This window comes from Pangasianodon hypophthalmus, chromosome 14 (assembly GCF_027358585.1).
Source record: "Pangasianodon hypophthalmus isolate fPanHyp1 chromosome 14, fPanHyp1.pri, whole genome shotgun sequence".
In the NCBI taxonomy this organism is placed as follows: Eukaryota; Metazoa; Chordata; class Actinopteri; order Siluriformes; family Pangasiidae; genus Pangasianodon; species Pangasianodon hypophthalmus.
In genome coordinates, this window is record NC_069723.1 from 15,438,470 (window position 1) to 15,682,262 (window position 243,793).

At 38.0% G+C, this 243,793-nt stretch overlaps 6 protein-coding genes across 9 annotated transcripts; 2 read left to right on the top strand and 4 right to left on the bottom strand.

The window, feature by feature from the left end:
* Positions 1-10,217: 10,217 nt before the first annotated feature.
* foxo1a (forkhead box O1 a) lies at positions 10,218-45,673 on the bottom strand. 2 transcript variants are annotated; one of them, XM_053239619.1, is made up of 4 exons: positions 44,720-45,673; positions 17,376-17,567; positions 15,781-16,985; positions 10,218-15,212 (listed from the first exon to the last, which is right to left on the bottom strand). In XM_053239619.1, exons 1-3 carry the CDS (start codon positions 45,311-45,313, stop codon positions 15,783-15,785), a joined length of 1,989 nt encoding a protein of 662 aa, XP_053095594.1. In that variant the 5' UTR covers positions 45,314-45,673; the 3' UTR covers positions 10,218-15,212; positions 15,781-15,782. The 2 variants fall into 2 exon arrangements, with proteins under 2 accessions (XP_053095594.1, XP_026790685.3); XM_026934884.3 differs by having other exon boundaries at positions 10,218-15,325.
* A 3,351-nt stretch (positions 45,674-49,024) lies between these two features.
* slc25a15a (solute carrier family 25 member 15a) lies at positions 49,025-62,073 on the top strand. The gene is made up of 7 exons (XM_026935144.3): positions 49,025-49,742; positions 50,709-50,792; positions 53,073-53,331; positions 56,277-56,417; positions 56,588-56,763; positions 57,211-57,369; positions 57,938-62,073. The coding sequence occupies exons 2-7, from the start codon at positions 50,738-50,740 to the stop codon at positions 58,057-58,059; spliced, it is 912 nt and encodes a 303-aa protein (XP_026790945.3). The 5' UTR covers positions 49,025-49,742; positions 50,709-50,737; the 3' UTR covers positions 58,060-62,073.
* Positions 62,074-62,641: 568 nt separating this feature from the next.
* Positions 62,642-69,744, top strand: stoml3a (stomatin (EPB72)-like 3a). The gene is made up of 7 exons (XM_026934636.3): positions 62,642-63,905; positions 65,395-65,498; positions 65,854-65,926; positions 66,121-66,203; positions 66,296-66,499; positions 67,271-67,405; positions 68,852-69,744. Exons 1-7 carry the CDS (start codon positions 63,746-63,748, stop codon positions 69,041-69,043), a joined length of 951 nt encoding a protein of 316 aa, XP_026790437.1. The 5' UTR covers positions 62,642-63,745; the 3' UTR covers positions 69,044-69,744.
* A 61-nt stretch (positions 69,745-69,805) lies between these two features.
* On the bottom strand, positions 69,806-106,870 carry mtus2b (microtubule associated tumor suppressor candidate 2b). Of its 2 annotated transcripts, XM_026935141.3 has the most exons (15): positions 106,180-106,870; positions 95,901-97,843; positions 95,566-95,773; positions 93,012-93,218; positions 88,253-88,399; positions 84,487-84,585; positions 82,306-82,508; positions 78,281-78,347; positions 77,864-78,078; positions 77,663-77,768; positions 76,659-76,732; positions 76,456-76,554; positions 76,191-76,310; positions 74,531-74,628; positions 69,806-73,622 (listed from the first exon to the last, which is right to left on the bottom strand). In XM_026935141.3, the coding sequence occupies exons 2-15, from the start codon at positions 97,650-97,652 to the stop codon at positions 73,415-73,417; spliced, it is 3,603 nt and encodes a 1,200-aa protein (XP_026790942.2). In that variant the 5' UTR covers positions 97,653-97,843; positions 106,180-106,870; the 3' UTR covers positions 69,806-73,414. The 2 variants fall into 2 exon arrangements, with proteins under 2 accessions (XP_026790942.2, XP_034166803.1); XM_034310912.2 differs by lacking the exons at positions 93,012-93,218; positions 95,566-95,773; positions 95,901-97,843; positions 106,180-106,870 and adding an exon at positions 89,698-90,546.
* A 1,716-nt stretch (positions 106,871-108,586) lies between these two features.
* Positions 108,587-125,580, bottom strand: slc7a1b (solute carrier family 7 member 1b). Of its 2 annotated transcripts, none has more exons than XM_053239662.1 (12): positions 125,332-125,580; positions 118,485-118,912; positions 117,296-117,454; positions 116,230-116,395; positions 115,934-116,067; positions 115,344-115,566; positions 113,713-113,849; positions 112,415-112,517; positions 112,078-112,286; positions 110,835-110,986; positions 110,509-110,617; positions 108,587-110,157 (listed from the first exon to the last, which is right to left on the bottom strand). In XM_053239662.1, exons 2-12 carry the CDS (start codon positions 118,852-118,854, stop codon positions 109,946-109,948), a joined length of 1,974 nt encoding a protein of 657 aa, XP_053095637.1. In that variant the 5' UTR covers positions 118,855-118,912; positions 125,332-125,580; the 3' UTR covers positions 108,587-109,945. The 2 variants fall into 2 exon arrangements, with proteins under 2 accessions (XP_053095637.1, XP_026790692.1); XM_026934891.3 differs by lacking the exon at positions 113,713-113,849 and adding an exon at positions 114,229-114,368 and having other exon boundaries at positions 125,332-125,575.
* An 8,290-nt stretch (positions 125,581-133,870) lies between these two features.
* On the bottom strand, positions 133,871-240,152 carry gbe1b (glucan (1,4-alpha-), branching enzyme 1b). The gene is made up of 16 exons (XM_026934885.3): positions 239,985-240,152; positions 228,680-228,849; positions 227,088-227,203; positions 222,107-222,232; positions 221,130-221,265; positions 218,079-218,169; positions 215,444-215,653; positions 197,038-197,153; positions 196,482-196,609; positions 191,516-191,614; positions 182,586-182,696; positions 179,799-179,970; positions 168,459-168,643; positions 162,012-162,142; positions 153,258-153,375; positions 133,871-136,609 (listed from the first exon to the last, which is right to left on the bottom strand). Exons 1-16 carry the CDS (start codon positions 240,080-240,082, stop codon positions 136,547-136,549), a joined length of 2,070 nt encoding a protein of 689 aa, XP_026790686.2. The 5' UTR covers positions 240,083-240,152; the 3' UTR covers positions 133,871-136,546.
* Between the last annotated feature and the right edge of the window lie 3,641 nt (positions 240,153-243,793).

A 243,793-nucleotide genomic window follows, 5' to 3' on the forward strand; every position in this document is an offset into this window, starting at 1 on the left:
TGTCTGTTAGACTCTGATACAGTGTGACTCACTTCATGAAACAATGTCACTTTTAAGACTGTCATTTTTCATATAGGTTGAGATAAAATGTGTGCTCCAGTTTCTGGAGTTAGTGTGCATCCAGCTGTCTGTATTCCCTGCAGCAATCTGAGCATTTATACCTGGTCTGAGGGAACAACAACTAATTCACATGGTCCTAATTTTAATTTGGACATCTATTAAATCAAGCTACCAGTCACACAAAAAGAGATGCATGGAGTATGGTTCTTAGCTAGTGTTATGAATTATTTTTTACTGTAAACCAGATATGTTCTAGGAACCCTGACATCACTTCCTGTGATTTTAAATATTCCTTTGAAACGGTCTGTAGTGGCGTAGCTTTCTGTTTAGAATGATTTGCAGGTTGGGGGTGCACCCTGTGTTTGTTAGTTGGGTCAGTCAGGGTGAGTTATTTAAATAAATCTCTTGTTTAATGATAATGATGTTGAATGGAGTGTAAAAATAGGGAGTTTTTAATCATCTCTGAACTGAAGAAACAACACTAGTTAGGCTACAGATGTCACATTTTCTCAGTGTCGCTGCAACTCCTTCCCGTCTAAAAAGATTTGAATTGTTTTTGTTTCATTCTCTTTGCCTTGCCATTGTGGTCATGTTCTGAATTCATTCCATCTTCTTCCTTGCTTGTTAACTATCAGACAAGCATGTGTAAAGAGCATGCTTATGAGCTGACTTTTCTGACTTTCCTAATGATTTAAACATTCCAATGAAGCCTTCCTGTGAAGCTCAGCCTTAAAACCTAACAATGTCAGGACTGGCAAAAAAAAAAAAAAAAAAAAAAAAAAAAACACATCTAAAAACAAATTTCTGTGTTTCTGTATCTGAGAAAACTGGCTAGTTCAGAAACAGAGGAAAGTACAGACACATAGTCACAGGTTTTGTGCTGAGCGACATGGCACCACCCATGATAGTAAGCTTTGGTTTGCCCAATCCCCCACGCCTGCACATATAATCATCATAGCCGACTGATCAGTCATCGCCAGCCAAGCGTAACATACTTCCTCTTCAGCTTCATAATTGAGTGCAGGCCTGCATTAAAACACTGTCCTAAAGTCAGTGGGGTTTTGTGGAGAAAAAGAGAGCATTGAGATGCAAGTTGGAAAGTGTTTTAGTTTACTGTTCAGACTTGTTCGGTGTGTGTGTGTCTGGGTCATAATATAGGGAACGTCTTATTCTTACTCACGCACATACACTCACTCCAGAAGTATTTAATCCATTGAACTGCAGATAGCTAATGCCATCTTGTGCAAAATCCTTTACTCTCTCTTGCACCTAGATGGTGTTTATGTACAAAATGAAGCCTGTTCAGCATGAAGGGAATTTGGAAAACAAGCAGACTTTCACTTCCCCTTTGTAAACTCCATGACCTCTTTTTCTGAAGTAATCACTTGTATACATACGGAAGAGTTTCCTTGGGAATGATGAACATATGGAACACTGTCATATTCTCATCTATGCTATTAAAGGTGTATGAACTTTTTTTTAAAATCATTTCTGATTTGGTCTCATGTGGTTTGTTAAAAATAACTACAGTCATGCTTTCCAGGAATCTTCTCACCATACGCCATAAAAGAGGAAGCCGACTGTGATATAGTGGCAGTAAAGTGTATCAAAACACCACATGCCATGATTCAGCACAAGGCATGCTGGGCCGTCCTCATCATCACGCTACACGTGCTCTGCCACAAGCACACGGCATTTTAGGGAAATCACGGTGGTGGCACTTTTGTAATCTGGATATTATGGATATTATGAAACAGTTTTAATGCCTTTATTAGTGAAATAATCCAGAACATAAACTCAAAATGTGGTGGTATCTGTATGCTATACTTGTTTTAATTTTCTCTCAGCTCAGATTTTCCTGATGTGTTATATTTTTTTTATGTGTTCATTTTCATGCACGAATTGCCAACCACAACAAACTAAGAGTCTAATGAACGAGAGTGTCATACATGAATGTGTGTACAATATAGACCTCAGTTCCACGCTGTGACTGGCTTTAAAAGGATTGCTGATTTTTGTCCATTGGTAATAGCCACATTCAAACCTAATGTCATCCAGAAGTATTGGCACCCTCACTTTCCAGAAATTACATTGCTAGATGAAATAAATGTTTCGTGGCTGGTGTTGTCAGACTTTTTGCAACTAGGGACCTTTTTCAGTCCCTTACAGTCATAACACATTCATTTAATGAACACAATTCAATTTAATTTTAATTGCATCACACTTTTAACAATAGACTTTGTCACAAAGCAGCTTTACAAAACTCCGGATATAGATTTAGATCCCTAATCAGTAAGCCAAAGGCAACAGTGGCAAGGAGCTCCCTGAGACGACTTGAGGAAGAATCCTTGAGAGGACCCGGAATCAAAAGGGGGCCCATCCTCTTCAGGGTGGCTGGATAGTGAGATTATAAATCATTACTCTTCAACATTTATATACTATAATGTCAGAGTACTGAGTGGGTTAAAAGGATGGTGAGTGTGAGCATCACAGTCTTTATTATCACACCAGAAGGTTTTAAGACAAAAGTATCCAATGAAATTATTCAATGGGCATAAACAGTTTTTGGTATGTAAAATATTTAAGGTATCCATGTGGGGCCATCCACAGCAGCAGAAAGTGAGTCAAACGTGCGGAAAGCTCTAAGCAGAAGTAGAGCATCATGATGGGTCAGAAAGGTCCAGAAAGCAAAGGGAATCAGGGCCAGGCACTGGCATCCCATAATAATCTGACAGTTGAAAGGGTAAACAGATAGTAGGCAAATGTGTATCATAATTTATTTTTCAGAGCCATTACAGCTTTTCACCCTCACAACTCAAACCAGTTAAAAGAACCTGCATTATTTTTCTTGATTCAAATTGCAGGTAGGAAAAGAAACGCTCTTTATAAAAGAAAGATTAATGTAACTGTAATCATTTAAAACTCATTCAATTACAGTGATCAATCTTAGAACTATAAACTAAATAATTATAAAAACAGGTGATGTACTGTGAAAATTCCTGTCTATAACTGAAACTAAATTCAGAACACACTGGGCCCGAAAGTATAAAAAGGTCTCCTTGTTGATCTGCTGCTCCAACTGTTAAAACAGACAAACAGCACTTTTAATAACTTGCTCATTTTCATAACCATTGAAGTTATTTGTAAAGTGTTACAAAGTACTCTTGGTTGGAGGCCTATTTATTTTTGTCTTTTGAAAAATTAGTGCCATTTTTGACCGAAAGTTTTTGTGGCTGAAATTTCGGTGTAACACTAATATCTACATCAGAACATTAAAAATATTAACACTAATACATATTAATACATGATGGACCCCTGCAAAATCCAGGACCACTGATTAATGATCTCTTTGTCTGTATGAAAACAATAAGTTTTCACCAGCTGTAGTTCAATATCTCATACTTTAGTTGCTGAAGTATGAGAACAAAACCTGAAACATTTCCTCCATGTGAAATGTTACCAGTGGATGGCACAGTGGTGCAGCAGGTTATGTTGGTAAAACATTTTTGTATGTGGAATAGCTACCCTAAATTCCCCTTGGGTGTCAATCAGAGTGTGTTTCTGATGTCCTGTGATGGATACATGAGTGTATTCCTGCCCTGTGGCCAGTGTTTCCGGGATTGGCTCCAGATCCACCACAGCCCTGACCAGAAGAAAGCGCTTACTGAAGATGAATGAATAAATGAATGAAAATGTCACCAGATCCTCGGTGCTTGCTTGTGCACTCTATTCAGTTTAGCCCACATTTTTTCAATTTGCTTTAAATCGGAGGACTGTGACAAGCATTGCAAAAGCTTGATTGTGTGTGTGTGTGGTCAGTGTACCATTTTTGTGCTGATTTGGAGGAATTCAGTCCATTGTTCTGCTGGAAAAAAATGAACAGTGACTCGGTTTGAGACTTGTCTACTACTATGTCTAGGAAACAGACATCCTAAGTTCAAAGTGCCACATATTCTAGCAATGTTCTCTGTGTGTTTGTAAGCGAAACAGCCTTATGACAAGTCAACACCATACTTTACATTATGAATTGAAGTCTTTTCCACCTGAACACTACTCTTTTCCCAAAAATGACTAATGTACAAGCCCAGATAAACTACATTTTGGTCTCATCTGTCTATAAAACCTGGCTTTAATCAAGATTCCAATGTTGTTAGGAAACACCAGGAATCTACCTATGTGGTTTGAAGAGAGTGAAGGGTTTTCATTGGCAAGCCTTTCAAAAAGCTTGTTGACATGGAAATGGTGTGTTATTGTAGTTTTGGAAACTTGGTGACCCTCGGTTACAAAGCCACATCTGCAAATCCTCCAACTGTGATCTTCACAGAAATTCTTGCCTTTTGAACCATCTCACAGTTTGTGGGGGGAAAAATACACATTCATCATTTTCTAGCCAGGATCATCCCATCTCCATCTGTTTAAAACTTCTCAATTACTACCCTCATTGGGCCGATGATTATGTTCATAGTATTAACTGATGTAGGCCAAATATATCTATATCTATATCTGTATCTATCTATCTATCTATCTACATATATATATATATATATATATATATATATATATATATATATATATATATATATATATATAAGTAGTATTAAGTATTAGTATAATTAGTGTCTTTCACTTTCTCCCCATGTTGATAGATCAGTGAGCGGGTGTGGAATGTGTGTCATTTCCTATTTATGTTGCAGTGAAAACTGACTCAAATGAACTGAAGTGTTTTCTTCATTTTTATATTTTCTACTACTTTAGCATAATAATGAACTATGAAAGTATACAGTAACCAGGAAAAGTGCTAAACAAATCAAAATGATTTTATATTTGAAATTCTTAACAGTATTCCTGATAAAGCTTTGAACACCCTTGACATCTTTTCAACCAGCATCATGAGGAAGCTTCACCAGGCCTGTGTATTTCTTAAAGTTTGCCAGTAAGCTGAACACTTGTTCTAAATGAAAAGTACTTGTTTTGGGAAATAATTTAATTGTAAGCAAAATGTTTTTTTTAAGTATTTATGTATTTTTCAGTGAAAAAAATAAATTTTAATTTAGAAATAAATTTATGCATTGGGATTAACTTCACTGTTTACATTTGTCATAGAAACAATGCCATAGGCCTTTCTTAAAATGTCTTCTTAAATTTAAAAATGTGCATATGTCCAATTATACTCCATGAAAAATAATAATTTTCAAGCACATATCAGTATGTTTGCATTGATTGGAAATATTCTTTAGGTATCAGTAAATTTGGTATTTATTTCTACAAAAAAATCTATGTATTTAGAACTGGAAATAATGTTTTCCAGAATTTTAGAATTTCGAAAATGGAAACGTGCAACATCTTGACAGTTCAAAATTCAAGATATCGAACAATTTCTAGGTCACTATTTAAATGTACGCAAATTTGTTTTATCTAAAAACGTAAGGATTTTTTTATTAGGTTAACTGCTTTGTACAAATGTTCTGATTTTCTCTGAGTCTTATACCTTCCACTGTCTTCAGACGACACACTGATGGATTTAATCTAAAATGGATCATAAGATTTTGCACAAACTTGTGGACTCCATGCCAGCTCGGGTGCATGCTGTCATTAAAGCGAAAAGGGGACATAACAAATACGAAGAAACTCTGAAATTCATGTAAATATTTCTAAGATTCTGGAGTTGACTGTATTTGTGTGTTTTAGTGTGTAGAGCAATTTTACCTCAACTAATGGATAGGAATACACGATAGGTTGAGTAAAGAAAAGGCAATTTGTATCCTCTTTTTTTTCCTAAGGTAGAATAACATTAGAAGGTACTGTATGTGTGTGTGGTGATCTCCTACAGAGTGCTTTAGTGCTGCGTGTCTCTTTGTATTTGCTGTGAAAAAAGAGAGATGGCCTTTTTCCCCCTACAAAGCCTTTATTTCTGGCATGCTAAATGCTTAGCAGAATGACATAAGGCTATGCTAATGAAATCCATTTGTGGGGAGCACTGAGGCCACAAATCATATGTGCTGTGACAGTAGAATAGTGCTTTATGTTAGCACTGGGGCACTGTCACTAAACTGTTTGTGCTTTAATGCATGATTCTGAAATAAATAGCTACATACAGACATACTGTATATACATACATACATAATACATGCATACATACATGCTTGTATATTTACTAACTTACTAACTTGCTTATTCAAATCCATCGCCAAGCTGTAACTTAGTACAGAATCAAGAGATTACTTTTTTTTGCGCCATAATTTCTTTCTGTTTCCTCTCATACGTCATACGCATTCACTTCCAATTGTGCTTCAGCTGCTTTGGCACATTATAGCTAATCACTGGTAGTTTTCTTCTTTCCCTAATTGTTTTAAAGTAATTTAGGTAATTTCCAGTGTTCATTGGATGGCCTGGATTACCTTTAGCTGGATAGCATTCAAACAGCACAAAGTTTTCTTCAGCTCTGCTTCTCTCCACACAACTCCACAGAAGAGTCAAGTAAGGACAGTTATCACTATGCCAGCGTGAGACGCTATGCCATCTCTCCTCTAACAAACTAACTACATCTGCTTCTCCTTTTGCAGAGAGTGCTTTCTCTCCACGTCCCCCTCCACCCCCACCCCTCCGTATGGGTTGATGGTTTTGCTGGTCATGTTCACTTTGTGTGGAGCTTCAGTAATTTGAAATCCCTCCAAATAGTGGAGTAGAACCGACTCGATTCCAACCACCACACCACAACCTGTCAAAGACCATCACTTCATTAGCAAATGAGAAATAAAAGTTACGTTAGGTATATATGAGGGCACTAGTTAAAAAATGGCAACCCTTTTTCACTGATATAAAAGAAACTTTCTTGGCTTAGTTTCCAGAAAGCATCATGGCACCGAATAGTAGTGTTTGCTGCACATTGAACACTCTCTCTACTAAATAAAATGATCTTGACCATGGTCTATTAAGGTTAAGGATTGGTTTAATGATTAATTTTTTAAACAGCAGCTCATACAGTAATACCAAGTGTAATTCAAGTGATAGGTTTATATGAATGGACTTTTCTACTAAATCACCATTTTTATAGTAACAGCTTTTGTAATTGTTGATATGGTGTATATTGTTGATATAAGTTTTCAGTGAGGAGACGTTTATTTAGCACTTTTGGAAGGAGTCTCCAGTGTCAGCATTTTGTAACAGTCAGAGGTAAAGCTGTTTTCCAACACAGGAAAGCCTTCAGGAGAGAGGGCTTTGCGGTTTGTTGGTAATGTGACAAGCTGTAATTGTTTGCCTTTTTAACTTTAAGAGAGAGTTAGTGAAAAAAAAAGAGAGGGAACGTCTGTTTATAGCTGCTGTAACATAAGTGATAACCTGAACTGACTTTCCATGTCATGGATGTTCCACAACATTACACCTAAACAGCTAAAATATATGCTGCATCTTTCTTTAATAAATAAAAAAAAATTATTTTGGAAAATAATCAACTTCAGGGTGTTCAGAGTAACTGCTTTGTGTCGGGCTGCTTCACACCACTGTCATTAATTATTTTCCTATAACAGCATGCTGTATCATGTTTTATTACTTAGATAAATGATAGTACAAAGTACAACACCATGTGCAGTGTTTAAACCTTTATATAAAAGGGAGAGAAGCTATGAAATAAATATCTACCATCTTGGATATTGTGACTAACCAAAGCCTGTTGATGGCAGAATTATATCATTCATTTTATTGCTTTAATGCCAGAATATAATATACTATATTCAAGGTATGTAATATATAAACATATGTGCTTAATAATAGTGTTTATTATGTTTTGTGAGTAGTGGATTTCTTAAATAAATGTAAATTATATTTATAATATTCATAGAATCATATTTATATAATGATTGCCACTCTTCCTCACACTGCTGTTTTCATGATAAACCTTTTGCTACCTTTTCAAATAAAGTGCGTGCAAATGTAATGTTCATGTGTGAGCACTTTAATGCTAATTTATACATGATTGTCTCAATTTTATACCCTTTTATACCCTACAGAATTGAAAAGTTGAGATGCACAGATAACCTGCATCGTTCCAAGCGTGTGGAATGGAAGAAATCCCTTCAGTGTTTCCCATGTGTCTGTTCCTATCAGGTGTGTTCCCTAGATACAAGCGGCATGAGGTGTTAGACCCTCTGCTCTCAGCCCCATTGTGGCTCATTTACTCCAGCACAGGCCTGGGAGACAGAGGCGTAACATTTGTCCAAGAGATGGAGGGAGCTTACATAAATATTAAACGTACAATAAAATGATTAGTGTGTATGTTGATCTCAGTAAAAATTGTGGTTACTGTGGATAAAAAACATCTACAGGTAAAATTTAAAACGTTAGTGTTATATCATTTTATAAAAAAATGAGTAATGGATTGATTTTCTCATGTTTTCTTTTACCTTATTTGTGAATGAAGACCACCTTACTTCATTATAAACCATACAATTTTAAAACAGAAATAAAACAGACAAAAAAAAAAAAAAAAAAAAAACAAGACAATGAGACCCTGTTAAAAAGGGGGGAAGAAAAACATTTTGAAAATGTTAGTGAAAGTGATGGGAAAAAAAGTGTTTGTATGTGTCCGGATGTAGCCTTTACCCACCTTCCTTGCCTTTCTGCTGGGAGAATGCAAAGGTGGCATATGCTTTTGGCTGCTGTCCACCCCAGCCCCACACACACACACACACACACACACACACACAGAGCAGTGAATTCCTCAGGAGTCTGCTCATAAGCAGCCTCCAAGGGGGAGCTGTCCCCTCCTTCCCTCCCTCCATGCTTTCCTCCTCCCTGCACTCTCCCCTCTGTCAACACACACTGCTTAAAGGGAACATTGGACCACACCACTAGACAAAAAAAAAATCAAACTCAGGGGAATTATGAGGATGAGAAGTGAATGCCAGCTCTCAGTCAGCGCTCAGCATTTCCACCTGTCCTTTTCCCAGCTGCAGCCGCGACCTCAGCTGAACCGCTTTGAGGTTCGAGCCATTTCAGGGCATTTTCACCTTCATTTCAGGGATCTTAAGGGATATAGTGTTATTTCATAGCTATTGCCGGTGGGCCGAGAATTCCTGGCTCTACATTTGTGAGGCAGGAAAGCCTGGGCTCCAGCTTGGTATGGTTCCAACTATGAGGCCCCAGCTGGAAGCCAGAGTCATAAGAGAAACTCTATAGCCCGACTTGGAGGAGAGAGAGGAGCAAGAAGTGCCAGATCTGCACATATTTTCTCCCTGCCGGCTTTCTGTACTATCAAAAGTGAGGGCTTAGAAACCCCACAGCTTTTCTCATGACTGCTCTGCCCATTGCTGTCTGGCTTTGAAGTCCACAGCTGATTGTATCTTGATGTCAGGAGAGAGCCAGGGCATGGGTCAAAAGGACATGAAGTCTGTGCAGAGGTGACTGGGTTCATCTTGCATACACAGTTCTAGTAAAATGACTTGCATCACTTCCTTGAATTTTGAACTTTGATTTTTTTCTTGTACCCATCTAAAGTGAGATCACATGAACATGTCATCTTTAACCATTAGAAATAGTCTAAGTAGAATATTTTTAATGCTAAGGCCACTATTAGATGGTCTAGGATCTCTACAACTTAACCCTCATTAAAATTCCTAGGATTTGAAATTTGTAAACCCCCCATAAATGACTTTGTTTATTATTTGTTATTAAACCTGTCCCAGTATTATGCTCCAGGCTTAAACATTTAACTTCAGGTTTTTCACTATAGCTAGGTATACTTTTAGCCTTCAGCATATTCTAAAAGTTGTAAAAGCTTGCTCTCTGTCTAGCCTACATTTTAAGACTGAAGGGATTCTCTCAGGGAGTTTTTCTTTGCCACTGTGGCCTCTGGCTTGCTCATTAGGAATAAATTTATAAATGTAAAATTTATATCCAGAATTTATATATTTCTGTAAAGCTGCTTTGTGAATATGTCCATTATTAAAAGCGCTATACAAATAAAATTGAACTGAACAACCCTGGACTTCTCCTAACAGAGCAACTGTTATACACAACAATGTCATTTAACTAGAGGCAACACAAAAGCAGGCAACATCTGACATATCAGTCATTAAAAAACTATCCTCTGGTATTTAAAATGCCATCCTACATGCCACCTCAATTAGGTTTTTAAATTAAAACACAAGACACACACCAGATTTTTCTTGGTTTAAGATCATTTATATACATATATGGCTTCATACAGCAGCAACATATTCTGGTTGTTGTATTGGAAAACAAGCACATCAGGAAAAAGTAATTTAGAGAGCCTCACACTGTACAAACTGTTTGGCTAAAAGACAGTCACTTACTGCCAGCAATCTCAAAGTAAGACAGACACATGTATCAGTAAGGAAATGTCAGCATAATGATCTCCAAACAATATCATTTTCTCTTGTATATAGATTTATTATTTATACATACATTGATTGCACATTGATATATAGAATTTTTTTGTGAATTTCTGTACATAAGTTAAGAAATGTAACAGTTTGTTTCAAAATAGGTCACATCTTCACTGCTTTGTTTCTTTATGAAAGTGCAACATCTTAATTTATAGATTCTCTTCTAAAAAAAAATTGGTCCAAACCTCAATCTGAATACACAAATTACTAATTCATCTTTATCAAATTTACTTTTAGTTTAGGAATTTTCTATTTTTTTTCTATTATTTCTATATTTAATTTAAAAACTGCTGTAAAATACAAGAATAACAGAGTCAGTTTACAAAAAGCTTTACATGTAAATCTACTGTCTAAATACTTCATATTTTTTTCATAACATCATAATTTCTCGACAAGCCCATAGTACATGAAATATATTGTCATCAGTAAAAACAAACCAAAGGTAACAAAAGTAATAAATGAAGTACAAGAATGCATAGGTGTAAGCTTTTGCTAAATTAACAAAGCATATACAATACAAGTCAGCTTGCCCATATCTAAAACATTTTATGGTTTATCCAATAATATTAGTAGACATTTTCTATGTTATAGTCCTCTTTGTGATGCGTGGCCTGCACAAGAAGTATAACTCATAGGTTAATTAATCATTTCTGTAATAGATATGTGGGAGTCTTTTAGCTGCTGCCTGCGTGTCCCACGCTAACCTCATGTAAAGAAATCAAATGCCATTATTTTAATAGTATTTCGGTGACACAGCTGTTTGACATTTAAAGAGAAGTCACTGCATATCACTTTAAAATACAGATGCTTTCACTTAATATTAAAATAGCTCTAAAGTGTATTGTTGTTACATATGTCAGTATTCAAAAAGTCAGAGTTCAGCCTGCAGGACAGATTCAAGTCTTTCAGCGATGTACTGCTTAACATTTCAACAAAACACTGTTTATTTACCATGCTTCAGAATAAGCTTGTATCTGACTCGGCCAAGTCTTGATTTAATTTTCTGGTACTCCGTGGCACAAAAAGAAAAAAAAAAAGTTTTGTAATATATATATATATAAGTGTATAATCACACACACACTGTGCAAAAGTCTTAGGCACTCTTTTTTTTTTAGTACAAACTTTGTTACAGATTTTTTATTTTAGATTTCCAAACATTAGTTTTCCAGCACACAATTAAATGTTACAGAAAAATGTTGGTATGTCAGTAAAGAAAGCAGCATGTTATGTAGTTTATTACAGTTATTACACATTACAGTTTTTGCTGCATGCAATTATAAGAAACAAGTGTGACAGTCAAAGTCTCCAGAAGAACTGTGGCTGGTTCTGCATGATGCTCAGTAAAACTTACCATTTCCTTAATAAAATTTCCTTAATAACTTAATTTCCTTATAAAACTGCACAAATTGTACCTGAGACTACTAATTTTTTTTTTAACGGAAAGGGTCGTCACACCAAATATTGACTTTGTTTCATTTATTACTGTTTATTGCCCTTTATAGTATTTTTTAATGTAGAAACATTTAGCTTCATTATTTTTGAAGGCATCTTTGCTCTACAGCATTTATTTGCATTTGCCTAAGACTTCTGCACAGTACTGTACACACACACACACACACACACACACAGAGAAAGAGACAGAGAAAGAGACAGAGAGAGAGAGAGAGAGAGAGAGAGAATACTATCCTTGTACAACAGGAACAATGTATCTTTTGAGGTTGAGTAAACAGTGAGCAAAAAACCACCAAAATGTGTGATAAGAAATCACTGTGGAAATCATATTAATTATGTTCATAATGTTGGTCTGATTTCATATGATATTTCTGTTGAAATTCATTAAATAATTCATATCATTTCTCAGAAGCTCATCCCGGAAAGATGACATACTAGGAGGTTTATGGAGTGATATTGAGAAATAGAGATTTATGTAATTTATGTAATATATACTCATCTCTAAAGGTTTACTGATACCACCATAGCCTTCTGTAGGTTGATTGGGGAATTTGAGTAACAGTCTCTGATTGTGATTATACGCTTAGATTAGGGTTGTGCACAGGGTATTCGGATAACCGCTTAACTGTTTCTGTTACAGAGATGCCAGTATTTGAATACTGAAATCAAATATGTGGGTATTTGTTACGCCCTAAGACCACAAGAAGTCAGTGTGGAAAATATGAAAAAAAAAAAAAAAAATCCATGTTGGGAAATATTCTGATGTAGAAACTCGGTGTGCAAGTTAGAGGTGCATCAAGACTGAAAAAAGTCATGGGAAAAAGGCGGGTGGTCAGATATGAAGTTCACATAATGAAAATACTTTCCCAATAACGCTCAGAACACCTCCATTAAAAGTCTTAAACTACAGGCTTATATCACCAAGCGCACCACTGCATGCCAATCTGTGAATCATTTCATTTTTTACAAAGAGAAACATTTTGCAGTGAAAAAAAAAAAATGGCAGTGAAAAAACGATACTTGATTATGTCATATTAAAAACATGTTTTTCTTCCTTAGTAGTTAACCAAATATCAGCTTATTAATTCTTTTGGATATTCAAATATTAAGATTAGGCAGAAGGTACATCGGTACCTTTGATCCACTAGACTTAACACATGCGGTTTTACGCACTTCATGAGTGACACATTCAGCAGGTCTCCAGATGTGCCAGAACTTTCAGACTTACACTCTGGCACACCAGTTTTTCAGGATTTTCAGTTTAGTCAGAACAATTGGTGTCCTCGGTGATCTCAGTTCCAGCCAATAATGAAACTCAAAAATACAACAAACAAAAAAATATGTGAACAAACTGACATAAGTCTGACTATATTAATATAACACTAACTATTGTATATAACTTGGTATGATATTGATTTTCCAAAAGCAAGATACCTCAGTTTTCTCTGAACTGGGCAACTATCAATAATTCTAAAAGAGTTTAGTACAGTGTACAAAGTGAATAGCACGGTAGCCAGACTAAACAAAACAAAGTGAAGGCTAATGGGTTTTATGATGGTTGTACGAGGATAGTGAGACAAGTCAGCTGAAAAGCAAGGAGGGAAGGAAGTGAAAGAAAGATGACAGGCAGTGGGTCCAGTTGTCAATTCTTGAGAAAGGCAATTTTTCCTTTTTTTCTGACATCAGTAAACATCAGGGAACATCACAAAATATTGGCATGTATATCAGTGCCTCAATTTTGAGAGAGCTAGATAGATAGATAGATAGAGAGAGAGAGAGAGAGAGAACACACTTGTGATTAATCTGTTAATCTGTGACGTGACTCAATCACATCTCTTCTCCTTCACGCTAATAAATAAACTAAATACATTTCCCTACACTTTCTTAAAAGAAGAGGTCTGTAGTTTTTCTGCATGCACAGATGGTGGTCCATAAGAGCCCATCTGCACTGTAGTTCTTAACTACATCAGGACTCGTCAGTGAGGGACCTTATGAGAAATGTTAAAGGACATGTCTAACAGTTTGTCAAAATTTCTACCATGCTAAGTCAAATAACAGGAGTCGACAGGGTAAAGACTGGTCACTGGTATACTACTAAATCATAGCATCTTAGGATGGCAGTATATTCCATATACAATTGATTAATAGAGCTCCCAAGGCCATAAAATTATACATATTGACCCTGTAAGAGAGCTTTCAGGATACAAACGCCTAAAGAAACTTTGCAAAATGGGTGGACCTGTCCTTTAAGGACCCCAAAACACTGTTGAAATGCATTATACAAGCTTAATCTAACCTCAGCTAAAGCCAACCATACACAAAAACAATAACATCATTTCAAAAACAAAATCTCAAACATATCAACTATATACTTCTGCCATATATATTTACCATATATTTACAGGAAATGTGGAAAGGTGTACACAGTCATGAGTGAGAATGAGCCAACCAAAATGTCAAGTGTCAGATCCAGTTTCTTTCAATTTACAAAACACATCAAATCTGCTGCCCTGATTGCTGAATTCTCCGTGTAAACGCTCTGTACATGACATAATCACAATACACTCGTTAAAAATGAACTACGTCTGCTGCGGTTCAAACACATTGAGGAGAAAACAGAAAGTGTTGTAATAATTCATGTAACATAGTCCAAGTAGGCAGAGAGTTTTTCCTAAACTTCTTACAGGTCCTGCCAAAAAAAAAAAAAAAGGACCTTCTCCAGATAAAACTATGTACACTCATCTTCAGTATCCAGTTCTTTTTCCCAATAAGGTTAGCTTTGAGCTATCTATGGCATTAAGCACTGCATGTAGACATTAGAAAGCAAAAGGCAGCAGGTTAGACTCTAACAGCATGCTAGACAGGTAAAGAAAAGGTGTACATCACCATGCAATGGTCAATTTAAAGGGCTGGTGAAGATAAAAGGCATGAATTTTAAGGATAGGTGCCTTAATTTAAGATGTCACCCGATCACAGTGTGAATTTAGAAGAGAATTTGATTGTTGTGATAACCATGATGATCTGAAGTTGCATAAGTGTATGTGTGCTGCAGTTAATATGTGAGTCTTAGTTGTGGACCACACTGTTTTTGCCCTGATTTGACCACTGGTTCTCTATAGTGAGAAGAAGGCAGCAAAATAAAGCACATTTCCGTTGGCTAAGGAGCACAGGCACCTGGTTTGGCACTTGGTTTGAAGGCGCATAGCAATGCTTGAACAGGAGCTTCCTCCTTCAGCTCCCAACTGAATGAACGTCCTTGGCAATGTGCAGTCACATCACAGCCATGGCTGAGCAGGGCTAAAGCAGGAGAATGTCCGTGATGAGAAGCAAGAGAAGACAGCATAGCTTGAATGGGTGAGAATTGCCTCTTTGGGCTCTTACTCTCCAGTCTGAGGGGCAGAAAGTCTTACCTGAGAGAAAAAGAAAAGTAATTTAATACATTGTCAGTGAAAGAAGATCAAAAGAGGTGGCTCTGGCAAACAACCTTTAAGACATAAAAATGTTTCAAATTGAGCCAAAATTCAACCTTGACTTGCAATCTCCTATTCTGTATATGTGTAAACCGAAGGTTACAAAGTTAAAGGTGTAGTTTGTATTTTTTAAAAGGGTTTCCAGATCTATATATAATCAGAACACAATGTCAAAGATAAAAAAAAGAAAACTTCAAGCCAAATCATTGCAATGCAGTGGTTATGACCCGTTTCATTACTTCACATTTTCACATGTTCACTAAGAGCCAGAAATTAGTTATTCTGATCAGCTCTGCTGCTTGAAAATGTAGTTTGAACAGATGTAGTTGGATTGATTGTGAGAAAGGAAGGCTAGTTGGTAATCATAATGGAACTATGTATACATGTTTATGTACCTTTATCCAGACACCCAGCTGTGAGTAGTGGTCTTGACCCCATGTGGCGGGAACCCCGGCTGGCTTGCCATGGAGTCAAAGTTAAAGTCCAGGGTGTCTCCGTCCATGAGTGTGTCATGAAGGATGGACTCCATGTCACACTCGAAGCGCTCCACTGGCATGCCGTCTAAGTCGCTGGGCAGCTTCTCCATATGCTGAATGGGGGGCAGGCTTGGTCCAGGGCCATAGCCATTGCCATTGATGTTGCAGAAGGGGAGTCCTCCCCCTCCTGCCCCACCACCTCCTGCCATGTGACCCGAGGCCCCGTATTGCATCTGCATAGCTGACTTGACAGACCCAATACGTCCCCCGTGGCTCATGTTGCTCATAGGATGTATTGGACGCCCATTCAGAGCCACAGAGGTAGGTGGCGCCTGGCCATGCATGCTGTGTGAGTGAGACAGGACATGGCCATGGGAGGCTCCACCCCCCATTAGCTCGGCTCGCCCGCTACCATAAGGAGGCAGCATGCGTCCTCCTCTGCCAGCCGTCTGGGAGACCACGGTGTCTACAGAAGGCATCAGGTCTGTATGTGGGTCTGAATCAGAGGTCAGGAGCTCCTTAAGCAGCCCCGCTGGGCAGTTAAACTGCCCCATGGATCCAGAAGAAGCTGGGAAAGAGGGCTTGCTCTCCAGAGTCTGCATGGACATAGAGGACAGGTTTCCCATGCTGGCCTGGCCATACATACACTTGCGGTAGTCTTGTTGGGGTTGCTGGTTGCTGTACGGAGCATATCCAGGGCTGCTCTGTAATAGAGAGGAGGGGGATGATTGGTTAGAGCTTGAACTGGGCCCTCCAGCTGATCCTGGGTTATTTGGCGAGAGCAGGTTGAGATTGTCCAGAAGGTTCTCCATCACATTCTCTGTGCTGCCATGTCCCAAGGAGCTTGTCATCTCCGAAAGGCTCGGGAGAGTTGAGGTCATTTTGGCGGATGAGCCAGGGCCCGAGTAGACCATGTGCATGTCTGAGTCAGTCAGGTCATCCTGCTCGGGCATGAAGGGTGAAAGACGGCCGCTCACCGTGCTGGCGTTGGAGCTGGTGCGAGGGCGGAACGTTGTCCAAGCCTCCAAGTCATCATTGCTGTGCGAGTTGGGGCTGCCGGGCCACTTGCTATACTGAGAGCCTGGGCTCTCAGCACCAGCATCAGGACCACCCTGAAGGGCCAGCTGCAGGAAACAAGAGTGGGTAAATCTATTAACACTAGCAAGGATACCACCAAAATTTCTTAACGAATGTGTGCTCAGGTAGTAACATATGTTGACCAGTTGTAAATTTTACTTAGAAAAATGATTCATGGACACACACACACGCAAAGGTTCTTCACATTCTTCAGGATTCTTCGGATTAGGTGTGTCAAGACCAGTAGTTTTTTAAACTTTATTTCAACTTGGTGACCAGATCGGAATATTCAGGGTTAAGTTCAAAATGTGTAAAGGCTTTCAAGGTTTAAGCAATACTAAAATATGATCCCATTTTTTTGACTCACAGAATTAGAGTATGAATAAATGCTGTCTGGGATGTGAGGAGGTGGGTGAGGACAGTCTTTGGCAGCATACCTTTTTCTTGGCAGCACGCCCTCTACTCTTGGCAAACTTGCCGGTGTTATCCATGGACGCGGCACGGCGGCGAGGTGACTTGCCGTTCTTACCGCCCTCTGGGTTGAGCATCCACCATGAGCTTTTCCCCGTCCCCTCATTCTGCACTCGCACAAAACGACTGTGCAGAGACAGGTTGTGCCGGATTGAGTTCTGAAAAAGAGAGATGAGAGAGGGAGAGACTGTTATGACCACCTTTGCCCTTTTTCCAGTACATTTTGTTCTGAGGGTATATCACCACAGTGCAAATCCTCATAACAGCTGTTTTCTATTCATCTTCTGCTTTTGACCTTTTCTTTCATATGTGGCCTACATTTCATTTAAAATCCCTCTGTCTGTCAACCAATCTTCACAAATGACTTGGGTCACTTAACGTTTCATGTACTCTAGACAAATAATTTTCATAAACAAACTGAAAAATCTTTACAACATACTTCCGGGGGTTTGTAGACCCCACTTTGAGAGCCACTCCTGTAGATGATGTTCCTACTGCAATGAACAGCTGCTCTAAAGTCACCTTCTCCTTGATCTTGCCAAAAGAGCCTTAACCGTAAGTAAAATAATAATACTAATAAATTGTTCTTAGTGGACAGCACAAGAAAAGCCTATATTAATAATTCATATCTGTTGGTTTACGCTCTGTTGGTTGCAAGAAAAAATGAATGGATCTGCCAAGGTGCTGTGGTCAGTCAAATATTAGACACACATCGTTGCCTAGAGAAAGAGTGAAACTGCTTCTATTCTTTTGTCCACTTCACCAGTCACACACAATAGCATTAAGCAGAAAAAAAAGTATTTCTGTTTGACAAATGCTTTTGACTGACTTTTACATAGCAACACAATGCATCAATAGCAACCTAACCTACATCCAGAGCAACACTCTGCAAGGGTCAGTGGCAGTATATCAAAATCCATGCAGTGCTTTTCGAGAAAGTGTAAACCTCACTCCCATTGGGCTCTAGTTCCCATAATAGCTGCATAGCAGGAAAACAGTCACACAGCGCAGGTAAATATTCAGATGGTTGGAGACAGGTATTACTTAAGCTGCCATAGTAATATTCACCATTAGTGCTATTTCTCATGAAGTTAAACAAAAACTGGGCATTTTTCAGGTACTGGCTTAATGCGTTGTGTGCGTTATTTGGAGTTGTTAATGGACGGGCTATGATGTGATGGCAGTGTTGTTTGTAGACTAAAAAGCTTTGTGTTCATGAAGAAGCCTTGTAAACGAGAATGTGTGTGTTTCTGTTTGAAACAGCATAAGCTGTGTATAAAACATGAACACCTCGTGAAATTTGTGTTTAGTATTTTTGAAATATGGCCATCAGAACTGCATCACTGAAGAACAAAAATAGAGGGGAGAGAGAGAGAGAGAGAGAGAGAGAGAGAGAGACATACACCTACATACAACCTAAAACACAGAGGCGACCAGACATGTGCATATATGGTGAGTCATTCAGCTTGTTTTAAACTTTTTGTGGGGAATTTAATGACAATAGATAAACTGGTATAATTTATAGCAAAAAAAAATTAGATTTGATATCAAAGCAAAAACATATCAGGGTTTCAAAGATAATTTAATGCCTATTATTTGTACAATATCTTGTAGCTCTGTCTCCCTCTATCAAAGACAGCCACCAATCTGGGAGTGTGAAGAATGACACTTGCTAGCAAACATGGCTACAGGTGACAGGTACACAACTATAGCAGTTAGTTACTATGTTAGCTGACTTGCAAGCAAAGCTGGCTAATGGTTTTAAATACACAACATTTAGTATGTGAGCAATCTTGACTACAGGTTTGTACAATATAATAGCTAGCTTAGTCTTAGCTATCTTACTGGCACTTGATTTTTTTTTTTAGCACGTTTGCTTCGCACCTCCAGGGTTGGGGGTTTGTGAATTGTCTGTAGTGTGAATAGGTGTGTGAGTCTGTGTGTGTGATTGTGCCCTGTGATGGGGTGGCACACTGTCCAGGGTGTCCCCCACCTTGCGCCCCGAGTCCCCTGGGATAGGCTCCAGGCTCCCCGCAACCCTGTGCAGCATAAGCGGTACAGAAAATGGATGGATGGATACATAGCAAAATTGGGTAGCTGCAAAAGTCAAAAAGCTACGGCCGGCGAGATTAAATTAGCTAGGCAAACTACTTAGCTACCAACATGTGTTTGGCTAATGTTGCTAAATAAAGGCATGACCTTTCTGTTAAGCAACACTTCTGTTTCTTAATGTTTACAGGTGCAACTAACTAAACTGTGTAGTCAGTGCACATTGACATGTATGAGTCTAAAACAACATGTAACAAAGGACAATTTATTTTAATGTCTTGTTAATACTTGTTAAAACTGTTAATATTTGGACATCGATAATGCCATAAGAGATTCTTTCCATTGTAAAAAATACAGTCCTTGTGTGTATAGGGGGGCGTCAGAGAACGATTTTGATTTTAAGCCAGACACCAGAGCGTCCTGTGACCGTCATATATCAGCAGGGCTGCAGGAAGGAGGCTGGCCACGACACTCCAAAGTCTATCCAAATCTAACACACGTGCACACAGACACACACACACACACATTACCCAACACTTCATGAGGCGTAACTTTATTCAGCACAACACACAGCAGTTTTCACCAGCAATAGAACAGTTTTCAGTTTGGTTTTTGAGTAAGCACAAACCCAGATTTTAACCTATGCTGTGCTTGTACTGTAAATGTATTAACTCAACACACATTTACAACTAAATCACCACAAACTGAAACCAATCTGCTGCTGAATGATCATGTGCTTATTGTGATGATTACCTCAGAGGTAGACTTGGAGTTTCTCAGTGTCTGTGTATGGCCTGTTGTTGAGGAGAAGATGACAGGGGGAAATACCAAGTCAGAACTCTGTGTGCTGTGTGAGAAGGGTCTGGCAAACGAGTGTGTCTACAGTGTGGTCATACTCAGAGAAGCCCAGTTTCCTGCTTTGGGTCGTGTGTGTGTGTGTGTAGGCTCTTTTTAACTAAGCATGAACTAATGGAACACCAGGTCCTCACCCTGCCATTACTTAAGTGTGTGTTTCTACCCATTTTGAATGATCCACTCTGTGTAAATATGCAAGGTTTATGTTCAAAAACGAAGTAGTAGTAGTAGTAATAATAATAATAATAATAATAATAATCACAGTATCTCCTATCAAGGTTAACTGATTTGTCTTATGTTGCCACTTTAGTGGAATCCCTCTTCCTGTTTGGACAACAGCTTATGTATTAGCAGTAACTGAAGACAGGAACCTCAGCATTCCAGCTAATCACTGTGTTCAAAGTTCAAACACAATCACAGCTAGGCTGTTGGGGTGCAATCTCTTAGGAAACGAAGAACGTGGGATTCTGCTTTGTCCCAATCCACATTCCTGAGCAAGGTTACCAAACCACATGGTTTGTGTTCTGTGGAGACACTCTAATCTCGGCTTTGCAACAGTCCCTCCATTCCATGAATACCATAACAATACAACGACACGACGCAAACGGAGCAATTTTAACAGAATGTTATTGGTGACTTACAGCACAATGGCCCATATTCAACAAAGTGGTGTAGAAGCAAGAACAGACTTGAGTGCTGGGGAGGACATATGAGCTGTTCCACGTCTGATTCATGAAACTGCTGTACATCAACAAAATAAGCGATGACATGAGGGATTAGTAAATCGGCTTCTACTGTGTGGAAACAAAACGCTGCCTTCATCTACATATGAATACAAGATGTTCCAGTTTGAGACTTAAAGAATTAAGACTTAATTTTTTTTTTTATAATGTTACAACTTTATTCCTATAATATGAGACCTTCTTTCAAGAAGACTATGAGACTTTCTTTCTTGAAATACTGCTTTAAATTTATTATAATATAATACCTTTTTTTTCTCTTCAGAACTGCTGGCAGAGATTGTTTCCTAGCCTCAGAAGTCAATATTATTTCTGTATGTCTAATATGTCTCTCTATATGGCTATCTCAACGATTAGCAATATTACCAGTGATAATAATGCTAATACTGAAAAGAATTATGATTTGACTGCAAATACAGTTGTTAAAATCTTACATCCAGATTTACACCAGCTGCAAATTTTTATCAGACAGATATGGCAAAGAAACAAAAAGAATGAATACTGAAACTGTAGGTGCAATTTGAAGATCCAAATGAAAGCAACTTTGATAAATAAAGGCCAATGTGTCAGTTGTACAGAGATAAAGCAGGCTTATATAACACTTGTTTCTTATCTACAGTGTGCATACAGGGATAGTATATTTTTTTTTTTTCGTAAATACTAATGGATTGTTTTGGACACAATTGTTATGGTGGCATAATGCACTATTAATACCTGGTTACAGTATACTCAGTTCTACAGAGTTTTGAGCTGATTTCATCAGTTGTAAAATTGTACTAGCCTCTCAGAGCTGCTGTGTATGAAGCCAGGGGTCAATAGCAACAGCCAAACACCAGGAAGTGACCACATGAAAGAGGACTGTCACAGGAAGCTGGCCTCAATTCCTGTCTTTCAGGAAACAGTGGTTGCAGGTCAGTATGTAGATGTGTGTGAGTAAAAAGGACTGGAATGCCAGCCCACAGCAATCAGAGCCAAGTCCCAGCGTTTTGGGAGGGGGGATGTCTGCTGTGCTCCCACCCCATCAGCCTTCTGTTTTGGCTCCAGTGCCAGCAGCGCTTACACTCGCTGGCAAGAGAGAACACACAATGGCCTGGAGTCCATCACAAGTCCTCACGAAAAGCCGATCTACAAAAGTACAGTCCAGAATGGCTCATTCCACTGCCCTTCCTTTCACATGTAGAGAGAAAACATAACATGTCGTTATGTATAAGACACAGACCAGCCCAACAACCAGTTAGGTTGTGTACAGCTGTGTTTTTTAAATGCAATGCAAAATGAAAACCATAATGTTTTTCTCCTGTAATGTGACATTTCAGAGTGAAACAGACGTGTTGATAGCTGAGGGTGGAGCATAGGAAGATGAAATGTCACATGATATTATTGGTGAATGTTATTATTTACTATAATTTTTCCATTAATTAATGGTGAGATAATCAAAAATAAGTTGATTAATGTTGGCCTGCATTTTAATTGAAGATTAAGGACAAACAGCAATGTTTCACTTAAGTGAGCCATACTGATCAATCAACCGGATCTCATGAGAACCTCGAACGACCCCACTGGATGTGCGGTCAGATTTTAGAGAATGAAGACATGAAGAAAGCTGCTAACCCCTGCCATAGCTCTAACATTACCCTCCTTATCTTTCTGTATTTCATATGAATTGTTATAAATTTGTAAGTGTGAGACATTAAATCATAACCAGGGTCACAAACATGAAAAAAAAAAAAAAAGTTAGTTTTGATTACAGGTCTGATTTCAATCTAGCCAGGGACATAAAGGTTTTTAAAAAAGTTGTCAGAAAAGTGTCGTTGAGAGATCATGAGCTTGCATCCCTATGATGTCACGGCTATCTGTGGCTGGGAGTCTAAGGTTGCCTTTCATACCTTTCATTTTATTAGGCGGTTTCCGAGCCTGAATCAGAGCATAAATTAATACTTTTGGTTCGTTTGCTTGGTTTCTCACTGCACATAAAACAAATCAAAAAGAAGAAGAAGAAGAAGAAGAAAAAAATGCTGGTTGAGGGGCATGTAAGGCTGAAAATGTGCTCATAAAACTCTTTCATTGGCCATAAATACAGCAATGGAAAAAGGTAAATGAACCTTTGCCAAGTGTGCGTAGAAATCACAAAAATCACCCAAGCATGGAGAACATGGTGCTAGCACTAAATAAGTGATTAGATAATTATATAACCACTTCAAAACTTTTTGTGTATCATATCCAGCTTTTATTATCTCTTTTTATTGTCCATCGTTCCAAATATCTGGAGTATATCAGATTTCTGCAGCACTACAGCTCTGTCCTTTGGCTCAGTTTGCATCTTGTCGCTTGGCTTAGTAGCTTGAATTTACAAAACAATTCTGCTCACAATGTATAATACACAACATTTTTGGTTCACTTCATGCACTCAGGCTGATTCAGAGTTGAATCACTTTCTCACTGCAATTGAACCGTGCTAGAATAAGATTGGAATCAGACCGAGACCACCTCGCTCAGATGATCTGAGCACACCCAGGTGCAACTGCTGTGTTTTCACCTGCCTAAACGAAGTGCACCATGGGGGAAAACAGAGCGACAGTATCACAGGGACACTAACCAATTATGTGAGTCTGTGAGCTCATGTATGAGGAAGAGGAGAGTTAGCTCTTTCAGCATGTTCAGCTACACTGTGACACGTCTACAACATGTGTGTGTTAGCTCTCACCCTCCCTTTCTGGCACATGTTGTGCAATTAGGGAGAATTAGCTAGCAAGTGGGAAGTGGCAGTGACCAAATTGGAAGAAATTGGGGTAAAAATAAAAAAAAAAGAATAGAAAAAACAAGTGCAGATTTAAACCAACTTCAATATTATTTATGTTAACATTTGTTTTTATTTAAAATATGTTATTTGTTTAATTATGATCATGTTAGCTAAGTTGTATCGTTAAATAAATCTCTATAAATCTCTTAAAATTAAGGACAAAATGTTGCATGTTGAAATGTTGACAAACGTGACATGACAATATGACAAATGTTGAAATGTTGCATGACATCTGTGGCATGACAGTGAGGCATGCATATATTGCTTTAGAAATGTGTGTGAGCTTGTGTGTACATATATTCTCCATGAGCAGCTGGAGGTCAGGGGATTGGGACTGTCCATGCCAAGGACATAGTGTGCAGTTATCCTCTTTCTCTCTCTTACTTTCTTTCAGTCCAAGGAGGCTGAAAGGCCATACTGTTCTCTCTCTCTCTGTCTGTTTCTTCGGGGTCTAAAGAAGCCTGCAGACTAGACTTGGCCAAGTTAATCGCTCACTTCTTCAAAAGATCTCAAACGCCACATTGGCCTCTTTGGGAAAAAAAAAAACCCTCCCCAGAGAGAATATGAAATGAAGAGGAGCAGGAGCTGGTTTGAGTCAGCAGCCAAGGCCACATTAGAGCTTCTTTTCTGTGGAGGGACTGAATTAGATTAAAAAGGGGGGGAGGGGGTAACCGTCTCCGACATGCACTTGATGTTTAGGCGTCGGAGTAGATGGAGAAAAAAGAAAGCATGCAATTACAGGAGAAGACTTCAAAGCAAGTTTCACGCCCTCGTGAGAGAGGATACAGTCAAACCGTGAGGTGGTGGTGAGACACGTATTCAAGCCTGGCAGAGGTAAAAAAATCCCCCTAAAACTAGGTCCTTCTGAAGAACTTCCCCGGGGAGACAAAGAGTAACAGGGACACTAAGGCCGGTTCACACAGTCCATGGTAAAGCAGAACCTAGCTCGTGTTAGGTCATGTCTGGTTGGGGAGCCATCTGTTGACAGATCTACGCGCATGTCTGTGTATATGTGTGTATGTATGTGTGTGTGTGTGTGTATGTGTGTGTGGTTAGCAGCAGACTGAGAAACAGCCCAGACCTGTCATTACCCCATCACTAGCGCAGCAGGTTTCTAGCAGTCTAACACCCTAAGTATAGCTTGCAGCACTTACAGGAGGTAAAGTCAGGTAAGAAAACAAAAGATTAAAAAAATGTAGCATTTACATTTCTTCTTGACAAGGAGAGTACGCTTTAAACTCTTAATGCTGCATTTTGTACAACCTGCTTTGCTGCAGTTGTAGCACTGCTGCTGTTGCTTGGGCCCTGAGTTGGTCTCGTTGCCAACTCGTTGAAATGGAAAAGGTAGTCATTATGTGAAATTATATCGCCACTTCCATGGCCTGTCATGACCCCTCATGACCACTCATATGACTTGCTGTGACACGTGCAGCAGCTTGATGAAAACATGGCACTTCACAGCAGAGCGTATCATCGGAGTTTGACCTTTTTGCTTCCTTAGAACTGTTCCTGTCTGTTAAGTCACAGTTCCTAGGAGAAATATTTGTCATAGTATCATGGCATTGGTCTTCAGCAAGAATGATGCCATGGAAGTCTCAGTTACACAGAAGTTCATCTGACTGTAAAAATGATTAATGATATATTCAGCTTCTCTATTTCCAAAACTTGCATCCACTGAGCAGAAATGACGTGCTTTATGGCCTTGCAGAAATGAAAGTTCTTTTTGTGCTGAGAAGCAAGGAAGTTCTTCAGAAACAGAAACACACACTCAGTTTTAAGCATGGATTAAGCATTTAAAGTGTTTAAAATGAGTATGATTACTTAAAGTATGAAACTCAGTGAAATAAGCCATGAAAAGCACATAAATAACCCAAAGCTGAATGCCACTTATGTCATTTATACCACCATGGTTCAAAAATAGTCTAAAATTCAGAAGAAACTGGGTGTATATCGTCACTGACGTGAAACGTAAACCTAAAAAAACAAACCTTGAAAACTACCTACTGCTCTACCTGTTACATGCTCAGGGATTGTCCTGTCCTTTTATAATGGGTAATACAAGATAATGCTGGTGTTATAAGGGGAAAATCCCAGCCTACAATCACATCAGGATAATTAAAATACAGAGTCCAGTGGAGTCATTTTAGCCACTTTATAAGCACATGAATAATCACAGTGGTTCTTGTGGTATGATAAATCATGTTTAAATCACAAGAGACAACTGCACACATAATATAAGTCAATGGTATCTCAGTTAGAATTGTGCAGTTCTGACCTCCAGCTGTATAAATATCACTCTAATACAGGAATAATCTGCTCCTAGATTTGCACCTGCGGCAGACACACTGTGCTTCACCACTTCCTGGCATGTACTTCCTGTTCCTTCTGTCCTGTACAGGTTTACAGCTTACAGTAAAGTCCTGGGACAGAAACTTTCTCCGACCAAGACACCCTTGTTCAGAAGCAGTGGTGGCTCAAGAGCTCTGAACTAGTGATTTAAAAATTGGGAGTTATGACTTACTGGGACTCCCGTTGGGCCTTGAGCAAAAACATTAACCCTCATGTGCTTGGATTGTATCCTGTCTCAACTCTAAGGCAATCTGGATAAAAATATCAGCCAAATGAAATGTTTCAACAGTCTGCCAGTGCTGTGAAAAGACTTCAGGTTAGGAGTGGGCGATATGGCATAAATCTAACATGATCCTTGAAGATATTTTTGCATAACATACTATCTGCTATAATATTTATCTAATTCAATAGTTTTGATGAGGTTTGCTATCAGTGTGCCAAGTGAACAGTTTTCTATTTAATTTAACATCCAAAAACAGAACGTGGATGAAACAAAACAAAAAAGTCCGATCAGCTATTTGTTTCTGGAACAGTGAGCTTGGTTAGTAGAAGTTAGATGATAACTCGTAACTCCATTTTGTAACATAATATATTGCAATATCGTTATTGTCATATTGAATACTGTATTGAATGGGAAAGAATACAATTATAGGATCAGCCCCATTTATATCACTGCATGTATTAGAATGCAGCACATTATCCTAAATCGACACTTTTACTCTCAAAATCACTCCCAGGAATGACGATGGGAGCTCTTCTGTATGATGTAAGAGCAATTAAAGTCTCCAACCACATTCGCTACCACAACACGTGTCAAATGTCCTAAACAAACATAAGTAATTCACCCACAACAATAAAACATGCCATAACAAGGAAAGGTTGGGATGGAAGAAAAGTCTAATAAATGTGAAACGGGAAGGCTCAGAGGGGACAATAGCAACTCCTCAAGCCTCAACTGATTTCCTGTGTTTACATTTTGATAGGTTATCTCACCCAATGAGGAGTTGGGGGGTGGGGTGGGGCTGGGGGTAGTCACGGCAAAGCGCACTGGCCTACTTTTGGAAAGTCAATATGAAGAAGCTTGAAGAAAGGTGGACAGGAAGCTCTCATGCCTCTGGCGTCTGGTCCTATTTACATGGCTCATCTCATTATAAATGGCTCCAGCAGAAAACCGTCACTGCAATACTGAAATACCTGGCAACCGACAACACGTTGCCAAGGTATCACAGCTCAGGAAAACGAGGCAGGTCAGAATGAAATCCCAAAACAGTAAGTGGACCTAAATCTGCAAAACAGAACCGTGTAAAAAATGTTCTCGAATTATCTGGAAAGTTGAGAAGGTACAATATTGTGTTTCGAATAGTGTTGGTGACCAAAATATACAAAATAAGGATACAAATGGTGTTTGGTTTTTTGAAATGAAACAGAGCCTTTTCATGTTTCTCATAATAATGGATATTCCATGCAGAATCAGAAAGTGTTCATCAGGGGTTTTCTTCTTCCCCTCTCACACTGGAACACACACACACACACACACAGACCAGCTGATCAGGCGCTCGTGTTGCCGCTGGTCACAAAAGAGTCCTTGAGTCATGCAGTTACGTTAGTGCTGGCTAACTGAATTACGAATGAGGAGAGGCCCGTTAGACAGAGCGCTCAGTGTGGAGATCCTCAATCCAATTTGCTCTCCTGCTCTAGTTTCCTGGAAAAAGTGCTCGTGTCACTCCTCTGACCTCATACTCCTCAACATGCTGAGAGTTACACAGTAATGAGAATCTCTCGTGCTAATGGACCATTTTTCACATGCACAGATTGTGGGTAAAAAAAAAAAAAAAGGAGAAGAACCTCAGTGACTTCCACTAACATATAAATGCTGGCACTACTTCAGTCAATCACATTTTTTCTTTTGTTTTCTTTGTGGCAAAGATTGTCTTTCCACACAAACATGAAGTAAAAGACTTAGCTTGTTTTGCTGCCTGTATAATCCACACATCCATCAGTCATTAATGATAAACGTTTGCCAACAATTATTACAGGCCAGTGTTTAGTCTGTAACTGTTCGCCTCTGCTAAGTGGACTCACGCTATTTCAAAACTAAATTCTCCAAGACAAACACTTTTACATTCCATGTGTTTATGCAAGTAAATCATTCATTCATTCATCTTTAGAAACTACTTTATTCTGGTCAAGGCTGCAGTGGATCCAGAGCCTATTCCGGGAACCCTTGGTGTAAGGTGTGTATACACTCTGGATGGTATGCCAGTCAATTGCAGGACACCATGCATGCATGCACACACACACACACACACACACGGTGGCAATCAGCATAGCTAATCCATCTACTTAGGAGGAAACCGGAGAAACCAGACACAAGGAGAACATGCGAAACGCCACTCTGGAGCTCAGGATCAAACCAGAGACCCTGGAGCTGTGAGACGGCAGCGCTACCCTCTGCACCAACAGGCCACCCTATCCATGTCAACAGACCTTAAAGAATTGAAGACATTTAGTCAAAACTCTCTTATAATGGAAGTCTAAGGGCAGTTGTTGGGGCAGTCAGTAAACGTTTATGTGAAATCTATTCTTGTAGAAATTCTTCAGTCAAAATGATTTGTAAATTAAACTGTAGATCTGTATCAGTCCTTTCAGAGATAACACTACTTTGTAGTCTAGTTATTTGTAGTTATGTTGCCAGTGTAGTTCTTTTGGTCTGATCACACGTGGATACCACAAAGCTATAAGGAACATACTGTTTACTGTATCACTCCGGTGCTCTAAAGTTCTGGTGATCTAAAGATGTGCCCTCAGGTCTGTCTCATCTTAAGATCTTTGTTATTAGAGTAACAGTTGTATTTTTGATTTCATGTCATGTTTAGACTTCCATAATTTTTTTAATGCAAAGAGTTTTCTATTTTCTCTCACTAGCCTTGTCTCTTGTAAGAGGTAAGTGCCCATACACTCTAGATAAGAAAGTTATAGATTAGGTTGACAGTCCCTGGAGTATTCCTTTAATGTTTACTTTAAAAAGAGTTTGTTTTGAGAAAGAACATTCTAACAAACCATGTTCATGTTGGATCTCCATAAAAAACACACCTAAAAATGAAAAAAAAAAAAAAAAAAAAAAAAAGACTAATCTGCAAAAAAACACGTCCTAAAGGTGGAGTGTGCTAAATCTTCCAGTAATGCAGCTTAGCCACTGCAGCGCAACACTTTCTCCTGTTATACAGTTGCATTTTTTTGTCCTAATAGAATAGCTAGTGTTATTTGCATTAATTTATGGATTTCTTAAGTCACTAATATGAAACAAGAGTTTTACAGACATTAAATCTGCAAGTGCAGTTGGAATCAATAAGCTATTTAAACTTGATAATGTAATCTGTATATAAAACTGCAGTAACTCATTCCAATTATACGATTTGAAGCCTATAAATTCACACAACCTCAGGGGCTCTCCTAGGATATGAATGTTTTTCTGATCTAACTGGATTTTAATGATCACCACTTTTCTTGTGTAAATGCTCCTGCGATTACATTTGTTCATATCCAGTTTGATAAATGAAGTTTATCAAACCAGTTTGAACGCCTTAATCTAAATATATACACTAACTGAGTGCTATGATTGTTGTTTGGTGTGTAGTGTAAATTAGGCTGCTCTATGTGGCTTATTAGCTTATGCACTCAGTGACTCTTCGAGGGCCCCTCTGTGGCATTCAGGCAGGAATGAACCCGGCTTGGGTGTGGGTTAGGGGCAAAGAGCAGGAGAGTACAGCAAAGCAGCCGAGAGCTGTGCTATTAGCAGACTTCCTCCTCCATTGTATCCGCACAGGAAGTGCTGGCTAGCACTGATACCGATCCTGCTAATGCCTCTGCACTCTGTGCAAAAACACTGCAGTCACCGTCCGCTGAGTGAAGCCAAACTATCTGAAGACGACGGGTTCAAGAGCCTACATTTCCGAATCAAAACGTGCCACTCTGTTAGTAGCAAAACAAGAGGAAAAGGAGGAAAATAGGAAGTCTCTTACAGGTTTTCCGCTGTATCTCCAATGGTTACTAAACACCTATGTTGTGAGGTAGCACTTGAAAAAGACACTTCCACAAAGTTATTACTCAAGAAAATGAATCACCTTAAACAAAAAGCCATTTCCTCTTGGCAAGGTGCTGTATTTAAGGTGGACAGTTCTTAATAATTCTGTCAAAATGTCATCCAGGTAACAAGTTTGACTTCCAAATAGAAGACCGAGACAAGTTCTTTTAGCAAACTGTATGTGGGTTTGGCCACAGGGTGACAAGGTAGTGACTAACAAACCACTGTGACGTCAGCACGAAAGTAGGTGATGAATCAAACCGAGAGTGCTACTGCTGGCTTTGGTAAGCAACTTTGGAGGAAACAGAGAGACAGAAACTCTCATGCTTTGTGTCTTTGTAGATTTTCCATGTCCCTGTAATGACAGGAAATACATCTGTAACCTTTATGTGGGCAGCTTAGTGCAGTAGGACAACCAGTGAGGTACTTTACAGAGTTTTAGCGACTGATTTGAGTAGTTATTGCTGTGTCTGTTAATCATGGCAGAGTTTAAAGAAGATTAAAAAATGACTAAAATTCCAAGTCTAATAATAAATTCCTTTTTCATTAGTCATTTTTAATTAAATAATTACATGACAGGGTGGAATGGTGGCACAGCAGGTAGCGTTGCCCCCTCATAGTTCCAGGGTCCCTGGTTTGATCCTGAGCTTGAGTTACTGCCTGTGCAGAGTTTCACATGTTCTCTCCATGTCTGCATGGGTTTTCTTCCAGTTCTCTGGTTTCCACCCACCTCCCAAAAACAGGCTAGCAGACTGATTGGGGACTCTAAATTGCCCTTAGGTGTGAATGAGTCTGTGAATGTGTGTGCTCTGCAGTGGACTGACATCCCGTCCAGAGCGTACTTCTGTCATCCTCAGTGTTCCCGCGACAGGCTCCGGATCCACCATGACGCTGACCAGGATAAAGCGATTACTAAAGAATAGTGTGGGAAGCACTGATCAGGGATCAGCTCTAGATCAGCTCAGTTCCCACAACTGAAAGATAAAAACATGAGAGAGGATTATTGTTTCTTGAGCACCATGCTGTATTATATGCTGCAACAGATTTTTTGCTGAGTAAAACGACTAACTATAAAACTCCAGTAAACTCAAATCAATTCAATTCGATTTTATTTGCATTGCACTTTTAACAATGGACATTGTCAAAAAGACAAAGCAGCTTTACAGAAATATATGAATTGTGGATATAAATATTAAATACATTTATTAAACTCTACTGACCTCTAATTCACACTCGCTATCATACAAGTGTCTATATTGCTGCTGTCTTCTCGAAATTGACCCCATGAATGGACAGAGTCATGTTTGTGGTGGTCAAGGTGGTAGAAGCGTTATTTTGGAGTGTGTGTGGCTGTGTTGTACTGGTATAAAGAAGCAGTGTAAGAGTGACACACAAGCTTGTGTCAGGATTGGTGAGGTGGGGCTTCAGACGTGGGTTTGCTTGCAGTCTGTGTGTTAGCTATCAGCAGACTAGGCTACAGTGTAGACTCTTGCCCTTGGGGTGTTGTCCCAGCCTGGCCACAGGAGACCTCCTTTAGGTCCTGTGGACATTAAGTGAGGCTAACTGTCACGCAACCTCACGCTGCTGAAGTATGGATGGATAGCCTGAAAGTTTTCAGAACAAGCAAGGCACTAGCCTATGAAGCGAGGACCAAAGACTTTCTCAGGATCCTGTGTATTTTGCTGGTGTTGCGGTAGTAACAAGTGTTTTTCCTGGTTATTGCGACTATCCTTGCTGATTACATTTCCAGGCCCTGAAATAAATAGGCCATACACAGCAATAGTAGTAGACCTGTTGCTTTGTCCTCCCGTTTTCTCCTGAAAGACAGGTTAGCTTTACTTGAGCAAAACCACAACTGCACTACAACCAAGCCTATTTTTACCATACAAGTTGACAGCAGTAGAAACAGTACTTGACAGACGTCTAACGTCAACCACAAAAACACATCACACTGCAAACGTCACCAGACAGACACGAGTCAGGCTACACATGCCTTCATTGCATTAGCATGGTTTGCGCTGAACAGGTTATTTGTGCTTTTGGGTAATTATATTTCATACACTGCTTGTTAGTCCCAAACCCAGACCAAAGGCCAGACATATCCATTAAAGTGCATTATGATCTAAGAAGGCAAATCTTGTTACTTTCATAGGTTATAACGAGAGTAGGAATGACAGACAGAACTGGTAGTCTTCTTTGTCAGTGTCCTAAGGGAATGCATGCACATGTAATAGTTTCATACCAAGAGTCACCAGCGACACACATCTGTTCTAGCCCCCCCTCTGGCTCTGGATTTGGTTACGCAACAGGAAAAGAGACCAGCAAATGACAGAATCCAGTTACCCTTGGGAAAGTTACATATACTCAAGAAAATCCTTCAAAAAGTTACGATAAGGCTCCAAAGGATATTCTTCAAGTAGAAGCCTTAAATATAACCTAGCATTCATTTATTCGGAGTCTAAACTAGGAGAGATTGAGCTTTAAATTTTACAACAGAGGTCAACTTTTACAGAAGACGGTTGATTGAAAGCCCTCACTAAATGTAAGTTGACTGTAATCCCATATGGCTTTCAGTCAACCTAAAAGGATCAATCATGAAAATTCCACTTCTGTTCCATTAACATTCCAACTGAGCCTTGTGGCAGAGAGGGAAGAGTCCGTGGGAAGGAAGGACGAAAGGTCCAGGCGAGAGAGGAAGTAGAACAGGAAGATCCCATTCCACTGGCGTCAGAGTCATAGCTCCGCCCCATAATGCTGACATCATCGCTGCACTGCTGCATACCTTAATGCTTTTTTTAAAGGGTTGACTTCCTGTTAGTGGTTAGACCAATTTGAATTTACAGGCCTATTCATAACAGAGGGAGATAGAGTCATAATGTTGTAATAATTGTGTGTTGCCATGACCAAATTTGGTGGATAAACAATATATGATGCCAGTGTTCTATAATATTCTATGATACAGGGCCAGGTTATCAGAATATCATATCACAATACATGTGTCACATTTTTCTGAAGGTAATTGGAAGTACTTCCATAACACTGAACAACTCCATTGTTATTTAAAGCAGCAAGCAGCTAACAGTACATTAAAATATATTATATTTATTAATTGTTTCATTTTTCCTCATTTTCCTTGTTAAATATTTTGAATATAATAAGCAAATTATAAATACTGAATATAATATATTGAATATAAGGAAAACGCTTAGAACCTTCTATAACAGCAGCTCTGTCAGTAGCGCAAATCTAAGACAGACCACAGGTTTATATTAATGCACTTGGCATAGTAGGTTATTGTTTCTATAATAGCAGCTCATTCACAGTGACGAATATGATAGATGTTCCGTGTATTCAAGGACTAATAAATAATAGATTAGAAACATGGTCTAATTTTAAAAAGTATAATAGTTGATATGATGAAGTTTTCTGTAAGGATACACTTAGTTAACATTTCAGGATACGCTTATTTATCATCTCCAGTGCCAGCACTTTATGACAGTTAGAGATAAAGTTGTGAGCTTTCGGCCACAGGACAGTCTAAGTCTAAGGACATAGGTCTTGGATAGGTTTTTGCAGTATCTAAATTACAAGCTGCATTTTTTGTCTTATTAATTTCAAAAGAAAGACAAAGAATGACCGTTTATAGCTGCTATAATGCAAGTGATAACAGGAACTAACTTGATTTGCAGACGTTCCACAACATTAAATGTTCCTACAAATGGATAACAAAGTATGATGTGCCATTCTTTAGTGAATAAAAATGGTAAGCATTGGCGAATTGTTGGGATATAAGTGGAATTAACCTCTTTACCTATACTTACCTATCAGTCACCTCATGAGAAAGCAGTCCAAATTTAGCTTACTATTAAGAGCAATAGATTCAGATTGACTCTGTAAATGTGATTCAGCATCTTTGATTAAGACTGTACATTTCCAAATGAGGTGCGACTGATGTGTCAACCCATGGCTTATGGTAAAAGTGTGGGCCATGATATTAGACATGAATCGCTGTTTGAATTACTCAGTTTTTCTAATCAGAGTAGGAATAATACTGGAATATTCTTTTCTTGAAATAGATGACCAAGCCTCAAGGAAGAGGGCATGTTCAGTCAGGATGGTTTTATTCCTCTGGCAATGATGAATAGCCTGGGATCTCAGTGTTAAAATGCTAAAAACTATTTTTTGGCATCTCAGGATCACTTTAAATGTGTTTAAGATCACTAGTGGTATTTACATGGTTCAGTAGACACCAGAGAAAAATAATGATTCATTAACAAATACCTCAAAAATGCTTAAATAACTAAAAAAAATGAGAGTTGGCCAAACAAAAAAGTATTCCAAAAGTTCTGACCTTTAAAAAGAACTGTTTGAACATGTAGGGGGAAAAAAATCAATCAGCATGAACCTCAAAGAGGCCGCAAACAGGCAGCAAATCTATTTAGTCCAGTTAATATACAGACACACTAGAGCTTTGGGTTTAAAGAAATATTTACCACTTCAAACACTGCATCATACAGTACTATTGTTTTCTGAACTTAAAAAAAGACATGCTAGGGCAGATGTTTTCAGAGCAAGTGATGATACTCAGAACAATAATTACAGTTTGTACTCTGAAAGCAAATTAGGCCACTGAGTATATCCAGTGCCTGCTCAGTAGGATTAGTATAGCTCTGAACAGTGAGGAGATGTGTAAACGTCTATTAACACTCACATACACAGAGTTAAAAATTCACTGTGCACTTTTGCTTCCCGACAGTCAATATGGAAGTAACCTGTGGAATGGAAAGAATATTGCATGGGAATCCCAGGCATGAAAACACAGACGGCATGGGCAGCGGAAAAAAAAGAAGAAAAAAAAAGACTCAAAAATCCCGCCTGTTTGGTTGCCTCTGCACACTCTGCTCCAGCAGGCTGGCGTACCAACACATCAATGATTCATTGAGACAAAAACGAGTGCACATGTGGGCACACGGTTAATCTGCCCGACTGGCTCGGCCTCTGCTCAGGAATTTACCATCCCAAAAACACACACCCCCCCCTCCAACACCCCCACAAAACACACTCGCACTGCTGAAAAGTGGTAAACAGGTTCCATTAACAGCACTTTTAAAGGTGTGGGCCTCCATTTATGCCATTAAGACTAGGATAAAAAGCATTATAAACAAAGAGAAAAAATCATTTATTAGTAATTAGTCATAAGATTACTATTATTCCAGTTATTATGCTTGTTTTTTTCTTGAATATGTGCTCTGTTGAATTGTCATAAATGCATTTTGCTGTGCAAGACCGTGACTGCTTTTCATTCCTATGAATCTATAAAGAAGTGAGGAAGTGAAGAAGAAAGAGAGAAACACTGATAAAGAAAGCAAAGAAACCAGATGCCATAGTAGACAGCAACCTAAAAAGATGCCAAAGGAATTCCCACATTGTGTGCATGTCAGATAAGGTCAGAGAAGCAGCACATCAGTCTACCGTGGACAGCAGAGCTCTTTTTGCTCCTAACACAAAACCAGCAAGATGCAAAAGCACAGTTCCTTTTGTGACATTGGCATTTGTTTGTGTGTGTTTGTGTGTGTGTGTCACTATCTGTGTGTACATACAGTTTACACGTCATGCAGGGAAATGTCCTGAGTTCATGATTATTTATGCATGTGCTTCAGAGTGAGTGTGAGCATGAAGCAAACCGGGCAGTGTGTGCGTGAGTGTGGTGGGCCAGCCTGACAGGCACCACTCATAATCGCTTTAGGGCAGGAGTTGCACAACAATGTGGAGAGTCTAATGCCTGTGGTTTGAGCCCTTGGCGGCAAATGGGCTCATAAAAATGACTGCTAAAATCTCAAGCACTGACACTGGATTCAACACACACATTATCTCATACACTCACACGCATAGCATTAGTAAGGTATCTGCAGTCGTGCCTAGAAGTAGGCTCTTAGACAGTGTGACTTAGTATCTTGTCTTGAATAGTGCCTAGGTTCTCTCCTGGTGAGTGTGTGTTTGTGTGTGTGTGTGTGTGTGTGTGTGTGTGTTCACTCTGTGTGGCCCCTTCCAACACTTCTGGAATACTGTCCCTCAGAAAATAAACCCTTATCCTTCAGCATCACATGAAACAAATAATTCAAGCTTAGCATTCACAGAGCTACCCCTTTTTTCACTCTTTCTAGTTCCTGTCATATTTTAGCAACTAAATACCATGTTTATGAGAATATTTCTTAAGAACAACATTTTTTGATAGCTCACTTTTGACATTTCTTGATATGGCAAAGCACATGGAAGCTCAGATGATGCTAAAAGTGTCATTTTAATAACATGCTGCCTTTTCTAAATTCTTAAATTAAGTTACCAACATATCTGAGAAAAATGTTGATATTGCCGACTGTTTCATCTCATTTCCACTGTCACTGTACCTTCATAAAAAGCTCACGTGCTAGTTAGCCAAATTGTTAGCCTCAGCAGCTAGCTTACTCTCAGTGTCCATATTTCCCTCTTTTTCCACAATCTTTCTTATGACTATAACTACATGAGTGGCAAGCATATCATGTGTTTGCCCTGCTATGTCAAAACACTGAAATCACGAGTCATTTTTAAATGTACTATTAGGTAATAATTATAAGAAAAGATAAAAATTCTGATTGGTTCGAGTTCACTGTTGATATTTCTTGATGTAGTAAAACTCATGGAAGTTCAGTTTGAGGCTTATGCTAAGTGTAATTACAATGTAATTGTAATAATTGCTTTTTCTCAGTAAATTACCAACATATCTGAGGAAAATGTTGATTTTGCTGACTATTTTGTCTCATTTCCATTGTCACCATACCTTCATACAGGGCTCGTGTACTAGCTAGCTAAATCATTAGCTTCAGTAGCTACCTTATGCTCAGTGTCCATATTTCCCAGTTTCCTAACAATTTTTCTCTTGACTATAACCACTTGAATGATGATCACATTGTGTTTTGCCTTCCTAGGCCAATATATGACCAAAAGTTAAACCAAAAGTTTTATCTAAATGCACAATTAGGAAAGGAATGATGATATGATATGGCTCGATCATTTTGTTCACTTAAACGTTGTATATCAGGTTTAAGGGACTAAAATTGGTAATAGTAACCGTTCCACGTTAATTTCATTTATCATAAATGCATCAGCAAAACTGCTTTAACATGAGACCACATTACATACCACTCAATGGATAGGTTACAATGAGAAAAACAAGCTGTGCATGTATCCATGAGCCTGACAAGAGCTCAGCCCTACAGCTACACTGACACACTGCCTCTCCTCGCACGCGTCTCTCCTCCCGGTTCGCCAAAACAGCTCTGTGACTCACTCTGACTCACGCACCATGACTGCTTGCTTTTTAAATGGTCCAATATGTGTATTCGCGCCATCAAACACTTTTGTAAACGGAGCAGAAAGAGAAACATGAGGCGGAGAAACTGGCTTGTGTCAGTGCCCTGGGACGAGTTGGCCTACGTGTGGAGCTGAGGTTGGTTCTGCTTAAAAGCACTGTTTGTGACCCATTTAGTCAGTTCTCTGCATGAGGTATCTGCACATCGTGGATGAAAATCTTTGCCGTTAGATGTTGGGAAACAGTCACAGGAAGTCTGGCTTAAGTGTTTTCTTGGTCTGTTGGAGAGTTGGCCAGCATAATATGGAATAATTTCCAACCCATGACCTAAACGATTTCTGTCAGTGATCTAGACATAATGTCACTAGCTGACTCTCTTACACACTAATTCATCAGCAGACACAACACTTTTGGGTGGATCGGTGAATACTTTGAGATTAAACTATTAAATTAGGAAAGTACAGCCTGCTTTTAAATAATCTCACTTGTTAACATGCTGATGTAAGTTTTAACATTTAAGAGTAATGTAGCCTAATATTTGATGATTTAATAGACTCAAACGTAGAAGGAGTCACAAAAATGGATCAAGCCTTAAGATACAACTGCTCTTGAATCAGATCGCTACCCAGTGAAGCTTAATATTATATGAGCAGATGATAAATTAATGATTCCCCCTCCTGCTCCGCCCGCATTATATTTTACACCACTCAAACATTAGCATTGGTAACATAGTGAACATACTGTCTGACCACTCACACACATACACAGACACAGAATACATGCACTGCTAAACTAAATCATGAGGTTGTGATGTACTGTCCCTGGACTTTGGCCAGCAGTATGCTGAAATAGCAGTGTGCTGTGTTGTGGCTTGAGCAGGATCGAGGCCTCTCTTACACCACCCTGACAGCACACACAAATAGGCATAGGAGAGTACATGGGGCGAGGTGCCAATGCTCTTCTGATATCATGCCCCAAAATACTTCTCCACCACACCCCCTAGCTGTAATTTTTACATACCATGCGTTTTAAGCTCTGCTGCACTTGCCTGATTCCTATTTGGAACCCTCTGACCTCTCAAGCTTTTACTTCCACGCTCAGATCACAATGTCATTCGGCTGCAAATACATGTCCTCACCTGATTGGCTAAACGGATAAACACGGGATCTTGTTTGATAAACAAACTCAGATTGAGAGTCAGTGACCTCCAAGTAAAATCACACCAAATGACGTACAGTACCAGCTTCTCAGAAAGACTTCCACAGTGGCGTCTGGACACTTACAAATTGTGCAGTGCTGAGAAGAGTTTCGTTGTTGCTCATAAATCCTTTTATTTATTTATTTTTTTGGATAAATAGTGGACTAGTTTTGGCCTGTCGGCAGCAGCTTGGAAAGGCGCTGACAGTTTGTCCGTTGCTTTACTACTACGATTCTTGGAGGGTTTCAGCATTCGCTGAGTACTAAATACAGATCATTTTCCTTTTCTCTTCATTCTGCTTGTCAGTGGTATGTTTAGTCTGGAGAAGAAGCACAAAGACATTCTTTTTTTTTAATATTCTTTCTCTCTCTCACTCTCTGGGTTGTTGGCAGACCCCAAACAAGGTGCTGAATTTCATAAATGATGACCGTTGCATCCAGGCTGAAAACCTGTCTGCATATTCACAGTCAAATTTATGTTTTTCACTGTGTGCTCTGGGCAGAAAAGCACTGAATGCATACTTAGCCATCTCACAATACATCATGTAGTTACATTCATGTATGAATGCGCCTATCCACACACACCTCTGCTTTTTAAGACAACTCACATGCCAGGAAGGTGACTCAGTAAACCAAAAAAAAATAAAAAATGGAATACAGTAGATTGAAATGAACATTTGAACAAGACGGGTAGGAAGGCAAACGAATGTTAAAAAAGTCAGGGATGTGACTAGCATGTCTGTGTTACTGTCTCACGTCATTTGTCTGTTGTAACCCAGTTTAGAAACTTGGCTCAGGTTTGTCGCGTGCGTCGCTAAAAGGCTTCATCTTTCCAAATGCTCCACTCACTAACAAGTGCCATCGCATTTTGGCCCAGGGCTCTTGGATTCCTGTAAAACGTCTCGTTATGCAACCTTCAAGAGGTGTCACCTTATCTGAACCCAGTGAACCTTGCACTGAGACTGTCAGCCCTGGGGGGCTAGAGAGAAGCACTCTGTTCTGGGCGTCTGTGCCTACTGACATCTACCCGAGTTTATGCCAAGTCATGTTTGGAGCGTCCCGTGCTGGTGTTGGCGGAAGAGCAGCCTCTGCCAGGATATAAGAAAGGAAGAAGTGGGTGGAAGAGGAGAAGGTCAGGCACTCTGGAAAACACAGCCTTCTAGTCACAGTGCAGGACTCGATCATGTCGTCCCAATGGGAGCTTCATATTTGAGGCACAGATTTTCTCCGCTGATGTCATCCAGTTTCCCAAACTCACCAATATTCTTAGGACGTGTAATCGCAGACGACAGCCACGGCTTAGTCCAATAATCAGTGAGAAAGGCGCTTGAACAAAAATGTCAGGTTAGGATTTTTAGTAAAATTTTGATGCTGGCTCAAAACCACTGAGTTTGGTGTGTTTTTCAGTAACTAAAACAGACAAAAATCTTTTTCCGGAATTACCGGATTTTCTTCTCCACTGATGTTCACATATTTATATGTACACAGAAATATAAGTAAATATAATTTAAATATAATGCCGTTCATGCTTAGACTGCTGTCCTGACTATAAATATTCAATACATTTATCTCAGATTAATGTTACACATTTGGCTCAGTGGCATAATTTGTACCGGTCTTAAATCTTCGTTACATCAGCACTGCATAAACTGGTATTAATAAGCACAATAAATACACATGGACTTACTGCTTGACAAGTGTATAACACTTAAGAACTTATAGAAAATGGGTATCCCTTTTTCAGGCAACCAAAAGTCTCCAGTTTCTTCTCCAGCTTTGCAGCAAATATAACATCATAGGTTGACAATTTTTAATAACTCCTAATTTTAAAAGTAATTATATCAAGGCGCTGTTGAATGCTTGACTGGTCAGAAGACACAAAGACTTGTACAATGGGCACTGCACATAAACAGATTTTAAAAACGTGTATTTGTTGGTATGGTGATCATTGCTGATGGCGAGGAGAAAACCTCACCATATCGTATTGACATTTTGGAATGAGTCTCCAGTGTCAGTGCTTTGTACCAGTCAGAGGTAAGGCTATAACTTGAAGAAAGTCTTCAGGACAGAGGGCTTTGCAGTTTCTCTGTAACTTGACAAGCTGCCTCTTTGTTGCCTTCTTAACTTGTTTCTTGGATGTTCCACCATATTACACGTATCGATAAAATAATAAAAAGCAGTAGTATTTCCAGGTGGTAACATACCACACTTTGTCACTGATTTTACAGCACACCCAGTCGTGTTTTATTCCTTACACAGCAGTGCCTTTACACAACACTGGCCATCCAAAAGATCTGTGAAATGATTGTAGTAAGAAATGATTTCGATTCAACACGATGCCCTTCACTTGAATGCTGGAAGCAAGCTTTAGTTTGTTTTCAAAGAGGTTCAGGTGACTGGCGGAGGTGGTGGAGAATGCGCTATCATGAGAGTGAAGTGTGACGTACTGAAGGACGGGAAAAATCGATTCTTGGCTTGTAAGCCAACACTGATGATTGGTGGCCATGTGCTGCCTCAAATATTTGCACTAGCCGAGTGACGTCTGTGTCGTATAGAAGTAACAGGAAGAGCAGACACAGGGTCATCTGTGCACGGAGCAAAGACATCTGGCTAGGTGTGTTTGTGTAGAGAAACAGTGCTGCGCACAGTCACGTGTAATCTTCTGAACACACCGATGCTAAATGTTCAACACAAACTGACAAATTAATGAGCCACTGCTCACATTGGTTTAATCTTTTGCCTACTTTTAATAGAAATTTGCATGAAAGGTGTACTCTAAGTCTAGTCATCAATCTCATGTATAGCACTTCATGTGCTTTTTTCTGATGAAAAAAACTGAACTATAGTCAGCTCTCTTAATGCACTAAGAGGCTGAGAAAGGCTTCAGCAGCAAAGGACATGATGACTCACCTCTTACTGCACGGAAATGGCTCACTGAATATCTTCCATTTACAATCAGTGCCATTCACTTGGTTATTAAATTCCAAAAAGTGCTGGAAATTTGGGGCTATTAGAGATGATTTTGAGTCTGTTAATTGCTACGGCTGTGCACTTCTGCAGGAATACCTGTATCTGTACCTAAAGACCAGGAGCCAGGTGTTTAATATGTAAAGTTAATTTAATATGTGTATTATGTTAATGTTCATTTAAGAAAAAGAGCCGAGTGCTCTTATAATATCCCAGAGCAATCTATACTCCAAGCATAGAGAGTTTATAATAAACTTTTATGTCTTATTGTGATGCCATCCTACCAGAACAAATAAATTCATGACATTTCCATATATACGTAGAGCTGCATGATTCTTGATGAAATACGAATCACAATTTTTTGAACTTAGAACTGAATTCACAATTCGCACTCATGATTCTGTGACCAACTTTGTAAGGAACAATATGCATACAGCGTTTTTGAAACGCTTACATTACTGTAGCAGACTGTGGGAACTGCAGTTTCCTTGCGGATGTATGTGAATGAGGGCTTGCCTGCATTTTGAATTATTGATTTATTGGAATGTTTGTATTACAATAAAATCCTGAGCAAAAATAACTGCTATTTAGTATATATCTTTAATCATTTTAGGGTGTCCTCCCAAATTTAAAAAGAAACCATGAATATTAACGACTGGGTAAATAAATAGCTGTTGTTTCTGTTCTTCTGTAAGAGCAACTCATGGCCACGTGTAGGTGAAAATCAGTCTTGATAAATGCACTTTATGCATAATGCATTTTTTTTTTTTGTGCAGCCATAACATTTTAAAATTCACTTGCAGTTTTTCAACGTTGTTTCCCCCTTTTTGTTCTGTAGACTCTTAGAGCTTCAGGTGCATGGATGAGGTCATGTGATACAACGTCTATGGTTATTAGTTACAGTGAATAGTGGCATTCTTTTATACGATTTTATGCAATGGTTGCAAAAGTGCAAAATTATGCAGAATCAATTGCTCTTGAATTGAACTGCATTGAGAAATGAATGAAGATCGTGATTTAAATACGATTTTTTTGTGCAGCTCAACAAATACCTTTTGTTGTACTCTCTATGTACAGCACAGCCTTGTGTCTCATGCTAGTAGAGGAGATCGCAGCCGGCATGGCCACAAGGGTTTCTCCCTGGGAGGTTTGACATTAAAGCAGTATGAGTTACTTTGTAAAAAGTATCCGTTTACACTCTGGACTTGAGTTCAACTGGACCTGTTTCAGAATTCCTCTCCACTCCACGAGTCAACAATTTAAGCCCAATGAATCAGGGAAAGTGCCTGTGGCACTCACAATTTCTCTCTCTATGTGTCTTTCTCTCCATTACTGAAAAGGATGCACACTTTTATCTGAAGAACAGATCAGGTATAAATGTCTGTGCCCTCCTACTCAGCATCTTTTCTCCACTTCCGCTTAGTAGCCTTGACAAAAGAAGCTGTAAAGTTGCTTACAAGCTCAATAGAGCATGTAAGAAGAAGCAGTGTAGTGATGCCTTGTTTTTTTTCCCCCCACACACTCTCACATAGACTGACCATATTTACACTCTCACTCTCAACGCCTGCAGGACAATAAGAACGTAGTGTTCATCTATACAGGCACTGGAGTTGTGAGCAAAACAGTTAGGAAACCTGAGTTGTTTCTAACTTTTAGACACAATACCATACGCAAACGAACCCGAAGACTTATAACACGAAAGGATAACGTAAGTGTAACTGTAAGAGTTTATGGTATCAGAATGAAAACATAATAGCCACCAATCGACCTAAAACTTCACATACTGTATTCCTTATGCCCATGAGTTACCCAGTCAGTGAGATCAAATGACTTTTACAACCACAACACTGGAGCAAGAACAGACGTCATGAATACTGTTCCACCAAATTCCTTTTCAAAAACTGAATCAAAACATGTCTGCGTTATTACGTAGCGTGTGTCATAAGTAAGCAGCGTCTTTTCGTGACGGAGAACACTCTCGGAGTGACTCATATACACATTTAGGCAGGTCAGAGAGCACTAAGCTTGCAAAATCGCAATCACAAAAGCACAAAGCCTGAAGAATGCTGGGACAATGAACTCAAATCAGTGGGTGGAACCGAGGTTTGTCTGCATGTGTAGTCTTTCATGCAAACATACCTGGCATGCATCGTGGGCGAATTGACGCATAAGCCGTTGGTTATTAATAGCGTGTGGTGCGACAAGGTACTACACCTAACAACGTAACTTTGGCTCCTGTCTCACAAGGTGGTTTCCATGGATTTCCACAGGAATGTTTTTTGTTTCTCTGGTTGTCAGGTGGCTTCAGGCGTACGAGGAACATGACAAAGCCTGAGGGTGTCTGTGCCATCTAAAGAAGCTGTAGTGTCGCAACTGACATCAGAACACTATGCCACCTGGGGTTAAACTGTGGTGGCCTCGAGGGTCTGGAGCTTTCCCACTCTTTGTTTATGTGAGTGGTGAATCAATGTCTACCATTATAAATGGTAATGGCACTGTTCTCACATTTTTTTAGCATGCATGAAAGAAGAGAGAACTCCTAAAACCCCAATGCCAGACAGTATGCACGCGCGCACACACACACAGACACACACACACACAGCACTTAGTAACACAGCACAGCTGTAGACTATATGCATCCAGAGCCAGGAATCCTCTTCGTCAGCAGACACTTCATGCCTAACTTTACTCGGGACCTGTCATATGACTGGCAGTGGGACATTGGCAGCACTGGACCTGTTGTGTGCACTCTAATTCCCCATGTGGTAGACTTAATGAGACGCCAAAAATCCCTCATTCAAACCAGCGACTAGGAACTGACAATCCAATGTTTAAAAACTCATGGCCATGCAATAAGCTGCACTGCTCAGTGTTGTTCCCTGATTGCACGTGTAATGTAACTCTGTGCACGGCATAAATACCTTCCAGCCGGCGGAGCTGTTGCTGTCGCCCTTGTCCTTGAAGTAAGGCACGCTCTTCACCATCCAGTCGTAGATCTGCGAGAGAGTCAGGCGCTTCTCGGGCGAGCTCTCGATGGCCTTGGTGATCAGGTCAGCGTATGACATGTTGCCCCAGGCGTTGCGGCGTGCCGAGCCGCTCTTCCTCTGCGCCGCCGCGGCTGTGGAAGAGGAGGAAAGTAACGGCACCTGTTGCTGCTGCTGCTGCTGCGGGGGGAGCGGAGCGCCGGAGATCTGCGGCCGCTGCTGCTGCTGCTGCTGCCGGTGCCCGCAGTTTTCTTGGCACTGGAAATCTGGGCACAAGACAAGCGGCTTGTCGTCAGCATAGTCCTCGGATTCTTCAAGCAGGCTGAGGCTCGTGAGGAAGTCCGCAGTGCCGCTCGGCTCGTGCTTGACAGACGGGGCCGGCGAGGACGTGCTCGAGTCGGCGGGGTTGGTGAACTCGGGCCGGGGCAGCGGCCAAGTGCATGATCGGGGCCGCGACAGGGGCTCAAAGTCCGGGTCGATGTCGACCAGCTGCTGCTGCTGTTGTTGTTGCTGTTGGGCCGCTTCCGCCATGGTACCGACAAACGCCCAACGTCACATAGAGTTGGCGGCGCGCGAGTGACTCAGGCGCGACGGCGCGCACAAGAGCGCGGCTTAAAACAGGAAAAACGGCAGCGAGGAAAGGAAAAAAAGTTTCGTGAGAAGTAAACACTCCTATCCTACATTTGTAACGCGTTGAAACCGTACGTTAAACCGAGTTTAAGCGCGAGGACTCAGAGAGCGCCTGACATCTGAAGGCTTTGTTATGAAGTTGTGATCAAAGTTTCAGCCAAGCTAGTATTCCGCTCGTGCGTGCTCCTGTCACTGTGTTTGTGTGCGCGTGTGTGTGCGTGTCTCTATGTGTGTGTGTGTGTGTGTGTGTGTGAAAGAGACTGAGGGCGAGCACTGGTCTGGAAGCGGCGGTACTGGAACTCATCTATCATTGGTCAGCAGATACCGCCCACGCTTGATTGACAGCCGTCAGCAGCCAATCACAGGAGCGCTTTGAAAGCGAAACGGCGCAAAAACAGTGATTTTCTCCACCCAGCGCTAGTAAACACATTTCATTACAGGCTCTGAAGGAAAAGTGTTGTGCTTCAGGTCACAATGTGCCGCCTTCAAGTGCACGTGGATCCTTCAAGTAACTTAAATAAACATTATGAAGTGTTATTACGGCGTCGTGTCTCTGTCATTGTGATAAATATAAGTGCATGTCCTGGCTAGCTAGGAACAGGTCTAAGCCACATAGTTTTATGTATATATATATATATATATATATATATATATATATATATATATATATATATACACTCTATGCACACAGGGTGGAGGCAGGATTCGAACCCTCAACCCCGGAGGTGCATACATTTTATATATATATATATATATATATATATATATATATATATATATATATATATATATATATATATATATATATATATGTGCATAGAGTTTGCATGTTCTCCCCATGCTTCAGGGGTTTCCTCTGGGTGCTCTGGTTTCCTCCCCCCAGTCCAAACACATGCACTCTAGGCTGACTGCCATTCCCAAATTGTCCATAGCGAGTGAATGGGTGTGTGAGAGTGTGCGATTGTGCCCTGCCATGGGTTGGCACCCTGTCCATGGTGTCCCCCGCCATGTGCCCCGGGTCCCCTGGGATAGGCTTCAGGCTCCCTGCGACCCTGTGTAGGATAAGTGGTGAAAAAAATGGATGGATGGATGGATGGATGGATATATATGTCTACATACAGCCTATGGTCTAGCTTTTAGTCAAGCTTTAATTCTTTATGTATGAAAACACTGGACATGCATTAATTGGGTAAAATATTCCATTGGAAATAGGCCTACTTTTTTTCTTTAATTGTCCTGAAGAACAGAGCTGTCTGCTTAACTATCAGTTTAACATCAATTACTGTAGATAAATGTTTACATCAATTAACATCATTTGCCATTGCAAAACATGAGGGAAAAATCAACAGAGTTGGTCATATAGAAATTAGGACCTTGTAATGAAATGGTGATATAAGATCAAGAAAATAAATAATAGCAGCTCATTAAAACAAACAAACAAAACTGCTCTCCAGCTACTAGGCCTACTCTATTGAACCTGCCTTAAGTCAGACATGTAATTATTTGGTGTGCAGTGTCAACACTGTGCCAGTGAAATGTCAGTACTGCTGTGGAGTAGTACAGCTGTGTAGTCTACAGGCTGTTCAGTACCTGTGCTGGTGTTCAGTAGATAATGAGCAGTTTTATCTGTAGGCCACAGAAATGTGGCGCACGTGACCATACTGCCATCTTGCGGTCCATATTTAAACTGCCAAGTCGTTTCACATGGGTGTCTCTTAAATAAACTGCAGGTCAAGACACTCCTGTGTCTTGAAAAAAAAGCCCAAAAGGGCAAAATATGAAGCTTTTCATGGTCTTAACAACAAAGCATTGGTCAGAAAATTAGCTGAAATTAAACCAGTGCACTCCTCAGAGCTCCTGTGCCACTATTTACACCATTTGCTTGTTACTTTTGCTGCAGTGAACTGTTTGTTTGGGGAAAAGCTACAAACAGGGAAATTCACTTATACAGGCTTCTTGTATGCAAAGGTAAAATCATGATAATGATTTAAATGTTTGATGTAAAATTCAAATTAACACATGTCTGTCTGGCTGTACAAAATTTTCCAAAAATATCTTCCGGGATGTTTTTTTGTTTCTTAAAAGATTAGTCATTATTTGGTTATCAGCCGCTCCTGATGCAGCCCATCCAGGGCCTGATAACAAACTCATAAATGACCCAGGAGTGATAGAGCAGGGAGAGATCTACAGTATTTGTTTAATTCTTGCTCATTTCCTGACCAATGATTTGCTATTAAGGCCATTAAAAGCTTAATATTTTGCCATTTTGGGCTTGGTCCCCCCCGCCCGCCTTTTTTTTTTTTTTTTTTGGCGTGTAAGTGTAATGTCACTAATTTTGCTGGTCTAACATCATAAAACTGTATCTGTATATATTATTATCTGTATCTGTGTATATTATTATTATAATTGTATATAATTAACAGTATATATTAACACTCTTTGTGAATCAGATGTGTCAAAAAGAGCACAATGAATAAAATATGCACCTATATTGTATATATTTTTATTTATGCTGTATTTAATCCTTTTAATCCATTTATTTATACAATTCATAAAGTAATTAATTTATATATTTATATCTCATGTGTCATATCTCATGTATTTACTTGTTTCCTTCGTTGTTTATTTGTTCACTTGTTTATTCACTTTTTGTATTTTTCTTGACTTATTTATTCACTTTCTGTATTTATTTTGCAGTATTTTCTGTTCCATATGATGAATAATCAAGACCATAGATGAGACCTGATCTAAAACAAAAGTTCTTCATTTTATTCACGAAGGACCAGGTTTTCATTCCAACTAAGCTGGAGCTACACCTGATTCAATTTATTTAATAAATATTCAACTATTTGGCTGGGAATACACGCCTTATCTTACAACCTGAGAACCAGATCCCCCTAGAGGCCTGTGGTGGTACTGCACATGTGGCCATCAATATATCTGAGTTGTTTACATTGCCGTGGAGACGCCGCTGTCAATCATTAGGCAATCTGTAACGCCCACACAAACCTTTGTAGTGTGCAGTTCTGTTTCAATTAGATTGTAGTTAAGGATATATATTTACTGAACTACTCCAGTTTAATAGTAAGTGACAATTGTATAGCATCACCATGGATTCCTGACGTCACCCTAAACTAATTTGTAATGAAATCTTTTCAGTATGCACACTGGTCAAAGTACAAAAAAAAAAAAATAAAAATTCCTCGCTGCAGCAAATTAGTTGCATTCTTTTAAGATATTCTTGTAATAGGTGTGAGGGCGGGGGAAGTGTGGCTTAGTGGTTAGCACGCCCGCCTCGCACCCCACGGGTTTCGGGTTCGAATCCCGCCTCCACCCCGTGCGCGAAACCAGCCTCCGGAGCCCTGGGGCTTCCCCCCACAGTCCGACGATATGTGTAGAAGGCTGACTTGGTATTTCCAAAATTGCTCATAGAGTGTGGGTGATTGCGCCCTGCGGTGGGTTCGCACCCGCCCTGTGCCCCAAGGATAAACTTGGATAAACTTGGGGCACAGGATAAACTGTGGAGATTCTCTGTGCAGGATAAGCGGCATGGAGGGAGGATGGATGGATGGATGGATGTTATGGAGCGTTGCAATTCAGCAGATTCTATTCATATTGCTGTGTTTATTAATAAGGGTAAATGTGTAGTCTGTGTGACTAACATTAAATATTTTTTATACATTAGAATTTTTTTTCTAGCGTTTTCTACAAGATTAGGCAAAGCCGGAGTTGCAATCCCCAAAATCCCCAGTCAAAACGGAAATAACGCGACTGTTACCACGTGACCCAAAGAAAGATGGAGCTGGAGCTCGTGCACCTTGCCTCTTCAGCTTAACTCTCATACAGACAACGAGCAGTCACGAAAACACAAAGTGTCCCTGACGATATGGATGAGAAACCATGAACATTATTTTCAGAGCTCCATTATTTTGTCCTCCATCTCATCATCAGATGGACTTTTATCCTTGCACATCACCGGATCACACTCGGTTCTGATCGAGATTAGACCTGGAAATCCGACTCTCACTTCACCTGGTCAAAAAAATGGCAACTCGGAGATCCTGGGATACAGATCGTGTAGAGCATACTCGGGTTTAGACGAAAACAAATGCTTGTCGACGTGTCTGAGTGTTTCAGCGTGGTAGCACACACCCTTATGCATACACACACGCACACACACATACTCACACACACACAGACAGAGAGGGGAAAAGCTGCTGAGCTCGCTGTACTTGATGCCCTTCTGTACTGCACATTGTCCTGAAACACGCACGCGGATTTATCTGTAGATGTGCGGTAAAGACCTGAGATATTAAAAGAAGAAGATCCGGTAAGTGTGAAGCTGGTCGTCTTTGAAGGAACCCGGAAATGAAAATCGACTTGCTTAACTTCGGTATAAAATGCATAAGACACGTTGTGATGTGGCCTTGAGTTATTTTTCAGTGAACTAATTACAGGCTTGGTCTTGCTTAAATTCAAACTGAGATTTTTACACTGTTTAGGAGTGTGTAAGTCCCATATGTCCACAATCCTTCAGCTGCTTTGATCCTTATGATCTTCAAGCATATGGACACTTCATGAATGATTACTTACAGTTCACTATAACAGGGGGTTGTTACAGGTTGTTACAGGGGGTTGTTACAGGTTTGTCACAGTAGTGAGCAGAACAGTAAAGTGTGTATTTTAGAGCTCTTCTAAACAGTAAACAGAACAGTAAAGTGTGTATTTTAGAGCTCTTCTAAACAGTAAACAGAACAGTAAAGTGTGTGTTTTAGAGCTCTTCTAAACCTCTTGATTTTATAAACCAAGAAATCAAACAATATTTCAGCTGAAATGTCTTTGGATTGGATTTTACAGTAATGCCTGGTTTACTGGGGGAAAAACCCAGTGTTGTTCAGTTAGGATTGTGAGAATGTGTTATATATTGGGTTATGCCCTTATTGCTCACATTTCTGTAAAGATTAAGCAAGACAGGTCTAAAGGCCCAGAGTTTATACCCTGAACCAGTCCTGTTTTAAGTTCTAAACTAAACCTAATCTAATAAATTGTGTTTAAGCTGCATCCTAGCATAATTATTGTCTTTTAAATCTCATAGTCGCTTATACTCATTAGTATTGGTCAATGGGTTGAAAGAATTTTCATGTATTGGTTCATAAATGGTAAAGGTTTCATCTTTTTCAAGAGTAAATGTTTTCATGAAACTGCTTCATGAATAACACATATTCAGACTTCTTACATTGTTCATGAAGTATGGCTGTCTAGGCTGTGTATTGAAAGACTTGTGTGTTTTTGACAGGTTTTTGACGCAAAGAAGGTTACAAAATCATGGCACCAAGTCCTGTCATTCAAGCCATCATTGATTTATCAGCCGGAGCCTGTGGTATGTAGGCTACCATACTGTAATTTTAATAATGATAATATTATATATACAGTACTGTGTAAAAGTCTTAGGCACATGTTTCTACATTTAAAAAATTCTATAAAGAGCAGTAAACAGTAATAAATTAAACAAAGTCAATATTTGGTGGGACAACCCTTTGCTTTAAAAAAAAATTAGTAGTCTCAGGTACAATTTGTGCAGTTTTATGAGGAAATTAACCAGCCACAGTTCTTCTGGAGACTTTGACTGTCGCAATTCCTTCTTATTTTTGCAGCAACACCCAGCAGCCTTTTTGTCTGAAAAGTGGTCTCTTACATAATATGCTGCTCTTTACTGACATACAAACATTTTTCTGTAACATTTCATTTTGTGCTGGGAAACTAATGTTTGGAAATCTAAAATGTTTTTGTTCTGACTCGATCATATAGAAGTCATAAATTAAAAATCTATAACAAAGTTTGTACTAAAAAAAAAAAAAGGGTGCCGAAGACTTTTGCACAGTACTGAGTATATACATATATATACATATATACACACACACACATATATATATATATATATATATATATATAGCAGTGGTGGCTTAGAGGTTAAGGTCTCTAGGCTCATTTTAAATCCATTGTCATGTGGTCAATGTCAGGCCCTTGAGCAAGGCCCTTAACCCTCTCTGCTCCAGGAGTGCCATTATGACCCTCTGCTTTGACCCTAGCTTACTAACAAATTGGAATGTGTGAACAAATGAATTTCACTGTACCAGTATATTCTTTCTTTTACTTTGTGAATATACATGTTCATACATAAAAATGAATATACATGTTACTTTCTCCTTCTTTTTGTTTCAAAACACATACACAACAGCTGTTCCTTTAAATAAACCCATACATTTACTGTAACTTGTGGTAACATGAGCTGGACCCTCAATGACAACTAGCCAGATTCTTTATTTTAAGAGGAACACCAACAGCCTATATTACTGTTGTCATGAGTTTCAGCTTGTGTTCATAACCACTGAATGCTGTGATGAAACATGGGCAGGCCACCCACAAAAAAAACACTGGAAGAGTAAATGCTTGCTGGTCGAAGTAATTAACAGTAGTGCAATTTTGACAATAATCCGATCAGTGACTTTGCATGTACTTTTCTGTTCATCTAGGCTAGTTTAGCACGATGGTATTGGTATGAATGTTTTTTATTTTCCTAATTTACTGAGACACCATATATTTTACTTTGGTCTAGTCACAAACAAAAGACGGGATATTACGGCCACTGTTTAAAAAATAAAAATACAAGATTTTGAGAATAAAGTCATACTTTTCAAGAAAAAGGTCATAATATATGATATTACAAGAATAATGTCCCAATATATTGAGTAAAAAAGTCATAATATTAATCAACAAAATCGCAATGCTTAGAGAACAAAGTCATAGTATTATGAAAGAGTATGCATATTGAAGCAATGAAAATAAAGAAATACATAATGGTCTGGCACATCAGCACCAGATTAGTAGTAGTATTAAACCTTTGAAATGAGTTCAAGAAATTGTGTTTATTTAGAAGTGAAAACTACACAAACCTGTGGTTTGTGTCAGAAATTGTCTCAGAGAAATCACAGGCAGTGGTCACCTTCAAGGCTATCAATGGTTACATCTGTATGCCATTTAAAGAGGGCATGTAGATGAGTGATAATCAGAATTGTCAGTGCCAGAAGTACTGGAACTCTGCTATTTGCCATCAAGCCCCCAATGGTGAAGTCATATGGACAATGGCGAAGTACCATAAACTTAATCCTTATGGCGAGTCCATATGCCATAATGCAATGGAGACTTGATTGCTGTACTCAGTGCACTGGAGTTACCGCTGGTATGCCGCAGATGTAACCATCGAAGCTTTGACGTTGGCCCCTGCCTGTGATTTCTCTATCAATAAAAGAAACAATAACCAAATCCGCATTGTCCCTCAAGTTAACACACAGACATGTACACATACATATACATATGACGTTATTCCAGAAATATTGTACCTTTTTTCTCATATTATTACGACTTTATTCTTGATATATTATGACTTTATTCTTGAAATAATGCGACTTTTTCCTCATAATGTTATTACTTTTTTCCTCAAAATATTATAACTTTATTCTTGAAATCTTTATTTTTTAAACAGTGGCCCTAAAATGTTGTCGTACAAATATGATCAAAATGAAAAATAAACATTCAGATACAGATTTTGTTACATTTTCAGTCATGTCACTGGTGCTTCTCTTATCTCTTTTTGCTTAAGGTGGTATAGCATGTGTGCTGTGTGGCCAGCCATTTGATACCGCCAAGGTGAAGATGCAGACGTTTCCCGCGATGTACCGTGGCTTTGTGCACTGCTTTGTGTCCATCTCAAAGCAGGTGGGGTTACGTGGTCTATATCATGGCACTACCCCAGCTCTGATGGCCAACATCGCTGAGAATGCGGTTCTCTTCATGAGCTACGGCTTCTGCCAGGATGTTGTGCGCTTTGTGGTCGGCCTGGACAGAGGAGCAGAGCTCAGGTCAGACATTTCCAGCCTATTTATCTTATCTTATTATCTCAATTTTTAAAAAAAATCACATTGACACAACACACAGATGTGTAAGGCTAAAGGGTTGCTATAGAGCACCCACAGTATTGGAGAGTTTAGCATTCTGCTTCATTTAACATCCCTGATTCAGCTCATCTGCTAATTACCAAAGCTGTCACATGCAAGATTTAGTGTGTTTGAAGAGGGAGAAAACAAATCCATGCAGTTCTTTTGCCTGGAGTCTGACAGCACGACTATAAAGTTAAACGTTAGCTAACTAATATGTTAATATAGTTTCTCGGTGCCGTGTTGCCCATCTAGTGATTGTTGGACTAATTTCGTCTGATCCTTTAAATAGTAAATGAGGATGGCATCTTTTGAGGGTTGACCTATTTCCACAACAGCAGATAGAATTCAAAATATGCTACACCCACACCATATCAATCGATATAACTGGTGGTGTTTAATCATTTAACTGGACGCACATTTAATATACAGTACACTCACCGATCACTTCGACCACATTGAACTTAGAGGCGTTTTGAGTGTTCTGAGATGCTTTACAGTTGTGAAGAGTGGTTATGAGTAACCGTAGCCTTCCTGTCAGCTCAAAACAGTCTGGCCAGTTTGATCTCTCTCTCTCTCTGACCTCTCTCATTCTGTATAAACTCTGTCTGTGAAAGTCTCAGGAGATCAGCAGTTTCTGAAATACTCAAACCAGACCATGTGGTATCAGCAACCATGCCATGGTCAAAGTCACTGAGATCACATTTTTTTTCCCCTATTCTGATGTTTGATGTGAGCATTAACTGAAGCTCTTGACCTGTATCTGCATGATTTTATGCCTTATGCTGCTGCTGCCACATGATTGGATAATTGCAGGTGTGCAAGTGTTCCTAATAAAGTGGTTGGTGTGTATACAATATATCCTACAGTACATTATGTGTCATCCATTTATTTTATATAATTTTGGTAAATGAGAGCATGGGAAAAAATATACAAACTGGCATGCATATGCCCATAATGCCGGGAAATGCTATGAAACAAGAATTCTTATGTCATGCTGTTTCCTTTTTTTATGGGCAAAGTCATCACAAAATGTCCTCTTTTGACCCATATGTTTCTGTTCACTATCTCAGTAAAAACAGTTATTAAACTCAGAATGAAAAGTTGTAATCTTGAGAAAGAAACTTTTCTTATTTTAAGATTACAAATTAACGTATCTTACAAGAAAATAACATGGCATTAAAAATAACATTAAAATAACATTAAATTTTTTCTGTTTTCTTCTTGCAGTGACAAACTGAGAACACTTTTATTCAGGGGTGGGGTGGTGGGTAACAGTGTAAAGCTGTTACATTGGAGTCATTGTTGTCATTACATTGTAGTCAATTTACAGTAAGCCAGGCCCTACAAATATATCATGTCAAAACAAAATGGCCACTATATTAGATACAGTAACCTCTATATACTCATTGGCTATTTTATTATAAATATACACAGTTTATGCATTTTATAATGAAAAAGTGATTATCTTGTGTGTATGTAAGTACTTGTGTGTACGTAAGCCCATTTGTTTGGTACTGTGTGTATCACTGGTAGTGTATCACTACATTTGATACACGTGCGCCATTGCAACACTGACTACCATGTGACGTCCATGTCACTGTCACTGTTTTCCTGGGAATCCATCACCGATTAACTGGTCACATCCTGTGTACAGTATATCAACAGATGGGCTACAGTCATTCATTGCATGCTTCTAAAGTGACCTGTATGGTAGGTGCATCTGATAAAATGGCCAGTGAGTGCATATAGGCTACAACCCAAGAGAAATAGCAGTTAGTTGCAATTTAAATTGAGACTCATTTATTCAGTTGCACCGACTATTAACTGTAATTCACAACCAGTGAGTGTGAACTGACAAAAGAGTGGGCCTTAACATTTAATACTGTTATTCAGAAGTTAATCGTTAAGAGACATACAAGCTTGGGCAAGCATTTGTCGCTTATGAATTAGGGTATACTCCTATCCCTGTCTAGTAAAATCTCTGCAACATGTCAGCCATTGTGCTTTATGTCTTTCAGACTAGGTGTGGCAATATGTGTTATGTCTGGTGAGCTAGTTGCAGCAAGAATCCACACATGAACTATGGACAATTATTTGCAATTATTATGTTTTTAAACTTACAGAAATATGTTTTAAAAACATGTTACTGGTGTTTAATATGTTAATAAAGTGAAATATTTTCTTTACATTACATTTACACTGACATAAAAGTGGCATCATTTTTAAAATGAAAACTATTTGACTAATAAAAACTATTATGTTAAAGAAATTAGAGGTTTATAGAGGTTACACTTCTTTATGACATTATTTATGAGCGTTTTTGAGTTGACTCTAAGATCTTATTTAATATTAACCGATTTGGAAGGATTTGAAGGTTTAATCAGAAAATGCCCAGATAGGGTCTTAATAATGTGCATACAAAGCACTTTGTGTAGGCCTTGACCTATAAATGTGGAGTACACAACCAGCTCAGATAATATATATATATATATATATATATATATATATATATATATATATATATATATATATTTATAAAAGCTGCTGTTCAACAAGCTTCTTAAAAGAGTTCTACCTAGAACTTTCTCTGATAGAGAAACACTGGGTTCTACATGGAAACTTTAAGTGTTTCTGTAGAGGGACAAAGAACCCTAAAAGGACTCTAGATTTAGCCTTTTGCTTTTAAGAGTGTACTTGGGTCACACATTGACTTAGTTCAGTTATGGTGTATATTGAAATTGCTGTACAACCCAGGCCTGACTGGTCACTATTTTCAGTTGGTGTAAATATGTAACAGAATGTTAGCTTATGAGGCCTCTGTCTTGTCACTTCTTGGCTTCATTAATGGAAGGTGTGTTGTGTTTTAGTGATGTTCAGAAGGCTTGCTCTGGCTCTGTGGCCTCCATCTTCTCCTCACTGGCTTTGTGTCCTACTGAACTAGTGAAGTGTCGTCTGCAGGCTATGCATGAAATGGAGGCGTCAGGCAAGATCGCTGGTGGACAGAAGAGGTAAATGACTATAAATGTGTGCCAGATTAGTCAACTACAGGATTTACATTTATTGTATATTCACATAATGTGGTATGGTTGCTCTCAATTTATATTTATATACAGTATTCAAGATGCATTACTGTCTCCAAATGAATGAGTCTCATTCCCTCTCTTTCTTCCTTCTTCAGCACCGTGTGGTCTGTGGTTAGGCATGTGTTAAAGACAAACGGTCCTCTGGGTTTTTATCAAGGCCTGTCCACTACTATTGTACGTGAGATTCCTGGCTATTTCTGCTTCTTTGGAGGCTATGAGCTGAGTCGTTCTGCTTTTGCCCACACTATGGGCAGGAACAAAGAGGACATAGGTAACCTGGCTGCTTATTCAGTGCTTTTCAGTGAAATACCAAACAGCAATAGAGTTGAAATCATTGGTGACTTTGCGTTTGGTTGAAGTTTTCATTTTTCTTCAATTTTGATTTGACTTTGTTAAAAGGCTACATGTCCAGATTAAAGAATATTCAAGTGTAAATAATCTGACAGGTTTTTTTTCTAAAGTGATCTTTGGTTGATTCATCTGAGGGAACCCTTAAAGAGTCTATGTAGAACCCATTATTAGAGGGTTTCCGTGACATAGAGGCTTCCAAGTAGAACTGCTGTAGGAAGTAAAGAACCCTTAACTCCTCAAAAAGGCTTTCAGGAACTATTTGAGTGCATAGGCAAGCAAAGTGGGACCTTCCTTGGACTACAAGATGTTGAAGTGATGGCACTTCCTAAAAAGCAGCTGTTTAGTAATGTGCACATCTGTTTGGCAGGCATCATGCCGCTGATGTTTAGCGGTGGGTTTGGAGGAGCCCTTCTCTGGTTAGTTGTCTATCCAATCGACTGTGTCAAATCCCGCATTCAAGTTATGTCCCTGGCTGGGAAGCAAGAAGGGTTTATAAAGACATTCCTTGGCATTGTCCGCAATGAAGGTAAGTGTTTAGTTCTTTTTGTCATTGGAGAGATATTTTTCCCCAGAGGTTTAGTATTTTATGTAATTTTGTAGATGAGAGATTTACATATTTCAGTGAATATACAGTGTGTTCCAAAATTAGCTTGGTGATTTAAATATTTAAAGGGATATTTTAGTGAACCTCATGGGAACACAGTGTTGAGTGCAAATTCCCAAACTGGAATTTGAGCCTTTGCATATTAATTTTTAATATTTAAAGTGATTTAATTTAAAGTGGCAGTGGTGGCTGAATGGTTAAGGCTCTGGATTACTGAGCAGAAGGTCAGGGGTTCAAGCCCCAACACTGTCAAGCTGCTGCTTTTGGGCACTTGAGCAAGGCCCTTAACCACATCTGCTCCAGGGGTGCCATATCATGGATGACCCTGTGCTCTGACCCCAGCTTCCTAGCGAGCTGGGATGTTCGAAAAAACTGCGTTTCATTGGCTCTGTACTCGTACTCTGCACAATGACAGTAAAGTTGAATCTAATGTAATCTAAACGCAGAAATGTGACTAAGCACTCCTGATTTTTTTTTCTCTCTTTCCCAGGAGTGCGGCCTCTGTACTCAGGTCTAACCCCAACTATGATCCGGACATTCCCTGCTAACGGCGCACTCTTTCTGGCCTACGAACTTAGCCGCAAGATGATGATGAAACAGTTTGATGTGTGACACAAGGGTCCATAATTCATTTTTAAACATTCTCTGCTGTCTGCACGTTAGAGGTGCTTTTATAATTTAAAAGATTATTCCAAATATCTTGAATACTGCCTATTTTTCTTATTTATTTATTTAATGTTGGTGTGAACAGTAGTCTTATGGGTTTATAACCTCCACATTATCTAATCTATGTGACCTTTCGTCTGCCAGGTCATTAAATCTTTATATAAGAAAATATTTTCCTAGAAACACACATTATTTTTTTCCATAGGGTATTTTACCATGTAACTTTAATTTGCATCCTGAACTGTGTGACAAACTGGATGCCTTTTCTTTATTTTTATAGCCATCTTTACATTGTGTAAAGAATTGTGTGTTCATATAAACAATATACTTTAAAGAATAGATTTTGGAGACAATATTTTTGCAGTGTATGACCATATTATATCTAAAATAGACGTGCAAATGTAAAACATACATGCCATTTACTGTTTTAATGGATTTTAAAGTAATTGACTGACAAATTATAACCTGTTCTGTGACTAAACATAGAAATGTATTGTAATTTTAACAGAAACCTATGTACTTAAATGATTAGCTCAAAGTGCTGTCATTACGTTAGCCAGTTAGACTACTAGGTGCACAGCAAGACTTATTCAAAACACAATGAATAAGGGTGTGTCACATTTTAAAACCATCTTTTCAATCACAGTGAACACAATAAGAAGTGATATTTTTGTATTATAGACTTTTCCAGGAAACTTGTCCAACACTGTCCTGGATACTCTACCTCCACAAATTGGACAAGTCTTCCTGTGCCAGTAGTTTTTGTGGATTTTAGTGCAGAAATTTGGGCTGGGTTTTTGTGTTTGTGTTTCTACTCCAGACTTGAGGTTTTCACTCTTTTTGGCATTTGGAAGAGCAGTGTTAAGGAGTCCACTCAGCTGACTGAACAAGAAAAACTTTACTTTATATCTCTAACATTTCCATTCCAGTAGAGTTTGTGTCTATGGTGAGCAGCGTTGTGGCTCCCGACACACCCAGCTTCTGAGGTAGCAGTGGACGTCTAATTCACCAGTAGCACAATGGTTCTTAAGAGACCTGGAGTTATATTGTGAACATAGACAATAACAAATAACAATTGTACTGTACGTAGACTACTTTTCATTTTACAGAGTTACAACTGTACAGAGAAGTACCATGTTGGCAGTTTACAAATCAAATGAATATGAGTTCACTAATTAAAATGTCTTTAGTTTTTTAGTTCGTGAACATCAATACAAGAGAATATAAAATATAAATGTTTATCTTGTAAATTGCTGTGCATTTTTTTTTGTGGGGAGGGGGGGCACTTTTGAACTGTAACCACAAGCTGATTTTTTTGTTTGTTTGTTTAGAGGTTAGATATTAAATGGCTAGAATACATTAGAAGTCTATAATTAGTCATATCTTTATAAAACACTAATGTCCATATTCAAAAAAAGTGCAAAAAAATACATAAGGCCAGCTTTACCCAAATGCACATTCCATATTTTAAATCATCATTTAAACATACCATAAATAGTAATATCTTTATAGTAAGCTCCTCATGTAAGTAAATCTGATTGGATTTTGAAGTACTACTACTACTACTACTACTACTACTAATAATAATAATAATTATAAAAACACATTTAGTAAGCTAAAAGTCCCATGAACTATGAACAGGCTAATTTAAACAAATATATATTTTAACCTGGATTTAAAATCACCAACGGAGCTGTTGTTTGTCATGTTCTCTGTGATATACAGTGAGTGATCCTCGGGATTAACAGCAGATCTGCCTCAGCTATGCAAAGTACTGGGGAGGGGCTACACTGCTTCAGGGGATTTTACCAGTTTTACCAGTGTGTTTCTTAAATATTACTTAAATTATAAATCAGCATCTAAATCTAACCTTTAGGTTGAAATCTCCAACCTTATTGAATACCAAACATCCATATTTTTGTTTTAAAAGAATTTAAGAGAAGGAAGTTTCTATTCATTCAAGCCAACAGAAAAGAGCTTGTGTCGACCAGGTTGCACAGGAGGAGTGACACCATGCTGAGTGTTGATGGAACAACAAAGAGTTCCTGTGAGTACTATAGAGGCAGATCCTGGAGAACTGGTCCAGAAGCCAAAATAGTGCACGCACCTGCTAATTATGTAATGACAGGCAGGTCTGTTTCTCAACCTTTGAGGGTCCTAAGTGACATCCTGCATTCTTAGGGGCCCCCTGGTGGCCCCGTCTGGATGCGGACACAGCAGAATATTTCAGCGGCCCAAACCGAGTGCTTGAATAAATACTGTAACTGAATGTAGGGGGAAAAACTGGCTGTAGTTCAGTGATCCCACGAACAAGCTCAGATCTTATCTGTTCTGGCATTAGTCATTGTTAGAGTCTTCTTAATTTTCTTTGAATTGTCTATTTGAATTAGAGCAGAATATTTGTCTGGTTATTGAGGTGGTGAAATTTCCATTTACCTTGTCAATTCTTTGAGCTGAATACCTACCTCTAGTGTTGCATACTGGTCACTGCACCTAGACAACACCTGTAGGGTCCTGCTTAAAGGGATTTAGTAGTCAGTCTAGGATGTCTGTCAGTAAACACACAAACCGTTTTTCACCCACATGGTGGTAGGTTACCTTGTTCATTTTATTCCTTGGAAATAAATGGAGCATACTTACCTAAGCGTGTTGACTGGATACTGGCTGGCACAGTCATTATTCATTAGTCCAAAGTGCTCATGTGAAGCTCCACTACAAACCCAAACATAAATAAATCATAAATTTCAATATGAAATGTCCAGCAGAGTGCTAGTCCATTCTCTTACAGCCCAAGAGTGTACAAATGAATGCTCATTATGAATAGTCAGGGTTTACCAAAACATAAGAAACAGAAATGGTAAAAGAATGTATGGGGGACGTTGTCAACTTCAAAGACAAAATAGAAACAAATCCCACTCTCAGCTACCACAGTTACTAATATTAACTTCTAATATTTTTAATATTAATAATATTTTTTAAATGAAAAATAACCCTACAATGCTCTTTTGTTTATAATGTTTTATGGAGCAGTAAGTGCACTGCATTTATTTTTTTTATACGAGGATGGTTTATGATGGTTAACATTGTTGAAAGGCTGATATCAATTGTGGAGTCTACCCCATCTGCTCTATTGTTTAAGATTGTTTAAGGTCCAATTGCATACTCACTGCCCCACTTAGCTCTACAGAGAGGTAATAATGGCCCATGCTTGGGGAGGAGCAATGGACAGGACAGCTGCTAGGCTTGTGCAATATTGATTTTTCCCTGTTTACACTTTTCCATTTTAAAATATCACGATAAACTATTTAATCATCCAGAAAAGTTAGCCTAAATGAACAAATAACAGGAAAACGAGCATTTCCACCATATCTGGTGTAAGGAGAGAATGGGAGGCAGAATAATATTACCAGCTGTGCAGTCAGGAACTGTGGCAATCACAAAAAAATCAGCTGGATGGTGATTCTGCAGTGATGCCTAGTGAACAGTTAAGAAAAACACATTTCACAATATCACATTTCAATATAAGCATTTTAAAAAAATCAGTTGTCTCATGTCTGACATTTTCTTTGTTGATGCAGGAGAGAGCAGCAGAGTACCAGTCAAAATCTTTTTCTAATTATCACCACCATTCACATGATTTGTAAAGTGTTAAATTTGACACTTCATTGTTGCATATTTAATCTCTTTTGCTCAAAATCTTCATTTGTTTTTTTTACATTTGGCAGGTCTGGTAATATAAACATCACTGGTAAACATCACTGGATATAATGGCAACATAATATCTTGTAGGGACGATAATATCATTGTATCTCACAAGCCTAGTGGCTGCCAAGATGTTGTTTTATATCAAATAATCATAACTAATCTAATAAATTTCCACAAAAAGGCAACATGTAAGTGTAGCCAGTGTGTCTATGATATACAGAACTATTTCTATTGGTCGAGGGAATGGGGGATTATGGAGTGGGTAATGTCCATACATCAGGGCTGAGGAAAAAAAAGGTGAGATGTAGTTAGGTTGGAAATTTTGCCGAAACCTGGCAACCCTGGTTGATGATATTACCTTGAACAGAGTTGAACAAAGATACGTTTATAGTTAAGTTAGAGATACAGTAGATTGTTTCCCCTCCAAATTACATTATTAAACTTCGAGAAAACAGCATAGTGCCAAATGATACCCAAACAGTTCTTTAGAGACCTTTAATTACTTTCTAAATGTATAACTAGGCAGTTTGCTGTTGGCTATAGGGCAATAGCTTTTTTATTATTATTACAGTTGATTATTATAACTAATTGAATATCAAAGTAATAAGAACTGAAAGCATATGTAGTGTTATGACCATGAGATGTGGATTTGTACAGAAATTATAATTATTATTATTATAATTATTATTATTATTAGTAGTAGTAGTAGTAGTAGTATTGAAAGATTATCTTTGCATGTGGTTTGTATAAGCATTAAAATAATTTAAAATAAGATAGGAAAAACCTGAAATGTGAAATACAATTAGCCAGTCAGATTCAGGGTCGAAGTAATCAGTTGATAATTAAAATAAATAAATAAATAAATAAATAAATAAATAAATGTTTAGACCCTTTAGTAAATCTGTTACACATGCAACTAAGCAAAACGGCCAGAAAGCATTAAGCAGAACTACACTAGCCCTACTGGGGTCGGCAATCAAAGAAAAGCAGAGAATCTCTGTTTTGATAATATCTTTATTTCTTATCTAAGTATTATAAGGCAATTATTTAGTTAATTTAAGTTAAAGTTAAGTTAAATGTTAGACTAACTTATTTGCATTGCAGATCATAGGAGATATAGGAGTTAGATCATTTGTCTCAGCTTACAAATACGAGCTGGCTGCTCCAGCCTACTGCAATTTTTTTTTTGTCTCTAAACCGGGCAAAAATCCATAACAGAATTAAGACCTGAAGCCCTGCCATATTTTGTAAAACCCCAGTGAGATTAAGCGGAGGTAATGAACAAAAGACAAAGTTGACGTGTCTCAACTTTGTCCATTGACCTTCTCCCCATTTGCATTCATTCTTCCACACCAGACATCCTCCTGCCCTGCTCACTGGCTGGTGAATGTGCCATTTCCATTCATGAACACTCTAAGAATGGTGCAGAAACATTTTAAGAGAACGGCCAGAAAACAAGGTGATCACAGACATACATCTACAGTTCAACTGTGACAATGCTGAGACCTTGAACGCAGCTCTAATAGTTGGCCATGTATGATCATAGATTTCACAGAAGGCACATAACTTGATTTTATTAATCGCATTGCTTTTTTTCCCCAGTGGTTATGAAACAACTTGCATATTATTCTGTGGATTGCATAACTCAATAAAATTTGATATAAGCAATGAGTATGATTTCATGTAATATTGGCACAAAGACAGACATTCAGTACACAATCATGTGGTAATCACTATTATTGTTTAAGTCATCCCTTATTGATCTTGAAAGCTTTACTGAGAGCAGCATACAATAAGTAGTCTGTATTTTGTCCATTATATAATGGGCTAAAACATTTTAGATCCACCCAGTACCACAGCCTGCTTGAGTGTCTGTGTGTGAGTCACGTGATGCACTAGTTGCTAAGATATAAGCCCCACCCTTTTCATGACAGCATTAAAAGCCCCCAGAGTGACGTTTCCTCTTACACACAATGCCACCAGCTCCCAACAAAACAGAATGACTTCTCTGGATATGATGAACAAAAACAAGATCAACAGGGAAACAATGGACAGAAAATCTGAAAGCGTAATATCTATTATGAAAGGTATATATATATATATATAAACATATATCTATATGAAAATGATTAATCTGAGGGTACTTCTGTGATATACAAGGAATTGAGGTGTCTGTTTTTCTCCAGTAGCTCATTAATAATAGAGAGGGAGAACTTTAGTCTAACTTTAGAATGGAAATTAAACGTAAACAAAAAAAGAGTAACCTTTTCTGCTGTGTGAGGTCTGTGAAACTTGCATGGTCATGCTTTGTAAATAGAATTACTAATGCCTAGTGCAGTATTTTCTGTAGGGAAAGACTATGGGGAATCATAAGATTTTACTGATTGCAGCATGTACTGTGTATTTATTAAGAAAACAGCAGTTTACAGGACATGCCTATAAGGCAAAATGTGTTAGTCCACAGTGTAAATCTCTACCAAGAAAGACTTTGCTTCTTAAGTTTCCATGAAATATGCTTCAGATGTACTAACAAGTTTTGGACATAGGACTTCAATACCTCATTCATTTATGTAGCCATTTCGTACATCATCATCATCATCATTATTTATGTACATCCAGATCTTATATTTCATTATATATGCACAATAGTTTCATTAGGCTCACGATGGGACAACCTGGGAAGCTGTCTGAGACCCAGGATAGTTTAGTAGTCCATTACCATACAGAATTAATACTGCTATTTGATAAAACCAGGATGGTCAAAAATGTAGGTCTATGCACCGTTTCCTCTAATCAGATATGTTAGTGTTTCCCCTAGTTTGTAAAATGGTTTGCGTTTTCGTGGTAAGAGGTTCCACACCCACTGAAACATTTGTGGATAATTACAGACTTTTTCTCATGTAGAGGGTCTCTGGCTAGTAATTATATTGAATATCTCAGTTTCGTCAGGGTCTGTGGTCAGTGTCTCTGTGGTTTCTGTAATAACTTATTTATATTTTTGAAATTGAAACAAAAATTTTTAGAAAATAAACTGGGCAGGTACAAACAAAAATGATAACTGAGGAAGTGGATGGGATTTGTCAGCATTCTTTAGGGAGTGGGATTACCTCGACTGTATACATGCTGTAACCCATTCAGTGCTGGTTTACAAATGAAAACACTAAATCATATAAAACCTGCCTGCACAATTTATAATGTTACATAGTGGTCACTTGGAAGGAGGATCATTTTTAGATGTGCCAGTGAAGCAGAGGATATAGTCTGTGATACTATGCCTAACATTATAACCATGCATGAAGCAGTCCACTATGAAGCAGAACTCAATACTGTAACATCCAAGCTTTTTTATTTCAAGTTTTAATTTCCACATCTCAGTTAGACAGCTGAATAAAATTGCACAAGCTCAGGATTTTACCACTCAACCCAAGAAATTAGTTTACTGAACCATAGCAACAGTATAGCAATGGCTTTAGGAGTGTAGACCATGTCCTTAATTGTTAATTGTGATTCCTGGCAGTCTGAAGGAAAAAAAAACTGTCATGACACAATTTTAAAGTCACTTTCTCTCCTCATCAGATGACAGCCCTCGTTCTTTGGGTTTCTGTGGCTGGATTTTAATCTTCATCTCTATCATTTTCACCATAGCACTGTTTCCGATCACCATATTCATGTGCATCAAGGTATGTTTAAGATCTAAGATTTAAGTTACAGGCTATTGATAGCTATCGCTATTAAGCGATTATAATTCCTGATAACTGTAATTTTCTAAATGTTGGAATCTCAATGATTACACCACCATCTGTAGTCTGGAGTCCAAGAGAGCACAACTGGCTCTGCTCTCTGTGTGGGAAGATAGCTTTTGAATTACCTTTCGAAAGTTGAGGTGGCTTCACACATTTTGGATGCACCATCACCCTGATAGACGGATGAGATGGGGGGTCTAGATAATAGGCAAAACATTGGCAATTATGAAATTGAGAGAAAATTGGGTAAAAGTAATAATTTTCTAAATGTTATTTCTGCCTCCTATTTCAGCTTGTCCAGGAGTATGAGAGAGCTGTGATCTTTCGTTTGGGTCGCATCATTGACAGGAAACCAAAAGGACCAGGTATAACAGCACCTTCAGGTTTTGAAATGGTGCTCATCATTTAATGAATCTTTTAAAAATTTAACGAAGTTCTAATTTCTAAGTAATTTATTACTATCTGACGCTTCATACACTGTAAGTCAGAGTATGTGGAATAGCAAATATAGCAAAATAGCAAACAAGTTCTAATTTTTTTTGTTTCCACTGTTCTGCAGGAATGTTTTTCGTGTTGCCATGTGTTGATACTTTTACAAAGGTGGACTTGAGATCTAAGACATTTGAAATTCCACCTCAAGAGGTACAATCATTGGGCTATAATTCAGTCTCAGATTTGCAGTCTAGATCAGCATCTATCTTGCTAAACAGCATGCATCTTTTCTCTGAGCACAGATTCTGACGAAGGATTCCGTGACAGTGTCTGTAGACGGTGTGGTTTACTTCCGGGTCAATGACCCCATCTTGTCTGTAGCTAATGTGAGAAATGCTGATGAGGCAACCCGCCTGCTGGCCCAGACCACACTGAGGAACGTCCTGGGCACTAAAAACCTGTCAGAAGTGCTATCAGACAGAGAGGGCATCTCCCATAGCATGCAGGTTTGGATAACATGTCTCACTGACCATGTCTTATGATTTTATAGCAGTATAACCATATTCACTGGCCATTTTAATAGGAACATCTGTATGCCTGTACTTTCATGAAATTGTCCAATAAGGCATCCAATAAGTGGTAGCAACACAATGCATAAAATCATGCAGATACAGGTGAAGATCTTCAGTTAAGGTTTACATCAAACATTGAAATGGGGAAAATATGTGATCTTAGTGACTTCTGTGGGCAGAAATGGAATCTGAGGCTACAGTTAGCACAGGAACATTTTCCAATCTTCAACTGTCTAGTTTCAGTAAGCCTGTGCCCCACTGTACTATCAGATTCCTGTTTAGGGTTGAACCCAATGTGGTCTCCTGCTGCTGAAGCCCATCCATCACAAGGTTTGATATGTTTACCACAGTTGTAAAGAGTGGTTATTTAAGTTATCGTATCCTTCCTGTCAGCTTGAACCAGTATGATCATTCTTCACATTTTTCCCACCATGCTGAGTAAACACTAGAGACTGTAGTTTCTGATTTTTTTTTTTTAAATTAAAAAAATACAACATTTAAAATGTGTAGATATGTAAAAAGACATTTACAATGGATCTCCTTGCTGTGAATAGAGCACAGGGCTTAAGCAGGTGCATGACAGTATGGCTAACAAATGCCTTGTTTGCATATACAAATATTTGATTACACGTCTGGATTAAAATCTGATGGACAGCAGTCAGGCCACACTACCCTTCATGTCTGTGTGGTATCTCTTACTGGCAGTTTGCCCTAGATGAAGCTACACATCCATGGGGTATCAAGGTGGAGCGAGTGGAGATTAAAGACGTTAAACTACCTCTTCAGCTCCAGAGAGCCATGGCAGCTGAGGCTGAAGCCTCCAGAGAGGCTCGTGCAAAGGTGAGTTTTATCATTAGGCCTGAGTGCACGAGGCTTTGGAAGGGCAGGATGACTCTTAAAACTAATAAGAGAAACTACATTAATTCCCATTCCTATTTTGCAACACTTGCACAAGATTCAGTTATTCATAGCTCTGGATGACTACCCTACAAAAGTAATGTTAGCAGTGGAAAATTTTTGCATGCAGGCAAAATGGATCTAGTATTACTTATTATACCATTATCATACTATAACGTCCCGGGTGCCTTCTCAGGCAAATCCGCGGCCGCCTGCACGGTCCTTTATAGTGCCTCAATCCTGTGCAGGCAATCAGCAGAGGCGCACGACACCTGTGCACGCTGCTACTTAAACCCCTGGGTGTTGGTGGTTGGCGTGCAGTTATGATGTCTGTGCTGAGTAGCAGAGCAGGTTTTCCTCCTATGCGAGGTAGTTTGGTGGAGAAGCAAAAGCTTTATTTCTGAGAATAGGCTTAGAGAAGTTTCTGTTGAAGTTCAGGACCAGTGTTAAGGCTCTCCAATGTCTGTATACATATAAGCAACGCGGTTCAGTGAGGAATAGTCCTCGCTGAACGCTTATTAGAGTCATGACGAGGGAATGCGACACTCACGCGTTTACGACTGTTTTGTTTTGTTTACGACTATTTATTGTTTACGGCTCTTTCATTTCTGATCCTTCATCTATTTGGATAGTGGGCCGCCCTCTCCATAACACATACAAAAATATTAAACATAAATTAAATCAGCCAATTTTACACATTTGTACTAAACTCAAGTTTGAAATGTTTTGTTCTATTGGTAGATCATTTTCCTACTTTTTAAAATAAATCTTGAAATATGCAAACTTTACAAAATTCTCAAGCAGACTTGCATTTGCTCATGTGGCAGATGCTTTTTTTCCAAAGCAGCTTAAAATTGAGACAGGATATAACTGGGCACATGAGGGTTAAGTGTCTTGGTCAAGAACCCAACCATGGCAGCTTGACAGTGCTGGGATTTAAGCTCACAACCTTCTGATCAGGCCAAAAATCCCAAATCCGTAACCCATGAGCAACCCCTTCCTTCTATCCTTCCTTCCTTCTTTTCTTTTGTCCCTCTGTACATTCATGCATGAATGATATGCAGTTTGATAATATAATGATAATGGTGGAGATAAGTTTTTATGGAAATGCTCAGCAGGATGATCTGTACTGCTAAAGTTTCTATTGCCTTCTTCCCTGACAGCTACACCTGAATAATGTAGAAGGTATTGGCTGTAAAACAATAGTAGTGTTAAAGCTCCCGGTACACAATACGACTATGTAATCTTTGCATTTGTCCTCAATAAACAAACACTGTCAACTTTTAATTATGCTAAATGGGATGTACAATTATAAACCTATCGGAGTGTGTTCTGGATGCATGATGAAATTATGATGTTTCAGTCCTCCTGTGTTTTGTGTTTTTGAAGGTGATAGCAGCAGAGGGAGAGATGAATGCATCACGGGCCTTAAAGGAGGCCTCTCTGGTTATTGCTGAGTCACCTTCAGCTCTGCAGCTTCGCTACCTCCAAACACTCAACACCATCTCAGCCGAGAGGAACTCCACCATCATCTTCCCCCTGCCCATTGACCTCTTGCAGCACTTTGTATCGCATAAATAATGTTAAATTATAAGTCTGCAGTGACAAGTTGGACATGTCTTATTGTTTAAATCAAACCTATAATCACTTCTGAATATATTTAAGGTCAACTTTCTCTTACATAGTCCTTTCTTCATAGCTCTTAAAACAGCATTATGTTACTAAGTTTTCCTCATTATTAGTTTTATGTTTTATGTTTTACTGTAGTGTATTTTCATAAGATTATTCAAATGAGTATGTTCAAGTAATTCTCATTTGGATGCCACTACCTAAACTATGAGAAATAGTATGAAAAATATTACTATTAATAATGAACATGTATTATATAATAAATAATTATTTAAATGTTATTTATGTAGCATTTTTAAAATAGTCTACAAAGCATTTTACAGAGAAAATATGCTAGATTTAAATGCAAAGAGAAAATGAATGAGATAAAAATGATTAAATGCAAAGTGTAAAAAGAGTTAGGAAACAAAATACAAAGAGAGAAAAACACTAAAAAGCATATCTTTGTTTTATAATGATGTATTAACTTAATATGTAACATGACATAAGATTTGGCATAAATAAATTGTATCAAATGACTATTCAGTCTTTTCTTCATCCCTTTCTGTTGAGATGCTGTATTCATGCTAAGTGTCATATTACTTGATTATATACAAAACATTTACATATATAAGCAATATCACACAAATATCTGGATTTCTGTAAAGCTGCTTTAAATTAAAAAAAAAAAAACAACAAATAAATAAAATTGAATTGAATATACAATGCTATGGTACTGTGTTCTTTTATTTATTAATTTATAAACCAATACATTGATTGAATTTAGATCATACATAGCTGCTGCCTGCTGTTATCATATAGGCTTAGTTAGTTTAAGATTCTTGTAAACTGTAAATCAGTCATTCCTTTAAAAGTGCCTGATCCATGTTCTTGAACTTATAGTTACTTCCAAAGTGCAATATATATACAAAACAGATCTCTCTGAATACATTCTAGCTGCAAACTGTAATCTAATCTATACTTACCTGGTTTACAACAACAGCTTAATAAAACAAAATCACAGCTTTAATACAGCTTTAAGACATGCTCTCTTTTCAGATAAAACAAACATCAATTTTACAACATAAATTAAGACCCAGAAACTGAGAATGAATTCTTCATTCAGAATTTAGTATTAAAATGAAAATGTCTGAGATTCACACACACACACACACACACACACACACAAATTGTAACCAAAATAAAACAAGCTACTGAAAAACTGGATACAATGTAATTTCAAAGTTTGATATAGATGGATCAAATATGAAATCATAAATATTTCTCAATCTCTCTCGATTTCCCCACAGTATGTTTACCTGATATGATGTTCTCAGGTGATTTTGTATTTTATGCATAACAATTTTATACATTTGAAATGTGTAAGCTGTACGATGAGTTAAACAGATATTGTTGCTATTTGTACATCTGTAGAATTTAAGACCCTTCAAAAGAACCTTCTTAACCTGAGATTAATTTGTGACTGGGATAAATGATAATGATACATAATGCAAAATGCAATACAAAAATAAAAATACTGAGCTCAACACTGAGAACGAGACAACAAAAGCTGTTTTAGCTTTGGAGGTTTGCAGGATTTCCAAAAATGAGTAAACACTGACCAGAGATATTGTCTGCTTGAGTGAAATACAATATTGTACTGTAAAAACCTACAGTAATCATAGAAAACATAAATACACTTACTGTATATTGACATTTGCAAATAAATAACACCATTCATGTTTATAATAAATTAACTTAAAACATAAAGGAGTAAAATGTTTTACCTTCTCATTACCACCTTTGCTTTCGTATAAGTACATCACTCATTTAGGTTCAGGTATTTCAAATAAGTCATTAGTGGCAGCCAGTTTTCAATTAATTATTTATCATTTGTATCATTTGTTTGGAATTGCAGCACAGACAATGGAAAGGTTAATGTATCTTGCTAACTGATAACCCTTTAGTTCCCAGTCTCAGTTTCCGGGATTTATGCTTCCTTATCTGATTCAACAGCTAGTTACTAAGCCCTTTGTGAGCTGGTTTGTGTTTTTGTGTAGAAGAAAAAACAGAAAATGTGGAAAATGTGAATTTGATGCTCAAATATTAAAAAGTCTAAATGAAGATTGGAAATTGTTTTTGGAAAAGCATCATGGCTTTGAGTTTGTATATCCTGAAAGTCTCCGTGGTTAACCAGAAGCACAGCTAACACGAAGAAGTGAACTATTACAATGCTAAAGTACTTACCATGCTAGCAAAACATCCAGATTTCTTTGCTAACTTTTAAACTTAATGTTACACAATAACGTTTAGTTTCCTGACACTGTCAGCATGTCATGTTTGACAGACAAAAGTACATCACTGAAAATTTGAGCATGCTAGCAGTTTTGCCATAATGTACTGCAGCTCAAGGGCTAACATTGTGGTACTAGGGCTATGGTATTATCTTGCTATAGCTTTATGTAACCTTAGCAACATTCCAATGTAGCCAAGTCTTTCTCCTGCTCATGATGAAATCTCTTCAGTGTTGCCTTAGCAGGTATAAGGTATATAAATACATCTATGTTTAAATGGAAGACTTGTGTAGCAGGAGGTTTGTTCAGCATATAAACAGTCCATGAGAGGACCAGCAGTGGCCGTTTTCCTGAATGAGGGCTGACATGAAGTTCTGTAAACATTGCTGACCAGAAGATGAAGGCATGAATCTTTTTTGCACTGAGAAGGTAGTAGTCTTGAGAACAGCCTGATAGTGAAGTACATTAGCATAATGTAAATACCCTTTGAAAATATTTTACTTTTCTCACTCAATATCCATGGACAATCTGTGTTTAATATCTTTTTAAACAATGAGCTCATGAAAACCATAACATGTTATGGAAACTGAGAATGAATGAGGAACTACTTTGGTTGTATAAAGACAGTGATGGTCACTCTTTTTCTCATCGCTAAAACAGTGAGGACTATACAGTATATTTGAAGGGGAAGAAATATCCATATTAAATATGTGTTCTGTGTTGGATTAGTGTATAACTCTACAAAGAAATTGGATGAATAATCATTTACTATGGGTGACAGTACGGTGTCGCAACAGGTATCCAGGATCCCTGGTTCATCCAGAGCTTGGGTTACTGTCTGTGTAGAGTTTCCTGGGCTGTTTCTTGTTAAAAGTGGTATAAGTGGCTGCTTAGGGCCCCCAGACCACCAGTGGAATGCATGATTTTTAAAGTAGATATGCAAAAAAGCACACATTTCTATCGTTTATGCATCAGGAAGTTCCAGAGGGCCCCCTTGTGGTGTGAAAAGAATAGAAACTGCTCTTTATGTAACAATATATTATAGTTCTTGCTTAGTTGTATTTATTTTATTATTTATTATTAATCCCTCATTAAAGAAATGATTAAGGAAGGGGTGGTGGTGGGGGTTGGAGAGGGGTGGGGGTGGGGGTGGGGGTGGATAGTGCCGAGTAAGTTGTTGCTTAGTGGTTCTAAATGTTCAGAAACCATTCTGGTTGTTTCTGTGCATGTTCTTTGTGGCAGGGTTCTCCGGTTTCCAACCACCTACCAAAGAACATGTGGATAAGTGAGTTGTCTACTCTAAAGTGTCCCTAGGTGTGAATGAGTGTGTGAATGTGTGTGGATGGTGCCCTGTAATGGACTGATGTCCCATACAGGCTGTATTCCCGCCTCATGCCCAGTGTTCCCAGGATAGGATCTGGATCCACAAGTGACCCTGACCAGGATAAAGCACTTACTGGAGATGAATGAATGAATAATTAACTATAGGAATCCTGTATCTTGTTTATGCTTTCATTTTGACTGTTTATCCTATCTAAGCTGCAAATGCTAGTCAAAGCTTGACATACAGGCACCATAGAAACTAATTAAATCTGCCAATTTGCAAAGCATGCCAGTGGTAGTCAGTACTTCATTATGCATGATACAAGTAGGGTAGAAAAATCTGCAGCTCAAAACTGGCTGTGTTCATGTTTATATGATGATGATCATTAAAAATTTGTTAAAATGAACAAACTAATGGTTTGTCTGTTCTGTTATACTGAAAATGTATTACAGAGTCCCATTTGTTCATCCAGAATTAAAATGTGTAAGACAGATTTATAGAGGGTTTAGGGGTTTGAATTCAGACACGGTCCTCCTGAGCCTCCTGAGATAACCTAGTTATCAGCACCCATTTACAGAACATACAGCCCAACTGATACAGTCTATATCACTCCAGAAAGCACCTTAAGTGTCTGCTTGCACTTACGCCTGATAAAAGAGGGTACAGTTGAAATGAAATTGATGAAAAGACAGAGAGAGGAAGAAAATGAAAGAAAGATGGTGTGGTTCATCTAGGAAAGGGTGGGAGGTGGGATGGTGAGCCAGGGCCTGGAGAAGGTCGATGGAGTGGCGACTGGTTGGGTGACATGCGTGGGCTCAATTCGCCCGTCTGCAGGCGCCAGAGCAGCTCCTCGTTTGTGCGACTCAGTCGCTTTTTCTCATTACTCTCCTTCTCCACGTACTCCTGCAGGTTAGCGTTCTCCTCCGACAGTTGCCTGAGAGAATGAGGAAAATGATTAGCCTGACGCAAACTACATGCAAGATAATAATGTAACTAATATACCAAAGGCTTTCATTTATCTACCATTTGAAGCCACAGTTACTGCCACTAGATAATTCTATATCCACTACTATCTGCCTTTGTACCACAGCATGCTGAATTGTTGATTTTGCAAATTCTGATAATTTTCTATAACAGCAGCTCTGACAGTAGGTAAATCACAAATTACATTGATTTTGACAGTAACAACTTGTACAGGGACTTGTGCAGCAGGCACGCCACATAAACTGATGTGTGTATGATCTTGGATATGATGAAATTTTCTGTAAGGAGATATTTACGTTTTAGAAGGCGTCTCCAGTGTCAGCGTTTTGTAACAGTCAGAAATAAAGCTGTAACTTTTCTGACATGGGAAATTCTTTAGGATGGAGGACTTTGCACTTTCTATGTAACATGATAAGCTGCATTTTTCTTGGTCTTACTAACTTTGAAAGAGAGAGAAAAAGAGAGGCTGCTATAACGCAAGTGATAACAGGAACTAACTTGTTTTGTGGACATTACACGACATTAAACACAACAGTAGTCTGATAAAATGTAGTCAGTGTCAATCTTTAAAAAAATAAAAAATTGTTAGTGTTGGAAAACTGCTGTGGTATATGAGGAATAAAACATTTTGGTAAATGCTGTTATAGGAAAATAAATAAAGTTCCTTTGGTCCTATAACAGCATGCCCCATCAATTTTTTTCTTACACAGCTCATAGATACAAAGTGCAAATTTTAATCAACCCCATGTATGTGTGTTTGCAGGAGTTTTAAACCAATACAATTATTTGAAGGTCTGAATAATCATTTAGCACATGTTGAGTCTTTCAATGATCTTTAGTGTACAGATGTGTAGAGACCTGGACGTGGCAAGGTTCAGGTCTATTCTCGCCTTAAGGTCCTCATTCTGCTGCTGTAGAACCTGAACACGTTCCTCCAACAAGGCATTTTTCTGGGCCTATACAAAGACACACAAAAAGAGCATTTGAATTATGCACAATATTGTGTAATACATTAAAGTGTGTTATTTTATAAGAATGATCAGAATGGGTAGGAATCTTTAACTTGGTGATTCAGTCCTAACCATTAGGCCACACCTGCCCCCAGTTGTGGCCCAATGGTTAGAGAGCCTGACTTGTAACCTGAAGGTGAACCTGAAGGTCGTGGGTTTGAGTCTCAGGTCTAGCAGGGCTTGTAGGTCGGGGGGAGTGAATGACTTAGTCAATACCATGACTAAGGCACTGTTCCCCAGGTGCCCACTGCTCCGGGTGTGTGTGTGCGCACTTGGATGGGTTAAATGTAGAACACAAATTCCGAGTATGGGTCACCATTCTTGGCCACACTTCATTAATTGTTGTTATTGTCGAACAAGTCAGTTTTACAGTTTTTGCTAAGTAGTAATGCACACTAAATCAAACTGAGATGCAGTGCTATACGGTAAGGTTTCAAGGCTACTTTAACCCGCAGTGACATTTTGGAGAAGTAAATGGAAGTAAATGGATGTTACATAGCTAACATGTTGTTCAAATGACTATTTTGTCAGTAATCTGTAATCCTTTTCACATTCACTTTTGATCTGCTCATGAGCTTGTAATTGTAACTTGTAACCTGTAATTGCTGGATTGTTTAAAGCAGTATGTACTCAAGCCAAACTAAATAAGAAAAAAATTTGAAAAGTTGAAGGCAGTATATCCCGCTAAAGTACTTTCTTTGTTAACTTTCCATGACCAGGTCATGCAGTGTTGTTAGTCACAACATTACCAAAAGATCCTTTCCACATTATCTGCTTGATGTTAGTCTTACAAGCCAAACTTCAGGCATCTGTTAGTGAGACCGGTACAGTTTGGCATTGCATGTGTCCAAGACTGTCCAGGATCACAGAAGGAGGACAATATGGCCGACATTGCAATTACCCACAGAACTTTCATGTGGTTTATCCACCACAAACTGTTTTAGACAATACTAATTTTTAATACTATCTTTTAAAGATGGAATGCAATGAATTGTTTTTTCTTTAAATCTAGACTACATCTTGGTATGAAAAGCTCATTTAATCACAGTAGTTAAGTCTGTTTTCACATTAGGAACTTCCAGAAGTAGAGACAGCCTGAGGAGACCCTGAAGCTTGTAGAAAAAGAAGTGCACAAAAGACATAGGATGCTCTATAGATTACGTACCATGAAGTTATCAGGTTGAAACTAGCTTGGTGTAAACAAATAAACAAATGCCCTATTAGACAAGATGGTAGATCAATTCCAGAATGCAGTGTGATGTCCACATGGACTGGCTAGATGCTAAAACAGTACCTTTACTGCATTAGACTGCCATTTTTGTCTGTTCGCACTGTAACACAAAACCTAATTCATTAGCTTTATTTGATTCTAATCATTTTAAATTGATACAAGGCACATGAATTTTGAGGGGTAATTCCATTTGTTGCCACGGTTACAGCCCTGCAGTCCGATCATATAAGACATGCTTTAATTTCACTTTCCCCTTTCCTTCTGTAGTAACACTAACCAGTTTCTCCAACTCAGATATCTTGACTTCTTGTTGGTGGATCTGCTGATTCTTCATCTCCAGAACCTCTTTGAGACTCTTTAAATCCTCTTCTATGTGCTGATACGGGGCCAAAGCTTCCTGAGAACACATAAACACAAAAATACATATATTAAAATATGCCTGCGAAATACAGAAACTGCAAAACATTGTTGAGAACATGCTTATAGAATATACCATCTGAACTGCACACACACATAAATGCAAGTGAAGCTAAATGCAGTACCACAATCTGTTCATCTGTACTTCTGCGCAGAGCCTCCTCAAAGCGCTTGGCTCGGTCGCTCAAGCTGCGGTTCTGAAACGTCAGTGTGTCCACCTGATCCTGAACACATCACCATAAACAACACACAGAAACAGACTTATCACATTGGCCATCAGAAAGAAAAGGAAATGTATTTGCTTGGACAGTAAAAGCAGTTTTTCTACCTGCAGTGACAATCTGAGCTTTTCAAATTCTTCTTCCAGAGATTTCTTCTGCTGTTCGTGTGCCATCTTGAGGTCTGAAAGAACAATCTCTATCATTACTAATGAAGCCATGAAATAAAAGTAAACCAGAACCAGTTAAGTAAGAAATACAGCACAAAAGCGCTGTAGTCTACTTCATTTTGCTTCATTTTTCACGGCAACTTGCCAACCAGTACATATTTTTATAATTTTTATCCATTTATAATTACATTTAATATTATATAATGTCCATTAAACAAGTTACTGTTCACACATACTGTATATCAGCTGAAACAGTTGATCCTTCACCAACATTTACCTCTGTGTTTAATTCTCTCTTGAAGACTTTCCCCACACCAGAAAAGCAACAACTTTATATCTGACTGTTAAAAAGTCTTCAACAATAATAAAGAAACTTGTAATTATAAGTGTCTATGTGAAAATTCTGTGAGTTTAAAATATCAAGCTGCAAAGATTCTGACCACCAACAAGGTCAAACCACTTACTTTTCAACTTTAAATATTTTTTTAAACATTCTGAAGCAATATTTTGCAATTTAAAGATTGGTATGCAAATAACATTCTTATTAATTTATGCAAAATAAGTCAGAACCTTATAGTCTCAAGGTCTTTTGAAAATGTTAAATAAATGACTTCCTTAGAAAAATCTTGTATTTTTTACTGTTAAAGAACAATTATTTTTAAACCCATTAACTGCTAAGATACATTAATTGAAGCACAGCATCAGCCAAACATGTCTCTTTGAATTCTTTGTTAGTAAAGAGAATAGGTGCATTAAGATAATACCTTTGTGTTGGCATTGCTTATCCAAGCCATAGTGTTATAGAAAAAAGTCAACACCGTCTGACAAATCAGAATCAAGAACTCAGTGCTGTGGTTTAACATGTGTTATTTGTAAAATGCAATATCCTCCACCTTTTCATTATGTATAAGGTTTAGCATTTGTAGATTTCTCAAAGGACTCACTTTTGACTGTCCTAGCGTGCTCCTCCTGTAGAGTGGCCAGTGTGGCGTTATGAGCGGCCTCCATCTCCAGCATGGCCGCCTCATGGCTCTCACTCATCTCCTCCACCTGACGAACCATATTATTATTTCATAGTGCAAAGAGCTTGGGGCTTGAACGTGTGTAGAGAAAAACGAGGTAAATGGCTGATGCATGCGTCTGACCTGCTGTTGGTGCTGGGTGCTGAGCTGCTCTAGCTGGCTGCTCTGCTGTTGCTGCAGAAGCTCAGTCTCCTTCTGCTGCTCTTCTCTCAGCCTCTCCTGCAGATCCTGCAGCTCCTTCTCCTGCTCGTCCTTCAGCTTCCTCAGCTGCTGCTCAAAACTGCGCTCCAACTCAGCCTTCTCACCCTGCAAACGCTCCCACCGGCCCACGCTGACCACTACAGACAGCGACAGGCAGATAGAATTACAAAGACGGGAGGGGGAGATTAGGTAAAGAGTGTGTGGTCTGATGGATTTCCCTACATTTATTCCTCATCGTTTTTGTAATAGGTAGCTGACATGATGACATCATGCCACCAGTGCTCTATCTTGTGTGAGTTAGTGTACAGGGTGAGTCAAAGCAGCCTCATCTCCACTTACCCACTTCATCCCTGATCCTGGAAAGCTCCAGGGACAATTCCCTCTCCTTCACCAAGGCATTCTCGTTCTGCAACACACAGACACAGAGGAACGTAAATTAGTACATACAAATACAAAATAGTGTAACCAAAAATATGAAATCCTGAAATACATATCATTTGCAATTAAATGAATTATATTGAGTTCATTAATTCATTTCCAGTCCTTAATAGATGCTGAGATGGCTAATGCATGGTAATCAAATCTGTCCAGGTTATGACTGTAATATTTCAAAAAGAATATCTTGCACTGAAAAAAACTTATCAAGTGAAATTATCTTGAATATAATTGAATTTATCTAACAATTCTCATCATGAAATTATGATTACAACAAGCTTGACATTGTCATTCTAGTGGTAGATAATTTAGCTTATTTCAAACATTTATTTCTAGTTTTCTGCTAAAAAAGCTTGTACTTAGTAAAAAACTTCCAAAACTAGACTTAATAATATTACATTTGTTGTATCATAATCTCATAATAACAAATAATATTTTTTTATATTTTATACAAGATAATTTCTCTTGCTAAGATATCATTTTTTTGCAGCGTAGTCAGCTATTACTGCAAGACTTAATTCATCTTTCTTTCTCACTAATCCTTTTTTTTCCACTAATCATTTTAAACTAATTTGAGGCCAGTAGGGAATTCCATTTATTCCAAACATTATAACCACATTCATTCCATTAAGTTTAAATTTCCATTTATTCCAGCTATAATTCCAGCTATAATAAGACATTTTTCATAATTTTTTTTTATCCATCTTTGTTGAGCATGCCAATATTTCTGTATCTGACTGTATCATAAGTCACTGAAAATGTCAGCTGAGTAGGATTTTAACAGTACCAGTGGATTACTTAAGAATTGTGATCCCAGTAATAATAAAACTGAACAGAAACACTCACTGGCAAAGTCTAGCAACAAATTTTAATTTACTGCTATAGATTTGCTCATTTGTCCTCCTAAGTCACATGTCTGTTTGCACAAAAGCTGTGCAATCAGCCAACACAGTGACACCCAGACAGTATAAATCAATACACATATATAAATATAAGATGCTGTATTTAAACATAAGCAGGATCTATATATATATAATACATATATAATCTATTGCATTAGAAATATTAGTTCATAATCCATGTCAATGTTAATATATAATGACTCATCACTTTCATAATCCTAGTGTAAGTACAAAGACATTAAATATAATAAGTATTTTAGTACACAGACATTCTGACAGGAAACTGTAGAGCATCATAATGCATCAAACACTAATGTACTAAAGTACTGAATATTCTAGCATATCTTAATATATAGTGAGAAATGCAGGTGCAGTCTCCCACACATCATCGTTGTAAGCAAAATGCGGGGTCATGACCTACATTATTACCTGATTTAGTTTGCTAACCTCTGGGTGTGAGGTTATTCACATCGTTCTTCCAATCAGATCTTTTTTTTATATACATGTTAAGACTTGCAGGTCTTAAAGGAGCCTTTTCATGAATATAAATCCCTGATTCCCCAGGTTTTATTTCCTACTAGAGACAATCTGTATTGAACATGACAGGGGCTATCTCAAGGACACTGTTCCCACCTACTAGCGACCCCATAAATCCAGTCCTATAAAGGGATTAAACCCCAGCACACCCACAATTGTGAATGCACTGCACAGTACCATGTAAGGTAGAATATATGATTATATTTCAACCTTTAAAGTCAATGGAGGAAAGTTATTTGCGTAAATGAATAAAAGTGGAAATGAGTATTCAGAGTGATTAAAGAAGATGAATAGTGAGAAAGATCACTACTATGGAAACATCTGGCATCAGGTGTCTGAGGGTAAACATGGGGCGTGATCTGATCTCTAGCATGTCTTGAGGATAGCCACAGCTGCTAATCAACATACACCAATGCCACACATAAAAGCACACACATGAATGAATTCACACAGACAAAAAGAAGTACACAAACTACTTCAAGAACAATATGACAGCAGTTCTCTGAATCAATCCATGCACACACTATACACACAGACACAGAAGCACATACACACAGGCATCCTCCCTGAGAGTGCAACTAAAGCTACGACTGCTTTACCCGTGTCCAGTGAGCATCCAGACAGCAAATGAGGGGGAGAGACTTAGAGAAAGAGCATATACTGCAGCTCTGACCCATGCTAATGCAGAGAAAGAATGAGAGAGCACAAGAGAGAGACAGAGAAAACATGGGGAGGGGGATATCATGCAAAAGAAAGAGGAGAACGCTAGCGTCCCTTTAAATAGCCTTACCTCATCCCTGGCATCATAGCACGACAGCTTTGGCAATAGCTACCGGCAAACGCCTAGATCTCAGCTTCTCCTAATACACCCTTACCTCCCTCCCTCCCTCCCTCTTCTCTTCCTTCTCTCTCTCCCCCCTGTATCTCCCTCCCTTCCTCCCTCACACCCTCATCTTCTCTGCTTCTCATACACTGACATGCACATGGGTGTCATCCGTCGACTGAAAAGCGGAAGTGGATAAAAGGGGGAGGGATGGAGAAATGTAAGGATGAGATCGATAAAGAGCCTGGAGATGCATGATTCAACAGTGTCCACAGGGAGCCAAGACACACACAAAGCAATTAAACACAATGGGAAAGCGTCAAATCTGACCCCGCTCTCACAATAGCAGCACAGAGTCGTATAAGCCACCCTCAGTTCACAACACTCTACCCCGCATAAAAGATGTCTTTATACTTCACGAGATGACTGAAAGAATCAGTTCCACCACTGAGAGAAACAGTAAATAATTTGATTATCTTCTGAGTTGTAAAGTAAATAGCAGAGTAAACAGCAAAATCAGTAAATATACAAGGACATAAATGGAAACATTTAGCAGTAAAAGAATATTCTACACTGCTCATCCTGTAGAAAGAAGGATTATTAGGTTTATTAGCTGTAGTAATTGACCATGGGAGCAGGTGCTGCTGTAGTGATTAGTCAGTGTATGTCATCAGACTAATTAACTCCTACACATGTTTTATTGTAGTTTCAAACCCATCCTATACATAAGATAAAACCCTGTGAAAAATCTAGCGTTTTTATAACACATAAAAAGTATTATAAAAAAAACACTGACATACTACTACCATTTATACATATTAATATTGAAATATTTTAATGATTGAATGAACGAATAAATGAATGAATTGTTCTTTTTGCTTGTTGTGATGTTTGTAAAGCATTTTTGATGCATGAAAAATACAAAATAAGTTATTACTTTTACACTAATACTACTATTAAAGTATATAATTTCCAAGTTCAGTCTGAGTATTTCATTCTACATACTAGAAAAGTCTAAATATAATCTAATCAGAAAAATGACAAAATCTTCTCTAATTACACACATATAACACACTACATATTTGTTTCATAGTTAGTACTAGCACTGTGTTAAGTTAGTACTAGCACTGTCTATAATAAATAATTATTTATGTGTATTAATAAAGCATTCAGTTAGAGCCGTTTAGGTAGTTTAGAGCAATCAGTTAAGTTCCACAAAGATTTAGGTTTCCTTATTTAATTGCTATTCTATATCATTTTGTCTGTGGCAATAATACTAAATAAACTATAATAAACTATAATAAACTCTGGGTGTTCAAAATTTATGGATGGCAAGGTATTTGCAATAATGTTGCATTTAAAAAAACTGTAAAAACAGTTTTCAATGATATATTTATTTATAAGCTTATAAATTTAAAATGAAAAATGGAAAATTAAATATTTGGTACAAAAATAGCTTTTACAGTCTAATCAGCTGCTGGTTATTATAGGTACCAATGATATTAGATGTTATTAAAAACACTAATTTTGCCTATGATATCTCAACAAAGTGTACTGAGACTTTGAGAATATATTACAATATTGATATTGCATCATCACGTCACCAGGTCCTGAGTCACAGCTAAATGAATAGCAATGTGTGTTTTGCTGGCATGAGTGTGTGTTACCTTGTGGCAGAAGTGTTGACTGGTAATCGCCAAGACATCCATGCAGAGTGAGGTTTTTCCGAGTTGGGCCTGCAGGGCGATGATCTGCTTGGCCTGTTCCTCACAGCGCTGTTTCAGCCCCTGTACCGCCAGGAGGTGCTCATGCTCTGCATCCAATCCCTCCGTCCGGCCCCCGAGACGCGCAACACATGACTTCTGACGCACTGACACACAACCATACAAATGGGAAGTCAACTTCATTGCCATTCCATCTATATGAAAACATGGGACTAAATAGTGTGTCTCTAGGCTCAGAGGGGATAGAAAGGGTATAATATAAAAGAACCACACTCTGCTTGCTAACAGTGACTAAATCCTTAAAGAAGCACTTGCTAAGTTGGTTAACTTCATTAAAAATGGGAGTCAAGTGTTAAAACTATCTTGTTTTAATCTTTTTTAACAGCTTTGAAACAACATTTAGTAACACAGAAGTAACCCTTAGCACAACACAATTCAGGCTAACTCTGTAAAATAGCTATTTAGCTAGTCTGTTGTATAGAACAGTTTGATTTTTAGTTTTTAGTTGGATATGTTGTGTGATGAGTGTTGCTTGGTTACAGTTAATGGCAGCCATTTTTCGTTTTTCATAGTTCCTTTTCAGGCGGATATTGCTTACTCCCATTTGGAAGGCAGGTGCTCTTTAGGGTCACTTATTTTGTCCAGATTTTAGAGCATCACATCACCATTCCCATTGTACACATTCCCATAATTCTGTTCACCCAACCAGAGTTCCATGAAAGTTTTGACAAACATGACAGACTAAACAATTGTTCTGATTCAGGAGTATGTTTATAAATGTAAGAATACCTAACCCTAACAGCTAACAGTCATATTTATGTTTGTAGATTGCCAGATGTCATTTCATGGTCAAAAGCAACTAGCTAACACAAAGCAACCTCACAACATATGTATCTAGTGTATGTGGAAAACTAGTTCGTTTGCTATGGTATTCAATAAACAGTAGTTAGGCTGTGTTTAGCACCAGAACAATAGGTGCTTCTACTTGGGTATCCATTCTCAGGTAAGCAAATATATTAGCAAAACAAACTGTGTCCTGGACCTTCCAAGGTTCCTTTTTGGTTAAAATAAATAATTGAAGGATGCAGCTACTAATTCGGTGGCTGAATTCTGGCAAACAGCCAAAAACACATCAAAAATCAGGTTTGGGCCAAAATTGGGATTTTACGCCAATAATATAATTGCACACCTCTACTTAAAAAAAGTTTATTTACATTTTATTATAATCTTCCTATAAAGATTACATTGGGAAAGAAGCCAGTTTAACAGCATGCCACACTAACTATGTGTGATTTCCTCACACAGTGAATGTCCTGCTTTGATCAAGTTGTCGAATAGCTATGTGCCGCAGTGAAATGGACCTGAGCCTAATCACTTCAGTTTGTAATCAGATACCGACTTTCAAAATATTTGCAAAATGTGTCACAATTGGAAATGAATCTTTAAATTTCAGTATATGACTCCATGTGAAGAGTTCATCACACACAATTAATTATACCATCACTGAGTCTGGGCGTATTTATGGGGAACATGATCAGACACAAATGACATGAACCTCACATACACATGCATAAACATTCACACAAGTATTAATGAGTACTAAGGGGGGGTTGGGGGGCGGGGGGGCAATTTACAGTAATCTAGGAGGTATAGATTACACACAAGAGTGCATGAAGAAAGCACTAGCCTAAAAAATGTAAGAGTCCATGTCAACAAAAACAGAAAGTGAAGAGTCTCACACAGTTCACACTGATATTTTTCCAAGCTTGTTGCAATTACCTGGTTATGTATATGTAGATGAAATGAAGGTATCTCACTATAGGTCCAAATTAAAGACCGGAATACTACATCCATCAATGTCTTTCACTTGTATTTTACATCTCTGATGATCAATTTATTAAACAGAGCTCAACTTAGCTTGTCTAATCTTATTGAGTTGTACATACACTAAGTGTGGAGGGACAAGCCTGTGTTCTAATGGTCCTTTCTTCCTGTAATGTTGCTATGATAACCCCAGGAGCCATGCACAGGGTAATTAGATATGAAGTATGTGTGTGGGAGTGGTAATCAAGATATATCACACACACACACACACACACACACACAGAGGAACAATACACTCACCGGGGGAATGAGGCTTGGGCGAGACCACTGCAAATCTCTTTGGGGAGGACAGAGCAGGATGAGCAACATCGCCATCTCTTTGAAACTCCTTTCTAGAAGCTTATTTACAACAAACAGAGAAAAAAATTTACATTACACATTGCTGCTATTGCTCCAGTCTCAGAAAATTTAACAAAGCTACATAACATTAAATCATGTCTCTGTTATCATAATACACTATATGGTCAAAAGTATATGGACATCTGACCATGACCCATATGTCCCCATTCCGAAACCATGGGCAATAACACAGCATTGGTCCCCTCTTTTCTGCTATAACAGCCTCCACTTTTCTGTGGAAGGCTTTCCACTAGATTTTGGAGCATGGCTGTGGGGATCTGTGTTCATTCAGCCAGAAGAGCATTAGTGAGGTTGGACACTGATGTCAGTAGAGAAAGCCTGACTCACAGTCTGCATTTGCGTTTCATCCCAAAGTTGTTCACTGGGATTGAGCTCAGGGCTCAGGCCACTCTGCCACATCAACCTTAGCAAACCATTTCTTTATGGACCTCACTTTGTGCTCAGGGACAATGTCATGATGAAACAAGTTGGGCCCTTTAGCTCCAGTGAATAAAAATCTTAGAATAGATATTCTATACAATTGTTTGCTGAGAACTTTGTGGCAACAGTTTGGGGAAGACTCTGATATGTGTGTGATGGTCAAGTGACCACATACCATTGGCCATATAGTGTACCTTTACTGTAATTGTCGAAGTTTTTTACTTGAAGTTTTTTTGTTGTTGTTGTTTTTTGTTTTGTTCTTTTCTCAGTACCGTGAGACTTTTGACATTAGTGCCCATGGTAAAAGTGTATGTGTTACAGATGTACTAAACTGACATTTTGAAGTTTGAAGGAAAAAAAATGCTGGTGTGTTCTTTTAAGTATGCTATGCTTAAAAGAAACTATGAAACTATGAAAGAATAATATAGAAAAGAATAATATCCCGAAAAATTGCACCAAACCAAGAGACCATACATATCAGAAATGGTGAAGTTTTAAGATTCAAGTTACAGCGATATTTGCATTACATATTTCTGCCTCTGTAGAGATGATGTGTATAATTTAAATCTCAGACCTGGACATAACTTTATCAATATGGAACATTCAACACAATCTTTTTTGATTATTCTTCCTTCCTTTCAAGACATTTTTTGGCATCAATAATTAATTTCAGTATTATTTTAATCTATAAAAACATCTATATAAAATGGAAGGTCCTTATTCATCTGCCTTTTACTAATGATGTTTCTATTCCTTTGATTATGTTCATATTCATTTTATTATATTATGCAGTGCTGAATTTGACTCTAACCAGAACTCTTACAATTAATCAATAAATTTATAGGTTTGGATGAATCATATGATGCTATTCCAGTGGTTGCACTGTCTGAAAGGGTTAATTCATGTTCTCTTGGTAGGTCCTCTGGTAATGAACCCTCAAATTTAGACCAGACTGTGACCAGTAGGTGGTGCACCTTTCCCATATTTCCATAAGTCTTTTCTGCTGTAGGCACTGCAGCAAATCTAGTGAAAAACATAACTAGCTTAGCTCTCACTCACTGTTCCCCCACCAGATGGCTCTGAGCACCAATTCACCCGTTTTTAGAGATCTTTGAAAGCCCATGATGCAGACATCCCCAACAAATTTCACCTTCCTGCGTCACGTAGAGCAAAAGTGCTGACTGGCTGTGTCTGAATCCTTAGAGGAACAGTTTGTCCTCTGCCTTGACCATGCTCTTTGAGAAGCTATCTACATGATGATGCATTTACAATGTATGTTATGTTGATAATGTTTTTCTGAGCTAAGGAACTCTATGTAGTCATTCTATAAAATATTTGTTAATATTACAGTTCCAATAAATAAATTCTAATAATAATAATAACAATAATAATAATAATAATAATAATAAATTCTAAGTAAGTTCTAAACTAATACACCGCAGATATGTAAGACAGTTCACAAACCAAGAGATTAATTAAAACAGCAGGACAAAAACATTAATTTTGGCACTTCTTTCCTTTGAAAATGTAGTCCTATCTCTGAAAGGAAAAAACAGCTTAATGTGCCTCATCATATATACTTTTATTATTATTATTATTATTATTATTATTATTATTACTGGTGGTGGTGGTGGTAGTATTGCTGGTGGTGGTGTTGGTTGGGGTGGTGTTATTGGCGTTATTGTTGTTGTCGGTTGTGCGGTGGTGCTGTTGTGGTGGTGGTGTGATTGGTGTTGATGGTCTTGCTCAAATTCTCAAGGCACAAAGAGAAAACAGTCAGAGTGTATATACAGTATACATAGTCAGTGATGACGTAACATGACATAACAGAATGATGATGAAAAGGAGGAGGCAGGATGAAGCTAGACATACACAGCAGCTGTAATAGCAGCTGCATGTCTACATGTCTGCACAGCCAACATTCTTTGCATTACCCAGTGCAGGAATGACACCTGCAGAAATGGAACAGCCTGGTAGACTAAATATATGCCCTTACACCAGGCTATTACAGATGGGAATAAGATTACAGGGCACTAACAGGATCAGTGTCTTATTAGGTTGTAAAAAATTACTGGTGACAAAGAAATCACACTAAGGGCCTCTGAGGCACAGTTTCACACACTGCGTGTGACAGGGTGTGAAGTGTGAATGCTACCATAGTGACAGTGGCGTGTTCCTGACAGCACCAAACCACTCCAACTGACATCCCAGCCTCCCACGTGGTCCTGTGGCCACAGTTTGAGCGTGTCAGCAGAGCGATAGAGAGAGACACCCCTCCATAAACCCAGTCACTTTCTAAAAACTCTGCTAGTTCAACAATGTCTTCATGATTTGGATATTTGCCTGGTGTACTGAACAAGCCTAACTGCTTGCACACCCATTTGTGAATAAAGAATAATAATAAAATCTTATTGGCACCCTTCTACAACCTAATATCTAATCTTATTGGCACCCTTGAAAAGAATAGGCAAAATTATTACATCTACTATTATATAAGAATTACACAATCAAATTTTTCACTCAAACAACTGGAGAAACTAGCTACATTTTTTTCTAAAAAAAAAATCATTCTCATAAGTATGTATCAATTTATATAACACTATTTTGGCAATTTTTAGGTTTTAACCAAAATTGGGTTTTTCAGCCTGTAACATACTTTGACACCTCAACTTAATAAAAACCATAATATAATATAACATAATATAATATAATATAATATAATATAATATAATATAATACTAAAAGTGCTTTCCGTCTCCAGAAATATTCCTTGCCCCGACCATGCCCCAATTCTCTGGGATGTAAATATAGAGTTGGACATGGATTTGTAAAATCTCTATGTCATCTTGCACCGTTAGGAAAAAAAACCAAGACAGATGGCTGTTGAGCAAGTCATGTAATGGAAATACAAATACGTAAGGATTTAAAAGTCCCATTAACAACAGTCAGGGACAATGAAAAGAATGTTTCAGGAGTCTGGAACAGTTGAAGATTTGCCAGGAAATGTACACACATACACACACACACACACACACACACAGTGAGAATGATGGTGTACAGGTAGCAGAAGATCTTTCAAAAATATTGGTTAGTGCAGCCAATGTACTAAGATTAAACATGGAGATTAAGAACACTAAGATTAAACACCACTTCATCAAATCAGTTGATGAATCAGGGTCTTCATAAACAGACTGTTAAGACACAGAGGCTTGGTGAAGACACTCACCAACAGGTGAACCACGTGGTGGAGGCACCATAGAGCGGCGGTTTGCACTCTGGGCACTTCCACAGCTAGATCGTCTACCACTGCCACCGTCACTGGGGGAGAAAGGAGCACGAGGCACGAGGGCCTCCTCATTTTCATTGCTTTGACCTACAGAGAACAAACACAGAGTCTGGAATGTTGTAACACATGAAGTCCTGACTCTACTGCATTCTCCCTGCAGTTTCCAGCTTATTTCTCTAGATTATTCATGATCACAATCTCAAACAAAAAATTGCTGGCTCTGTGTTCTGCCTAAAATCATGCCAGTATCAGGAACACTGACTCATTCCCCATGCTATTCACACTAGTAGGCAAAAGCTTGCATCACTATGAGTAATAGAGAAGAGAGATCCTTCAGATGAATCTGAGCACACAGCAAGATCAAATTATTACATTTAAATTAGTGACAGAACTTTAAATTCTCTAGTGGAACTCCTGGTGATTGAAAGATGACTAATGCATTAATAAAAAAAAAACTGTTGCTCCATTTCAGTAGACCTTTGCTTTCAAAGTGAAATTAGGTCACATTATTCTTATTCCTAAGGTCACATGATTCTTGATTCTACAATCATTCTACCATCAAAATAGCTCCAGTCCAGTCCCAGTACTCAGACCTTAGATCTGAATTATGCTAGATGTATAGCAGACCAAGGGACCAAAACAGGGAGATACAGATTGACACTGGGAGAGACTGCAGACCTGAAAACCTTCCATGAAACACACATCGACAAATTACACTACTATTTTCACTACTAACAATGAGTCACATGACCTCATCTCTCTGAGACAGCTGACTTTTTGCTAGATAACAGCTAACAGAAAAAGCTGCTGGGATTTTGTAGCAAAACATAACAAACTTTTATGTTACAGTGATTTTTTTTTTTCTTGAAAAGAGAGCCTTTACATTTTAGCAAATTTAGATAGCTATCATTACTTACAAAATGTATTTCTCTGTTTTTAAAATACAGTATTTTTTCTTTTTAACATTAAGTTTTATTGCAGTAGTACTGGTGGTAGTTTGTTCTGTAGTTTTTAAAAAAAAAATATATTTACATTTGTGAAATTTTGTATTATGTCAGAATACAGTTTTTATGGATTTCCCTCCATTTGCCAGTGCAAACAATACAACCTTACCAAGCGCAAACTTCATCAAATTACATATACAGTGACCCAAAACATTAGCATGAAGAACATTTTAAATCACCAAAACTAATAAGGTTGTATTTTCTCTCTCATATCAGCAAGCAGAGGCTATTTGGCATATAGCTCTTGGTATGTGTTATCATACATTAGGGCCACAAGGCCACATACATTATTAACACTACAATAAATAAGTGTCAAGCATTTTAAAAGAAAATGATATAACACATTTCCATGGATAATCTAATACTCTAATCCACACTTACATGAGAGCAAATCCTGCTTCGGTGTGTCTCTTTGAAAAACAAAGGTAAGAAGCGGTATAAAGTATCCTAGTAATGTGAACATTTCAGCATCAAACCCGTCTTTCAAAAAAAAAAAAAATCCTCTTGACTTAATTTCTTTGCTACATCATTGACATTGAATTCTTCTTTCAGGGCAGTGAAACTTGAAGATGGGAGTTGATAGCCACACCAGCAGTGTGCTAATATCAATAGCTAATAGCCACGTCCATCACAGAGGAATAATTGAAAGATAGATGCTGTTATCACCAGACACTTCACAGCAGGTCAACTACAGTGTCTTTCACCATGAACTAGATCATGCCAGAAAGCAAAAGTGGTCATAAAGGCGTGGACAAGAGATCTTTTCGGGTGTGGACGACAGCTGTTGTTTTATTTCTTATTCAAGCTTTCCATTTGTGCTTACTGGCCCCAGCATCTGACAAAAATGCTACAGGCATACATGTAAATAACAAGCAGACGAGTTGTGGATAGCGGGGCCATAAAAGTCGGCAGCACTAGAATGCACCGCCACTGAACCTCCAGCTGTCTAAGAGCCAAATGTTTCCTCACTATAGTATCAGACAAGCTTGAACTTCTCTGAAAGTCATAGCAGGGGTGACAAACTCAAGATTCTGGAGAGTCACAACTACGCTGAGGGTAGTCTAATTTACATCAACTCATGTACAATGTATCACTGGATTGGTGGGTTGAGTCGTGTACTTTTATGTTAGGAGAATGCACAATTTCAGACTAATAGATTGAATACTAACTTCATGTTGCCACCTAAATTCAAAAGAAGGAGCAATCCTGTGTACAACCAAGAGCCAATGGTGGCAATACTTACTGTCTTATTACAGTTACTGAATGTGAACTGATGGTTTTGGGTATTTTCAGAAGAGAAAGAGAGTGTGTGTGTGTGTGTGTGAGAGAGAGAGAGAGAGAGAGAGAGAGAGAAGGCTATTCTCAGCATTTTCACATACTGCAGCTATTGACTCAGCACTGCTTCTGCAGCAGAGGAAAGACAATGAATTCATGCAGTGACTACGTTTAGAGAAAGATGCCTACAGTGACACTTGCAGCAAAAAGATCTATAAAAGTTCCACACACTACAAAATACACAGGAGCCTCACACCTCACAACTCACAAAGACAGATTAACATATAAAAATATAGTCAAATTTTCCACATAAACTCTACCTACTATCTGTAGTGTATATGTGATTACTCAGGACAACACATTTCCCTGTACTGAGAAAAGAACAAGAAATCTCTAAGTCTAAGGGCATTTAATACGTGTTTATGCAAGACGTGTACTGTACCTAGGCAGGACACTTTCATAAATTCTTCAGAAATGTATTAAATAAAGTTTGATAAAAACTCCATACCATCATTATTGCTACAATTCTGTCATGTCTGTCTCATCCTTAGTGTAACCGTTGTAGATTTGAAATCACATTATATAGCCAAGTATTTTAAATGTTTGTTGATGGAATTCAGCAACTCCTCTTAGACTTCTATTATCAATCCTCTTTTAGAAAAACAGGGTTTCCAAAGTTTTTCGGTAATAATAATAAATAATAATGTATTCTATTTATATAGCACCTTTCTAACCATCAAGATCACTGTACACACATATACATATGTTATTTATTTATATAAAAATGTTAGGAGAAGTTTTAAGTGGACTTTTAAGTCAACTGTCAAGTACAGGTAAATTCAAGGTCAGAATTCTTAACTGATCATTCTTAAATGAAATTTTCCCAGAACTACATTATCAGGAACCAGAGCAAATCTGCATTTTGAAGATTAGGAATTTCATTTCTTTTTCGATGACTGAAAACCTACAAATAAGATTATAAAAATATGGTTTGTTTAATGTAAAAGTAATTATGGAGACTGTATATTTTTTTTGATAAATACTGAAAGCTTAAACCTAAGAGCAAAACAGCATCAAACACATTATAGAGTGGGTGACCAGACTTGATGAAAAGCAGTAAAACTATGACTCACTCAGTCACACCAAAACAAGCACACACAAGTCTGAGTATAATTTCATACACCCACTTGAGTCATCTTGGCACAATGAGAGTATATTGTAAGCATTTAATAATATATAGACACATGTAGTGTGAATATGTAAGGGTACACCTCATAAGAAATTTAGGATCTTTAAGAATATTTGAGAATTTAGAAAATGCTGAAACAAGTATCAGTTGCTATTTCAAGTTCGTTGTAGCTATTTTTGCTTGCGTGAACGACACTCTCTATTCTGCACTAAAACTGTGCCGCTGTTGGAGCAATTAGAACGTAATTATGCCTGCAGCGAGAAATCCTTCCCTCTGTGAGGAAGAAAATCACCCAGAGAAGCACCAAAAACTTTGAGATTAATGATAGGCATCCTTCCCTAGCAACAGTGAGCTGGAGGAAGAGATAAAGAAGAGGGTGAAATCAAATCCTTCACGATACACAGTACAAATCAGGCTCACACCGGACACAAGTCCCCACACCAGAGGGAAGACAAACTGACTAGGGAGAGAAATCTGTCACTTGACTACTGTCCTTTCTGCCCTTAAAATTATACCATGGAATGATTTAAATTGATCAGAATTCGCAAACTCTCTCCTCTGACACTTTCACTCTGCCTCATTAATACCACTATTAACCCCCTCTCCCTTTTTCCACTTTTCCTTTCTCCCATATAGGAACACAGTAAATCACAGTTGGCAATGTTGCAAACACTGGAAAATACTGCATTTGACATTTGGAACTGATAAAAAAATACCCCTGGCACAAAAACATGTGTATTACTATTATGGCTCATTATCTATATAATGAGAATAGCAACCCGCAGTTGATTTCTGTGTTTAATGAGGTTACTTAAAATCCATTTACCAAATTATGTTCCCTCTGCAGAAATAATGCTGCATAAGACAGTAAGCAATTTAACTTTGTTGCTTTTCTCTGGCATAGTTAAGAGAATTTTAGGAACAAAAGCTGTAAATTATAAATAATTTAAGTCCCAGATGTCTTATAGTACTGCTGTTGTGGAAGCATGCATAACACTTCTATTCCTAAATCATTTATTCTAAACTCTGTTTACTATGTCCTGAGGTTAAGGAGCATGGATCTATGCAGGAGACTAATGAGAATGCATCAGTAAACAGTTTCTACCCTAATCCCAGTATTGTCACAGACAGCAGCCTGGAACTTCAATCCTGCAAATAATAATGATAACACACTGTATACCCAGAGCTAATTCCTCACACAGTGAGAAATTCAAGTCAAAAGAGCACTTACAGTGAGGAGGGCGGCATGGGCTGCTATGGGTACTATCGTTGGATTGGTTGCTGGACACGGAGGACACACTGGCACTGCGAACGAAGCCGAAAGCAGCCAGGCGAGCAGTGGGTAGGTGGGAGAAGCCTGGCGGGCGCAGGCCAGACTGACCTGATTTGGGGAGGAGGGACTTGGGAGCGACTTCTAATATTGGCTTCTTCAGCTCCCCTGATGAAACATTAGAAAAGAATTTACTTTGTATTCCCATCAATACACAAGTAACAGAAGGTAAATAAAGTGTATTAAAGACTTGTGCCTTGGAGAATTATTGGCACTTATCAAAAATAAGTGTAAATGAAATTTACAAAATAAACAGTGCATAATTCACATTTTCCAGTCAAACAAAAACAAATATATATATAACATTCTTGTTAACACTTTTTTATTCTCTCTCCAAAATATATGTGCTACAATTATTAAAAGTATATATAAATACTTACGGTCATTAGTAAATTCACTGAATACTACTGGAGATAGTAAATATCATATATCACATTATAGGAGAATTTAAAGCTTCTGAAATTAAAGTATTCCCAGTTATGCAAAGGTACATAATTAATAGGAAAAAATGATTGCCCTATAGCCTATAAACTGGACTGTACGGCCAGCATAATCCTCTGGCACAGGTAAGATTTCACTCGCAGCAGTAAAACTCTTACTCTAAATCTTAATTTCCTTTCAATCATGAATTGTTTTACTCCCAACAGACCTCAGAAAGAGAAGTACTCCATCTCATGCTGGATTTATTTGTTATTAATATTCTTGCAGTAGATTTGTTTGTAACATAAATTATGCCAGAAGGTACCACAAGCATGTCAGTGATTTGAAATATATTCTGTAAAGTAATGATTAATGGACTCCAGGATAAAAAATGATATTTAAATGTATACTATATTTTTCTGCTTTTATCCAAAGCAACAAAGCAAAGCAGAATCCAATCCAAATCTGATAATGAGTGGTTAAGAGATAGGGCCTTGTTCATGGGCTCTGCTGTGGTTTTTGGTCAGCCCTAGGATTTTAAATTTAAATTTATTAAATTTAAAGGGATATTAAATTTGTCATGGCTTTATAGATGACATTGATTCTATATGGAGCAAATTTAAAAATTCTCTATTTAAGTAAAACTAGAGAGAATCTTGAGCTTTGGCTGTAAGACTGGGCAGAATATGAAAGAATCAAAGCTCAGTAAACATATTCAGAAGGTGTAAAATGAGCAGCTCTTGAATTTGACTGCTGTCATGGGTTTTCAACTTCAAAGAGAGAAATGGTGTAAGAGGCCTCATGCATATGCAATTCTCAAAATGATTACAGTACAAAGCCTCATGGCTGGTATGGAGACGCTTTAGCCTTAGGCTGGATAATTAAACCATGAACCGTTTGGGGAGGAGAGTGTTAGCCTGTGCATTTTATGATCGCACTGCTGCATAATTTGGTACACAGGTCTAGAGATGTAACGTATGGTACAGGATTTATTCATTGCAAAAAAAATGCATTCATTAGAATTTCTGACAAGAGAAATATCTTAATTCTCTCTTTACAATATTGAATCTGACAATGTTTTCATGGAATGAATATTACACACATCTAACACCAGGTGCATACTTTTTACAGAGTTTTGGCTGCACAGTGGTAAATTCATACCTTATAAGATAAATTATAATTACTATATCTATAAACCCATGTCTAGATGTAGATTTAGATTTTTGGTGAATTAGTGAAAAAGTAATATTCAAGTCATCAAATCATAAATGGGACCAAATATATACAGAAATATATACACACACACACAATACAAGGCCAACAGTATGACAATCAAATATTTTATCGGTCTTTCAATAAATATTGATCTTCTTATAATTCCATGCATTTTACTGTAATTTGGTTTAACACTAATTACTTCTTTTGAATGACCAACCATTTAAAAAATGTCACTATTTGACATATATAAGCCAATGTTCTATTAATTTGCTTGCCTTTCTTGATGTTGCACAAAGGTGCAGCAATCATGCTGCCTCACGCTTGCTCAGTGAATGATTTCAGTGGAGGTGGAACAGGAGATGGGACAGTTAATGTCAGGGTTTTCTCATGCCAAACTGGGGTTGTTTTAAATATTCCATGGCCACAAAGAATCCTGGTAACCCTGGATAATGATATTAGCTGTTCTCAGTTGAACAAAGGTATATTGTGCTTTCTGAAGATATCTGCATTAGTTTCAGATTTCAAAATGAGCTTCTAGACTGTATGCTGGATGAACTTAAAACTTCTTAATAGTGGGTTATTCTAAAAAATAATCTATAGAATAAGTCAAGTGTGATAGCTTCTTGGCTTGAATTTGTTTGAGGCTGTGTCGTTATTAATGTCATTCTACCGCACCAAAATCTGTGGTCATGGGGCCTCGCTGTTTGTTTCATTACCAGTGTAGATATCTTCAGAGAGCACAATTTTGTGAATTTTCTCTCTTTACAGAGCAGCTTATTTGAGTTATTCAATCATCCAGGAACATGCGCTAACTAACCTATGGAATCTTGGTAGCAGTGCGTAGGCTGCCCCATTGGAGCTGAGTGGCTGAGAGGTGAAGTTGACCTCTGGCCTGTCATCAGCATCCTGGCTTTGGTTGTAGGTTGTCTTGTGACTGCTCCAAGGCCGAGCTGAGGCCTTAGAGCCCTTGGTGATCGATAGGCACCAGCTACTTCATATGCACCAAGGTGGACACCTCTGCCCACCTAGAAAAAATCAAGAAGATTCTTTTAAAAATCTCAACATAGGGCAAACATCTACACAGTAATGACAATACCATTCCAAATATAGCAATTTAATAAAAATTGCAAATCCTTTTACATGAATTCTCACCTCATGCAGATATTTGCCTGGGAGTTCACCATGGAAACTTTCTGACTTCCCTACCATTTTATGAGGTACAGTATGACCTGGTGGTCTGATGCCAGACAGCATCAGGCCAGGTGGTGAGTAATATCCTGATTTCTGCAACTCCTGCCGATACTTGTCATGTAGGATATTGGAGGAGCTCATCACCGGTGAGCTTCTAGATACTGCAACTTTTTGCTCTTTTGTGGCTGGCATACTAGAGTATGGTGAAAGCCTTGAAGGCAGAGTAGATGCTTCATATGGACTCTCTGTAGAATGTGGCTTTGGCTGAGGGCTCTTACGGACATAAGTGATGATTTTTGGGCGGACATTTTTAGGCCTTTGAGGAGGAGAGGACTTCATAATGTCAGATTCTGGTTTAGATGGCTGTTGAGGAGGAATTGGTTTTGGGATGCCGCTACTGAAATAGCTTTTACTTGGAAGCTTCAAACCACTAGCAAGCCTCTGTGGAGAACCAGAAGGTTCCTGTTTTGGAGTTCGTGTGCTGACAGTCTTGACTGGTGAAGAAAGTGGTTGTCGTTTTGGGGAGCTGGTGGTCTTGGAAGATGGAGGAGTAGACGGGCGTGATGAAGTGCCCCATGGTATTCGTCTTTCCAGGCTGGATGGGCTAGCACTCTGAGTTCTTTCAAAAGATGCCTGTTTCTGGTACAGTCTGGGTTCCGCTACCACACTCTGACTGGGTGTTTCTGTTGAGTCTGGCTTAAAGGACCTCTGAGTCATTTCTAAAGTTTCCTCCTTTTGGTATTGTTTAGATTTTATTTCATGACTGGTATCGTGAGGAATTTTGCTGGCCACTGAAAAAGAATGTGCGTCATCTGACCCAAAGGGTTGGCAAGACTTTTGCTGAAATAAAACTGTTTTTGGATCTTTATGTTTACATTCTTCCTTAATTGAAGTCGGGTGCTTCTCAGCAGCATCTGCATTGTTCTTACTGGCATTTTCTAATTCGTCGTGCTCATTTTTAGCACCTGCAATGGTTGGTTTACATTCAGTTATGTCATTTTTCAACTGGCCTGAGGATTCTTTGCATGTTTTTACAGGTTGGTTCTGAGCTTCTTGATTTTCTTGTGCTTCTAAAAAGGGTTCTTCAGGTAAAACAGTAGTGTTCAGATTGAAATCTACATGAGTTCCTTCAGTGTGTGGAGAACTTCTGCTCTTATCTGAGATGGTCAGACAGGACTGTGAGGCAAGACTGGACATTGTGGAGTAACAAGATACAAATACATCATTATCAGAGCTAAATTCAGCCCTAGAAGTGCATGTCTCCATCTCCTTGCTAATGGACTTGTGGGAAGCTGTTTCTTGTTCCTTCGTGTCCAGTTTTGTGTCTTTTTGAATGTCAACCTCAGTTTGAGTGATAGTTTTGGAAAAGGTTCCTACTGTAGTACCGTCATCTTTAACATAACTATCCTCTGAATCAACAAGGTAAGCCTCCAGTTCTTGGCATTCCAACATCTCAAACTCTGCCAGTTCAGGATCATCATACTGAGAGTCTGTGCCCCAGATGATGATTTTGTCCTGCTCCTCAGTGTGAGATACAAAAGATGACTGAGTACCAATGTCCTCCAAAATTCTACCATCTTTACTCTGAATCTCATTTGCATTGGCATCTCCATCCCATGAATGCTCAGCGCACCTGTTGTTGTTTCTTATTTCCCCATGATCGTCCTGAAAGCTGGATCCAACAGGTCCAACAATCTTGTCATTCATGCTCATGTTTCATTAAGTAACTGTGTCTCTAGGTTCTCATGACTGTCACATCTATTTTAGTGTCATTTCTCTTTTGAGACTCTTGAGATGCTTTACAGCTTTACAAGCTCAATCCAATAATATATTCTTGCATCTTTTATGAAGCAACGGTAATTGCTCCACTTTGACAGACACCAGAAGCTGTTGTTTTCAACCAGCTGAAGAAACAAAAGAAAAAAAAAATCACATTATGGCACAGGGCTTTCACAGGCGGACTATGAATTGCTTTAATACAATGCACAATGCCAAAGGCTAAATTGGTTAAATGATATCATTATGAATTTAATGCCCTTTTTATTTTTATTGAATCATTTTCACAAAACATCTTTAATTAGATATTTGCCCCTTAAGATGTAGAAAATATGCACGATCTGGATAAATTTAATGTGCTCATCAGCAACACAATATTTTGTATGTCTCATTGCCTCATTGCCTATTTTATGACTTTATATGTTTCCCTTTCACAGCAAAAAATACTAGATGTTTTGGTAATACTTATTGCTCAAAGGCAACATCAACAGCTTCAGAGATGAGAGAGATTTAAGAGAGAGATTTAGAGATTTTGCGAGCTAATGTTACATTTTGTTAACACATCACCCATGCGGTTATAGTAAAATGATTTATAAAAGTCAAAGCCTACTGCTGAATTATCAAACCCATAAACAACTGTCAAATAACCAGGATGATCGTACTGAAATTAAACAGATTATTCTGCATAGATGTTTTCATATGTCCTCAATGTGATAGATGCAACTCATATTCAATTAATTCAACCAGTTAAAAATGAGCATCTGTTTTAAAACAGGAAAGATGCTCACTCCTTACTTGTGTTTCTGATTGTGTGGGATTCAAAAACCCTAATAAGAAAATTGCACAATCCATCCATTTACTGGCATACAGGAAGACTAGTACAAAATGAGAAAGGCAGTCGTATCATGACCTTAGTATTATAAGATATGATCTGGGTGAAGAGTCGTTTTGCAATCAGGACATCACATTTTTGACATTTACAGCTCAGCAAGACCTACGCTTTAAGTTTACTTCAATCTTGATTAGCCTGGGGCACCCATGTTGCATATTCATACTGAATGATTATGGTTAGCAGACAGTAATTCCACAGGAAAATGAAGCACTGAGGCATTCTCCAGTGATGAGGTTTATGTGGTTAAATCATTTTCAACCAAAATGCAGAACAGAATCCCATAATACTGAGGTTACAGTATGTTAATTAGATGCACGTTTTTAATAGATAACCACTACACTGGCCACACCTACCAGCATAAACAGATGCTACAAGTCTGTATGTACCACTTTGTTTAGTAAATATACCTCAATGTATGTAGCTGAGCTTCTTTTTAACAATCACAGCAGCCTGGCATTTTCTCTACATTGCAAGAACTCTACTGTTCCACAGAACTACTTCTTTCTTCATGTGCTTGCTGTAAACACATTTAAACAGGGTTCTCAATACTGCATAATTTTATGCAAATCATTACAGAATTTGTGTATTGTTATTTATGAATGGTGAAAAATACAGGAGCCATAAATGATGAAAGGAAAGTATAGGCTCTAGTTTTACCCAGCAACACGGCTGGCTCTAAAACCACGCCAGAAGGTTAATTACTACCTGAGGTAAAGACACACAAATGTTCAGAGAAGGTACACTTATTCCCACAGGAAACACACAGGGGCATATATATCAGTTTAAAAATAATTCATACTGCAATAAGTAAAGTAGGTATATGACCTATTGAGATTATTTAAAAAGTATACTGAGATAATATCCAAGTTAGGATAGACTGCATTAAACCCATTTAAACAGCTTTAATGTACAGTATTGTGCTTCCTGGTTTTCTACACAAAAGTCTAGGAAAATCCTTGAAAAATACAATGAAATGAAATGTAGAAAAAGTTGATAGTTACAGGAATAAAGCAATAAATTGAAATAAATTAGACTCCAGAGCTGCTTTCCTTTAGCTGTTTAACTGTGCATTTCGATGTACATGATAGTTTGCCATTTCTGTCCCATATCTACTCAATTTAAATTTCTGATGCAAACTGCAGGCATAAAATGCATTGGCTGCAAACATGAAATGGCAGTTTTTAACTGATAGGTGACCTTTTTATGATTTGTGAAAATGATTTAAACCTGTTATGTTGTGACAAAATACCATAGACACACTGAGCAGATGGTCAGAGTAACTGTGCCAAAAAAGCAGTCATCATTCATACACTTACTCATACATAGTGCATCTCTGAGATATAGAACATGCACAGTACTATTAATAATTTGTAAAAATGTGCTATTAATTGTCAAGAATATAGTGACTGTCAAGGACTATAGTGATTACAGTGTCAGGGTCATTTGGATGATGCACAGTATGGCATGCTAATATAATCATTTTAACGGTCATGATTGGAAGGTAATAAATATTCATCAAGAAGCAATGTGTAGCAGTTAAAGACTGTGACTAACAGCCTTGTCAGTCACACATGACAATTCTTATCTTTGTCCTTGTCAGCAGCAGAAATCAAGAAGTACATGGCTTGAATAAGAGACCAAAATATATGCTTGTCTGTTTTACTGTGCAAATGAATAGAGCTGACATGATAAATGTAGGCCTACTAGAATTTGAATCATTTATTCAGGGGAGATTGGCTTAATAGAACAAAATTCTTTGGATTTTGTGACCTGTAATTAGACACAGAATTTATAGCAAGCTGTTTTGGGTGTACAGTATGTCTCTCTCCATCTTCTCTAACCTACATTCTCCCATTCACACAGACCGATTTGAACCTGACCTACTTTTTTATACAAGGATTAAAATGTTAAAATGTTCTGTTTCTACAGAGCTTCTGGTAGTTTAGAAAGATTTCAGACATTTTACATTAAGCAGAACATTTTCTTGTGCACAGGGTGTTTAGAACGTTTAAATACTGGCTGCTAAATCTGTCTGCAGCTACTTGCAGAATTCATTTGGAGATGTCCATGTTGTTACTTGAGATGTTATTACTTTAACACCTACATTCAAGCAACTGATAAGCACCTGATGAATAATATTTAAGTCTCATTTCCATGATTCGTAAAGATCTACTAAATTCTGAATAAACAAATTAAGGTGCAGTGACAAAATAAACCCATCTATTAGAGGCAGAAGAAAAAACTCTCTAACTCCACTCTCAAAGTCTGAGATGGAGAAAGTCCCAATGGCTCAACCAGGTGATTATAATGGGTACTCCTGGTGGGGAAGCAAATCAAAAATATTCATGATAGATAGATAGATAGATAGATAGATAGATAGATAGATAGATAGCAGTATTGTCTGCTGTCAAGCTGAATTTTAATATACAGTATTTTTTGTAATCAATGTACTTACCATCCCTCTCATAAAATCCTTTTGGAATAATGTGATTATGCAATATATTATAAATATACATCCATTGTTTACATCCATGGAATGTCCTTTGGCTAACTAGATGGTAACTAAATGGTTAAGGTAAGTTTTGGGGTTTTTGTTTCTGTGTAACAAGATTTTAATGGCTGGCCAGAGGATAAGATTATTAACTTTCTTCCTTGCAAAATAGGTTTTAATGACATTTTAATGACATTTAGGAACAACCTTAATAGATGTACCTAAACATTTGTACTTGAATGTAGGTTTAGTAGGTTTAAACCTAAACCAGAATGATGATAATGACTGCTTTAGAATCGGCTTTATTAGTCAGTGCCTCACTTCTATGTGCAAAACATCAAAAGTGACCTACTTTCTAGGAAATCAAAGTCAGGTTCAAAATGTCTCAAGCTTTTCCAGTGCCAATTAGGTCCCAAAGGCAGTATGTAAAAGCAGCTAAATGGAATAAAATGGCTACAGTCCAACAGAAATACATTTATTTAAGGCAAGAGGAAAGAAAGATACTGGATCAGTCATACATTTAGACCCAAACAACCCTGCAGGACACATATGACTATGTGCAGCCTAATAAATTCCTCAGACATATATAAAATGAGAACATACAGAATGAGCCCTCCACAACACGTCAGACTGGATCTCCTTGGTCTGACTTGTTCAACTCAGGACTGAATCCGGATGTAGTGAATCTCAAGACACTGGGACTTGCTGAGACTAGTTTTGCTGTGACTCCAGTATATATCATAATTAAAATAATTATTTCATTGACTCAGTTCAAAGCTTCTGATAACTTTGGAATAAGAACTAAAGAAATTATTCTTCCCAACTTGGCACATCCTGTATTTCATTTAACAACAGTCTCTGAGCATACAATTCACAATATCTTAAGAACCCTTAAAAACTCTAATGCCAAAGTTATGGATGGCCTAGCCTGTAGTTTTTTGAAAAACAATAAAGATATATTTTTAACTCCCATTACCCATCTTTTAAATCTTATGATAAGGCAATGTATATTTCCAAATTGCTGGAAAACTGGGTTAATCACACCAGTTTTCAAGGCTGGTGAACCAACCAATGTTGCCAACTACAGGCCTATTTCAATCCTATCAGTAGGTTCCAAGGTAGCAGATAAGGTAGTAACAGAGCGACTCGTGAACTTTCTTAATACACAAAGTAATTCATTCTTCCCCATGCAATTTGGGTTTAGAAAACAACATTCAATAGAAACTTCTGTTTATTTTATTGAGGTGTTGTATTTCTTGATCTACGTAAGGCATTTGACACGTTAAACCACAACGTACTTTTATCTAAATTATCACATTTTAATTTGTCAGTCAATGCAATGAAATGGATTGAGTCGTATTTGACTATGAGAAAACAGTGTACTCGGGTTGAAACAAACATATCCTGCTCAAGAGACTGTTCAACTGTACCCTTGGGCCCTACTTTTCAATCTTCCAGATGCCTGTCCAGATGTACATACCCAAATGTATGCAGATGACACTGTGATCTATGTACATGCCAAAACTAGAGAACAGGTGGTGCTCAAGTTTCTCTGGCAATGACGAAAATCTCTGACTGGCTTACTCAGTGCTGTCTCACTTTAAATGTCCAGAAAACCGCATACATATTCTTTACAATTAAAGAGGAAGAAGTCCAACCTTGTATTCTAGTTAATGGCGAAAAATTACAAATTGTGCCAGATTTTAAATACCTTGGAATCATTTTAGATTCACATCTGAAGTTTGAAAATCATGTTAAAAAAATAGTTTGTGCAGTTACATTTAACATCACTTTTAAATTTATAAGGAATCAACTCTCAAGAGATACTGCTAAAGTGTTTTTGCATTCGATGATTTTTTTTTTCATTTTTCCTACTGCATCACATCATGGTCACAAATAGGAAAAGCTATCCTTAACACAGTCTATACAAACACACATTAAAAAAAAACAAAAAAAAAACAATTAGATATCATCACAGTCACATAATTAAAAAGAATATTTTTTTTACCTTTGATAATTTTGTTAATTTTAACAAACTTGTTGTCTAATGTACAAAATTGCTAACAACCTTACACTACCTCCCTTGAAAGAATTTGTGTCATTGCGTTCAGAGAACATAAGACAAACAAGAGCCTCTTCAAGAGGTGATTGTGAAGTGCAATACAAAGCCACAGAATTTGGTCGTTCAGCTTTCTCTATAAGAGCTGCCAATACTTGGTACACGCTACCAGTTGACATTAGACAATGCCCCACCTTTGCACAATTTAACTCACAACTGAAAATATGGCTAAAGCCAAGCCAAATATGTGATCACTGAACACCTTGCAATCTAGCAACCCACTATATTACTGAGCATTTTCCAATCTAGTAGTCTTTCCTAGATATAGATATGTAATGTTATTTATTACAGTACAACTTTCTTGCAATCATATTATTATTATTATTTGCAGTGTACTCTTAACATTAAGTGTGATGTACAGTTCATGTTTTATGTTTTATGTTTCATGTCTGTTATTTATTTTGGTATCCAGTGGCAGTCAGGGTCTACTGTAATGTTCTATAATTGGCTCTATTTGAACATATCAACCCTGTGTTAAAGGAGCAGTTTGTGATTTACAGAACCCTCTGCAGCCTATGACGGGAACTACAATTAAAGGTAAATAAATCACAAGCATGTCCTTGTTCCCATAACTGACCCCACTCCCTCTGACACAACTTTATACAGTATGTTTTCTTGGTGGGTTTTATGGAAAAGCTGAACAGATTTGTCCTGGCTGGGGGTGCAGCTAATGTCTGGGCTGGAAAAACATTTACCAAAAGCCTGAAATGAACAAACCAGCCAGATCCACTACAACACAACAACACTGTTACATTTTAAGGTATATTTTAAAATTGTATGATTTTTATATGTCTAGACATACTTTTAAAAAATACAAGCTGTACCTTTAAAGGCAACAAGACAGAGTCAAATCTCAGCCATAAGGATCGAAGCCTAAGGATCCAGCAGCTCGATTCAAATTAAGGTGTAACTGCCATGTTTTCACTGGATCTGTCCAATGTAACAATGTAAAGAATCTACGTTTTGACTAAATCTAGCCAAAGCAGTTCAGAGCGAAGCAATTTAGCAATTAAGCCCCTTTCATAATAAACGTGTTTAAATGACTCACCTATTAGTGCTATCCACTGACCTAATGACAAACCCATACCAGTGCTGTGGTACAGTATCTTTAACAGTCTTCTGTAGCTTTTATGTTCCTCCGGTCTCACTCATAGCTCACCTCTTAGACTACAAGCTGGTTCCATGAATGAAAGATAGTTAAGAAGAGATAGATGTAAAAAAACCCACAAAAAATAAGCTGCTTAATGTCAAACTGTGGCTCCATGAATTTAATAGGAGACTTGTGGCATGTTCCACTTTGTTTCTGCAACCCATTAGTCATAGCTGCATTTGGTACTTCCTCTTTTTTTCTCTTTCACTTCAGCTTGACACATTGCTGCTGCAGATACTAAAAATCATCTCATCGCCATTTATGCATTCAGAGCATGCTTGTTGCACCTGTTCCCTAATCAAACAAGCAAACTTACACAGGACTTGTCTGCACTGGACAAGCATGCTACATCTGTGCTTCTCCTAGGCATTAGGATACTGTATCTGTCACATAGCAGGCATTTATACATGTCTAATGTATGCTGTGGGTGTGTCTATACATCTAAACTCCATATATTGATCCCATATTTCATCGTCACCTCACTCTAATGTCTTAGTTTGAGAAGTAATGGTGGAACAGTTCCTGTATTAAGGCACTTAGCTTTCTGAACTGCTGTCCTCATGAAATATTAAGACAAGAAAGAACATAGGCAGGATCCCCATTTCTCTCTAAAGCCAATCCCTCATCAGATTGTCCTAGCAGAAAACAGTTTCTCAAGCCATAAAAACCAGCAGCAGGCCAATACACATGGAGGTTATACAGCCATACAGCCATTCTTAAGTGATGATGTATAATGTATACGTTTCTCATATGTTCACAATCATAATATCAAGCATATTCCATTTTAATCCTATGGTATTAGATCTCCTGTAGTTCAAGCAATAGACCCACAGGCAAACTTGGTAGATAGTACAATATTAATTTCGAGTAGTGTTTGTATTAGAAGAATAAAACCCAAAAGCTGAACCTGCGCAAACGCTCCCAAACTAATTACACTATATACGTAAACATATGCAAAAATACAAAAACATAACTTAAATTATGTAGAGCTCTTGTGCCAGTGTGACTTCCTCTCTGGTGACCTTGTTATGAAACATCACCAACATTCTGCCAGAAACAGACACACCAAATGTGTGCTCTTAAATGTGATCATAGAACATATAAGACACTTCATTATGTGGCATGTGGCACGTGCATAAAGACAGGAAAATGCTAAGACTGTACGCTCTACACAAATCAGTGTATATGTAAAGTGAAAATGTAAATTGGTATTTAGTTGGTGTGTGTTAATCAGGTTTTCTAAAAGATGGATGTGCTAATGATGGGTAAGATTAAGCCTGCCACATTTCATTACACACTAAAAGCAGTCATTATTCAGATCAATTAATGCAAAAAGCATATATATGATTTACAGATTCAAGCATTAGGCTTTAATAAATAAAAAAATGAATTGTGCACATTAAATATCCTTAAAAATTGAAATATTTCTTTTATGCATACATATAGAGTACATATAGAAACATCAGAGGTATACCAGTGAAAATATGAATGCACACACACACACACACACACACACACAGTAAGTGATAAGTGTCACACTTCATTAGAGCTCACAGCTATATCCTTCTGCATGGAATGGTGTTTAACCCACATACACTGAATCCATGCTTACTGACCCAACACGTTTCAACACATGATTCTGCACGTAAACACGTCCACATAAGGGGGGTGTTAATGCAGCAGTACCAGTGTGTTTATGGTTTTCTTGGGTTGCAGTAACTGTAAAATGAGGCAGAGGCAGGAGCAGGTGACAGGTAGCATTACACTCTAAACAGAATGCACAGCATCACGAGGTGAACAAAATGTTCTTACCTTGCAAGATGTTCAGAGTCAGTGGGAAAATGTTGCACGATCAGTCCACATGTCGGTATGGAGAGATAGAGAGATCATTCACACACAGCATCCTCAGCACAGAGAGAGAGAGAGAGAGAGAGTGAGAGAGAGAGAGGGGGGAGGAGGAGAGATGGCACAGAAATGGAAGGATGATGCGGAACGGATGGATGCTGCTTGTTAGATTCTCCAGGTTTGTGTAAAATGCAGTAACAGCACCTCCACATGGCCTCTGTGGGAATCAGACAGGGAACACAACTCCATTTGTATTTGCTTCCTCTCGTTAGGGTTTTTTTTTTATTATTTTAGACCTACTCATGGCAGTGTATCTCATAAATTGGTCCACAAACTGCAATAACTGTTACATGGCCAAAAGTATTTGAACACCTGACCATCACACACATATGTGGTTCATCCCCAAACTGCTGCCACAAAGTTCCAAACACACATTTATATAGAATGTCTTTATATGCTGTAGCATTAAGATTTCCCTTCACTGGAACTATGACATCCAAACCTGTTTCCATGTGCACAAAGCGAGGTCCATGAAGACATGGTTTGCCAAGGTTGGTGTGGAACAACTCAAGTGGCCTTCACAGAGCCCTGACCTCAACCCCACTGAACACCTTTGGGATGAAGTGGAATGCCAACTGCCAACCTCCTTGCCCAACATAAGTGCCTGACCTCACTAATGCTCTTGTGGCTGAATGAGCACAAATCCCCACAGTCACACTCCAAAATCTAGTGGAAAGTCTTCCCAGAAGAGTGGAGGCTGTTATAGCAGCAAATGGGGGAGGGGGTGGGGAGACCAACTCCATGTTAATGCCCATGATTTTGGAATGGATGTGATGGTACACATACTTTTGGCCATAGAGTGTATAATGTAGCATCAATGAGGAAGAAATCCAGCCAAGAAAAAAAACAATGCACTTGCTCATTGCTCATTAGCAAACTCACTTTCAGCATAAACATATGCTTACTAAGGCAGAAACTGGTAACAAAACCCACCAGGCTTCATCAGAACAGTGAATACTAATGAACATAGCAGCATCTGTATAGCCATAACAGCACATACAAATCCACCAAACAGTCACTATGAAATAAAACTTAATCTGACAAATGGTAGACATTAAAATAAGACAGCCGAAAGGGCCTCATGGGTATGAAAATTAGTGCTCACTCTCAGAAGCACGGCAATGCTTCACTCCCTCAGTTTCAGTAACTGCTTTATCCTGGACCTGGAGCTTGTGCTGGATCTGGAGCCTGTCCCAGGGACACTGGGCATGAGGAGAGAATTCAACCCCCATGTCAAAGTCCATCACAAGTTACCAAGCACACATTCACACACTCAATAACACTGAAATGGCAATTTTTCTTAAAAAAAACTCTACACAGACAGAAACCTGAGCTCAGGATCGAATCCAGGACCCCGAAGCTGTGAGGTGGCAATGCTACCTTCTGCACAACCTTGCTGCCCAGCAATGCTACAATACTGCCATTATCAATTTTGTTACATTGTTATATTTAGATTTTTTTGTCATTCTTTTTACCACGTTATTTTGTCAGTAATTTTTCAGAAATGTTTATTTATTTATTTAAGGAGGGGTAATTAGTGGATGATGTAGAGAAAACTTTATATCCTCCTCCCCATGTGCTGCAAGTGGTCACTTGTATAAGTGTTAATGTGCATCACCTCAACTTTTTCCTCTTTTTCCATAATCTTAAAATACAATTTAGTATGGAGTTTTACAGTCATCACAAGACTGCCACTGGAGTGGCACTTCCCAGCTTGTAATAGCCTTTTTTGTCTGCATTATTCAAACGGAAGGTATCCTATGTTACGAGTAACAGCTAATGGTCTAATGGTAATTTGTTAAGAGTCTTGTCACGGTAACAAACAGGAGTGGCCACCAATTTAGTTCAAGCTATGCAGTTACATTTGCTATCATTGGCCGCGATAGCCACAGAAAAATTACGTCTTAAATATAATTTGATGCTAGATGGTGATTCACAGAGGTTTGTCCACACAGGACATTTTCTTTTAAAATATACTGAACTCTATTGGTTACACGCCACAGCACACAGAGGCCACTAGAAACTACTCAAATTTGCATGATGCAAATTCTGTCAGTCACAAGAACTAAGGCCTTAACAGCATATTGTAAACTGTATTGCATCAGCCAGTTGAATATATTCTGCAATTCTTCCGAGTTAAAGCAAACCTGCAATTTAGGTTAGGCTATCCACAAACTACAAAAAAGGGTTAATGTACAGTAAGTAGTTGAATGGAATTAGATCAAGAAATAGATGGAAAAGATGAACACTGTACATTAAATATATCATCAAAAAATACACAAGGGGGAACAACCAAATAACCTTTACAACAGACTTTTACAAAGAAGTAAATAATTTATTAGGCGACAATAAAATATATACATCATATGTACAGCTGGCTTTATTATAACAAACAGTAATTATATACATTTTGCAAATATACAATTATCACAAACTTTGTTTTGCTTACATTCAAAGGGTCCTTGATGTCATGAAGAGATCCACAGAACATGTTTAATTAGAAACACTGATGCAGAACTGTTAAAGGTTCCCCCCAGAGGGGACAAAACAAAAAACCTTACAAGCTTCTAGAGTAAAACTTTGTCCTGAAAGTGTAGGGATTTTCTTTCATAGTGTTTCTTAGTGTTACGCACAATCAAAGGCGACAAACACACACACAAAGTTTCATGTAATAATGAGACATTTAGGAGATAGCTTGATGTGCATGTTTTCCTACAAAGATTGCCAGAATACACAGAACAAGAAGGTGGCTCAAATGTAAATGTAGAATGCAGCATAAATAATACATCAATCCCCAAACCAAAATTCACATCATAACACAAAAAAAGAAAATGCACACACAAACATTAGACCTTTACAAACAAATGACCTATAGCAAGGCACTGCAATTCTTACCCATCATTAACCTTATATATTACAGAAAAATACCACGCTATAACCCTAACTTTCACTAAAATGATCAATTAATGCACATTTTCCTACATTTTCTCAATTTCTATTTTCTTTACCGCCTCTTTCTTATAATGCTAGTCATTTAAAAACCTCCCTGGATTTCCATGGACAGGAGCAAACCGCAAAAAAATCATCTCCATTCTCCCTCAGGAAAAGAAGTCTGACCTGATGAGAAGAGCTCCATGTTTAAATCCATGGCACACCTACTGGAGGTGTAATGAAGAGACATTCCCTTACAAAGATGTGTAAAATCATACTTAACGCTAATGAAAAAACAAAAAATTGGTGTTGTAATAACCAGTAATGGCTTTTCTGATAGTGCAATCCCATATATACACCTAGGACAGAGCAATACATACAATACATATCCTCTGCTCATAAACAACGTTCAGCAATATACATGATTCAAAATGTTAGGACTTACTCAAGACAAACAATTTGGCAACATTATTTAAAACCAAGTTATTTGGCAGACAAAATAGCACCCAGTACTTCTGCACTCATGAGTACTGATAAAGAATTCTAGACTATATGACACACCCATGTCTAAAATGATCACAGTCATCAGTACTGATAACAGTAAAACTCCAACATGACCAATAGGGCATTTATGCCACGGATGCTCTAAACCTGGCATCGCAAAATGACAAGTCTGTATTAGGCTGCACATTTTCCTTTTCATTTCTCTACAACACAAAGATCAGAAGGCATTAGAGCATCCTTAAGTGTCACTGTCCTCCTCCTCCTCCTCCTCCTCATTGTCATCGGCATTAACACAATGGGAGAGAAAGGCCTCTTTCTCTGGGGTAGGAGGTCCATTTATTTTACATATTGGTTTGCCTGTAACAAAGGAGTTATCATCTTCTGTGCCATTACTGGCTAGTGTAGCCTCTGTGCTGTTTCTGATCCCGTAGCCAAAGTAGATGACGAAGCCTGGGTTGGAAACAGAAGAGACAAATCATCAGACTGAGGATTCTCCAACAGGTAACTTTGTCTGTTACAAATTTAGGTTATAAAGTTAGCCAACAGCCATTATTACATAACAGCCTGTATTACAATGTTTCATATTAGTGGGTTCAGGAAGCTGTTTGGAGTAATTTAAACCTAGCTCCCAGAGTGTCTGCAAACTTTAGTTCCATCTGTAATCTGTGTGTTGCATGAAATTAAACTCTGTGGTTGGAGCTAAATTATGTGTTTGGGTAGGGCTCGCGGCATTATAACGTTACTCTATATACTGGTAACTATGACTTTTTTTTTTTTCCACTAAAGGGGTGAGTCACATACCGATCGCCATCCAGATGGCAAAACGCAGCCAGGTGCCTTTGTCCAGCTGCATCATCAGGTAGACATTGATGAACATACTCAGCACAGGCAGGAAGGGGAGAAGAGGAACCTGAAAGAGGAAACATGCACCGCATACTTATACTTACTATATTTATCAGCTTGTTATTCGTTACCATTTATAGAAAACAACATCTTAAATATATCGGTTTCCATTATAATTATTATTTTTATTATTATCATCTTGCTTACTGATTAAGCTTGCTTACTGATTAAGCTGTTCCAGTTTATTTCTACATTCTTATGCTCTATGTTTCATCACGTCTTACCTTAAAGGATAGCTTGGTTTTGCTCTCAGGTTGCCTCCAAATTAACAGAGTGAAGAGGAGACATACTCCAAGTAGGACTCCCAGCATAGCTAGAGACCAGACCTGAAACTCACCCTGTACTGCTACAATACAGAAAACACACACCAGCACACCTGCAGAGAGTGACAGAGACAATAAAACATTAGAAATGTGTCCCCATATACTGTTTGTGTGCTCTGTACATGCCTTCCAGTTAAGTAAGGAATAAAACATGCTGGCGTGTGCTGTTATAGGAAAATAATCAATGACAGGGTGGTGGTGATGCAGTCTGTCACAAGGCTGTTATTGTTTCCACCCCAAATATGATTTTCCAGTAAGATTCCAAAATAATATCAAAAGGTGGGTTATTCTTCTTATACCACAGCAATTTGCCAATGCTAATGGATTTTATTTATTAAACAATGACACATACTTTTTCCTCACTGTATAGTAACATTTAATGATGTGGAACGGTTGTAAAACAGGATAGTTCAAGTTATCAGGTAGCTATAACATATAAATGAAATAATATACAGCATAAGACACAAATGAAAACATTAGTATGAGCGTATTAATGTAAACCTGTGATTTGAATTTAACAGTGCTGTGGTATAATGTTCAATATATTGCACACTTCATACTACTGTATCATTTATACTGCATCATGACTGCATCTTTCTCAAAACTTACTCTCAATTTGGGCCTCACAATCTTATTATTAGATTCAAGCTTATTACTTTCTCCAGTCAGATGACACTTATGACATAAAATGTTCAGGCAAGTTTGAACAGACGTCACAATAAATCATTTCATCATAATTATTCAGCCAATTTCGGAACAAAAGTTCGTTTACTTTATATTATGAATCTTTTTTTTTAAATATTATACATCATAAACTATATTCATTTCTTAAAACCACTTATGTTAATCTTGTTAGTCTTTTCTATTCTAAACACATTAAATGATGATATTTATAAATATTAATATTAAATACACAGTCCACAACAGGGGACTCTGATATAATGCACCATAGTCAATAAAAAATGATTTCTTATCCAATTATCTAAACTCACCAAATATTGCCATCAATCCTACTTAATTAATTAGGGAATCCAAAAACCATGATCACAATTTAAAAATAATTGTGCAGCCCTACAAGTTACATACATGTTTATATTTGAACCTTCTAAAAATTGTGTGTCAGTGTTTCGTGTGTTAGTCTGACCTATTACACTGGTGCAGATGTTGACAGTAAAGCCAGACAGCCGTGAGGGCTCTGTGTTTTTAGGGAAAAGCAGGTTGCGGAGCGTGCAGTCGTCCTGAGCTTTAGTCAGGTAATTTGAACTGCCCTCACTAATGGAGTCAGGCTCGGCATCCTCCTGAGACCCGGCGATCTGATACTGCACAATCACACTGGGCTGCTCCGGCTGGTACCTGAGCAAAGACAGGAAGAGATTTGAAAAAAATCTTGAAAATATTAGGGAATATTTGCATACTCAAATTCACTACTACACCAATCTGAGGTCTATCCTAAACAAAGACGATTCAATCTAATGAAATACCTCAAAACCAAGACACAGGCGGCCACTAGGGTGTACGCCAGCAGTGTCCCAATGGACATGAGATCCACCAAATCCTTTAGGTCAAACAGGAAAGCCATCACAGCTGCAAAGGGGGAAAAAAATATGCTTAACCTCTGATCTTTTTATTAAAAGGTCACAGAAACAGTCACATGGCAATAGCAGAAATAAACTGATTACAGTCTTATATCAGTAATATTACCATTATGCTCTGTATATGAACTAGCAAAGCTCAAAGACAGGTCAGTATTGTTATGCTGTAGCATTGTGCTGGCATGGTTTGGGTCCATTTGTCTCCTTAAAGTGAAAGGTCACTGCAAACCAATACAAAGTTATATTATCCCATGATTAAATATTATGGGAGTGGTCTTTTCCACACCCATTCGTAAGACATGAGGGCTCACTGAATGGATTAATGAGTATGAAAATGATGTAAATCATATGCTATGGCTTTCACAGTCAAATGATGGTGGGCAGTGCCAGGCTCAATACACGTTACACAATTTAACCCTGTATAACAACATGAGTGTCATCGCACATTTTTCTGTTCAGTATTGTCCTGTAAGCGATGGGGTTTGTATGTTCAGCAGCATCTGACTGCTGTGGGTTTTTTTTTTTTTTTTTAACATGCCCAAAAATCTGAGAAGAAAAACATAGATAACCAAACTTTTTAAATTACTATCTACATTTTGAAATACAACTGCACTTGCAAAAAGATATTAGAGGCTGAAACTAGTACACAGTCAAATGTCTTTATCTGAGAAGCATTTTTGTTTCAAAATATACTACAAATGCATTCTGTTTCTTTCCAATACGTTACATAGACACTTTAAGTGTCTTACGATAGTGCTAGTTTTCTACTTAAGACCAAAAAGGTAGCTAAATCAGGAACTTAAAATTTTAATCAGGAACACTGAGAGGGTTAAGCAGGCTACAAGTGATAGTGGTGATTGCCAAGAGTCAGCTGAGATCCTAGTTATAAAACTGCGTAGTGTTTGCTCAGCCTTGCATGTTTCAATAATCAGCACTATTTGTTTGAACAATCGTTTTAGGACCCATCTGACAGGTACTGAAATGTCAGGCGTATTTCCAATATGCTTATAAGAGACATTTGTTGCAGTAAGGGATCCATACCTTGCCTGTGTAAGATCACCCATTACTCCTCACTTGCTAACTAAATGCTGCTTCTTGTCACATAATGGGGGATTAGTAAAGTTTTATCAAGGTAAACCCTGCATACATCCAACACTCAGGTTGGTCCTCTTCTCCTTCGAGCTTACCGGACAAGAGCCCTGCCACCATGGTGGAGACAATGGGCGTCTTCCGCTCACTGAGGCGAGACAGGAAGGAGAAGAGCAGGCCGTCGCACGCCATGGAAAAGATAATGCGCGGCAGTGGAAACATGGAGCCCAGCAAACTGAGGCACAGAATGGATGGAATGAGTGAAGGAGAGAGAGAGAGAGAGAGAGTATGGGGGCGATTGGTATTCATTCATCTGACCCAAATCCAAAATGAAGCCTGTGCCAAAATGAGTGGTCTCTTTCCAGCGCTTGGACCTGTGGTCAATATTAACTAATTTGACTTCATTTACAGGGGCAATGCTGCCATTTGCTGAACTGGTAAAAAATGTAATTATTTAGCCCAGAGGAAAAGATCTAAAGTTACTATGACAAAAGTCTAGTTCTTGTGTATCCACTTAGTGGGAAGGAGTGGAAGAAAGTGCATGCTGGAAAACAATTCCAGAAAGATCTGTGAAAGAAACCAGTCTATTAGTGGTTTTAATTTAGTCTTCTCACCTGCCACAATGCCCGAGGTTAGAGTAGCCATTACAGGGGTTTTGGATTTGTCGTTGATCTTTGCCAAGAACTTAAAGAGCAGCCCGTCCTCAGCCATAGCCCATATAACTCTGGGCATTGGAAACATGGAGCCTAGTAGACTAGTGGAAGGGAAGGGAAGAGAGAGAAAGTGAGCCATGCAAGTAAGTAATAGCACACAATGATTTTAATCATGAGGAATACACACTGAAAACATTACTAATATTAAAGACAGCACTGTGGGGAACATATTAGCATGATGTTAATGAGAACATGCTCACTAATTCCTACTAACAATTCACTGCTATTCACATTAGCAGGTTCGTGTGAGGGTTTTTGTTAAACACAGGTGAAACACACTAGCTTGTGGTAAAGATATGCATTATGACTGGTGAGACTTAACTACAAAATTGTGGGGGTGGTCTGCTTTTACTCTGATGTGGGCAGTCACATGTGAAGCTTGTGGGATGAATAACGGCCACGTTCACTGACATATCAGCGCATCTGACAATGCATGTTACTCAGGTGATGAGGTGCAATGCGCTTTCCTCACTCATCCTCATAAAATGCTTTATTGTGGTCAGAGTCACAGCGGTTGAAATGAATAATTTGTTTATATTCCGGGAAAGAGAACCAACTAAGTTCGTCAGAAAATATTGTGAGCTGGTACAAACAAAAAATAATAACTCCAGGAGCAGGTCAGAGGTAGTGGGAAAGAATTAAACAGTCCTGCGAACATCCCTGACTCATGGAGAACTAATTATTTAGCTAGTCATGTAACCATGACCTGTTTTGACATCCTATTACTTTCTATCATTCTGTACACAGTAATATGCAAGGAAAGAGCCCAATCAGTCAGCAAAATTTAACTTCAAATCAGTATGAGGTAAAGCTTTACGGAAACACCATCTAACATATCATTTAAATATAGCACTACTTCAAATCATTAAGAAAACTTTTCCTTCTATGGAAAATCTTTAGAGCACAAACCATATAAAATATTTCCTCAGCAGAGACCCATAAATGTTCACTACTGAGAAGCTTCTTGCCTATACATCGATATTCATTAATACACCCTACACTAGAGCTGTGTGTACCTGGTGGAGAGGGCACACAGTGATCCGACCGCCACAGCGTACGTAGCTCCGTCCCAACCCACGTATTTAAAGGCCACGGGCAGCGGGCTGTTTTTATCCAACAAGTAATAGGGCATCATCACAGTAAGAGCTGCAGATACGCCGAAATAGGCCACGAAGCAGATGAGCAGTGAGGCCACAATGCCAATAGGAATGGCCCTCTGTGGGTTCTTCACCTCCTCTCCTACAGAAAGAGAACAACAGACTCCATAAACACACAGCAAACCTAGCTCTGAAGCAGAACCAGTGTGAAGTCTTTCATAGCTCCGTACTCAGAGGTTTGGTGAGACTAAAGCACATTTGGAATACAATCCAGATGTAAGGTTCTACAACTGATTTTTATATTATAATATAAGTAATAAGACAGATTGAAAAGAGAATCAAAGCCAGGCTGCTGATGAGTGTGTATAACAAGCAGATATTAATTGGATGTAATCTTTTCTTCTGCTCGTTTTTCCACTGCATGTTACAAGCAAAGCCTGAACAAAGTAAAGCTCATGGTACAAAATGTCTAAGTATGATATTCCTATATGCCATATTCTGTTTCTCACCTGTGGTGGCGATGCAGTCAAACCCCACAAAAGCATAAAAGCATGTAGCAGCGCCTGAGAGAACTCCGGTGATTCCAAATGGCATAAAGCCTCCCTCTCCCAGACTGTCGGGTGAAGGCAATGGCTCCGATCCACTACAAAGATTAAAAAACAAAACAAAAAAAGGTATAGTAACCTAGACAAATAACAAAATTCTAAAACAAACATGGTTATACATGACTAGGCTGAATAATATAGAGACTAATGGAGCACTCCACATCCCCCACACATGCCAGATCCACTCACACCAAACTCACTTTCCACTCAAGCTTTTGTTAAGGATCTCTTCTGGATTCAGGTTCCAGTTTTTGAGGGATCCTTTGATCAGACCCGCGATCACGACAAACAGCAGCACCAGCACGTTGACACAGGTGAACACTTTATTCACCATAGCAGACTCCTTCACTCCAAATGCCAGCAACACTGAAAACAATACAACACTTAATAGAGGTCTGCAAACCATAAAAAAGGCAGGATCTGTTTGCACTAAGTGAAGAGATAAGATACTATTTGCACAGTGTTAATAGCAAGACTGCACTATTTACATTAACTGCAAAATCATATTTGCATTTAGTGATACAGCATTTGTATGGGTCAAAGATTAAATGTGTCTTTTTTGCCTTTGAAGGCTGTTTTACATCAAAGTATATGCAAAAATATATGATTTCTCTTTATGATTTTCTTCTTATTTCTCTGCTGTCTCATGAAGGAATTATAGGGAAAATTATATGGAAAATAAATATTAGGGGAAAAATAATATTCCAATGTGCAAACTCGGATTATCATTCCACATTACAGTTATAATAGTAAATATGAAAAAGGTCACAATAAAATTACAAATTAATCTCCATGGCATACTTAAGAATTTTTGATTAAAATATTTCTATTTTAAAAGCGCATCCCAATCATCTGACCTCCTGAGTAATGGTGGGTGGACGTAGTGTATAGTCAATAACAAAACATATATTAATTACTTAATAGGTATTAAAGTCTGACTAAATATTTCAAAAACTAATTAAACTACTTGATCCTTTTCAGAGACGTGCGGAGCTAAAAAACATTTTAAAAAATGCTAATTCAGGCCACGTGACCCCAGTCCACCAGGGGGAAGAGAATAAATGGCAATTTAGTATTAATATATATATATATATATATATATATATATATATATATATATATATATATATATATATATATATATATATATATATATATATATATATATATATATATAAAAAAAAAAACTCATGGCTTTAACATTTTCTATAACTTTAAGGATTGGTTTGTAGGCTCTGACTTGTAGGCTTTGTGGAAGGGCCTTACCAGTTAGAATGAGGATGATGAGCACAGAGAATATGTCTGGGTACTCGGCTAAAACCCCAGGCACGTTTATGCTCATGTGGTGCCTGCAGAACATCTCGATTTGTTTCCCTATGAGCTCATCGAATGTGGCGCTCCAGGCCCGAGCTACACTGGAAGTCCCTAAGAGAGAGATTTCAAGACAAAACAGTCATGTTGATTTCCAGGAAGTCACAGACTGATTTCAAGTATCACACACTAGACAGAGATGAAGTAGATAATTATGCAGCAATATCCAAAGAACTCCAGCATGAGCACTTATTTTACTCAGGAAACAAAATACATACTTGAGAAGACTATAAAGGCATGCTATTTCTTGAGCCTTGAGCAGTTAGTGTCTGATATATTGTAATGGTTTATTATCCCACTATCCGGTGTCACCCAGAAGAGGATGGGTTCCCTATTGACTCTAGTTCCTATCAAGTTTACTTCCTTATGTTGTTTCTGGGAGATTTTCCTTTCCACACTCTCTTCTGGCTTGCTCATTAGGGATCTAAATCTATATCCAGATTTAGCAAAGTAGAAGCTGCTTTGTGACTGTCTACTTTTAAGAGTGTAATATAAATAAAACTTACTTTTTTTCCCCACTATGTACACTGGAAAAGCATTGTTTACACTTCTGCTTTAACTCTTAATATCTTTAACAACTGTATATTGCTTAACAGTTTTCATGAAATTTGATGAAACTGCTCTTCTAATTCCAGTGAAATGGCATTCCAGGGAAATACTACAGTCAATATTACACAAGATTACACAGTCTCTATTGTATATTATGCATATTTTTCCACCTCTATTAACTGTAACTCTGAGTAAGTTTACATACATCACATTTTTGCTTTCTGTCTCACTCCTGATTCTCAGTCGCACCTCTTTTGCATATTTTTTGTGCCATTGTAAGCTGTTACTTGTGCTTATCAAGTTCTCTTGTTTCCAAGTGTTATTTCTACTTCCACTAATCATGCTTTTTTTTAACCTCAGCCTGTCTGTGCATCTGACCCTGAGAGATAGCTTTATCAAAGTTAACCTTGTTTTTTTAGAACATGGCCATAACCATGTTTCACAAATAAGCCCTAATAAACAGACTTGCTTTCCTCTGACAGGATCACAAAGACCTAACAGCATGCATAACCCTAAGTGAGAAATGTAAGTTCACCTATGATGTATGACAGGATGAGGTTCCAGCCGGTAATGAAGGCCCACAACTCTCCCACTGTCACGTAGCTGTACAGATACGCCGAGCCTGTCCTGGGCACCCGTGCTCCAAACTCGGCATAACACAGACCCGCCATGACTGAGGCCAGAGCGGCGATCAGGAATGAGAGCACAATGGCAGGACCGGCATTCTCCCGCGCTACGGCACCTGCCAGCACATACACGCCAGCGCCGAGTGTGCTGCCCACACCCAGTGCCACCAGGTCAAACGTGTTGAGACATCGCGACAGGCGTGACTCCTCAGTGCTGCAATCCACTGCCTTCACACGCAGCAGCTTTTTCCCAAAGCCTTGCAGCACAGACAGAACCATGATGAAGCTTCACACACACACACCACACAGAGGAGTTCTCCAATGCAGGGTCTATGACCTGGAAAAAAAAACCAAAAAACAAACAGACATTTTATAACGTATAGAGCAAATGTGCGAGATAAAAAGAAACGACTGAAAACACTTCATCTAATCAACATTTGATAACCTCTGCACTTGAGAATTACTAAGTTGTTAGGAAGTTAGAATTGTTCATTTGGAAACTGGGTCATTCTTAAATATCTGATATTTGTAATGCCATTCAGTGCACATTCACTTTACTAAATGTCAAGAGAGGACTGTTATGTCGTTATCTTGAGGCCAAAAGAAAAAAATTCCAATTCCAAGATAACAGGTCAGAAAAACAAAACTTTGCACATCACTGCGCTAAACCATTCCGAGAAAGTCTGCAGATATGAAGCATCCGCACGTTAATTTACCCATCCAGGACTAACCCAAATATCTGTCTACTTTTAATGCACTGACAACATTGACAGATCTAATAATTACTCTTTACATAGTGCTGATGCACAAATCTAAAACAGTGGCTGAAGTGTTAATGCTGGTGGATGGGCTGTAATTTATAGCACATACATGCTGATCCCCAACAACTTGTTCAGCAAGTCCTAGTCCATGACTCTAGATATACAGGTTTCCAACTTGATCTAACAAACTCAATTCAACATATGTAAAAATAAATAAATGTAAAAAAACATGTAATAGTAAATAAATAATTAAATTACATGGTGGCTGTTAAGTCTAACCTTGAGAGTTCCACTTTGTTTGCAGATGATGATGTGCTTAAAAGATGGAGGTGTAATCTATATTTTACAATAAGTTTTTTTTTTTTTTTAACGAACGTAGTAAATCTTAACACATGGGCGCACCCGCACTGTCAAGCTCATGTGGTGTGGTGAAACAAGATCATGCTTGTATAGACAAGTGGGTGACATTTACTCCACACCTTTTAACAAAGAAACGTGTTTAGAAATGTAAACTATCTGAATAATTTGCACAATCTAAAAGGGAAATGAAGTGTAGTTCACTTCATTTCTTGAAATCATACTTGAACAAATACTGGATGTCTAATAATAAATAATTAAAACTTAAAAAAAAAAAAAAAAAAAAACACAAAAAAAAAACAACAACAAAAAAAAAAAAAACACTGCCTATAAACAGGAACAGAAACTTTGCCTTACCAATACAGAAACCCACAGAGCAGCCCAGAGTACGTTAAAGATATCCTTTGTTGTTGATCACAACAGTTTCCCACACAAACACTGTCACTTGAGTAATCACCAACCAAATAAATAAATGCACACAGCTCATTACAAGCAAGGGGAGGAGTCTCTACTTTCTGTTGTTAAGTGATCCAAGAACACGCCAGATGCCTTTGTGGGCCCCAACCCCATCAGGCCCAGAAATAGAACAAAGTGGGGTCACATGGCCAGGTGACTCCAGCAGCTGACTGTGCCATCACCTCCTCGTCCGTTTTTTTTAATACACTCTCAGTAACGCTTGTGACTGCTTCCTGATCACATGCTATTAACACGAGATTAAAGGACTACATCAAATGCCACCATGTAGATCATGTATTCGGGTTAGAACCTGGTGCTAATCTTTTTTACTTTTTTTTTTTTAAATAGATTTCATTAGTTTCATCAACTATTTCTGAAAATTAGTAGCAGATCATTTCCTGGAATAAGAACATCTTGTGATAAGCACAGAAACCAGAGAACAATTAAGACTTACTACACCTTCACTTGAATGGAATTGGAGTCTTAGAAATGAAATGGAGTCTTAGAAATGAAATAAAACTGAGCTTAAAACTCAAAGGGATTTTCTGCTCACTAACCCAACGGCTTCTGTTTCATCATTCACATTGGTTTTATTTATTGTGTTCATTTAATGCAGAGCAGGACAAATTGATTTTTCAGTGATTTTTCTTAAAAAAAAAAAAAAAAAAAAAAAAAAAAAAGGAAAAATTTTCCATAATTGTGCAATTATTTCTAAGGTATTTTTTTTTTTAAGTACAATATTATTTTTAAATATTGCCTGGCTCTGTTAGTGATTATTGCTTATTATTGTAATTTTCCATTCTTAGTCAAGTGATCGTTATTAGATCTTGAAATGCTGGTATGTCAAGTGTAAACAAAAGATTATGCCAAAAGCGGGTTTACATAAATGTTGAAAAGGTAAAGCTGTGTGAGTGAATGATTAAAATGTGCACAGCTTGTTTCCAACCATGCTTTACTGTCGGTTTACACCACCCTGTTTAACGGCAAACACTTAATATTCTTGATGATCCATTTACAATTGCAAGACAGATAACATGTTAATCTCCTTAGTTTAGCTGCTGGGATCCCCGCATTAGAAGTAAGCAATGGAATAAGGAGAATAAAAAAAAAAATAATAAGTGCAATACCATTTCTGGCTGAATCAAAAGAGTGAGATGAGCAAAGGGAAAGGAATTTATTCAGTCCTGGGATTGCTTAGTCTTTTGATAACAGCTCACATCAACCAGTCACATCTTTTACAGCAATATTTTCTCTTTCATTCTATAATGTTATCCGACCAGTTATCTAGTTCACATTCCACTGTATTTTCCAACCCTATATTTTTTCTTTCATTCTATAATGTTATCCAACCAGTTGTCTAGTTCACATTCCACTGTATTTTCCAACCCTATATAAAAAGACTAGTCACATATACAATGTCCTTATTCAGGAAGGAGGAAACATTCTGGAAGAAGGACGGGTGAGGTCATCACTGCATCACGTGAAAGTCCTCTTTAACGGCCATCTATCAGGGGCCTATTCAGACGTCAATGGAAATCACTATGAAAACCAGGTGTCTGTGTGTAGCTGGCAGTTGCACAACACACAGTTTACGTTTTAAGTGCGACAAGAATAGACTGTGATTCCGGCCTTCTATTAATCATTGTTATGTATATGTAGGAACTTGTGCCTCTGTCAGAAGCAGTTAAATAAAAAAAACGTGGGCAGGACTGGGACCCAGCCCCACTGTCCACCAATCACAGCACAGAGGCTCGACAGGAACAACAGACAAATCAGGAATGTAAGTCACATGGAGTGGAGACATGGAGAGGACAGCAGTTTGATATTTATATAACTTATCACTAGACATGGTGATATGAAGTGTAAAATTGCTTAAAAAATTAAAACCAGCAAGTTCCATGCAGCTTTTACCTGATTAACAGGATTGTGAGATAGTCTTCTCTGAAAAGAATACATACGATTCATTTTCAAATTTGTCCAAAATAAAGAAGAAACCTTAAACCTTTGTCCTTCTCAGGGAAGGATAGGATTGTCAGGAGCTTTTAGCAATATTGTGATAAATGGAACCCATAGTCACTAGCCACGCCCTGAATATTTCTTAAAGATATATAGTTACTGTATAAAATCAAGTGTTGGAAAGCTGAAGCACACGTTTGGTTTACTCAAAGCCAGATGGCAGAATTGACACTGACATTACTCATCATGGGCATGATTACAACGGGCTAAAATTACCAAGCTCCTGGGATTCAAAATAATCCTGAGAAACAGTCACCGTGTCTACCATTGTATCATGATGCTAATATTGAATATTGAAGGGCACATGACAGGTCAACAAACTGCCCCTCCGTTACACAGCTGCAATAACACTGAGAACACAAACTCAAGCTCACTGACCTTATTGACAAATGTCATGACACCCTGGCCACACAACCTTTCCATGTAAAACAAGCGGTCATGTAAGGTAGAGCGGATATGAATGTCACAGCCACTTTCTCTCAGGAAGAACAGCATGGACAACAGAACAACTAGGTCTAAAAGTGACTAGGTGAAAAGTCCTTTCTGTTGGCATATTTTGGTTTTTCTTCTAACAGTTGCTATATGATCACAATTTTTGTTCCACAAACCCAAATTTGTTAAAGCAACACCAAGCAACGTATGCTCAGGTCAGTCCACACGTGCACATGCACCATGTGTGTAAACTTACTTACATCAAAATATTGGATTCAGAAGGGTTCATTTGGTTGATTTTCATATTTTGTGATGCTAGATGCATTAATTAACTGAAACTGATGTTATAACAATACAAGATATACTGTTTCAGTCAAAACTGCATGCTTAATTATGTAAAAAATTCAACATACTTCTTACTGTTGGCAGACATACTACCTACAGTCCACTGTTCCTGTATATCTGGTGCCTTGCACGGTTCACAATATTGCATAACATCGCAAATACGCAATACCCTAGAAATCCTGAACAATAACTGAAGAGTTAAATACTCAGGTGTGCTTAACAGACAATAACCAGACTTTGCTGCATTTCAAAAATACAGGACAAAACTGGGCACTCTTGAGTCAGACAAGGAAACATTACACAAAAGCTGTCCAAATTTACAGACACCTATAAGGTTTGCACTCTGAATATTCTCTGAAAAAAATCTACTCCAGAGTTCAGGAAAAACATCTTTCACTGGCTGATCAGGGAGTGTTTTTTGGTATTAACAGTAGGTCCGTTTAAGCTGAGCAAAGTGTTTCGGCTGGACTATACTGCTTCAGAAGTTTAGCAATATACATGACGCTAAACCATTTAGCATGCCATTGCAGTGAAAGCAAAACATAATGGAGGTCTCCCATTGTAGGTATTGGCTGAACTGGGGTAATAAAGAGTCTAAGAGGGTATAACTCTGCTCTTTGGGTGGGAAGGACGGCAATGCTCTCTCCCTTGATGATACTAACCAATCACAAGTGTCTGTGAGGTCAGGTATATGGAAGAGGGCAGTTTCTCTAAATGTGTTCAGCTACCCTGTAACATTTTAAGAACAGCAGTAAGAAAAGATGCGGTGGCAAACCTGCACGTCTTAGCCCTCTCAATGAGATAGGACAGAACTAACTAGTGAGTGAAGGAGAATTGATAAATGACAAAATGGGGGTACTAATAAAGAAGAAAAAAATAGTGTAGAGTTAGTATAGATCTTACTTTAGCCAAGTTTCTCAAATAATATAATACTAATTATTGTGGGCACAACCAACATATGTACATCTGTTTAAAGCAGAATTTAGGAGAAGAAAGATTCTATTCATTCAAGCGGAACTGATAAGTATAATAGGACAGAAGACACAAGGAAGTAGTATTATTATACTATTACATCAGCATAAAACAACGTTAGGTTTACAAATCACACGCCCCGGGCTGGACATAAAGGGAGTACAATACATGACCTAGAACAGAACCTTGTACCACATTGTACTCTTTTAGTCTCTAAAGAATCTCAATTAATTCGAACAAAGTGGTAATACACTGTCACGCAAGGCCAGAACGTGAAGATAGTAAATACAGAGGGAAACTTGTGAGACTGGTGTCCACACAGAAGTTATAACATTGTTAATCCGTGGAATAGCTTGAGAGCTCTGGTTCTGCATGGGAACTCCAACCATTTTTGACTCAACTAAGAGATGGTTGGGAAGAGGAATAGTGTGAGAGAAAACAAAAACAAACAAAAAAATCAAATCATATCTGCTGCTAACAAGCTGCTACTGTAGAGCAAGACCTGGGGGCGGGACATGTACATTCTAGATAGCATTTAATTGGACAAACACAAGACTAGTACAGAATGACTCCTCAAAATTATCTTTATCATTTTTCCAAAAGTGACAAACTACCAAATTAAATCTAGAACAGCTCCAAAACTTTTTTTTTTTTTTTTTTGCACTTTGTCCTAGACATACAATCGTATTGGTGTCCAAAACAACAATGGACTGATACTGAAACACCAATTTTGAGGTTCCATTTTTTTTTTTTTAAAAAGGGCTACTTGAAGCTAGCTAACTCCTATATTTCAACCTTTTAGGCCTACGCTTTGCTTTAAATTTCACAAATTCACGTGGCTTAGCGCGCGCCATTTTCACACACTTTGTAAGTCAGATTCTCCATAACACACACACACACACACACACACACCACGTGCGCCAAGGAGAACCACACTAGTTTTGTATGTCAGAAACGTGTGTTGTTGTATTTTCGGGTTATTTTCCTCTGTGCAGGTATTCTTGGACAGTCTGCTGTAAATGAATCAGTAGGTTGTGAGATCTCTAGCATGCTTTACATGCTTTACATGCTCTACAGTATAAAAGGCAGGCTGAGAACACAAAGCGCTTCTCAGGTCTTATATGTGAAAAGTGCACTCAATGGTTCCCTAAAGACGTAGCATTTATTTACTCAACCATATGATTAAATATCCGTTTAACTGAATCGACATGTATTAGGGTGTGACCGCAGCACTACGTAATGACGAGGCGCGTGTTGCATCAGCTCCTAAAATGGTCACCGACCATGCGCGCGAGCTGCATGAACAGATGAACAGCGGCAGCGCGGAACTTCACATCAGCTACAAAACACAAAGACTACAACCACTGGTACTAAATAAAGCCCACGAACAACTTAAATGAATTAATTCAGCTCTTACCTTGCTAAGACCGTATATTCTGGAGACTCTGGGCTCGAATGAATTCGTGTTTGCTCGAAAGACAGCTCTGACAAAGAAGCCGAAGAAGAAGAAGCTGAAAGCCGCGTGCACTCAGTGGGAGGTCAGTAGCTGGACCTCACTGTGTAAAAGAGGAAACTACTTTCCGGAGACTCTACTACAACTGCCCCTAAACCACACCTCCTTACGGCCGGAGGAAGAGAGACACCGGGAAGGTCTTAATGCCCGCCCACATGTCAATTTATTTATAGAGGGGCGGGGCTTTGGAACTCGTGCTACATTCGCCTTTACTCGGAAGTGGGAAGTGGAAACACGTGGCTCACTTTCAGTGCCTGTACTGTACTGGATGTGTGGCTGGGCGTCGTAGCATGCTCTCAAAAGTGAAGCCAAAATGTCTCTGAGGCCCACTAGTGGTTGCCTGCAGTACAGTTCTTAACCCAACCCATTCCCATGTTAGTGAATGGGACAGGTGGCAAACTTTTGCTTTGAGTTACAGCTCCACAAATTATTTACAAGTTCAGATGACCCTGATTATATCTCCCCCAATAATTTTCCTTATGATAAATGCATTTTATATAAGTGGGACATCCTGTTTTATTCAGGTGTCCCAAAAGTCTTCATATACATAGGGGACTATGTTTGCACCATGTCGGTTTGCATTTGTCAGTGGATGTTCATGGACATCCACTTCTTGGTTGGTCCACAACACTTCCAGCCTTTTCGAATTTGTTAATAAGTTTGGCAACACTGTCGTGTGTGATGTGCTTGCCATGTTTCCTGTTAAAGTCCGTCACAACCTTCACAATGCGACAGCTTCCCGTTCCATTCCATGAGAATGATTTCAATACATTCTTCATTTGCCAAACCATTCTTAAAGGCTGCCTGACTGCTGTTTACCAGTATATTTTCAGCTGGTACCTTACATTAGCTACTTATACTTGTATTACTTTGATGATGATGAATGATGAATAATGTCACCTAGCTAGGAAATAGTAGCTCAGTCAGTCATAACTCAAAGCTCTAAAATCTTTTCCTTACAACAGTAAAATTAATAGTAATATTAATAACACTGTACTTGCCACTATGCGTTACCGCCTTCTTAAATTGCAATTGAGGTGAAAGCGTTCATCATAAATATGGGCAGTGAGAGGCGGACCCACTGCCCATCAGGCCATATCTACTGTGTGTGCTTTGGCTCCAAGGTCTCTACTGTGCAGACTCTCTCTCCAGTTTTCACAGTTTTACATTCTTTTTTGAGACATCCTTCATGAAAGATGTTCATTCCAGGCTGTTATTGGAAGAACAATGTGAAGGGCATTTTGTAATAAAATTCATTTTGAGGCATTTATTGAATTTTTACTGTTTCATATTGTGTGTTTTTGGTCTTGTTTCTGAGTTGTTATGAAATGAAGTAATGTTAGGAGTATGGAAACCAGTCTTATCTCTCTGGCAGGGATCATAATCTTGGTTCAGAACACTAAGAGTGGCGGAGAGAGAGTTAGTTCGAGTTGGTTGGCAGCTGGACACAGAGGAGGCCTAGGCCATCAAGGGTAAATCCTGAGTTGGAGTCAAGAGGATTGAGCATTTAGAAGTGAAATATGTTTATATATTATGCGAAACATCAAATAAACCCATCAGTTCCCTAAGCAAAAGTGCTTGTTTGCATCTCATTATATAACTAAAGCACAGTGTTCTCCCAGCTGTTTGGTGGCTCTGATTAACACCTTCAGAGAGATGTATTGTATATTTATTTTGCAAATGACAGTGCAATTTGCGTGATATGAGTAATTATGAGTGCTTCAACATCTCGTTGGCCTTCGTCACTGTCACCGTGCTCTTACTGAGTTGACGCAGAGGCACAAAAAGTGCTATGGTGCTGCTTTTTTAGTAATAAAAACCTTTTTATTATTGACATATATCATATATATCTCTGTAGCTTTTTAATTTAAAAAAAAAATCATATGCACTCTAGCTTCAAATAAATGAAGCAGCTTTACAGTTAATGGCTCTCTGAAGTCACACAAAATTGTCAGTGTGGCCCAGGCAGATAAAGTTTGAGTGCACTAATCTTGTTTAATTATTAGTTGCTGAGCTAGACCTTGGAAATGCTGCTATGGCAAACATTACGTTTGAACATTACATTTGTATGGTTTGAAAACAAAAACAGAAAATGATCCTGAAAATATGATGATGCTCTTATATTTTGTCGTTTCCTACTATTAGGCAGGCACTCTTATCTTTATAGTCTTCATGGAAAGTATATCCTCAATAGACCAGAATTTAAGAATACAATTCAGCTATATCCTGTTAGAAAGGAAAAGTTAGTATGAATGCAAAAACACAGTACAAGTCATGTTTTTTACATTTATTTACGCATTTGCTATTGATAACTTTTTTATTAGTGCATGTTTAGTGCTGGTTTAAACACTGAGTCAAGATATTCCTTCTCAGTCTTCGCTGGAAGACGGTCAGACAATCAGGGAAGTTCATTACGCCATTTTTACATGACCTGAAACTCTGACTATAAAGACTATAAAGATAAGAGCATCTGCCAAACAGTAACGACAAAAAAATAAGAGAGCATCACATTTTGAGAATCATTTTCATGATTACCTCACTATTCTTTTCGTTTTCAAATCACAGAAATGTACCGTTTGAATGTAAGGTTTACTATAGCAGCATTTCCAAGCTCTAGCTCAGTGAACTTCCCGTGAGTCAAGAGGTGGGTCCTTTTTATCCTTCGCTGGAAGACAATCATAGACTCAGGGGAAATTCATTCCACCTCTCCCTGCAGCCAGCTGTCAGTGCTATTATCAGTTTGTGTTGACTTTTTTTTTTTCCTTTTCTATTTCTCTCTAAACATCTCCAAGATGTCCGTTTCCCTCTGTTTGGGTTCCTCTTGTTTTCTTCTCCTTCTCACCTGTTTCTCTGCTTGAATAATATGAAGCTCACTGCTGGCCCTTATTTCCATCTGACTCTCAGTTTTGTTTCTGTCTCTTTCTCACAGCTAGCTGCTCAATCACATTCTCAGTTTCTGTTTGATTTTTAATCTCTTCATTCATCCTTGTCTTTTTTCCCCTAGACTCTGAACATTTCAAACAGATCCTCATCCTGCTGTTTCCTCACATCACCCCTCTCTCTTCTCCATCCCTCCCTCTGCTCTGTACTGATTGTTGGAGGTATTTTTGGGGTTTGGGGTTTGTCCTCCTGCTATTCCTTCTTTCAGAATATTATGATGTGTTCTATGCTTTCTCCGTGCTGCCAGCTGCTCTATAAGATTATCCTTTTGGTCGTTTGCTTCTCGGTCTTTTGATTTTCCTCTAACATTACTTCGCTTTCTCTAAATATTTGAAATAATATCCATTTTTCTTGCTGTTAGGATGCTTCTCTTTTTTCTCCTTAGTTCTCCATTTTGTTTTTGTGACAAGCTGCTCAGTGTCCACTTGTTCCCAAGTTTGATTCTTTGCCACAACTTTCTTTTCCTTTAAATAACAAAGGAAAAGTCAATGAAATTATCTTCCTGCTGGTTTTGTAATTCTCTATCATTCACCTCAGTCTCTTTCTGTTTATTGTTTTGCTCTGTTTCTGTCTTCTTGCTGTCCATTTCTGTGCATATATACTTGTCTTTTCTTAAACTCTTTCTCCATTTTTACTCCGTCTGCTTCAGTCCGTCTCTCTGCCTCCATCGTTCTCTTGAAGTCTTCCTGTTTTTTTCATTTCCTCCTGCCTCTTTCTGTCTGCCTCTCTCTCCATCTCTTCCTGCTGCTTTGCAATTGCACAATCTTTCTCTTCTTCTTTTTAACCAGTTCTTTATATTTTTCCTCTTCCCTTTTCAGACACAGGGCCTTCTCCTCATCTGTTTCTTTGATTTCATTTTTCATCTCCCCTTGTTTTCATTTTGTCTATTGAGAGTTGTGAGATTCTCAGTGTAATTCTATCTCCAATCTCTTCTCCTCCAAAGGCATTTCCATCTCTTTGTGTTGCTCCATTTTTTTCATCATATGCCTCTCTCTCTCTCTCTCTCTCTCTCTCACCTTCTCCCTCTCACCTTCTCTCTCTCAGACTGCACTTGGTTGTCCAGCTCTTGGATTTCCTTTTCATGTGTAATTCTCTCTCCAAATTCCTCCACCTCTCTTTTCTTACTCAAAGTCTCACTTTTTCTTGTCATATCCTGCATTTGTTCCAAATATTCCTCCTCCTCATCCTCGAGCAGCTCATCCTTCACCCCAGTTTTTCTGCCACTACTTTTCTCAGATTTTTCAGCTCATACCTCAATGCCTCCTTTCTCTCTTTGGGCTCAGCTCTCTCCATCTGTCAGTTTTTCTTCATCTCTTTCAGTATGGCCAGCATTTTTTTTTGTTAATATCATGCTGTTTCTCCAGCTTGTTGCATTCTTTCTTTCAGCCAATTCAGCACTCTTCTCAGTTCATCCTCCTTAAACCATCCACTCTTTATGGACACTTTTATCAATCTGTCTCTAGTAGTCTTGATGTTCATGGTTTGGTCCATTTCCTGTCTCTACTGGCTGCAGTATGGACACTGTAGTGTTTTTGTCACACCAAGGCAAGTCTTTCGCTTTTATACTCTCTCACAAGGTTCTGCATGAAGTACCTCAGCTCATTTTTCTATAAAACAATACAAATAGGTTAACTGACAATTCATCTAAAAAAAAAAAAAAAAAAAAAAAAAAAAACCACAAGCATTGCTGATGTTTTTGAATGCTTTAGAAAGCCAATTAGCAGTTGTGCAAACAAGCATGGGAACACTGGAGCCCTTTGGCTTTCATTGTTAGCTGTGATAGTTTTCTAGACATGAGTAATACTAATAATTGTAAATAGCAATAATATTTTGAAATCCTACTGCGCCATTTAAATGTAGGCTACACTATCTTTTTCTCTCTCATCTCTCACTTCATTAACAATAAGAATATTGTTGCTTTGTCTCTTCAGGCTGCCTCCATTTCTCCTCTCACATTTGCATCTCCAGAGCTTGTGCTTTATGCAGATACATCCTGTTCATCTCTCTGATCATGTCCAGCTCTCCTTTTTCCTCCTGACTTGATGAACTGCTGGAGCTGCATTTTCAAATTGTTCACTTGCTTCAGTTCTCCATGCTTCTCACATTGTTTCTTTTTCTCCTGTAGTTTCTTTTGCTTCTTTTTCTTCTTTATCTCCTGTGTCCACTGCAGCTCTCTCTATATATCACGTTTCTGCTGCTCCATCTCATACATCAGACTACGGCTTCCTCCACTTACTGGGCCGGAAGAAGTAAATAATATAAAAAGATTCACAAGGTTTAGAGCTAACTTGTTTTTGACGAGGTGGGAGGAAACTTGAGAACTCAGAGGAAGCCCACACAGACATGGTGTGAAAATGCAAGACGGTAACCAGAGCTCAGGCTCAGACCCTGGAGCTGTGAGTTTTCAGAAAACTGAAATAGAACAGGTTGGCTTCAATGCTTTTCCACTAGAAGCTTGAATAATTTTGTGTTTAAGAACATAAACGAATTTGATTGTTATGAATTATTGTATTTTACACTTGCAGGTCCTGTACTGCATAATAAGGTGAAATAGGGCTCTATGGAGCTACCCATAGAGGGCAGCATTATATCACAGTACCTGCTTATTTTCTGCTGAGTGAACTTCTCTACGTGCTTCATGAAAATGAGGACAAACTGAAGTCAGTGTGTCCTAGAAAGACCTTTCAGACAGAGCCAGCACTGAAAATGCAACACCTAGGCAACACCACAACACCTGGGGGCATGTAGTGTCTTCAGTGAGTGGCTTTAATATTTAAACCAATGTGTTTGATAACACAAATGTATTACAAAATTATCCTAGTTCTTCTTGATAGTTGGTCTGTAGTTTGTTCTGCATGTTTATGCTGTTTCTGAGCTTATGTTATTTCATTTTAAAGAAAGGGGAATGATGAAAGCAATGCAAAAAAAAAAAAAAAACACCAATTTTAATTTTCACATTTCTATGTTTTATCCTTCCATGTAAACAATCCGAGGTTAAAAAATGAACTAAGGTTTCACTTCATGTAAAAAAAACAACAACAACAAAAAAAACATTGTGCCATACATCTACCATTGTGCTAAAAAACATTGTGCCATACTTGAATGGCGTCTCTTCTTCCATAAATATGAGCCAAGTTTGGTCCAGTAGACCCAAAATACTCTTGAAGAAGTGAGAGCGTGAAAGAGGAATTGAAGAAGAATAATGAAGACCCTTCTGTCCCACATGCGTACCCTTGTGGAGGTGTTGGAGTGCCTTGTTCAGTCTTGATTTCCATACCTGTTTCTTACACTCACAGCGGTGATTAATGACAAGGAGCAAACTTGATTAGCACAAAAAGAGTCCAGCTGTAACAAAGTAGGCCCCGCTCTCCTACAGACTCTTCTCTTTCTGTTAACACGTTCCATTTCAGAACACTAATGAACATGCCTCTGGACGGTATGAAAGGTGTGATTAAGCAAGAGGCACCTCCTTCAGGCTCACAATGCAGCTCGTTCATGAGGCAGATATTTATGCAGAGTGGCGCTCTCAAGCTTTTGGAGAGCTGGAAAGGGAGATATTATAAAAACTGCTTTTGGTGTTACATAAAGAGAAACAGGGATTTGGAGCGCTTGTGGAGAACCATTAGAGAGATGGTGTCGGAATATAAAATGCAAATTCTTTTTTTGCTCGTGGTAGGAAAAGGAGATCAAACTGAGCATATGGTAAAACAGTTAAAACAGTTTAGGATCTGTTGCATGGCTCAGTAATTAAACAAAATTACTGCAAGCACAAAACACTGCACAGAAAAGGCCCTCCTATTTCATAAAAATGATACACCAGCGACATTAGTGCGTCAGTGAAACATTTGCTGAGCACACTTTTTTTTGCACAATATTATCAGGTAGCAGCAGTATTGATATTTAGAGTGGTATAAGTTTCAATGATTTTTACAATCATTCAAAGGTCTAATTCAATATATCCAACTGTAGGGATATGTTTTCTCAGTTCCTTTCTCTTTGCAGCCTTCAGACTGCTCAAAAGCACCATCAGCTCCCTTGCCTGAACTTAATATTTGAACTTTTCCTTAACCTGCACTGTTTTATAATACAGCAGCAAGGATTTCTATTCACTGTTTACTCAACCTTTGCATTATTCATATACATCAGCATAATTGCACCATTAATCTTGCACTAATAGTTCCTCAGGTACTGTTAAGATGTACATAATTATATTTGCACAGCTCTGTGTATCTGTATTTATCTACACAATTTTTAAAAATCTTATTATTATATTATTTATATCCTTATCGTAATTATTTGTTCCTGTATTTTTATTTATGTATTATTTGTATATGTTGCTGTAGCACTTAAATGATCTTAATGATCTTAATGATCTTAAATGATCTTAAATGACAGCACTTATATATATATATATATATATATATAAACAAAGTCCTCTTAGTCACTTTCAGGAAGTGCTTTATCCTGGTAAGGGTTGAGGTGGATCCAGGAACACTGGGCATCAAGGAGGAATACATCCTGGATGAGATGCAAGTCCTATAATATCTTAATATAAAAAACAGATATATGAGCCTGTGACATTCAGGGCAACACTATACACAATACATACAGATAGGTGACAAATTAAAGGAAAACAACAACAACAACAACAAAAAAAGGTAGTCTAAGAAAGATTTTGGGAAGATTGGAAAGATTGGGGAGATTGGGGAGATTGGAGGCAGTCGTGGCCTAATGGATAGAGAGTCAGAAGGTTGTGGGTTTGAGTCTCAGGTCCAGCAGGGATTGTAGGTGGGGGAGTGAATGACCAGCGCTCTCTTCCACCCTCAATACTACGACTGAGGTGAGACCCTTGAGCAAGGCACCAAACCCCAAACTGCTCCCCGGGTGCCGCAGCAAAAAAAAAAGGCTGCCCACTGCTCCGTGTGTGTGTTCATGGTGTGTGTGTTCACTACTGTGTGTGTGCACTTGGATGGGTTAAATGCAGAGCACAAATTCCGAGTATGGAGGTCGTGTCACTTCACGTCACTTCACTTCACTTCAGTGTGGCTTAGCAAACGCTCTGGAACGGTACTGGAGGAATGATCACCATTCTTCCAAAAGTTATTCCCTCAACTGGTGTTTTGATTATGGCAGTAGAGCACAAGGTCTAACTGTCTCATATAGGTGTGCAGTTGGGTTGAGATCCAGTGACTGTGAAGGCCATAGCATATGATTTACATCATTTTTATCCTTATCAAATCATCCAGTGACCTTGTGCCTTGTGGGTAGGAGCAGAGTCATCCGGGAAGAGACCACTCCCATCAGGATAGAAATGTTTCATCATAGGATAAAGGTGATCAGAAGAACTTTGTATTGATTTGCAGTGACTGTTCTGTTCTGAGGACAAGTGGACCTAAACCATGCCAGAAAAATGCTTCCTACAGTGTAACAGAGACACTGTTCTCTCAAATATTTCTTTCATTTGTCATCCATCTGTACATAATAACCATGACAACACATCAGCTTGCAGTGTATATATTTTATATTTATTTTTCCACAAAACTGAAAACCGTGGACAACTGTGTTGAACCTAAGGAGAAAACTGAAATTCAAAAACATTACATTTCCACAGAAATTTGTACATGATTACATCCACTTACTTTTAATTATCTCTTTCATCTTTCACAAAAACACAGCTTTTCAATGAGAAAATAGCTACAACACTTTTTTGTCCCAAAACAGATTTGATTCAAATGTATGACTAAAAGAAAAAACTAACACACACATACACACACACACACACACACACACACACACACACACACACACACACAATTTCTCTATTAACCTCTGTGGACGGAGAGACATCTAGAGCCTCATTATTTCTATACGAGCATCTTATTTTTATTTTTTTTTACAGGACAATGCGGCTTGATCAAAACACAAAGCAGATCGAAAGGTGTGTCTCTTTAAATACAGAGGGCAAAGGAAAAAGGCTCTTTATTTATTCAGCAGAGCAGGTTCAGGATAATAACCCCTAATGTATTTACACACAGTTTCATTCTGCTTTCTCTATAGAGGATTCAAAAGCAGGCCAGCATTATCTTCAAGTAGCTACTCGACATTAATGAGAAACACTGCTGTTGAAGAGGGAAGGCAGGCAACGGAAAGTTCATAATAGACCAAAATTATAATGGGACAGTGTGATGCCCATTTACCCATTATAATACTGCGAGGTTTTATTTAACTGAAGATACCAAAACACAAAAGGAGAATTTGTGCCAACACGTCATTTACAGTTGACTTAAATGGGTAAATGGTTCATAACTAACATTCAGATTAATATATATAAATATATATAGTAACTAACACATTATTCTGGGCCTAATCGAAACGATCATCATAACTCAAATCCTTGTTAGACTTTCTCGAAATAGTCAACACCTTCTCTAAATAAAGTGGGACCCCATTAGCACAGTGTCTGTGGTCATTTCATTCACAATCATTCAGGCTTTATAAACATAGATGGCCTGAATATATAGCTGGTGATTCATAGGGCAGGATCTCCTCTGTAACAATCAGGAGACAATATTAGAAAATTAATTTAATACAACATACTAAGAGAAGATATGCTTTTCTTATTCAGTGAATACACAGAAGTGGTTTTTTTTTTCTGCTTTCAGATATTTAGTCTTTCTGAAGATATTACATCCAACATTTTAGTTCATTTCCTCCCACTAAGATCAAACAATCATCAAATCATCTTCCTACCATCCATTAGTCTAGTGGTTGGAAAAAAAAAACATTGCAAGGAACACCAAATTAATAGAGTCAGCCTATCAGAACTTACAAAATACCACAAACCAAACGTGGAAATTACTCAAACGTTTACATTTTCTCCACATTGAACGGCTCACACATGACATGTATCTTAATTCACATTTAGACATTCTCAGTGTAGTTACAACAAATATCAGGAAGAATTTTCTTCAGAAGGTACCATAATATCAGTGTCACCATACAGTATGTGGTAATACTTTACTTTAGCGTGTTCCCAGGATAACATAACACCTTCATAAGCTCATCATGACAACTGACATAAACATTTAATTCATTCATCTTCAGTAACTTCTTTATCCTGGTCAGGGTCACAGCAGCTCCGGAGCCTCTCCCAGGAACAGTGGGTACAAAGTGGGAATACACCCTGGACGAGACACCAGTCCACTATAGTATACGAATACTTATAAAGGTTTACTTTTTTATGGTGTCAGCTGTCTTAAAACTGATTTTGCTCATTTTGATGTCAGGTTGACATTACAACTGAGTCATGTGACAGAGAATTTTGTTGACATATGGTTGTGGTGTGACTTTTTCTGGGCTGGATTACATTAGAAAATCATTTTAAATGACTTCATAGCTCAGTGCACTTGTATATAATGACGATAATGTAACATCAGAACCAAATGCACTCTAATTTAAACTCATGTAAGGGCCAAAAAATATACACATCTCTGTTCTAGTGTTGTTACAGTGTAATGATTAAGATAATGTGTTCACTATCAGCAGTATGTGACTCTGACATATCCGAAGTGCAGAGACTTACAAATTCAACGTAAGTCAACCCTGAAAGTGTTATAATCGAACCTTAGGTCAACAAAAATATGTCTAGGATTTATGTATACTTAACTAAATGACCAAAAGCTGACGGCTGATACTTATGGGAATAAGCTTTTAGAAACATTTATGTAGGTTTATGTCAGTTGTCATGAAGGGGTTATGTTGATATCATGTAGTCGTATGAACACAACCCTCAGGTGAAGTGCCACCACATGTATTTAATTTTTTTTCAGACAGAGATTAATAGCAGTATCAGTAATTATAGCAAACAGATACCATGTACTAAGGCCAGATGGTGTTTACTCACAGTTTTAGAAAAACGTACTATTTATGTATCGTACTGTAACAGCAACCATGAGATGCACTACGATCTACCATTTTTTCCCCCAATTACATGTTATATGGCAAATTAATTCCAGTGTGTTATGCTGAAAACAAACAAGGTCTTGTTTAGAAACTGTTGTGAGTGGAAAGGTGAAGAAACAGAGTGAGGGTGTTATGGTGTATCAAGCACAAATCTTAGATGGAAATCAGTGGAGAGACGCATTTGCTGAGTATCAATCTCTCAGTGAATCACTGTGTTTCAGTAGCAGTAATCGATTTCTTCGTTGGCTAGAACAACAGCCGTTCTGCAGGGAATGTAAACCTGTGAGAGAAACAGAGAGGAAAACAGAATAAGACTCAAAGGCAAGGATTTAACCACCTCTGAGACAAAATACTGCAGTTTAAAAATGTGCCTATGTAGCTATACAGGATCTAGCAATTCAGGATCATTTATACATATTTATACTTTTGAATTCTCCAATTTGATTAGTCACAAGGTTGAGTCATTTTTTATAGCAGCAGTTCAGGCAATAGTGTTGGTTGTAATTTAAATCATGGGTTTATATTAATGCAATTGTTCTAATATGTTTTCGCACTTGCACGTTTTTGTTCTCATATGTCATTTACAGGGATTTGGATTGAAGATGATCTACATAATCAAAGGCACAAAAAATAATATTGAAATGGCCTGTAGTACATAAGTAAACTTATATCTCACAGTGCTTAACTAAAACCAACAAACAGCAGCCTTTTTTCCCATCCAAAGGGTAGTTACCATAAACCACCATATATACGTGCACTCCGGTTTCTACCGTGGCTGGCCTTAACGCGGCCTGAATGCAGGCTGTGTGCTATGCTTGATGTAAGTCACACTCAAATCTAAAAACGAGTCGTGCGTTGTGCTGGCAGTGGAGTAGCCATAAAAATGAATTTCAGTGGGACGAGGAAATATACAATCTAAAATCATATTGTTTTCCTGATCTGTACAATTATATTTGCTGGTTATGACGTGCTCATGCGTTTCAGGTGGATGTCAAAAGGGAGCAGTGAGGACACAAATTTGTTATTTAATCATTTAAGGCACAATCTACCATCAAACAATCTTTTCATATTAACAACATTGCCATAAAATATCTTTATGACAGCTCCACTGAAAAAAGATTAAAACAACATGTTAAAAAGAGGGGGAAATTACACCTTATACACTGCTCAAAAAAATTAAAGGAACACTTTTTAATCAGAGTATAGCATCAAGTCAATTAAACTCCTGGGATATTGATCTGGTCAGCAGAGTAGCAGTAGCAGAGGGGGTTGTTAATCAGTTTCAGCTGCTTTGGTGTTAATGAAATTAACAACAGGTGCATTAGATGGGCAACAATGAGACGACCCCCAAAACAGGAATGGCTTTACAGGTGGAGGCCACTGACATTTTTTTCCCTACTCATTTTTTCTGACTGTTTTTCACTAGTTTTGCATTTGGCTAGGGTCAGTGTCACTACTGGTAGCATGAGGCGATACCTGGACCCTACAGAGGTTGCACAGGCAGTCCAACTCCTCCAGGATGGCGCATCAATACGTGCAATTGCCAGAAGGTTTGCTGTGTCTCCCAGCACAGTCTCAAGAGCATGGAGGAGATTCCAGGAGACAGGCAGCTACTCTAGGAGAGCTGGACAGGGCCGTAGAAGGTCCTTAAACCATCAGCAGGACAGGTGTCTGCTGCTCTGTGCAAGGAGGAACAGGATGAGCACTGCCAGAGCAATGACCTCCAGCAGGCCACTGGTGTGAATGTCTCTGACCAAACAATCAGAAACAGACTTCATGAGGGTGGCATGAGGGCCTGACATCCTCTAGTGGGCCCTGTGCTCACTGCCCGGCAACGTGGAGCTCGACTGGCATTTGCCACTGAACACCAGAATTGGCAGGTCCGCCACTGGCGCCCTGTGCTTTTCACAGATGAGAGCAGGTTCACTCTGAGCACGTGACAGACGTGAAAGGGTCTGGAGAAGCCGTGGAGAATGTTATGCTGCCTGTAACATCGTTCAGCATGACCGGTTTGGTGGTGGGTCAGTGATGGTCTAGGGAAGCATATCCATGGAGGGACGCACACACCTCTACAGGCTAGACAATGGCACCCTGACTGCCATTAGGTATCGGGATGAAATCCTTGGACCCATTGTCAGACCCTACGCTGGTGCAGTGGGTCCTGGGTTCCTCCTGGTGCACGACAATGCCCGGCCTCATGTGGCAAGAGTATGCAGGCAGTTCCTGGAGGATGAAGGAATTGATACCATTGAATGGCCCCCACACTCACCTGACCTAAATCCAATAGAACACCTCTGGGACATTATGTTTCGGTCCATCCGACGCCGCCAGGTTGCACCTCAGGCTGTCCAGGAGCTCAGTGATGCCCTGGTCCAGATCTGGGAGGAAATACCCCAGGACACCATCCGTCGTCTCATTAGGAGCATTCCCCGACGTTGTCAGGCATGCATACAAGCACATGGGGGCCGTAAAAAAACTACTGAGTACCATTTTGAGTTGCTGCAATGAAATTTCAGCAGAATGGACTAGTCTGCTGCATCTTTTTTTCACTTTGATTTTCGGGGTGTCTTTGAATTCAGCCCTCTGTAGGTTGATAATTTTCATTTCCATCAAAACATGTGGCATCCTTTCGTTCCTAACACATTACCCAGTCCATATCTGTATAGATATCCAGCATGATATTTTTCCCCATTGAGATCTGATGTGTTTTCAAAGTATTCCTTTAATTTTTTTGAGCAGTGTATAAATCCTGATCTGCGTTTCTTTTGCAGTAAACTCGAGCAGGCTACTTCACAGGCTCTCATCTCCAGATCTCTGTGCTTATAGTGTAGCTATCTGGCTAGTAGCTTTCAAACAGAAACAGGAAAAATGCATCATGCCAGTTGGGTAATCCTGTTTGTTTCTCATCACAGCAGCTGGTATCCATTAAAATATGATTAAACAAAGGAATGTGTTCATAAAAAACTTTTATTATTTTACTTATTAACTCCCGTTAGGGGTCGCCACAGCAAATCACCCGTTTCCATTATGGAAATTCAGTTTATGATCGCAGGATTTTTATGCCGGATGCCCTTCCTGACGCAATCCTCCCATCTTATCTGGGCTTGGGACCGGCACTGAGAATGCACTAGCTTGTGCCACCCCAGTGGCTGGGTTTGGTGCCCAGCATGGGGCTCAAACTCACCATCCTGAGATTAAGAGGCTCATGCTCTGCCGACTGAGCTAGCCAGGCACCAACATTTTAATAGTCTTCAGGACTTTTTGCTTCCCGATTTTTTTGGTAATATGACAAGCTGTTTTTTTTTTTTTTTTTGCTTTATTAACTTCGGATATGACAAAAAAAAAAGAGAGAGACTGTGGAGGGAATGACTGTTCATATTTTTTATAACATAAGTGAAACTTGTTTTTCACTTGCTTTCCAGAATATTAATTGTACTTAAAAAAACATACTTATAATTGGTTAATAGGTTAAAGATTGTTGGAATTGTTGGCAAGTTGCTGTGGGACAAGAGGAATAAAACACTTTGGGACATGTTATAACAAAATAATCCACTTCAGGGTGGAAACAGGCCAAATCACATCACCCTATTGGGGATTATTTTCCTATAGCAGTGTTCTCCATCATGTTTTATTCCTTACTTTTTTTTTTCAATGAGAGGTATAACATAACAGTCAAGACACATCATGTTATATAACTGATACATAAACACAAACAGGTCTTGAACAGCAGGATGGAGAAAATAGAAACAAAATGTGAGTTGCTTCTGTTGGCTATTCCATCAATCATTACAACAGTTTTGTATTTTTGGAGAAAAGTGCCAGCTGCTGGACAGAAAAACATCTTGAGCCTAGAGCAATGTGGAGAGTGTTGGTACTGCCTCAGTATGACTTCTCTTTCAAACACAGAATAAGACAAAATGAGTGAAAATGCCTTGTAGCTCGTGTTAACAGTTTAAGATCAGCTTTCTTTCTCACCCTGGTGGCATTTCATTTCATTTCATGTTCACTGGTCTCGTGAATATCATTTCCATATCTCGTGTTCTACATATGCGAGGTTTGACGTGGAAAATTACTGTTTGCTTTGCATGAGAACAGCTGTTTCAGTTTTTCTGACAATGTGCAAATGTTCTCAATCAATTCCTATTCATTTAAATCAAATTCATCTATGCTTTAATAGTAGCCTGTTACCTATGCAGCAGATTTTACCACTATTAGTGTATTCCCTGCTAGTACGTCTACAGGCCAATCAGCATTGTCAAACACATCATGTTTCTGCAGAAGAACAGTAATTATCTGACTCAGTCTACACGACCTATCCGACCGATTTCCTATTTTTCTTTAATATTGATGAGGGAGAGAGGAAATTTGGGGAGCTTCTCACCTATTCCATGCTGTATTTACCACAATGACATCTGAAGTTCAGCCCAAAAATAGGCTCTGCCTCGGTTGGATGAGTCACTTGGGGTCTGACACCCTGTAATTCTCCTTTAATGCTATTCCAAGAGAATCACATGCACCTTCCTAGCCAGAATCCACTTAACATGCTAAAAAAATGAAGCCAGGTTGGGAGAGCAACTCCTGCCGGAGTTACAGCCGTAACACACTAACACAATGTTGCATATCACACATTCACATCTTGCGCATCCGTGAGCTTTTCCTCTTTAAGACACCTAAGTTAACCAAGAGCAAATACTGGCAAACACACAAAGTTGACTCCGCAGAGGCCAGCGGCATGTTTCAGTGCTTCTCTTCCCCACTGAAAACCTGCTGGTTCCCCCCGATGCTTCTGAGAGCGTTTGCTGGGCTCAGAATTCTGGCACGGGCGAAGCGCCACGGGAGCTGAACGAGCCAGCACTGCAACACTGACAACAGACAGTGGTGACTAATTAAACCGATTCAGCGGGGAGAAGGGGAGCTGGAGTACTGCTGTTCAAAGAGAGAGAGAGAGAGAGAGAGAGAGAGAGAGAGGAAGAATCGTTGCACCTGGCGAGACAAAAGCTACCACTGTGCAGGAACTATACAATGTCAACAACATTTATTTTCCAGGGCGGAACAAAACAATAGTGACAAATAGCAAATTAATTGGCAAACAAAGAACAACATGTATCCCTAATGTTATTACTGCACAGTGTCATATAAATGTTGATGAATGTTTCCCATGTTATGGAATACGCTGCATTGTCAGGCTAGGAATCTCAAAACAAGCCCTCCATATTGGCAATTCACAATGTGTTCTTCAGAAGTTCAGAACTTCGTATCTGCCATAACTGCAGCAATGTCACATCTATGACTCCATTCAGATTTCTCAGATAATCCGTTGGCATTACTGGCACACATTCAATGATCAAAACATTCAAACCCCTTTCAGAGCTATGAAGAGACTCATAAGACTTTGAAATGTATAAGGTTCTATATGACTATTTTGGAAAAAGGTGAGTGAATGTTATAAATGTGTTATTTATATACTACTGAATATATGTGAGAAGTTTTATACCAGTTGCTTAAAAAGATCTGCTTTCACTTAAAAATCTCAAAATCACAGAAATATCTGATTCTTATACTTCCAAGGTCTTGATCTGCAGTGTGAATGTTAACATGTCTAGAACCCTTAAAGTCAAAAATCCACCAAGTCGACTTTTTATGTTTAAAATTCTCTCATCTACAACATCTTTGGTTACTGCTTTCCTACACTACCCACAATGCTGTTTGACTACCCGCTGATAGTGGTGCCATTAGGATTTAGCTCTTGCTTCATCTCTACCTAAAGAGAGCAATGCAGCAGTGCTTTAGTTCTTTAGTCTGTTCAGATATCTCGCCTCCTCGTCTGTACACTCTGCTCAAACATGCTAATACCACAGTCACCGTCATCGTGCTTATCATCTCACAGATCGCTAACTAGCTGAGCCGAGTCGCTGCTGTAACTCCACTAAATCTGTGCTGGATTTCTCATAAATCTGACATCGAACATTGCTGGAAAATGGTGAGTGAGAGAAGAAGCTCTTCTTCTTTTGTTTTTAGGAGCTAACCAAGAAACTCATTTTAAAAGTTTAAAAGTTCTATGTAGAACCGTGCAGTTAAGGGTTTTCCTTTCAGAAAGGGTTCCAAGTGACAATCCAACAACTCTTTCTTCTGGAAATTTAAAAAAGTACCCAAAAACCCTTCACAGTTAATGGTACTGTTACCAAAGACAAGTAAACTCTGTCCACAAAGAGAAGGAACGGGTGTTGCTGACTTTTTCTTCACTTTTCACTCTTTAAAACGGTCATCTCACATATTAACAACTTTAATCGATTATGAGTTTTGGCCAAACAGTTTTTCCCCATCAGAAAGCCTGTTCTAAGACCTAACATGGCCTTGTGCATGTATTATCTGACAAGGATTGTGTACAAGGTGCTTGGAGGCCTTACTGGTCTTTAGAATTCACTTCGGCACATAAATATTCAACTAAAAAAACTCCTGCTGTGATGTATACTGCACCGACGAGAGTAAAGCATCAGAAAGAATCTTTACTGTCTCATTCTCAACACATTACGAGCCTTTGAAAGTCACACAAAAAAAGGTAGAAAGCAAAAAAAAAAAAACTCAAGGAGGAAATTCAGTTCATGTCTCATGGCATCTCTGTAGCCCTTTGATTCTGCTTTTGGAATCTCTCTGACTCGTATTTTGCAAAGTGTTTGCTTCTGGAGGAGAGGCAGTAAAGCTTTGAGATGTACTGCTGCAGTGAGATGAATCAGTGCATGGACCTGCAACGCTAGCTGAGTAAAAATAAGCTTTTCCTGGCTCGGAGCACTAACCATTCACATTGTTCCACAATTTATCCCTGTATCCATCCTTCGTTCCATGAAGCCAGATATGCTTTATATGGATTTTCACACAGTGTCAGTAAAGACAAACTTCTCAAAGAAACTTTTGTGATATTCAAAGGTATATTCAGTTTTTCAACGTGCACTTTCAGAACAGAGAAAAGTGAGAGCGTGAGAATAAATGCGAATAAGGACCTACACAGGTTAAAAAGCCACAACTAAATTATGAAAAGATTCTTTAAAGTAAATTGAATCTCAAAAATAGTTTGAATATTTAACAAAACCAACCATATATTAGCTAAAAAATTAACAGGAATGGGAATACTTACAAAAACTTGTCAGAGGACAGAGAGAAAGTGGGAGTATTTTTCACTGTGAGCTTTGCTGCTTCATTAGGCCAAGAGATCAGTGCTATGAGCTGTTTTTTTAGGTCAAGGCTACCAAAAGTTAGTCACACACGGATACAGTGTGACTACACACAGCTGTTTGAAAAGCAGTTGTTAATAAAGTGATATAGTGAAATATTTTAGATACATAGAAATACATAACTTTTTTTATCGTCAGTCACAATTTCTACACAGCAAAATGCAAGGTAGCAAAGTAGATGATTCATCTGCATTCTGTAATGTGTAGGAAAGAAAACACGACAGGGCTCGCTGTTAGGAAAATAATCAACGATGGGGTGGTGAGATGCGGCCCAAAGTGAAGTTACTATTACCACCCTGAAGTTCTTTCTTTTCCAAAGGCAGCATGTCCCAGTGTCCCAGCAAGAACAGTGTTTTATTCCTCTTATAACACTGCAATTTGCCAATTATTAAAATTTTTATTTATAAAAGTTGTATGAACATATTATAGTTTATAAAACAAATTAGTTCCAATTTTGTTACGACTTATATTATAGCAGCTATAAACAATTATTACAATTTTTATTTATTAAAGTTGTACGAATATATAACAGTTTATAAAACAAATTAGTTCCAATTTAGCTATGACTTCCGTTACAGCAGCTCTAAATAGTCACTGAAGTCTCCTTCCAGAAAGGCTAAACATACATCTCATCACAGAAAACTTCACCATATTCATGTTACTATAGAAATGATAACATATTAGAAGGCGCACATAGACATAAACCTTGCTGCTATTTGTTTAGAAATGAATCAGCACCAATCAATGACCAATCCGAACTGAGAATTCTACGGCACTGTGGTATAAAATCATAATCCAATTATTTGCAACTATGCAGCAATTAACTACATTATACTTCAGATCAGACAATGGGACTCTGAGAGTCAATTTGTGAGCTTTTTAAAGGGAAAGAGTTTGTCTCCTGCTTTGCTGTGCATTGCTCATTCAGCTAGATCCCGTCAGTTTAAGCATACGATGCATCAGCCTCAGCAACGCCTACAGATGGTAAATGAGAGTCTATTGTCACTCAGTGAGAAGGGGGTAGGGGAGCTGATGGGCCCATTAAATGAGAACGAAAGCAAAAAGGGACAGAAAAAGTTCTATCCGACTTCGAAGCTGTGGCCCTTAAATAAATCATGGAGAAAAATTGTGTGAATATAAAAGGGGCATCTTGTCAGTACCTGTCAACAGACAGAATGATTAATTCCCATCATACTGAGGCATGGCAGATACACGTCGATGAGAGATTCAGTATCTGTCAGGAATTCCATGCTGCCTGTGTCTCGCTCCTGCGGCTCACTCGTGGGATTCATATTAGCTGGGCTTGTTAAACTATACTTTGCATTTAGCTGAAACTGCTTGGTGTAAGATTGTGGTGTTTGAATTAATAAAAAGTTGGGAAGAAAGAAAAAAGAGAATGCATAATTTTTGGGCAGTGGGAAGGGGGGTTAACTGATGAAAGCTGTCTTAATACAGTTGAGAATTGCTGCCAAGATAAAAGTAGGGCTGCAGCTTGAGCAGAAAGAGTCCTGACCTAACGCACTTCAAGTGAGTGCAAGAAAGCGTTTACTGAGCAATTTCTTGCCAAATTAATTCAGTTTCAGAAGGGAAACTTTTATTTGTTGATCTTTCTTATATAATCAGACAACTAAAGAGCTTTAATCTTAGTAGGGTCAAATGAAAAAGTATTTTGAGGACATTAGCATACTGAAATCCCGGTTAGGAATCACTTGCACGACAAACACAAGCCTTTGAAATACAAGACCTCCCCAGTGAAAATGCAGCAGTGTATTTACCACATACCAGGCTCTCTATTAGGAAACCCAGAGCTAATAGTGACAATGTTTTCATGGTCTTTTGTGGTGAAACTAAAATAGAAGTGAGACTGAAATGAAGATCCTGAGGCACATTAGCAGTAAGGGCATTTGAAGGTGCACTATTTCGAGCTTTGACTGTAGATCGATCCATACTGACCATCGCCATCTAGTGAGGCACTATCAGTTTCAACTAGAAATAATATGACTACAATTACTCTGTGGACTTTATTGGCCCTGGTCATCTAATACACAGTGCTAGTAATACATAGTAGCTATGTTCATGACCTCCAGAACAGCGGACAAAAAAGGATCTCCAAGAGATCAGACAAATCCTGGGCTTCACTCTGAGGCTCTGTACTTGAACACACTGAATCTGAAATAAAGCAAATATGAGAACAATTGCAGCATGTCAGCTTTAGGGATGTTATGCAATCTGTATCTATATGTACAGTATTCAAACCTAAAATGGATGTGGCCTAAACTGAAAGTTTTTTAAATGAAATAAAAAGCTTACCACTATGCCAGCACTGTCATCATGGTCTGTAAATTCTAATCACTCAAGTTTATACCTGATTTCAGTTAGAGATGTGTGCAGACTGTTTTTTCAATCCTGCTCACCCTGTTAATAATTTAATCCATCGTGATCCTGACCAGGCAGTTACTAAGGATACTGTAAATGCATCACGCTGCGCTAGACATTAACCCTCACTTGATACTGCAGGAATGTATAAAGCTTCCTCTCCAGCTGTGTATTCTTGCATTATTTGTACATGGCCAAAAAAATATCACTAAATGTTCAGAGTTTATTTTACATATTACATTTGCCTCTCCTTTAGGAAACTTTTTGGTGTTGCTCAAAGAAGGTGTGTTGATACCAGTCAATGCCAAATAAAATTACGTTTGTCATTATGCATGTAAATTAGCTGTTTCAATCAACTCAAGCCTGGTGCCCTCACGGCCAACTTTTAATGCTTTATTGCCATCAGGTTAGTAATAGTAATAATATTATTATTTTAATTCACTCATCTTCAGTAAGTGATTTATCTTGGTCAGGGTCAAGGTGGATCCAGAGCCTATGCTGGGAACGCTGGGTTCAAGGCATTAATATACCTCTGGTGGGACTCAAATCCATCACAGTGCATCATGCACAAACACATTCACACTTTCACGTTTAGGGGCAATTTAGTGTTTTTTTTTTTTTTTTGAGAGGAGGGAAGAAAATGCAGAAGAAACCCACACAGACACAGGGAGAACATGTGAAACTCCACGCATACAGTAACCCAAGCTCAGGACTGGATGAATATAGCGGAGGCAGCAGTCTAAGCCGAAGTACCCAGACCTCCCTCTCCCTAGCCACCTCCTCCAGCTCCTCCACAAGGATACCCAGGTGCTCCCAGGCCAGACGAGAGATAGCATTTCTATAGGCTTATTGCATTTAGCTTTACTCTCCCACTCTAAAGCAAACTAAAACATCTTACTGCAACTTAAAAGCTGTTGATGCTCAATCTTTCTCCTCTTCCATTCATGCTTTTTCTTCTTCTCTTTACCAAACCCATATACTTCATGAATTTTCTTTAGATTACACTGGTTACCCTTATTATTATTATTATTATTATTATTATTATTATTATTATTATTATTATCATTATTAATAATAATATTTCATTTCTCTCTCATCAAGGCTAGTCAAATACTTTATTAGATAAAAAAGCCAACTTCCCTAATAAATACTGTAGGTTAATGAGGCCTGTAGGTTACAGTAGGCTTTAAAACAAAAATCTAATTAGCCACTTACTATAACTGCTTGAAAAATGTGTTGTATTCTTTAACCTTGGAAGGTAGAGATGAGTAAGAATGATGTCTCTATCAACTTGTTAAACCATTACTGTGTACATTTTAGCTTCTGCCAACAGGCCAGATGAGAGATATAATCTCTCCGTCTAGTCCTTGGTCTGCCCCGAGGTCTTCTCTCTGTTGGACATGCCCGAAACACCTCCCCAGGGAGACCTCCTGGAGGCATCCTAGCCAGATGCCTGAACCACCTCAACTGGCTCCTTTCAATGCAGAGGAGAAAACTGCTACATCGAATAGTATGGAATATTTTTTCTGGACTACAAAACACTTAAACTTTAAATACTTTTAAACCTGCATTTCCAATATGACAAAGAGGTATCTTTTTTTTTACTCTTTTATTCTTGTCTCAACCCTACATCTTATGCACTTCACAAGACAGTCAGATTAACTTGCCCTCTTTACAGCCATCAGATTCACCCTCTTTATACGGATCTTTGTCTAAAAACGCTATGTGAATGTGTGCCACTCAGTGCCCTCCGCCCTTCTCTCTCTTGTCTGATAGGCTGAACACGTCACTCCACATCACAACTTACTAATCTTAGGCCTTTTGCCAAGAACAAATCAAACCATATCCTTCCCAGAACTAAGCCTCTGACCCCGTTACTCAAATTTGCACTGTTAAATTGCCACTCTCTAACTGATAAAGCTAATCTGCTTAATGGCATCACTCGCAGTGCACTCGACATGCTTTTACCGAAACCTGGCAAACAGGAAATAACTTCCTAGAAATGTATCTGCTCATCCCAGCATCTATCAAAACCATGACTAAGGGGAAAAAGAAATGGCCTGGCTGTTGTTTATCATAAGAACCTAAAAATTATCGTCACTCCCCTTCATATTTGTGCACCTAGTTATTAAAGTGTTTAGTACAGCAGCACTGCTTGTTATATTGGGTTATGTCCTCTGCTGCAATATTGTTAGGGGACTTGTTATGCATATTGACACTGACCGTGTTACTTCCTGTGAATTTAATGGTTTATAATTGTCACAATAGCATATAAGACCATAAACCTATTGCATTTAGTTTTATTCTCCCACTCTAAAGCAAACTAAAATATCCTACTGCAACTTAAAAGCTCTTGATGCTCAATCTTTCTCCTCTTCCATTCATGCTTTTTCTTCTTCTCTTGACTTTACCAAACCCAAATACTTCATGCATTTTCTTTAGATTACACTGGTTCCCCTTAATAATCTTATTGTTATTATTATTATTATTATTATTATTATTAATAAACAATAATAAGAATAATATATTTCATTTCTCTAATCAAGGCTAGTCAAATACTTTATTAAATAAAAAAGCCAACTTCCCTAATAAATACTGTAGGTTAATGAGGCCTGTAGGTTACAGTAGGCTTTAAAACAAAAATCTAATTAGCCACTTACTATAACTGCTTGAAAAATGTGTTGTACTCTTTAACCTTGGCAAGTAGAGATGAGTAAGAATGATGTCTCTATCAACTTGTTAAACTATTACTGTGTACATTTTAGCTTCTACCATCATGCTGTATAAACAACTAACGACAATCTGGGTGTAACATCCAGCCAGGACATTTACCCTCCAGAACACCTGAGGCCACCCTTCCCTGAATTCTAGAACACTTCCTCTATTATTTTATGCACTTCCTGTCTGAACAGTATAAAAAGCATGTGGCCTTATAAGCAAGTGTGAAGTCCTGCAGTTTGCTAGCCATCCTTGTAAGATCTGATCTGAATAGATTTTCTAGATAGTGTTTGACCCTAGCTTGCCATTCTACCTCTCTGCATTTTTCTTTCCCTTTAACGGTGATGCTGATTCTGATTTTTGCTGTTTGAACCCTGACTTGTTGTTTGACTACGTTTATTGATCACAATTTGGAATTACATTGCTGTTGGGATTCACATGGACTGTTTTTGACTCTGTAATATGGAAAATAAACCTTCTGCACATGAATCCTAACTCCGTCTCTAGGAGCCCTTGGTACACTGAGCAACTACTGGCATAGGCGGAAAAACCTGAGATATGTTTCTCATTTTTCTTCACCACTTATCACATGTTTTTCTCCCCTTATCTTTCTTATCTAAAAAGAAACTTTTCTGAGAGAGAACAATTCTCTCAGGCTATTGAGAAAATTTTACTACTAAGCCTATGTTAAACATACTGAGGTATTTAATCTCAGTTTTAACAAAACCATGCAACTTTATTTAAACAAACTTGCCCAAGTCACATTTGTGCTAACTAACCTTAGCCACACGGCTCATCAAAGTATTCTATAATTTGTGATTTGGCATTTCCATGGATTTAAGACGTTAAGAACTTTTAATTCGTCCTTCTAAAGACCCTTTAATGCTTAAGGCCTGGGGCAATGCTGTGCATCTGGTGGGCTTACTGATAGCAACAGTCTGGCAGACCACTGATAACCACAGTAGGGGGTGACTATGAAAAAAATTACAATCATGTTGAAAATCTGTTTAACAGGTCAAGAGAGATTATTACTGTTGGAGACATGCTAAAGAGAACCACAAGGAAAGGAACAGCAAGTAAGAGGCAGATTGATTTATACAAGAATGATACCAAACCACGCCTGCAGCTTGTCTGTGAAACATGGTGACATCAACATATATGGGAGCCAGTGGAAGTGGATCACTTGTCTTTATGGATCACATGTCTGTCAAGTGTAGGATTTGGCAAACTACAGCCCATGGAGCACATTCTACCTGCCATTTATGAATATTTATCATTTCTCACTTTGCACGCTCCTATTTTCTCATATCAATATCAATTTCAGTCACCGGAGAACCAGGTGGGAGAAATTTCTCTCTGCTGTGATGGAACTAACATCAAATTGAATGGGATGAAGTAGCAGGATGTTGACAGTCACTACACTGTTCAACAAAGGATGGATCATAAAATACTTTTTCCACAAAACACACAAAGTTTTAGGAACACAGATTGTAGGCTTCAACTGTAAGAAAAGTATTGCAACATTTGAAGAAGTTTCTCCTAAATATGCAATCTGTCACATTAGAAGCAGGCTAATAGAGCTTCCAAACTCGCTGCTAGTTTACAGGTTCAGCAAAATGTAATGTCCTTCACCCAGTGGCTGTACACCACAAAAGCATGCTATCGGTAAACACAGCAAGCTGTTCTCTGAAGAGGAGTTTTTGAAGGAATATATGACCATAAAGACACATCGTCTTAGTAAGAAGGCATGTGGAAATTGAAGAAAATAAGTTTATCTTATAAAACAGGTTTCGAGGCAAGGTAATCAGTGAAGGCTTGGATTTTGAGCTTGGCCTTTAAAAATGGGGAATTTTATTCAGCTTACTAAGGAAGTGTCACAAGCGTATCAATCTCTGAGAACTCCATCTCCCAAATCCCCCTTCCATAGCCACACCCCTATCCCCGGTTTCCTCCATTCTCACTTGTGTTGGAGAATTTTGCTATTATGTGTTATTTTTATATGCTGATTCCATCAGTGAGCGTTCCTATGCGTATTAGTTACATGAGGATATAGGGAACCACCTTCTGAAGCTTTTAGTACCTAATACAGAGATCTAGAAACTCATGTATGATTTCTTTTACATAAATATGAATATTCATTCATTTGTAACTTTAATAAGTTTAGTAAAATTAATAAGAAATTGTTCTATTGTTCTCGCCTCACTACAAAAGAGGTAACCCTCCTCTGATCGGAGGCTCACTACTACTTGCGCGCTCTCCTAGCAGAGGAAGAATAAACTTCTCTGCATTTGATCTATAAGATGTGTCTGCTGCATTTTGGGGAATTGGGAAAATTCTCTGACAACTTGCTCCAGTTCTCCAGCCTTCTGCTTCTTCTCACCTGTCCCTCATTTTCCATTTATACATACAGTATACACCACCACTATTTCTTGCTTGTACTTCTTTGTCTACATTACTAAGCCTATTTGTTTTAATGCTATGTTTATGGTTTTTGACTCTTCTCCTTGGGGTTTGGACACTGCCTGGCCTGTCATTTTGGACTGTTTGCTGTGTTATAAGTCTGCAAACAAGCCACAGCGTTCAGATATTTAACCTGCAACCATCTCTGCAAGTCTTGTCAATAGTTTTTTTGGATTTAGTGTATTTCTTTCAGGTTATTGCTCAAATTGAACTAATGAGCCTATGTTGTGTTTTACACATACACTGAGCATAGGCTAACTGAAACAACACTGGGAAATGACCTGCTCTACCATCTCAATATTTTATGTGGCTCTTGGGTATAGAAGCATCTTAACTACTCAGATCCAAATAAAATCTCCAAGACCCAGGGCCAGATGTACTAAAATGTATGCCGCTGTTTTTTTAGGCATAATTAGGCCACATTCTGTGTGAAAAAACGTGCATGTTATGTGCAAAACTGGCATACAAGCATAAAAACACACTCGAAGCACCATGCATGTGTTAGCTGCATGTGGTAACATACAAAATACACTTTCCCCCCCTTATATTTATGGATCTGAGGGAGGACTGTGCAAAAAGTGGGAAGTCAGCACAAAAAAGGTTTGGAACATGCGAAGTGTGGCTGATTACATATGCTGTTCGATGTAATACATTTTGGGCAATTAGTGACAGATTTGCAGACTGTTTTGTCTGCCTCCCAAAACTAGGTGTAAATTAGCGCTATGTGTGTTTTTCTGAGCTTTAAGCAGTGTAGCCAGGTGCATGGTTTTCCTGCAGAATTAGTCTATTTTTGAACAGCCAGTATCTTCTGCATCTGTATGTGTATGCTTTTGCTCTGTAGTCCTACTCTAGTGATGGGCACAGACAGACAGACAGACACACTTACACTGTGAAAGAGTATATGCTATATGTAGTTATACCTTTCATTAGGTCTTAATGTTCAGACAGTATTCAATACTACACCTATTTTACAGGTTCTACATCATTTCTCTGTAACTGGAAAAATGTGTTGAAGGATGCGGATTGTCAGTCAACAAACTCGCCCAGGATTTCTCATTCAGCACCAACATTCCACGACCCATAAGGAAGTGCACTAGTTATCGTACAATATCGTATCGTAATCACACAAATAAACGTCCTAGCACATAGTCTACATTTTACAGCTACATGTAAAGCTTTTCCACACTCTTTTCCAAGTTAAAAGAGGGGAAAAGAGCAGACGAAGTGAAAAAGATGGTGCGCTTGTGAAGTGGTAGACAGGGGGCTGTACATCAAAAGTCACTGGCTAGAAACAAGGCGTTTAAATTTCATGCTATGTGCTTAATTTCAATCAGGATGCAGAGAGAGAGTGAGAGAGAGAGAGAGAGAGGGAGAGGGGGAGGAGAGAGATACAGAAAGACAGAGCAAGTGAGAGGAGAGAGATAGTGAGCCAGAGAGAGGGACACAGGCTGAGAAAGCTGACAAAGACAGAGCGAGAGAAGGAGGAGAGAGAGATAGACAAAGTAAGTGAGAGACAGACAGACAGAGAGACAGAGTGAGACAGCGAGAAAGAGGCAAACAGACAGAGAAAGAGGGAAGAGAGAGACAGAGAGAGAGTTCTCTATCTGGCTTAGTATGAATCAATAAGTTTTGCACATAACTGATTCCCATATATCACTACTGTAATGAAGACATTATAATAAGACATAAAGGCATTGTAATAAGACATAAAGGCATTATAATAAGGAATTGCTTTTGCATGAAAATATTCCCTGCATTCATGCTAATGTTTCCAGCTTGTGGTGAAAAACTTTCGCCGAGTTGTGAAGGTTTAGCCAGTTTGCATATAAAATGAGCCAACATGAGTACACGAGCTAAAATTAGAAACTCGCTATGGCTTTGTGTCCTCAGATAGATGTACATTTTATATAATCGGTCTGGTGCAGGAAATGAAGAATCCTGTCATACTGTTTGCATAAAACTATATCATTTCAATATTACATTAAGAAAGAACCACAAACAAGGGCTTTTACGCTTTTTATCTCCAGCTCTCTCTTTTAATCTCTATAATTCTAAATAAAAAAGTCAGAGACAAGTAGAGCTAAGCAGATAAGGACACAGACAGAAAGGCAGATGGTGTGTGTGTGTGTGTGTGTGTTTGTGTACCTGCATCGAGTTTGGAAGCTCATTAAAAGGAACAGGCTCAGTGAAGAATTCTGTGTTGTGGTCCAGTCGGCCATGGCCTCCATACTGAACCTCATCAGAGTCCAGCTTGATCTTATATCTGGAGCAGAGCTGGGTTAAAGAACTCAAACAAGAGTTTAGACAAAAGCAGAAACTCAGGAGTCTTCTACTATTTGAATAAATGAGTGTTTCCATATATGTATAAAAGAGCTTCCAGCTAGAAATCGCATCTAGCTTGTGCTAAAGGTTGCAGAGAAAATGAGTCACACCCAACTAAATATTGAAATAAATAAATAAACATTTTTAAAGACTGAACATTTGCTTTGGAGTGTTTGAGATGTGCACTAATTGCCTACTCTCAGGAGAAGTCCACGTTTCTCCTTAGAATGCAGAGCTGTGCTGCACATCAGACGTTCTGATTGCTTGGAGCTCCTGGGAGGCGATGACACAGCCGCTCCACATAAACATGCGCTTCAAACCCGACGAGCCACCAGCCAGCCAATTCCAGGCAGAATTATTTATCCATTTCAATATATTAATAATGTATTGCATCAAAAACTGTTTCAAACAACACTAAACCCGCACACACTATCTCGCTCACTGTCTGTGCTACACTGACTAAATTAAATATTAAAAAAAAAGTAATTGCCTAGGCTCATGACCAGAATGAAAAAAAAAAATCTTAGGCACAGGAAAATAGACTATAAAAGGATAAAAGAATGACATGATGCTTTGAGTAAAAAAAAAGAAATGAGCTTCACTGGGAAAATCTGAAGAACTTTTTCTAGCCTTGTACACTGAGCTGTGAGGACTGGACTGCATGGAGAGAGATAAAGAGGTAGAAAGAGACAGATAATTACAGTTCATCCCTCATGGTTTTTGAATGGAAAAATACCTATAGTTTACAGTTTAAATACAAAAACCAAATTTATTAAAAGTAAAATGGTGATGCATCCTGTACAAAGACATCAATCCAACATCATCAATAGAAAAAAGACCAAAAAACAATCAATCAATCAATCAATCAATCAATCATATACAACATATGGCAGAGTTGTAACAAATGTTGTGTGGTGGCAAAGATGTGCAATTTTGTCCATCATTATTATTTTGTTATCATGTTATTATTTTAACAAGCATTATTTGACCATTTATGTTATATACAATAATGAAGTAAATGAATTGTCTTGTTCTTATAATTTCTTTATGTTTTGTCATATGTCCAAAGGGTATACAAACTTTTGCACTCAAATGTAGGTTTTCCTCCATATGATGAATTATTCATTTGCGATGAATCTGTAACCTATCCTGGGAATACTGGGAGGGAGGCAGAAATACACCCTCGGAGAGACTGGTCTGTATTATTTTTGATCAAAATTATGTTGGATGTGAATACTATAATTAAATAAATTACCATCAGAACGGGCAGGAGACTCTCAGTTAAAAAAAAAAAAAAACTGTGAGATTGTTGAGATTGCTTGTCTTATGTATCTATCTGTGATATCAGTATTGCGCATGATTAAGACATAACTGTGCAGCCTTATACTTGACAAGCCTTCAGTTCAAAGTCTGCTAAGTAAAGACTACATGCTAGATATTATGATAGATGATATGCTATTTGCTATTCTCGTGATTTTTGATTACTGACAGATTAATACAGTGTTTGAAAGTTGCCCAGTGTGTTAAAAAAGGAATACAATATAGGTGATAGGTGATGCTGTTAGAGTAAAATAATCATATAAAATAATCATAAGTATATATCTTATTATCAGCAACTTGCCAGTTACATTTAATACTGGGGAATTTCCATGGAACATGTTCCTCTTATCACTTACTTTATAGCAGCTATAAACAGTTGTTCCCTCACCAGCCTCTCTTTTCCCTTTCTCTTGATGTTAATAAGACAAATGTCATGTTACTGAGACAAAGCCCTCTGTTGGGAAAACCTTCAGTGTTGGAAATCTTAAAGGAACAGCCTTATCTGTTACTGTAACAAAGTGCAGAGACTGAAGACTCCTTCCAAAAAAAAAAAAAAATGCTAAATAAACGTTTCCTTACAGAAAACTTCACCATATTACACACATTTTTAAAATCTGTTTATGTGAAACATGTGCCATACAGTACAAGTCCATGTGTAAGTTGTTATGATAGAAACGCTAACGTATTCAATCAGAAACGAGTGTTTAACAGTGCTGTGGTATAAAGTAAAAAAGACGAAAAAAGGTTCTTTCATCAACTTGATTTGGATAGATGAGTGTAAACAACTCCACTCCTAGAACTCACAGAGGAAAATAAAATAAGTGTCTCTGCTTGGATGAGTTTCTCGCTCTCTCTTTCTTGCTTTATCTCCCTGTTGTAACAAACACACAGACAGCAGCTTGAATAATCTCCTCCTTTCCCTACAGGCGAGCATACAGGGTCGTGGTGTGATCCTTAAACACCCCGTCTCCCACTCTGCCCCAGAGCTGGAGAGTTCTCGCCTTTTACTGTCTGCTTGTAGGCTTTGATAGCGATGATTAAAAGCGAAGTGCTGCTCTGTGCGTGGTTTCGGCAACAGAGGACGAGAGATGATGTGCCCTTCCTCTCCCTCTCCTCCCGATCCCATCAAGCTCCTGTTTGCTCTGAATTATCTCCCTGAAAGAGCAAACACTCTTTGATTGGATATTTTGGGTATATTGTCAGAGAAAGAAAGCGAGAGATGGGAGGGGGAGTAGCAGTAGCTCAATACGCTACACTAACTTTTTGGGATTAATACTTCGATACTACCTTTGATTTGTTCACTCAAATATCAATATCAAAGCTAATATGGGATAAATCTTACTTCATTATGTCACCAAATCCTCATGTTACATTTAATACACTGTATTTTATAGCTAATGCTGATTTAATGAGATTCCTGGATTCCTAAATTACCACTAGTGTCAATTCTTTCTAATTTGAGTTGACTAATATCGTCATAATCAAAGCAAAAGTCAGTTAGATTAGATTTAACAATAGATCATTATAATCCATACATGTTATTCTCCCCACGGTCACTGATCCCTCTTTGATTTTTTTTTTTTTTTTTTGACATGCAACATTCCTCAGCACTTCTGTTGGTATTTAAGGAAAATAAAGTGCTGAGGTTACTACTGTCTCTGAAAGCCCTGATTATGAATCCTCATCCGTAAATCCCTTACAGATGCCCTCTTAAGGATCCCTGAGACATGGAAGGATCATGGCACTACTGGGGTTGAATAATTTTGTAGTGTTCTGCTGCTGCACTGCTAAAAAAACCCAACATGGCTGTCTTTTGCATTTGACCACAGAAGCTATTGATAATAGTGAATCATAATCATAAAAAAATAAGCTGACAGAGTCTTTATTAAGTGCTGTCTATAAATGTGGAGCTGTAGTAATTCTACTGATACTGCTTATTACACCAAATTTATGAACTGTATCCAAACCAAGTGGCCAACATCTCTGTCTTATTTTTAACCTTCACCCAAGAAGCACCAGACTGCAATATTAGCTTCTTCAGGCTGTTAATAGTATTAGTGAAGGCTGTTAAGAGCATTTGATGTTACAGCTGCAGAGGCGAGAGTCAGACGGGGAGGCAACAAGAAGGAAAATGCTGGCTTGCAGAACAGCTTTGCTCTCTGCGGATTGTTCCAGAAATGCCTGCTCCACTAAGAGAAGACGGTGAGAGAGTGATATAACCTTGAGATATATAAAAAGAAAATAAAAAGAAAAGATTCATGCAGTGATCAGTATAATCTTATTTGCATGAAACCATCAAGGTCCAAAGCACCGACCTTTTCTGCAAGGAAAAGGTCACTATATGTGCATGAGTATGCCAATAAAAGAAAGCATTCCAGCTAGTTCATTCAGTGTTTCCAGGTAAATGTATCTGTGCTGCTGGCTGCAGTAGTGTACAGCACAGAACTGTTCAGGCTGTCCAAGGCTTTTAGCAATTATGTTTGTGTTTGAGCGTACAGATGCCAAGCTCGAAAGCCAGAGCCAGCCACCTGTGAATTACTGTAATTAATAGAGGGTTACTGAAGAATGGAATGACTACACAAATAGTCGGTTTCAAAGATCCTAATTCTGAAGAACTGAAAAAAGGCCACTGATAATAGTGGCTGCAGATGGGACTAGAAATCTCTGCATGTGTAGTGCGAGTAAAGGCGGTCTGAGAAAACGTGATGACAGGTATTGAGTTGCCGACATCTTGAATTCTACAAAGACCAGTTTTGTCTGTGGAATGAAGTGGAAGCAAGCAGATGGGTGATAACCTCTAGTGTTGTGCAAAGCATCTGAAAAGTGTGAAAGTGTTCCTTGGTTATCATCCATCAATTGAATATGGCAAAACACCCAATGAAGTGCTGGTCATATTCTGTCAAAATATACCATTTTGTTCAGTTGCCTCAGAGGGTAACATAAAGAATAAAACATCACGACATGTGCTGTTATAGGAAATGTGGGTGGGTGTGATGTGGCTTGACATGAGTCACAATGCTTAAAGTTACAACCCTACCTCTGACTTTTACAAAGCACTGACACTGGAGACCAAATATGCTAAAAAACTTCACCATACAAACAATTACACATGTTTATATTAAAAAAAATGTGTATGTGGATTGTCCAACATTCAAATCCCTGTATAAGCTGTTATTATAGAAATGATAATGTATTAGAACGAGCACATTAATATAAAGTAATATAAACTTATTACCTTACTGTCAGTACTGTGACATCTTCCAATCGGTCAGATTCAAGAATTCAACGGCGCTGTGTATAAGTAAGCAATATCACGCAAGCAAGTGTTCTGCTATACTGAGTGCTGATATTCAGTACCGCAGCATGATTGCAAGCGTGATATTGCTTTTATATTATCTATAAACAAGAAATTAATATTGAATAACTGATATTTCAGACACAATATGGCCAAATATTTTGCTTATTTTTGCTCCACCAGCAAAAAGATTCCCAAACAAACCCCAGCTGGATAAAGCATTGCATGTTGCCATGCACACACAGACTGACTGACAGCCCATAGTAAGTGGAGTAAGGAACTACTGCTAGAATTGAAATTTTATGCAGCAAACACAGACAAGTGGAGTGATACAAACAGTGAAATATCCCAGTGCACTCTCTGAAAGCTGCTTGTCCAATCAAATTAGTTTTCATAAGGGATCACAATAATTCTGTCTGTGACCACCATAATCTTCACTTTTCTGATAGACTATAAATGATGATCTGTATCTAAACATAACTGTATCTTGAATTTATATACTTAGCATCAGCAATATCGAGCCTTTGTAAAACATTTGTAGCAAAAAAAAAAGTCAAAACTTGTATGCTATATGTAGTATATGACTTTACATACAAGGGCAAGTTATCTCCCTCAGATAGGTTGTCCAATACTGCTGCTGTAATTTTTTATCCTTATTTTTCTATAAGTACATACATGAAGCTTTAAAATAAATGTTACATATTTCCATTTCCATTCCAATCATTCAGCTGACATATGGGCTTCAGAATGAAGTGAAGCTGTAGAAGGTGTACAACACTGCTTCATATCCATGGGGACTTAGATAAGTGAATCAGCTGAAGCTATACACCACACTAAATGGTGTGTCATAAAATGGTGAAGCATCTTTTGTCTTGTCTAGCTTCGTTTATAACTGATTAAAACAAAACAAAACAAAAAATAAATAAAATAAAACAAAGCAACCAACATTTTTTTTTATTTTATCACTTTAAAACTTTTTTTCTATATTTTATTTGTATAAATAAAGCTGATTATTATTATTATTATTATTATTATTATTATTATTAATTTATTTATTTTATTTTTTTTTTTTCATAGTAGTTTTACTGGGCCACCACTATTTCATTTACATCTAATTTCATTCATCAAGTAGATGTAAAATACTCTATGGCCAAAACAGCTGACCAGTCACACCCGTATGTGCTTGTTGAACATCCGCTTCCATATTCATTCACAAGAGCATTGGAGAGATCAGGCACTGATGCCAGGTGAGGAAGCCTGGCACTCAGTCAGTCTTCCAGTTCATCCCAAAGGTGTTCAGTGGGGTTGAGTTCAGGGCTCTGTGCAGGCCACTCAAGTTCTTCCACTCCAGCGTTGGCAAACCATGTCTTTACGGAGCTTGCTTTGTGCATAGGGGCACTGTCATGCTGCAACAGGTTTGGGCCCCTTAGTTCTAGGGAATGGAAATCTTAATGCTACAGCATACAAAGACATGCTGTACAACTGTGTGCTTACAACTGTGTGGCAACAGTTTGGGGAAGAACCACATATGGGTGTGATAGTCAGCTGTCCACAACCCCTTGGCCATATAGTGTATATACACTACCCAAAAGGTAAGATCACAGATCTATGACACTTCATAGATGCCTCAAAGCTTCCTGAATGTGATTGTAGTAAAGACAAATCATTATTATTATCATATTTTGCATGATAAGAATAAAAAATTATAGCTACACCAGTTTAAAACAGTTTACACATTATTATAATTAAATGGTTCTTCTCTATTCTCTTTTTCATATAAAGACAAAGTGAACTACAACTTAAAATCTTTAATGTCACCTCCCACAAATCCTCCAGCACTGCTTCAAGGAAGATTTATGCAATGCTTGTGAATGTGTTATGAAGGCTCAGTGTAGATAACCACCAAATAAAGTGTTCCTTCCTACAAGCTTATGAACTCAAACAATCGTATTACTCTCAACTGCGTCCTAAAACACACCCAATATTGACGTTAATCAAATGTATTGCATTGTCCATAAAACAGTCAGACAACTGTTTCCTGATGTGAGACATGTTGCTGATTTTTGCCCGGGGGGCCTGGCTGCTGATATGGCTGAATTATCTGGAGCGGCATACAGGTAAATGTGCCTGACAGATAATAAAAGAGGAATGACCCGACAGCAGCGCGGCAGCCTGCTGTCCTATCAAAAGCACAACAGTCTTGACAGGTAGCTCTTTCATGACGAAACCCAACTGGGAATTATGAGTCTCCAATCAGCTGGATGGATTGAAGACCTCAAGAATGCGCCCATTGAGAGAAGGTGAGAGGAACGAAAAAAAGAAAAGAAGAAGAGGAATACAAAAAAAAAGCACAGGAGTTTGAGTGCCTGTCAAACGCTGATGTTGACAGAATTTTAATGGCGACTCTTTATATTGGTGAGCTTAACTCAGAAGGGAAAAAACCACACATACTTTTCATCTCAAACTATTTTCCTTATTTATTTATATGTTTAGAGAGGAAGTTTGACAACCAAGAATGGTGTTTATCTCACTAGAAGGCACCAGGAGGAGTTACACAAGGCTGCATGGTGGAATTGAAAACTCTTAGGGCTGGTTTGAAAATCTTAGTCTACAAGACTACAACAGAAGATTTGTCGAGGGTGAACGTTTAAGGTTTGTTAAGGTTTAACTAGCTGCCAGTAAATCCTTCAGTAATTTTCGATACGTACGAAAAGGTACACTTCAACGTTTTCGTATCTTCTGAGACATCTAAAACAACAGATTGCTGCATGATTTGCATCCTGCTTTACTCTTTACTCACCAAGCTAAATTATGCCGCATCCCAGACTCAATAATCAAAGCTCTCACTGACAACACATACTCCAAGGTCCAAACTGATCCCTGAGTCATGACTCTGGGATCTGTAGTGTGTGTGTGTGTGTGTGTGTGTGTGTGTGCCACTCCTGTCTCTGTAATGGCCAATATCAGCAGATGCCATCTATCTAGCACCTCTTCCTTTTTTGCGGCAACACCAATGGGCCTTTCCGCCTACACATGCACTTTTGAAATCAATCCATAGACACAAAACTACATGACTCTGCTTGGCACTCTCTAATATAAGTTTGTGTGTGTGTGTGTGTACGTGTGTGTGTGTATACGTGTGTGTGTGTGTAGGCTGGGGTTTAATGAAAAAGCACTCTGAACTTGTTGGGGTGGCCTTGTTTACCTCCTCCGAGTCAGAGTGGCACTTTCATCTGTCTTCTGCTCTAATTGGATCCTCTGTTCTTGCTCGCCTTTACAGCACTGTGTCACCAAGCCCAAGGCGGCGCGTGTTACCTTGCACACATGCGTGCAAATACAAAATCACTGCAAGGCTCTGTGAGGTTACCAGCATCTATGTGTGTGTGTGTGTGTGTGTGTGTGTTCCCCTTGCTGCTATAATTACAGCTATTGAATATGGCCTCTGTGCTCTTTGCATTTCTTCCATGTCATTTCTAGTACCAGCATCTCTTTTAATCTCCGACAGCTAGCAGAGGCACTAAGAGTCTCTGCCACTCATGCTAAATGCAAATCTACAGCATTCCTAGACAGAACACAGAAACGCTTGTGAAGCTTTATTCCAGATCCAAAGATGGAAGATTTTTGGAGATCTGCAATTCAAGAGTTGGGCGTAGTTTGTTTTTTACCTTTAAGGGTAAAACATTTTGAATGAACTATCTGTCTGCTATTCAAAGCATATGTGAAGAAATAGCATTTTGTATTTTAGATATTCTTTTAAAAAAATGGTCCTCATGGCTTCTTTGGGAAGGGTCTTCACTTCCTAAAGAGGCTCTACTTGGAACCAGACTGATAGAGAAATGCTGTTGTAAAGATCTAAATGGTACCTTTAATGGGTCCCCAGATAAACAAGCTGAAAAAAGGTTCTAGACTGTGCTGTGTGAACGACTGTGGGGATGAGTGCATTGACAGCTGGTTAAGGATACTTTCCCAGTGGTCCCACTGCTACTCTGTAGTCGCTGTAGCTGTTAGTGGGGTGGAAGTTGAAGACGAAAATGACATTGGCTCTCTCAAAGACGATCACCTTGTCACCCTCATGCTTTGTGCTGACATGTGCCTGGAGAAATGGAGAAAATCGAATCATAAATCAGATAAACTGGGAAGTACAGCACACACAAAGTAGTAGTGATGTAGTAAAACTGTATGGTAACATCTATCAACACTAAGTTAGCTAATTAATGTAGAAAAACTTCACCGTTTATTAGCTAAATGTGATGTTGGGATGTAACTACGGCTGAAATCTGAAAAAAAAAAACTTTTTGTTGTTGTTTTTGTTCTGCTTATAACATAGTTTGACACCTCATGTTTAAGAAACCATAAATATATTTCACCAAAAAGATGGAAATGATTGTATTTCATTTTTATTTTTGTTTAACTTTCTAACCTTGCCTTGGCTGTCTTCCTGCAAAGATCATGTTGTATAAGGAGCCAGTTTAACAAACACAGTGGTAAAAACAGTCCGTCTGCCTAAAGATGTCCAAAACCTCGCAATCTAAATGTGCTTTCCTCACACGGAGAATGTCAAGCTTTGATAAACTTTTGCAAACTTACTGTTTGAGTTTCAGCGAACTCACAATTTAAGCCATAGTTTTATCTGTAGGTTAAAACACCCAATATTATTTTTTGTCCTGGTTTTCTTGTTATGTCCTGATATATAACACCAGGAAACTGAAAAAGTACTGTATGTACTTTCATTTTTTGGACTTTGGTTTCATTGGGATTTTTTCCTGTTAAAATAAAATGCATCAGGATTGTTTTCTCTTCACAAAAGCGGATTAAAAAAAAAAATCAATATCTGATTTTGGACGAACAACCATGATGTTAGATGATTCAGTGGATTATTAGTGGATCATTCTGTAACACTGTAGATACAATTATTAATCACTTCTTCTCTTGTACTAATTAAACTATTCTTGCTTTTCTAACATACCTTATCTGTAAAATAAGAAAAAAAGGTTACTTTGTTTTGCATTTCTTCCCTAGAAAGGAAAATCACCAGGTTTTGTGGAGTGAAGAAGTGCTGAAAAAATTGAATGTTTCTTAAATTCAACAAAACTAAAGGTTATTCTGGTGTGTCTTGTGTGCAGCCAGGGATGTGCAGAAAAGAGAGAGTGAGTGAGTGAGAGAGAGAGAGAGAGAGAGAGAGAGAGAGTCACAGTCCAGTTTCCCTGTTTACATCATGGTGGGAGTGCGTGTGTGATTCCATCGAGGCATGAATAAGACCTAGCAACAGTCCTCTGGCCTTTTCAAGTCTTCTGTATGTCATCTTCAATGTGTCCAGCAAACAGCCCTTTTCAAAACCCAGTCCCCTGGATGTTTTCCCTTCCTTTCAGAACTTCAGATGAGCATCCCATCCCTCCATCCAGCCCAATAGCACTTTTTCAGATTCTTAAATAAAGACTCCAGTTATTTCCACCAATATCCAGCTGAGTCTATAAAAGCCAAACTAGGGAGGAGGAGTGAGGAATGAATTAGGTATGTAGTCAGCAGACACAAAAGATGGAGCAACGTGCTAAACCCTGTGTGCAGCGGTGTGAAGATCTAGCAAAGGGACAAAGAACTGGTGCAGGGAAACTGATTATATCTGATCAGCAGTGGCTGACTTACTTTACTACTGTTCACTCCTATCTTCTGCACCAGGGAAGGTTTCATAATCATACAGTAGATATTATATGATATAATTATTATAATTATAATATGATCATAATTATATTATATAGGTCACCCAACACTCATAAAATCAAATCACATTTTTATTAGATGTTTGCTAAGGCTTGGCACAAAATGGCTTGCAGAAATGAACATTCACTCAAGCTTTAAATGTCTCTATGGACCTTTTCCTGTCACCATGAAAATAAGTTAACAGCTTAGACCTTAACTTCCAAATTTAATTCAGGAGGCAAGTTCCCTTGTTTTTTCGAGATTAAGCAGACTTAATGATTTAGCCTGCTTGGAACTTTCGTTAAAAGATTGAATCTTTTAGAAGTCCCTAAAGCCCCGCAGAGAAGCCGTGGCAACATTAGCTAAACTATTACAAGTTCAGATCTCCATTAATGCATTTAAACCCTCCACTATTACATTAAGTATCACTTCATCCAAGTCTGCATGAGATCTTCTTAAAGTACAACTAATGTATGTATTTTTTTTTTTACTGAAAGTGCAGTTTGCCTTGCAGTCAGCAAAGGATAAAAAAAAATTACAAAAATTGCTACTTTGTTACCCAGAGTGCTTTGCTCGAGGAACAACAACAACAACCTGTCTATTGCAGATGCTTTATGCTTATTTATGCACTGCCGCTTTCTCTTTCACTAATTATTCACAACACCTCTGGCTGCAGCATTGTTTAGGATATGTCTATATGGCCACTAAAATATTTATGGGCCTTATTCAGAGTTAGTGACCTAAGACGATGATTTAAGTCCAAAAGTTACATGTCAAAACTGTTGTACATATACATGTGGAAAGTTATGAGTATTCAGTATTGGGTTACGCAGCTGCTTAAGTCAATTTTCTGGGCTCCGATTATGCAAATCACCTGCATGTAGTTCATGCCTCCGAGGTTGCCAGATTATTCTTCAGAAGAAGTGTCCAAGATGGGGTTTTTTCAACCAAACCTTTAAACACACAGCACTTGCCTTTAAGCCCAAGAAAATCAGGGATACAAAATGCTGACTTAAGTAGGAAATAGTGTTTTTTTTCCCCCCTTGTTGTCAAATGTAATACGATGTAACTTGCTGCATGAATAGTCCTAGTTTGGTTTAACAATATGGCTTCCACCCTCATTACTTGATCCAGCACATCCTATTATTTTCATTTTATTTTTTTATAGCTTTTTTTTCTCCAACAGATAATTCTGTACACAACTTAATGTAGCCATGAGAAACTAAATCGAGGTCATGGAACTGCAATATGTGTGCGGATTGTAGGGGATTTTTTAATGCATTTAATTTGCTATTTTGAATTGTTGAATAAATAAAATAATGCCAATGTGCTTGTTAATTGATGTGCCCTGCAGTAAAGTAAACTTAAGCATAGTTTGAATGATAAACTGACTGAGCATTCATCTGTTATGCTTACGGCTTATGTCTGAGGTCTGAAATTTGATGTGTGCAATTTCTGTATTAAATCCTTACCACGTGTGTTTAACTCAACTCTGAATACAGCATTACATTTGTGAATACACACACTGATTTATTGTGTCTGTCTTTTATATATGTCTCCATGCACACACTTTGTGTGTGATTGAATCTCAACCCATTCTGATTAAACAATCAGACTACAACCAGTACTGTTTTAGTCTAGTACAAACTAAAGGGTATCAACTTTACCAACCTATGACAAACATGGCCTCAGAATATGTGCATCATATCATCATGCCTGATTGGTTGTGCAAATCAGTTTAGCTGACTAAAATGTACCTTAATGTACATTTTTGGGACCTGCAAAGTGGGGCGGTTAAACATTTCAATGGGATGCTCATTTACATTTACATGTACAGTATTTGGCAGATGCTCTTATCCAGGGCAACTTACAGAAGTGCTTTGAAGTGTCTATCAATAAATACATCCTCATACTGGTTCACTATGTAACGGACTAAGAATACCATCGGTCTAAAAACTCTGCTGGGGAGGTAATATAGTAAGCGAAGCATACAGACAACACAAGAAATTTTAAAATAACAAAGCTGCTGTTTGAAGACAGCCAGTGACTCAGTTGTTTGGACATCTTGGGGAAGTTCATTCCACCACCTGGCTCCCAGAACAGACAAGAGCCTTGATGGATGCCTTTCTTGTACCCTAAGAGATGGTGGGTCCAACCGAGCAGTGCTAGAGGATCAGAGGAAACATGGCGCGGTGCAGTGTGTGATACATGCTTTAAGGTAGGTGGATGCTGGTCGCATTGTAGGCAAGCATCATTGTTTAAAATCTGATGTGGGCAGCTACAGGAAGCCAGTAGAGGGAGCGTAGCAATGGCATGGTGTGTCAGAACTTGGAAAAGTTGAAAACAAGCCATACAGCAGCATTTTGGATCAGTTGCAGAGGTTGAATGGCACTCAGACTAGGCAGACCTGCCAGGAGCGAGCTGAAGTAGCCCAGTCTCCAAACGACAAGGGACTGAACAAGCACCTGAGCGGCCTCTGTAGAAATGGACGAATCCTCCTTGTTGTAAAGGAGAAATCGGCATGAGCGTGACAGTTTAGCAATGTGAGAGGAGAAGGAGAGTTGATTGTCCATGGTTACCGCAAGGTGGCGTGCAGTGACAGATGGTGAGATCTGAGAGCTGTCCAGGGAGGTGACAAGATCCTGAGCATCTCCTGGGATGAGCAGCAGTTCAATTTTGCTGGGATTAAGTTTCAGCTGTTGAGCTGCCACCCATGATGAGATGTCTACCACACATGAGTGTCTAAGGGAGGGAAGGAGAGGATAAGTTGCTTGTCATCTGCATAGCAGTGGTATGAAAACTCATGTAAGGATATGACCTCACCAAGAGATCGAATATAGAGGGAGAACAGAAGATGACCAAGTACTAAGCCTTGTGGGACACCAGTAGAGAGTCTGAAAGGAGCAGATGTGGATCCCCACCATGTCACCTGATATGACCATACCTCCAGGTAGGAAGCAAAAAATTGCCATGCTGTGCCACAAATTCCAAGACTCATGAGGATGGACAAGAGAGTCTTGTGGTTGACTGTGTCAAATGCTGCTCAAAGGTCGAAAAGGATGAGGACTGATGACAGTTTGGCTGATTTAGCGGCATGGAGCTTCTCAAAGAAGAAAAATGTGTGAGAGAAAGAGAAGGGGGATTGTAGTATTGAATTGAATGTGTAGTGTAGGAGTCGGGGTGGGAGTGAAGGTCTGGCAGATTTTTTCAATCTTCCCATCAAAAAGGTGACAAAGTCTTTAGCTGTTAGGTAGGATGGTGAAGGGGGAGCTGGTGGGTTAAAAAGTGACGAAAAAGATGTGGAGCTTGTGAGGATCTTGTGCAGATGAGAATTTGGACAAGTGAGTGGGGTATAAGACAAGATTTGTATTGAGTCGTGATTTACTCCACTTTCTCTCTGCTGTGCAACACATCCAACAGCCAATGAACAGGGCGAGAAAGCTTCCTGGGTTTAGAAGATAGAGAACAGAGGAGGTCCATGGATGAGGAAAGTGTCAGTGGATAATTCCAGCAGTAGAGAGAAAAGGGGGTCAGGATCTGGAAGGGATGATAGGGTACAAGATGCTACAGAGGAAGTGGAAATAGAGTGGAGTTTTTGGTGAGTGGGAGAGAGGTATTGATAGCTGATGTTAGGCAGGACAGTGAGGGTGATGGTGAAGGATGCCAAGTGATGATCAGAGATGTGGAGTGGGGTAGCATTGATGTCTGTAGCTGGAGAGGGGCTCAGCTGCATGTAGTTCTGGTTTTATACCATAGTGTACAATAAAGTTTTCATAAAATGGTCCTTTAGATGGTATACTAAGCAGTTGCCTATGTTGTCTATGACAAGAACCTGTCTTGTTTATAAATCTGAAAATGAAAAAAAAAAAAAAATCTTGCCGATGCATTGAGCAGCAGTTACGATCCACACTCCACCAAGGCCCCAAGGTCACATCCTCCTGATGAGGTGAAGACATTGTAATCTGCACCATGGATCATACAGGGATGCAGTACTGAATTAATTCCATGGTCTTGCTCTTAAATCTTGCCTATTCAGTGCCATGCTCTCTGTTTGGATGATCCCATTACTGAAGACTCAGTGAGCGAGCCACTGAGAGCTGAAAGACACGCTTTTTCCTCTTTCTCGTCTTCACGTCTCTGCACTGCTCTAAAACGAGTCACCGGGGTGGAATATGGGATGAGACCTGAGTCGGTGTATCTTGCAATGCTGATGACTTAATGTGGCTCTCTGTATGCAGTGCTGGGTTACGCTTCTAAAAGCCACCGAGTTTTGGTGGGTTAGGAACGAGGAAGTGAAATAAATAAAACGACTAAAAGGCCATCTGGTTTGTTTGGGCCATGAAATTGATTTTGTTGAGAGAAGTGAATGAAGTATCATGTGCACTGGTGTCAATGACTGAGTGTGATACAGTGAAAGGAAAAAAAAATTATATGGTGAGAAAGCGAGTACGTGGGAGAGAGCAGGAAAGATCCAGGAACTCCCAGGATTTATGAATAGTGTGAGAGAAATGATTGCATTGTATCATATGAAAACAGAATATATTGGAAAACGTTGCAGATATATTGCTAAATATAAATAGAACATATTGTTATACTGTTTAATATATTGTATTTTCTGTATGGATATTTTTACCCTACAATAAAAAGGAAGGAAAAAAGATGAAAAAAATGGTGTAGCTCAGACAGAGATATAAAGGGAATGTGCCTCTCACCGGTGGTGCAGCGAGCCAGCCATACTTGTCCTCTGTGCGGTTCATGTCCCGGTCGAAGGCGTACAGTTGGCGGTAGCGCAGGTGATCTGCATCCACCAGGTTAAACTGGCGACGCGCATAGTGGTAGCTCTCTTTATTCCCAACACGTGGGAAGTCCAGCCACTCTGGATGACCAAATTCATTACCTGTAAACAACAGGAGTTGTTGAAGTCAGGAGAAGTGCTCATCAAAAGTAAAGATACATGTACAAATTGCATGTTTCCTTCACCAAACGAGTCTACAAATGTAAAGACTATTCACATAGACAGATCGCTTGGATGTGCAGCAGTGTTAATTTTGCTGTTTCCTTCTTCTAATCAAAATCTATGATGCTTTCTCCTCCAGAAACAAATGCATACTGTAGGGTCTGATTTATTAGTCTAGTATAATATGCACTAGCTAGAACTAGCATGCCAGATGACACCACACCAAAGTCACTGAAAGTAATTTATTTTTAAGTGTATGCAAAGTAATAAATGTGTTCACTTTCTGAGGAAGAAGCAGCAGCATTTTAGAGACAGTCATAGCCTTTTTTTTTTCATTTAGACAGCACACATCAAAGAAGAGGAAAGGCTTTGGGAAGTGAGCAAATTTGTAAAGCAAATTGACATTCAATTTGTCTAAGGAATAAAACACAATGGGGCATGCTGTTTTAGGAAAATAATCAATGACGATGTGTTGTGGCCCAAAGCAAAGTGGATTTACTGTTATCAAGCAAAATCTGATTATTTTCCATAAAGTCTTTAATTCCTATAATACAAGAATGATTTGCCAATGATTATATTTGTTTTATTTATTACGGAATGACATATTGTACTTTTTATTTGTTTATAATTACTTTTAATGTTCCTGATGTCACTTATAAACAATGCTTCCCTCACTCCTGAAGTTAATAAGACAAAAAAGCAAGTTGCCCCCAAAAAAAAAAAAATAAATAAAAAATTGGAAAAAAATAAAATAAATGCAAAGCCCTCTGTCCTGGACACTTCCAGTGTCAGACAATTTAAAGTTACAGCTTTACCTCTGTTACAAAGCACTGCCACTGGACACTCCTTCAAAAATTCTAAATAAATGTCTCCTTGAAGAAGATGTCACCATATCACTGATTACAAATGTTTTTTAATCCGTTTCTGTGGAGCATCCACCATACAAGTCCCAATGTAAGTTGTTACTACAGAAACAATAACATATCAGAATGAGCACATTAATGTAAACCTTGCAGCTGGAACTACTTTCAGAGCTGTTGTTATGGAAAATTAATCCACCCCTTCTCAGCAATCAGAATCAAAAATTCAACTGTGGTATAAAAGGAATTAAAACATGAGGAAAAGACTACAACCTTCAGTATTCATTGACTGTTTAGCTTTTGTTTATGAAATTTACTGCAATATTTCAGTGTAAATAAATATTAAAAAAAAAAAAAAAAAAAAAAAAAAAAAAAAAAAAAAAAAAAAAACTCAATGAAAGCATATGGTCCAAGTGCAGAGTTTATTTATTATGAATGACAAGGACAGATCATAAACTATATAACAGTCCAGGTCAAAACCACAAAAAGACACAAATACATTGAACAAATGCACAGGCCAAACACAGTTACAATACAAAAACAGTCCTAGATTCCAAATATGAAGCAATTCAACATATGAAATTAACAGCTTAGAATGAAGGCAAGACTTCGCAAAGTCTAAGTGGAAAACTAGTCTTTTGTCATCTCAACCTAAACTACAACTAACAACTGCCAAAATGGCTAAAATATGATTGAAGCTATAATCTAAATAGACCTAAAACCCAAACCAACTTTGGTGTTAAAAGGCCTACCCATGCACATAAAGCAATAACTTAGAAAATGTGAGTCAAAGCACCTCATTACAAAACACCTTTTTTCTAAATAACAACCTCAAAGCTACTGACTCAGGATGCATCCATTATTAATCAAAGAAGAAAGAATCTGAATCTGTCCTTTTAGTGTTACGCAAAGACTTTCATACAAAAAATTAATGCTTAATTAATTCAATGATTTCTGTTTCAAATATTTTAGGGAGAAAATGAACAAGGGGGAGTCAGAAACAGCACAGGAGCACAATATAAAAAAGAGAAATGCATGAAAGAATGATAATGGATTATGAAAGCTGATCTTGTGTGTGTGTGTGTGTGTGTGTGTGTGTGTGTGTGTGTGTGTGTGTGTTGGGGGGTGGGGGAATCATCTTATAAGGTGGGGATTTGGAATTTTATCCATCAATGCCATTATTTTGTCTGGTCAGTTTAAAGTCTCTGTCATATCTGTACTTGCAAACTGATTGTTTTCATCAGAGTTTCAAATGCTGCTAATTTGTATTAGCTGAAAGAAACGCAGAAGCATTTACACTGTAATCCTGGCTGTACCGCTGTGGGTTATAGAACTTTCTAGCGCTGGCCTTGGAGAAGATGACAGTGGAGAGAAGCGAGGAGATCACAGGGGAGGGCTGCAGAGGAGGACAGGAATACATTTTCACCCGGAACGTGAACAGAGGAATAAAAGCAAAAGAGAAAGCATGAGGCGACAGGCTTGTCGAGCGGTGTGATGAGATAATGAATCCGTCATCAGCTGACAAGACAACATCATAAAACAACAGTCGGGTAATTGAATTCTGAGGGGGCGAGGAGGAGCTCTGACGAGCGAGAGAATGGGAGCAAAACAATGGTGATGAAGTGTGTTGTTTATTCAGAACGATAGAGAGCGGTGGGAGAAGGAGAGAGGAATGAAAGTGAGTGACCAGACGGAGCAGAACGGACAGGGGAGTGACAGAGCTTTCTAATGAAATACATTAGCGAGCTGTTAAGGAAGCATCAAACAATAAGCGAACTGTGCATTACGCATGCATTGTTACGCATGTTTATGAATTAGCAAGTCGAAAATCTGTCACCACAGAATGAGAGAAAGCAACAGAGCGAGCGTGAATAGGCAGCAGAGAGACCGAAAAACAAAAAAAGGAGCAGAGATGGAGAGAATACGGAAGTGAGTCAGGGGGCAAGAACTAAGAAAGAAAAACGAGCGTCTTTGCCTACAAGATAGACAATTCTTAATCCCAGGACACAGACTATGATTTGAAATCCTAAAAATATGGAAATGAAGAAGAGATAAGCAGGGAATATGAACAATAACAGTCGCAGTAGGCAGTGTAGACTCAGAAAACCTCAGAGGATGGTGCACATCCCACCATGTTGCTAGTGTGCCAACTTCCCAAAGCAGAATGCAAACCTTGCTCAGACAACTACGTTCTTTACTCTCTGGTCCCTCCATCTGATTACATGATGTATCCTGGGAGGAACTTTTTCCTCACACTTTTGTTCAAAAACTTCCTTTCTTTTCTGTGCAAAAGGAAGTGGCACAACACTTACGCTTAGCTCATATGGGATAACAATTTCCTTCAGTAACTGCTTTATCCTGGTCATGGTCATGGTGGATCCGTAGTCTATCCCGGAAACGCTGGACATGAGACAGGAATACAACCTGGATGGGATGCCAGTCCATCACCATTACACCAGAGATGTAACTGAATACGTATACATTATTCGTTATGAACAGATAATGTGTCTAAATGTATACAAATACAGATACATATGGGAAGTATACTGTTCCGTTTCTTATTGTTGTCTTGCCAGAAAAATTCACAGGGAATCTAGCTGAGACTAGAAGTGTGCATTGGGACAGGAGTCCTGCAGAATACAACAATAAAGTTGCGCAAACAGGAGGCTTTTACTTTCATACGAGTGTGAGCGAGCATTCATATATGAAGCTCACGGGACAAACAAAAACCACATTGTGTGAAGCATTTACAGCGTTTATTTATGACATGCTGACAGTGCCAGCATTTCTACCTCCATTTTTCCCCCTGTGTTTTCTAGTGATTCTGGGGGCATAGTGGTAGGGATCATATTTAATTGAAAAAAAAAATAAATAAAAAATCAACCCTTCTGGTATAAGCAATGCCCACTTCCAAATAAAAAGCTCTGAAAAATCTTCCTTTGGCTGCCTGCTTTATATTTGATTATATTTTGTATTTTCAGTTCAATCCAAATCCAAAATTTCAGATGTTGTATAGATGCATGGGTAGCACTGCCTACAGTTTAAGACATTCAAATCTAAAAATTATTCCAGGACTTTATCGACAATCCTGCTTCAAAGGACAGAAAAACCTTTAACATGCTATTTTGTGATGTAGCACAAAGTCTGCCAAGATCCCCATAAATCCCACAGAGAAACTATGAGAGAGGTCGGAAACTTCAGTAATGTAGTCTTCACTCAGAGGCATAAAGCATGGTTAGAGGCCAGTGTTTGCCTAGTGAAGGTGAACGACTTGAAAGTCAAAGTAGGTCTTAAAAAATCTCCCAGCATGCATCTGTGCTTTTGGGATTTGACAGACAGAAAGCTATCCTAGACAAAAACTGCAATGCCACAGCTTTAGGTTTATCTAAGATTTACAATTTTTTCCTCTGCTTATTTGCATACTTGCATGTTTTGTGATTATTCTGTGTCTAATAAAAATATTCCTAGATGTAAATATTTATGATAGGGTTGCATGCCACTCATTTTTTACTCTGATACTGATCAGAGTTCTGAATATCAGCCGGTAGCTCACTGACATCTCTAAATAAGGTGACTCTCTGCAAGCAATTGCTGGTTGTTTGAAACATCACAGACATGAAGGCGGTCTGATTTAAGACAATTTATGTCCTGTGTTCGAGTGCAAGATCCGTACTGAGTCTGTTTTCTGATCCATTACTGATCCAGAGTTTCAGCCTCATATGAATACTCACTCGTATGCCTGGTTTATGCTTCGCTTGAAGTAGTTCTGAGAAGTGACACTGGAACAAACTTCTGAAAGTTCTGAGCGTTCATCGTTTCTCTGAAAAGTAGGAGGAACCTAGCTGTCAATTAAACAAAGCTTGTACTGAGACTCAGTTTAAAGCAGAATGCTTGTACGATTTTTCTTATACTTTGTCTCATATTACAATTTAAACTAGTTTATAAGACTATAAACCAGCTTATTAAAAATGTAAATTTTTTTATCGGCCAAACAGCTTGGAAGATAAACACTACATCTACACTGTGCTTTTATCCCTTTAGAAATAAAAACAATAGAGAGCTCATAGAAAATGAAACAATGTAGTATTTATCTCTGCTACTCAGTCAGTACAATTCTGTGACTGAGAAGAAGATCTGAAACACCATTTTCCATTATTCGCAGATCACTGCCTAGATTGGCTGCAAGACAGGACACTTCAGACTCGGAGAGTGACTTTTACTGCAGTGATTTCTGATATTCAGTAGGCTTCAGTAGTCTGTTTGGCAGGAAGCATAAATCAGGCTTTACATTCCTAATTTCGAGTTTAACAATGTCAGAATAATAAAAGCATACTAGTCAAAATACCTTACATGTTGCCCAAATTTGATCAATTTGATTCATAAAATATATCAGAGTTGGCACTCTATAGCAATTGTATTGTCTGAACTTGGAACCAGCCCAATAATCTCACACAGTTATATCTAAAATTAATTTCTCCATGAAAACTAAAATGTATATGACCTATTTTCAACTAAGCGACCAACTAAAAATAAACGATAACTAAGTAACAATTCACTTTTCAAAAACTATTGGTTGAGTGGACAAGGATGAAACTTTTCCCCCTCATATTTGCACACTTACTTTGCAAAGGTGATTATTCAACAGAATTAATTAAGATGCACCACATGCTGTGCAGTCGGGTGTGTGAACGGCAGGGGGAGAGACGAGTACTGGTGTGGTCGTGTGCACTCTGGATCTGTCTCCTTTAATCTGTGTATGTATGATAAAGCTTTGTAGTTGCTGTCATACTTCTTACTTGTTTGGTAACATAAGGAACATTTTTATTTTATCCTCTAGAAAAAACTGCTCTTTCTTTAGTGTACACTTAGATAGACTAATATAATATTAGCTAGCTAGAACAGGCATACATGATGACACCCCCCAAACGTTGAGTGCAAATAAGAATACTAAAACAGCCCAAAAACTACATTTTAATGCAACCTGATAGGAGAGAATCTAAAATATGCAAATGACAGAGAAACCCAACCACAAGATCTCCACAGACTAAAATGTCCAAGAAAAGGATCTAGAATAAAACATGCCAGCACAATGCATATTAAAATAAGCCAGTGATTGTTTGTTGGAAAAGGAAGCCTTTAAAGATGCATACAGTGATATCCACCTACTGGTGATGAATAAATGTATGATCTAAAGTGAGAAAGAATATAAATTGAGAAATGCTTGTTCTGTAATCTGAAAGCCTTATGCTGCAAGTCTGTTCTGATGCAGCACCATACAAATTAAGCAGAAAAAGCCATGCAAAAGCAATTCGCATTATTTCCACTACTGTTCACTGTGATTATATACCATCATACAACAAGATTAACAGTGACATTTATTTATTATTTATTTGTCCAACTGCCAGAATCTGATGCAAGCACATATACTTGATGGCCATAAGTATGTGGACACCTGAGCATCACACCCATATGTGGTTCTTCCCTAAACTGTTGCCACAAAGTTGGAAGCACACAATTGTATAGGATGTCTCTGCATGCTATGGCATTAAGATTTCACTTCAGTGGAACGAAGAGGCCCAAACATGTTCCAGCACGACAATGCCCCTGTGCACAAAGCGAGCTCCATGAAGACATGGTTCGCCAAGGTTGGAGTGGAAAAACTCGAGTGGCCCAAATCCTCACCTCATCCCCACTGAACACCTTTGGGATGAATTGGAACGCTGACTGCGCACTAGGCTTCCTCACTTCTACACTACACACTTACTGTCCACTTTTTAGGAACACTTGAACACCTGCACATTCATGCAAACTCTAGAGATTGTTGTGTGTGAAAAAACCCGGAAGTTAAGCGGTTTCTGAAACACTCAAAGCAGCCCATCTGGTACCAACAACCATGCCACAGTTAAAGTCACAGAGATCACACTTTTTCTTCATTCTGATGTTAGATATGAACATTAACTGAAGCAACTGATCTGTATCTGCAAGATTTTTTGCACTGCGCTGCTGCCACAGATAACTGCATGAATGTGCAGTTGTACAAGTGTTCCTAATAAAGTGGATGATAAGTGTACTTAGTGTATATAAGAATTTTGCTTAACGACTCAACAGTGGCTTTCTGGCAATCACAGGATTTGAACTAGTGACAGCTTACATCTCCTGTGTATCTGTGGCAGCCTGGAAAATCTTTTCATATAGTCAAATTTTGCTTTTTTTGCAATATACATAGTTCAAAGAACTACAGGATTTCCAGAAACAAAATTGGTGTCTTATTTGCACGTATCTCAATCACAAGCAGAAGTAAAAAGAGAGAAAATCGCATTTAAAAATTTATTCTCATTCCACTAAAAAGACGCTCCCCCCACCTCTACATTTAGAACCCAAGCTTTTCCGGAGTACCTCACGTATAATTGTTATTCAGATATGAGGGAATGAGGAAACGTACAATCATCTGACAAAACCTCCTGCTCGTACTTGGAAGCACAGCAAAGCTGTTTGCCGCTTTGACAGTAAAGATGATCTGAAAAGTTTCGCTCGCCAGAAGTAAACTCCTCCTGTTTACCCGCTGTTTTATAGCTGGAGCCAGTGAACTGCTTGATTGCTGGCTCCCTATGTGTGGAGGAGTGTGTTTTAGCGGCTCACACTTCTGTAACAGTGCTTATCCGTGCCTGTGTACAAACATGGCTGCTGCTTCAAAGTGGAGCTTTTAGCTCACGATGCTCCTCTATTTGCCAGAGAGTAAACAGATGGGTTTTGGTGAGGCGAGAGTGGCTTAAATTGATTTGCTTGCTCAAACAATTTGTTCTTGCACTGCACTGGTTAAATGACTCCACACACATTGATCCATTGACATGACATGCTGTCCTGTATTTACTTCTTTTTTTTCCCCCTCCACCTCTTTTTCAGTGGGGCTTTTTCTATTGTACACTTGTGTAATGTGCACAGTGAAAAGCACTAAAAGGGTTTTTTTACAATGTGGTAGCTTTGGAATCAATGTTTACTTTTTTTTTTTTTTACAAGAAAATTAGCAATCGATAGAAGAGCACTGATAATGAGCACCACAGAGACACTGATGTCTCGACTGAACGTGTCTGGACGTTAGGATGAGGACTCCTGAGTGGTGCAACTGCAAAATTTCATCCTATTGTTGGGAGATGGTGGAAAGGTTGCTGATGTAAGCCTATCATGCATTTTACTACCAGTTAGAGCTATTCCAAGAGACTGTTCAGTTGTCCTATGATGTTACATAAGCAGCAGTTTGAAAAGATAACAAATGTATGTTTAGCGAGGCACATGACCCGGCTAGTGGGTGACAGGTAGCAAAGACTAAATTGTGAAAAATATGGAAAAAAGAGCAGGATGTGTATTGTCAGCAACTCATGGGTTATTTCAACTGTATGCATCATGTTAAGAGTAAATATAATATTTATATTATATATTAGCTTACAGTTCCAGTCCACTAATTTGATTGGTTAACTGCCGCTCCAAGAGTGCTGATATTTAGTATAGCAGCACTGGGGCAATTCATGGCTTGTATCACTCCACGTGTCTGTGTTCACTACATAAAAGTCCAATTCTAGCAATAGTTTGTTACAATTAAACCGTTACTACACTTACCATGGGCTGTCAGTCAGTCAGTCTGTGCTTTGCCTGGCAACACTCAATGCTCAATCCAGGTCTGGCTTCTTTGGGAACTGTTCCGTTGATGGAGCGAAAATAAACAAATATTCGGCCATACTGTGTCTAAAATGTTAGTTACTTGATATTATGTTCTGCTGTACAAAAGCAAAATCACATGCCTGATTATTTGTATTGTTTATAATGAATATCGGCATGGACGTGATTACCAGTGGCACTCGGCCTGTTGCCTTGTGCCTATAGCCGAATCACAGCAGTGCTGATATTCATTATAACAGCACTCTCTCGTGCGCTATTGCTTGAACACACTGCGGTACACACATAGTGATGCAAAGAGCTTCTGGTGTCTTTTCTACGTTGCTGAACACAGGCTTCAGAATCTCAGCGGCTGCAATCTGACTGATAATCCAATTCACCTTCTAGCAGGAAAGCAAACTTCTGAATCCTCTGACGCAATAAGCTTTTTGGAGAGGTATACAGTCACTGGATTGAAAGAAAAGTTTAGGGCATCACATCTTTAAAAGTTATTAGAGAGAGTTTTTTAAATCAGTTAGTAGTAAATCAATCCATTTGGTCGTCAGTCTGTTCATGTTAAAAGTAAGTGGTTCATGTCAACGTTTAGTAACAAAAAGCACCAGACTCTCTAGAGAAAAGCTGGAAGTGTAAGACTATGCTTATTGCAAACAAAAGGGAACAGACCCAAGTAAGTCTGTTTGCTATGCACAAGCTCTGTATATAACCTTAATTAGAAGTCATGTATTCAATCCTTTATTTATTTTTTTCCAGCTGAGCTTGTGCTCTTGCAGGAGCATGAAAGCAGCATAGTTAACTATTTATAAGCAAGTAAAATGTAGTTTAATAATTAATGATCAATGATTAATTAAACATTATATAAAGTTCTTCAAGTATTTTAACTTTTTTATTTGTATCAGTATCATAAATACAGTATAAGGATGCACTATTTTTTAGTATCAAGTTAAGGTTAATTAACTACTGATTTGCATGCAATATAAAGTTTACTAATTAATTAATGAAAACAATAATTACTTAATCTTGGCATGATAGTCATTGTTTAATTATTAGTAAACATTTAATCTAATTACTAAATCCAAAACTAAATCTAAATCCACTGTTAGTATCACTGGTAGACTGTTACATCTTAGTATCTATCGAAAATATGAGATACTAAGATCTAATACTTTATATGATCAGTAATAGAGCTTAGGATTACAATTCATATAACTAAGTACTACTCGTTTATAAAATAGTTTATTACCACACCTTAAATTTAAGTTTAACCCATAATTGTCCAGTGTTCATATCTAATGTTGGTGTTGTGTCAGTCAACAGCACACATACATGCAGCATAAAATCTAGCAGTTGATCAGATGGGATAAGACAGATATCAGCTCGATACTGATATTAAGATTCGTATCCCTGACCTGGAAAATATTTTGACCTAATAATAGGTTTCCATTATTCTATCATGAAACTCTTTCACTTTTTTTCCCTTCAGGGCATTCACCCTCATACACCTTGAATAGGTGTGGCTTGAAAGTACCAACCAAAAAAGACAACCAAACTCTTGGCAAAAACAATGAATAAATAAACAGGATTAATCGAAATGAACTAGTATGTTTCTACATGTAACTGTCTCCACATTGTGATTCGTACAGCATGTCTATTCAGATGACCATTTGTCAATTCAGATGACCATGTGACCCTTTGTATAAACTCAGCCTGATTCCAGATGTTTTGTAGCCTCCTGATTCTGAAGTGATCATCAGTTAAACTATTGAGAAGGCAAAGGAAGAACAATGTTGGCAAACTGGCTGACCGATGGGCCACTCACCTGATCAGTAGGTGGGGCTAGAACACCATGCAAGAACGTATAGAATATGTCTAATTCCTACGTGAGCGGATAGTAGAGAGACAGTCATGCATTCTCAGCTGTGGTTTCTGTACCATAACAATAAGCTTGGTGGTCATTATAATGCAAAGTTCAACCAGCACCTAGCAGTGCTATCTCATGCACGCTCATGCAGAACGTATATGCAGTATAAAATTCTAAGCAATACTTTAGTGCATATTGATAATAGGAAAATGAATCTAAAATACAGCATTTGATTTCTTTACAGGCTGAAATTGACTTTGAAATGTAAAGAGGAGTGAGACTCCTAATTAGCAGGCATTGGTACTCTTTGATACACATGCAGTAAGACAGTTCTTTCTATGCTAAGTTCTTTTAGCATAGAAATGATACTGACCAAATTTCAAGCAAAAAGAAAATGACTAATCTTACAAATGCCGTGTCAAACTATCCAATGAATACATGTGTAGTGAGCTAAACGAGTTGCTACTAGTGGCCCTTTATCCCCTTGTACCTTACAGTTAGGTGCTCAAGTTTATCAATTTGATAGAAGTCTGTGGCACAACTTTACTTGGAAGACCAAAAAAAAAATAGTGATAGAAAAATAGCATATTCATTGCATCTTGAATCAAGCCAGAAATTAGTCTAAATGATCAGATTTTAGAAAACTGACAAAAAAAAAAAAAAAAAAGAAAAAACAGTTCATGAATATGGCTATAGAGAGACTCACCCATGAAGTTAAGGTAGCCCTCCCCTCCCAGAGCATGCGTCAGGAGCCGGATCATCTTATGCAGCTGAATGCCCCGGTCAATGACAGGGTTCATGGGAATTAAGGTACTCATGTTGGTGTACATGTCTTTATCCATCAGCCAGAAGGCCAGGGTCTTGTCTCCTACCAGAGCCTGTCAGAAAGCACAGGATGATGAGAACTGAACACACGTGGTACATTAGTTGTGTGGTTATATAATGATTGTGAAACCGGCTTATCGATGTCACCTGTCACTGTAGCTAGGCTTTGGATTCTAGGATACAAAGTTTGCATTGAACCTGCTGTCAAGCTAAGCAGTCAGATGGTTTTGGATAAAATCTGATAAAAAGGATTAGATCATGTGTAAGCATAAACACATGACAAGTTGCAATGTGGAAGGAGTCATAGCCTCAGAGCAGCTCAGTAAATCAGTCAAGTCTTGCTACAGGTGGGAAAATGTATGAGACAGTTACTGTATCTTGATATTTGAAGTCACCTTAATAAAATGCTTGATAAAACATTTCATTATAATCAAATCCTTTCAGCAGAATTAATTTGAGTGTGTAGGGATGGGGACAGAATTTGCTTATATCTATTCATATAATCTGTATTTCTTGATGAGGTTGATGTTTCTGTGCCTTTACGTGTTGTCTAACAGTATTTTTTTTAAATAGAACCTCTATGTCATGGGTGTCAAACTCATTTTAGGTAATGCGCCACATTACATCTTGTCCCAGATGAAGTTGGGCAGCCTGTTAACTCCTCTTAAATGTCTTGATTTATCGGCATTTATCTGAAAGGTGCATTCTGAATGTACAAACGTATATAATATCTAATATTTTATATATTTCTTTATATAAGTATTCACCCACGTTGCAGTGAAAAACTTAAATTAATTCTTTTGGAAATAGTCATGGTTATAGCATGTTATTCTTAGCTTGCTAATAAGGAATTATATCTCACTAGCATATTTTGTCAGTAGCTGAGTTTATGGCCTTGGACTAGGTCTTTTTTTTTCAAATCTTTCAATTATATTACTGTCCACAAGACAACTTTAATTTAGAACAATCTAATTTTATTTGCTGGGCCAAACTAGAACCTGTACTGGGCTGGTCCCTCCCCACAGGTCATGTGTTTGACACCCCTGGACTATGTCAAGGAATTTATTATTATTTACTGTATAGAAGAATGTAAAATGGTTGATGATATTTTAAAATTAATCACTATCATCAATCTTAATTCTTCAAGTTGCTTCTATCCCTAAAATTCCCACTTAGTATTGATAAATCCATTTGGCCACAATTTGTTCCTACAAACAGAAACCTTTAACCTTGACCTTTAAAAATGACCTCCTGACCTTTAACAATCTTAGGCAACGAGTACTGCTGGAATGCATTATTGTTCATTCCCATACTGTCATGTTCATTTACAAATTTACAAGCTCTACTACTATTTCTCAACATGCCTCTAAGCTTGACATGTTAATAAGGATGTTGAATCAGTTACATCGGAAGATTTTGACAGTGAATTTGACAGTTATCAGCACTAAAAATGAGTGGGAAAAAATCCACCTTTAGTTTTAGCCTTCAATATGTCTGAAGATGATAACTTAAAACAAGAGGCTGTGAATCCCTGAGTGGCACACTTGTGAAAAAACACTGACTACAAAGCAGAGACGTGCTCTGAGACTTGAGGATACAAAGGTTACGGACAGCGCAATGCACAACTCTGATTGGCTCTGAGCCTCAGGGAGCATCTGTGTTCCTACACTAAGCTCAGGTGGTCATGTACTCATGGAGCCAGCTGAGAAGATAGTGCCCTCCTCTGAGACCCTCCTCAACGCTGTGAGACTGGCGGCTTAAAAAGACATGTCAGGAGACCTTCCTATGCACTACAGAGGAAAGATAAAGCCTTCACTTTCACAGTACTCCAGGCATGCAGTAAGCTGGGGAACTTACAAAAATGGAAAAATGGAGAGCAAATTAACTAAGAAACAAACACATAAAATAAGTTGGAAATGCAAATTTGATGAGTGCTTCACTAATGCAAGTTTTAGTTCATATTCACTGAGGTAATGCATATTGAGCAGCAGCAATCAGTATTATCGGGCTTTGCAAATAAACAAGCGTGAAACACAGCTGCAAGAAGAACAGTTTCAGGGATTACAATATATACTGAGAATTCTGATTATTACAAATTTGCACTTCTGTGCTAGAATGCACTATTGCTCAAAAACATTGCTAATATATATTAAAAACAAAACAAACCTGAAATTGGGCTTTAATTATTTTAGTTTGTGGTTACTAACTGGGATCAGAGCGTCCCCATACAAAGTTCCCATACAAGGTGCACTTAAACCTCATCATTTGCTTCACAGAGCTTTAGCATATTATAAAAATAATTTGATCTCACTCTCTTACTTATGAAATGCACTGGAGTTCATGTTCCATGTAATATGATATGAGTGGAATATGTAACTGTTCCCAGGTAATGGTTTCAGTAAAAACGTGGATAAAGGTGCTAAACTGGCACTATAGGATTTGAGCACCTGTATCCGTTGTCTCATAATGATGATGAGGGTGGTATAACTTTTTTATAACTGTGGAGTGTGTGAGTGCACAAATGAAGCAGACATGTTGGTTTCTAATTTGGCCCTCTCCCCTAGAGTCCCTCAACCTATGGTGACACCAATTTCCATTCCAAATAACACATTGATTACATTTGGTCGTCTCGGCCCTGTCTGGGGAATGGGGGTTACGGAGGAGCTACCTGGTCGTGGCTCTCGGCATACGCAATGCATCTCTCGCCATAGCGCCTGTTGGTCAGAGTGTACACAATGTTGCCCATGTTCCAATCTTCATCCTTGAATTCCTTTAAGATCTGTGGGGAAAACATGCAAAAGAAAGAACACACATCACCATTTTTGCTGCAAAAGCAAAACAATATTTCATATTCTGATTGGAGACTTGAGTCCCACACTGCTTCATGGATGTACGCTTCTCATCCTTACTTCCCATTCTTTCCATGTGCTCATTCTCAGGTCTAATACACACAGGCATCTGGCTGGGTCTTTGATTTCAGTAGAGCTAGCTTTCATCTCCCTGCTGTGGTCCCCTGCTCGGCAGTCTTACTGCAGCTCTACTGAGCGATAATGTGCCTCAAGGTCAGGATTACAGTGGAGTAGAGGAGATGGAGGAAAGTAATAAAATCTTCTCTGCAAATGATGAATGAACACTGCTGTCTTATTGAACAGCAATATACCATCCAAATGTGGTCTGCAAAGTGCTACTAGATGCATTTGTTCAAAAACATCTTCCTAGTATTTGTCTATATGTCTGCATGGAATTCTATTATTACTGCCTGGACACAATTACCCACCACCCTGGAATCCAGACATTCAAAAAACGTTTCAAAGATCTGTTCCCTTTAAAAAAAACTTGCCGGGTGGGACTCAGAATGCCACACACACACACACGCACACACGCACATACACACACACCACTGCAGCACTGTCAGTCATGCATTTTACACCTGCCTGTTGCCGGAGATCCCACAGTGTAAATTCCACACTGCTGAACTCGTGAAAGTTGAGTTTGTGACTACTAAAAACAAGACTCCCAGGAACAACAAACATCTGTATGATTAAAATCTTGCTACGATCTTATAAATCTACGATCTCTATGTGTAGCATCCTCATTCATATGCAACAGGCAAAACATTATGCAGAACTGAAATGCTTGAAATACAAATGAATCTAGTAATTATATTTATCAACTGTTCAGCATTTAAGTTCTTTTAAGTTAATTAGTTATGGTATAGCCTTGTTTAAAATGATGAGGTTTGCTTAAAAGCCAGAACAGAACCAGACTTCACGTCAAAGGCTTACTTCACGCTAAGCTAAAAGCATGGTCTGAAGACTTTTGTGATAACAGAGGGTTCGGATGGATGTTGTGAATTTGACATGGGAATGTGAACACAATATATTTACTGTTCATGTAATAAAGCCCTGGAAAATACCTGGGAAATACAAACATACTGTATGCTACACGGTGCATAAACTAGCGAATGACTGTAGCTTACAATTCAGCTAGGTAGCACGGCCTTTACATTAACAATTTAAATCAGAAAGACTTGAGACAGAAAATGAGACAGAACTGTCAGGAATATCAACATTTCCCTCAGTTATGTTGATAAATTACTAAGAAAACACTTCATACAACTAAAATTACCCAGTAATTACACTTAGCATCGAGCAAATTTTTAGCAAACCAAACTTTCACAGCTGACACCATATTGAGAAAACATCTACACCGCATTGCAACTCATAAACTTAAACTTCATAAACTATTTGCAAGTTTCGACTTCCAAAGTGGTAAATACCTCAAGAGAAGGCTGTTTATATGGAATCGTCTTGTAAACACGGTAAACACAACCGTATTTGAGCGTAGCATAAGCTCTCCTCACATTTATAAGTCAATAAAATATCTGCTCAAATGAAACAGTTCAGTCTCCATTGCTGCCCCACGCTGTTTGTATGAGCAAAAAAGAAAAAAAAAACTATTCGTGTGGACCATCAATATCTTATGAGGAAAATGAGGTGTCTCTTCTTGCTGTCAATCACGTTTAGAAAGCTCCCGATCTTGGACAAGCATTCAGACGTTCTAGCCTAGGCGGCATGAAAGTATGAGTTTTGGGGATATGGTTTGTAGGGAACACAGAAGAGGCACTGTATTTGTTTGGATTTTCAAGACAGCCGAACTGCTTTCTGCCCAAACTGCTGTCTATACATTTACAATAGGGATCAACTTTTTCTGACTTCATAGTCTAACCCAGAGTTATCAGGATTAGTGGAAAGGTCTGCACACCCTGTCAGCCTGACAGCATGTCTGTGTTCACCGTGACTAGGGATGGACAGGAGAGGGATGCACAGGGAAACCTTTTTATTACCCCACAGATGCACAATCGATAGGGGAACAGATAGCAGGTGAATCACAAACAATCACTTTAGACACAACAAAAGAATTAGAAGAAGGCCATGTCGGCATCTTCCAGCTACTGCATGACTGACGCTCAGGGAGAGTTCTGGGGGACGTACACATATGCGAGTCTTATATACATGCTGAATGGCTATTTTGCTGACATGACTCTATTTAAAATATGGCCATTAATTTGGGGTGAAAACCCTGGACAGATGTGGAATGAGAAAATTAGCAGACAAGATGCATGCTCATTTAAGAACATTACTAGTTCAGAATTTTCTAGACTAAAATTGATATCATTTTTAGAGCACTTTGAAAATGGCTATTTAGATTTTTTCCCCCCCAATTACAACACAGACCAACATTTAGGCTCATTGTACTTGATTTTGGCATAAATGAAATAGTTTGAAGAGAAGGCATAATTACATTTAACTAGAAGAAATCTATTCTGATTTTAAACACCTTGAAACAATTCTAACTAGTTAACATTTGTTATTTTTAACAAAAATGCTTAACTTATCTGGCCCATTCTGTAAGCACCAGGCCTATAACTTTCCATTTCTGGCCACTTTAAGCTGGAGCGGCAGCTGAGGGTAAGAATGTCAGAGGGCAGGTAAGAATCTGATCTGCACTATAGGCCCAGTGAGCACAAACAAACTTTACTAATCAGAATGTTATCTGGTCCAATTATAATGGAAAAACAAGTATTTTCTAGCCATTTATTCAAAATTAAGAAAATTCCAAATCCTCAAATCAAGCATTTTAATACATTCAAGCATCTATAAAACCCTGTAAATTGTCTTAAATATCAAGCCTGACTAAGATAAAACATACGTGCTCCCAACCGGTGAAGAGAAATAACACGTGACCTTTACACAAAGTGAATATAGAGTCCATCCACAGCTCTTTCTCCTCTCAATAAAAACACACACCAAAAGTTTCCCTTTTACTTCCACTTTAACCTTAGCATGATCAAACTTTGCTAGCCCAGAGCTATAAAGTGAAAGGAAGAAAAAAAATCACATTGCACTTCAAACTCTTCACTCATGCAAAAGCCCACTGAGAGCAATTAGATTGAAAACACAAAAATGGGACAAAGTCCAAAGAGTTTCAGTTCGAGAATCAGGACCCCTGATGACTAGCAGAGAAAAGGCTGAATGGGAGAAGCCTCCATCTATTTATCTCCTGCTGTTATACACCACCCTCATCTCCACCAATTAACATAACACTCAGATTGAATTACACTTCCTGTTGTGTGGGAATCCTATCCTATTGACATAAAACAGAGACGTACTGTAATTTATAATAATATTACAATTGATTAGACAGAGACAGTGCTGTGGACAGAGGCGACTTATATACAGAGCTGCTCTGCAGGACCAAGAAACTCCATTTCCCTTTTTCTCGTCCTTGGTGATACACCTCATTCCAGTCTCCAGCTAATTATTTCTATTACATTTCAATCTACCAGAGCTGCAGGGAAGGGCGCTTGCTAAATTATAGGGCTTTTGTAACATTATCCATTAGAGGCAATAGAATTTCGGAGTGGTAATCAGATACAATCTGGCCAAACTTGTGCTGCATGCCTGATCAGCTTTTCCTAATAGGACATCTTAATTTCGCACAGGATGAGGGGAACAAGCATCACTCTGGCAGGGACAGAAATCCATTTAATCAGGAAGATTTAAGGGAGTGTGTGGGCACCTTGGTGAGAATTGGTATAATTCTATATCCATTTTTCACAACTGTTAGGATGCTGTTGCTCATGATAGACATTTTCTAATGATCGAATCATTCCTGGGTGGCACGATGGCGCGATCCTGACCTCGGGTTACTGTCTGTGTGGAGTTTCTCATGTTCTCCTCATGTCCAAACTGGTTTACTCAGGGTTCTCTGGTTTCCTCCCACCTCCCAAAAACATGTGTTTAGATGAACTTTCTACTCCAACTTCAATGAATGTGTGACATCAGAAGCTCAAACTGGACAAAACCTAACAGATCTGCCAGTGGAGAACTCTCCTTTGCTGGACCTGTCGATTAATACTGACACCCTTCAAGCCCATGCAGCAATCCCAATCACTCTCCTTATTTAAATCTTATCTCAAAACCCACCTGTTCTCCCAAGCTTTCAATATTTCTGCAACTTAGCTCATTCTTGTTGTACATCAATTATTTTCTATTTTCCTCTCCTGTTTTTCTGGTCTCTTTTGCTTATGTCTATCTGTGTTTAACTCTTTTAACTTTCGTAAGCATCTTTAAGTCATTGAAAAGTGTGTTATAAAGAAAATGTATTATGATTACTATTAAATGTTTTTTTTATTATTATTAAAACATTATCACCAGATCCTACAGATTTTATTTTTCACAACAGAACAATATGACCATTTCTTGCTAAGGAATCTGCTCAGCTTCCAATACGAGCTGTAGTTATTCCTAGATTTGACTCCATTAATATGCAATAGCTCCTCTACAGAGCATTCAGAGTGCTTTCAGGTTCATAACCTCCCAAAGCAAGAATCAAATTCAAAACACTTGTCTTTGCATTTGGGACCTCAAAGGGCTCTACACCACATTATCTGCACACCCTGGTTCAAAACCACACACCTGCATGCTAACTCAGGTCTTCAACTTCAGAGCACCTGCCTGTTCTTCTCTGATGTCTGAGTGCCTTTGTATCACTGCATGTCCTGGATCAGTGGTGAAAAGAGTTTCACCCTCCGCTCCAAACTGCCCTGTGTCTCTATCTTTAACAAGGGTCTAAAGGCTTTCCTCTTTTTCTGTGCAATTACCTTGTAATTATTTTCCTAATATATTAGCTCTTGTTTTTTTTTGTATTATTTATTTATTAAATTAGGTATCAAATTGTACTTTTCATTTAAGACTGTGCTTTTGTTATTGGTTCTTTGAACTTGTCTATTGTACTATGAATTGTACTATGAATACTATGTCTATTATCTTTGTGGATTGACATTCTATAATTTTGTTTGTTTTGATATATATTTCTGATGTATATTTTGTACAAACTATTATTTGCATCTTGTTTTTCAGGCTATGAATCATTGCATACTGTATAAGCTAGATATATATATCTGTATAATTGCACCTTCATTCTTTGCACAATTTGGCCTCTTGGTTGCTTCCCCTCCTTCCCTGGTCACTAGTCAAATTTGTGCCATATACTTTCCATTTTTAATAATGGATTTATTAGGGATGTGCAAAGTTTGGGAAATTTTTATAACCAAACCCTGATTGGTACTTTACAGAATTTTGCCCTGGACTTATTCTGATGGCTCTTTGGTCTTCGTGATACTGTTTATTTCGGCTCGTTCGCTAACAAACTCGGCCTTGCAGCAACAGGTGTATTTATATTGAGATGACATGACACTTTAATTGCACATAGGTATGCTCCATTCAAATAACGTGACTTCTCATGGCTACACCAGAACTCATTTCACAGCAATGGGGGTGAATAGTTTGCAGTTACTACTTTTCATGAATTCCATTGTAGTTCCAGGTTGTAACACTACAAAATGTAGTGGGGGATGAATATTTAAGAAAGGCACTCTATATTCATACGATAGACCAATTATTGCAATGTCTCTAATGCTTTTGTCCTGTCTGCAGGAAATTAATGGAGGATTGTCTCATAGGCTTACATAAAATCTGATCTATCCGAAACTTTGAAAGTTTTTTGTTCACTTCAGACAAGGGCAAGTTTACTGGGCTTCTACAACTGAAACCTTTCCAAATGATTTCAAAACATACACAACCTCACAAGAGAACATTCACACATATACACACACATGAAAACTTTGGCCGTCTTAGTGCACTGGCCCGCAATGTCTCTTAGGTACCGAAACAGAATAAAATCGATAGCAGTGTCGGATGAAAGGACTTAAATAAATATTGCATGCTGGGCAACTTTGTATGAAGAAGTAAATGTAGAAAAAGGGGGGTAAAAATAGGGGCTAGACCAGGCTGCTGGAGTGAGTCAGTGGAGCGGATGTACTGGTGCACTGAGGGAGCGGTGAGGAGATGGGCTAGCAGAGCGCACCCGAGGAAGAGGTCATCTGGAATGAAAGAGAGCTACCTGCTGCTTCATTCAGGGAAAAAAAAATCTTGTACTTTGAGTAGGCTTGGTTAGTAATGCATGTCTGTGCTCCACTAAGACTCATGCTCTGAAGAGAAAGAAACCCTGGCCTATACGCATTGCATCTACTTGATTATATAAAGGAAGACTACAATTACAAGTTTATATAAGTTTATAGAGGAAAGGACTAGGGTGCAGTTAGGTTAGCCCATCAATGAAGAATTAATAAACACTCAAGTTCAAGTTGCATGACTCAAGCCCACATTGTTGCTAATAGAACTTTATTTTACAGCACGGTAACTATGGTAACATGTTATATGGTAGTATGTCTGGACGCAGCACTTTCATTAAAAGTGAATATAGAATAATTATATAATGTTACCCGTACTTAGCTACCCTGTTTAGTCACAACTGCATGCATCTAGGTAATATTTACTACTATTATGTTACTTCTTACCATGAAGTGCTAAAGTATACATTATTTTTCACATTAGTCACTATATACATACTGTATATTATCATTGCTAAAAGTGATAGTATCCACAGTAATTTTTTATATTTCCAACATACCTATTAAACACTAGGTATTTATACAAAACCTGCTACCAATATGTTGGAAAATGCTGAAAAACAGATGAGGATGAAATTGTATTAGGCTAGGAAAGAAAGCTGGTACAGTGTCAATTTCCATCATCTTCAGCATTTCAAAAATAAATGTTGTCAAGAAAAATTATGCAATATTCAAATCTGGGTCAATCATAGAGCAGAGAGGTATGTAAAGCTAAAATCTGAACTCTGCTCATATTGCCTTGGTGAAGGTATGATAGCTAGTAACTGCAAACCACATTAAGAAAACCTCAACAAAAACCCCAGCAAATCATAAAATGCAGTTTTGGTTTTGCTGTCGTTTTTTTTCCTGATTTGTTGTTGTATTTGTAGTTTTGCTGCTGTGTTTGTGGTTTTGCTGTTGTGTTTGTGGTTTTGCTGTTGCATTTTTGGTTTGTTAATGAGCTTTGCACATATGGACCATTGTAAAAAAGACAAGCTTCATACACAGGCTTTCCAAAGCCTCCACAAATTTACACCACGAGCACATCATGCACAGAGCTACTGATTTGAATGACAGATCCTTGTATATATACAGTATAGGTCCTTGACATTTGGAAGAAAATGGAAGGTCATTATTTGACAGTAATTGCATGAAATCTTTTAAGGTTTGCTTTCGGACATTCTGGGTTTTTCTAATTACCAGTCTACCCAGAAAGATCCTTGCAGTGAAGAAGAAAAAAGTACCAGAGACGTGACACAGCTGTTAATTGAATCTTTTTTTTTTTTTTTTTTTTTTTTAATTAGCCATGGATTCTCTGAAAAGGATGAGGGAGAAGGACAAGTATCTACTTATGACTGTCAAACACTGACATTCGTATACATAACTCATCAGTCTGTACTTAAATAAACTCAGGGAGTAGTCACAGGAATATCTGGATGTGGTTGTGAAATATTTACATATGTGTTGATGGAACAGCCAGTCTCGAACTAATTGTGGGTAAGAAATTCAGGTTTTCTGATCAAAGGCAGCATATTCAAAAGGGTAAAAACACAAACATGAAATTGCTAATTTATGTCAGTGGTCAGGCAAGTCGTCCTGCATATGTATGACGCTATAAAGCTGCATCTTTGTAGACAGAAAGAAAGAAAGAAAGAAAGAAACAAACAAACAACATACAGGACATATTTCACCAACATATCAAAATATGAATAACTTAATTACTAAGAATTACATTAAAACAAACAAAAAAAATGAGGGCTGAATTTATGAACAAGACAGATATGATATGATGCTTGGCAGTCTATATGAAAATAAAATGTGGTTTGATGCTTGCACCAACATATATGAAGAAGTACAAGATCGCTCCTTCCTTTCTGAATCACAACCATGATAAACATTTGAGAAATTAGATATTTTGTCCAACTAGGCTTGAAAAACCTGGCACCAACCCCGCCATCCTGAGACTAAAACGTCTACACGATGAGTGCCACCTGCATCATGGTCAATGACTCTCCCATGGATTGGAGGCTGATGGGAAATCAGATTCTTTTGTTTCAGAATTCACTAGTCGTGTATGGCATAAAGAATCAGGCATATTACTATATTAGTATTTGGCAGAAATACTCAGATCTGGCCTGCAAAACAAGCACCACTGTATGATCTACTTTTAGTTTAATCACTTATATACTACTTTTTCAGTAAGTTTTGCTTACTTATGTGATTGCATTGTGTTTCCCATGGTGTTATTCCTACATTTTCATAATTTTATTTCTATCTTGGACAACATAAAGTTGCCTCAGTAAAGGAAATGCTATATCATTACATATAAAAAATAATACAGGTAGCTTAATGACAGTTGGCTGGTCTGGTCCTGAGCATAGCTTTTCTGTTAATAAAATTTAAGGAGATTCTTAAATGCAATGATATTTAAGCAACAAAAATGCATCAGCTGGTTGGTAATATGCCAGATAAATATTATAATCTACAAGCACAGCACTATGGCATAAGCAGTCTAGTAAAGCATCAGGGAGGTAAGTGTTTATTGTTATATCTCATGCGATTTTAAATGAAATCAACCTCACCTGGATCCACTTGTCAGGAATAGCCATGGCCAGCCTGTAGTCAAAACCACAGCCTCCCTCCTGCAGGGGTCGACATAGCATGGGCATACCGGACACATCCTTAAAAAAACAGAAAAACAAATTAAACATTTTATGCCATATGATTTGTGAGATTTACCTCTTCTGTTTCGCAATTTATTCCATCTAAATTAGTCAAGGGAATATTCAGCTTCCGGCTGAAAGTAGGTTGCAAGGACATCGATTTGGTCGTTAGCTTTTGTTTGTTCTAATATTCACCTCATCTTTCGTTATCTCTCATTTCATCTTTACTGAATGCTGATAGTGCTTCTGCTCACTTATTCTGTTACGAGCCCTTGTCCCACTGAGATTTACTCATTTATTAAGTCGCAAATGGCTGCATATTGTTGATTCCTACCCCTTGTTGTTTCCCTACTGTTCACTTGACTGGTTGGTGTATGGCTAAGTGGATTGGCTAACATAGCATGGTGAGAGGTTCCTTTTTCAAAATGAGGCTTCCCATGGTTTCCGCTGGATGCCTACTCTTTCTTCTTTGCACCCTCCCTTTTTTTTTTTTTTTTAAACTTTGGATTAGTTGTAATTGGCCTACCTGCTGTACCCAATGAACAAATAAGCCAAGTGTGGGCAGTTTTTACTTTCATGCAGGCAGAAGCTTGCAGTCCAAAACGGCCACATTCATTAATATAAGAGCATTGGGTCTTGAGTGGTGCTGTGTGATGCATTTACACTGTCATTCTGTCATTCATTCATTCATTAGTAACTGTTTTGACCTGAGTAACACTGCTGTAGGTTGAATTCGTAATTTGGTTATATTTTGGGAGATAGAACCAACTAAGTTTGTTAGATAATATTATTAAAAATGATGAAAGCTGTTAAAAAAAAAGTTTCAAAATGAAAATGATAACTGCATGAGCAGACTGGATTGGTCAAACGTTCTACAGAAATGGGCAGGATTGGTCAGAATTCCATTTGGAATGCATGAGAGTGGGAGCAAAAAGAGTTCATATGACTCCTTAGCTTATGTTGTTGTCCTTGTTTTCTAGCTACCTTTATGATACGCTGGTCACTTGGCATTACCTGATACTTTTTTACGTCCACTGCTCCACCAGATCTTGGCTTACTGTTTATTGCTCATCATATTCTACTATCCCAGTTGTCTGTACAAATGGACAGGATTAGCAAATCGTTGCTTCTAGAAATATACACAGAATTAATTACAGTGTCTTTCTTCCTCAGCCCTGTTCTGTCTTTTATAAAAAAAAAAAATCCATAAATTTAAACCATTTTGCACCTGCTTCTGAAACTTTCATCAGTGTATCCGAGGACAGTCTCATCAAAGCTATTTCTTGCTTTCCCATTCCTTCACCTTGTATGAATTCTTAAACCTCCTGCTGCAATATCAGTGCTGTCAAGCCTCTTTTCTTTTCTAATCTTTTAGTCTCCCCTTATGTTTCCATCTGAACTCAGTCTTGATCATATTCTGTACCTCTGATATATTGGTGGACCAGGTGGTCCCATTAAAAAAAGAGACTTGCTCCTTTTTCCTGTGCTTTTAAAAAGTCTGTGCTTTTAAAATCACTGATTGGCATCTTGAGCACCTTTACAAGGAATCTGGCCTCAGTAGCTTATTCTGAGCAGCTTTAAACAATGCCTGTTCATTATACATGTCTTCTGTCTTTAATGGTACTGGATGGTACTGGATGTAACCTTTTTTTTCTATCTCCAAACTTTTTCACCCTTCTTAACTTTTTCATCACCCCTCTATCGATTCTCTCCTAGATTTTTCAAAGACAAAAGTAACAAAGTATATGAGCAATTCCCCCTGGTCTGCTCAGCACTTGATTATTATATCCTTCTAAACAAACCTCTGTCAGTCTTTTCTCCCATCAACGCTGATCTCATTTCTTATACACAAATCTAATTCATCTGTCTGCCTGTTTGATCTTGCTTCTACCTTACCTATTAGGAAGTATTTTCAGTCATCTGCGCTCTTATATGTCACCTCATTATCAAGCCACTTGGTTCTGGTTCTGTTCCTATCACTTAAAAATGTGCCAATCCTGGAATATCATCGACCTATTTTCTACCTTTTCTTCACAGCCAAATTGTTGAAAATGTCTGCAGCCTCTTAACTGTAATCTTTCTTAATCAATAACAATCTTTATGAACCATTTCAACAGGGTTTTGTACACTTCACAGCACGAAGACAACACTTTAATGGGCCTTCAATGACCTCTTCAGCTTTATTGTTTCTGTATTTTTCTTAACAACAGTTTTCTCCTGCCCCTTTACTTTTTGAAATTACTAACACCAATACTGCTTTTGTGTGATTTAATGCTATATTACTAAATGATATCACCTTGATGTCCTGAATAAGCACATACCACTCACGGACAGAGGTGCACAAGGTATTCCACAGGGATCAGTTCTTGGTCTGACCCTTTCTATTAATTAGGGTTCCCTCCAAATCATAAAATTTGTGCTAATAATCCACATTTCTGTGTGTATACCAAATCTGCCACTGCCCTGCCACTCCCTACCTTCACGTCAGCTATTCATTGGGTGAACTTTTCCGCATGCTGAAACTTCGGTTTGTACTTTCTTAACATCTCAGCTTGATTACTGCAACTCTTTCTTCATTGACATTCCTGATAAAAACATACACTGCCTTTAAAATTAAGCAGATAAAATTTTAACACATTCTAAAAACAATTCACAATTTTATCAGTTATATGCATACCTGCTATTTTATGTTTCAAATTCAAACTTATCCTTCTAGTATCTATGCGGTCTAGAGAGCCCTATTTAGTTTCTCCATCTATACTCTTTCTTTCCCCAGAGTGGACATTTATGGGGCAGATCTTTTAGCATCATCAGCCCTATATAACAGAAGCCACGGTGCGTTCAAGTCCACTCTGCCATCTCTTCCTTTGACTAGTGATGAAACAAACTGTACAGCCATCTTGGGTATTAGAAAGATGCAACATAAATGAACCAATTTACTGTTATATACTCTCACTGAACACTTTATTAAGAACACTATACTAAATACTGGGTAGGGCCTCCCTTTACTCTCAAAACAGCCTCAAGTCTTCATGCCATGGATTCCACAAGATGTTGGAAACATTCTTTTGAGATTCAGGTCCATGTTGACATGATTGCATCACGCAATTCCTGCGGGTGCACTTTAATGCTGCGAATCTCCCATTCTACCACATCCCAACGGTGTTCTACTGGATTCAGATATGGTGACTGTGAAGGCCACTGAAGAATAATGAACTCATTGTCATGTTAATGGAACGAGTTTGCAATGACTTTGGCTTTGTGACATGGTGCATTATCATGCTGGAAGTAGCCATTAGAAGATGGGTAAATTGTGGCCATGAAGGGATGCACATGGTCAGCAACAATACTCAAATAAACTGTGGCATTCAAGCAATGATTGGTTCATATTAGCGGGCCCAGAGTGTGAAAAAATTCCCCACACCATTACACCACCTCCACCAGCCTGGACTGTCGACACAAGGTAGGTTGGGTCCATGGGTTCATGCTGTTGGTGCCAAATTCTAACCTTACCATCTGTGTGCCTCAGCAGAAATTGTGATTCTTCAGACCAGGCTACGTTTTTCCATTCTTCAACTGTCCAGTCTGGGTGAGCCTGTGCCCACTGCAGCCTCAGCTTTCTGTTCTTGGCTCACAGGACTGGAATCTGACATTTTCTGTTGTTTTAGCCCATCTGCCTCAAGGTTCAATGTGTGCTGCACTCTGAGATATTTTTCTGTTCACCACAATTGTACAGAGTGGTTATCTGAGCTACTGTAGCCTTTCTGTCAGCTTGAACCAGTCTGGCTATTTTCATCAACAAAGTGTTTCCATCCATAGAACTGCTGCTCACTGGATGTTTTTTCTTTATTGAACCATCCTCTGAGTCTCTGAGAGACTGTTGTGTGTGAAAATCCCAGGAGATCAGCAGTTATAGAAATACTCAAACCAGCCCGTCTGGCACCAGCAATCATGCCACGATCAAAATCACTGAGACCCTATTTCCCTATTCTGATGGTTGATGTGAACATTACCTAGAGCTACTGGCCTGTATCTGCATGATTTTATGTATTGCACTGCTGCTACATGATTGGCTGATCAGACAATTGCATAAACGAATAGATGTACAGATGTTCCTAATAAAGTGCTCGATGAGTGTACACAACAATAATAATAATAATAACCCAGTAATGATGATGATGATGATGATGATGACGATGATGATTATGGTTGTTGTTGTTGTTATTATTATTATTATATGGGAGACTGTGAAATTATGAAAAACAGGTTATTTTACATGATCTTTATTTTCTAAAGCACTAAAGGTTTTTGTATATGCACGCTAAAATACTGAGAACCACCTTAAAAAAGAAAAAAAAAACTTCGTTGAGTTGATAAACAAAGCTGAGCTACTGTAGCTGAGCTACTATCTCAACAAGGTATTGTTGACTAATTATAAAAAAAAAAGCAGAGAGAAGTGAGTCAAATGAGCAAGTGTTTTTGTAGATAGTAAGACACTGCCACTGAACACTAATTTAATGTGCTCTGCTCGTTTGACTCTGTAGGTTAATTCCTTCTTTGTGGACATAGAGGAAAGTAGCTCTGCTGACAAGAAGGTTAGCGAACCGAGAAGAGAAGCATTGTTGGGATTTAGGATGATAGCAGTGTTTTCTGTGAGGAGTAATGAGAAGCAAGAAACACCACCACTGCACTATGTGAACTCACTGGAGTATACACTGTGCAAAAATACGAAGAATATACGTTTACCACATATATACTGTATAAAGTTCTGTTTTCAGATATAATATAAATAGTAAGATGGTCACACTTTCTGAAGTAGAATGGGTCAGCTCTATGTAATATATATTTGTTTGGTTTCATATTACATACAAAAAAAACACCTTACCTCAGCTATAGTTATGCAGTCCTCATACAGGGTGTGTAGAATATGGTTGGCTAACATGAGGTAGACTATCGAGTCTTCGTCAACATGGAGCCCAAAGTACTCTGAATATGAGCCTGAAAATCCTGAACCTGAGTATAACAGAATTTAAAAATGACACAAACAGAGTGACAAGTACATTTAGTTTAGTACAGCTCATACACTTATATTCTCATTTACAATTTTTTTTAACATTTAAAGACCCATAAAATAATACCCATTTCACTTGCACTTTAATTATTTTCTTTATCCGAGGGTATTTTAACAAATTTTACTTTCATTTCAGTGAGTTTCATTTAGTTCAGTCTACCGAAATTTGAGAGAAAAACATCAGAGAAAAGGAAAAAAGGCCCAACAGCTTATGGTTAATCACATAAGGTTTATAATTCTCTGCTTGAGACATTGTTCCTCATCTCTAGCCATTTAAATGAACTTTATATAACACTTTCAGCATGATTGACAAAGGTACACAAAATTCCTCTGTATTCATTAAAATAAACAAAATTTTTTACTGCCATACCGACACCATGATGGTGGTAGAGCATGGAGGTGATCCCATCGAACCTAAATCCATCAAAACGGTACTCCTCCATCCACCAGCGCAGGTTGGACAAGAGAAAACGCAGCACCTCCCAGCTAGAACACACACACACATAATTCATCTAGTTATACGACTCCATTTTGGAAAAATAAATGTGCCTGAAAATTCTGAACCAGGGGTTCCTAGCTCATGTTTTTTGTATGAGCAATTGCAGAATTGACTCTCAAAATGATTGGCACTGTAAGTCATGCAACATTTCTCCCTTTGAGACCTACTGAAAAGGATAGATTTTTTTTTTTTTTGCATGTCATAGAGAGCTTATATTTTGGGTAAAGAGAGCAGGCACTATAGTCCCAGATTTCCTGGCAATACAATCAATAGAGCGTCTATCATTAACTTATGCATTGTGATCATTTCTTGTATAGGTATGATTATGCAGTGTTCAAAGAGGAACACTGCATACTCCGCATACAGTGCAGATTGAAGAAACTCCTTCGTTTATTGTAAATTTTGTTACTACATTCATACACTTGTCTAAAAATCACTCTTGCTTTGTTTTGGATATGGATTTCAGGCCACTGCCATTTGTGGAAGCTGAGCTTTCACTGCAAACTGAGGTTCTGAGCACTTTAACGGGTTTTCCGCAAAGACGTTTTTGTGCATTTAATTTGTTCATCTTTCTCTCAATCCAAACAAGCTTCCCTGCTGCTGAAAAACATCCCCACAGCATGATGCTACTACCACCATGCTTCACCGTAGAGAATGAATGAGCCAGGTGATGAGTGATGCTTGTTTTGCTCCAGATATAGACCACAGAATCAGGTTTCATCAGTCCTGAGAGTCAATTACGTGTCTTTTGGCAAAATCCAAGTGAGCACTCATGCACCCTTTATTGAGGAGTGACTTCCATCTGGCCACTCTACCATAAAGATCTGATTGGTGCAGTGCCACTTGCTGAGATTGGGATGCTTCTAGAGTTCTGCCTGAGTAGCCAGGATGATGAAAGTAACCAGTTATTAGTAAAATAAATAAAGGTTATTAGTAAAAGGCTTTCTCCCATTTGCTCAATTTGGCTGGTTGGCCAGCTCTAGGAAGAGTCTGTAATGCTCTGAACATCAGTTAAGAATGATGGAAAAAACGGCATTCTTTGGTACCTTCAAAGCTGGCAAAATTTTTGGTACCCTTCTCTAGACCTGTGAGACAACACAGTCCTGTCTTGGGGAAGGACAATCTCGTTGATCTCATGGCTTGCAAATCTGGAATTGTCACACATCAATTGCTTATAACACTGCTTATAACACTTTTATATTCTGAGCATACTCTAATGTCCTCAGTGGAATTGCTGCATGTGTCACCTTTATTCCAAGTAGTAAATGCAGAAATGAAAATTCTGGTGGGCTACACAACTTCCATCAAGTACCTCAATCATGAGGTTTAGCATATAAATTAAAAACTAAGGAGAGATAAATAATCCATATAGTAGCACCATATCCTGTGGTGGTTGGATCCTGTCTGTAGGTACTTGTGACTAACCGTTTTGAGAATCCTCCACACCTTGACTCTCCATGAGTGATCCCTGAGTAATGGCCATGTTGCCATAGAAACGCTGCTAAAATGTGACGGCCAGGGTCCTGTGAGGCACGTAAAATAGGTTAAAGATCTCATCCATATAAGTATAGCAAATTAAGAGGTCCTTAATGTATCTCGTCTGTACATTGTGACCATTCTGAGTCTAAACGCTGTCCTTGACTGTTCATTTTAACGCATGATTTAGCGCTAGAAATATTAAGTCTGTTTCTGCATCTCCTAAAATGTGTTCAATGCTGTGTGATCTCAAACCCCTTTCAAAAAGGTTCCAGGTACCAGAAAGTGATAAAATATAACAATGCAGCATCTTTTCAATTATCTGACTCTCACCATCCCACCTGCAAGTCTGCAGAGCTATTGTCAGGGATCAGATAACATTAATACAATATCAGGTGCCCCAAACCATCATCTAGAGTCATGTGATGCATCGCCTCAGCACACAGCACACTCAGCATTCTCTGACTTGCTGAGCTAGTCAGGTACATTCATGTATGTTAAATCAAATATATGGATACAAGTATACTGGGAAGGCACAAATCCTTCTCTCCACCCATCTACACACACACACACACACACACACACACACACACCTCTCATTGCAGTTGTACTTTCCACAATTGGTCCTGCTTTGGGGGTAGAGTGGTGCCGGGAGAGATTGCCATTTGCTGAAACTGCTGATGTAGATATCCCTGGTGCGCTTTTATAAAAGAAGGTGTGAACAGCGAGTTCCCATTCCCCCAGCGAGGGGCCTGAAGTGATCCGATAAGCGTGGAGCTGAAGCGGCCACCGGCCGGTGTGTGATGAATAGATTAGCCTCTGTCTGACACCACACAAAGAGCCGGCGCACACCGTGTTCTCAAGAGAGTGAGGGAATAACTTTGGTGAGCAGTGGACCCGCGACAAAACCACACCACTGCATTATAGCCTAAAGCATGGCTATTAATCAATAGAGCAGCTTTGTGTGGAGAACAAGTGGCCCACTTTAAGGCTGAGAAACATTGAATGGCATTATTTTACTTCCAAAAATTGATGGCCATTAAGTGCCTCTATTTTTACCAAAAGAAATCAAATATTGGGTTGTTGAATCTCAGCTTTCCAGTACCAATAAGTATGTAGTTCAGCAGTAACTATTGTGGATTATTTAGGATTTTTGTGGAAGATCAACAAATAGAAGAAAAATACACAGACGTGAGAAGAAGCAAGGCTGGGGCTGATTTCTTCGAAAATTCATGCAGCCTATAAGTGACAGTTGTGACTGGTAATTAAACACCCTATAGATTTTATGTGCACTGGTCCTAATAATATTTAGCTCTCTGTTATGCTAACAGATCCATAACATGCCATCAACAAAGACTGAGAGAGTGCATATGAAATGCAGCTGCAGGTGTAAAGAACACAAATGAGATTAATTATTTATTCTGTTATTCTATTTTTCATGCCTATGGAGAAGAAACTAAGAGAAGATAGACAAGTACACACTGTCCAATAAAAGTATACAATTGGACAGGCGACTGAACTGTATGTTTAATGTGTTTTTTTTTTTTGAAAGAAAGAGTTACAAATTTTCTGTTTAGCATTTTTGTGAATTTCAAAGGATTGTAAACCGGTTCATGAGCACATTCTGCCCGCACCACAAAGGTAAAAAAAAAAGTAGTCAGCGTGCTAGAAAAAGCTTTATGTACAGTAGCAAGGACCTTCCTGTTCAGATGTTGGGATAAGCCACAATCTTCAAGATATTTTTTCTTTTCATGTTTTCTGTAGCTCGCCTGGATATTCTGTCAATAGAAATCCTCTGGGCTGGCTCAACCTCAGACACTGTCCATGGCCTACAAAGCGCCTGATACCCTTTGTATGCTTAACTGGCCAGCGGCTTCAGAATCTTTAAAGCTGCAATCTGATTGGCTCTTCACATATCTATGTGTGCACGTCTGTACACCAAAGGAACTTTTGAACGCTGTGACACAATGAGCTTTTCGGATCAAGATATAGTCACTGGAGTGTAAAAAGTTCATGGAATCATGTGTTCAAAATGTAATAAAAGTAAAAATTTCACTTGAAAGAGTGGCAAGTAAAAATGATTAGTTAATGTCAGCCAAAAGGCCTCTTGTGAAAGTATGTGATAATTGGTCATATTTAATAAAATATAGAAGTCTGGCTAACTATAACTATATTGGTTACTTACACATGCAATCTGATTAATGCCAAGGGAAGCATTGCAAAGTGACACAATGTGAAATTCCCTTGTAAAAACTGCTGTATAAGCTGAATAATGAGATAATAATAATGAGATTCCTCACAGGGGTAAATAATCTCTCTGGCAATCCCTCTGAAGCTTGCAAAGAAATCTAAGTTTGCATAGGCTTGTCTTTCACCATTTTGGGCCCTTATGAGTCAAAGAGAAATTGTTTTGAAAAAAGTTTTTCATGATTTTACTGTGTCAAAGGCTGTAGTAAGGTCTAACAGAATGAGGATACTGAGGGCACCAGAGTCAGTCGAGAGCAGATCATTAGAGACAGAAGCTGTCTCAATGCGAAGCAGGGGACGGAAATCAGACTGGAAAGGCTCAAAGAGGTTGTTAGAGGCAAGCTAATTCTGTAGTTGGGCGGCCAGCACTCTCTTTTTTCAGCAGTTTGGATAGAAATGGGAGGTTAGAAAGAGGTCTATACTTTGAGTGTTCAAGAACGTTTAGAATTGCTGTCACCACAACAATTTTAGGGGCAGAGGTACAGAACCAGATTCAAGGAACTTACTGACGAGGTGGGAGATGGAGCACGGAATAACAGATGAGCGGGTCTTAATGATGGAGGTTGGGTCAAGATGAAGCTGGCTGGCAGAGGAATTAGATTTAGTAATGAGTCTGAATCAGCGGGTGAAAAGTGATTCAAGGGTCACTCTGAGCAGCAGAGTAAACAGGAAATGAGGCAACAAATGTTGGTAGACTGCACTAATTTTATCATTAAAGGAATAATAGAAAAAGCTTCACAACGGGCCAGTGAGTGAGACGCAGGTTATAGTGGCAAAAAAGGCTCTGTGCTCACCCTGCTTCTGTTGCTAAGGGTGGAGTAATAAGAGACATGAGTAAAACTATTGTATTATTTAAGCAAATGTTTGTGGAAGATTGATCACAGCATGAACATTGAGGCCACGACTGACATCACACGGCACCATGCACACACACATTCACACACTCATTCACACCTAAGGGCAATTTATCTTAGCTGATTAACCTATTGGCACATTTTTCAGAGGTGATAGGAAACCGGAAAACCCTGAGGAAACACATGTGGACATGCAACATTCCACAAAGACAGTAACCTGAGTTCAGGATCAAACCAGGGACCCTGGAGCTGTAAGACAGCGATGCTACTTGCTTTATGACTGTGCCACCATTCATTCATTCATTCATCTATCTATCTATCTATCTATATATCTATCGTATTATTTATATACAGTAAATATTGGAAATATGCAGTTGTAGCTTTTTTTCTGTTAAATGGTTAATAATAATAATAATAATAATAATAATAATAATAACCCTCAATAATAACCCTTCCTAATACAAATGTCCAGTATACTGTTTTATAGTTCCCTTCTAAAAATATAGAAGTAATGTACATAATATACAGAATAATTCATGTAAAATGCAGGAAATGTTATTAACTACTTAATATTAAATATAATTATATAATACTTAAATATAAGTAATACTGGATACTATGGGAGTCCTCAGATTTTGGGATTCAATATCCCAGTATCTCTGTGATTATCTCCCTCCCCACACCCCCACCGCCATCCCCATCCCACTGCCCAACATTACCACTTCTCTTCCTCTTAGCTTATTTTCCTCTTCTACCACTCTTTTTTGAATAATGTACAGTATCACTGAGGGTAAGAAAGACATTACATAAATTGAAATGATCATACAAAATACTGTCACTTCACAGAAGTTCTAAGGCCAAGAGAAATCACAATGAATAAAGCTAAAGACAGACTTCATTAACGGCAGCAGCAGGGCCTTATTTGCATCCCGCGTCCCTGAAGTGGTGACTCTACCCTGGCTAACCCAGTCTGAGTCTGAGTGAAAACTGATTGAAATCCCCAGATCCTCAACATTACAGTCAACCAGCAGATAAGAACAAATAAATTTACCACCTTGACAGGTCATTTCACAAGAGGCGTAACGGCGAAACGACGGCACTTGACAGGCTGAGGGATGGCGAACAGCCGGGCCTTGTGGGAAACGATGACTGAGGCGTCTCATTTCACGCTTCTCACATGGCGCTCCTGGAGTGCTGGCAAAACGGCTTTCTCGCTCATTCAATAAGAGACAGGCATGGCGGATTAATGTTTATTGCTTAAGGGATGAATCACGCTCGGGCAAAACGATGTGACATGTGCCATCCCAGTGTCATTTTTGTGTCATAAAGAGATTTCTGGATGCAGTGCAAAACTGTCAAAATTAGCATTCTCTATTGACACCCAGATGTGTTTCCTGCTGATTTCAGACATTTGTCTCAATAGAAAGTTTATTAAGTCACACACAGAGGCATGGGGTGGGGGGGGAAATGTGCAATGCGTGTTAATATAATAAATGTTCTGAGCAAAATTTTTTCTTTAAATGAGAAGGGCGTCTTGGGCGTGTTATAATACACAAAGCAACACTGCCAGAAGCTTCTCCAGACTTGCTATTGGAAATCATTCACAGTGTTGCCACATGATCCAATATTACTTGTTAAGGACATCAGGCATGACCATGGTGCTATTATAATGGCACCTTATTGTCTATTCATTAACAAACTAAAGGCACCAGTAAAAGCAATGTAGAATTAGAATAAACTTCTACAAAAGAGATACAAATGAACAACAACAGAATGGTGAAAAATGCAAATGAAACCTAGAGAGACAGCCATCTGAAATCACACGTCTGAAGTGGACTCCGTTCCGCTGGGCAGACAGGGCACAGGCCACCATGCTAGCCAAGAGGGTGAAAACAAAAAGGGCCTGGAGCTCTAATTTACTTGTGTTCACACAGTGTTCTTGCACTGCTTTGAGAAAGCTTATTACAAGAAGCACAGCAACTAAGCTGATGCCTTTGGGCTAGTTACCTCATCATTAAAAGGACGAATTTCTCAAGCTTTCATATAAATGCATTTTCATACAAATGCTGATAAGGAGGGGTGGCGGTGTTGTGGATGCGTTGCATTTTCCACTTTCTAACACTCCCGAAGTCCATGTGCTACCCATCAGCCTGACGAATGCTGCAATGACCTACTTGCTGCATTGACTTTCAATAACAGTTTAGCATTAGCCAGAGCAGAACCTATCCATCAGCCATTGCCTAAGTTTCAAAGCAATATGGTGTCTAAAATAACTAACGAATACAAATCAGGACAGAGTAAGGTTCTTGTGAACCTCTAACACACCTGTTGTGATTATGTATTTGTTACTGAACAAGCAGTTGAGTACTTGGAGAGATTTTATTTTTGGTTTATGTGGATTTTATGGAACCAACAGTGAGCCTTCGGGCTCCTGAGTGGCACAACATAAAAGGATTTGCCCTATCATTGGGAGAGTGCATCCCAAAGATGCCACAGCCATTCGTGGCTGGGAGTCCAAGAATGCAAAATAGGCCCCAGTCTCTGGGTGGGAGGGGCGGCATTACTCTCTCTCCTCTGTCAATCCAAGCAGCACTAGTGGGAATTTGTGAGCTCATGTATATGGAAGTGGGCAATTAGTGTGGTCCGATGTATAGCATGAGAGGAAACACGTGTTGACTTTTCATAGCTGTCCTGTGATAGGGGAGAGTTAAGTAGTGGGTGGGGAATTTGGGGGAAAATGGGGTTAAAAAAACAAAAACAAAACAGACTCGGTAAGAACTTACTTGCATATGAGACAAATCCTGTATTTGTCAGCCCTCATGTACCCCGTCCATCAATGGAAAGCAACTACTACAGCACCACCACTAACCAGATTTTTGGGTGATGGATCTTTCCCAGCTCAACAATGTCACTGACACAATAGCAGCATGGTAGTGTTAATACACTTATAAGGTGGGTGTGTCTAGTAAAGTGTAAAAAAAAAAAAAAAAAAAAAAAAAAAAAAAAATTACATCTGATTCAGTCATACACCAAGATGCCAGGAGCATATCAGGGTCAAACAGGATCTGATCAGTGGTGCTCAGTGGAGTGTTATTATTATTATTATTATTATTATTATTATTATTATTAACAACAGATGTGCTACAGTGTCAGAAATTTGGCATGTGTTGGATGCAAATGCAAGGTTTTATTAAAATGAAACAAGCAGCAAACAATTCAAAAAGAGTGAATTCAATATTGTGGTCAAACAGGTAAAAAGTCAGGCGATCAGCAAACAAACTGAAATGAGCAAACAGGAATCAAAGTCTACACAGTGCACCTATAGGGTACAGTAAAATGTAGAGTGCAAATTGGGTAACACTTTCTATGAAACCCATAAATCATTAACTGTGCTTGTAATGATTTGTGAGTTGAAAATTTTTCCTTGTAAACATTTTTATAAATAATAATGGCTCATATAGCTCTAATAATGTGCTATAAGTAAAATCTTGATAACTTATAATCATGCTGTAATGAAAGTGTCACTATTCATTATAATGTCATGTAATGTACAGCATAGCCTTCATAACTAATAACCACCTTTGAATAAAGTAACTGTAATACTTATTAATTATCTCCTTATTGAAGTCAGTTGAATGAGATGGTAAAATAATTTCTCAGTAATAAATTGTATTATAAGCAACTAATTAATTATAATAATAAATTTAGTTTTGTAATGTAATATGGAAACACTTAATTCCTTAATTACAAACATACCTACAAACACATTATTACAGTTTGAAAACTTTAATTTCAAAAAATGACAGTCTTTTTATTTTGATATTAATCTGGAATTAAGAGTTTCTATATTACATTACAAAAATAAGTTTGTACATAATTTTTATATATAGTGTCTAACAAGTTACCTATAATGAATACAATAAAAATATTTGATGCACTGAATGATGGCATTTAAATATTAATGACATTGACCATAAATATTCATATAATTGCTAATAAATATTACAGTTGCTTTATAATTATTCATGGGTCAATTATTAATTATAAAGGTTATGCAGTACATTACATGGCATTATAATGAATAGTGACACTTGTGTAATAACACGATTAGTTATCAAAGAATTATTTATAACACATTATTGGAGTTTTATGAGGTTTTATTACCATTTAGAAAAATGCTTCCAAGGAATCATTACCAACTTACAAAGAATAAAAACTGTTATAATTATTTATGAATATGGGCATCATAGAAAATGTTACCAAAAAGTGCAGTGTGCTCAGAATAATTTTGGAAAAACTGGATATTTTTGACAAAAGTCCCTCATCAGCTATGCAAAGTGCTTATGGTGCTGAAGGAGGTGAAATCCCCTCATTGTTTGGGGTTCTAAAGTTCAGAGAGTGCAGATGAGTTCTTCTCAAGTTTCCTCACATTACTGCTGCCATAGCAACAAGCACCAATGCTAAAAAATGTCATTAACTTAAAATGTCTTGCTGGAAATCAGAAATCCTTAATGCTGTTAAAAGTCTAAGTGAGCGGCAGATATTCTCTCTTTTTTTTGTGCGCTCTTGCAGAAGAGACAACTAACTCCACACCACTGACTGATGACAAAAACTCATTCTTTGAGCTGGGCCTGTGATTTTAGTGACTTTTTAATGCATCACTTGGAACAGTTGGCTGCTACAGTAACAGTTATAATTTGACAGATCTTTTATTTCACTTGACAATTACTTCAGATGTTTTTGTCCCATCTGCTGAAGATCAGTAGAGATTCCTTAATTTCAATTCAATTCAATTTAAGGACTCTGTATGGAAACAGACTCAATCCTGGTGGATTTTGATGCTTTTAGAAGTAATTTTAATGCCTGTTTTATTAGGACAAGTGAGCATTAAAGCACATATCTCTGTGTTAAGGCCAGTGTTAAGGAGCGCTGGACATTTAATCATCTGTGTTTCTAAGAAAATACAGAGCTATAGAAATATTTATACATTTTATTTTCTTTCAGGAAGGAAGTGGTCCTTCTTGCTGCAAATGCATTTAAATGGAATTTGCACAGATGAAAAGAAATACATTGTAAATAGAAACGAGAGTCTGTAGGTATATAATGGATCGTGTTATTCAAAGCATATCTATTTAGCCAAGACTAAATAATTAGTTAATAATTATAACAGTGATGCTGTATCGCCTAGCCATTCTTATATGTGTATGTCCTTGTACAACACTCTCTGTACTCCCATGTAACTGCTAATTGAAATCATCTTCAGCAGCCTTTCAAAGCACAACCTTCTCCATTTACTATTTTCCATTATTACATAATTTACTAAATCATGCTTATGCTTATCCAGTGAGGTAAGTAGAGTAAATTTATTAGAATCTCAGCTCTACTGAGATTGTTGCATGTTAACTATGGTGCATTGAACCCCAATTCTCCGCAGTCTCGCATGTCGGCGAACAGCATCATGTATTTACGTCGAGTTTACAAGAAGGCTAACAAACTCTCAGTCGATCTCCCCTCTCTCTTCCACTAATGGGACTGCTGCCAGCTCCTTCTCATCATCAATATCAAAGACTCCTGATTAAGCAGCGCCACATACTCGTTCACTCCCAGCTTCCGGCCTCGGATCACAATTCATCTCCTCAGAAAGGAACATAACAAGAGAGTTTGACCCCTAATCACATATAAACAACCATCAGCTGAAAAAGATGTATGAATATTTGCTGTGAAGCGGCGATAACACTAGGGCCATCCTTTGGGGTTTTACAAATGACACTTCAGATCACTAGCGGTCGTGGCATATGTCTGCAGCCCTTCTAATGAGTCCCTCTGATAACAGTACAGGCTCAATAAGTAATGAAACTCCAGCTAGGCTCTCATATTAACTGATCCCCGTGCTGTCTGACACTAAACACAGGGTAATGTTTTGGTGCTGCAGCTGTTGGCACCCACTTATTAAACTCAGGTTCAAAACAACATTTGATTGATTCCATGAGGGTGACACAGATCCTTGCTGATGTTGGGAAATGAGTGAGACAGTTACTGAACAGGACCAGAGGTGAAAATAAGTTTTCAGTTCAGCACAAGGGCCATTAAGGTTAGGAGATGCTAAAGACAGATATGCACAATACTTATGGAACCTATAATGATGTGAACAATAAGCCTCAGACAGATTTCTGCTGAATGGCATCTATTATTCGTGTTGTTATAGGAGTCAGTACTGGAGCTGATGTCTGATGTAGCCTACAAGCATTAAAAAGTGCTGGAGATATAGGCATGTTTGACAAGCCCTTTTGGAAATAATGGAACAAGTCATTCTTTTACAACTTTTGCCTAATATTAGACTCTAAGTTTGTGCACCAAGTCTAGTTGGGGTGGTGTTGTGGGGGGGGGATCACCTTATCAAAGAGAGAAAGCCCAGTCTAGAATTCAAATCACACAGACATGATTCGCACAGAAATATCAGAGGTGCCACTGAATCGATTGACCGAGAGATGCTCTATGCAGCTCCGAAGTACGCTGAAGGATCTTCTTTATACTACTTAATTATACAACATCCAGCAGAGACATGTTCTTTTTCAATAACTTTCACATATTTCTGTTAGAACAGAAGAGTGTTTCGCAAGCCCCCAAACACCCCCTCAACACCTCCACCCCACCCCTCACCCCTCATCCACAACACACACACACACACATCCATTCACTCAAGGTCAAGATACAGAGCAACACAGTCAGGAACACACACGCACTCACAAAGCAAGAGAACATTATATCAATTCATGAACAGGAGTAAATGCACTTCCAGTACAGCTTGCTGCTGTCTAATATTTATAATCCTTGGCTACCAGCAGGTTCATGACAGACCTTGAGTCCACAACAGACATGCATCGTTTCTAACAGTGAATAGAGTTGCTACAGCCTGTAAGAATGAGAACAGAGAGGTATGACCTTAACTAAGCCACACAATAAAGATACTTCATATACAGCAGGGTTCAAAAGTCCAAAAGACTTCTATTTTGCATTCTTGTCTAACTGAATTCAAATTTTTTCATTAGGAATTATATTATCAGCAATAACATGAGTGAGAGGTAGAATCCTAGAAATTTTTACATCAATTTCAGACTTTCTTGGTATTTGGTTTTGCTTTAATGACAGTGTACACTCAAGCTGGCATTGAATCCACAAGTTTGTGCAAAACTTGATGATCCATAGACCATCAATGTCATCTGAACACGTGCTTCAATGGAAGAGATAAAACTCTTTATAACAAGGTCATTATCAGAAATCTGCTCAAATTTAAATAGTGAATAAGAAATAGTGCAGAATCTTGAATATGAATCTTGAATTTGATTGAAATTATTCAAGATATTGAATTTCCTTTCTTTGTTTACATTTTTCAATATTATAAAACTGTTTATTTCCTGTTTTAAATTAACAACAGAAAAACCCAGATTTTCATGTGGTCTCAGACTTTAGGACCGTATGTAAACATTTTGACATCTTCTACTATACGAAGGCTGCACTGAACTAAACTGACATATGGTTCTTTTTTGCATGTAGCTCAATCAGAAGGAAAATTCTAGCATTTTAAAATCTGGTTACTCTCAAAAGTGAAAAGGAAGCCAATTGCATTTAAAGATTTCATCCACTGTTAGACACCAACACACTGATTATCTAATACAAATGCTATTATGACCAGGAAACCGGTCATTCTTTACACCAGCTTTTATTCATAGCCTGCAGACTGACAGACTGACAGAAGTGCTGCTTCTGAAGATAATACACTAACCCAGAATGAATCTACCAAGCTCATTTTTATTTTTAGGGCTTGGTCACACTAAGTAATGCATTGAAATAATGAAATGATTATGGATTGATAAATGATAGAAATGACAGCACTAGACAGCACATCCTATAGATTAATGTAGGCCATGTCCTTAGCGTGATGATAATGCTGGAAGAGTGAATAAAAACCCACCAGTAACATGAGCAGAACAGCCTGCCGCTTTGGCAAATTTGATTGACACATTGCTGAGCTGTCTAACCCAGCATCAGTCAATGTGTGCTTAACTCGGTGTCACACTAGCAAGTGACAAAGCAACAGGAAACCATTAATTCTCTAAGCAATTGTGCAGCACAGAGCTGTGATTCCGGAGACGGTAGCAAGCAACGTTTAAATTGAGATTTTCTCAGTTCTGTGCAAATTAGGTATGGTGTGGTAAAGCGTATCTTAAAGACACACTTCACGGAATTCCTCGGACCAATCCTATAGCACTGTCTGTTGTTCCCTAAATCCTCTACTGGCAGTCTTTTGCACACTCATCAGAAATACAGTACCCTCAAAGGTTCATTGGTTAACTCTCAGAGGAAAGCCTTGAAGTTTCAGTGTAGAACCCTACATCAATGTGTTTCGTTATCATAAAGGATTCTAAGTGGAACCCTTTAAGGAGGCAATAACCTTAATTATCCAATGAATACTTAAAGAATCCTTGTAGAATACCTTAAAGAATCTCTTATTTTCTTGTTTCTGTGTTTAGTCCCCATTCAATCATTGGGGATAACTTAATATATAACCATTTTACAACAAAGGTTATACAGTTTATAAATTTTACAGTGGGGTATATACATTTTCACTACTATGATCTAATATAAGAACTCAAAAAAGCCGGACAGTCAGTGGTGAAAATTTGTTTCTACATGTGTGTGTGTGTGTGTGTGTGTCATGATAAATATTTTAGTATACAAAATCAATTTCTTTCCATTGCCTGTCACTAAAATTCTTAGTCTGACATAAAAATAGCACAGTTTCATTGATTTGTACAAATGACCACTAGTTTGTTTAGTTTCCAGAAAGAGCTGGACACTTGCGCTCACTGACAGTCTAGTTTCAGCTGAATTCAATCTGAGCCAGGGCAGACAGCACAGCAGTAAGAAACAACCTGCAACTGATGCGTGCTAGTGTGAACCCACAGACTGACTGATATCTTATTGTTAAAATAAGCATGCACAATAGTTTTAATGGAGATCATAGTGTAGGCAGTGCCATTTTGAGGCCCATGTTATTTGTGAAGACTGCAACAACTGTGGTGGACGAAGTGAATTAACATAACAGTGAACATGGCAATAAATGACTGGTAGTTATCTAACAAATTACTTACTCATAGAGTTCATAGTTTGAAATCTTTCAGAGTTATGAAAGCAGGGCGACGGTGGCAAGGAAAAACTCCCTGAGATGGTGATAGGAAGAAACCTTGAGAGGAACCAGGCTCAACAGAGAACCCATCCTCATATGGGTTTACACTGTAGTGTGCGTGTGTGTGAGCACAATGTGTGTTGGTGTAGTCCATGGAAAACAGCTGAAGCGTTAACCTATCAACCCAGCTTCACAGATAAACATTCACATGCAACTTATTCGCTTAAACTTTCACTTGAATGCTCTGTATGAGACGTTCTGCACCAATGTATTTTAACCAAGCTAACACTTACGAAACTTTTCAAATGCAGATAGTTTTTACCCTGTAAATTCTTTAGGCTACACAGACTGAAAATACCTGCTTTAATGCACTGCGTTACCATTTGACTTGCCTGACTATTATTGATTTGAGCATAAATTCGCATTCCCCGAATATGGAAAATCTTCATGTGCAAATCTTTGTGTGCAACACAAACCACACAAGCATTGCAGAGCTGCATAAGTTTGTTCTTTTCTTTGTAATACATACTATATACCTTGTTTTGTCACTTTTATATGCAGTAATAAAATCTTATGTTGTATCCTTTTACCACTTAAATGTTCAATACATTATGGCACAATTAAGTTTGTGTCTCTAATTTAAACCACCACTGGGTTTGGAATGTTTGTACCGTTGTACCGCTTAATGTTAAGTTAAATTGAGAGATTTTTTTTAAACAGTAAACATTAAATTAAGCAAAAAATAGAAAACCATCGCCTAGTAGTTGTGAGTCCAATTATACAATTAAACAGTCTGAAACAGTCAGAGTATCTCCCTCTCTCTCACACACACACACACACACACATACACACACATACACATCTCTAATGTTAACACTGAGATGCACTCAGGTTTTGTTTCAGAACACATCTTAATTAAGTGTGGGACCTGAGTTGACAGCAAAACAACTTTTATGAGTTGATCACCTCAGTCTTATGGGACGAGAAGTGAAAATGAGATGAGAGCAACAACAAAGACTAATTTCTTGGTAGGCTGACTGGAAGCAGCCTAGACAAATTTATGATTAAAAAACCTGCCAATTAAAAAGGAACTATAAGTAAATTTGCAAGGCGTGGACTGTTAACGCTCATCTAATGTACATCACTGAACAGTTTAAGTGCACAGTTTTTTTTTGGTAAATGCTGAAATTCTGGAGACCCCCAGGGGTGTGTGTGAAGCATAGTCAAGGGGTCCATGATTTTATATTTTTTTTACAGTCATGGCAATCACAATCCACCATTATCACAGCTATTATATTTACTATTTAGTTTTTAGAGTTTGACTGGTTGATTGATTGAATTGAATAGGTTTAAGCTAAACCAGAATAACTCCCAAAACAGAAAGCAGGTCTATAAATAATACACTATATGGCCAAAAGTTTGTGGACACCTGTCCATCACCACCATATGTGGGTCTTTCTGTCACCACTAAGTTGGAAGCCCACAATTGTATAGGATGTCCTTGTATGCTGTAGCATTACAATTTCCCTTCACTGGAACTAAGAAGTCCAAACCTGTTCCAGCATGACAACGCCCCTGTGCACAAAGCAAGCTCCATGAAGACATGGCTTGCCAAGGCTGGAGTGGAAGAACTCGAGTGCTCTTTTGGCTGAATGAGCACAAATCCCCACTGCCACATGCCAAAATCAAGTGGAAGGCCTTCCCAGAAAAGTGGAGGTTATTATAACAACATAATGTGGAATTGGATGTTCAAAAACCACAGTGAGATGGTCAGGTGTCCACATATTTTGGTCATATAGTGTATCAACATGGATCTGATAACAATTTTAATAAAAATGTATTCTGTTGGTGGAAAGTTCTGGAATAAAAAGCTGCATGGCTCCAATAAATAGCCAAAAATGTAGAATTATGTAATATCATAGAATTTGTAACTAATGGACACCAATAAAAGAACAGTACAAGCAGCTACACTGCCAGTACTGCACTTTTCAGCATCATCCCAGTGTCCCTTTGTTTTTTTAAGACAAATGACTCTCAAACCAGAAAAAGACTCATATGATTATTCATAAACAAAACAAATGGAAAAAAAAACATTTAAAATAATCTACATGAACATTGCACTGCTTCAGATAAGCAGAAATAAATGTGCGATCATAAGCAAACAAAAATGCTGATGAGGAGAACTAATTATGCCGGCATAATTCAATACAGCATTATTAATTATACACACATGACCTGGAAGAGCAGCTCATACACATACAGAGGGCTCTGGGAGTTTAAGAAGTACAGCTGAAATGATGCATGGCTAACTGTGGTTAAGTACGTGAACAATGAAAGCGGAAAGGAAAACACAACACTATTTATCTATGATAAAAACACCATCAAGCTCCATCCCAAACACCATCATAACCTTTTCCCATGTAGAGTGCCAAGGGCCTTTAAACTAATACGAGGATCCATAACCTCATCATTCACAATATATAGAAAACATAGCTTGACCCATTTCAAAGTGAACAGACACTCAAGTCCTAGACAAGGCAAAAGTTCATAATAAGCTATATATATATATATATATATATATATATATATATATATATATATATATATATATAGTCAGTTCTCGAATTTGATGTGTTAGAAGCAGGAAAAATGGGCAAGCGTAAGGATCTTAGTGACTTTGACAAGGACTGCTAACTTCTTGGTGCCAGATACCACAGCACACCATCAGAGGTCTTGTGGAGTCCATGCCTCAACGGGTCAGAGCTGTTTTGGCGGCACAAGGGGGACTTATACAATATAAGGCAGGTGATTTTAATGTTATGGCTGATCAGTGTGTGTGTGTGTGTGTATACAGTACTGTGCAAAAGTCACATGCGAAGAAATACTGTAGAACAAAGATGCCTTCAAAAATAATGAAATTAAATGTTCCTACGTTAAAAAAATATTATAAAGAACAGTAAACAGTAATAAATGAAACAAAGTCAATATTTGGTGTGAAGATCCTTCACTTTAAAAAAAAAATAGTAGTCTCATGTACAGTTTGTGCAGTTTTATAAGGAAATGAGCTGTAAGTTTTGCTGAGCGTCTTGCAGAAGCAGCCACAGTTCTTCTGGAGACTCTGACTATCACATTTGCTTCTTATTTTTGCAGCAAAAACCAGCAGCCTTCATCATGTTTTTTGTCTGAAAAGTGTCTCTTATGTAATATGCTGCTTTCTTTACTGACATACAAACATTTTTCTGTAACATTTAATTTTGTGCTGGAAAATTTATGTTTAGAAATCTAAAATGTTTTTGTACTGAATCAATAACGTAGGAGTCATAAAACAAAAATCTATAACAAAGTTTGTACTAAAAAAAATAGGGTGCCTAAGACTTTTGCACAGTACTGTATGTATATACTGTATGGACTATCGAGAGCATCCTGAGCAGCTGCATCATGGCCTGGTTTGGGAATTGCACTGTTTCAGATCGCAAGACCCTGCAGCGGATAGTGAGGACAGCTGAGAAGATCATCGGGGTCTCTCTTCCCTCCATCACAGACATTTACACCTCTCGCTGCATCCACAAAGCCACCAGCATTGTGGATGATCCCACACACCCCTCACACACACTCTTCACACTCCTGCCAGCTGGTAAACGGTACCGAAGCATTCGGGCCCTCACAACCAGACTGTGCAACAGTTTCTTCCCTCATGCCATCAGACTCCTAAATACCTAGAACTGGACTGAAGGAACACACACACACATACATACATATACACACACAACTGAACTGGTCCAAAGGAACTCACGCATACATACATACATATATATAAACACACAACGGAACATCCTCTATGCACATGCACTGCACATGTTTTGCACATGTCTTATTATTGCTGCTACTACTATGTTTACACTGTTTACACTACCTCAGCTGTAATATTTGCACTACTGTCACTTTATCACTTTCAACAGGACTGTGTACTGGTCGGCGTCATAGTTATGTACTGTCTGTTCTGTCTTGTGCTGTCTGCACATGTTTGCACTTGTGCACTTTACGTTTAATTTATGTAATTTATGTAGTCCCCATAGTTCTGTGTTGTTCTGTGTTGTCTTATGTGGCACCTTGGTCCTGGAGAAACGTTGTTTCGTTTCACTCTGTACTTGTATATGGCCGAAATGACAATAAACTCCACTTGACACTTGACTTGATACTTGACACTTGACTGTATGTATATATATATATTAAAAAGTTCAAATAAAACTATTTTGCATTTTTGCATTTTTACTAAAACTATAACTGCATTTTTTATTCATTCTCAAGCACTATGCAACTATACATTTTTCCCAACAGCATCTATAAAGTATTGTTGTGTGTACCTACATATGTAGGTTTGTGTGTAGAGAATTATGTACTCTATGTGTCAGTCAATACACAAAACAACCTATATCAGAGCACTGTTCACAGACAGAGTGTTTCTGGACCACAGCCTTTAGTATAGACCACAGCAGAAAAAAAAAAATCCCACCTGGAGTAGTCGAAGAGTCGGCTGTCCCAGAGAGGATGATCTCCTCGTTTTCCGCTGTGGAAAAAGCATGAATCAGAGCCATCGAATCGGTTCAGGCCATCCTCTGTGTTCCTGGATGCGTGGCTGTGGACCACGTCTAAAAGCACCATGATGCCCATAGAGTGAGCCACATCGATGAGCTCCTTCAGTTCCTCCGGAGTGCCATATCGACTAGAGGAAGAGAGAGTTCAGTACTCATCAGGTGAAGCTGTGATAAGACTGTAAGATAATAACAATGTAAGTAGCCCACAATATGTCGAGAGCAATTAAATGATTAGCATGAAAATATAACCATAAATATAAAGCCTGAAGCACAGTAGCCATTTCACTGCTAAAACATTTTGCCTGTGCAAAGTCAACTATGTGTGTCTACATTTTTAATACATGATACATGATATTTGACTCAATTGTGTAAATTATTTCCTATCTCAAACTGTATCCTTAACATTTTGGAACCCCATACAAATCCGCCAGCAATAAAAACAACAGTAGGCCATTTACAATGACGGAGTGGAGGTCGCATTTTTTATTCAAGTGTGATGCTCTTTGCAGAGGAATGTGCAAGATGGAGTGCACTTGACACTTCCTTATGCATCCCACTTGTGTAATTGCTCCTTGAAGGCTTAACCGTCCTTTGGGCTATCATCGCATCGCTCCCCTCCTCCCCCACCAACGGCAAAAAGCCACGCACAGTGACATTGCCCTCGCTTCCCAGCATCCAGCCGCCGCACTTTTTAAATGGCCATGAGAGATCAATCATGGGTGAAATTACTCTGTATATATTACACTCTGGCTTTAAGCTCTCTCCTCTAGCTGAGATGACTGGCGAATTCGTGAGTGTAAATGAAGCATCCCTGCTTGATCTTCCTTTATCTAAGACGTGCGCCACTCTCCGGGATTAACGCCAAATGTATTTACAGGGAGATTAACGGATCCCGTCAGAGTCTTCCAGGACCGTTTAGAGGCACAGTTGACACCTAACACACAGTTCATAGAAGAAATATACTCATGATTATTGATTATGAATATGCGAAAAGCATAAAGGAAGTGAAAAATGATGAGTCTCAATGGGGGAAGAATATGGTAATTGGAATCTATGTGTTACTGGATGCCATTAGCAGTACATGACAAATTATGCAGAGCTACTCGCGGCAACAAAACACAGCAAAAAAAGTGATTTTACACAAAGGCACTGCTGTTTTAGCACTTCTAGCTCCTGGATGAAGGAGCTAAACAAAAGTCTAAATACTCTGAACTCTCGAACTTCTGAATTCCAACACTGGACGAATTGGTAATTCTATTGGTAAAACAGGGATCATCAAATGACAGCCTAACCCACCTTCCAACATATTTTTCCAGTAAAATTAGGTAGAGGTAAAAAATGTAAAGTACTGAATACTGCTCTGTGTGTGTGTGTGTGTGTTGGGGGGAGATGGACCACAGAGGGGAAAACACATGAACCGTCAAAAATGCTTTCATTAGTTTTTAGATAGAAAATGATGAGTGCTTTTAGGCCAAGTATCAGGAAAAACTGTGAGGAGTGAGACCGTCAGTGAGGAAGAGTAAGTACTGAAAAGCAAAGGTACATGTGAACATGTCAAGCAGCAGTGGCTTTTTTAAATACATTTTATTTGTAAGAGTAGCTTTAATGGGTATTATGTTTTACTCTTAGTCAAGTATTTCTGCATTACATACGGCTCTGTTTTTCCGCATGGGTTTCCTCGCACCACCCAAAAGAATGCTGGTAGGTGGAATGGTGACACTAAATTCCACCTAGGTATGAATGAAAGTGTCTGTGCAGAGTGCCCTGTGCCCCATCCATGGTGTGTGCCTGCCTTGTGCCCACTATTCCCAGGATATGCTCCAGATCCAGCATGACCCTGAACAAGATAAAGCAGTTACTGGAGATGAAAAGATGAATGAATGAATGAATGAATGATTATCAAATGGCATGCACTACATGTAGGGTGTACAAGGCAAGTATGTTATGGAATAATCTCGCAGTGAACGCTGGTACCTCTTATAAATACTGTATTATTTGTGTGAGGTGTTGCGTGTGCATTTTTTTCAGTGAGAGCCTGGCTCCTGTCAAATCTAACTGATGACCCTGATCTAGAATGTGGTTGTTTTACTAAGTTATTAAATAGCATGGCATGACTCGGTATCCAATGCCACAACTCTTTGCAGGGAAAGTGCACTGTATGTAGGAAGCAAATATAGGAACAGGGAATCATTTGGACTTCAGCCTATTTGACAATGGAAGACCTTATATGGATAATGGGGAACAAAATGTAAAGTGAAGCTAAGTAGTAGCAAGAGCGTACTCCCTTGGAAAAAAAATCTGAAACAACACATTTTATAATAAATTTGCTATGCCAGATTGTAAATCTGCTTGAAAAAAGGTCATCTAAAACTTTCACAGTCTTTCTGAAGAGCGTCACTCTTGACCAATCAATGGTCTGCATCATTTTGAGCTCTAAAGGTATGTCCTGACCCACTTTGCATTGCATTTGGGCAAGAAAAGTTACTAAATTCAGCATGAGCACTTAGGTGCTACACCATCTGGTAAAAAAGCACTACAGTACATAAATTTTACCTGGATGCTGCGAAGAAACTTGTTACTTGGTAACCAAAGCTAGCATAATAGGCGTGTTCCATGATAGCCATCAGCTGAATACAGTTATAGCCTGCAAAAGGGAAAATAAAGAGAGGAAACATGTTTGAGATAATACAAATATGAGGAATTATTTTTTTTACATCGAAAAGATAAAATGGATCAAATTGGAGCAATTTAATTACATTAGAAACTCTACAAATGTTAATCTGAAGGTTAGTGGTTTGCTGTAAAGTAGAATGATAGTAGATCCATTTCTGAGACACTGGTCATACAGCATACGTACACTTGCTCTTTTTGCCAAAAACATCCTCCAGTGAATACTCTCGATCCCAAGCAAGTCCCTGACAGGTAAATTTCCCTACATTTGAAGATGCAATAGACAGACTGTGGCCACTGGGACACAGTAAAGGGATGACTTACGGGGTCATGTGGAGCCCTCTTGACCTGGTTTAGTACAGAAACATAACTAGAGTCTCTAGTCACGTTGCTTTCTCACTGACAGGTCTTTGAAACTGTATGGTAAAAGACTCAGGAGGCAGATTCGACGAGTCTCGTACTGTTGTTTTTCACAGCAGAGCGGTTTATTTATTTATTTATTTTACTTCGTTTCTTTGTGCTGCTTCAGAAAAGTTTTTTTTTTGAAATGATGACAGCACTGCAGCCTCTGAGGAAGCCTCACTTGGCTCATGGATATACATACGCAGGCACTCACTCATTCTTTCTCTCATTCTCTCTATTAAACACATTTCCACGCTGCTGGGAAGCGCAGGCATCTTTTATAGATTTCTGAGACAAGGAAAAAGTTAACTCTGGAGACCCACCAGTACAGTATTCACAACCAGCAGGTGAAATCGGGTCTCAACTTAAATAATTAACACAGACTAAATATTCAATAAGCAAAGACATAAACTGGTCATTTTTCAAGTAAATATTTATATATTTTGGTCTAGTCTGGTTTTAAAATGCAGCAAGGCAGCACACTGACTTTAAAGTGGCACAAAAATTCACTCTTTTACGTAGAGTCAACTTAAATAAACATCTTGCTAGAGACATAACACAATTAAAATACAATAGCCCCAAATTCAAGTAACTACATCCCTTGTGACATCTGACTGAAACAGAAGTATCTGCTCACAGAGGGGCTCATTTATCAATTATTCAGTAAAGCTGAGGCCAAACTGAAGTATAAATCCCACCTGATTTACAAAAGTTTCAGTAATTTTCTTCATACTCATGCTGATTTTCTTCGTACTCACATATGATGATAAATGCCAATCTTCTATAAAACACCAAGGACATTCATGACATAGCTGATTTACATTTAGTGAAATTTAGCTCAGAAAACTGCATAACAGGCAAAGGTCACAGAGCTAAAAAATGACAAAAATGATGATTAAATGATGAAAGAGTGCCTCCTAAGTGCGGCATGTGCTAAATCTTCCAGTAATGTAATGCAGCTCAGCCACTGCAGCGCATCAGCTACCGCAGCCACACACTAACTCTTCCTCCTTTAATAGGACACCATTACTTCTAACTGAATAGCTAGTTTTATTTGTCTTAATTAATGAATTTATTTTGGATTGCCCTCTTTCAAGTAATTAATATAAAATGACAAATTATGAAATTTTCATAACATTTGAGGATGCCACTGAAATAAATAAGCAATTTATGGGTAAAAAGTATTTTTTTTAAAAATCTGTTCTACTATTTGATGCAATGGAGGTTCACAATAGTCAGTAAATTCTCACTAAAAACACACTTTACTAAATGTTCCTGTGAACAATTTATGAACAAATCTGTTCATGTCCAGCTTGATAAATGAGGCCCAATGATGGCAAATTTTATACGTAACACTATTACAATGAGTATGTATTACCTTTTTGACTAGATTTCTGACTACTCCTCCTCACCTCACACACAGACAGGGAAATATGTTAACCAATAAAATCATGGCGTGATAACATGTTTGACCTTGCTCTTTCCCCACCACTTATTATCATGGGGAAGAAACAAGCCTGTTTCACGGGGATATGTCACATTAAAGAAGACTCGCTCAGGCCTCCAGAAGAATGTGACATTGTGGCTGCTGGTGGCATTTAATTGCTATTTGATGCTTGCCATCTTGCATATGGGATTCCATCGTGGCAAACTTGGTGACTGCCAACCTTTAATTGAATTTGCATATCATTATTTTTTTACAAAGCGCGCAAATCCTGGGAGAAAAAGTTTCCAATTTTGCAACACAGTTGTCATGTTGGTACTAACCAGCTTTAATAAGCAATGCAATCTTTTTCTGTCTAAAAAGTTATAGATAAATATATCAGACACAGTACCTCACATTACATCAGGCCTTACATTTAAGGACATGTGGATACCCTGGAACACTGCATGCAAACTGAAAACAAAGCCAGGAAAATACTATCTGCAGCTAAACTTATTAGAAAAAGCATCCAAAAAAGTCACTTTATCTGTCCAACCATGAGAGCACCATCTGAAACCCACATACACAAACAAATCTACACACAACAAGCATAACTACACAGAAGAGACACTAATGACCACTTTACATGCCAGCAGGAGCCTGTAAGTGCCTTTTTGACCCACGGAAGGGCCTGGAGAAGAGGCTCATAGAGACCTGACTGAACAGTCAGTCCAGGATTATAATGCACACAACAGCGGCTCATCCTCCGCACGTCAGGGTTGTTAGGTTAAGCACCACTGCCACTCAGGACCTGTGTGATGAAGGAGGGACCCGGGCAGATAGAAAATAACCTCACTGGCATACAGAAACTAGTATAGAAAGACAGACCTAACTTTCTCTGGAGGAGGCACAAAGTAGACAAAGAACACTGAATAAAAATCCACAGCACTTATAAAAGACACAGAGGAAACAGCTGTTTCTTTTATATCATTAGCAGGAAGTTCTAATGAGGCCTGGACATTGAGCTTGTTAGAGTGAGGTAATGTTAGTTAAGCTCACATACCCAATGCACCAATTCAGTGGTCAGAGTTTACAAGGAAATGTCTTACCAAGGTCTTTTATTCGAGGCAGCACGTTGTGTGTGAAGTTGCTGTAAGATGCCACTTTGCCCTCTGGGGATGCGATGCCAACATGTGACTCGTATATCCGTAAACTGTGGGGCTTCCGTGGCCGAGGATGTTTATGCTAAAGCACAGGAAAAGGGGATGTGGCTCAGTCTCCCAATAAATACTGCATGTGCAAAACTAAGAATCTTGGACTAGGCTCAGTAAACATCAAATTGACCTTAAAAATGTATGTGGTCTGGAAAAGAGCCAAAATGTTGTAAAATCAGCTTTGGACCAAAACTGGGCTATAATGTATGTTGAAACCTCTACTCTAAGAAACTGTAAATATATTTCCACAAAATGATGCAAAAACACATCTTATATAATAAGGAACACAAGCTTATGACATTCTGTCTAAACACTGTCATATAGACCCATCTCAGTCTCATTTTTAAAAGATTTCTTTGCTTTAGATTGCTGCATTTTGCCCTTAAATGAGTAACAGGGTTGAAATTTACAAGGTTGAGTTTTTTTTTTTTAATCATAGAATTAGTAAATACACCAAATGTGATTAACTAGCATCCATACCAATGTCTTGAGGGTATTAAGAACATTTTAATGATTTATTAAAATTAATAATTTACTTTCAGTCCATAATGTCTAAATTTCTAAAGTCACTAATCTATAATGGATTATAGTCATGGGCTGGGACAGATTTAAAAAAATCTGTTTTCTAGGCACTGTAGATAGATTTTTATTAATGTTTATTAATGTAGGTTGCTGTGAAGGACATTTTACATATGTTCAAAATGTCTTTTAAATTTGCTTTACATACATATTGGTAAATGTATGATCAGTGGGAGCCCAACTGCAGAATCACCCTCATACATCGCACAATTGCATTTTAATGTAAGCAATCTTTTCACCACCACCAAGAAGAAATTAGATCACCCTTGTTTTAATATACTGTAAGCACTTACCACATAAGGATGAGGAGGATCCCAGTACACCCAGTCATACACAACAGACAAGTCATCTTTGGTAACATACATTGCCCAAGGTGAAATTCGGTACAGTCGCTCTCCTTCTTTGGTGTGAAGCACCACCTAGAGAGCGTGACAAATGATGAGAAGTTATGACAAGTGCAATCACATATGCAGAAGCAGGCAAAAGACTCACAATACAACAGCTGATGGATGTTTTAGTCTGGGAGTTGCATACAAATGAGTCTTCAAGATTGTGGAAGAGTCTCTTCTGTTTGGTTTGTTTGAAAAGTTCAAATCAGTATATAGCCCAATTCATAATGAACTCACGACAATTCTACAGATTTATGAATTATGTAGAAAAAATTCACATCAACCTTGTAGAATAACTGTAATACTGTACTTTTCTTGAAATACAGGGTTCAATAATATGCCATAATAAAAGTCATGTAGAAATTGTTCTAGCTGCCTAAAGTTTTTTCAGGGCAGCATGCTGGTTTCTGCTAGGGTTCCTGGTTCGATCCTGACCCCAGTTTACTGTCTGTATAGAGTTACACATGTTCTTCCTGTGTCCGTATTTGTTTCCTCCCACCTCCCTAAAACATGCAGGTAGGAGGATTGGCTCTCAGGTGTATCCATGATGCCCTGAGATGGACTCGCATTCCATCCAGTGTGTATTCCAGCCTCACTTCCAGTGTTCCTGGGATAAGCTCTGGATCTACCATGATTTTGTTCTATTATGCTATCCCATCAGGACAGAAATGATTCATCACAGAATAAACATAATCAGTCAGAAGATCACTGTATTGATTTAAAGGGGGGAAAGTGGACCCAAACCATTTCACCCTTTTTTTCCCCTCAGGTGAAAATACAGTAAGATGCACAATCTCAGTGGCTAAATAACTCAGTTTTATACTTTTATAGCACATCACCATTATTTCCATGACATTTTATCCATTTTCAGTTCCAGACGTTTTCCATGCCAGAAAAACAAGTCTATAAATTTCCAGGTCTCCCAGGATGCGTGGGAATTCATTTTCACATCTTGGCAGGACTTATACTGTATGTCTAGAAGGAAAAGAAGGAATGCATGTGAGTGGATGTGTGTTTGTATAATTCAATCAGCTGAAACACTGACCTTTCAATGTCACTAAAGACTATTCATTCTACACAGGAATGATTTTGGTCTAACACTGCTTCTGATCAAAGTCATTTAAAGACACATTTACTGAAAGTGTTGAAATCTTGTGATTTCCTTTGTGCAATCTGACCCACGCCTCGGAAGCTGTTTGGCAATGCGAGGAAGACAAAGCATTTTGTCAGGGAAAGATAAGAGTCATTTGATCCTTGGCGCATCATTTGCTGAAAGTTATTTATAGCCTGACTAAATTTATTCATCTCTGGAGGGGAGAATGTGATCAGATGTCCCGCATTTGAGTAAAACACCAGTGCAACTTGAAAGTTCATTTTAAATCTAAAAATAATGTGCAGTATAGGAGACAACACACGCACACATGCACACACACATATATATATATATATATATATATATATATATATATATATATATATATATATATATGTATATGTATATATATATATATGTATATGTATATATATATATACACACACACATATATATATATATAAAACTATCATACAATATATGTGTGCACACACACACACACACACCTATAATCCCAGCCTCCAATATGCATGCATACACACACACACACAAACCCAGGCTCCAATATGTATGCACACACACACACTCACACACACTAACAAATAGTTCTTAGCTGTCAATTGTTATTATAGTCGTTATTTGAGCCTCAGTGTCGATCACACTCTCTAAACAGAAAAAAGGCGAGGGTATTTGTTTGGCTGTGCAGTCTGCAGTTCTAATCTAACATACGTAAAGTCTTCGCTCTTCTTTTCTCTGCCTGTGGTGATGTAATGTCACGGCACAGTCAGCATGGGACCACAGATCGATGCTGGAGCATTTCTCCCAGCATGAGCACACCCCAAGGCGCTGTCTTTTTCACTCTCACTCTCTGAGGATGGATCATTTGACGCCGCCTTCTCTCAACTACCATGGAGAGGTAATGACTAGCCCATTGGCCCCTGCAGGTGACCCACAGAGCAGCATCCCATTGCGCCTCGGTCATTAGCAGCATCTCTCTGGAGAACCCGGCAAGTACTCTCTCACCAATTGTACTTTTTACAATTACTGCCAAACCACTGGATGAATGAAGGAATGCAGTGCAAGACAGAACGACAGACAGAATAAGAAAGAGTGAGTGTTGTAACAGTCATGTACTCACAAACATAAAATGCATGTAAAAGGATATAAACACAAATATCGCTTGTATAAATCCAGAAGTAAGCAATTTCAATCAAATATTGCTAACAAAGAACAGAAGATGGTATATGGCAAGAAATGTTCATATGCTGTATGCTTAATACTTATTATTAGCAAGCCAGCATTTCTGTGAAGTGTTTGTTCAGTGTTAATATTTGTCACCATCACAAAGTCAAAATTTCTAGTAAAGACCATCTTGAAATATAGAGGCTTGTGACAGAGTGCACTTTTTTGTGTGAGACGCCGTCATATTCTACTGTCATGTTCAGTGATAGATAGTAACTGTTACTACTTTCCAATACAAGTTCCAATACTAGTTGAATTTTTTTTAAATAGTCATGTGAAATAATCAAGTAATCAAATAAAAATGTATGTTTGAAATCCTCATGTTCTTTTCTTAGTAACCTATAACACATCTTTCAATACAGTTTTATAAACTCTTTTTTCCCTAGATGCCCATTAATAGAAAACAATCTTGAAGCATGTAATTTAGGGCATACTTTCTCTTCACACATTTTAATTATGCATCAATTTTCTTTTAATTAAAAAATAATAATAATTGTAACCTCCACCATTGAAAAGCAGAAGGAAAATGAATGAATGAATGAATGAATGAATGAATGAATGAATGAATGAATGAAAAATCAGAGTACTGTACGTGTCCTAAAAATGTAATTACAAGTAAGTACTGTAGTTAACAATTTCAGTATTGGACTGTACGCCATGTAGTGAGTGTAAATAGGAAATCATTTGGGAAATCATGTAGGGGAGAGATGACAATGATACTGTGTAATGTAAACATGCAAAATCAAATCTCCTATTACGTGTTCATAATACACTGTGGCACTACTGTTAATGTCCTGCTTGTCTGTGGCATCATAAAACTGGAGGCTAATCTGTATGCATTTCAACATTCATTTTGTAAACAACTGAAATACAAGTGCAAAAGTAATTTTACAGTTCTATCAATTTAATGATACTGCATTGCCTGCATAGCTGTGAAGCTAATTTAGAGAGCTAGCTGAGTTAATGCTATCAGTACATGTAACATTAAGATGTTTAAGTTGATTACCTAGCACTGGCTAGCTCGGCTATATCAGCTGTTACTCAGAGACACTGAGCTGGACAACAACTTAAACCACTAGCTAATATTTGCAGCAACTGATTAACGGTTTATTCCTATTATTATGGCAACTCATTACTACACAAACAAAAAATTTTACATGGTAGATGTATGTAATACAATATCCAGTTGTAAATGAGCTTCAGTACTAAATAAAACATCAGTGTAAAATGTTTGTTAGCAGCTAAGCCACTATTTAACCGGCTAAAATAACCGGAAGTCACTGACCTTCAATCTGGGGGCTTAAAATAATCTTTGTAGAATTTTTAGAATGTAAATTACAGTGTAAAACAATATTAACTGCATAAGGTTTACCCTATAAGATTCCAGGTACCTGGAAAAGACTGGGACTGGGACTATTCTCCTGGAGGTTAATTCAGCCAAGCCTGAGCTCAGTGGCCAACCTGAGGAAGAAGCAAGTGCCAGAGTCTTAATCTGCTTCTTATCGCTTGCTGCCTGACCCAGAGCTGACAATTACAACCCACAAGCCAGAATGCAGGCTCAGACCTGCTGAAAAACCATCCAGTCACCTCATGTCCTCCAACATACGTCTTCCACCATGACTCATCACACTGTAGTCTTAATATAGTCTTTGGTGCTAGTGTCATCTTGACTCCATTGCTAGGAGAAATTCCAAACTGACTCCAGTACAGAAAAGTAAAGAAAGGGTGAACTCACTGCTAACAGTATCTGTTGGTTTTAAATGGATTCAACTGGGCTATTCCAATTTCAGGGTATAACTGTACAGAATCATGGTGAGGAGTTGATTGAAACTGTGAATCAGTTGTGATTTATGACAAATTAGTTGAGATTTTGGACTATTTAGAATTGTACCATGTGGTTTCTACTCAAATTTCCTTGATGATTAGCATGTTTATTAGACATCTAACATTTTTATTACCTGTAAGTAACTATAGTTATAGCTACCAAATCATTCCATTTACTGCTCCTGGCATCTAGAGGGATGATTATAATAATCAGAATAAAAAATAAAGAGTGAAGAGTATTAACAGGTTTGAAAGAGAGTGCTAATTCTGGTAATGGCAATGGCAGGTAAGCATTAGGGTTTGGAAATATGACATAATAATATCATATTATTAATACTAATATCAATATTATAATTATAATATTATAAATTATAATATTTTAATTACATTTTTAATTACATTGTATTATTATTATTATTATTATTATTATTATTAATATTTCCCCCCATTTCAGTGTTTACTTTTGTTAACATAATATAAAAGTATGAGTGAACTATTTTTAAGTGTTTTTTTTTTTTAAATGCAACACCAGTTTTATTGTATGTATATATATATATATATATATATATATATATATAGTGTATGATGGAGACATCTTCAAATATTATGATATGATTTTTTCTCTCATTTCAACCGCCAGAGCATCCTGGCCATGAAGCACAGTACAGCCTACTTAAGTGTTCTATTGTAATATAGCAGGTAAACACACAAGACATCAAGTCTCACCTTTAGCTTGGAATTGTGAGCAACAGCTGGTGATTTGTCCTCCTTAGGTGGTATGTGCAGCTCCCATTTCCCAAAGTCCATCTTTTTATATGGGTGAGAAAATTTATCCCAGCCATCTGTTTTAATCAAAGAAAAAAAAAGCTTCAGTTTCAGTCTGAAAGACTTTACTCAAGTAAAAACAACAACATCGAACAACCTGATTTTCTTAAACAAATAATATCAAAACATGGTGGATTAACCCTATCAGACTGGCCATCCTGCCCCTTCCCGGGGGAAAAAATTCATGATGTTTTTAGAGAATCACTACATCGCAATTCTTTGAGTGATGGATAGAGTTTGTTTTCTTGTCAAAATAAAGATACTTGGCTAATTAGCATGTGCTGGTTTGTCAAAGTGGACCGTTTCAATCCATTATCAGACTACTGTGTAAATTTGTAGAACGCAAATAAATCAAATAATAAAAAATGTGTTCTACTTCCTGGTTTAGTGCTTTTTTGCATACATATCACTGTTGATTCAGCATGAAGATTAAAAACTGTGTGATTCCAGTCACAATCAAATATTCAGTGTATTTAAAAAAAAAAAACTCTAAAGCAGACTAAAATGTAAATGAATATACTTGTGAATAATTTATAAATTAATCAAATAACTGTGAGGCCAGAGATCGATACCCATGATGGTCAGTAATAAAGTTTACATGTTCTATAGTTGAGTGTTAAGATGTGTTGGCATACACATCTGTAGTCTGGCATATTTTTTGTGAAGCAGTGGCTATGCTCTGTAGTTCTCAAAAAAAAAAGTTATGAGAACAGCATCATTTGTTTTTGTCGCTCAAAACTGATGAAAAACACACATAATGCCAACTTTTAGAAAACAGAAACTGTAAGTAGGCAGTGACTTTTTTGTCTTAAGTGCCGAATAAGAAAATAAGAATTACATCAATGTCACAGATTTAAAATTCAGGCATCAGCTTTAAAGGAGAAATAAGAAAGAAGTCTTCTTAGTTTTTTTTTTAACAGAAAAAAACACTGCTCTAAATACAAAAAGGTTTAAAAACAAAGCTCCTCTGTCTTTCAGGAATAATAATATATTTTACATGTGATCATTTAAGAGATGACTGAAGTAACTTTTTTCCTCCTACAGCTGTACACAAACCTCTTTTATTCTTGTTTTCCAGTATTACAAAGATCCTAATATAAAATGAGAATTTACTTGAAATACAGATAATAGCTCGTAAGCTTATTTTCACAACGCTTTTGGAGCATTTTGTGATTTCTAAAGTATTCATTTACATTTCAATGAAATAATCACCTAAAGAATATATTAACCAAGGCTTTTTGGTTGTTTTTTTAGTGTTATTGCACTAGCTTTGTTTTTACTGCTCTAAAAGGAGTATAAAAGTATATATTTGGGCTGCTTTATGAATAGCAGGACACAGAAATAGAAAACCAGTGGCAAAAAAGGATGGAAACTAAAGATCTTTTAATTGAGGCAGTAACAGTGACCGAATGACACAATCGACTGAATGCTTCAGCATTGATGAAATTTTAATTTACAAATTTTTTTGAAAGAAAAATTCAGTTTATACATACTGAAGTCTCCAGTGAGGAACAGAGCCTCAGCAGCTGGAGCCCACTCTTTAAAGACGAAGCTGTTGTCCGGCAGGCGATGTGCTCCGAAGGTCTTATAGCTGCGTGTGAACTGATCAAAGCCCCCTTCAGCCTCCTCCAGGAGCATCAGCTGCTTCTGAAAAAAACCATATCTGCCAAACACAGACACAAGGGGAGATACACATCAATAAACAAGAATCGACTAGGACATAACCTCAGTATTCCCACCTTGAACACATGAAGAACTAAGCAAATATTGTGAAAAATTAATAGGGTTGATGGCCCCCAGGCTTCAAACGGCGAAACACATCAGTGAAAGATTATACTGATTATAGAATTCAAGGACACTAAGAGTGGCGTATAGAAAATCTGTTCAAAAGCATGCTGCCTGTTTCTGCAGGGAATGTACAAAAGTTCAAGTTGAGTAATGAACAAGCTAACCAGGTATTTTATAGTATGTACCACGCACTGGCAAATGAATGAAGCTAAGACCACTTTTTTTTTTTTTTTTATGTTACAACAGAGCAGTACAATGTGTACACATTTTTGTGGCTGCATGGGAAAAACTATATGTGGTTAAAACTACAGACAACACTAAACTAAACTCGTTTTCATGAATCTCAACCATTTTAAATTCTGGTTACTCCAAAGTGAAAATGGAGAAAACTGCATTTAAAGATTTGCAAGCTTTCACTCCAAACTGCAGCACAGACATGACGGATATTTTGATAGCTTGTAACTGGTTACGTCCATTTAACTACACGCACATAACTATCCAACACAGTGAAAAAAATGGAATATGTGATCAGATTTAAGAGAACATATTACATAAAGTAATAAAAATATTAAGTTTTTCAGCAAAATGTGGTTTCATTGCTTATGCTAAACTTAATTTAAACAAGTTTCTAATTACTAGATTGACTTATGTGGAGTTTGCATGATAAATTCACGTAGTATTAACGTAAACCAATTACATTATCTAATCTCACAAGGATGTTGGCAATGACAGGAAGCATGACTATAGTATAATGTTAACACAACTAAAATACAGTGGTGTAATGTGACTGTCGCACAACGCCATTGACCTGCGTTTGATCCTCAGTTAGGCTGAGAGCACGGAGTTAGGTTTTATTCAGGGCATTGAAAATACATGATCAAATCCTGTTGAATGTACAAAAACAAATTGTGTTAATGCAGCTCAATTCAATCACATAGAACCGATGTACGCATTTGAATTAAGTTAATTCAACAAGTTTTTTTATTTATGGCTTGAGCAAATCGTGATATTTACTGTGTGAGGAAATCACACTTAGCTTTTAAGATTTTAGACATCTTTAGGCAGACCGACTGTTTTTAACACTGTGTTTGTTAAACTGGCTCCTTATACAACATCTCTGGAGGAAGTCTAGCCTAGACAGGATCAGAAAGATAAGATGAAAATGTCATTTTCATGCATTATTGACATGCAAATGTCAAGCATTAACTTTTTCAGGAATTTCTGCTACAGTAGCTCTTCTGTGGGATCGGAACGGACAGGCTAGCCTTCGCTCCCCATACGCATCAATGAGCCTTGGGCGCCCATGACCCTGTTGCCAGTTCACTGGTTGTCCTTCTTTGGACCACTTTTGGTAGGTACTAACCACTGTATATCGGGAACACCCCACAAGACCTGCAGTTTCGGAGATGCTCTGACCCAGTCGTCTAGCCATCACAATTTGGCCCTTGTCAAAGTTGCTCAGATCCTTATGCTTGCCCATTTTTCCTGCATCCAACACATCAAGTTCAGCGACTGACTGTTCACTTCCTGCCTAACGTTAATATATTCCACCCTTTGACATAATCAATGTTTTATATATATAAATATTATTGACATAATCAATGTTTTTATATATATATATATATATATATATATATATATATATATATATATATATATATATAAATTCGTGTATGTATATTACATTTTTTTAATTAATTGCCATTAATTTAGAAGTGCATGTATAATTAAATAGACAAATAAAGCTATCACAAATAAATCTCACACTTTACATCCCCAGTGCCAACAGTTATAAATCTGATTTCTGCATTTAAAACTTTCTTTATCAGCCTTATAGGTCATTAATCTACTACATCTACTATTAATACCAAAATATTACATCTTTAACATTTTACATTAATTAAAATGTTTATTATAAACAGCTTGATCCTTTTAGCCGATGTGGTATATTTCTATACTCTTTAATATCATAACTAAAGGCTGTAAAGACAAGAAGGGGTTTAAAAAGTGTAATGAACTACCTCAAATAATTTACTATAATTAATGGCTATAAAAATAAAACAATATTTTATACTGCTCATTCCAGATTAATATATTTTTTTTGTTACATGAAAGCCATGAAAACATATACAAAATAATGAACCTGCTCCTTCCAGTTCTGTCTGAACTGGTGATCCTAAAAGCCTCTGCTATTATAATAACTCAGACGCTGTGAATTGGGTGGAGGATTGGCTTAGTGGCGCCCAATGAAGTGCTGATATTCTTGGCATGTCCCCTGGCTCGTGTCCCAGCTGATTAGAGTCTGGAGAAGACATCCAAAACTGCATCTCAATCAGCCTGTCAAGGAGATTTCATAGGAAGCTGATTTCCAACCTAGTCATTACTGAACCGCTGCAGAATCAAAACTTGAGCCAACCTTATTATTAGTAATAATGAGTGCACAATTGGTATACACTGTTGTTGTTCTTGATGTCCTCTTCAGCGTGTTTCCTATATGACACTTCCTACAAACTAAACCAACATTTTGTATTTGCTTACCTTACTTTTACTCTGAGGCAAAAGAATGAAATAGGCCTTGTTATTTAAACCACTATATTTTTCACAGAATGCACACACTCTGATAACTTTCTTCATTTTCCCATGTGAGGTTTTATATTCCCTAAATTCAGCAATGTAGAGTACATCTCGTACTGTGAAGTTCTGGCATTACATGTTAAGATTTCTTACACGTTTGACAAATCACCCTGAGCCTCATGTTCCTTTCAAAGGCAGCACCTGAAAGTGTGGCACAGTGTACTAAAGACAATTTGATAATTGATTACACCAAGCAGAACAAGAATATTTTTTCCTCAACTAAAAATTACACGCATGCACACACGCAACCACATACACACACACACACAGTTTTATCTTCATTCAAGAGTAACCCATGACAGTAAAAGCACAGTTGGGATTCAGCATTGTGTCACTAACTACTAAATTCCCCATAATCAAATTAGTAGAAAAGATATGAAAACTTATAAAAAGAAAAAGTAAAATGAGTTTTTTCCTGGCCTTAATTCCAACGCAATGGAGGAAGCATATTAACATTCTCTACCACATCATCATTTCAGACATTTTACTGGTTAGAATCAAGATGAATTTCAACCAAAATGCCATACACTATGCAAGGAATAAACAGCACAATGGGGCGTGCTGTTATAGAAAAATAATCCAAGAAGGAGCAGTGAAATGTTATACCACCCTGATGATGTTACCACCTTGAGTAACCTGTACCATGGCAATTTACCAAAGCTAACCTTTTTTTAAATGATTAAATAATTATGGACTCTTTCCATAAAGGCATCTCCTTAGAAAAGAAGACTTCACCATATCAAAGATTACACACGTTTTTTAATCCTTTAATATGGGGTGTCCACCATACAAGTCCCTGTTACTATAAAAACAAAAATGTATTAGAATAAGCACTTTAATATAAGCATTTTTCTCATTTCCTTGCAGCCGACACTACTGTCAGAGCTGCTGTTACAGAAAATTAATCACCTGCTGACCAATCAGATTTGAGAGTTTTTGGTGCTGTAGTAAAAGAAACTATATGCCAGCTCTGTCATCTTTGTACTGAAGGGGAAGATACTCTCTGAGCACAGCAAACCTTTTGAAAACCACTAAACACATGTAAAACATGTTAGTTCAAGGTTCACAAATGAAACAGGACGCCATGTTGTGACATCTCATAATGAGGAAGATTTGGTGAGAGGCTATGGCCCACCATAGGTCTTCATAATTAATCATACATTAATCTTAATAATGATAACTTACTTCCCTTAATTAATTAAACATCAGTTGTAGTTTGGGAGAGTTTATCTAAAGTTGGCTAACTAGACAGGATCAAACCTTGGATACTGGAGCTGTGAGGAAATAACACTTCCTGTTATACCACCACTGTGTACCATCAATTGCACGCACTCAATCAATTTGGCTGAAGTCTTATTCTGATTCAGGTTTCACATTCATAATATTTCATATTTCACATTCATATTCAGTTACTATTTAATCCTGGTTAGGGTGTGAGGCGTGAAAAAACCCTGGATGGAACCTAGGGGCAACTGAGCCAATCTACGTACATGCATGTTTTGGGGAGATTGGAAGAAACCAGAGAACCCAGAGGAAACCCACATGGATACAGGGTCTGTGTGAAACTCCACACAGACAGAAACCCGAGCTTAGGATCAAACCAGAGTATATACAACAAGCAAAGGTTTTTTTTTTTTTTTTTTGTAAATCAAACTATATAACCAGTTGCCTAAAGTTTGAAAATGGTAGATGTAGACTTATAATATACAATTCAAAAGAAAACTTATTCACAATGATAAAGTGAAAAAAATATTGTGATCCTAAACTACAAAAAATGATTAATAATCAGGGTATCAATACTGAGCTAAATATCACTGATGATCTTTTTTGTTTTTTGCCCTTTATTCCGTGGCCTGAACCTGGACGAATACAACCCTTACTGAAATCTTGTGCTGCCAGCAGATCCTTAATGATGTCACAGTTCAGCATAATTCTCCTTATTCTGTTTATTAGGAGTCGAATCAGGAGTGTTAATTCAAGGAAAGCACTAAAATGTACAGGACAGTGGTAGGAATTCTAGATAATTGGCAATTATTAGTGTATATCTCCAGTCTCAGTCAAACACACTCAACTCAGAGAAGAAATGTGAATGTAGAAGAAAACTTCTCAGAATGTAGCCAGTTCAAAGGGAAAAAAAAGTCAAAATCCAGGCTGAATAAATGCAAAAAAGCTCTTGAGTGTTCGCCAGCAGTCTTTAAGTATTCAGCTCATCTTCTCTCTATAATGTGCACAGGTGTTCAATGCAAGCCTGAGTGAAGAGAACAGCTGGAGAAACTGTGAGCTCACCACAGAGAACACAGCCAGGCTGACATGGCCAACATTTTAGTCCAGTCAACACGGTGGCATTAGAGGACAGCAGGGGTGCTCAATTTTGTTCTTGGACAGAACACTGAGGAACAATGTAACTCAGTAAGGCCAACTGAGCTTAAATATAAAGGACATGTTGCCATGAAGGCATCAGCAAAGTAGCTAGATTGATAATCATGACATAAAACTAAGACATTATGACACAATTAGGTCAAAAAGTCTAGGCAAAAAAGCATAATTTCTGTAATATGAAACCCAAATGTTTAAGATGCACATCACATCTCGCATTCTAGAAATTCACACAGCTGGGAGAAAAGCTTTTCAAACAGCATTTGAGCAGGCAGTTGACGAGAGAAACTTGTTCCACAGATCTACAGCTTCATCAACTCCTTTCTTACCAAGAATGAACATTTTTGAGTTGCTCGTATGCACTCTCAGTACTGTAGAGAGTTCATCTTATCCTGACTGTGAAAAAACTGCATATGCGTATAGATTAGGATGCTGACATTAATAGCAACTCCTACTAGTCTCAATCCTCTTGGGGCTTGTCACACAGGGCTTGATCAACAACGTACTTACTGCAGTCTGCAGGACCCACTTTTCATTTGCTGTTATCACAATCAATTAGAAAAGCCCACTTCCTCACCAAAGTGGCAATGAGCAATTTTACATGACGTCATAAGAAAAGCTATAACAGCTAATCCCCCCCCCCCCCCCCCCCCCAATGTTAACGACATCATCTGATTGGTCAGGAGGTGTTGATGAATTTTCTATGACAGCAGCTCTATATAGTATGTGACATTACTAATATGTAATGATACTATATAATATGTAATATTTTTACAGTAAAAACTAACACAGGGACTTGTATGGCAGACACTTCCCCAACTCTGACTGTTACAAATCACTGCAGATCTTCAAAATACTGGAGACTCCTTCCAAAAATGAATGTCTCCTCACAGAGTCATTAATTTTTGGAAGGAGTATCCAGTATTTTGAAGATCTCCAGTGATCTGTAACAGTCAGAGTTAGGGAAGTTTAAGTTTTCCACCAGAGAAAAGTCTTCAAGACTTTGCGTTTTCCGGGTTTCTTGGTAACGTGACAAGCTGCATTTTGTGTCTTATTAGCTTCAAAAGAAAGATAAAAAGAGAGACTTTTGAAGGAATGACTGTTTATAGCTGTGATAATAGGAACTATAAGTGATAATAGGAACTATCGAACAACATTCAACATAATTACAAACAGATAAAATGTATGTGTCATTCTTGAATAAATAAAAAATTGTTAGCATTGCCAAACTGCTGTAGTATAAGAGGAATAAAACTCTTCAGGACATGCTGTTATTGGAAAATTATTAACGTTGCATTAGGTCACATCACATGACCGTGCTGTTGATTATTTTCCTATAACAGCATGAACTGTTGTGTTTTATTCATTACTTAATGCTTAGCTTCTTACTCTATAGCTTCTGAGGTGACTTCACTGCTGACTACAGAAAGAAATGACAGATGTTGGTCTTTTCAATTAAGTGATTTCTGAAGTTCTATTCATCTCTTCTGTTCAGGTTTTGTTGGATGGAGTTGATACTGGATCATACCACATACGACTCAGAATTAGCTACATGCTGAAGTCAGCCTGCTTTAACCTGAAAACAAATACTGGACTGATTTCTATCCTGTTCACTCAATGTCTATGTGTCCAACTGTTAGCAAAACTGCACGTAACACATTTAAAAGCAAATGTTAAAGAATTAAATTTACTCTGTCCAAAAAAGTCATAGAGTTTGCACATAATGATAGCATTAAAGCTTGCTTTTTTGAGTGAATGTGGGAAAGAGAAAAGAAATTGAGTAAGCAATTGTGTACACTTTACTGCATGGGGATAAAGTTCTCATATGTGGCAATGCATTTCTACACAATTCACAACTAGTTTTTAGAAAAAAAAAACTTGAACAGGGGCCTTGTGGTCGTCTCTAGTGAGCTCTGTTCTGTTGGCTAAGTTTTTTGTCTTTTTAGTAGGTCACTTAAACATTTTAATATTTTGTTGTCATCTGAACAGCGAGTGTAAATGTTCTTCTCTGCTATGATGACAATTTGACAGCGCAGGAGCAATCGTGGACATTTTGACAGCCGATATCCGATCACAAACTAAATCTATTAGGCTCATGTCCAGCAACTGAATCAAAGCATGACATTCAGTGTGTGAAGAAATCACACTTAGACATCTTTAGGCAAACCATACTATTTGGTAACAATATGTTTATGTTGTCTGAAAGCAGGTAAGTATATTATTGGCAGAAAAATAAAATTTTGTCTCATTTCCAGAATTCAGCCACAACAACATATGGCTTTTTCCCAAGCCACTACGCATACTCCTGCCCCAACAATCCCCTTACCCCTCGTATATCTAATGATGACACCAAGCCAAAAAAACTTTTACTTATTTCCTCTGTTAACTAATTTTAATGCAAAGACAAGTACATTGTTGTGTTCGCTCACTGCACTCAATTATGTCTCCTGAATCACACTCCATTCTCTTAATTATTCCATCAAGTGAAATCGTCAATATTAAATATTCATGAAAGAGCAATGGGGAAAAAACTGTTTTTGCCTCTTTTTGGTTTTGTTTGGCAGTCGGCCAGCCAGGTCGGCACATTCTACAGATTCAGAGCAATGGGTAAAAATTTAGCCTTTGCTCTTGGGCAATGACCTACAGACGTCCTCATGAGCCTGCTGTATCTGTGCTACAGTAATACCAGTAATAATTAGCATTAGGTCAATGAAGAGCAATTTAAGCTGAGAAAAAAAAAAAAAAACAAACCTCCGGTCATATTCTGGTCTCCAACGTGGCTCACCCTATTTAAGTATAGCATATCATCTGTAAATAAGATAATGTTCCTTAGATAGCCTCAGAAACACATTTCACTTGGAATTATTTCACTATTAAAAACAGTTACCCAGAGAGAAGGGAAATTAATGACCTTTAATTTTTTAGATCCTTGAGAGACATTAGATCCTTCAAAGTTAATTAAACAAGTCTGTTTCACCTTGTCACAGGTCTCTGTGGCAATAAGAGTGGAACAGTCACAGGTTCGGAAATGATTACCAATAACTCTGTCATCCATGAATATTAAAGATTTTTTGCTCATTCAGGTCATGCTAAATGTTGTTATGCAACATCAGTGTCATAATCATTACTGATGAGGCAGCACAGGGGCATGATTATCATCGAAAATACTGCAAATAACTGCCAAAATGAGTGCTGCAAATTATAGCTGCTTTTACACGGGTCACCTTCTGCACTGTTAAGTACAGTTTGTATAAGTATAGTTTAAATATTATAAGTTTGTATGAGTAAATATATTATTAATATTAAATCACTGAATCAATCATGAAGTAACTTAATTAAGATCTTAGAAATTAATAAAATGATGCGTGTGCTTTTTATTTTGGGTAGATACAGTACTGTCATTGTTCATTTTCATATAGCCTGCTTTTTCTCTTACATATTAGTCTGTCAAAAACATTTAATTTGCAATTTTATCAAAAATAAAAATCAATGTTACAAAGAGATTTTCTTTATTTATTTAAGTAATTGACCATATTAAGTATTAGGTCACGTTTTTTTTTTTTTTAATCAATCTGAGACTAAATCTGGAAAATCCTACCAGCCAATTTCCTTAGAAAAGTTTATGAAAGTGCAGGGATGTGGGAAGGCATTTTACATTGGGGTGCTGGAATTTTAAGCAGCATATATGTGACGTGTGCTGCCTATATATTATTATAATTATTATTTTAGCAGTTGTAGTTAAAGGAATTCTCAATAACCCCACTTCTCGCATTCTTGTGACAGTGTAAGAGAATTTATGCAGTTGTAAACACTAAAGCAAACAATGATCTGATTTATTTTATAATAGTTGGTTTAGTGTTTAGTACTCAGTATATTAATTATTAAGACAATTAATTATTTTTCATTTCATTATATTTGAAGTGCCTAAGATGAAGTGGTTTGGAAGTGCTTGAGAGCGTACTGTATGTATTCTGTTTTCTGTATTTATCATCATGCTAAGCCTTTATTCATTATTTATTCCTCATTTCTGAATTTATTTATTTATGTAAAAATGAAGAGGCGTGATTTTTTCACATTTCACAGGCAAAGTCATGAGTTCAGGTCCTCCATACATCTACAACCATTTCAAAGATTGCAGCACATTAGGTTCAAGTGGAACAATCTGCATGTTGAGAGCTACTAAACAAAATGTATTACATCCTGAGCTACTAAACAAAATGGATTACATCCTGAGAAATATGTGTGTGTGGCTCTTCTGTAAGGGCCATCATGTGAATATTGTCATAAATGTCCAGTGGGTAAGTCAGCATAGTATAGACCAGGCGTTCTCAAACTTTGTGCAGCCATGTACGGCTTTGCCAAAAAAATTAATTAATAAAATTTTAAAAAGCTCCATGGACCCCTGAGAACGGACTGTCTTTCAACAAAATCCAACTATTCAAATAATAATGTGTGCAATAACACTTGGATGTTTATTGGAGCCGTACAGCTTGTTATTCCTGAACTTTCTGAAGACATTTTTATTCAGATTTCATTAGATTCAAGCTGATATTATTTATACATCTGGAGTTAAGTGACCAGTCAAACAGGCTAATAACATTAACAACTCAATAACAAATATTAGAGATGTCACCGATCCAATACCCAGGATCAGTATTGGGCAGAAACCAGCAAAAATATGGTGGATATCATATCTGAGAAAAAAAAATCGATTTTTGTGTGAACATGTTTTACTGAATACACAAAAAGCTGTGGTTTTGTGTAAGTGTTTTAGCTACGTGTCTTTCCCTGTATTTTTAAGTGAAGTGCTTCATTTCAAAAATAAAACATAGTAGTTTCTAAAGGAAAATACATATCAGATGAGTATTGCTGTTGGCTGATAGTCAAGGTTTCTGTATTGCTATAAGTATCATAAAAGAAAAAGCAGTATTGTGCTATCTCTAATAAATATAATAACTTTGATAATGGTGGGTTATGATGCAACAAAATTGAACTAAATTGCCGACAGACCCCTGAGGGTCCCCGGACATCACTTTGAGGACCACGGATGTAGACAGGACAGTGTACTGCGATACTGCGGTATGACTGAACACATTATTTAGCAGAGAGTCAGTCAATCTGATGATTTCTCTCCCCTAACACACCTACTAAACCTGCTAATGAAGTGTGCTTTATCAGGGAAAATAACTGTGCTAGACTCGGTCCCTCCAGGGGGAGTAAATAAAAAGTTCCACATATTGTTAAGGAAGTGTTCTCACAAGTTCTTGGACAGATCTAGTACAGCATGTTTGCTTGCTTGATTGTTTTTCTCAAAGTACAGCATTAAAATGTAAAAATAGACTCCACTGGGAAAACTTCTCAGAGGGAGCCCTTTAAAACAGGGCGTGGCCTGAGTCTTACGTCACAACTGTCAAACTACAAGGAAGCACAGCATGTGAAAGAGATGAGCTCACTGAATCTGGAAATGGATTAATGTAATCAGATACCTATAAGGACAAACAGATTGAACACTATGTTTGTTTTCTCTTTAAGTGTGTAGTATGAAGGTGTAGCACTGTTAGCATAGCTAGCTCATAATATAGCTTAGTTAAGAGTGAGCCTGGGTGCAGTAGATAAATCCCAAATTCACCCTAGTCCTCACTGAAGTGCACTACATAGGGTATGAAGTAATAGGCTTGTATATGATGTGTAAGTGCCTGATATGGAGCAGTTTAGGATTTAACCTTATGTTTGAAATCTTATGGATGTACAAGCTCTCAAGCCACAACTGACCTTAACAGTAAATCCACTACAGAGTTTGCAGTGAATGGGTTAGCAGTGTCTCCCTGCTTATGCCCTAGATTCGGAATGATAAAGCCTATTTTGAAAGGAGTAGCTGTCAGCCAGGAGGAAGTCAGAGCGGTCAAAGACAAGCTGCAGTGCGTTTAGTCAGGTCTGAGTGCGCCAGGGCCGTTACGAACACGCAGTGCAGTGCAAACAAGACTTAAAAGCACACTTTACCTCCTTTCAAAGTCCTTTTCATACGGTTTGAGGTAAGGGTCCATTTGTAGAGGGGTGCTGAACTCGGGAATAGAAAGCTGAGCTTCTGAATCTGCCATGTTCGCTTCAGGCGAGAGCAATCGAGCGCCGAGTGATTCAGCAGCGCGAGCTGTAGAACGCCGCTCTGGACTCAGCAAAGTGGGCGTGGCTGTTTGAACTCATCTCTGTACTGGTGAACTACGGATCACGTGACTGCAGCTAATAGGGGAAAAAAGCACACTTGGAAATAAAATCATACCTCATACCTGATAACTGTTTACCTTAAAAATAATGTATATTTGTAACTTTTACTGTCATGAAACGTACGATACTGTACACTGGTCTTTGGATTTTGTCACTCTTAATGACGTCACCTCAAGAAAATCTTACCAGCCATTTATTATATATTATACCAGCAATTTATTATATTCAGAAGTTAAGGAAGAGAAATTGGAAGGCTTTGAAGGCCCTGATCAGTGGGACAGCATAAAACATTTTAATCAATTTGTGACCACACATTTGAAAAATACTAAATTCTGCATATTAACATATTATAGTGACCAAGACTCAGCACTTAATTTCAAATGTTCCATTTTTTTTTATAATATTAAATACACTTTAGTTTATAATACAGCTTTTAAATGGCTTTTAAATACACAATAATCATTATAAACATTGTGTTACTCATGATAATTTGAAAATGTATATTATAAGGGTTATACATTGCTGTAAATAAATAAAAGCAGCATATTATATATCCCAAAACAGGCATTATATTTTCTTACATATTATACTAAGCCTTCTGTAAAATAATAAATACATAGATACATACAAGAAATACATAAATACAAGAATATTTTAACAAATATTAACAAAGAATATAAACTACTACTACTACTACTACTACTACTAATAATAATAATAATAATAATGATAATATTTTAGACATTTTGATTTACACTATGAAAATAAAATCACAGTCATGAGCACAATTCTATTCTACATTCATATTGAAATCTGAGCATCTCACTGCCTTTAATCTGCCTGCAAAACTAGTAGGTTAATTAGCCACCTGTAAAATGCCTCAACTTTAATAACACTCACGTTAACGTGTCTATCATATGATAAATACATGAGAAATAATAAAATGCTAGTCCTAACAATGCTTTATTAAAGTTAATGAGTCTGGGTTTCACAGAACCAACTGCTCAAGGACTTTCATTAATGTTAGAAAAGTCAAATCTGAGTTTAGTTAAAGCGGTTGATTTTCTGCTTAGTAGTTAGCTGGTAAACAGATTGCTAACTTTCATGCTAATGACCCGGGGTTACTATAACCAATGTCATGAACTTGGCAATATGGTACTTACTTATTAATGTTTGGGTAAAATGATATTTATATATAAGAAAACACGGAATGTTTAACAAATCATAAATTCAGTTAAAACTACACATGTAAAAAAAAAATATATATATATTTCAAATACACAAATGAAAATAAATGAATAAATAAATAAATAAAAAAAATCTGTAGTTTTATTATTATTATTATTATTATTATTATTATTATTGTTATGTAAAATAGATAATAGGTGTTTACAAAATAAAAAATAGGGGTATAGACTGTAGCAACTTCATTCATCATAACAGCTTTATCCAGATCGCAGTGGATCCGGGGTTCTCCCAGGAACACTGGGCTCAAGCCTGGAAAATTCATCCTGGATGAGATGCCAGTCCATCACAGGGCACCAGACAAACACACACACACACACACACATATTCAAAGCCACAATAAATTTAGCATCCCCATTCCACCTATCTGCACCTATCTTCATTTGGACGGTGGGATTAAACTAGAGAACCCACAAGAAACCACATGGAGAGAACATGCAAAATGCAACACAGTTGTTATTTATACTTATATTTCTCATATAAATAATTCCACAACACAACACAAGATTTGGTAGATATGTAAGTACACAAAAGTACAGTGGATGATAAACTTAAAACAAATCTTGAATCACACACTGTTATTTTCCCATGGCAATAGGGTGTAAGCTACCTGCAAGCCTTTTCTCTAATCTTTTTAGAAAGCACATATATTTTGGTTATTTTCAGAGAAAGCATTTACTTCAGAAATTAGACAGATTATTCTCTGTGGGAAACAGTGCAGCATATATTTTCACCAGCGGGCGGCTATTATTTATGCCGCAGTGCCTGTGAAAGTACAGCAACAGATGAGAAAAGAAAATAATGGATAAAAAATTATTATTTAGATCATATAAATGATTATTTAGATCATATAAACATTTAACATTAATCATAATATTAATCAAACATTAATCATAATTCAAATGCCTCTACAGATTTTAAGGGCATGTGATATGCATTGAATAATGAAGAGTCAAATGTTCCAGATGAACTCTTTCATCTGTAGAGCATGCGAATGCAGTTTCCAACCAAAATCTGAACAAAGTGACAAATGTACAGATAAGGATGTTGCTCTTTGTACATTTGGCACTGGTCTTAATCACACTGAAAGTCACTGATCAGGTCAGAGTTTGTGTTAACTGTTATCTAAAAATGTTTAAATAAATAACTAAATAAATTATTGCATTCTTTTCTTATATTCCAGGTGCTTTAGCATTCTTTTTTCTTTTTTTTCTTTTTTTTTAAAAATATTTTTGGTTAATTTTGTGAAATATCTCTGATGAAGACAGCATAGTTTATCACAAGCAGGTACCAGTTACACAAGAATTAACACTATGGACAGTCATAGACTATTATATACAGTATGTTGATTTGATTATCTAACATCTGCAGATGTGTTGTTATATTAATGCATGGACTTTTGAAAAGCAGCTCACTTCTCCTCTTAGAATCAGGTGGATTAGACTGTGAAGAAAATAGTATACAGTATAAATAGTGAGAATAAAAGCCCAGACATCATTTGAAGACCAATAAAGGATTGTATTTTCATTCAGTTCTATAAAATGCTTTATAAGCATGTTACAAAAAAAGTATGATCGAGCTGTAACGTGACCAAGTAGCTCATTGTGTGGTGTAAAGGATTAATTCATTCTGGACATGTGACTTTTTTAATAACTTTTTCTTTTTTTCCATCCTTTTGCTGAATAAAAGCTCATCAAATTAATTTGCTTTCTAGGGAAGCGGTCACCTTCCCTGGAAAAGCTCGACGGAATGAACTGCAAATTCTGTCTTCAATCACTGAAATGGCAGCGTAATAAAAAATGTATTACTCACATAGCTTATGATGTCTCACTGGTAATGTGATCAAAAGCCAGTCTGGTTATTGCCAACTGGGGTCATCTAGACCTATAGAGGAGCAATCATTTAAATATTAGCAATGGAATATTCATGAATATGGAAAGTGAAGGTCAAAGCTGTGCACCAAAAGCTAAATATTCTACATATATTCCTCATTTGCTTTGGAAAGCGTGGTATGTATGATTCATGATTGAGGTGGAATAAGATATTTGTGGAATGGGAAGAGGTTAGAAAAAAGGTCATGGTGATAACAACTGTATTTTATGTCTGTCAGATTGTTGCTACGTGCTAGCCTTGGGAGTGAAATATTTATCTTTCTGTATTCAGGACAAGACTTAAACCCTTTTAGCTACTTAATGGTACTGTGAGAAAGAGAACTTATAGTATATAACTTATTTTTGTGCTACAGCTTCATCTCTATAGTCTTTAGTTTTTCATACATGAATTTAAAAATGTTGCTAGGGCACTAGGACTTTTAATATCTCACTGGCCACCATTTGTAGACA

What these genes read in the sequence shown, in the direction of transcription:
- mtus2b (XM_026935141.3), bottom strand. Translation starts at nt 97,652, where the DNA reads ATGAGCATGAATGACAAGATTGTTGGACCTGTTGGATCCAGCTTTCAG. An exon ending in ACCACGTGGTTCACCTGTTG is followed by an intron (nt 84,586 to 88,252) that starts GTGAGTGTCTTC and finishes GTTGTAAATAAG; the next exon opens with CTTCTAGAAAGGAGTTTCAA. An exon ending in GCACGCTAGGACAGTCAAAA is followed by an intron (nt 76,733 to 77,662) that starts GTGAGTCCTTTG and finishes TTGTTCTTTCAG; the next exon opens with ACCTCAAGATGGCACACGAA.
- slc25a15a (XM_026935144.3), top strand. Translation starts at nt 50,738, where the DNA reads ATGGCACCAAGTCCTGTCATTCAAGCCATCATTGATTTATCAGCCGGA. An exon ending in TTTATCAGCCGGAGCCTGTG is followed by an intron (nt 50,793 to 53,072) that starts GTATGTAGGCTA and finishes TTTTTGCTTAAG; the next exon opens with GTGGTATAGCATGTGTGCTG. An exon ending in ATCGCTGGTGGACAGAAGAG is followed by an intron (nt 56,418 to 56,587) that starts GTAAATGACTAT and finishes TTCCTTCTTCAG; the next exon opens with CACCGTGTGGTCTGTGGTTA.
- stoml3a (XM_026934636.3), top strand. Translation starts at nt 63,746, where the DNA reads ATGACAGCATTAAAAGCCCCCAGAGTGACGTTTCCTCTTACACACAAT. An exon ending in CCATATTCATGTGCATCAAG is followed by an intron (nt 65,499 to 65,853) that starts GTATGTTTAAGA and finishes CTCCTATTTCAG; the next exon opens with CTTGTCCAGGAGTATGAGAG. An exon ending in CAGGAAACCAAAAGGACCAG is followed by an intron (nt 65,927 to 66,120) that starts GTATAACAGCAC and finishes ACTGTTCTGCAG; the next exon opens with GAATGTTTTTCGTGTTGCCA.
- slc7a1b (XM_026934891.3), bottom strand. Translation starts at nt 118,854, where the DNA reads ATGGTTCTGTCTGTGCTGCAAGGCTTTGGGAAAAAGCTGCTGCGTGTG. An exon ending in CATCTGCACCAGTGTAATAG is followed by an intron (nt 110,987 to 112,077) that starts GTCAGACTAACA and finishes CACTCTCTGCAG; the next exon opens with GTGTGCTGGTGTGTGTTTTC. An exon ending in TGCCATCTGGATGGCGATCG is followed by an intron (nt 110,158 to 110,508) that starts GTATGTGACTCA and finishes TTTCCAACCCAG; the next exon opens with GCTTCGTCATCTACTTTGGC.
- gbe1b (XM_026934885.3), bottom strand. Translation starts at nt 240,082, where the DNA reads ATGGCAGATTCAGAAGCTCAGCTTTCTATTCCCGAGTTCAGCACCCCT. An exon ending in GCAGTGGGACCACTGGGAAA is followed by an intron (nt 153,376 to 162,011) that starts GTATCCTTAACC and finishes GCTCTGCTCCAG; the next exon opens with ATATAAGATCAAGCTGGACT. An exon ending in AGCTTCCAAACTCGATGCAG is followed by an intron (nt 136,610 to 153,257) that starts GTACACAAACAC and finishes TTTCTCTCACAG; the next exon opens with GTTTACATTCCCTGCAGAAC.
- foxo1a (XM_053239619.1), bottom strand. Translation starts at nt 45,313, where the DNA reads ATGGCGGAAGCGGCCCAACAGCAACAACAACAGCAGCAGCAGCTGGTC. An exon ending in ACAGCTCCGCCGGCTGGAAG is followed by an intron (nt 17,568 to 44,719) that starts GTATTTATGCCG and finishes TCTCTTTTTCAG; the next exon opens with AACTCAATCCGGCACAACCT. An exon ending in GGCGTGCTGCCAAGAAAAAG is followed by an intron (nt 16,986 to 17,375) that starts GTATGCTGCCAA and finishes TGTTTCCTGCAG; the next exon opens with CTGGCCCTTCAGGGTGGTCC.